The following is a 220,191-nucleotide window of genomic DNA, read 5'->3' as shown; positions in this document are numbered from 1 at the left end:
CTTGAATTGAAAGTGTCCGAGATGTGATTTTAGAAAGTAAATATTGACAAATGTCTAGACAATAGATAAACAGTTTCCATTTTTGAATTAATCATTAGTTGAGATGCCTTAATTGGCACTCTTTGAAGGGGGTGTGTCAAGCGACTTGCTACTTTGCCTCGATCTGAATGAAAACAAGAAAATTGATGTCATAAAAACTGAAAACACTTTTGACATTTACAAAATTGTAGTGAAAAAAATTAAAAACCAAAATAAGTATTGCTATTACATTTAATAGATACTTGTCTAACTAAAACGTCAATTATGAAAGCTACAAAATTCAATCTACTTTTTAATTCGTATCCTAGCAAAATGTTTGATCAACTTGATCATGAATAATAATTTCAGAGATATATATTAATTTGATTAAATTCATCATTTTCATCAATAATATAATATAATCTGAAAAATGCTCAGGTTATAAAATAAATAGTAACTGTAAACACAATACACATTTAAATGAAACAAGTATTTATTGTTACATCTTGCCAAATGTAAAAAAAACCTGTTCAAAATTATCGCTTCTTAACTTCTTAACAATTTTATTACTTTTATATATGGTATTTTTTTCAATCAATCTTGAAGAAATAACTCTTTCCCACCACAAAAGATTTCATCACTCCAATTAGCGATTTTGTCTCACCAGGCACCGGCCAGAAGTAGATGACGGCGGTGGCCGTGGCCGCGACGGCAAAGACTAGGGCCGTCCGCGACACCAAGCGGCCTCTGGAGGCCACCAGCGAGCGCTTTTGCTCCATCGGCAGACTATAGTCTCCTGCTCTGCCCAGCATCGCATGGCTATAAAATTAAAAGTAGATTTTTTCTCTTCGGAGTAAAATTGATATAAGAAAAGAAATCAGGCATAAAGTTTGAGAGAAATAAATAAGCTGACCGCGGCTATTGTGAGGAGAGAAGGGTGCGAGCAGCAGCGGCGGCCGAGAGCCGCGAGATGCGTAAACAATTGTAAATAAAAAATGTAGCAGACACATTTCTGAATGCTGTTGCCAATAGGATTAGAAGCGCAGCCAGTATTTCTAAAGAAAAATGATTATTTTATGCATGAGTGAGCAGTCGAACACGAAAGGTCCCTCTTGAGCCGGACGGCCGGGTGAAATTTAACTTGTTTTCCACCCCCTGCGCGCGCAAAAACACCTGAGAAAGGTGCCCGCGTCCTTTCTCACGGCGCTCACAATTTTCCTGGAAAGGGAACATACCTGAGAGGCGGAGTTGCCAAAATTCTGCGATCACAAACAATTACTCGACTAGTTGGAATTTCTAATTTTTCATTTGTTCGAATGGAAATTGGAAATTTTGCTCAAGAGAATTAAGGCATGTTTAATTTGAATCTTGTAATTAAAGGAGACATTTAATGAATGTGAATAATTTCATGTGAAAATAACTGCTGGCTAATTTAGAGGAAAAAAGGAGAAAATTGGATTTAAAAAAAGGGAAATTTAGCCAGCAGAAAATCGCCGAGCGGGCCTTTGCTCGTGGGCCAGCAAGAACACGGCCGCGACACACATGTATGTGCCGGTGTGTCTCTTTCTCTCGTTTGCTCGGCAGCCTGATAAAATACAGCGGCTGCCGCGCTCACGCTCTTCTTGTAATTATTTAAAAAGGGTGATTGGACTTTTAGAGCTAGAAAAATGGAATGAAGATTGCAATAATAAATCGGCAATTCTCTCACGCAACCAAATGTTTTTTTTTATTCCCAACAAAGTTAAATTTAATTGAATTGTTCATAAGTTGTTAAATTCAAGAGCATTCAAATGGAATTTAAATTTGAAAGGAGAGTACGACGTAAAGTAATAAAATCCAAAAGTGTCATAGGAATTAATTTTGAGAAAATTGAATTTCAATGCACGGCCGATCGTACAAAAGCGCGACCACTTCTCGATTTCTCTTTTGCCGGCGCGCTGCCTATAGAGACTTAAAACAGCCCCTAAACAGCCAACGCATTTCTTGGAAAAGAGCAGAGTGGGGTGCTCGATTTTTGTATAAAAAGGCCCGCTCTTGCCATGAAAACTCACTCAGATCAACACTCTTTGAGTCACCAGACCTGGACTGGTTAAGCGTGTGGGCAAAAGTTAAAGGAGCAGTTCTCGGCCTTCTCGTTCGAAGGCTCAACGAACACTCCTCGGAATTAACTTGAAAATGTTAGGTGAAGCGACTTTCGTCAGTGGCTATTTTGATTACGAGGCGCGGAGAAAGAGTCGGCTGCGGCGGCTCATCCATCTCATAATTTCTCAAAGTAGAATGACTCGTTGCCCTCAAAGTTCAAGCTTGATATTACGATTCGAGCTGTGTGATCTATGCTCGATGAGCCCCGTCAAAAGACAAAATGGGCAAGGTTAGCTGCCAACGACAGGACGCGTATTAGTGCGCGAGGCCATAAATTGCGACTATCAAATAAATTTGTGTAATTTGCAGTAATCAAGAATAAACAAACTGTGTTAAATAAAAAAAATCTGCTACACGAATTGAGTTTCCACGCGCAATTTAATTAAAGGGGAAGTGAAAAGTAAAGGGAAGAGGCGCGTTGGAGGTTTAATCCGTCAATCAAAAATAATTGAAAAGCAACAGACCCGAATTTGAATAAGAAAAATTTTTGCAATGAGACAGTAAATTAATATATTAAATTAAGAGAAAAGTAAGAAAAAGTTAGAAAATGGAAAACTCAAAGTCACGATGACCGAGCGGACGGCGCTCGGTAGAGCTGCGGGCCTAAACCGCTCGCCGCCACGACGACACGAGACTGGCGCGCAGGATGACGTTGACGACGACCTGCAGGTGGCAAGAACCGGGCACCCCTGTGCTGCCCAAACGCTCCCTGTCTCCGTAAACCGCTCGCGGAGATCCCTGTTGGGCCACCTCGAGTCGCAAGGTCGAACGGGAGGACCCTCGGCTCGGCGCACCTGCCCTAGCTGTTAGTTAGGTCGCTTCTTTCCTCCGGACCAGCGAGGAAGGGGGTGATTTAATCGAGCCGCACCAGCGCGCAGACAGTAGGGGGGAAATGAGAGTTGAACCCCAAATTGACATCCGGTCTGACGTCACGTATGGGCATAATGTTATACATGGGCAGGGGTATATGGGCAAGGGTATATGGGCAAAGGTACATGGGCAAAGGTATATGGGCAGCCCGCCAGCCATAGGCGGTATGGTAAATATAATTTATATTTAATTATTAATATAATTATTGTTAATTAAAAGGTAGGCATTGCAGTCATAAGAATGACGCATTTAATTTATTAAATAAGAAACATAATTGAAAAGCCTCCCCTCCCCCAATCCAAGCAATGGTCAGCCCCGCAAGATAATAATTTAATTTAAATTAAAAAAAGGCCCAACCCGGCCCACGGCAGGCCCGCACCAGGCCCACGACAGCCCATCGCAACCAAAAATAATACATAATTTATTAAAATCAATGAAAATAATGAAATTAAAAAGTAGATTTGCGTTATATTTCGTTTTTTATTATGAAAAGTGGCATTACAGAAAATTATTTAAATAAATAATGTCCATATGGGAGAGTGCTAATCCCATCTGCAAGTATGACTCGTTTGTCATCTGCACCATCGAGGGCTAGTTTTTGGTATTTCATGGTAAACAGCTCATGATTACAGGAATTAATGTTATAAAACTCGGTGTATTTACGGATATTTCTGAGAACGCAATCAACATAGTCTTGATGGGTCAATTTGTTCAAAATTGCCGACCTTTTTATTCCCTTTGCCTTTTTTATTTCTTCCTCGTTGCACACGTAGGAGTACATTTTACTTCGGGGACCCGCGAATTGGAGAATTGGCATCCCTTTCGTCTCATCCTTGAACGTTCCATACACATTTGCGTTGGCAGGAGAGTAAAGGGGGTGGGATGGAGGCAATGAACTAAAATCAAAGTATTGACTTATTTCACGCATTTCACCGTAAAAATCAGGGGACTGGGCAGAGAATATAAATGAGTCAGTGTCGCTCATAACCAGGGTCAACCTGGAGCCGAACTGATTTTTCAAAACTTCGTAGAAGAACCAATACATGTAGTGTTTACTCCAAAATAAAATATTCTGACCGACAATGGTGGGTCTACTTAATACAATTTTGCCTTTCTGCATCTCTACAATGGCCATACCGTCAGATAGAATAATCCGGTCTATGAAGGTTGGTTTTTTAACTAGTTTCTCAAGCTGCAACGCATTAGACACTAAGTGAATTGATTTTCTCTTCTTTAAATCTTCAATTAGCTTTCCGTAGACTGAGTTTACTAAAAGTTTCCACAGGTTTTTAGCAGAGGAGCAAGTAGCCTGTGATCTCAATTGTTGCAATATTTCAACATACGGTCTCATATAATTCTTTTGGGAAAATTCAAGGATTCTATGAATTTTGGTGATTGTCACACCAAGAGAATGAGCCTGCTGAAGCATGGCGAGGGAAGTGATGTATTTGAATTTTGGTTCAAAATCTAAAATGAGTTTTTCAAATTTTGAATTAGGTGAACACTTTCTGGCCGGAAAAGGTACCAAGCAACTTAGCCTATCGTGTATGCTGTCGTCATAAATGCAATCAATTTCGAGCACATAGCCCTTGGACCCCTTTGGGTCAACAGTTAACCAATCGAAATTATCGATTGGAATAAATCTATAATCCCCATACGGTAAAGGATATTCTAGCATGATATACGAGTACAAAGCAGTACAATCTGTGTTGTAGATGCGAAGGTCATCTGTGCCAATTACAAATCGCTTATTGACCAATGAAATCCCTCCCATGATGCTTGCGTCAACAAACGCAAAGATTTCACTGTCGCTAACCAATTCAATTGCCATTCCAGTGTGTTTGAGCATCAAATTGATTGCAAGATGTGAGATTGTGAGGTAATGACAAAAATCAACCTTGAATTTATCAAAAATTAGTTTTCTATAGAACAAAAGCACATCTAGTGCGCAAAGGACATCTCGTTTTTGGTATATATCTACATAGTCCCTCATGGTGGTACAATTGAATATATTCCATACATGTTTTGCACGATCAAGAGCCTCCTTTGCAATCGGAGTGTCGGTGAGGTCATTATAGAAAAAGGATTCGTCAGGTAAAAATGCAGCATTCAATTTGTCGGGACCGGTTAGAAACGAGTATGGGAATTCTCCTTTTTTGCAAATATCGTCATGAACGGAGGCATCAAAGTGAGCCTTTGTTTGGTGGAATTCAGATTTGGGAAGGGCCGACGAGAGTGAATCAAGTGATTCAGGGAAAAACCTGTATAGGTCCAAAAATCGAAGCTCAATACCATTCATGCGAATTGAAAAGGAAATGTAACGCTCCCTAGTGCTGGGAATTACATTAATTTTAATGTTTTTTGACAAGAAAGCCAGGGTCAAAAAGTGTCCATCGTAATTTGAAAGGTTCAGTATAAAGATTGGAACGAAATTTACCTTTTTCATATTTAGGTTACATGGACTTGAGCAAGCCGCACCTCTATAATTATTTTTTTCTAAAAGGTGATCATGATCCCGGACTTTTACATTTGTTGCGCAAAATGGTTTACTGCACACATAACAGGAAACGGAACCTTGAAAGTGCGTCTCATTTTGTGCTGACATATTTATTTTGAAATCCCGTCTGAAAATCTGAGCTATTTGGAACGTAATTTTATCTAAATAGGAGATGATCTCATCACCCAAGGTCGGTCCGTCAGTTATTTTTGAATAATAACCCAATTTGACCTCGCTAACCAGACTTTGATCATATATGGAAAAAAGGCTAGCACCAAAGGAAAAGGGTTTGTGGATTTGAACAATTTCTGTGTAACTGACATTTGCATTTCGAGAGCATGAGTCAACGGGTACCAAGAAAGATTCAAGGTCCATGGAAACAATGAAAGGAACTGGGACGCCTGACGAGTGCTTTTCAAATTTGTAATAGGAATTAGGTTTGGGCAGTTCAAGATGGGTAAGTTTTTCATTGGCGCAAAGGGTCTCGTGATCAGTTAACAATTGAAGCGATGAAAAATGTAAGAGGCAACGTGAACATATTTCTTTACGACCGTTGTGTTTGCTCATTGCAGAGCTTACTAACCGTGACAAATCTGTAATTAGACAAAAATGCGCCTTTTCCGCACGGCAAATATACAGCAGATTATAATGCTCATTAGTTTTTTTCTTTGTTATCATCATTGGGAATACATAATTTCTTTCGTCCAGAGAAAATACATTGATTGATATCCTAGGATTTATTTTTACGAATTGCTTAACTTGTGAAATCCCTACTGGAAAGCTGATTTCCCAATTAAAGTATTGCTTGAACCTTTCTTCAACTCTAGGCTGTACGTAACTTTGATACTTACGAGTCTTATTGGCTTTACCGGCAACAATGCAATGTAGAAAACATTTATCGCAATTGGCAATGTCGCATCTAATATTTAAAACAGCTTTCTTTTCGGCGATTACCTTTGGAAGGGGTAAATAGCACGAACCAGGTATAAACCGATATTTGGAAACCCTCACCTCCAAGCATTTTATACCTTGAAAGGAGAAGCCTGATCCCATGAACGCATAATTCTCACTTTCCAACAATAAACTCTCAAATTGTGATTTTATATGATCTTGAATATCAGTTTCGTGAAATAATACAGAATTTCTAGTTTTGAAATTAGTATCTTTTGTCACACCGAGAGGATTGATGTAGACACATACTACATACATGTTAGACTTCAAAGATTTCTTGCTACGCAACTCGGCTTTTAACAAGTTGGCAACCCTGTTGTCCTGAGATTTTAAATATGTATCCAAACTAGGAAATTTCTCAGAATTTGGTATCAGGAAATCAACGTATGAATTGTTGAATAGCGATTTTCCAATGTATATGCCATCAACAAGGTTATAATTAAGATTGCGGCGGCGCAGGTAGATTTCTTGGCTCCTAATGTCGCTCGCCCCTAGTAGGGAGTTTGTCGATGGTGAGGCATTTGAATCCATTTTTTAGTGTGGGTCTTTGGGCTTGTTAAATCTGCAAGTGGGCCGTTCAGATGAAATACTTTTAGCAGTGGGCTTGAGGACTGGTCTGCGCTAAGTTCTAGTCGGCTATAAGGTTCCTATACAGATCATGCGCCTATACTTTCTCGGATGGTCATGCGCATGAGCTTTCGGTATTTTCAATTTAAAATCGGTTTTAATGAATAAAACTGAAAAGAATTTAATTACTCATATTGTGTTAAAAGTAGATAAAAGTGTTAATTTAAACCGGTTAATTTCAAGACATGTTAAAAAACCGGTTTCTGTAAGAAAACCGAATTATACTCCACTTATGTGCAAGATTGTTATAAAATGAATATAAATTTTTTAGAAAAATATAAAAAAAGAAAGAAAACCTTTCAACAAATTATTAAAGTGATCATAAATGTTTCAGAAAAAATAAAAAAGAAAGAAAACCTTTCAACAAATTATTAAAGTGAACATAAATGTTTCAGAAAAAATAAAAAATAAAGAAAACCTTTCAACAAATTATCAAAGTGAATATAAATGTTTCAGCAAAAAATAAAAAAAGAATGAAATGTATTCAACATATTTCATTTTTAGCATCATTGCATAAATATGCATAATATATTTTGTATTTACTGCATTTTTAAAAAAAAAACAATATATTTTGAATGGCACCAAATGTAATTATATAATTCTTACACACATTTTGACACACGTGACGTAATGTGCATCGTGAAAAAGTTTAATGATGTAATCTTCATCAGTCTTCCACCGCCGTGCCGCCGTATTATATAATAATGACGTAATTTGTCGCGTGCCGATTAAAAATAGCGCGTGAGACTCATTGATTTGTAAAATAAAATCTAATTGCGCATTAAAATATAGATAAAATATTAAATAAAATTATGAAATACAAACATGCAAAATAATGGATTAATTGCAGTTGAGATGCAATCGCCTACAATTAAATCACTTTTGCTCGCATCATCCGCGTATAACCACATGTAATCATTATGTATTCTTGAGAGTGACGATCAGACGATGGACCGATCGGATGAATCAAAATTCACGCGCATCTTTTCCCCTCCAGGCGCTTGAGACCCTTGCTACAGCCTAAAAATCCCGGCGCATGCGTGTTAACTACCATTAATCCCCAACCCTCACTCGAAAATCTTAGGGGCAAGCATGAATTCATACCACTTCTTTTCTCAAGTGCGCATAAGTTGACTGCACATGTATCCTCATATTTGATTAACCCGCCACCGCAGGCACCTTTTCATTAGTAAATCTTGACTTGGTAACGCTGGCTAATCTAGATTTTTGTGGTCTGACGAACGATTAAACCGAGAATTTAAATGATATAAATAAATTATGTATTATTTTTGGTTGCGATGGGCTGCCGTGGGCCTGGCGCAGGCCTGCCGTGGGCCGGTTTGGGCCTTTTTTTAATTTAAATTAAATTATTATCTTGCGGGGCTGACCATTGCTTGGATTGGGGGAGGGGAGGCTTTTCAATTATATTTCTTATTTAATAAATTAAATGCGTCATTCTTATGACTGCAATGCCTACCATTTAATTAACAATAATTATATTAATAATTAAATATAAATTATATTTACCATACCGCCTATGGCTGGCGGGCTGCCCATATACCTTTGCCCATGTACCTTTGCCCATATACCCTTGCCCATATACCCCTGCCCATGTATAACATTATGCCCATACGTGACGTCAGACCGGATGTCAATTTGGGGTTCAACTCTCATTTCCCCCCTACTGCAGACCACTCCTATCAAAAGCGGCAAACTCACCCGCGGTACGCGTTGGCATCAAAGAGCTCGCCTCGAATTTTACAATGCGAAATCTGCCGGCTGTAGGTTATTTTAATAACGATAGTTCATAACTGCTTACAATAAGCGTCGAAAAATTAATGTTTCTTTATGTAAATGTGATATGATTTTAACAGTTTCAATCACCTAGCCGATTTTGTTTTTATGAATAAGTAGAAGAAAAAAATTGTTATCAAAACCATGCTTTTGTAGTTGCTGGCTGCTGTCAATTTTTAAGCAACAACCTTAATTAAAAAATTTCCAATATTGGTGCTGCTGGGGAAGAGATAAATCTTCATTTATGGCGTATTAAAAATTTATTTTAAGATGTCACTTAATATAATTTTAAAATAAATTTTTTTTTTAAATGAAGTATATTTATTTGAAAGAAGTTACAAGTCCAGCCAACTCCAAACGGAGTTATGGTCCGGTGCTTATGTGACTAGAAAGCAAGACTTAAAAGCCGAGCAATCCAGTCCTATAAAAATTATTTTACATGCGAATTTTTACAAAGATTAAAATGTCAACTAAATATTATAAAAGTGACTGATATGCTTTACATGTTTTAATTTAACATCCCTAGTGCGTACAAAATAACAAAAAAAAAAAATAATTCACCATCTGTGTGTATTGGGAAAAGCGACAATGAAATTAAAATAATTATAGTTCAATGGCTTCAATAGCGTAATTTTGTAAAAAAAAGGCTTCAGCTTCTACTTCGCGCTAGAATTAAAAATATTCCTCGTCCTCCACCCGCAAAACTATGTTGGTGGTCTTCTCAATTGATCGAGCCATATAATCGTTGGCCGTGGTTGGAGTGACACGCTTGATCTTGATCGTAGTGGCTCCTCCAGGTAAAATGAGCTTCTGGCCGACAGTGGCTATGCCCATTGCTCGGCAAGTTCACCGAGCCTCCAGTAGGAGCCTGTAGTCGGACTCTGGTCCCCTATGAACATTTGTGCAGAGGACCTCCAGCTCGAGAAAGTCAAAACACACGACTCGACAGTCGTTGGTTACAGTCCTAATTGTTTTTTCAAAATTGAGGTCTTACTAGTTTCAATAGCTCTATAGTCGAAGGTTACAGTACTAATTGTTTTTTCAAAATTGAGGTCTTACTAGTTTCAATAGCTCTGTAGTCGTTGGTTACAGTACTAATTGTTTTTTCAAAATTGAGGTCTTACTAGTTTCAATAGCTCTATAGTCGTTGGTTACAGTACTAATTGTTTTTTCAAAATTGAGGTCTTACTAGTTTCAATAGCTCTATAGTCGTTGGTTACAGTACTAATTGTTTTTTCAAAATTGAGGTGTAACTAGTTTCAATAGCTCTATAGTCGTTGGTTACAGTACTAATTATTTTTTCAAAATTGAGGTCTAACTAGTTTCAATAGCTCTATAGTCGTTGGTTACAGTACTAATTATTTTTTCAAAATTGAGGTCTAACTAGTTTCAATAGCTCTATAGTCGTTGGTTACAGTACTAATTGTTTTTTCAAAATTGAGGTCTTACTAGTTTCAATAGCTCTATAGTCGTTGGTTACAGTACTAATTGTTTTTTCAAAATTGAGGTCTAACTAGTTTCAATAGCTCTAAAGTCGTTGGTTACAGTACTAATTATTTTTTCAAAATTGAGGTCTAACTAGTTTCAATAGCTCTATAGTCGTTGGTTACAGTACTAATTGTTTTTTCAAAATTGAGGTCTTACTAGTTTCAATAGCTCTATAGTCGTTGGTTACAGTACTAATTATTTTTTCAAAATTGAGGTCTAACTAGTTTCAATAGCTCTATAGTCGTTGGTTACAGTACTAATTATTTTTTCAAAATTGAGGTCTAACTAGTTTCAATAGCTCTATAGTCGTTGGTTACAGTACTAATTGTTTTTTCAAAATTGAGGTCTTACTAGTTTCAATAGCTCTATAGTCTTTGGTTACAGTACTTATTGTTTTTTCAAAATTGAGGTCTAACTAGTTTCAATAGCTCTATAGTCGTTGGTTACAGTACTAATTGTTTTTTCAAAATTGAGGTCTAACTAGTTTCAATAGCTCTATAGTCGTTGGTTACAGTACTAATTATTTTTTCAAAATTGAGGTCTAACTAGTTTCAATAGCTCTATAGTCGTTGGTTACAGTACTAATTGTTTTTTCAAAATTGAGGTCTTACTAGTTTCAATAGCTCTATAGTCGTTGGTTACAGTACTAATTGTTTTTTCAAAATTGAGGTCTAACTAGTTTCAATAGCTCTATAGTCGTTGGTTACAGTACTAATTGTTTTTTCAAAATTGAGGTCTAACTAGTTTCAATAGCTCTATAGTCGTTGGTTACAGTACTAATTGTTTTTTCAAAATTGAGGTCTAACTAGTTTCAATAGCTCTTTAGTCGTTGGTTACAGTACTAATTGTTTTTTCAAAATTGAGGTCTAACTAGTTTCAATAGCTCTATAGTCGTTGGTTACAGTACTAATTATTTTTTCAAAATTGAGGTCTAACTAGTTTCAATAGCTCTATAGTCGTTGGTTACAGTACTAATTGTTTTTTCAAAATTGAGGTCTAACTAGTTTCAATAGCTCTATAGTCGTTGGTTACAGTACTAATTGTTTTTTCAAAATTGAGGTCTAACTAGTTTCAATAGCTCTATAGTCGTTGGTTACAGTACTAATTGTTTTTTCAAAATTGAGGTCTAACTAGTTTCAATAGCTCTATAGTCGTTGGTTACAGTACTAATTATTTTTTAAAAATTGAGGTCTAACTAGTTTCAATAGCTCTATAGTCGTTGTTTACAGTACTAATTATTTTTTAAAAATTGAGGTCTAACTAGTTTCAATAGCTCTATAGTCGTTGTTTACAGTACTAATTGTTTTTTCAAAATTGAGGTCTTACTAGTTTCAATAGCTCTATAGTCGTCGGTTACAGTACTAATTGTTTTTTCAAAATTGAGGTCTTACTAGTTTCAATAGCTCTATAGTCGTCGGTTACAGTACTAATTGTTTTTTCAAAATTGAGGTCTTACTAGTTTCAATAGCTCTATAGTCGTTGGTTACAGTACTAATTGTTTTTTCAAAATTGAGGTCTTACTAGTTTCAATAGCTCTATAGTCGTTGGTTACAGTACTAATTGTTTTTTCAAAATTGAGGTCTTACTAGTTTCAATAGCTCTATAGTCGTTGGTTACAGTACTAATTGTTTTTTCAAAATTGAGGTCTAACTAGTTTCAATAGCTCTATAGTCGTTGGTTACAGTACTAATTATTTTTTCAAAATTGAGGTCTTACTAGTTTCAATAGCTCTATAGTCGTTGGTTACAGTACTTATTGTTTTTTCAAAATTGAGGTCTAACTAGTTTCAATAGCTCTATAGTCGTTGGTTACAGTACTAATTGTTTTTTCAAAATTGAGGTCTAACTAGTTTCAATAGCTCTATAGTCGTTGGTTACAGTACTAATTGTTTTTTCAAAATTGAGGTCTAACTAGTTTCAATAGCTCTATAGTCGTTGGTTACAGTACTAATTATTTTTTCAAAATTGAGGTCTAACTAGTTTCAATAGCTCTATAGTCGTTGGTTACAGTACTAATTGTTTTTTCAAAATTGAGGTCTTACTAGTTTCAATAGCTCTATAGTCGTTGGTTACAGTACTAATTGTTTTTTCAAAATTGAGGTCTTACTAGTTTCAATAGCTCTATAGTCGTTGGTTACAGTACTAATTGTTTTTTCAAAATTGAGGTCTAACTAGTTTCAATAGCTCTATAGTCGTTGGTTACAGTACTAATTGTTTTTTCAAAATTGAGGTCTAACTAGTTTCAATAGCTCTATAGTCGTTGGTTACAGTACTAATTGTTTTTTCAAAATTGAGGTCTAACTAGTTTCAATAGCTCTATAGTCGTTGGTTACAGTACTAATTGTTTTTTCAAAATTGAGGTCTTACTAGTTTCAATAGCTCTATAGTCGTTGGTTACAGTACTAATTGTTTTTTCAAAATTGAGGTCTTACTAGTTTCAATAGCTCTATAGTCGTTGGTTACAGTACTAATTATTTTTTCAAAATTGAGGTCTAACTAGTTTCAATAGCTCTATAGTCGTTGGTTACAGTACTAATTATTTTTTCAAAATTGAGGTCTAACTAGTTTCAATAGCTCTATAGTCGTTGGTTACAGTACTAATTGTTTTTTCAAAATTGAGGTCTTACTAGTTTCAATAGCTCTATAGTCTTTGGTTACAGTACTTATTGTTTTTTCAAAATTGAGGTCTAACTAGTTTCAATAGCTCTATAGTCGTTGGTTACAGTACTAATTGTTTTTTCAAAATTGAGGTCTAACTAGTTTCAATAGCTCTATAGTCGTTGGTTACAGTACTAATTATTTTTTTTTCAAAATTGAGGTCTAACTAGTTTCAATAGCTCTATAGTCGTTGGTTACAGTACTAATTGTTTTTTCAAAATTGAGGTCTTACTAGTTTCAATAGCTCTATAGTCGTTGGTTACAGTACTAATTGTTTTTTCAAAATTGAGGTCTAACTAGTTTCAATAGCTCTATAGTCGTTGGTTACAGTACTAATTGTTTTTTCAAAATTGAGGTCTTACTAGTTTCAATAGCTCTATAGTCGTTGGTTACAGTACTAATTGTTTTTTCAAAATTGAGGTCTTACTAGTTTCAATAGCTCTATAGTCGAAGGTTACAGTACTAATTGTTTTTTCAAAATTGAGGTCTTACTAGTTTCAATAGCTCTATAGTCGTTGGTTACAGTACTAATTGTTTTTTCAAAATTGAGGTCTAACTAGTTTCAATAGCTCTATAGTCGTTGGTTACAGTACTAATTGTTTTTTCAAAATTGAGGTCTAACTAGTTTCAATAAGCTCTATAGTCGTTGGTTACAGTACTAATTGTTTTTTCGAAATTGAGGTCTAACTAGTTTCAATAGCTCTATAGTCGTTGGTTACAGTACTAATTGTTTTTTCAAAATTGAGGTCTAACTAGTTTCAATAGCTCTATAGTCGTTGGTTACAGTACTAATTATTTTTTCAAAATTGAGGTCTTACTAGTTTCAATAGCTCTATAGTCGTTGGTTACAGTACTAATTGTTTTTTCAAAATTGAGGTCTAACTAGTTTCAATAGCTCTATAGTCGTTGGTTACAGTACTAATTATTTTTTCAAAATTGAGGTCTAACTAGTTTCAATAGCTCTATAGTCGTTGGTTACAGTACTAATTATTTTTTCAAAATTGAGGTCTAACTAGTTTCAATAGCTCTATAGTCGTTGGTTACATTACTAATTGTTTTTTCAAAATTGAGGTCTAACTAGTTTCAATAGCTCTATAGTCGATGGTTACAGTACTAATTATTTTTTCAAAATTGAGGTCTTACTAGTTTCAATAGCTCTATAGTCGTTGGTTACAGTACTAATTGTTTTTTCAAAATTGAGGTGTAACTAGTTTCAATAGCTCTAGAGTCGTTGGTTACAGTACTAATTGTTTTTTCAAAATTGAGGTGTAACTAGTTTCAATAGCTCTATAGTCGTTGGTTACAGTACTAATTATTTTTTCAAAATTGAGGTCTAACTAGTTTCAATAGCTCTATAGTCGTTGGTTACAGTACTAATTATTTTTTCAAAATTGAGGTCTAACTAGTTTCAATAGCTCTATAGTCGTTGGTTACAGTACTAATTGTTTTTTCAAAATTGAGGTCTTACTAGTTTCAATAGCTCTATAGTCGTTGGTTACAGTACTAATTGTTTTTTCAAAATTGAGGTCTTACTAGTTTCAATAGCTCTATAGTCGTTGGTTACAGTACTAATTGTTTTTTCAAAATTGAGGTCTTACTAGTTTCAATAGCTCTATAGTCGTTGGTTACAGTACTAATTGTTTTTTCAAAATTGAGGTCTTACTAGTTTCAATAGCTCTATAGTCGTTGGTTACAGTACTAATTGTTTTTTCAAAATTGAGGTCTTACTAGTTTCAATAGCTCTATAGTCGTTGGTTACAGTACTAATTGTTTTTTCAAAATTGAGGTCTAACTAGTTTCAATAGCTCTATAGTCGTTGGTTACAGTACTAATTGTTTTTTCAAAATTGAGGTCTAACTAGTTTCAATAGCTCTATAGTCGTTGGTTACAGTACTAATTGTTTTTTCAAAATTGAGGTCTAACTAGTTTCAATAGCTCTATAGTCGTTGGTTACAGTACTAATTGTTTTTTCAAAATTGAGGTCTAACTAGTTTCAATAGCTCTATAGTCGTTGGTTACAGTACTAATTGTTTTTTCAAAATTGAGGTCTAACTAGTTTCAATAGCTCTATAGTCGTTGGTTACATTACTAATTATTTTTTCAAAATTGAGGTCTAACTAGTTCAATAGCTCTATAGTCGTTGGTTACAGTACTAATTGTTTTTTCAAAATTGAGGTCTAACTAGTTTCAATAGCTCTATAGTCGTTGGTTACAGTACTAATTGTTTTTTCAAAATTGAGGTCTTACTAGTTTCAATAGCTCTATAGTCGTTGGTTACAGTACTAATTGTTTTTTCAAAATTGAGGTCTAACTAGTTTCAATAGCTCTATAGTCGTTGGTTACAGTACTAATTGTTTTTTCAAAATTGAGGTCTAACTAGTTTCAATAGCTCTATAGTCGTTGGTTACAGTACTAATTATTTTTTCAAAATTGAGGTCTTACTAGTTTCAATAGCTCTATAGTCGTTGGTTACAGTACTAATTGTTTTTTCAAAATTGAGGTCTAACTAGTTTCAATAGCTCTATAGTCGTTGGTTACAGTACTAATTATTTTTTCAAAATTGAGGTCTAACTAGTTTCAATAGCTCTATAGTCGTTGGTTACAGTACTAATTATTTTTTCAAAATTGAGGTCTAACTAGTTTCAATAGCTCCATAGTCGTTGGTTACAGTACTTATTGTTTTTTCAAAATTGAGGTCTAACTAGTTTCAATAGCTCTATAGTCGTTGGTTACAGTACTAATTGTTTTTTCAAAATTGAGGTCTTACTAGTTTCAATAGCTCTATAGTCGTTGGTTACAGTACTAATTATTTTTTCAAAATTGAGGTCTAACTAGTTTCAATAGCTCTATAGTCGTTGGTTACAGTACTAATTGTTTTTTCAAAATTGAGGTCTAACTAGTTTCAATAGCTCTATAGTCGTTGGTTACAGTACTAATTGTTTTTTCAAAATTGAGGTCTAACTAGTTTCAATAGCTCTATAGTCGTTGGTTACAGTACTAATTGTTTTTTCAAAATTGAGGTCTAACTAGTTCAATAGCTCTATAGTCGTTGGTTACAGTACTAATTGTTTTTTCAAAATTGAGGTCTAACTAGTTTCAATAGCTCTATAGTCGTTGGTTACAGTACTAATTATTTTTTCAAAATTGAGGTCTAACTAGTTTCAATAGCTCTATAGTCGTTGGTTACAGTACTAATTATTTTTTCAAAATTGAGGTCTTACTAGTTTCAATAGCTCTATAGTCGTTGGTTACAGTACTAATTGTTTTTTCAAAATTGAGGTCTAACTAGTTTCAATAGCTCTATAGTCGTTGGTTACAGTACTGATTGTTTTTTCAAAATTGAGGTCTAACTAGTTTCAATAGCTCTATAGTCGTTGGTTACAGTACTAATTATTTTTTCAAAATTGAGGTCTTACTAGTTTCAATAGCTCTATAGTCGTTGGTTACAGTACTAATTGTTTTTTCAAAATTGAGGTCTAACTAGTTTCAATAGCTCTATAGTCGTTGGTTACAGTACTAATTGTTTTTTCAAAATTGAGGTCTAACTAGTTTCAATAGCTCTATAGTCGTTGGTTACAGTACTAATTATTTTTTCAAAATTGAGGTCTAACTAGTTTCAATAGCTCTATAGTCGTTGGTTACAGTACTAATTGTTTTTTCAAAATTGAGGTCTAACTAGTTTCAATAGCTCTATAGTCGATGGTTACAGTACTAATTATTTTTTCAAAATTGAGGTCTTACTAGTTTCAATAGCTCTATAGTCGTTGGTTACAGTACTAATTGTTTTTTCAAAATTGAGGTGTAACTAGTTTCAATAGCTCTATAGTCGTTGGTTACAGTACTAATTGTTTTTTCAAAATTGAGGTGTAACTAGTTTCAATAGCTCTATAGTCGTTGGTTACAGTACTAATTATTTTTTCAAAATTGAGGTCTAACTAGTTTCAATAGCTCTATAGTCGTTGGTTACAGTACTAATTATTTTTTCAAAATTGAGGTCTAACTAGTTTCAATAGCTCTATAGTCGTTGGTTACAGTACTAATTATTTTTTCAAAATTGAGGTCTAACTAGTTTCAATAGCTCTATAGTCGTTGGTTACAGTACTAATTGTTTTTTCAAAATTGAGGTCTTACTAGTTTCAATAGCTCTATAGTCGTTGGTTACAGTACTAATTGTTTTTTCAAAATTGAGGTCTTACTAGTTTCAATAGCTCTATAGTCGTTGGTTACAGTACTAATTGTTTTTTCAAAATTGAGGTCTTACTAGTTTCAATAGCTCTATAGTCGTTGGTTACAGTACTAATTGTTTTTTCAAAATTGAGGTCTAACTAGTTTCAATAGCTCTATAGTCGTTGGTTACAGTACTAATTGTTTTTTCAAAATTGAGGTCTAACTAGTTTCAATAGCTCTATAGTCGATGGTTACAGTACTAATTGTTTTTTCAAAATTGAGGTCTAACTAGTTTCAATAGCTCTATAGTCGATGGTTACAGTACTAATTATTTTTTCAAAATTGAGGTCTTACTAGTTTCAATAGCTCTATAGTCGTTGGTTACAGTACTAATTGTTTTTTCAAAATTGAGGTGTAACTAGTTTCAATAGCTCTATAGTCGTTGGTTACAGTACTAATTGGTTTTTCAAAATTGAGGTGTAACTAGTTTCAATAGCTCTATAGTCGTTGGTTACAGTACTAATTATTTTTTCAAAATTGAGGTCTAACTAGTTTCAATAGCTCTATAGTCGTTGGTTACAGTACTAATTATTTTTTCAAAATTGAGGTCTAACTAGTTTCAATAGCTCTATAGTCGTTGGTTACAGTACTAATTGTTTTTTCAAAATTGAGGTCTTACTAGTTTCAATAGCTCTATAGTCGTTGGTTACAGTACTAATTGTTTTTTCAAAATTGAGGTCTTACTAGTTTCAATAGCTCTATAGTCGTTGGTTACAGTACTAATTGTTTTTTCAAAATTGAGGACTTACTAGTTTCAATAGCTCTATAGTCGTTGGTTACAGTACTAATTGTTTTTTCAAAATTGAGGTCTAACTAGTTTCAATAGCTCTATAGTCGTTGGTTACAGTACTAATTGTTTTTTCAAAATTGAGGTCTAACTAGTTTCAATAGCTCTATAGTCGTTGGTTACAGTACTAATTGTTTTTTCAAAATTGAGGTCTAACTAGTTTCAATAGCTTTATAGTCGTTGGTTACAGTACTAATTGTTTTTTCAAAATTGAGGTCTAACTAGTTCAATAGCTCTATAGTCGTTGGTTACAGTACTAATTGTTTTTTCAAAATTGAGGTCTAACTAGTTTCAATAGCTCTATAGTCGTTGGTTACAGTACTAATTGTTTTTTCAAAATTGAGGTCTAACTAGTTTCAATAGCTCTATAGTCGTTGTTTACAGTACTAATTGTTTTTTCAAAATTGAGGTCTAACTAGTTTCAATAGCTCTATAGTCGTTGGTTACAGTACTAATTGTTTTTTCAAAATTGAGGTCTAACTAGTTTCAATAGCTCTATAGTCGTTGGTTACAGTACTAATTATTTTTTCAAAATTGAGGTCTAACTAGTTTCAATAGCTCTATAGTCGTTGGTTACAGTACTAATTGTTTTTTCAAAATTGAGGTCTAACTAGTTTCAATAGCTCTATAGTCGTTGGTTACAGTACTAATTGTTTTTTCAAAATTGAGGTCTTACTAGTTTCAATAGCTCTATAGTCGTTGGTTACAGTACTAATTGTTTTTTCAAAATTGAGGTCTAACTAGTTTCAATAGCTCTATAGTCGTTGGTTACAGTACTAATTGTTTTTTCAAAATTGAGGTCTAACTAGTTTCAATAGCTCTATAGTCGTTGGTTACAGTACTAATTGTTTTTTCAAAATTGAGGTCTAACTAGTTTCAATAGCTCTATAGTCGTTGGTTACAGTACTAATTGTTTTTTCAAAATTGAGGTCTAACTAGTTTCAATAGCTCTATAGTCGTTGGTTACAGTACTAATTGTTTTTTCAAAATTGAGGTCTTACTAGTTTCAATAGCTCTATAGTCGTTGGTTACAGTACTAATTGTTTTTTCAAAATTGAGGTCTAACTAGTTTCAATAGCTCTATAGTCGTTGGTTACAGTACTAATTGTTTTTTCAAAATTGAGGTCTTACTAGTTTCAATAGCTCTATAGTCTTTGGTTACAGTACTAATTGTTTTTTCAAAATTGAGGTCTTACTAGTTTCAATAGCTCTATAGTCTTTGGTTACAGTACTAATTGTTTTTTCAAAATTGAGGTCTAACTTGTTTCAATAGCTCTATAGTCGTTGGTTACAGTACTAATTGTTTTTTTCAAAATTGAGGTCTAACTAGTTTCAATAGCTCTATAGTCGTTGGTTACAGTACTAATTGTTTTTTCAAAATTGAGGTCTAACTAGTTTCAATAGCTCTATAGTCGTTGGTTACAGTACTAATTGTTTTTTCAAAATTGAGGTCTAACTAGTTTCAATAGCTCTAGAGTCGTTGGTTACAGTACTAATTGTTTTTTCAAAATTGAGGTCTTACTAGTTTCAATAGCTCTATAGTCGTTGGTTACAGTACTAATTGTTTTTTCAAAATTGAGGTCTAACTAGTTTCAATAGCTCTATAGTCGTTGGTTACAGTACTAATTGTTTTTTCAAAATTGAGGTCTAACTAGTTTCAATAGCTCTATAGTCGTTGGTTACAGTACTAATTATTTTTTCAAAATTGAGGTCTAACTAGTTTCAATAGCTCTATAGTCGTTGGTTACAGTACTAATTGTTTTTTCAAAATTGAGGTCTAACTAGTTTCAATAGCTCTATAGTCGTTGGTTACAGTACTAATTGTTTTTTCAAAATTGAGGTCTTACTAGTTTCAATAGCTCTATAGTCGTTGGTTACAGTACTAATTATTTTTTCAAAATTGAGGTCTAACTAGTTTCAATAGCTCTATAGTCGTTGGTTACAGTACTAATTATTTTTTCAAAATTGAGGTCTAACTAGTTTCAATAGCTCTATAGTCGTTGGTTACAGTACTAATTGTTTTTTCAAAATTGAGGTCTAACTAGTTTCAATAGCTCTATAGTCGTTGGTTACAGTACTAATTGTTTTTTCAAAATTGAGGTCTAACTAGTTTCAATAGCTCTATAGTCGTTGGTTACAGTACTAATTGTTTTTTCAAAATTGAGGTCTAACTAGTTTCAATAGCTCTATAGTCGTTGGTTACAGTACTAATTGTTTTTTCAAAATTGAGGTCTTACTAGTTTCAATAGCTCTATAGTCGTTGGTTACAGTACTAATTGTTTTTTCAAAATTGAGGTCTTACTAGTTTCAATAGCTCTATAGTCGTTGGTTACAGTACTAATTGTTTTTTCAAAATTGAGGTCTTACTAGTTTCAATAGCTCTATAGTCGTTGGTTACAGTACTAATTGTTTTTTCAAAATTGAGGTCTAACTTGTTTCAATAGCTCTATAGTCGTTGGTTACAGTACTAATTGTTTTTTCAAAATTGAGGTCTAACTTGTTTCAATAGCTCTATAGTCGTTGGTTACAGTACTAATTGTTTTTTCAAAATTGAGGTCTAACTAGTTTCAATAGCTCTATAGTCGTTGGTTACAGTACTAATTGTTTTTTCAAAATTGAGGTCTAACTAGTTTCAATAGCTCTATAGTCGTTGGTTACAGTACTAATTGTTTTTTCAAAATTGAGGTCTAACTAGTTTCAATAGCTCTATAGTCGTTGGTTACAGTACTAATTGTTTTTTCAAAATTGAGGTCTAACTAGTTTCAATAGCTCTATAGTCGTTGGTTACAGTACTAATTGTTTTTTCAAAATTGAGGTCTAACTAGTTTCAATAGCTCTATAGTCGTTGGTTACAGTACTAATTGTTTTTTCAAAATTGAGGTCTTACTAGTTTCAATAGCTCTATAGTCGTTGGTTACAGTACTAATTGTTTTTTCAAAATTGAGGTCTAACTAGTTTCAATAGCTCTATAGTCGTTGGTTACAGTACTAATTGTTTTTTCAAAATTGAGGTCTAACTAGTTTCAATAGCTCTATAGTCGTTGGTTACAGTACTAATTATTTTTTCAAAATTGAGGTCTAACTAGTTTCAATAGCTCTATAGTCGTTGGTTACAGTACTAATTGTTTTTTCAAAATTGAGGTCTTACTAGTTTCAATAGCTCTATAGTCGTTGGTTACAGTACTAATTATTTTTTCAAAATTGAGGTCTAACTAGTTTCAATAGCTCTATAGTCGTTGGTTACAGTACTAATTGTTTTTTCAAAATTGAGGTCTAACTAGTTTCAATAGCTCTATAGTCGTTGGTTACAGTACTAATTGTTTTTTCAAAATTGAGGTCTAACTAGTTTCAATAGCTCTATAGTCGTTGGTTACAGTACTAATTGTTTTTTCAAAATTGAGGTCTAACTAGTTTCAATAGCTCTATAGTCGTTGGTTACAGTACTAATTGTTTTTTCAAAATTGAGGTCTAACTAGTTTCAATAGCTCTATAGTCGTTGGTTACAGTACTAATTGTTTTTTCAAAATTGAGGTCTAACTAGTTTCAATAGCTCTATAGTCGTTGGTTACAGTACTAATTGTTTTTTCAAAATTGAGGTCTAACTAGTTTCAATAGCTCTATAGTCGTTGGTTACAGTACTAATTGTTTTTTCAAAATTGAGGTCTTACTAGTTTCAATAGCTCTATAGTCGTTGGTTACAGTACTAATTATTTTTTCAAAATTGAGGTCTAACTAGTTTCAATAGCTCTATAGTCGTTGGTTACAGTACTAATTGTTTTTTCAAAATTGAGGTCTAACTAGTTTCAATAGCTCTATAGTCGTTGGTTACAGTACTAATTGTTTTTTCAAAATTGAGGTCTAACTAGTTTCAATAGCTCTATAGTCGTTGGTTACAGTACTAATTGTTTTTTCAAAATTGAGGTCTAACTAGTTTCAATAGCTCTATAGTCGTTGGTTACAGTACTAATTGTTTTTTCAAAATTGAGGTCTAACTAGTTTCAATAGCTCTATAGTCGTTGGTTACAGTACTAATTGTTTTTTCAAAATTGAGGTCTAACTAGTTTCAATAGCTCTATAGTCGTTGGTTACAGTACTAATTGTTTTTTCAAAATTGAGGTCTAACTAGTTTCAATAGCTCTATAGTCGTTGGTTACAGTACTAATTATTTTTTCAAAATTGAGGTCTAACTAGTTTCAATAGCTCTATAGTCGTTGGTTACAGTACTAATTGTTTTTTCAAAATTGAGGTCTAACTAGTTTCAATAGCTCTATAGTCGTTGGTTACAGTACTAATTGTTTTTTCAAAATTGAGGTCTTACTAGTTTCAATAGCTCTATAGTCGTTGGTTACAGTACTAATTGTTTTTTCAAAATTGAGGTCTAACTAGTTTCAATAGCTCTATAGTCGTTGGTTACAGTACTAATTGTTTTTTCAAAATTGAGGTCTAACTAGTTTCAATAGCTCTATAGTCGTTGGTTACAGTACTAATTGTTTTTTCAAAATTGAGGTCTAACTAGTTTCAATAGCTCTATAGTCGTTGGTTACAGTACTAATTGTTTTTTCAAAATTGAGGTCTAACTAGTTTCAATAGCTCTATAGTCGTTGGTTACAGTACTAATTGTTTTTTCAAAATTGAGGTCTTACTAGTTTCAATAGCTCTATAGTCGTTGGTTACAGTACTAATTGTTTTTTCAAAATTGAGGTCTAACTAGTTTCAATAGCTCTATAGTCGTTGGTTACAGTACTAATTGTTTTTTCAAAATTGAGGTCTTACTAGTTTCAATAGCTCTATAGTCTTTGGTTACAGTACTAATTGTTTTTTCAAAATTGAGGTCTTACTAGTTTCAATAGCTCTATAGTCTTTGGTTACAGTACTAATTGTTTTTTCAAAATTGAGGTCTAACTTGTTTCAATAGCTCTATAGTCGTTGGTTACAGTACTAATTGTTTTTTTCAAAATTGAGGTCTAACTAGTTTCAATAGCTCTATAGTCGTTGGTTACAGTACTAATTGTTTTTTCAAAATTGAGGTCTAACTAGTTTCAATAGCTCTATAGTCGTTGGTTACAGTACTAATTGTTTTTTCAAAATTGAGGTCTAACTAGTTTCAATAGCTCTAGAGTCGTTGGTTACAGTACTAATTGTTTTTTCAAAATTGAGGTCTTACTAGTTTCAATAGCTCTATAGTCGTTGGTTACAGTACTAATTGTTTTTTCAAAATTGAGGTCTAACTAGTTTCAATAGCTCTATAGTCGTTGGTTACAGTACTAATTGTTTTTTCAAAATTGAGGTCTAACTAGTTTCAATAGCTCTATAGTCGTTGGTTACAGTACTAATTATTTTTTCAAAATTGAGGTCTAACTAGTTTCAATAGCTCTATAGTCGTTGGTTACAGTACTAATTGTTTTTTCAAAATTGAGGTCTAACTAGTTTCAATAGCTCTATAGTCGTTGGTTACAGTACTAATTGTTTTTTCAAAATTGAGGTCTTACTAGTTTCAATAGCTCTATAGTCGTTGGTTACAGTACTAATTATTTTTTCAAAATTGAGGTCTAACTAGTTTCAATAGCTCTATAGTCGTTGGTTACAGTACTAATTATTTTTTCAAAATTGAGGTCTAACTAGTTTCAATAGCTCTATAGTCGTTGGTTACAGTACTAATTGTTTTTTCAAAATTGAGGTCTAACTAGTTTCAATAGCTCTATAGTCGTTGGTTACAGTACTAATTGTTTTTTCAAAATTGAGGTCTAACTAGTTTCAATAGCTCTATAGTCGTTGGTTACAGTACTAATTGTTTTTTCAAAATTGAGGTCTAACTAGTTTCAATAGCTCTATAGTCGTTGGTTACAGTACTAATTGTTTTTTCAAAATTGAGGTCTTACTAGTTTCAATAGCTCTATAGTCGTTGGTTACAGTACTAATTGTTTTTTCAAAATTGAGGTCTTACTAGTTTCAATAGCTCTATAGTCGTTGGTTACAGTACTAATTGTTTTTTCAAAATTGAGGTCTTACTAGTTTCAATAGCTCTATAGTCGTTGGTTACAGTACTAATTGTTTTTTCAAAATTGAGGTCTAACTTGTTTCAATAGCTCTATAGTCGTTGGTTACAGTACTAATTGTTTTTTCAAAATTGAGGTCTAACTTGTTTCAATAGCTCTATAGTCGTTGGTTACAGTACTAATTGTTTTTTCAAAATTGAGGTCTAACTAGTTTCAATAGCTCTATAGTCGTTGGTTACAGTACTAATTGTTTTTTCAAAATTGAGGTCTAACTAGTTTCAATAGCTCTATAGTCGTTGGTTACAGTACTAATTGTTTTTTCAAAATTGAGGTCTAACTAGTTTCAATAGCTCTATAGTCGTTGGTTACAGTACTAATTGTTTTTTCAAAATTGAGGTCTAACTAGTTTCAATAGCTCTATAGTCGTTGGTTACAGTACTAATTGTTTTTTCAAAATTGAGGTCTAACTAGTTTCAATAGCTCTATAGTCGTTGGTTACAGTACTAATTGTTTTTTCAAAATTGAGGTCTTACTAGTTTCAATAGCTCTATAGTCGTTGGTTACAGTACTAATTGTTTTTTCAAAATTGAGGTCTAACTAGTTTCAATAGCTCTATAGTCGTTGGTTACAGTACTAATTGTTTTTTCAAAATTGAGGTCTAACTAGTTTCAATAGCTCTATAGTCGTTGGTTACAGTACTAATTATTTTTTCAAAATTGAGGTCTAACTAGTTTCAATAGCTCTATAGTCGTTGGTTACAGTACTAATTGTTTTTTCAAAATTGAGGTCTTACTAGTTTCAATAGCTCTATAGTCGTTGGTTACAGTACTAATTATTTTTTCAAAATTGAGGTCTAACTAGTTTCAATAGCTCTATAGTCGTTGGTTACAGTACTAATTGTTTTTTCAAAATTGAGGTCTAACTAGTTTCAATAGCTCTATAGTCGTTGGTTACAGTACTAATTGTTTTTTCAAAATTGAGGTCTAACTAGTTTCAATAGCTCTATAGTCGTTGGTTACAGTACTAATTGTTTTTTCAAAATTGAGGTCTAACTAGTTTCAATAGCTCTATAGTCGTTGGTTACAGTACTAATTGTTTTTTCAAAATTGAGGTCTAACTAGTTTCAATAGCTCTATAGTCGTTGGTTACAGTACTAATTGTTTTTTCAAAATTGAGGTCTAACTAGTTTCAATAGCTCTATAGTCGTTGGTTACAGTACTAATTGTTTTTTCAAAATTGAGGTCTAACTAGTTTCAATAGCTCTATAGTCGTTGGTTACAGTACTAATTGTTTTTTCAAAATTGAGGTCTTACTAGTTTCAATAGCTCTATAGTCGTTGGTTACAGTACTAATTATTTTTTCAAAATTGAGGTCTAACTAGTTTCAATAGCTCTATAGTCGTTGGTTACAGTACTAATTGTTTTTTCAAAATTGAGGTCTAACTAGTTTCAATAGCTCTATAGTCGTTGGTTACAGTACTAATTGTTTTTTCAAAATTGAGGTCTAACTAGTTTCAATAGCTCTATAGTCGTTGGTTACAGTACTAATTGTTTTTTCAAAATTGAGGTCTAACTAGTTTCAATAGCTCTATAGTCGTTGGTTACAGTACTAATTGTTTTTTCAAAATTGAGGTCTAACTAGTTTCAATAGCTCTATAGTCGTTGGTTACAGTACTAATTGTTTTTTCAAAATTGAGGTCTAACTAGTTTCAATAGCTCTATAGTCGTTGGTTACAGTACTAATTGTTTTTTCAAAATTGAGGTCTAACTAGTTTCAATAGCGCTATAGTCGTTGGTTACCCATGCTCGACCCTAACGAGAGCGGACACGCTGTCACTTTTAATGAGAAAAAAAACATGTGAATTATCCGATCGTACTAGTTTGTTTTTATCAGAGCCTCGTTTGTTGTTAAAATGCAACCTTCATTGATTTTAAAGTTAGAAATTCTTCAACCATATCTAAATGAATGCTGTTTCTAATTTTTTCTGATTCATCTTTAAAACCCTAAGAGACCATATGACAATTTATATTTCTTTTATATAGACATTGTATCAGTTACTCGGAGGTTGGCAACCCACCAAGAATAATTTTTGCAAAAGCCTCGGGTGAGGGGTGGAAGCGCAGCGAGGTCGATGACAAGCGTACCTCCAGCCGGAAGCTCGTAAACTCACAACGGAGTAAATGTCTTCTCCTAGCTACCCTAACAATATTGAAATTATGTTTCTGCAATAATATATATAATACCACAACTTTATATTTTCTATTATTAAAATTGATTTTTCATTAAATAAATCTTTTCTTATATTTCAAGTGCGTTCTATTAATTTAGATTTTATCCTTCAAGTAAAAATTTAGAATTAATCAAATTTATACGGAGTCTTTGTAAATACAAAGAGAGAAATTAATTTGAACCTGCGAATTTAAGGATTTGATCTATATCCCTGTGAATAGTCACCAGTGGGTTTTTATCGGTATTGCATTTTGGGTAAAAACCGCCTCCACTTTTTTCTCACGTGTAAATAACTTATTGACGAATTTTTTCCACACCGGGTACCAGTGTTTATAACATATTGACGTCATTTTCACACCGGGTCCCGGTGTTTTTAACTCCGTTCAAAATTAAATATATCAGGATAAAAAAAAAATAGTCTCCTAAATTATAAAAATTGAAAAAAAAATCAGTGGTTTCAAACTATTTTTTTGTATTTTTTTTAAGCAATTTAAGAGGCTCAAATTTACCAATATGAGACAAGGTTATCCATAAGTTATATTACTCAGCTATTTATTTTTATGTAAGTTTACGAGTTGTTTCCAGAATCCTTCATTTGGTTTTACACATGGCCTTTTGCTTTTCACAAGTTGCAATGCAGACGCAGGAGTCATGCCCATGCACAATATCAAATAACCTAAAACAATTGTAGGCCCTCTAGACACACCTGCATTGCAATGCACAAGCACCACACTCTTTTCATCTTTTAAAACTGTTTCAATAAATTCACCAGCAATTTCAACTGGGATTCTGATATCCGACTCAGGAAGGTCAAGCAAATCAATGAATTTGTGGCAAATATTCTCAACAGGCACCTTAATGTCGGGAACTCCTACGCTGACCACATGAGTCACCTTCAGGTCGAGTAGCAGGTTGATGTCCGCAACAACGTCCTGAGAACCGACCATCAGACCAGGGAGAACACATCCAACCTTTAATAACAACCAGTTCTTAGGTAAAATTTATTTTCTATAATTTGGAAAAAAACCTGAAGGTCAGGTTTGGTGTCGACAACAAATCCAGAACAAGTTTGACCCTCCTCAGTTAACACCCTATGTCCTTCTGCATCAACCCTCTCCAAAAAGACTCGTCCGTCACTTCGAGTCACTTTTGTCTCCGTCGCTTTCAACTTTTTCCGCCTCTCCTCCAACAACGCCTGATAAAAAAAATATTAATATTATTTATTTCCCAATTCACACAGTTGAAATTTACCTTCATCGTCGTTGAAAATCAGGTCTTCCGGATTGTACTCGACGTTTAGCAAGTAGAGACCGTGAGCAGGAACTAAATTGATACTTGGATTCCAACCGTACTTAGCTGGACAATCAATCATGCGCTGTACATCATCAACTGATAAATTGTTCCGGCCAACTGCGAGAATTACCGTCATAAAGCGTCTCACCTAAGAGAGTACAAATTTAGAAGAAAATTATTTAAAAAATTTGCATAATTTAGAAGCTAGATTTGTTTCATATAATAAATAGATTTTCCAGTTCATTTGATTATTGAAAAGATAAATTAATAGATTATTATCTTGCCTGCTTGTATAGAAATGACTGTCCGTTGCAGTACAATTCCCAAAAGTCCCAATAATCCACCGCTGGGTCAATCTCAGAATTGACCAAAGGCAATCCAGGTCGTAATTCTAGTTTGTTGATTTTCTTGACAGTGTCTTTGTCTATATTGTCTTCGGTTAGACCTCCGTGTCTGAAGGCAGCAAAATCATGGCAGCCCGTCAAGATTTTTGTTACTTGATGCGCCTGCTGCCAATCAATTACTGAATTGCTGAAATTAGAAGAAGTTTTTAGTAACAAGAACATTTTCATCAAATGATTTTCCTACTTAAAAAAGTAGCACCGTTTCCTCTCCAGAATTGGGAACGGTAAATGTTCAATTCCAGAGGTTTTCCTAGATGCTGAGATTTCCGAATTAAATTCAGGTTTCAACACTGCAAATCTGTACAGGTAAGTACGAGCTCGGGCATTGTGTCTGGCATGGAAATCCAGAGAAACTTGGCACAAGTTGCTCACTCTGAAATTAATTTACGTAAAATTATTAAACTTCAGTGAAAAAATAAATTTACCTGATATCACAATCAATCTTGTTGAAAAAGTTATTCAACTTGCTATTGAGTGTCTCAGTAGCACTGAGATGCGAGTGCCGCTTTTCACAGAAGTCGACTAAGAAGTGAGCACTCGATTTTAATGCATGCACTCCAGCATCTGTCCTAAAGGTTACAAATTTTTATTTAAATAAGATATTCTGGTGATGTAAAAATACCTGCTGGAAACGTAAACATCCAGTTTTCGTCCAAATGTCTTCGCCAGTGCCAATTCCAGAAGACCGGCCACTGAGGTTGAGTCAAAATCATAACCAATTTCATGGGCGTGTTTGGAAACTCCTCTGGAAAATTATTATTATTTCTTTTAAATTTCACAGTAAAATGAATACCTCACGCGTCAAAAAAATAGTTACTTAATTTCTTAGTCAATGTAATTTTGGTCATTATTATATAAAATGCGATAACGGCTCTTTTGTGCTTACCTGAAACTTGATCCAATGTAGGATAAATTAAAAAAATACTTTCTCAGCATTACTTCTATAGGTGATCGAAGTATTTCAACTTTTTCATTCAAAATTATTCCAGTTTTGACCAGTTTTCAATATAAATATGTAATCGCATCGCAAGAGTTGTCTTCAATTCGCCTTTCTGTTTTACTGTTTTGTTTGTTGGTTTTGTTTTTCCATTCCATGTGGTACAAGAAGGATTGTTGTGGACTTGACTGCACCCTGGTGGCGATAGTTCGTATTACATCTTTTTGAGGCGCGAAAGCAATGTGTGTGTTTAGAACGCATTAGATTTTTCATACTATTTTACTAATGCCTAATGCTCAATTTAGATCTGTAATTTGACTTTCCGTTCAAAGCGTTGGTGGTTTTCAAATTTAATTTTTAATTAGGAATCTAAAGAAAATCAAATTTATTCAAAATGTGTGGACGCATGGTGTGCAAACAATGGAATGACGCTCAACGCCAAAAATTGCGGACATTACGCTCGAACGAATCTTTCTCGTTGGTGTCCTTCGCATTGATGGATGTGTAAGTTTAATTATTAGAATGGCGGTCTTTTCATAGAAATCATAGATTACATAAAAGTAGGATTATTTAAGTTAAAGTTAGTTTGAAATTTTATTTTGTATAAAGAAAAGGAGCATCAAATACATTGTCTTATTAATTTTTTAGCCTTCTTAAAATAAATTGATAAGAAATTGGTAATTTTTTTTATATAATAATCATTTAATTTTTTTTTCCTTTTTAATATGTACACTTCCGAATTCATTTATTTAAAAAGGCATTATTTATTTTAATTTGACACACTCTTGGCAAGGGTCAACCAAATTGAATGAAATTTGGCCCATCATTTCGTTTCATGGTCCAGACAAATAGTTTAGAAGGATTTTGAAAAATTGTCAAAATTGCCTATTTTACAGGGGCTCAAAGTTGGCGATTTTGAAGAAAGGAGTTTTAAAAAATCGAAAATATCTCAGTGCCTGTTTGAGATAGCGCAAATGTTTCTATTATCAAACTTGTAGGAAATTAGACGTCCTACAACTCTGCCGTGGTAACCAAGGTCACAGGTCAAAGTTCAAGGTCACTTTTTCTGACCTCGGTTTTTAAGTCGATATCAAAGTACGACGGAAGTAAAATATTTTGATTTCAAAATAGCCAAAAGTTGCCTAATTAAGTTACCAACAACATGTTAAAAATGGCGGGACTTATTTTTTTCGTTTTCGAGATATTCAGGGTTAAAGGGTAAAAAACGTGGTTTTCCGAGCCTTTTTAATGCAAAAATAACTTTAAACGGCCATAACTTTTCTCCTGTTAGAGATAAGACAAAATGTGTAACGACAAAAATTGTTCCCCTTGACTTGTACTTTCCGATCATGTATCACACATAATGACCAGGTCAAAAAAGGTCAGATGTCACCGGGGTCATTGACTTTTTTGACCTGGTCACTATGTGTGATACATGATCGGAAAGTACAAGTCAAGGGGAACAATTTTTGTCGTTACACATTTTGTCCTATCTCTAACAGGAGAAAAGTTATGGCCGTTTAAAGTTGTTTTTGCATTAAAAAGGCTCGGAAAACCACGTTTTTTACCCTTTAACCCTGAATATCTCGAAAACGAAAAAAATAAGTCCCGCCATTTTTAACATGTTGTTGGTAACTTAATTAGGCAACTTTTGGCTATTTTGAAATCAAAATATTTTACTTCCGTCGTACTTTGATATCGACTTAAAAACCGAGGTCAGAAAAAGTGACCTTGAACTTTGACCTGTGACCTTGGTTACCACGGCAGAGTTGTAGGACGTCTAATTTCCTACAAGTTTGATAATAGAAACATTTGCGCTATCTCAAACAGGCACTGAGATATTTTCGATTTTTTAAAACTCCTTTCTTCAAAATCGCCAACTTTGAGCCCCTGTAAAATAGGCAATTTTGACAATTTTTCAAAATCCTTCTAAACTGTTTGTCTGGACCATGAAACGAAATGATGGGCCAAATTTCATTCAATTTGGTTGACCCTTGCCAAGAGTGTGTCAAATTAAAATAAATAATGCCAAAAAATATTTTCCTTTTTGATTTCTGAGTCTTGCCAATTTTACATCAGAATTAAAAATAATTTACAAAGCATCACTGTTATCCTCTGGGGCTGGAGCTCTGCCAGTAGGTCTGTTCTTTGGACTCGATCAGACTTCATCATAGTTTTGATGAATGTAAAGGATAACAAATAACAATCATCAAAATTAACAAAATTGAATAGTTATAGTGGTTATACTTAAATTTGGGTCTTCCAAAAGCTCAAAAAAGGCCACAAGATCTGACCCAAGAAAAAAAAATTAATATTTGAATTTTGAACCGCTTTTTGACAGAGGCGAGAAGCTTAAATTTAAATTATTTTTTTAAGACGCGAAAATTCTAGTTTGTTATAGAATATGATTGGAGGATCAATGGGAAATTATGCCAATCCACGAAGAATTTAAATAATAATAACTATAAAAGCGAGTAAATTTGTAAGTAAAAATAAGAAAAAAATATTAGAGCTTGTCACTTTTAATAAAGTACCTAGAAAGTTCTAATTAAATGTAACTCAAGCTGACAAGTTGATTTATTATTATTGTTTCTTTATCGTTTGAGCAGCCAATTAATTTCATGGATTATTTTACCAAAATAATAATAATTTTCAATGTTTTCACATTTCTTTACTGATCTTTTTACAAGCTCAAATCGACGAGATCCGCTTCTAGATGACAGCTTCTTTTTTAGGCACAAAACACAAGTTCCAGTATTTTTTGTTGCACGCGCCGTGTTTTTTGTGTTTTTCCTCGCCATTAATTTTTACATCAGGCAACTCTCCATCGTCATATTATGTACGCGCGACTCGGCGAAAAAGTCTCGCAGATTTAATTACATTAGAGGAGGAAAAAGAAGATTCCAAATGCGGACGCATGCGCGAGTGAGTGTCACAAACTCCGCGAGAGACCGGGCGCAGAAATAAATTTGTTCTCAGCAGCATCATCGCTGCAGCCGCAGTTCAGGTCTGCATCTGCAAGGTGTGTATTCCCCTGAGAAACAACTCGGAGCAGTGACTTCGTAAGATCGAGCAGACGTCGCTGAAGTCTTTGAAATTATTTTCAATGACTCTTTGAGGTTGGACCGTGACCGTCATTCAAGAAAATTCTCCACCCGGGCAATTTGCAATTTGGGTGAGATTTTTAACTTAACTTGAAACTATCCCCAGCTCTTGTAATTGAATCAGACAATTTTTAAAAGAAATTTGAAATTTAATATTTAGTTTTTCAAAAGAGTTTTAACGTGGATTCAGAAACTGAGCGAGAAAACCAATGCTCGGAAAATGAATTAAAATGTCCAAATTTCAACTTTTAATTCCGAGCATTGGTTTTCTCGCTCAGTTTCTGAATCCACGTTAAAACAGAAACTGGAAAACACTTAACAACGCAAACACGACACAACTCTACACTAAAATTTACAAAAAACAAACTCACACTAACAAAGTAGCAACAATATTTTATTATTTATTTCTAAAAATCAAACAATTATCTTTAAAAATACACGCCTTGAAATTTCAAGTTTTTGATTATTTTTTTCTGAAAATTAATTACAATAAAAACTTTTAAGAAGCTCTGCGATTCAACCATTTTTAAAGCTCACGTCAACAGATGGTCAGGTCTAAAATATTTTTCATTTTTGCCCTCGAGCTTTTGAAATGCTTGATCGTATTATTTTGACACAAAAAATCTCCCCATCACTGTATGTCTACCTGCGCCCATGGACGGTTCTTTCTCCTTTATTATATTATCCAAGAATGAGAAGAGAGCTTACATAATGATTCTCTGCAAGTACAGCGCTAAACATAAAAATACATACAGCAAAAAGTTTTACGCACATCTTGAGAAAGAATCTTTCTTATTGACCGCAGGCGTGATTCTCGGGAATTCACAGCTATTGCATGCGAAACGCGCACGACGATGTGTCCGAAACAATCATTTTATAATAAGCAGGTTCGACTGACTGACGAGATTCTCTGCAAGTTCACGTGCACGAAAGCTGTCAGTTTTGGTTAAAATAGAAAACAAACGAGCATCTCAGTAATAAATGATATTTGGTGCGCAGTGGATGAACTAAAAATAAAAATTTTGCAGCAAACATCTTTTTTATTTTTCTTCAAAAATTCTCAAATTAATTAGATTCGTAAAGCAAAAATCTTGTTTTTTTAAAAATTTGGAAAAAAAATTAAATAATTTGTCACATAAAAATCATAAAATTTTTTCGAACTTCCTGCTTGAATTGTTAGTATGTTAGTAGTATAAATAAAGTCTTGCACAAAACGGCTAAGCAACTTGCGACCTCTTTTTATTTGCCATTTTACTAATTATTCGCAACAAAAAAATCATTCTTTCCCTAAGTTATGCTTAGGAATTTGTAGGTACAACGCCCCGATTCTTCCACATAAAAACCGTGTAATCCTCCAGGCATTATACGCACCTAAAGCCAACTCCACCTTTTTCTCTCTTGTCTTATTATACGAGAGTGTGGAGCTCATATAATGCAAGTTATAATCGCAAAGCTATTATGGTGTTTGCACAACGCCTTGCTTGACAATAATTGGAGTGACGCAACCAGCGATGCATTAATTACCTGGCGAGCTTTCGCCGCAAAATTTTATTCGCGCAAAAAGATAAACCGATGTCGTGTGTTCTAAATAATATCACCTTTCGATACATTTTCGAGAATGTGACCTCGTTTATATATTCAAAATGAGATTTTGCACTTTTAGACTGCACGCCGGTTTAATTGCGAACCGATCGACGTCGGCCCGAAACGCGATTTTATTAATATATAAAATTTCTTATGGGCACGGCCGCCGCGATAAGCATCTTTGGCTTGAACTAGGTCATAATATATAGCGACGCGCGCACTAACTAAATTTGTCCTGCGGATATTAATAAACGACGATTTACGGACGGACGCCGTTAGGTTTTTAATTGCGTGCGTAAAATCTAGAGAAGATCCCGGACCTTGAATTTGTCTCCATATACCTTCCAGCGTCTTATATGAGCCAAACTTAAAAAATTTGAATGACGATGTTTAGCATGGGTTAAAATAATAAAGAGTGATAAAATCTTTGTTTTAAAATACGAAAAAAAAACAAACATATTTTTTACATCTCACTAAGCTGTTTAAATTAACCCCTTTATAATTTATTCTGGGGATCTTACTTCAAAAGGCTAAAATAATATGGATTAATTATTGCAAATTCTTAGTCATTATTATGTGCCTATAAAATAAACAGAAATTTGAGTTTTTCTTTTTCGAAGCAATCTTAATAATTACATATTTTATTTTGCATTTTTTTTTATACTATTCAGGACGGGTTTTTGCTTTTGTTGGAGAAAAATTTTCATTGAAAATAAAAAGCACACAGCACACCTACAAAACCCCCGCTATACAATAATTTTATGAATAAACCTAGTTAATTTTTGTGCTAATTTCTTCACTCAAAATAATTTCTCATAATTGAAATTTAAATCATGTTTTTAATTCATCTAACGCTAATTAGTACTTGCTTTATTCACACTTTCTTGATGTTCAAGATTTGAATTCCATCAAAAAAGTAAATTATTTGATCACTTTTTTGTTCTTTATTTGCTGCACTCCAAAATATACTTAATTTTCTTTTAACAAACAAATTTCGCACTCTTATTTTGACACAAAGTAAACATACCATCTGAAATAATTAAAAACAATAACGATTGTTGTATTATATTAAATTATTTTCTGAAATTTAGGCACGTACAACAATTTAGAAAAAATGGGTGCTGAAGTTTGTCAGATTGTTTGCAATTGTGAATAAAATTTAACATTATTATATTATTCACTCCGCCTATTAATAGCACCGTGAATTCGCCGCTAGGCATAATTGTCACCGAGTGTCATAAACAGCAACAAGGCCGACCCACAACACGTCGAGTTTACTCGACTAATCCTGTTAATTTGCAACCTCATCTCTCTCTCACTCATGTATGTTCTCGCCAAAGTGCCGTGGGCCATAATGCATATCGTGCGCCGCCGCCTTGCAGTGATAAAATCAACTCTTGACCGATCTCTCGCGTGTATTCCACTTTCGCTTTTGCAGATTTTGAACTGTCACGACCTCACTTTGCTCCGTGAACGATTCGAATGTGTTGCGAATTCAGACTTTTTTGTTTTTATATTATGGGATCATGTCTCTTTTGGGCTTGATTAGTCGAGATTCCAAGGTTTGTTTTTCTGGTGCATATTAATTTATGTCCGTAAATTTAATACGCAAAGTCAATCCAGACAAACAAAAACAACTGAACCTAACTAAAGCCCTAAATCTGCTTTAAAAAAAACGTCAGCGCAAACAGGAAGGAAAGAAGATTGGCGTTTTCATTTTGGTTGTTATTTTCCTTTCGTGACATTTAAATATAAATTTGACAAGGTTAATTCGTCTTGATTTTCATTTTAATTATTTTTTATTATTTAAATTTGATGTCGGGCGTTTTAGCAGACATCTGCTAGTTGTAAACCCTTTCTTCTCTTTTCTCCAATTTAAAAATTTTTTGTATTGACCGAGAAGAATAAATAATAATAATAATTAAAAACAATTCATTTTCGTTTTTATTTATTGTCATATAAAATATTTTAAATTTAAACTAATCATCATATTTATAATAACGTACTGCAGAAGAGGTGTGCAGGGCTCCCTTTTGTTTTATTTTCTTTGATTCTTTGAAAGAAGTTTTTTGATAAGAGTCGATTGTTTCTCTAGCCTCTGTGCAAACGCAATCAGAGCAGAAAGCCCTACACAAGCAGAAGGCAAAATGTTTGCGTTGGTGCTCGAGTTTAAAACAGCAGAGCGTTTTGTCCGCGTGAGATTTATTGTGGTGTATTATTTACTTATATCATTAGCCGCGCATCTCTCGTATGCATCCAAGTTCAAGTTTGGCAAGGAGCCCGACAAAATGCTGCTCTAATCGGTGCAACACAAGCAGCTCGGTATTCCGGCCAAGGCGCATTGCACAGCATGATGTACTCGTGCACTATTTTCATATTTGTCCCGCCGCGACGGATGCAATATTTGCTTTAGAACAAAAAGGACCGCACGAGCCAAAAAATTCTCAACAAGCAGCGTTAGAAAATTTGGTTGAAAGAAGAAATACCACTAAATTTTTATATATTATGCAAATAATATAGCAACTTAAAATTCGTATAATGGTGCAAAAACCCCTAATTAATTTCAATTATTTGTTGACCAAAAGGTTATTTATTTAACTGAAAAAAGCCCTGTACAAAAAAAACATTGTTGGCCGTGAAGAGACTTATTAAATATCTTTTTCAATTTATTAATTTTATGTAAGTTGCTGATATAATTAAAAAATGAAAATGAATAAACAATTAACAAAGAATATTTTTTAAGAGGTTAGTATTTTTGAGACATTTTTAAAAATTAATTTCTCAATTAAAAGTCAAAATTTTGGTTTGTATATTCCATTCTCTAAAGCAAAGTGTTTCTCGCACAGTTTCAGTAAATCCACGGAAAAAACCTCTTAAAAAATTAACCCCTGAATCTGCTTTACACTTTACAACACAAACAAAACACTACTCTACACTAATTTGAACAGAAAAAACACACGCACACTAACAATTATCTGAGTAACAAAGAATAGTTTATTTCAGTAAAATTGATTGAATACAAACAAATATTTGGCTGAAATTATTATACTAGCTTATAGAAGTTATTATTTTCAATTTGCGGTCTTTTCTCGCTGGACACCCTGTTTCTTTTTTTAATCACAGAAGTTAAGCAACGCTTGAGTGCAGACAGTACTTAGATGGGTGACCACCCAAGGACCACTGAATCGTTGGATGTATAACCTGCTACTTTAATGTTTCTTGTATAAAGGTGATGCATTTCCTGTCATTAATGTTCTTCAAAAAATAATTCACTTACTGGGTCGATTGTGCAAACTAAGGGGTTTACGGACGCCCCTTGATGCGAACTTAAAGATAAAAATTACTTGATTCCTGCCTCTAATATTCCTTTAAGTATAACTTTTGAGTGCAGTCAGTACTTGGATGGATGCGACCACCCGAGGACCACTTGTCTTTATCTCGCTACTTGCATGTTTCCACCTTCCCTGCATGTGTTCGCAGGGCTAAAATGCCTAACATTTCATTAAAAGTCCTCAGTGGGAAGGCTCTTAGAGCTGAGCTTTGATGCGGCGCCCTGGTCACACTCTTATCTGCTAACCAAGGTTACTGGGACATCGTGTTTCAGCAAATCCTCCTATTTTCCCTTCAGATTCAGGATTATTTTTCCGAACCCTGCGAGCAAGGGAGAAATAATTAAATTCAAAATGAAAAGATCCAGAATTTTTATAATATAACGTAATGGTTCTCAAAACGTTCATTTGAAAAGGGTTAAATTAGCAGCCACAAAAATTCAATTTTTTTATAACTATTTCACGTTCGAGGCTTTATTAAATTTGTGGTGTTGGAAATTAAATTCAGCTTTTCCTACGGGGATTTTTTTTTATTTATCGTCGTTTCATTGCAAAAAAATTTACCGCTCAAAAGTTTCGGCTGCGAGATGAACTGTTAATTATGTTGACATAAAATTATAACACAATAAAATTTTTGTTTATTTAATATTGTTTAAGATATTTACCAATTATTAAAGCAGACACACATGTTTAAAACAACGTGATCTGTCATGTCTGCGCGGTTTTTAAAACCAGTTGGCTCAATTCCGAGTATTGACTCACGAAATTAAACAAAAACTTGAAAATCTCGTTTTATTTTTATTACTTTTAATTAAAAACGAAGAGATTTGAAGCGAAATCTTGATGCTTCCTGCTCGATCGGCGCCATCGTCGGAATCTGTGTCCAATTAATGAGATCGACCGCTGTAGAGTGTTTGTTTTAATTAACCCCAGTGTGCGTGTAATTGACCGTGTTGCAGAAGCAGCAGGTTTTAGCGCGACCGAGGGAGCGCCAGAGGGGAAGCGAGCGGCTCCGACGAGAAAGAAAGAAAGGGTTCGAGCGCGGCAGTAGTAGTTGCTCGGCGAGCCAGCAGCAGACTTGAGGCCGCCCACGCAGTGTCCATGCCAGTGGACAGCAGGACGAACAGGGTCGGCCGAGCACCTCGCAAAAAGTAGTCTACCTTCGCAGCCAGGATGAGTGGCCCACCCTCCGCAGACGAGGGGCGCCATCACCGACCCTCGATCGGCAGCAGACGCGCCAGCAAGGTTGGTCCATTTTTCTATAAATAATTTTTGTTATAATTTCCATCTTATAAATTTTTTAATTCTGTTTGAAAATGTCCTCTAAATTTTAAGGGCTGATAATAGTTTCTGATTAATTATTTCTTCTTTATTATCAATTATGATTATTAAATTTTATTTCATATAGTTTTTTATATTATTATTAATTACAATTTAAATAAATAAATTCAAAACAAGAGACACGTGGCTCCTGCGAGACTATTGCTTCTTGCGTGTATCCCACTTTGATCTGCCTCTCTTCTGAGACCGTGCATTTCATTAACACTTAAAATTAGCAGCAAATTCAGTCAAAGCGTCTCGCCGCACTTTCCTCACAACGATGACGCAAGCCTTTGACAAACGCAAGCTTGAATGGATATGAAAGAATTTTAATTACATATCGTCTCCGAGCAATAAATAATAGCTATAATATGAACACACGTGAGCAGCGATTCAATCAAATCGCATTTATCTGGATTCTTTCGATTAGCGACTGCTAATTAACGGAATTACTCAATAAGTTATTTATAATTATTCTTGTAAATCGATTATTTCAATCGAAATTTCTGAAATATTTGCTTATTTTTCTGCTAGAAAATGATCGGAGCTGTAGCGATATATTTTTTGAAGGTTATAAACGTTTTCTTGAAATTTTGTGTAAAACTTTTGCAGAAAAATATAAGGGTTTGCTGAATAAGCAACTGCTTTGGCTTCAAACTCGGCATTCTCAGCAAAAATTCCAATATAAGACGGAAATTTCCTAATGCAATCGCAATTCCACATTTTTAGCTAAAAGTGTAAAAAATATTAACCAATACTTCCGTTGTTAATTGCGTCATTTCCACGCTCTTCACTTCCTAAAACGCATATCTCACCAACATGAAAGTTGACACTCGGGAAACCAACAAACAATAATTTTTCATTTATTTATTTAGAAGACAATTTGACACGAAATTCCGCCGATCGATATTTGCGTCGAGCGACAGCAGGTCTCGCTCGCAAACATTTTGATCAATAAAACAGCCACGTGTTGGCATGTCTTTGTATAAAAAATGCAAAATAACAACGTTTCTTTATTTACTTCTTTTACGATTCGCCTAATTATTTGCGGTAAAAGCTTTCGCAGACTTTTGCCAACGTAGACAATTCATGCATAATATGAGAGCGCTCTTAAATACACAGACCGAGACAATGGGTTCTTTGTTGCTCGTCACGGCCAAAATGTGTGAGGCTGGAAATCAATATCCGCTTGGTTGAGCCTGAGCCTCTTCCGAAATCGATTCTTATATTCATCCACCTGCACATGTCTATTTTCATTCTTATATACTACACGCAAATAAGAAAGTATACTTTTTAAGATTTTCATATTTTTACCCATCAATTACAGACTCTTAATATATTTGTGAACAATTTTAAATGTACTATATTTTCTAAAATTTTTAATTTGTAATCAATGTAATTTATAATATTGAATGTATGGATGATGTATTTGGGCAGAGAATGCCCAGTGGTACATTAATAAACACAATTTGTAACTATATTTTTATCTATAAAACGCAAATGAGTCCAATTCATTTTCAAACGATTCTTGAACAATGGAAAATTGTTGAAGAAATATTTAAAGTCATATAAATATGAGAAAATTCAAATTATTCATGAATGGGCTCAAAAAGTTGAAAAATTATCACAAATTAAAATATTGAAAAAAAAAGTATGTTTTGTATTTTGTGTGAAAATTGTACTTTATTCTTGTATCGGAGAGCGCATGTTTACATTATTCAAAATCTTCAATCAAAATCAAATTTTTCGTGGTTCCTCTTACAGACCGGATTTCTTACGGTATTCGCCAGTGGGGTCGTATTTCTTCTCCAGGTCATTCCAATATGTAGGATTATTTTCGATCAAGTATTTCATGATTTTATCAATGCTTTCACTTTGCTTTTTGCTGCACTTTGAGCAATCACTCTTCAAGGCGTCGGAGAGGTTATCTGGAAAATTATTAACAAAGTTACATTAAATGAGTAAAAAGATTGGACTTTTTTCCTGGTTTTAAAAATTGTTTTTATTAAAAACGGATCTACCAGTTTCGGTCACGGTCTGCAAAATTTAAAAAGAAATTTTACAAACAAAAATCAGAATGCAATGGGCTCATAATTTTTATTAGTTATATTCATGTATATTTTCAATAAGAAAATAAATGAAATATTATTCCAAAAATAGTATCGTGGCAAAAATTAAAAATTTTAACAGAAATTTACTTTCAATCTGATCTCCAAATTGAAAACAATAAACTATAATTATAATGTAAAATGTTATGAACCTTTAAGATCTTTTCCATCAACGGTGCAACGTCCCCTGTCCATAAAGCAGTTGAAGTAGCTTCTGAGGAGTCTGTCGCTTTTCAAAATCTCGTCGATGTAGACGTTGTCGAGTTTGATGGTGTAAGTTTCCCTCTTTTCCTTCTGGGCGACGGCGACGGTCACGAGAGTGGCGAGCAGTACAAGCTGGAGCTTCATGTTGGAAGTTTCTGATGGTTGGGATGAGCGTCCCGGCCGCTTTTATAGTTGTCCGCCGCTGAAGCTTCATTTGCAAAGGTACGACCAATGAACGCTAAGCCTTGAACTTGTTTGTTGTTGATAATGATATGTTACTTGGCTTACGATACATCTGTGCTAAAAATATCTAAATTTTTATCTCATAAATTTTGGAATATTACTTTATATATGGTAAAGGTCAGGCAAAAGCAAGGTACACATAGTTGCTTATTCTGCGAAGAGAGTGATTTTCTGATTTGTTTATTTATTTTTTGCCGCGGTAAACATTGCAGAGTCACCGCAATCTTTGTTCTACTCGCTCGTTTGCTGTCCTTAATTTAGATCACGATTTTTTTTCTCCATCGTTTTCCGGTGCTAACGCAGATTCGGGCAACTTTTATTCTCGTTGTTGCATATTTTATGCGTGCCCGCAGGAAGTCTCATGCAGCTCGTTGGTGCGCAAATCAAACGTTGGTGCTCTTCTCTGTTGCTATGAATTTGGAAGTGAAACAAGGCACTTAAAAAACTGAACAAAACTTTTATTGGTCTCATGAAACAAGACCTGCCTTGGCGGGCTCGCGAGCGAGAGTCCTCGATCGGTGTCGCTGTCGCTTTTCCAATTTTGCTCGATTATTCTAAAAAATTTAAAGCCAATTGCAGCTATTTTAAATGACTGATTATTAGGAAATTTTTCGTAGCTGTCAGTTTGGGGAGAGTTCGCAGGTCTTCAACGAAGGAACTTGTGTCGATTAAAGCCGGGTTTTTATGTGTTAAAAGAGGGAGAAATTGCTGCGAAAGATTATTTAAAAGGTATGGCCGTAATATTACTTATTCCTTCTATTCCAAAACTTGCGATAAGGGCAATAGCGAGGTTAAAACTTTTCAGGGGGCTTTGTATCAAGGCGAGTTTGGAGATGGCAAAGGGAAGACAAATATGAATATAAACAAAAATAAAAAATAAAAAAATAGCCGAAATCTTTGGTTTTATTGGCATGGAAATTTCTACTTTTGCTAAAATAATTCTGATTTTTCTTCTTCTGGAATTTCCATATCTTATTTTCATTTTTGCAATAACACTTTCATTGATCAATTAATTTTATATGATATTTACTTTATGGTTTTTTTAAAGGCTGCCTTTAGGGTTACGTGTCTTGTATTTGTTTATTTTTTTCCATTTTATTTACAAAATTAAGCCTGCTTAAATTTTTTCATTAACCTCAAAATGTTAATTTCAGGAAACTGACTTTAACTATGATGATAATAATTAAGTACTTTATAGTGAACAAAAGAAAATTTTACTTTTTTGTTCCGCTGCGATTACATAAAAGTGCATTCGTGCGAGTTCAAACAACTCTCCAACCTTGACTCGCCGATTGCGCAAATTGGCACGAAAAATTCCACTTTCTGTGCACCTACCTTGGCCAACGATTAACAAGTGGACCGTTACACAGAACGGCTTTCCGTATATAATTGCGCCTTATGCGCAGATTGGCTTCATTTGGACGAGTGATCAAATCAAAATTTGTCGAGACCACATCACCATTGAAGTTCAAGAAATAATATGAAAGAAAAACTATGATACTTGTTGGTGATTTGGTGTTTTTATCGGTTTACATTAATAATCAAAAGCTTTGGCTATGGATTTCCCTATGTACATGAGATTTATTTGTGTAAATAACGTAAAAAAGGCTTGTCCTTCTAGAAAACGCATTTCATACTGTCTCAAAAATAAAAAAGGTCCTAAATCATTTTTCTCCACGGTCGGCGACCTCTTTCCTTAAGCAAGAACATATAAAAAAATTGGGAAATTCAAAATAAAAACCTTCAGATAATGAAGAAATTAAAATTTTGTTAATTTTTCTTATTTTTAAAGATACAGAATTTAAAAAAAAACATTAACGGCAATGATGAATAAAAATTGTGATAATTCACACAAATTTGCTTGAATCCCTTTGCTTTACAATCAATGAAACATTTTTATTTTTAGTTATATTCTCCGAAATCTTCATCATTTCAACAGGTGGATACCAAAGCAAACGTTCGACTCTGCCGCCGAGCTAGACTTACAAAATATATCGTTTGTTTACAAGACGTGAACATGAGATAACCTTTCCTTTCGGGAAAACGTGTATCTCTCTTTTTTATTTCGACTCGCAACCTTGTTAGAGCCGCCGAAACACTAATTCAACATTTTCCTCGCAAATATAAAAAGGGACGCACCTCGTTAGCGCTAATAATCATGTTTCAAATCATGTTTTTTTTTTCTTTTTAATAATCTAAGTAGCTCCCGTTTCTCACATGTTTTATCCGCCGGCAGTTTGTTGGTATCATCTGGCTGAGCTCTAATTGAAATATTTTTTTGTGCACGTGTTTCTGCGTCATAAACGAGATCAATTGCTTATTGACTCTTGTGCGTGGGATTGTTTGGCGTTTGCACTTTGGCCTGAATTGACGATAAATTTGCGAAAAGTAAGAGTTGGTTGTTCGCGCGGCCTACTTTCTCACATCTCATTGTCAGTGTAGGTGAAAAAGTCATGTTTTATTCAAACACGCAAATTTATTTCCCTTTATTTTTCAATCAAAACCACAAAAAGTTTTTGCTTTGCTTATTAATTAATATCATTTGAGATCATTTTGGTTGCTAATACACTTAATTCTTTTATTTTGCATACATTTTTTTTTAATTCCATGTTAAGAAAATGTGAAAGAATTGGACAATTTGAACAGCAGCAATAATTTGTCACAGCAAGGATAATGTAAAAAATTTATTAGAAAAATATTTGAAAAAAAAAAAATATTCATTAATATTATAAATAATTACATTTGATATTGATGCACTACTTATTCTTTACAAATCAAGATATTGAAAAGAGAAAATATGCGGGGAAATTTTACCGCTGGCATGTGTCGCGCGAAGATGGGCCGAAACTAATCGGTTACAAAACATTATCACAATAATTATCTGAAAGTGAAAAAAATTATTTAGCATTAATTAAATCAATAAAATGCCAAATTTTATTGTTATTCTTAATTATCAACTAAACCAGATCATTAAAAAAAATTAAAATGAAAGCTTTTAGCAAGAACTGTTGGCTTTGCTTTTGGCAATGGCACAACAAAGCTGTCCATATCAAAATCCAGGGGCCTACCTAATGAGGACTATGATTGGTTAAATTGTTGCTGATCTTGGTAGCGAGCAATTTTAGCAGTGCTTGTACTCCAGTAAAGAGTAAGAACCTGCACACCATTGAAAACCAGAATAGTTAGCAAATCTGGAGAGAGAGAGAAAAAAAACACATTTTTTGGGCCTTACATTGCAATTAATGCAGCGAATTTCAACAAGTGAAATGTGGAGCTATTTTTTGAAATATTTTGAAAAACGAATTTAATTCAACTAGAAAAATCTTCAGTTTTATTGAAGGTTTTAGTTTTAGCTCTATATGCAAATAAATGCATTTACACTTTAAAATAAGAAAAATGACATTAATAAAAATGAAATAAAAATTAGATTACTTTAAATTTACTATAAAACGGAACGATTTAATCTTATGAGCGTGCACTTAACAAAATTCTTTCAAATAAAAGCAGCAATTCAACGGTGCATCGCACTTTGGGAGTGGGAGAAGCAGAACCTCAGAAAGCTTTGTTTTTATCCCAACACTTACTTCCATGACCTAGAGCAAATAATCGAATTAAGCTCTCGCGAGCAACAAAAGTGTTTTTACAGAGGGTCGTTGCGAAGCGATCGATTTTCAATTTTCCTCTCTCAAAACAAACTCATTATATTATGGACGGACAAATTCTCGGATATATATTTGGAAGACTGCACTGCATTTATTGTATTATTCAAATGGGAAAGTGAGAGATAAGCGCGGGGTGTTTAGTGTAGCGCAGCTTTGCGACTTGTGACACACATATATCATTTCATTGCTATCGACCGGGGGGCGGTGGAGCTTCTCTGCAAATGAGACGCGGATAAATGCAGTGTTCTCGCTGGTAGTCGAGCCGAGGACCTCGAGGTATGCGGGTGGTGGCCGCCGCTCCTTCCGCCGACGTCCAACCTGGCGATGGCACCCGCGCGGCGGACAAGTCGCGAGTCAGGAGGTTCCTCGCGTGGATTTCGCAATCGTTTCGCGCCAACGACCCTTCCAAGGTCTGCCAATTCATCAAAATATTGCAATTTCTGGTTTCAAATTCAAATCATTCTTAATAGTTTTTGGCAATTATCAATTTAAAATTAAATTATATTTAAAAAGTTAGAAGGAGATACTTGATTTTTTCTACTTTTCTTATTCACTGAATTTTATATTCGTCAAAATTAAAAAACAAGAACTTCTGGTCAATCTGTTAGATTTTTTTTTTAAAAATATGCGTATTTTCATGGTGAAAATTTTAATATTTAGAATTATTAACACTTATTTTTAGACAATTTTAATTGCTAAAAACAAAAATTATTTCTGCGATGAATAATATTTTGCACAATCTGACATTCGTAATTTGTTCAAGAACAAGGAAATGCAAATCTTCGTGATAAAAAACACGAGGCGAACGTTTCGCAACAGATAATTGGATTTCAATAACGTGCTGTGACGATTGTACAATTCCGATAATTATTTAACCTGCATTGAAATTAATGCCATGATTTGATGCAAAATAAATAATTCAAAGAGAGTAATCATATTGCATCGAGTACACATATCGATCGAAATCTCAAACAGGCCCGTCTTTTGCAAACAATAAGCGAGCGACCTACTGAGCTCCACGTGCAAGTGAGTGCATTTTTTGCTAAGCACCAAATCGATTAATTTTTACACAAATTTCTGTGTTTCGTAGAGCAGAATTAATTAATTTGGTGCTCATAAAAAGACTGCTTTGATCGTAACCCTGAGGCAATGCACACAAAGAGCGCGTGTATTAATTAAAGCCTCTTTGCCAGACAAAATGCACTTCGAGGACGCGAGCATGCACATCCGCCTAATGATCACATTTCGTAACCGTAGGAGATAATTAAAATCATCATATGAAGCCGCGGATTAAGTTGAATCATCACAGATTTATTGCTCTCTTAATCTGGCTTCTTATCATTTTGCGGAAAAAAAAATTAATGTGTGTTTGTCAAAAAGCTGACGTCGACACTTCTTGGTGGAAACCACCGTTTGAGATAAGACTTTTCTCGATCGTGGCGTGCACTCAAGCACATGGTCTTATTGAGATAGACTCGTTCATTCAAAGCACATGTCTCAAAAGAAGCGCGTCCGATTCGGCAGATCTGTATCTGTATTTTTGCGTAACCATTTCTCGAGAAGGAGAATAATTTTGCGAAAATTTTGCAGGAGAGCCACCATGGAGTGGAAGCAGGTTCTGACCTGGACGAGGAGATGGAGAAGGTGTTTGCCATGGGCAGCAGTGAGATGAAATTCGACGTGTCCCGGTTGTCGACGTCACCGGGCGACAATCCTCAGGACAGGAGGAAATTTGACGAGAGAGATTACAGTCGTAAGTTTATACAAACATTCATTATTGCAGAGATAGCTGCAATGATATTTATTATTTAATCATTTTGACTAACATTGGTGAATTTTTATTTAAATTATTTTTCATTTAAACAATTTAAATAATTCAGCGCCCATTTAATTTTTTTATTAATTTTGTTTAACTGACCGACTTAATTTTTAGAGCACCGGAAAAAGAGCTACCCACACACCCATGCTCCTTTGAAGTCCATACACTCAAGGTCGATGCGGCGTCGCCTCACTTCACCGCGTCTTTCCGAGAGTGAAGCAGCAGACTTGGCCGCATCGGTCCTTGCTGAGGTACACTTACTTAATTAAGAGACTATAGAACAAAATTGAGCAAAAAATTTTAGCATGAAGATGCCGAGACGAGAGGCTCCCAAGAACGCGAGAGTTTCGACTCAACGGAAGATCCAAAAGAGTAAAAATTCCAAATTCATTTCTTGTTTTCTTTACATCGATTTTTAAATCAGGATGGCAGAGGACAGGGGTGGTTCATCAGCCCCCATTCCCGTGCCTTTGTCCGGCCTGTCCGAAGATGAGCCTCAGGTGTCGGAAATGGCCGCCTCGTACAGGAGCAAAGATTTTGACGAGGACAACACCAGGCGAGTGCAGTTCCAAATCGGAGGAGCTGGAGATGGTCGAAAGGGTGACAGCGACCGCGAGGAAGACACACCGCCCAAGGACAGCAAGGAAAGTTCTCCTTTCAAACACGACGGCTCCGAAAAGAGCAAACGAAGGAAATACAGGTAATATTTTTATAAATATTACTACATAAAAATTAAAATTTTAATGAAATAAATTATTAGCAAGTAAATTAATGAAATTTTAATTTTCAGCAAACACAAAATTAGGAAGTACAGTTTGCAAGAAGACCCTCAGTGGAGGGTAAGGGCTGGATCCGAGGCGCCCTCTGATAATTCGGTCAGACCTTCTCTCGATGGGGAAGAGGAATCCACTTTGAAGGAGGTGGACAAGGACGACTTGGCAAGTCAGTGAAACAGAGTTATGCAACCTGCGCGACTCGGTCGCTCCGCTGGTTGCATTTTAAATGTTTACAGGCGCTACATTGTTTCTCTCTTCTTGTGCAGGTCACAGGTTTGATGATGCCAAAGGGATGCGGCGATACAAAACTTCAAAGTCGTCGGCCGGAGGAATGCCTGGCGACACGATGGTCAGCATCAGCCGTAGGGAGGGCAGCGTGGTGCCGCCTGGAGTCGGATGGACTCCGAGTGGGGCCAAGAAGAGTTTTGACCACAGTCCTCATGCCGTGAGTAATTTTATATTAAAATTATATACATTTTTAGCATTTTTACTAATTTTTTATTTTAAACTTCAGGTTTTCGTGCAACTGGATGAGTTGGCGGGCAAAGGAGAGGATCAAGAGTGGAAGGAAACTGCTCGCTGGATCAAGTACGAAGAAGACAGGTTGGAGGGTGCGGATCGGTGGGGCAGACCCCACGTCGCCTCCCTCAGCTTCCACTCTTTGCTGAACTTGCGCCGCTGCTTGGAAACCGGCGTCATCCTGCTCGATTTGGAGGAAAAAGATCTTCCGGGAGTCGCCTTCAGGATTGTGGAACAAATGGCCTTGGAGGAGTTGGTCGAAGTGGACTCCAAGGCTGCTGTGATGAGGGCACTGTTGCTGAGACACAGACCTGTGACCCATCACCACGATCGCTTCCGATTCGGAGTGGTCAAGAGAAATGCGTCGAGCTACACCAGTCTCCAGGTAAAATGGATCAAAGTTTATAAAAAAAAAACTAATTTTAAGGGAAAAATATATTAAACAAGCCACAAATTTTGAGAACTCGTTTCTTGTTCTGTGCATAGAATTATTTCCTTTCGGATGATGCCGATTACGAGGAAAGATTGAAACGAGAGGAATTTCTGAGGAGATACAGCTGTGTAAAATCTACCTTAGTTTCAGTGTGTGTCCCCTTTTATATTAATCCTCTTTTGCTGCCCAACTAGCTGCTTGGATTTGGAGTCCCTTCAAACCTTACCCCATCTAATTTTGTTGATTTGACGTTTTTAGAAATTATACATTGCTAGATCTATAGTTTTGTCAACATTTTTTCGCCAGGTTTTAGCATGCTGTATGCAAAATTTGCTCTTTGGTTTTATTTAAATAATAAAAATCCCACAAAGAAATTAAAGTTTGTGTGAAATTCACAGAATTTGGCTGAAGACAAGACTAAACCACGAATTGTGCCTTCGATGACGAGTGTTGACGGCCTCTCATTGGCCAAACTTATGGGATCGTACACGTCCAGCAAACAGACCAGCCTGGACAAAATGCATGCGAGTGACAGCAACCATACAGTGGTAAGTTTATGAAAAATAAAATTAATCACAATTTTTTAGTAATTTTTTTCAGGTTGACGTCGGCAAAGAGGAAACAACTTACTCCTCTTCGACGGAGGACTTGAAGAGGGCCCACAATGAGAGTATTTTAAAAAGGATTCCTGAAGGAGCCGAAGCCACCACAGTATTAGTCGGTTCCGTGGAATTCCTGGAGCAGCCCACCATTGCGTTTGTGCGCCTTGCCGAAGGTGTTCTGATGCCCTCCATCACTGAAGCGCCCATTCCGGTGCGCTTCATGTTCATTCTTTTGGGTCCGCGCGTCACTGACCTGGACTACCATGAAATCGGTCGATCAATTTCAACCCTCATGTCAAACACAGTAAGAAATATATTATTATTTTTAAATAAATTTTTATTAATTTAACTTCAGCACTTCCACAATATTGCCTACAAAGCTGCAGATAGAAGGGAAATTTTGTCTGCCATCAATGAGTTCTTGGACGACAGTATTGTGCTGCCTCCTGGCAATTACGAACGCCAAGGTCTTCTTCCTTTCAACGATTTGAAAGACAAAAGTGAGGCTATTCGCAGGAGAAAATCAACTCGAGATCCTCCAGACGAAGCGCAAAGAGGTTTGAATTGAACACAATTTAAAAATAAATATTATTCAGCAATTTATTTCAGCACTTCTTTTGGAAGATGCGAAAAGACCACCTGATGACAACCCCCTCGTCAGGACCAGACGACCCTTCGGTGGCCTCATCAAAGACATCAAGAGGCGCTGGCCCAAATACAAATCGGACATCACAGATGGATTGAATTTTCAGTGCTTGGCAGCTTCCATTTTCATCTACTTTGCTTGTCTTTCTGGCGCAATCACTTTTGGAGGTCTTATGGGTATAAAAATTAGTTTTTATATTTAATTTATTTTTGATTAATATGACTTTAAATTTCAGGTGATAAGACCAACAATCAAATTGGCATATCTGAAACTCTGGTATCAACTTGCCTAGCAGGCGTTTTGTTTGCTCTTTTCTCTGGACAGCCTCTAGTGATAGTTGGAACTACCGGCCCACTGCTATTATTTGATGAATCTCTGTTTGCGGTAATTATTTGTTTAATTACTTTTAAATCCAAAATATAAATTATGAGTTTATTTAGTTTTGTGAGGAGTACGGCTACGAATTTCTCTCTATGAGAGTATGGATAGGCGCCTGGCTTGTGATCATCGGGCTAATAGTGGTCTGCGTGGAAGGTTCGGTGCTTGTGAAGAGGTTTACCAGATTCACCGAAGAGATATTTGCATCTTTGATATCTTTGCTCTACATTTATGAGAGTCTGGTGAAACTGTACCAAGTGTTTAAACAGCACCCCTTATCACCCGAATACTGCAACATCCAACCAGCGGCGCTCTCCAACACCCTGTTAAATAGCTCCATCAACACGCTCGACGAATCTTACTCGCTGGTGCTTGAAAACGTGTCCACCGCATTGATGGATGTGTAAGTTAATTTTATACTGACATCTCTTTATTAAAAAAAAAAAAAAAAATTAGAAATGTCTGCACTTAATTTAGATTAAAATTTACATTAAATTAGCCTATTTTTGCCATGGAAATTAAGTTATATTGTTATTGGTTTTGTTTCATAAAATATATATCACTTTAAGTTATTATTATTATTTTTTTTTAATTTAAATCCGTCAGAATTAAAGCATTTCTATTTAGTTTAAGATAAAATTATGATGATAATGATAATAGTGAAAAATGAAAAAATTGCAAGTTTTTTGCTTAAAATTCTCTAATTTCTATCCATAGGATGAACACGACAGTAGGTCCGACCACACTGCCCGAGTCTTCAATCAAGAGAAACCAACCGAACACAGCTCTCCTTTGTGTCATTTTGGCACTTGGGACGTTCTTCATTGCTTATTATCTGAGGCAATTTCGAAACAGCAAATTTTTAGGACGCAGTGTAGGTTTTGCAATTAACTCACAGCCCAATTCTCTTATGCAAACTTAAATTGAACAGGCTCGGCGCGCCTTGGGCGACTTTGGAGTGCCCATAGCAATCATCGTAATGGTCTTGTTAGACTACGTCATTCCGGACACCTACACAGACAAACTCAGGGTGCCCGAGGGTTTGTCTCCCTCCAGCCCGGGCGAGCGAGGCTGGATAATCAACCCCGGAGGAAACAATCAACCGCTTGAGATTTGGCTCGCCGTTGCCTGTGTTGTTCCAGCCATGCTGGTGTACATTCTCCTGTTCATGGAAACACACATTTGCGAGTGAGTAAAGCAAAAATATTAAATTAAAAAAGTTAAAAAAAAAAAAAATATTTAGATTGATCATCGACAAGAAAGAGAGAAAACTGAAGAAAGGCTCTGGCTTCCATTTAGATATAGTTTTGGTTTGCATGCTGAACATGGGTTGTGGCTTGATGGGAGCTCCGTGGGTTTGCGCCGCCACTGTGCGGTCAGTGGCACACGTTTCTGCACTGACAGTGATGTCAAGGGACCACGCTCCTGGTGATAAGCCTCACATTATTGAGGTTAAGGGTATGTCAAATTCACAATATTTTTTTTATTAATTTAAAAAAAATAATAGAAAGTTACAAAAATAATTTGAAATAATATTACCTTCTTTTATTTAATATCATTGATTTTTTTTTTAAATTTAGAACAAAGATTAACTTCCCTGGTTGTGAGCATTCTTGTTGGAATTTCTGTGGCCATGGCACCCTTTTTGCGCCTTGTGCCCATAGCAGTTCTGTTCGGAGTCTTCCTTTACATGGGTATTTCGTCGATGGACGGAATTCAGTTCTTTGAACGAGTTCAACTTTTCCTCATGCCTGTCAAGCACCATCCTCAAGTACCATATGTTAGAAGGGTAAGAAATTCTTCTCAACTTTAAATTTTTTTCAAGCTAATAATAAATTAAAATGTTGCAGGTGAAGACGGTAAAAATGCACCTTTTCACAATCATCCAAGGCGCCTGCCTTGCAATCTTGTGGGTAGTGAAATCGACAGCAGCTTCACTTGCATTTCCCTTCTTCCTGATTTTGATGGTGCCACTGAGGACAAGTTTGCAGCACATTTTCAGCCCCACAGAATTACGCGCAGTAAGGAAAAGAAATAGATTTCTTATTTTCATCTTAATTCCTTTTTTTTTGTGTAGCTTGATGGAGTTGAAATCGAGAAAGAGGATGAGCCTGATTTCTACGCTCAAGCACATTTGCCAGGCTGAAAATTTTTAAGGTTAGGGAGATTTAGTTGCTGAAATCACACCAAGTGCTAATTATAGTTAGTATTCTGTGAAACAATTTTATCAGTTGTTATAATTTTACTTAAAATATTTTAGCGAATTGAATACTCAACAATTTAGAGGCTAAACAGAGCAAAATGTATTTGATAATGTACCTGACACGAATTTGAATAAATGGTGTTTAATTTTGAGATGTGGATTAAATAAAACTTATTCCAAATATAATAGTTGCTTGCTTATTATTCAAAAGAAATTATTAAGCTAGGTTGTGCTAAAGTTAATTTTTGAAAAAGTATTTAATAATCTTTTATGGTAAATAATTGAAAATCAGACTCAAATTAAAATTAGAGCGTTCAGCAAATTTTCAAACAATGTATTGTTTGCTTTTCTCTCTAATCCTGGCGTGGAAAAAAGTAAGGCTGTGTGATATAGAATTGCAAATTCCTTGTGTAGATGTCCTACGCAGGCAGAATTGATTTGAGCACCGGTGCAAAAGCTTGGGTAAATTCTTTGCATGCTTCTTGAGTGTTTACTGTAAGGTTCGTCAAAACGTATGTTGAGTTAAAAGGATGAAAAACAAAATTAGTTACAAAATCGGACTCTGCGGGAGGCCCCCCAAATTCTACATTTTGACCCCTGAAGATGTTCCTCTGGGACTGTGAGTTTTGTTGTTGTTAAAAGAATGTTTTGCTATTCAATCTTGGAATTTCACACAGAAAGTACATGTATGGACCAAACAGAACCTTTCGTACGCGATTCATCGAGGACAACAGTATTAGGCGGCAATTGTTTTTTGAAGAGGTTTAAATTATATTTCTATATTGGGAATATTTATTAAGTAATTTGACACTTAGGATGGGGCTGAGAGTCAAATTTTGGATACTCCACTGCGAACTTCAATAATTGATTTCGACTGCAACAAGTCCGGCAAAGAAATCTCTCTCGGTAAAGGAGGTTTTGGTTCTGTGTTTCTCAGCATTCTGAATGGTAAAGTTTTTTGATTAATTAATATAATTCAGCCTCATGCATCCTTTTATTTTAGATGAATTGGTAGCGTGCAAGAAAATCAAGCTGAACAGCAGATCGAACATCGCTTCTCTTGCAAGAGAGCGAAATGGGTTGGGTCTTTGCCACCCGAACTTGATTCAAGTCTTTGCCACTTACGCCGGTTTAAAAGCCGGCCTGGTGGTCATGGAAAAGGCCAGCAGCACGAATCTGCAGGAAATTCTCACCAAGTCAAAAATCAGATCAGACAGAACCAAAATCAGGTGAGAACAGAAAATTTCCATTTTTTTTTTTTATCAAAATAATTTTCCTCTGCAGATACACAAGACAGATTTGTCTGGGCCTGCAATATTTGCACAGCAATGGTATTTTGCATCTGGACGTGAAGCCCCAAAATGTGTTGGTAAATCTTGGAAGCAACTGCATAAAACTGGCTGATTTCGGAAACTCCGCCCTGATTGATGGCCTCGGATCATTCATTAGCTTGGTTAATTGACGATTGATTATTTTTTACTTATTTAAATTGCAGTAGAGAAATAAATACAGACTCACTTGGATAATTTTTAAGGGCACCATACGTTACTCGCCACCAGAGTTTTTCACCAAGGATCCTGTGACAACCAAATCGGACGTGTTCTCCGTTGGAATCACAATGTGGCAGTTGCTGTTCAACAAAATTCCTTATGATGATGGTGAGACCAACTCAGCTCTACTTTATCAGGTTCATAATTATTTTACCTAAATTCAACAAGTTTATTAGTTTTAATTTTCTTGATTAGATCGTCAAGCGTAATCTTCGTCCAAAGCCGCATGATCACCCCTTTTCACCGCAGTTGAGAGGCATGCGAATTTATCAAGAGACCTACAAGCGCTGTTGGGAAGCTCATCAAGATCGTCGGCCATTCATAAATATCATTCTTCAAAATTTGGACCTTTCTGAGGAAGAAGTGGGACGAAACGGAGAATGGGTTGAAAGGCTTTATGAGCAATAATGAAGAAATGCTTGAAAATTTAAATTCTCAAAGATATATTTTTAAATGATTATTTTGAGCAAATTTTAAAACTGAAATCTGATATTTTGTAAAATTAAATGGTTATAGAAGTCATATTTGATTTAGAATTGAATTCAAAGATTTTTCCTATGGCAGAATTATTTTATTACAACCAAAAGAGAACAGTAGAAAAAAACTTACACAATTAGTTGGAGGAAAGAGTGTTCAAATTCTTCACGAGTCTGGCATTTCTCCTCCGGGAACAAGCTGGAATTAACATATTTAAATTAGACTTGTATGTAAATTTAACACTCAATTGTGATTTTTACCATAGTTATATTATTTCCGTTCAGCAAAATCTGGTCCAGCCGTGTGATTCTGCGTCCCTCAGGTGTTGATTCGTACTCGGTGACATCTTCCAGCATCATGTTCACGAAATCGTCGAATCCTAAGAGGGTGCCGACGATTTCCTTGTCATTCTTCATGATGATGTGTATCCGAGAGCCAATGCATTTGTCCACCAGCTCTGAAATTATGAAAGGAACGAGTTAATCAAAAATTTCAAGGCTGTATCTAAAAATTTAAATTTTATAAAACATCTTTCTGAATGAAATAAATGTACCGACATAATATCACTAAAGATCAGCCGGCATTAATTTTTGCCAAACAAGAATAACATTTCAGAACAAAAATTACGTGTTAATCAGTCAGAAAATTATACAAACAGAACAAGCAAATGTGAGGGCGTACAAAGCACCCTTCTAGGGGTGTCGGACCTACCCAGGGGAAGCAGGGTGGAAGGATTTGTGGTGGTCGAAGGAGCCGCGCTCGCCATTGTTTGCAGTTTTTCTCTGGGAATAAACAAACATGGCCGCCGTGCGAGTCGGGCGCGGAACGACCGTGGTACGCGGAACGGACCAATGGGCGCTCGGAGGTGGCGCGCGGATCGGCACCGCAGCGGCGCCACCTAAGCGGCATCTCGAACGCGAAACGGGGACGGCGAATCAGTTTTGAGGAATATGGACAAGTGAAAGGATGGTGGCAGTGAATTATTAGTGCCGATCGCCCGCTTTTATGACTGCAACTGTGACTTTCGGCAGCGATTTCCCATTTCCCGAGCGCAGCACCGACCCGCGGACGCCGCAGGCACCCCTTCCAGGTGAGAAAAGAGCCGCCGCCGTCCACTCGGGGGTGCCACCCGCCACTGTTTGTTGTGTTTACATCGTAATCTGCACCCCCGACTGCATTAGTCGACTCATGGGTGCGGACCGACGCGGACCGGACGGATTTTTAGTAATTCCAAAAAAAAAGTGATCGAAACTCCAATATTAAAATAAAAAAATTGACGTAAAATTTACATTAAAAGAGACGCCGATCTGCTCGATCTTAATTAAAAGGGGAGGAAGGGGTGGGTGGGTGAACGTATTCAGCTGCAGTGTTTTACGACTCGAGGAGGGTGGTGGGTGGTGATTCATGCCCGATTTATCAAGGGAGTGTAAAATGATTGCGAAAATATAATGCCCAGGGGATTGTTTGCATGGATGAAGTTTTGAATTTTGAATAGGATAATTAACGAAATCAATGTTTGTCTCTAGTTCAAGGCCAAATTAAAATCGATTTGGTCGAGGGTGAGACCATCATCAGAACTCCAATATAAAAAAATTGCGAGGAGGACGAGTGCAAATATTTGAGGCGCTGACTCGCTGGTTTTCCCGTAAGAGCAAAAAAGTTGTATCAACAAAAAAGAGCCGAAGAACAAAATTGCAAATTTTGAAGTGAGATTATTTAGTAAATTTAGGAAGGTTTTAAGAATGAAAGTCAATAACGAGCAATATTAAATTAAAAAAATATTGAAATGTTCGAAAGGACAATTAAAGCCCAATTTTTCTGGTCCTCAGCTATCTTTTATTTACATTTTTTAAATTTTGAAGACGAGAGATTATTAATAAAAAAATTATGGGGGAAACACATGTTTTAATTAAAAAACTTTATGCTCCGTAAAACAAGATTCTGCGGAAGTTAACACTTTGCTCGTCAAAAAGTTTGGTACTCGAGCTTGTCAGATGAGCAAATTTTGGCCAACCCCGTCGGCAACTCCGCATTACAAACTCGCAAGGACTTTCATACATATTTTAATTCGTGTTGCAGGAGTTGTTTTGCAATTTTCTTCTTGCGTCGGCCAATTACAAGCCGCGCTCCAATTTTTTAACCGATTCGCCCACGCGGCTTTTCGAGACGTCGCCTTCTTTGGCCACACGACCTATCTCAACGTGAAAAGTGCTCCGATTGCCTTTTAATCGGAATCGCGCCTCTTCAGATAAGACGCAGATAATTGCGGCTTCCGCCGCTCTTCCTCAAAGAAAGCGTCTAATTTATGATTTTTATGGCTGGTTGAAATTTAAATTGAGTGATGCAATTTTTAATGGATTAAAATTCTTACAGTTCCGTAATAACTGCCGCATTTTTCATTATTTTGCAATTTGCCATTTTTTGCGTTGCAAGGCATTGGAATGAGCAAGTAAATTAAATCTCTGGAATAAAAAGAAGCAAATTTCCAGCCTGAATTTTCTTTGTATTCATAAAAATTTGAAATTTTGACTGTTTATATTCTTCTTTGATGAGGATTTTTATGAAAATTAAATAATTTCATTACAATTTTTATTTTTCAGTGGACTTAAACATAATAATACCCGATAATACCCTAAATTTGCTAAAAATTTTATTAATCTGTTAATTCATTATAGTTATTTTCCAAATTGTTATAGATTTGGTGTTAAATTTAAATGAAAACTTCAAACTTTGTCCCTCTTTTGTAAGACGCGTAGATTTTCTTTTCGAATTGTTTTCCTCGCAGACTCCGAAGCTGCTCTGCAAAGCTCGCGTGCGCCTCTCGCAGATCGTTAATCAGAGGCAGATGTTCTCTGCGGTCCATTCCGCGGCAGCTGCAGCGGCCACCTGACCACGTGCCACCCCCGGCACAGGTCCCTGTCGGTGCCAAATCACGATACGCGGCGGCCTTGCAGCGAAATTTTTTTACACGTTCACATCCGCCGCCGCTTTATTTCCTCTTGTCAAATATTGGTTTTTGCTTCAGAAATTCCGCAAATATCGAAAACCGATTGATGGAAAAAGTCCCCTCTTTTCATAAAGATATATATTTCAGTCGACACGTTGTTATCAATGCATAAATCACACAATCCTCCGCCGGGCCTTTTAAACCTTTCAAGAGCGAAAAGTGCGAAACCTTTTGCGGCGGCGCTCGCATAAATCTGGTCGTAGAGCGACGACGACACCTTTCAGCCGTTCGCAGAGATATTTTTCTTTTCGACTTGGAGAAAAAAATGTCTTGAGAAACAAGAGAAAATCATAAATCACTTTGGCTGCAGGAAATAAAACACGAACTCTGATTAAAATGATGTATAAAATTGAATATAAGAAGAAAAAAATTAAACTCTTATTGCAGTTTATTTGTACATTAAATAAAAATAAAATACTTCTTCCCGTTCGAACTGTACTGAAAAATACACAAAATTAAATTATATTTAATTGAAAAAAATGCAATTTTAATTAAAAAATTATTTTTAAATTAGAACTTTTAGTCCCATAGCAAATTGTTTTGAGCTAATCGTTTTTTATTGGAAATTCTGCCATTTTTTTCATTTTAATAAAACTGGAGATTTATTATTATCTTACTAATTATTTTCCGTAAATATTTAAATTAGATCTAGTTAGTAATTATTATCAATTCAAGAAATTGATTCTAACCGTTAAAATTTTACCCTCACATGAGCACGCTTTTTTCAACAATAATCCATTGGAATTCCGCTGGAAATTATCCGAAGGCAGCACTTACTGTTTTTTGCCTGTGTGAAATTTTCCCTTTACAACGGACATGCTTTGTTATTGAAATCTTATAATTCACACACCGGCATGTACCACAGCACTCTGGAGGCGAAAATAACAGTAATGAGGCGTGACTTTTGAGCGCCTTGGAACAATCATGCTCGCTTATTTGCGAGTGAAAAGAAAAGTGGAAGCGACCGACGGACGCTATTGGCCTAGTTTCGGAAACAATCATTGCCGCCCTTGGTTGTCTGCTCGGAAAAAATAATAGTGGATTTTATTACGCGGCTGACAAGAAAAGTTCCGAGAGCTAATCTGCTCGTTTGCACGGCTTCGGCTCGCCGAAGGAAAGAAATAGCACGTGAAATAAAATGTGACGATGACACGCTCTCCGTGTTTTTCCTTAATTGTATTTTCTTCTGCAGAGACGCACTCGTAAAAGGAGAGGAGCAAATTCCGCCTTTATTAAATATGCGGATCGCGCAGGGATGCTCTGCAAAGACGGAGCCCGCAGGCCCGGCAAAAGCGAATTTTATATTGTCGTGCGTAATATGCTGGCGAAAGTTGGAGAGCTGCTGAAAATTTCATCGGGATTTGCATCTCATGTTTATCCTATTACCGGGAATTACATCAGTCTGTCGTAATTCCACTCACCGTGGAAGTTCAGATTGGATAACATCAGAGTCAATAGAAAAGAAAAAACTATCAACTCTTGATTCCGCAAATAAACTCATAAAAAATCGATCCGAGAGATTTATTTCTGCAGTCTCATAATATGAGGTAATTAATAAAAGGCAATTATTTATCTGGAGTAATCGATAAAAAAATAATAATTATAATTTAATTTACGATGACTAATATATTGTTTCAAATCTTACCAAATAATCTAAATGATAATTAATTAAGAAATATGAAATCATTTGGTTTGAATTTGTTTATAAATTTTAATTGATATTCAAAAGGACATAAAAGAAAATATTAATTTCATAGTTTTAATTCGCAAAATTACTTTTTTTAATAGCCTAAAAATAATATTGAAATCTTAACCCTTTAAAAAGAAATTCCAAATTATATGCAAACAAGTTTGATAGTGAATTATTATTGTTGTTTAGTTTTCCTCTGTTTTTTTATTAAAATTGTTTATATAAAAAAAAACGATTTGAATTAATTATTAATTAAAATAAACGGTAAATTCAGTATCATGTTTTTCAATAAAAATCATTTTTACGGAATTTTTGAAGTCATTCGTTCTTACACAAACTCGTTTTTCTGCCCCGCTTTAGATTATACAAGATTGACTTTGTGGACTTTTGATTGATAGCCCCTCGGCTAGAAAAGTATGTGCATGACCGGCAAACGCAATCTCTCAGTCCCTGAAGACCAGAGTGAATATTGATCGGCGAATTATTAATTAAGCGACGGTTAATTTTCCCGTCGGGTGCCGCGACCAGAATTTCGCCATTCATCACCCGCCCGCCCGCAAAACCAAAAGAAAGATGTGCCGTCGTGAAAATAAATATCTCACCGGAATCTCGGGAGAGAAACAATCTCAAATCGACGCTGACAAAAAGTAATGGCGCATTTTTATTCGTGCAGGCTTGTGACGTCAGGAAAATTGTATACGAGAAGAACGAAAGAAAGGAAAAGAAAGAGTTTGTGTATGTGGCGTGCGGGGAAATGAAAAGAGTTAAAACCGTCGAGAATTCAAGCGCCGCGAGTTTCTAAAGCTGTTTTGATGCGATAATCAAGCTGAAAATCCAACGGTGAGAAGCGCTGATTCATACAAAAGTTTGAGGAAACACTGCTTTTTGAAGTTTATACGGCGTCTTTGAAATGGGATATTTTCCAAAGCAAGATTTTTTTTAGAATTTTAAAATGATTGAATGTCTATTTAAATTTAATTTTGAGGACCTAAAATGTTAATATTTTTGAACTAACCTAAATGTATTTTTTTGTAATAGTGGAAATTTCAGAATGAAAACCAAATAAATTTTTATTAAAGCTAAAAATTTATAAGAAATAATAAATAATTATTAAAATCATTCATTGATCCACTATGACTGATCTTATTGTTAATAAATTCTTTAAATGTTGAATAAATATTTTTTTTTTATTCGGAAATTTTTAAATTTGTGAAAATAAAAAAAGAAAATTTTGTCTTATCATTTTTTCACTTTTCTGTATTAAAGTAACTCTTCATTCAACTGTCTTTTTTTGGAAATTATTTTAAAAAACTCCAGCCCAATTTATATTTTTGTTCTACTCAAGCTTTCCAACACTTAATGTAACGTTTTTGTCACATTCCTCTGCACCTCTTATCGCTTCTCTCTCGTGCAAGTGGCGTCGTGGGCGCCGCCGAGATTTTTCATTGACACTTCTTGTTCCTCTCAGTGGGTCACTCGCGCCTCCGCAACAATAATGTTAATTGTCACATATATACGCCCCTGCTGACCCCGCGCGACCGACGACAGACACAAATCGTTTTTCTCGATGTTTTCGCCGATTGCACGCAGCTGCACTTTGGCCACGAGTCACGTGTTCGTGGCGGCGTTATTAAGTCGTGCAAAAACAGCGAATGCAATTAAGGCCATTTCGCGCGGCAACAAACTTTGCCACCATAATTGTTTTTCATCACAAACGTTCTTTTACCCGTCAGCGATGTTTGGAGAGTCGCGGAATGTGTGTATATTATTGGAAATTTGACAGACCTAAGAAAATTTTTAAGTTTGATGGAAAAAATCAGTTAATATTCGAGCAAATGTGCATTTATTTTTTCAATAAAATAGTAAATAATACTTAAAATGAAAATTAAAAGCGATTATATTAATGATTAAACCTTTAACTTTCAAGATGCATTAGATTTAAATAAATAAATTCAGTGAAATTGAAAAAAAAACACCAGTAGTCTTTTTCTATGTCAGGCGTGTCATCTGCTTATCGTTAGTTGCCATTCACTTTCTTCCCTCTTCATGCAGTTTTCATTATGATATTTTTAATATGAAGATGAATGAATAAGTATTAACAATAAAAAAAAAATTTGATAAATTTTCAGTTTGCTTTGTGGTTTTTTTTCTTGCTGCAAATTGCAAAATATAAATTTACAACACATTTCTTTCTGTGTGTTGTCGTTTCAATAGTTTATAGTATGATTTTTACTGTGATTGACGGCAGGCACGTTGTCAGTTTTTGTGTTTGCGGCGCGTGGAAAAGGGTTGAATGTTGCGCTGCACGGCACTGCACTTCCGCTCGCCGCGCGATACCAGAATGCGATATATATTATTTTTCCGCTGCCGTGGAAGTTTTTAATGGCCTTGTCGTTACACGCGGCCTTTGTTTCGCCAATGAAAATTACGAACAAATACGAAAGAGGACACCTGCCTAAATAACTTCAACTCAACGATCTGAAAATTATACACCGTAGATTATTGGACGCGCTCAATCATGTCGAAATTTACATAATCAAACGAAAAAAAGTCCCGCTTTTTATCTTTTTTATCTGCTCACAACATCGCATAATTCACCGAACGCCCCGTGGCAAAGTTTCGACCTCTCTCGCATTGTCTTTTTTTTTCGTTAATGAAGAGGCCAAAGAGGAATTTGACGACTAATCAACGGAGCAAATTAACGCCCGAGTGCCGCTAGAGAGATCCATTTTATTTCCCACCATTTCGACCATTTATTTTTTTCGCTAGCTCAAGAATATTACGTATGGGAGTTGATTTGGAGAGAGATTAACGGTACAGCTCTCTTCTCGTTCTCGCGACTGTGAGTAAGAGAGATGCTGAGGAAAATAATAATAAAGAGGAGGAGGAGGTGCTCGAGTGCAGAGCCAGTGAGCGAGACCTCGCCCGGAGTGGCCTGGATAGGAAGGAGCGATCGACCTGACACAAACGCCAAAATGTTTGCAACCTCTTTTCGCAAGTTGATGGAATAATTTCAAGTCGTTAACGTGACAAAGAGCATTTCACAGCTATGCGGACGAGAAGTTTAATTGCAGTGGAATTTTCTAGCAAATAATCGCTTTACTTTTGAAAAATAGCCACTGGCAATTTTATTTGCAGCGTTAGAGAGATGGAATTGTTTAAATTGTATTGAAAATTTCTCAAGTTTAATTTAAAGATAAAAAAGACAATTTATCTTGTGCTTGTGTATGGTAGACGATACAAAAATAATCAAGAAAATAGATTAATGGATCTAAAATCAATTAAATCCAAATTGAGAAGGATATATTTTGAATTTTTCTTTTTATGAATTTTATTCTACTGGCATCGATTCTGACTCGTGATTTTTTTTACAAACTTATTTATAGCTGAATTTTAATAAAATCGTTAAATCAAAAATATGAACCATTAATCTAAGGACATAATTTAACAAATGAATGCAAAGAATTAAATTAGTAATTTTTGTTTGTGAAAATTTCAAATAATATTTGTACTTATTGCATAATTGTTCAAATGCTGGTGTAGATTAATTCGCAACGCTTTCATTCTCGTTGCAAAAAATTGTTTTTTATTCAAAAACAAACGGCTCTACCAGTTTCGGTCACGGTCTGCGACCCTATTTCATGAGCAAGAAAAAATACAAAAAATCAGCAAAATTTAAAAAACCACATTTTAACATAAAAATAAAAATCTTAAAACTAACAAATTCAAGTACCAACCTATTTCATGAGCAAACGCGCTGCTCGCTGACTAATACAAGAATGAGCTAGCTAAAGACAGATTGATTGGGGGAGGTGATCTTTATTGGGTGATTAGCGCGCGGCGCGGCCGACCACGGGGGCGCCGAATGACGTCGGGCACATTATGCGTTTTCGAGAAAAAGCTGTTTGCTTCCTCTCTCAAAAAGGGCATCCACCTTTGATCGAATTGGTGGCTCGGTTGGCTTATTACATTATTACCGCATGCCATTGCCATTGCTTCCAGCACTTTTCTTTTTGATTGATTTTGTTCGAATTTAATAACCGTTGCATCTGACCATGCAAAAGAGTGGCCAAATTCAGTCGCGTGTTGAGCTATTTGAAAACCATTGCTGTCCGTCCCAATTGAAGCCGGATCAAAAGTTTTTGAAATTGCCCTTTTATGCTCGTCAAATCGGAAATAAACGTGTCTTTTTGTCTCCCCAATGTAAACTGAAGAGCAATCGGCGCATGGCACGCGGTATACACAATTACGCAGAGCAGGTTCACATTTTGGTTTTACATGCATTAAACATTTTCGCAGATTTGAAGAGTTTGAGAAAGCAACTCGTACTCTGGCAACTTCTTGGCTGATGGCCCTGATTTTCTCTGATTTTCCTTTAAAATAAGGAATGACCATTGTGGTTGAAAATTGTTCGGGGGCTTTGGGTGTTGGAGGATTTTTTGCTTTATTGTGTGCTTTGTTGATAAAATTTACGGGGTAACAATTTTGACGAAGAATTTTGTAAATGTTGGAAATTTCTTCTTTCAAAGAAATTTCCCCTGAGCAATAACTGTATGCTCTTTTAAACATTGAGAGAGCAACAGAGATCTTAGTTGAGAAAGAGTGATTTGATTCAAAGTGGAGGGTTGAGTTGGTGGAGGTGGGCTTGCGGTAAACTGAAATTGCAATTTTTTCACCATCTTTTTTTAAAAGTAGGTCAAGAAATGGAATTTGGTCATCCTTTTCAAACTCACAAGTTAATTGAATTGAGGGGTGGATTGAGTTGCAAGAATCTAAAAATTTTTCGATTGGGAAAACTCTTTTTCTGTAAATTATGAAATAATCATCTACGTATCGGACGAATAGACGGGGGGATTGTTTGAAAATTTCTAGGCATTTTTTATCAAAGTTTTGCATGAAAATTTCAGACAGCACTGGGGACAGTGATGATCCCATAGCTAATCCTGATTTTTGTTTGTAGAATTTATCTTTAAATTGGAAGAAAGTTGAATTGATGCTAAATTCAATTAGTTCCAAAAGTGCGCTAATTGAGAGGGAGGTTCTGTCAATTAAAGTTGGGTCATTTTCAAGCTTTTGTCTTAAAATAATTAAAAGATCATTTGTTGGGATTGAGGTGAAAAGGCTTTTAACATCGAAGCTACAAAATTGATCAAATTTGGAAAGTTTGAAATTTTTAATTGTTGGGAGGATTTGCTCTGCATTCTTAATGCTAATTGTTGACTTATCAGTTAAGGGTTGCAGGACGTTGGCAAGGTAGCGAGCGAGCGGCTGGAAAGCGGACCCCACGGTGCTCACGATGGGCCTCAGCGGTGCACCCTCCTTGTGTACCTTCGGAAGGCCGTAGATGTGAGGTGTCTTGTAGGCGTTCTGCGAGGCGCCGGGATGGCTCGGGTCAGGTGTGATGGCCGCTTTCTCTTTTTGGTGGAGAGAGGTGCCTTGGAGGATGGCCTGCAGCTTCTTTTCGTACTCTCGCGTTGGATCTCCGGCCAGCTCCTCGTACTCGCCACCTGCGAGTAACTGCTCCATCTTCGAGTCGTCCATCTTCAGCAGGACGACGGCGCCGCCCTTGTCGGCCTTGACGACCTTGACCTCTTTGTTGTTCTTGAGGTCACGGAGTCCCTGGGCTTCGGCTTTGGTGATGTTCGGCCGAAATTTGTGTTGCTTTTTGAGCAATAATGTAATAAGCCAACCGAGCCACCAATTCGATCAAAGGTGGATGCCCTTTTTGAGAGAGGAAGCAAACAGCTTTTTCTCGAAAACGCATAATGTGCCCGACGTCATTCGGCGCCCCCGTGGTCGGCCGCGCCGCGCGCTAATCACCCAATAAAGATCACCTCCCCCAATCAATCTGTCTTTAGCTAGCTCATTCTTGTATTAGTCAGCGAGCAGCGCGTTTGCTCATGAAATAGGTTGGTACTTGAATTTGTTAGTTTTAAGATTTTTATTTTTATGTTAAAATGTGGTTTTTTAAATTTTGCTGATTTTTTGTATTTTTTCTTGCTCATGAAATAGGGTCGCAGACCGTGACCGAAACTGGTAGAGCCGTTTGTTTTTGAATAAAAAACAATTTTTTGCAACGAGGAAAAGCCCGAATCTTCATTTCCATGATCATCTCCTCGAGTGTCAACTTCTTCAAACAAAAAAGCTTTCATTCTCAGCGAATTTATTTAATACGCACGAATTTGCATCGAAACGGCTCGTTTTCATAATTCTCGCCGCTCACTTTGTAGTTTACGACCGCCACGGGCGTGCATCGCTCGCTATTCCATGTTATCTGCTGGTGGCGCGAGGCACCGTGTGCATTATTTTCATTTTACGAGCGCGCATGCAACTCTGAATTATTATTGCCGCGCGACTGTTTTGTACTTATTTACGGAGATAATCCCATCTACGGCCGTGGATGAGCGTTGACCTGTGGCTGCCGCACATACATAGAAATAAAGAAGAAAGAACTCCTAACACAAAACGGCCGGAGCAACAAAACAACAACGTTCGACGGAGAGCCAATAAATTTTGCAAGCGCCTGCACCGCGGCGATCATTAAAGGGAGTAGCTCTAGTTTCCGCGTGCAAGGCAAACGGTTCTTGACTGTGAGGTGCATCAATAGTCATGATGGATTCGATCGGAACTCTAGTGCTACATACAAGTAATCTTTTCATTAATAAAAGCTTAATTTATAAAATTAATTGTTTTTTGCTATTGATTTATTTTATGGCATAAAAAATTATTTAATCGCCTCGAAAATATTTGTATTCCTAAGGGATGAGACTGGGATTCATTTTTAAGGCTAAAATTTTCCCGCCAAAAGAATTTGAACTTTGAGAGAAATTTAGATCTCAATGTTTGTTTTCGTTTGGAAGAAGCTTTTTGTATAAGTGGATAAAAATCATTAAGGCTCTTTAAAATTTTATGAATTTTTGTTTTTTAATTAATTGCATTTTTTATCGCTGTTTTTTTTTTTAAACCTAAATTCATAATTTTATTGAATTGTTTGCAATATAAGAATGGATGAATATCTAGGTCTATGAATTTTGCAATGTTCAGCAAACTGCAAATTGAATCGAATCGAGTGATGGAATTTGCGATGCAAGTTGCAAAAGTCCTTGAGGCAAAGTGGTTGCGCCCCCCGCGTGGCTCGGAAATTGCATTATTCGCAAAAAAGATGTGCATTTGCCGGCGGCAGAGTTAATTGAAGAAAATGAAATTCCGCAGCACTCGCCGCCTTCACCGCTCGCAATCAATATCTCGTCCGTCCAGCAGCGCATCCGGATATTGGGCTCGTGTACATTACTCCATTTAATAACCGCGTATGTTTGTGTACATGAATAGGTAGGCACGTCTGCCGTTTTGCTGTTGTATGTATAAAGACTGCTGGTCGATTTTGGCGCTGACGCGGCGAATGTTCTCATTAATTGCGGCCTATGAAAATTTGAGCCCTCGCTGATTATGCGATTGGGAAACGTGCTGGATTGTTATATTCTTGAATTAATACCTAATTTATGGATAAAATTGATTAATTTGACTGCTAAAATTTGTTTACTATATAATGATTTTATTGATATTTTTCTTTTATAATTGAATAACATAATTTTATTTTTAATTTGAACCCGTAATTCAGGCAAGTAGTGAATTAATTTAAAATATCTTTTCACTTTAAATTGAATTTTTTTAACCCACAAGTCTTAAAGTATATTATTCTGAGGAATAAAGTTTCTAATCAAATCATCAACCTCGTCTAAACGCAAGAAAAAAATGGCAAAATCGCAATATTTTAAAAATTTCACCATTGCTTTTTAAATGTTATTATATTTTCTCTATTTCATCTAAAAAATTCTCAAGATATAATTAGTATTCTTAAATAATTTTCATCCCAAAAATGGCTTTTGGATGGATTTAACTAAATTTGTTTAGCTAAAGTATTTTGGCAGCAAAAAAAAATGTATGCCCATATGAAATGCTCGTTAGTTAAATACCTCTTTTTTTTGTGCTCTTGGACACTCAAACTAACGAGCTTTCGGCTCTCCATTGAGCAGATTGAAAGCGAATCCGTCCGAGAGGAAATCCGACTCGCTCTCCAGCACTTTGATTACCATTCGAAATCAATCGGCACGCGGACGGACGCTGCGCCAAACCGACATCTGGATGCTGTCGAATAATTGCAATCAATCGACGAGACACAAAAGTGTGCGGTTTTCGATCGCGGTTTTGATTGGCGTCGTTGATAGATGCAGGAATCGCAAATTGCAGAGCACGTGGGAACCTGCCTTTGTCTCTCTCGCTGAATTTTTATTTCTCGTCTCCCACGACTCGTTTTCTCTCTCCACGTGCTGCGAATTCCGTCGTTTCGCTTTTCCGCTCGAAAAATTCGCTCGACACGCGAGAATTAGCATTTGCAGTCGAGACGAGAGCTGATAGTTTTTTTCTCCGTCTACCGCGTCTAATCCGATTAGATCGGATTTCGAGGGCTTGCCATCTCGCTCCTTGAGGTGGGTAAGTGGATGAAAAGCGAGTTTGTCGCTAATGAAAGAGTCGTCCATAGGGATTTCGACCATAAAAATAGCAGAAGGTATCAAAATGTCGATATTTGCAATGAATTGGGAACAATTGGTAATCTTTTTCATTTATAAAAGTGATTGTTTTTTTATATTAAAATCTGATAAAATTTGTCTTTCATGCTATTTTTATTTTATGTATTTATTTAATTAACATTCTGGTAAATTTATAATAATATTCAAAAATATTAAAGAAACCAAAATTGAATTTTCGTGTCAAGAGTTGCGGTTAAGAAAAGTTTAACGTATAGAAATGGCTTTTACCTTGCTAAAAATTTAGACGAAAATTGTTTTTGAAAATGAGATTATTATTAAAATGCGAAAAATCTCAAAATGGTTTTTCCTGAAGTAGGTTTATTTTAAAAACCTCATTTTTAAATATTAAAAATCTGGGCTTCTTTGGTAAATTTTTGGTTCATCTACTTTCCGTGTCCCTAATTAAATTATCTGAACACAATTAAAAATTAATTCTTCTGATGAAACTCTATTGAAGTTATTTTTTATTCCTCTAAATCTCAAATTTAGAATCCTGCAAGAAACTGATTCTTGAAATTGTGACACTCAATCCAATTCACAAACTCTCTGTGTTTATTTTCATCGACAAATTCGACAATATAATGAGTTCCACACGCCAGGAGTTGAATGAGAGTCGCACTCGTTTCACCCTTTTGTGTTTGGTTGGTCCATTAATATAATTCCGAGGCAAAATGAAAGGCTGCTTTCATTAGAGTAGGTGCTGCATGGATTTCATTAGTCGCGCCACCAATCAATATTTCACTTACTTGGCGCGCAAAAAGCAGAGTCGTCTAGACTCGGTGTAACGCAATAATGTAAATACATGCGCCACTTTTTCTGCCACCGAGAGCACCACAGAGTAGTGCGTTGTATTCCTCGAGCTTGTTTTTTTCCAGTCCTTGCGTCCAGAGAATGAGACTCGAATTTCATCTCTGACCTCTCTCGCGATTTGAGTGCCGCTCTTTGTTTTGAACTCATTTTTCCAACAACAACGATCGGCGAAATCGAGTCTCATAACTCAACCTCGGCCGTAATATTTTCTCCTCATTGTTCTCCGACGCGAAATCATTTTCGACTGTGATGTACGGTGTGTACTTTCTCATGTGTTTTGAGGAATGCATCGGCGCGCCAATAAATTTCACGTAATGGCCGATGTGCAGAACGGAAGAAGGAGGTGTTGCGATGAGGTTTCGCGTGTTTGGTATCTTTTCACGGTTGGTGAAGCGGCGAATATTGCTTGAATTGGCCCCTGTTGAAATTTTAATCAGTTCGTAATTTTTATCTGGCTGATATATTCTGTTTAAATATTTAAACTAATTTTTGTACAGACACAAAGCAAATTAATGACGTTTTTATAAGCTTTATTATCAAACATTGCTATTTAAGTGGATTGAAATGGATTTCATTAAAAAAAAGTTTTATAAAAATTTCAAGTCATTCTAAAATAATATTGGAATATAATCATTTTTTTTTTAAATCACGAAAATAAATTTCTTGGAAATGAAGCGATCGGGCTTTTCCTCGTTGCAGAAAATTTGTTTTTTATTCAAAAACAAATGGCTCTTTTTTTTCTTTTTTTTCCATGATCATCTCCTCGAGTGTCAACTTCTTCAAACAAATAAATTTCTTATTCAAAAGAAGACTGATATATTTATCTATTTATAATTGAAATAAATTCCTTTAAAGTACGTCTATTTAAGCAATGCTGATGCTGATTTTATTCAGATTTTCATTAGATAAACGTACATAATTTAATTTATTTTTCATGCACATTCGAACTTATTCACCTTTGAATACAAATTTTCCCTGGAGGCCGCTGCTGTGTTTGTTTGCCAAACGCAAACCGGATTTTCGCGAATTTCAGCAATTTCCAGCTCGGACAAAACAAACAGAGCCGGATTTCCATTGCTAAATAAGCAGAGGCGAAACACGAGCTGACGAGCAAACCAACTCCCAGCGCGTTTATTTGCATTGAAAAAAAAATTAAACACGACTTCTGCCGCTGGCCTTGCATCTCCCAAGTTTGATTAATTAAAGAGCAAAATGCTGGAGTGTATCGCGATCAAAAGAGCGTCTCGTCGCGTCATTTAGAAGAATCAATGGCGTTCTTTGCTCTCGTCTTGTAACTGTAAACTTCTCTCTCTGGTCGGTTCGGCTGCATGCACACAGCTACTCTCGCTGTGCATATATTATAAATTAAAATGCACCGGCCAAAAGAATCAACCAGAGATCGCAATCTCGCGCCTCTCGAGTACAAACGCACACACAAAAGACCAAATTGGATGCACCTGTCGGCTGTTTAAATTAAGCGCAGCCCGCCCAAGATCATTCGTGAGTTGCGCTTTTTTCAATCGCGGCCAATTTCAAAGTCTATTGACTCGCTTGGTTTGCATATGAAAATTGCGACTGCAGCTGTGATATTATGCCAGTGGCATGTTCAATCAGAACGTGTCTATATTGATTTTTACACTTTTGAAATAAAATATAATTTTAAAAAATTTAAAAATGGCACTCGATGTATTTTTTTATTTTGATTGAGTGAAACAAATTTTTGTGCAAATTAACAATACATGTCAAGAATTAAATAAAAAATTTATTGAACTCTTCACTCTTTGTGAACAAATTATGAATTAATTTATTAAAAAATGTTAATAGTTAGAATTTTTGTTATTAATTAGGAAAACTGTGAAAACTATCTCATTCGTTTATTTTGGAGAAAATTACATTTTCAGACTAAAATTTAAGCGTTTAATAAAAACCAAAAATTTACTCCAATCGACAATTACAAATTTGAAATGTTTTGAAATTAGTTACCATGCGACGCACGTTCTACAAACTGCTTGATCCTTATTTAATTTCGCCTGCCTTTTGCCAACGCCATTCATTTATAAAATTTTGCATGGTCGACGTGATACACGCCATAAAGCATATTGTATAAATTAGCCCGAATCATGAAACCCTGCACTTAATCACGTCCCTGCTAATTCCGGCGCGCACGAAGAAAGCTTCATAGCCGGCCGACTGCCTTAATTACATCAGCGAAATTCGCGTCCAATTCCCATTTATTTCCATGTTTTGTTTCAATTTCGGCTGCTCCGCACCGCTGCCTTTATTGCACAAGCGCCGAATTCCTTTACGTGCCGCTGGCTCCAGAGCGAAAGATGAAAAATAAAAACTCCTGCTTTTGTGCGTCGGCGGCGAATCGATGTCGAACCCTCGCTTTTCTTTTCTGGCCGATTTATGATTTGGCCCGCGGGACGCCTCGAATTTCATCTCTCTCGCATTTCATATCCACGCGCGTGGACGTCACAAGTATAGTGTGTTGTGGTTCCGCCCTGGCTTATTGATTTTCGTCACTGACCCACAAGTTATGCCGAGAGCGCGGTTAAGTCATTAGTCGGGATTCGTCATCAATTTTCCCCGAAAGTGGGAGCTTCCGCGAGTTATGGGTGATCGCGTGCCAAAAATACGCCACCGCAGCTGCGCGAGGGATGGTCTGGTGAAGATCATTTTATTGGTTGAGATTTTACTTTCATTTGGAATGTTCTTTTTTCGATTCCATTATTTTTTTAAAAATTCCATTGAAGTTTAATTTAATCAATTAAGGGGAGAATCGTTTTTACTTGTTAAATATTTGATAGAAATACATTTTACTGGAAAAAGATCCTTTATAGTAAATTTTTAAGACACCGGTCACTGATTTAATTTTATTTTTGAGTGGATTAAAATTGATGCCGTGGAAATTTTAGAACATTTAATTGTGGCAATGTTTTTGGGGAAAAATTATTTCAAAAATCCCCAAATATGCATAATTTTATATTTACTCAAATTCTGAACTCTGAGGCTTGCTTTAATTACAATTATTTAAAAATAATATTGCAAATGTCCTAAATTTAATGCAACTAAATAAATGTTTTATATATCTACTTTATTGCCCATTCAAATGTAACATGCAAACAATTAAATGGAGATCAAATGGAATCAAAATTCACTATTTATTAAGATTTTTTTATTTTATTTTTGGAATTAAAATGAACGTGAGCTCTAGATTTTAATAAATCTGTGAATAATTCATGAAACGGTCTAGCCAAAATATTTGAAATTCTAGGATCGAGGAAAGCCGTGATGTAAAAACCTCGACGAGAGAACTTTTTACTTTGCCCTACTCGTCAGAAATTCATAGTTGGCTCTAAATTAAAAATCGACCAAGCTGCTTCTCTCAGCACTCTCGGCCTCGGAACTTGTTGAGAGTCGGCGATGAAAACCAAGCAGAGGTGTTCAATTTATATTCCATGCAGTTTCCAAACAAAAAACCGGCAAAACTCGGGTCTCTAACTTATCCCAGAGCGCTCGCAGGAGTTATTTTGGCCCCGCTCGAGCTGCTGATGAGCAAAAAACAGAAGTCTCAGTTTCCGCTTCTCGCCCACCGCTGCACCAATTCTATGATCTCTCCCCGTCTGTGCGAAATTAAAGCGAGTCCCGGCGCGCAATTTTTTTACTTCGCCGAAAAGTCGTTTCCTCGGCCATCAAAAGTTTGAATGGCACCATCATTCACCTGACTGGGATATATACCGCGCGGCGGGCTTCTGCTGCAGCTCATCCTGTTTCTCTTGGCACTTTTAATGAGTGCAGAGACCGACGGCAATCTGCACTCCCCGGAGGACGTAAATATGCGCTTAAGCCGCCAGCTTTTAACCGGAAACTCGTCTCTCTCTGTTGTTTCTGCCAAAATCCGCCTCGCCACGAGAGTCTGCTCTGCGTCTGTCTAAAAGTTTGTTGGTTACATTAATTATAAAATTTAAAGCTGGCGAAACGTGGAAGAACATTGCTTGTTTTAAAACTTTTTTGATGAGGTTGCTTGAATTGTTTAGTTTCTGTTGGATCATTTATTCAAAATCTTTATGAAACAATTTTTGCCAACAACTTATCTTCATAGCACTCATTTTGCTCTCCTGAAAACCGGCAGCTCATATTGATTGCGATTCGGATCACGCTGCGATTGACAATATTTGACCACAAGTATAAGGGCCGGCGGGTGCAAATCCTTTATATGCTTCATCAATATCCGCCCTTCTTTGCTCAATCCCCGTTCGGCGGATTATACCCTTGACTGCGGATAAAGTTGTATGGCTTAGCAAACAGCCGTGGATGTGCAGATGCGGTCTGCTCGAAATAAGAGCGAGAAGTAATTGTTGTGCCGTCGAGAATAATGGCGGGCGTCAAAGCGGCTCGACCTCCGCCAGCATTGAATACTTTTCTCGGTACTCTCTTGCGGTGGTACACCCGCGCGAGTGCGTGCTTTACTGCACTAATATAACTCTCCCTCCGTGAAAATGCTGCGGTTGTCCTTGAGAAAGTATGGGCTGTTGTATAATTATTGCCTTTGTTTGCTCATTCAACTCAACTCGGTTAACCATCAGTGCATAGATTTAAACAAAAACAAGTTTTTTCAGTTTGAAATCAGAATTTTTTGAATATCTATTTTTTGTTTAAAGGAAGTAAAACTATTTTTCGCTGGATAACAAATAAAACTTGATTAATTTTATCATCTTTTATCATTTTGTTTTGATAAAAGTATGCAACCCGTTGAACTAATGAAAAAGTTGACTTACAATTAGAAAAATTCTCTCCCTTAAAGAAGGCTAGCAACATAATTTGGGTCATTGATTTATTTTGATAGTCATCAAATAAAAATTAAAATAAATTGTTCCAAATAATAAGAAATTATTAAATATATTTTGTAAATATTTAACATAAATTTTAAAGAATATAGATCAATTTGCAAAAAAGAACAAACAAATTGAGGGTTTCAAAAATTTAATTAAACCTCATAGTGTTGCAAAAAATATTTTTTCAAAAGAAATATCGAAGTAAATTAGCTAAAATTATAATCATATGTTAATTAAAATAAGTAAAAAAAACTCCATTTGGAAATTCATTTTATTTTTTTATTTTTGCAAACGAATGTTGCATGTTGCTGAAATAAATAGCACCTTCTAAAGATAGGTTTTGAATTATTTTCTCCCAATTTGTTTTCGTTCCAAACCAAATCGAAACTGCCTTTGCAAGTCAAATTCGACAAAGAAAGTGAATCCATCTTCTGTTTGATGTTTCGCAAAAGTCTCGTTTGCTGCGGAACTTGCAATTTTTTTCGCGCTCATCTCTCCCTGAAAAATCACTTTCCCGGCGACGCACGTTCCGGATGACAACAGCTTTATCTCTTTTTTGTTCTCGGGCTGCACGCAAAGCAGACACCCGAGCCTCTCTGCGAAACGCTACTAGATTTTCCGTGCATACGTTTTTGTGCTGATCTGCCGCGAATTATTGGCGCCTGGCCGGCGAGCATGAAACGAATTTGGCGAGCCGGCAGCGCAACCGCTCGTTATGCGGCGCCCTCGTTCCTCGTCGATATCGCAATAATTTTTCTGCAGCGCTGCCGAGACAGATCTCGTCAGCAGTACTTGATCTGATCTATATTTTTCTCACAGCTCCCTTCCCACACGAAGAATGGCAAAGAAGAAAAGGAGGATTTAGGTTAAGGAACCATTCATTCGATGCGGCAAATTTTTCAATTATATATTTTGGAACCGAAACCAAAGGAGCTGAATAATGTTTATTTTATTTCTGATTTTTTATAACTGAGTCAATATTTTGTTAATCAACTGTTAAATCTGGCCAAAAATTATAAAATTAGGAACAAAATGAAGGATTTTACTGTAGAAAGTAGTAAAAAAATTATAGTTCAAACCTCAGATGGGGATTCTGGTACAATTTACTGAAAATGATAATTGTTTTAAATAAATTAATGAACTAAACTTGAATTTCTGTGATTGCAATTTTTTTCATGGGAATAATCACCAATAATTGCATTTTTTTTTCGATTCAAATTTCTCCCATTAATTCAGGAGATTTTCTTTTTTGCTCAAGTTTCATAACAATTTCTTTGTATTGAAGAAATAGCTGTTTTCAATATAATGGATTTTACAAAACCAACACAATTTTCGTTGCAAATAATGACAATCTGCACCCTAAGCACCCTCGTGCTTATCGCATTTGTACCGAGGGAGGCGAAACTGCTTCTGTCACTTTCTTGCTGGCAAAAGCCGTAAAATAAATTACGCGCCCCCCAGTATAGCAGCCATAACAGAGGTGCGTAAGTGGCTTTTCTGATAAATATTTAAAGCTAATCGCGACCAACGTAAGTGAAAAGAAGTGGAGCTCTCGACTCACAAGCAAATGGTTTGGGAATAACGACGTTCAAACGGCTCCCTTTGATCGGTTTTACGAGGTGCTGTTCTGCGTTTTCGCGCGGGAGGGTTATTGCTGCAGCGGCAGTTTGGCGCGTTAATTCGCTCTTGGGGTTTCATTTAACAAAACTCATTAGCCTCCAAGCCGCGGCAATGATGTGCATGAACAATATACACGCATAGCCTTGGATTTGTGCAGGGATATCGCTTGGTTAATTAGCACCAATATGGGTTCAAAAATAAACAAAATTTATCAATACATAATGATCATTAATAACCCTAATGAAGTTGTGAAATTGGCTTTAACTGCACTCATCCATGTTTTTGTAATCTTGATATCTAAATGATATCTAAAATCTTACGACTAAAAACTGCTGTCAAAAAAATTTTGCAAATTTTTTCAACTTTTAGCAATTAAAATACTTTTGGCGGGAAAAGTTGATGAACTGCGAATTTTTGAACGCAATTTCGAATAAATCATGAAATGTTGTCTACGTTTGAATTCAAGAATATAAACCATTTCTAGAGGGGCCATTGAAGCATAAATTTTCGTTATGGCTGTTAAAAAACTAATAACAGAAGATGCCAACTGCAGCAGACTTTATCATTGATCCTTTTTTTCTGGCACAGCCGCCTTTTAAAAAGTTGGTCCAGATAAAATTTTATCTGCATGACAAGAAAAAGCACCGGCAGCAGACAGCCCTAACGATTCGTGGACATCAAGAACTTTTTCCTCCTCAGTTTCTGCAGCTCTTTAAGGGGTGACGTCACCTTTTCCGGCCGACGGCGCCCAGGGTGCCAGTCCGACGCCAATCGCGCTCTGCTTGCTGCGTCCATCCATTAATTTGGACCGTGTTGTATAATGGGGTGGTCGGCAGCGCGTGCCAGCAGTCCGGTCGGGAATCGGGCGTATCTTTTTGGAAACACAAACGCATAATATAAATTGGAGCAATGTTACAGAGAGTCACTCCACTTTGATTAAAATCACAAGCCTGCTGGGTTGGAGCAAAAAAGCATTGAATTTCGAGTAAATACTCGAACGTTTGATCTTGTGCATTGATTTTTCTTTCTAACTGGTTAATTTTTAGATATTATAAATACTAATTATTATTTTATAATTTTTTAAACAATAAAGGATTGATGTAAAAAATCTGTCAAAATTTTTTCTGAATTGTGCGGAATCAGCCAAATTTAATATTTGAAATTCAAGCGCTCTGATAATTTCAAAATCTTCGACTGGATTACGGTCAAGTAAGCAACTGAAGAGGAGAGTTGAGTTTTTAAAAATCTAAGTTCTTCCTTAGTTTTGTCAATATTTATATGAACGATTGTAGAAGTGAATTGTGTGCTATTGTGTGATTTTCCAAATCGTCGTTTCACCCTTTTAATTATCTGGAGCAACACTTTTAATATTCTAACAATATTAACCCTTTTAAATTCACGAAGACCTCGCTATTGATTCACTATTTGAACATTAACCTGTTTTTGTCAGAAATTTAGTTTTCTTTATAAAATACGCGTCAGCTGCATTTACTTTTTTTCACTGTTCAAAACACAATATTTGCCACTCTGTAATGCCTAAAACATATGCGAACCAAAATTTCAATTGATATTCTGTTTATATTATTAAAATATTTGGATAGTCGTTCCGATCACTGAATTAGGTTTAAATATTTCAGTGTGATTCAATAATTAAAGTGTAAAATTTAATTTTGGACCGCTTCATTTTTAACGAGGGGTGTTAATTTAACAAAAATTGTACTGGAGCAACCTATTCAATTAATATTCTAACTTTATTTTTTCCCTGCATTCACGTTGAAATCTCAATTGATTTGTTGTTCAATGACTGACCTCTTTTTTAAAAATTTCTCAATTTTTTCCATAATCGCCTCCTGTCGAAATTAAAGATTTTCGTAGATCAAAATACAATGTTCGCAACTGAAAAATGCCAAAAACATGTGTGAATAAAAATTTCCATTGATACTGTTTTTATAAGGGTGAAATAAAAGAATAGTCAAGCAGGTCTCTGAATAGGGTTTAGATATTCAGTCCAGTAAGAAACTTAAAAGCTGAATCTATCGAATAAAATTTTAACAAATTGACGATGCATCTGAAATTTAGTCCAGCGACCTTAAGAGCCAATCGATTTTCAAAAATGTTGTGCCTTCATTTAGCTTGATATCAGTCCATATGAATGATTTTAGAAGTGAATTGATAGCATTTTAACTCAAAATAATTTATATTTTTCACGTTTAACGTTTTACGTTTAATTTAAAAATAGTGGTAAATCATCCAAGATCAGTCTTGCATAATTGTTTTTTTTTAGGCCCTTTAGTTGCCTGAATAAAGTCAAGTTATTCTACATGAATTGAAACTGAACCCTCGACCATCTCAATAGATTGGGGGAGGGAGCTTCAAAGCCTAGGAAACTACTCTTTAGTCTGAAAATAGACACGGAATATTTGCGTTTAGACATTGATTGATTGGTTTGGGGGCGCGAACTCATGCAAGTGTGTGTCTTTCTTTTCGCAGAGTGACCAGGAGGGCTGCTGATGAATTCCCGTGGGCTCATTAGGCCGCTGCCGCCCTTCTTCTCGAGCCAACCCAACTAGCACAACCAGCAGGTAGGTGGATCGATTTGCGAGATTTTCAGGCCGAGATGCCAATTACACATTTGTGCACCCCCGCGGGGTGCGAATCGCGTTAATTTGACTCCACATGTGCGCGTCCGAAACGGAAAATGCATGAACGCACTGCCGCCTTTCATCGGCCAATCACTGTCGGGCTGATTTATTTCTGGCGTCACTCGCCGACCAGATTGAAATGGTCCGGCTATTTCAGCCCCACAGCCATACATTTCTGGCGACGAGTGAAATATGGGGACGACGTTTCCACCGCGATTTCGACGCTAAACATGGTGACGTAAACAGAAAACTAAAGAAAATTTGTAAAATATTACCTTCGATTTTGATTTATTTGAATTTTTCATTTTTAAATCAACCAGTTAAAATTTTATTCTTTTCAGAATCTGTTAAGTAAAACTGAAAAGAAATTTTTGTAAGGGGTTTGGATTATCCAACCAAAACTAAATTTTATCTTCAATATTAATTTGATTTAGTTGATCTTTTAATTCGTATAGTGGCGGTGATGCTTGTAAACCAAACTCTCAGAATGAGAAAACGGGAAAACAAGTTAAACATTTATGGTTCATTTGGGGTTGGTTTTCGACTTTATATTTCTTGGTTTTGACATGGATTTGAAAATTTTTATTTAAAAAAAATCAATAATAATAATAATTATTATTATTATTATTATGATAATTATGAAACGTCAAAGATTTCATTGGTTTAACATTTAGTTACAGTAATTACAGTTCAAAAAAATTGACGGAAATTATTGTTTTTCTGATCCGTTTTAAATTTCCATGATTAATTAAACAAAATTAAAATTCGAACCACAGAAAAAAAGAGTAAAATCTGATCTTTCAAAACGTTAAAACATTACAATTTTCCAGTAAGGAAATAAAATCGAAAAAATTAATATTTTTTGTTTTCTACAATTTGATTTGATTTTGAAACCACGTGATGCTCAAACAATCGCTCATCACTGGAGTTTCACTGTATTGCCAATGTCAAGTGCATCGATCATATTTCCACATCAGTTCACTTGGGTGCTCTCAATTCTGCTCTATGTCGTTCGATCCGCGCGAGACAAAAGCCGTCATCATCGCAGCATTTAGCACGCGGCCAGCGCTCCTCCTAAGGAACACACACACACACACACATTCATTGATCCCCAGCGAGTTGAAAACCAAGCTTGCCAGAACAAAGGCGGCATCAATAATTCTCGTCGCAATTTCGCATCTCTGCGGGGACAGATCTCGTCTCCGCAGCAGCCGCATTTCATTCGGTCATTAAAATTCTGCGGTCGCGTGACGTCAAATCGAACAAGCCAAATATTTCGCATTCCGTAAACTCTCGTGTCCGACGCCACGGAGGAAAAGAAAGGGAAACGCGCCCGGCTTGGTGTGAAGAGCCCTCTCTTTATCCCGGGCTGAAAGTGCATTAACTTTGAGGGCTTAGTCGAGTGTGCCGGCTTTCGCAAAAAAAAATCGTCACGAGAGCAGCTCGGGATTATTCACGATTGAGAACCAGGAAAAAAATTTATTCCACAGGGAAATCATTTCGGGGTGAAGTGTATTTAAATTGTGAATTTGTGTGTTTCGTCTCTGGAGGAAGATAAATAAAAGCTGGAAAATGAAACATTCAGTGTTGTCGGATGTTAAATTTTTGTAATGAATAGAGTAAAAAAATTAAAAAAAAGGTTCATGATTCACATATGAAATTGCAAATTAGTGAATTTTTGTCACATTTACATTTACACATTAAGAAATTTATTAAATTTCCTCTGGTTTGATCAATAAAAAATGAGAGAAATTTAAATATTCAAGCTTGTAAATTATAAAAAAAAATCAAAAACGATTTCAATGACTACATTTTATGATTTTTTCTGTTTAAAGTGTTTAAAATTTTGAATTGACAAATTAATATGGATTGAATAGCAACAATTGAATTATAATTTTGCCAATGAACATGCTTTTGACCAAAATTTATATAAAAAATTGTTTATAAACACTTTTTTCCCACATTTTATCCAACTTAATTTGAAAATCGAAGAATTTTTCTCTTTTTTCTTTTCTTTTGCAATTCATACTTTTTCTACTTTTCCCACGAGTTGGTTGACATTTTGGAGAGCGCAGAACTGATTCACTTCCGACGTGCTTGGAGCAAAGTTTCGCAGACGAGGGTCCGTAATTGGCCCTATTCAAATCAACTCGGCCTGATTGAATAAAGCACCCTCTCCTTGCAGAATGTGTGTGTTATGGGACGGGGTTCACCTTGGAAGTCGAGAGAGAGCAGAGGAGGAAGCTCTTCTCTATAAATTGCGCGAAACGAAATTACACCTTCCTGCGGTTCTTCGCGCAGCCAATAACCTGTTGCGTAAGACGTGACGTTGAGAGCGCGGGTCAAAGGTGACCAAGAGGGAAAAAAACTTTTGCTGCGCCAAATCTTTGACTTTATGGATTTCTTTCCCTTTCCTTGCCATTTTCCGCCGGCTGCATTGTGTCGCTGCTGCTCTTTGTCAAAAGGAGGAAAAATCGATTCCAAGCAGCCACTTCATTCCGCAGAGTGAATGCAAACCGCACTACTCGAGTCGAAAAACGTCGCGTTGTTGCAAAATGGATGTGCCGCTCTTTTCAGCAGCCCCTTTCTTTCTTTGTTTGCTCTCGGCGGGCGTAATCACCGGCGAAGACGCTGCTGTTTATGGGGGACAAGCAGGAGAAGAGGCACGCGTTGCCACCAGCCGTGTTTGCATAATGACGTGGGCAACAAATTATTTTATGATTTTCGGACTATCCCGACAAAATTGAAGAATTATTCAAATTTTCTTATTATTGTTATTTATTTATTCTTCTCGGTCAATACAAACATTTTAAATTGGAGAAAAAAGAAGAGAAGAAAGGGTTTTTCTGCCTTGTTTGTTTTCGAAAGCTGTGCACCCTCTTCTCTAGAAACATTTTCCTTGAATTTTATTATATCTATTTTTTCATAATAGTCGCGTGTTGCGTTTCTAAAAGTTCCTTACTAGTTAGTCAATTTTGCAGTATCCTAAATTGAAAATAATTAAATATTGTTTAATTCATTTGAAGCTGAATAGAACATTTACTTCCTATCTAGTAAAATTTATCAAATAAAATGTATTTGATCAATCTTTGTGAGATAATCAAAATATAATAAAGTGAATTAAAATTTTCTTTCAAAGTTTATTAGAGACATACTAATCAATTCAATACATATTTCTAGATCCATATTTGAAGGTTGCTGCAAAATATGGCAAAAGTTGGTCTTTAATATTTTAATTAAATTATTTTATTTTCCTGTAAATACCAGATAAAATTCTTTAGATTTTTGAGAGAAAAAATTAACAATTTTGAATAATTGTTGTTATTTTTTTAAATAAGCTGTGCTCATTTTTAGGTGCAAAATAAATTTAGGGCAAACATTTATCGCCGCTGTATTGATTTATGCATTCGACCTTCCAGTGCGGGCGAGCACCAAAACATATTTCAATAATTGTAATGGTTCCCAAAATAAATAGCGGCGACCAACACAAACATGCGATTGCATGCAGGGCGAGGACAAAGACGGCGCCCAAGACAATGGCTCAGGATTAAAGCGAGATAGAAACCACGGGCGCAGTACAAGTATCTTGCACACACACACACCCCGTGTGCGGCCGTAATAAATTTCTGTGGCTGCTGCCGCATATCGATTTTCGCACATGCACACGGTGTTGGTATGATAATTCGGTGCGTGCTTGGCGCCACGGCTGCTACACAACACATGCATTAGTTGGCTTGATAAACGATGTGTCGTTAAAAGCGGGCACGCAACACTATTTACCGCTCAAAGTTTTCGTTTCTAGTTTCTGTTTGCTTATCGTTTTAGTCGGAAAACGCTTGATTGGCTACTAATTAGGAGCGAGGATGACGCTTATCGCGGACCAATTAAAATTCCAAAGAAATAAACAAACTTGGATTTTTTATCACGCTTCCTTGGATCTTTTCAAAAATTTATTTCCCTTTGATCGTCAATTTATATTTAGAATGCTGAGACATTCTGATTGGAATTGGGAGAAAATTAAAAGTTTGTTCAGGCGTTTTGTATTCAGAAATTAATATCCAAGTTCTTCTTTAGCCACTGAAGTCTAAAGAAAAAAAAATTAAATAAGATGCAAAAATTTAACTTTTTAATGCAATTATTTTGTAACGGTGCAGAAATTTATATTTTAAATTTAATTAAGAAATTTTAAAAGTTCTAATTTTTCCAGCCTGTGAGTTTAACTTTTGTAATTTTTTGTACAGTTCAAAGAGCCCAATTTGCAAATTAGATTAAAACCACCCCTGTGAGCGCACGGCAGGGTTGAACGCGTGCGTGACGTCAAAGGCTAATGTCATTTCGGTGCCTCTGCTGTCCCAGACCGGTGCTCCTTTTTTACGCGCTTTGGACACCAGGACCAATTTAGCCCTGCGTTTCAACACAATAAATCTGAAGTGATCAATCGACCCTGTCGGCCTCCGGTCGCTCCCAAACTGCGGAACATATTTTTCGTCCGCTCTTTTTATCTCGAGAGATGCCAAGGAAATTTGTTCTTGGCTAAATTAAGTGGAGCTAGATAAAGTTGCGTTTGGATTCGAGTCGGCTGCTCCCTTGAGATGCTGCGGCATCTAATTTGGAGAAGAAGCCTCTCCACTCGAAAAGAAGCGGCGGCGGCGTGTTTGAGGCCAGATTGTCGTCTTGTGCAATATTCGACTCTTAATTAGTCTTGGGCCTGCCTTTTCGGCGCAGGCTTAAATTGACAATAAATTCCACAAAACGCCAATCTTAACACAAATTTGTTAGAAATAAGTAAAAATTGAATGTTTTTTTTTAAAGTTATGTTTGATATAAAAAGCTATAAAACAGTATAAAATTTCTAAAAATCAGTCAAATTGGAAAATTTTCATTTCACCCATAATCAATAATTTTAAATAACCAGTTTTTTTTTACTTCTTTTTAATAATTATCTGTCCACCTAAAAATTCTTTCAATTTCAAAATTTTTGCAGCAAAATTGGATTCCTTGACCAAAAATGACCGTAAAAACTATTTTACACTGTAAACATTTTTGTTTGTAAATAAATTAACGCCAGGAAACGAATTGAAAACCGACGTCATCATCATTATCATACTTGCCAGCCTTTTTTTGTCTCGGTTGGAATGCACTGAATTCAAACGGCCATTAGCAGCGAGAGTGCCAGTGCGACATTCCTTCTCGTGAGAGTCGTGCGTGTGTTTATTGATTATTTTCAAACGCACGGCCATAAACCGACTGAAATGTGCTAACAACGTCGAAATGGTGTCTCTTTCCAAAAGGATTAAAATTAAAAATGTGTGAGAGGTGGAAAAATCATACGAGGGGTTGAAAAAAAAACACACACTCAAGTACATACACGGATAATATGAGCAAAAGGAATCCCATGGCGAAGGCTGTAAATTAAACTTTCGCGTAATGACGAGAGAGAACTCGTGTATTAAAATTTAGAGCTTTCCTGGAATAAAATTAAACCGACGTGGGATTAAACGTTGTCGCGCGGGGTGTCATCAGTCATCGTCGGAAATAAAAATTCTATTCATCTAATCCGGACAATTACGAGCCTCGACGCCTGAATAAAAAAAATAAATAAAAGTGTTGATGTGAATAATATGTGACGATGCATGCGCCGGCGGGATGAAACTCGGCGTCCCTGTCAGGGGAAAAAGCTGTCGAGAGCAGCAGGAAGAAAAGGAATATCAAATGTCGCAGACAAGACGGGGCCATTCATGTGCGTACAAGCGCCGCGTCGTAAATAATTCATGGGTTTCGGTGCTCCATGTAACGATCGCGTGATTGAAATTGGACAGGAATCGAAAGCGGCAGACCAACAGATGCGCCAAAATTGAATTATGTGCGGAGTTGGTCTTGAATTTTGATGGTTTTTAAATTAAAAACGAATGAAATAAAATTAACTATTCACTGATTTCCACTGTAAAAAAAAAAACGTTCGGAGTTCTATTCTTTGTTAATTTAAACATGTCCAGCTTTCATTAAATGTTATTTCTGTTTGATTTATTTATTTGTTTATTCTCCAATGGAGAATCTCCATTCAGAAAATCAAGTCAATATACAAAAATTAAATATAAAACACTGAAAATACATGTAATGAAAGATGGTTAGGGGTGAATGGAGAAATGGCTCTTCGCTAGCAAACAACTTGCTAAAGCATGGCGCACCCTCCTTCAAAGAAGAGCGCACCGGCCGCTTGATTTTGTGAAATTTTCATTACATTTTTCTCCCACATTTCGAGTAAAAATTCGCAACCTTAAAAGTTTAAAAGAATGGAAAATATAAAAAATAATAAATTCACGCAAATCTAATCTATTTATTTAATTTTAAATATAAATCATGTAAAATGACCCCAAATTTTTAATTGTTCATTTCTTAAAATGTTTATTTCAAAAATTAAAATAAATCTTTCAAAATTATCAATAACAATAATCGAATTTAATTAAAAAAAAGTAAAATAATATTTTTTTAAATAAAATAATACATATTGGATGAAATTTGACCTGGGTTCAAAAAGACCTCAATCTGGTCCTTTGGAATCCAGAGTTTCGAATTTCGTTTTTTATTTTAAAATCAAACATTTTTTATTGATTATCTCTGTTTCAAAACAACAATGAAAAAGAAAAGTCGTAAAGTGGATTTGCGAGTTGTGCGAGGAAATCTGTTTTGCAACTTTTTTACCTCTTGTTTGCTGAGGACCGGAGGGCTGCTGCTGGTATCAAAAGACGTGATCAATACCCTGGAGACGACACGAAAATTGCATACATATTTGCAGAAAAAGTGTGTGTGTTGCCGCTGGACATGACGTATAGCAGATATTCCGCCCGCACGAAAAATAAATTGCGTCTGAAGGCTGCGCGTCGATATTTTTAGCAAACGCTCCGCCACACGCAGATTGTGTGCACAACCGACTACATTTGAATTATGAACACACAGGCAAACTTCTGCGTGTGCTTCGGCGAAAAAACAAAATAATAATTTCGGGTATAAATAACTCGTACAATAATACTCGCTTGGAGCTGGGCGCGTACGCGCTCGTGAAATTCATTTTCCATACAAAAATTCAACAAATAAAAACAAAAGCCTTTGAATTTATATTCCCGCTGCGTAGAGTTTTTGTTCCCTCTGGAATATAAAACTGACAAAGGAACCTGAATTTTTTACACAAATTATGTGCAAATTTTTAGGTTATACCTTTCTTGCATGGAGAAGAAAGTTGGGTTTAATTTTTCCTCACATTATCTTTGATTTAAGTTCAAATTATTTGCCTTTCAAATCAGGCGAAACGCCAATTGAGATAATTGAAACAAATTTGAAATTAACTTTCTAATGTATTTTTGTGAAACGAGTATTTAAAATTATACAAATCTATGAAATCCAGAGAATTTTAAGTCAATAATAAATAATAATAAAAAAATTCAATATTTAGAGTTGATTTTAATTATTTTTGTAAAATTTCATGTTAAAGGCCATTTCCAAATCAATCTGACCAGTGTTTGGCATGGGTTGTTGGATTTGGATGAAACTTTGCATGGTGATACCCTTAGGGTAGGTGGTCAACCTAAGGTATATAGTTAGTCCAATATCCCAACATTGCCTATTTTACAGGGGCTCAAAGTGGCGATTTTTGCAAAAATAAAGTTTCCTTTAATCTCAATTATCTCGGGTTCTAGTGAAACAATTTCAAAAAACTTGACACCGTTTGAAAGCCAATTAAATGGACTTGAATTCGGCTATAAGCGTCAAGGTCGCAGGTCAAAGTTCAAGGTCACTAAAATTTTGATGAAATTTTAAAAACGCCGCCAGATATTGAAGGACCAAAAATATTTAAATCTTTTCCACAGGAAAAATGTTCCAAATTTAATTTTACATCGGTGTACAAATTTTGGTGATATGCATTTTCTTTGTTTTTGAGATATCTACAGGGGAAGTTCAAAAAACGTGGTTTTTTGGCCCTTTTTTGAGGTCGTAAAATTTAAAACGCCTCAAATTTTGCTAAATTTGCCATAAAATTAAGCAAATACACTTCAGGAATGAGGAACTATCATATATAATGCAATTCTATGATCAGAGTCGATTTTGAAATCCACCCCTACCCCTGGGGGTGGGTTTTGGGGTTAATTTTAAATATGCCCAATTTTTGTGTTTTTGATGTCGTTTCCTATGTTTTCGACATCCAGGAACACGAATCTGAAGTCAGTTTTTGTTTAAAGTAAATAGCTTTATAAATAATCGCAGTTGAATCAGGCGAGTTTGATCGTCCGACGAATTGCGAGGAGCTGAGAACTCACTGCATTCAAGTGCAATTATTAATAAAGCTATTAACTTTAAACAAAAACTGACTTCAGATTCGTGTTCCTGGATGTCGAAAACATAGGAAACGACATCAAAAACACAAAAATTGGGCATATTTAAAATTAACCCCAAAACCCACCCCCAGGGGTAGGGGTGGATTTCAAAATCGACTCTGATCATAGAATTGCATTATATATGATAGTTCCTCATTCCTGAAGTGTATTTGCTTAATTTTATGGCAAATTTAGCAAAATTTGAGGCGTTTTAAATTTTACGACCTCAAAAAAGGGCCAAAAAACCACGTTTTTTGAACTTCCCCTGTAGATATCTCAAAAACAAAGAAAATACATATCACCAAAATTTGTACACCGATGTAAAATTAAATTTGGAACATTTTTCCTGTGGAAAAGATTTAAATATTTTTGGTCCTTCAATATCTGGCGGCGTTTTTAAAATTTCATCAAAATTTTAGTGACCTTGAACTTTGACCTGCGACCTTGACGCTTATAGCCGAATTCAAGTCCATTTAATTGGCTTTCAAACGGTGTCAAGTTTTTTGAAATTGTTTCACTAGAACCCGAGATAATTGAGATTAAAGGAAACTTTATTTTTGCAAAAATCGCCACTTTGAGCCCCTGTAAAATAGGCAATGTTGGGATATTGGACTAACTATATACCTTAGGTTGACCACCTACCCTAAGGGTATCACCATGCCAAGTTTCATCCAAATCCAACAACCCATGCCAAACACTGGTCAGATTGATTTGGAAATGGCCTAAAGTTTTTGTGAATCTTTTCACTAATTTCTACCTTGGACTGTTTTCAATTTTAAAATTGCAAAAGCATAAGGGAAAATTTCTACTAATTATTTCTTCATGGCGTATTTTGTAACTTAAAAATTGTAGATTAGCGCAAACTTGGTTAAAGCCCATATCAGTCCTTAAGTGTAAATTTGGTTTGAAGTTTTAATATTTTTATGTTTTTGTTTTTATAAATGAATCAGCTTTGAAAAATTAATTAATCCGTCAAACAAAGCTGATGAATTTGCAGTTTTTCGAAACAAAGAGCGGCGATTCGGCATAACTAGGTTAATTAGCAGCTGCATCCAATTTGCTTAATTAATTGCTGCTGATTAACAATAGCGCTCTTCACTCGACCAGAATCAAAAAGACCCTTTCATGTTTGCCTGCCCGACCGGCTTCCCAAACGCAAACTGTACTTTACATACACGAAATTTGTTTACAATGCATTTGTTTGTCTATTCATGACGATCGGCGGAAAGTGTCGGCACGCGGATGCATAATAATCGTGTGTAATATTCGCCTCTGCAAAGGAATGCAAATTGCCCTTCGGCGCTTCCTTTGCAACACACGGCGACGAGTTGAATTGAAATTTGCATCCTGCGAGTCTTGCTCAGAGCATAAATATTCAAGTTCAAAGCGAAAAAGCGCGCTGCTCATTTGACATGCAAATTAAAATTTGAAAATTTCATTCCACGCGTACCTTCAAAGCTATGTGAATTTACAATTGATGGAGCTGGAATTGAGAACAAATGAATTTTTAAAATTTAATATTATTGTATTAGTTTTCCCGGAAAAAATTAAAACAATTTTATCATTACAAGTTTATTTTAAAGATTTTTACTTACAATCTACCGTATTTTGACTTTTTACTGTTAATTTCCATACTCAAAATTTGAATTTCGAGTACGATTAATGTCGCTGTAACATTTTTATTATTTTTATTTTTTCCATTAACATTAAAATATTCTAAAAATAAACTTTGACGTTTAAAAAGTTTAAAAAAAAAAATCCGTGAAAATGATGGCACTTAATTGAATCTTGAAAAGTGGCCTCTTATTCTGAAAAATTTACTCTTCCTCCATTCTTATTATCAATGCTACTTAAAATATATAAGATTTTATTTCAAATCCACTCTCGTAATTCTTCTTCAAATATTTCTGTTGCTTGCACAACCACAATAACCTTTCCTGCTTTGGAGTTTCTTCTTCTTCGTCAGCTGCGTCACAAAAGAAGTTATTATTTATATTTCCGAGAACATTGCTCTTTGCTCGTGAATATTCATGTAATGCATTTTCCCAAAACGCCATTCAACGAAAAGCCAATTATGCTCAGTTAATCTTTTCTCTCTCACATATGCGGTCATTAAATTAATTCACCAAAACATTTCTCAAAAGCTTTCTCGACAGAGTGATATAATCCCCAGTTTTTCACCTCCCATTCAAACGTGCTCAGCGCGCGATTGAAATGTCACCGTGACTTGCATTTGAAACAAAGCTGGATCGAATCCAGCAGCTTGTGAAGCTTCCAGCCGGGGTGGCCTTCAAATCAGAAAATCATAAAACGCGCGCACTGATGTATATTTGATTTTGATTTATCTTCCTTTTTGTAAATATGACATTTGGGCCGTAAGTTTATATATAATATTAATTTGCCTGGTGGCTGTAACTGACGTTTATTGGACGATAAAATAGAGTCTTGTGCGAAATGGACCATCAAGTATATTTTAGCGCGAGAAAGAAATTGCACGAAGAAAGCGGAAACGTTGAACGCAACCGTCCTCCAGACGGACATAAATTTTAATGGCGAAGCTTTAATTGTCTCGCATCTTCTTGTGTTGTATTTTGCTGCCCATAAAAATAAACTAAACAAACTGCGTAATTAAAAAAAGGATGAACATAAACTTAACCAATTGTCCTTTAAAACTGCGTCAAGAATAATTACTCATCTTAAATGATTATTTCTTCCAGTATTTTCCATTTATCTGTTTGAAACTTGCAAATTTGTCCGCAAATATCCGCATTATTTAAAAAAAAAAACAAGCGAAGTTCATGATTATCACACAAGGGCTAACAATAAGAGCGATTGGTATATTCATGCCCAGGCATTGTTAATTTCAAACCAAAACCCTGTGACTTGCATGTCTGCTTTGTATAACAAGTTACCTGTTTCGATTCGTTTGAAGCCGCGGTATAATTGTTGTCGCAATGAGTAATTACATCGTGGCGACGTCTCATAAGTCAATAAAGAATAATAATAATAATTTATTTTAAAGTTCCAAGCAGTGAAACTCGACATATAAAATCGCAATTATTATTTTACCAACCTAATTGGTTAATTATTTATTTTATTTATTTCGTATTTTCTACCGCCGCAGCCAAACAACATCACAAAAACGCAGATGCTTATATTTTTCAAACCTAATAGTAGTTAAACTTCATTTTAATTTTGTAAATATTAAACATATATGCAATTATTGAGTTTAAAAATTACAGACTAATTCAACTATTTCCTATATTATTTACAAGCGTTAGAAAGTAACAGTTTCAAAAGCGAGGGCTTTAATATTTTTTAATTTACAACAAAGCGATTTCGCCGATCTCCTTTTTGCAGGTTCTTAAATGAGCCATTATTGAGATTCAAGAAGGTACAATGCCTCGTTAATGCGGCATTTTAATCTGCCGCTTCCTGGAGTTGCTTTCGCTAGTCATTCTCATTGTCAGCTCCGTAGTAGTCGTTTGTATCATCTCCAGCTCAAGTCGCGATTCAACATTAAAACCCTCTTGATTCCCCCTTGTTTTCCGCCCGAATGGCAACCTTATTTCCACCTGATCTTTTATTCCTTGGAGGGTGACAGAAGACCGGGAAATTGAGCGATACGAAGGGGAGTGGAGATTTTTAAACTGCACGGTCGACACGCGTGTGCATGTTGAGGGTATTTTTAGAAAATGTTGCCACGACATTTTCTGCCTCACGGTCACCGCCCTCGCTCTCCGCCGCATTATTTTGGTGCGCACACCGTCCTCAAAGCGTCCCAAAAAAAAATATATAAAAAAAACGCTTCCTTTCACAAGAGCGGCCGGCAAATTTATCGCTGTTCATACCAGAAAAACGACGCTTTTGTGAAATGCATGAGGAACTTTTGCCGTCAAAGTTTGCAGACTCGCAGCAGACAGGAAAGATAATTTCTTTTCTTTCTTTGTCTCATTTGAAATTCAGCTGTGTTTTGTGTAAGGAGATCTTGCGCAGATTCAATTGCTTGGCACTTTTTGTTCCGTGCGTTGAAAATCACCGACGTCTTTTAAGTGTTTTTGTGAAAGCGACCGCAGAGTGGCAAATTTCAGTCCATTGACTAGGTATTTATGCTGGAAAGCCAATATTAATGTTAATATACAAAAACAGGATGATTTGACCAAAACTATCTATAATAAATTTTTCCAATTTGAAAGAAAACATTTCCTTCAAAATGTTTTGCCATTTGGAGACTTTCTGTGATTTTTAAAAATATTCATTATCTGTGAATTATTTCATGTTTTGAAATTTGTTCACCATATTTAGAATTAATTAATTAATGTTGAAGAAAAAATTACGCATATGCACCATAGCAAAAATGTTTAATCAATGCAAATCAACTGAAAAAAGCAAAATAAACCATAAATGCTAGTTTATTTTGCTGAAATTTACAAATTACTAGATTTTTTTTTTGTTTCAAAATCAAAATTATTGCAATTTTGTCTGGAATTAATGGCTTTATATTTATTTTCAAAGCTAATAAATATCAAGTTTTAAATCAAACTGAAAAAATATAAAATAAAACTTAAAATATTTAAAACCCCTGAAATATCTTGAGTGCCACTGCTGTATTTGCATCAGTTTTGAAATAGTAACTATTTTTGTGAAAATGAAACTGACCCAAATCTCTTATAGATTTTGTTTTTATGTCTGCGTGATTTACGGTTGCGGTTTCGGCCTTTTCGAGCGCCATTAGATTTATCGCCTCTCGAGAGCGTCCGCACTTTTGTTTTCTCGATTTTATTTTGGAGCACTTCCAAAACACGTTTGTATTTATTTTGGCCCGCGGAGCACGTGTTTGTATTTTACGATTTTCACGCCGAAACGTCAAAGTTTGGCGCAAAATTTGAAAGCCCGCGGTGGTGTTGACGCCCTTCGAAAGAGCGCAGCACGTACAGGGCTGCCGTTTCTCACCCCATATGGTCCAGCGCAGCTTCCACCCGCACCCCAAACAGACTAGTCTCGTCGCACCTGTGCTCCGAGCGAGTCCTGTTTTGTGTCTCTTGTGTCCGAGACGAGATGGACCGCCTGAGCAGAATGGCGAGCGAGCACGTATCGCCGACCAGGTTCATGCGGTCCTCGGCGTCCTCCAACTCGAAAAAGCGAAAGCGGCCGCACAGCTGGCACAGTTCCACGCAGACCCTCTGCGTGGCCGGCACCTCCAGTGCCGATGGTACGTACGCCACACTAGACCTTCTCAATTTCGCGCAAAATTCAGGAAAAAAATACTCGATAGACTGCAAAAAAATATTCAAATTTAACGAATAATATAATTTAATTTTTTCCCTAGTAAAATATAAAAAAGTTGATTATAAGTTTGCTTAGTTTTTCTATGTTTCCTTAACAACCAAAGTTTAAATCAATTATTTTTCGGCTGGACACGAAATTTAAAAGAAAATACAAAATCATGAATGAACCAACATTTCTGAAAATAAGGCAGAAAAAAATTAAAAGTGAATCTAAAAACTTATATTCTGGTTTGATTCATTTAATCTGATATTCGTCTTTAAAAGTTTTATACAAAAATTAAATATTCCCAAAAAATTGGTAAAAAAAAATCAATACTCCTTATTGTACATACGACAACAAATTATTCAAATAAAAACACATAAATATCAATTTTGTTTTTAAATACAAAATTAATTAGTTGATTAGTTTGTTTTATCTGAGTTCCTATCTGTCTATATCTCTCAAAGTTTAATCTAATTAGTAGGTGCGGAAAATTAAACCATTTCCGGCTCACTTGCGCCAACTTTTGCCATTACAAAAATCAACGCCGGCTTATCCTATCAGTTTAATAATCGTTGCACCTCTGAAATGGAGACGACCTCCTCTTTGTAATTAAGCCACCCTCCCGCTTGCGTTAATCACCGGCAGACAGGTGCCAGTCTTGCCGATCCGCAGCAGATTGGTGCGTGCCACGCCCACCGTCGTTCACCCCATTGCATACGTACAACCCTCTCGATCAATGCATGCAGCCTCCGAGGGAGCAAAACTACTACTACGTCTCTTGTATTTGTCCTTCTCTCGGTGTGCTACTTGCGCTCAAAACATTCCTCTCGCGGTGACGCCAAAGAATTTCCACTGAGAGGGCAATAAAAATGCTGACTTTGTTGCATAAGGGTCGACCAACCTTTCTTAATTTTCGTGGAACATTTTTATTTTACAAATGCAAATGAAATTTATTCTTAAAAATTTAGTAGATCACACTTTGAAATTAAATTTGGGTTTTTACAAAATCTCAAACAATTTAAGTTTGCGAAAAGCATATTTAATTTTGTACAGTTAATTTAAATTAGTTCCAATTTTACATTCAACGATTTTTAGCGAGTTATTATTGAAAATTCTACAATTTTAGAAAATGAAGGTAATTTATCCTTAATTCTTGTTCTAAAGCTCTTAAAAGCCAGGAACTAAAAATTTACTATTGTTTTTAACATGAAAATTGTCCAACAGTATTAGCTGGTATTAGCATAAAATTATAATTCTGCATTATGTAAATGTGGGTAAAAGTTCATAAAAATGTCTGAAAATAGTACAAATAAATCGTAAAGTAAATTCAAATTAATAAAATTATATAATTTAATGTATTTTCTCTGCTTCAAAACTTTTAAAAAAGTTAAAAAATAATTAGACTATGGGATTTTCAATATTCATTTTTTTTTTAAACTTTGCAATTTTTATTTTTAGTTTGACAATATTTGATCAAATCAAAATAACACACCGGCCACACTGGTTAGACCAAAATAAAAATTGGTTCACTTGAATGCAAACAATAGAAGATCAAATTGTATTGGATTCAAACAGCAACGAGGAAAAAATTTCCGCTAAAAGCAACAGGAATTATCAAATGTAACGTTTTGTCAGTTTGAATCCACTTGAATCATGAATTTCAATTTCTGGCGTGTGCGACAAACTCCGCCGACTGTTCTCTTTTTCCCGTGGCTCACATGCTCGGTTTTGTTATGACTATCGATCAGACGCAAATTAACACGCGGCTGGCTGTCGCGTTATTACTCGCGCAGCAATATAATTCAAAAAGCGCAAACACTCCGCGTTTTATCGCCGTATAAATGTTTTCATTGGAGAGCAGCTTCTCTTTTCCCGCGCTCTCGCTGTTTTTACAACCCGTCTCGAATGTGTATTTAATGACAATAATAATTATTGTCGCAGCCGTGCAGATTCGCGCGCCACCGGCGTTTTGCGAACAATCAAAATTTCGCTGCGCCATTCTGCCGCCGGCGCTTTTCATTCGAATAAGAAATATGCATGAGGCTTTGCAATATACATTTTTTTAATAAAAGGCAGGATTAATCACGCGTCACTGCCGCAAAATTACGCGAATGCTGTCGCTTTGTGAAGGGATTCTCGGAAAGGATTTGCTTTTCGGTTAAAAAAACGCGGCGAGGATGTTGCAAAAGCCGTGTGCTGAAATTTAATATCAGCACAGATACATAGAGGAAGAAGGAGTGTGCTTGAGAAAAATGATTCTCTCTTTGCAAATTTTTTCTCTTTGTAACGTTAGCTATGGTATTAAAATTGAGATGAATATTTTCTTTGACAAAATTGAATGCTTTGACAAATAAAATTGGCTTATGGACATTTGTATATGCTAAATGAATAGATCATTATTGACAAAAGAATCTTATTTCAAAGGTCTTATAACTGTCAGTCTTCTAAAGGGTGAACTATTTAACTGTTGAATGAAATTTGAGGCAAAATGAATATTTTAAGAGACAACAAATATCCATTTTTTATTATTATTATTTTGGAAATAATTATTATTCCTTTTAAATAAAATATACCTGATGGATTGTGTTATTAGGCTGGAATTCAATTCAAAAATTGTTAATTCATAAAAAGGTTAACGAGGGAAAAAAATTCAAAATAAACTTTTTGTGCGTGATAAAAGGCCGTTTTTGCAAGCGGAAGTTTTTAACCGTTTTTCCTTCTTGTTTTGCTCTTTTCCAAATTAACATAAAAATAACCTTGTTAAAATTTAAAGTTTTTAAAATATTTCCCCAAAAAGTTGTTATTTTAATCCAAAAGGTATAATAATTCAAGTTCACTTTCATAACCGATTAAACAACAAATGAAATTTATTTAATTATGTAACTGGTGACAAGTCGTCAATTACTGCACAATTGAGATGTTAAAAACATTACATACGTGTGTGTGTACGCAAAATACACATCAGCCGACGAGCGTAAACACGCAATCATGTGCAATTTGAAGGTCTGGTCTTGAGAGGAAAACGCAACTCACGCACCAGCAAAAAGCCAATTGTATAAATAAACATGGAATTTTCTTGTGAGAAAAGACGCCGACCGCAGAAAAGCGGCTCGTCATCGTCCGCAGCCAGATGAAAAATCGCTTTCTTTGCGCGACTAATGAGCCCCAGAGTCACCAAATCAAATTACACACGCATTGTTTACTTGGTGCCGATGAACTCGGCTGGTCACTCAAGCGTATAAAATTTTTTGAAAAATACAAGTAAAAAAATCGATCGTGGAAAGTTCTTCTGCAGAAAGACAAAAAAAAAGGACTCCTCATCGGCGTCATTCTCTTTTTCATGCAAATTTCTTCCCTCGCTGGTCTCCGAGCAACACTGCGACACTTTCGTTTCTTTGAGTGGAAAACCACGCGTCGATTCCAAAGAAGTCTGAAAGATAAGCCGCCTGTAAAGTATGCTGGTCCGCCGCTCACACACGATCCTACCCTCTCCACGGAGATCATTCTGAGTGACATGTGGGACGAACGAACGCTATCGTTTTCCGAATTCGGAGGCGCCAATTTTACGAGCACATATAAAAGATTGCTTCTGTCGCGCTCTTCTAGATTTTTCCATTTGACCCGGGCTTGCGTTCAAAAGGTCTCCAATAAAGTGTGCGGGAAAGGATTGGTTTAATAAATTGAAAACCAAAAATTACAACCAAAGGTCTTATAAGTAGCACGAACAAAAAAGATTTTTTTTTAGTGTGACAAATTAAATTTAATTTAATAATTCAAATTGATGAAAAGGATAACATGTTTGTCTCAAAAATGTCAAACATTAAATTCAAATAAATCACAATAATTCACGATTGGTTAAATATGTGGTGCAAAAAATTGTTATTCTGAAATTTGTCACAACAAATCTCTAAAGAAATGCTGTATTAATTTAGTTAAAGTTCTTTAAATTTAAAGGGGATTTTTAAATCATTTGAAATTATTTATAAAAAAAACACACACAGTGTCAGGTCTGCGTGGGGTTAATTATAAAAATATAAATATTCCCTTAATTGCATATATACTATAAATAAATGGAAAAAATTTAACTCACTTCCCTAGTTTATTTATTAATACATTGATTTTACTTATTTATATTTGTTCTCCATTTGATACGGTCATGAATGCACAGCAAAAAAACTATACTTAAAAAGTAATAGCCAAGGAATTTTAAATTTTTCATGGAAGAAAGTTTGTAAATTTCTGAGAAAACTTTTTGCTTTTCCTTTTTTAAATGGGTTGCGTTATAAAAGATTCCATAACAAAGCTCCGGCAGTATAATAAAAAAAAAGGAATTTTGACTGTTCAAAAAGCATTTACAGCAAGTTCCATTCACGCTCAAGTGTGCTGCGCAACGAAAAAAACGGCCTTATGACTATTTCATCCACTTTGTTGGCCGATTTATGGTTCAACTTTCCATCCCGAATAAAACGTGCCAAAGTTGCGGAGGCACACAGACCCGTTTCTGCGGCAGCACTTCTCAAAATTACTCTAAAAATGTTAACAAAGCGACGAGAAAATCCATTTCATTTTTCGTGACGAGCCCGATCGAATTACGTCTTTTAATTCGTTAAAAGGTTCCATTAGCCGCCTCGTTCCGCCACTCCGCTGTTCCAGTTTTCGACTTTCATACAGTCATGTAAGATGTTTGTATGTATATTGCCATTATTATTATTATAGTCCGCCAACCGTGCCTTCTGAAAGCATAAATTAGCCGAGATGCATGCATTTTATATTCTTTGCCGCTTCTGTCGACCGCAGACGTCGTGTCATTTTTGTTTCTTCTGCAAAAGTTGGATGTACACAGTGGAAATAATACGAAGCAAAACATGAGTTGGGAGAGATTGGATATAAATTTTGAACTATTTTACATCCAAATTTGTGACTGAAATTGAGATGTAAATTTAAGAAATAGTAAACAAGAAATTCATAATGTTTGCCCATTTTCAATTCAGTTTAGTTGTTGCTTTTTTCAAGTTTTAAACCAACGGATAGTTTTTTTTTTTTTGATATAAAAAAATTTAAAATAAATTTGTATAGGAAATAAATAAATAACTAAATTAGAAAATCAAATTAAAAATTTAATATTTCTCGTGCAGTTTTGTGGCATTTAAATTTTAATTTCCCTGAAAAATATTGTATAGTTTTATACGAGAAATTTTCAGAATCTTTCTCGCAACGAATTTTCTTTTTGCTAAGGAAATTTTAAAGGATTGTATGTCAAAATCAGATACAATTTATTTTTATCCAAAGTAGAGTAGTAAATTGAAATAAATTTTCGAATTTCTGACACTCTTATCTCATCAAAAAGACTTCCTCTGTAAATTAGATTCCTTTCGCCCGTTATTGCACCTTCCCTAAACTCCCTTCATCTTTCTGTCCGAAAATCTAGGTTCGTGCTTTCAACAGACCACAAAGAGAATCAGATATGACCCGAAAAGCCTCTTTCCGCACCCACATCAAAACCGAACTGCTGAAGCCCCCTACAAAGTTTTCAGCTTTTTGTTTTCGGAAAATGACTCTCCCTCTTCTCTTTTCCTGGAGACGCGCGTCGTGTGCCGACGACGCGGACGCGTGCCTGGAAAACCAAACACGCCGCGTGAAAGCTTTTCCATATCTCGCGCACTTCTTCCCTCATATACACTAATATCGATTCATCCCCGCGAGCTTTTTTCACCAGCAGCAGCAGCAGCAGCAGCATCAGGCTCGCGTGTGTTCTAAAAAACCAAAACCGCAGAGATCGTATTGGATTCCTCTTGAGGCCTAATTAAGTGCATGCGCCTTTTACATTTTTACTATCTCAATAGAACTTGCTATTCAATCCTTTCTCGTCTGGTATAATATTAATTATTTAATTTACAAATTTGAGGAGTAATTTTAAACTCCTATTTTCAATTCTGTCAGAATCTAAACATTTTTGTAAAATATATAAAAAAAGCTTGGTATTAAAAATTTAGCGTCAAAATATGACTTCTCAAATATGTTACGGTTTCATGAAACCACAATAGTACTGTATCTTTCACGCTGGAGAGAAACTTTGTTTGTTTTTTTTTTTTTTTTTTTTTTTAAAGTGGTCCTTTAAAAAAAAGAAAAAAAAATTGGTAATGAGGTTATGAGGAAATTTGTTGAGATTGGGTTTTGGGAAATTCGGATCTTTGGTTTATTTTAGATGTTGTCTTACTATAATTTTCATGCATTTTTTATTTCCCCATCCTAAAAGAGGAAATTGCCATTCTCAAGTAAATTAAAAATAAAATAATAATTTTTGTAAAAATATTAAATATTTTTCTTTTTAATCTCTTTATTTTGCATTATTAAATGATTAAAACCCAAGAATGACTTTGAAATTTACTATAAATAATTTGCTTTTTCTGTATTCAATTACCATTGAATACTTTAGAAAGGTGTACAGAAAAAGCCAAAAATACTAAAAACTGTGACTATGTAATATTTTTCTTGTAATACACTTTTTATTATCATTTACAAAAATTTTACTCAAAATGGTATTAAAACAATGGAAGCTCAATTTGAAGCATCCAGCTGAAAAACCGTATCCTTTTCTCACCGAAAACCCAAATATTCATAATCCCGGCTTATGTACTACGCATGTTTTCAGCGGTTTTGTATAAAATTGTCTGGGTGGATTTAAATTTTAGCGACGGGCAGAATTTTGCAACCACCACTTGACTTAATGTTTGCAGTGGCATGACTGTGTTTTTGCAAGCAGGTGTTCATCTTCCCTCTCGTTCCGGCGCCGAAAAAGAGAGGACCCTCGAGGGACATCCCCTTTTTTTTATTCCTCCCAACCAGACTTGTCGCGCGACGAGCGGAAAATCGACTTCTTGATACAGAGAAAAAGGAGATCTCCTTTGTTACTCGAAATCAATATTTCTGCTTCGGGGACATCAAAGGGTGGGTCTGACTGAGCGAGCACACCCACCCGTTATTAGCTTATCCCTGCGTTTAGGGTGTTTAACGAAAACATTTTGCATTCGCCTCACGCACCATGAGATAACATGGTGGGGCAGAATTGTGCTGGGATGAAAAAAATTTATTAAAACGGAAAAGTTAAGCAATTCATGTTAAAGATTTGGTTTATTCTTGTGGGTAGAATGTTTTACGGGACTTATTTTCCTCGACTTTCAACTTGGTTTTCTCCTCTCCTCTGATATATTTGATGAAAACGGAATTTGAAGTTATAGTCAGAAAAGGTTTCCTTATCAAAATTTTAAACATTTTCATTCTTTGAACTGATTTTATCTGCTAGTCTGTATTTTATTTTGAAATAATTGTACATTTTTAAGATTCTATCCATTTTCCACCTTTCTCCTTCAAAATTTGAGCTTCAAGTTGTCAACGTTTTTAAAAATGTGAATTTCGGGGGTGATAAAAATACTCTTCCCTCTCCACGAGTGACAGATTACAAGAGGGATGGATGGTCTCGGGCGCAATCTATCGATCGGGACCAAATTCCTCTCTGGTATAAAATTTCCAACACATCAGGAGAAACGTGACCTGCGATATTATGCTGTGTGATGTGCAGCTCTTCTTACTATGTCTGCTGCAGCCGAACCATTTATCAAAAGAAAAAAAAAACGCGAGAGATAAAATAATTTTGGCGTCTCGTGTTATTATTATTATTATGATTGTGTTTTCCCTGCGGAACGGTTTGGCATTTGCAGAATCGTGCTCTCGTGACCCAGTGCATGAAAAAGCGCTCGCTGTTTGGCACTTATTTATTTACGTGGGAATGCAGCCAACTTGCATGATACACCCGGCCAATCTGATACATATGAACCCCACACAAGTAGGGAAGAAAAGCTTATAAATCTCTTTTCCGTGGAGGAGATAAATAATGGTCCTTGTATTTTTCTTGAGTTTATTTTTCTTCCTCAAAAAGAGGGGTGCTAAATCAATTTCCGGTGAAAAGGTTACTTAAAAAATAGAATAAATTAATTAATGTATAAAAGATTGAATATGGATATGATTTAATTTGTATGAAATAAAAAATTAATTTTTTTTATTAGATTAAATACACATAAAACGGTCAGTAAAATAAAAAAAGGAATAATAAATAATTAAATGAATGAATGAATAATTTATTTTTGTTTATATCAGTCGAAACAACTTCATCCGCTATTAGCCAAGGAAAAATAATTATTGAAAATGCATAAAACATCAATTAAATCAAATATTAAAGTTTGGAATAATATAGAATAAAAAGCAAAAATTTAAAATACAAACAGGTGAAGTGAGTGAATCAGGTAAATATTTAACTTTCCATTAAAAAAAAAATACCTTTTCCTGATCAAATCTGAAAATCTATTAAATTAAAATTTTTCACACACAAAATTGTAAAGAAATGATCATGAAAAAGAAAAAAAAGTGAAATTTAAATAAAATAATTCCGTTTTCCTAAGACAAGATTATATTTAATGCACAAGGCAAAGTCGAGACGGCCGTGTTGCTTCTTTTTGGAGCGAGCGGTGCATGAAATGAAAAGGAGCGTCCGTGCAGAGGGTCGAATATAAAATTCCTGAGGCGCGTCACAAATTTGTTTCACGGGCTGGGCAGCGCACACAAAAAAATTTATCTACGTCGACCGGGAGAGTTTGCGTGGGGTCCAATTATTTATGAATCTCCCCATCCCCTGATAATGATAATAAAACGGCGCGCGGTTGAAAAAATCGTCTCTAGCGCGTGTTGTGTAAAAGTTGTTAAGTCACGTTCGCTTCTCGATTGACTTGTTTTTCATAAGTGTGTTTTTTCTGTGTTCGCAGGCGCAGGCGGCCGAGCCGGACGCATCATGGACAGTCCGCGCGCCCTGGACGTGCTGCCCCTGCTGCAGGAACGGCTGGCGGAGCTGCCGGGGGCGAGGGACCGTCGCGGAGGGCCCGTCCTCTTCTTTCCAGCCACACCTCGCAGGGAGCGCGCCAAACCCGAGGACTACCGACGCCTCCTGCAGTACTTGCTCAGCATACCATGGTAATTAAAAATGTTTAAATGCAGCGAAACACTGACTTAAACAATCGAATTGAAATTTATTTATTTAGGGAGTTAATTTTTTCAAAAATTCCCTTCATTGCAATAAATTTTTATCAAATTGTTTGAAACATGTTAATGTGGAATTATATTACAATTTAATTATTTCACAACACTAAACCATTTTCTTCAAAAATTGTGTACGTGTGTAAACTTTTGCAATTTTTAAGGATTTAAAAGTATTGAGCTTGTTTTAGTGATTAAAAATAATCATATGGAATTGAAATAAATAAGTATAATTAAATGAATTTTAGAATCTGAAAGTTGTCCACAGATTTTGACTGATTTCCTTTAACTGCTTTAACAAAAATAATAATAATTATTATTGATCTTTATTGACGTATGAGGCGTCACCACGATGTAATTACTCATTGCGACGCGCCCCATTTGCAACATAGTACAAAACAAGTAAGAAAAGAGAGTTACCATTTCGCCCCAATCCCTCACTGTCCCTCACCAACAAAAAAACCGGTCATCAATGCAGATTAGATGTGAATTTTTCCCTGAAAATTGCGTTTGGCGTTTCCTTTAACAATGCAAGCTCATTACATCAATTTGAATGAAGCAAAATAAATTATTTAGACATTGAGTCTATTTTCACTACACATTCCTTTGAGACACTTTTGCAAATTCATATACAACAAGTGGGGCCAGGGATTAATGCCCCTTTGTGTTTTATCACGAATTCCTGTGGCCGTGCCTCGGATGGGAATTTTGACACAAAATTGAACCGAAACTCGCTGACGACCGCATACGAACGTGCCGTAATGTTTTTCTCAATTTTTGTTTTCTCACGAAGAGAATTTGCCTGCTTCAATTCATTACCGCATTATTTCACAGACTGCGAATCGCAGACGTACACGCTTTTAGCCGGGGTGGCTGCGGCAATTACGGCGCAGCTCTTTTCACTCTCGGCCATCGGTGTGAAAAGGTTGAGCTGCGCGCGCTTAATTAAGGTTCCGCCGCCGCCGGGGTCTGAAATAATTAAAACTAATGAGCACTACTGCACAGAGAGCGAACAAATTTCAACTTCAGCCAGCGAGCGAGAGAGCGGGTTTATTTATTTGCTGCAAGTGGCCCCACTTTGCGTCATCTGCTCGCAAAGACGTGTGGAGGAGGCTGCTCTTGATTAGCCGGCGGGGCAAAAGGGCAGCCCATTTAAAAGTTTGTAAACAATTAACAGGCATTCATCGGCTCAAACTAGCTCTAATTAATTGAATCGCTTTTTAATTTTCTCAGTGGATTTGCAACTTGAAACTGGAAGATGTTTCGAATTTAATTATTTATAAATTCAATTTTTAATGGTTAATTTTGTTGGTTTTAAATTTTGTTTATCGTTTTTTATTTCTCCAATTTTTGGTGTACGGAGAATTTTTCCATGGAGAGTTGTTCCACGGCCGTTTGTAGAATTGTTCCATGCATCACGTGACATGACATGACATGTGATATGCGGCGACTTGTTAACCGCGTGGACAATTTTTAGTGCAGTTCACATTGCTTTCAAGTTTTATTCGTGATGTTTTTAAATAAAACATATGACTAAAATTTTATTACTAAAATTAATAAATAAATAAATTACTTATTAAGAATCAAAATTTCCAACTGCGCCAAATAAATTTTTAGACTAAAATTCACTAACATTTATTTGGAAGATTCAAAACAATTTCAAATAACAAAATAAAAGAATTATACAGGGCGATATTCTCTTCACTTATTTGTCTCGGAAAAAAGTTATCCCGTCATAAATCCAAGGGGATAAATTTTATCCCGCTGTCCCAGGATGAACATTTTTTTATCATACCTTCAATCAATTAATTAATGCGGCCCATCTTGGCGCGGACCTCTTTTGAGGCTTCCCGTTTTAGCGACTTGTTCGCCAGAGGTGCTGCCGTTTCTTCACATTTTTTTCTTGATTTCATGTATTACTACTTTGTGAAGAATAAACAATGATAATAATATAATCATTTGGTATAAATTTGGTATGCTCCCTTCAACCGGAGAAAATATCTTGGGCCAGAAGAAATACCTCCGATAAGAGCTACTCCCTCAAGCCAAAGCTTTTCTTCCAGGCTGGAGTCGTAGTCTCAAGCCGGAGTTACTCCCTCTTAGCGTAACCAGCAACTCTCTTCATTCATCCAGAGATGCTTCCTCAGCAAGTGTCACTCCCTCTGGCCGGAGTTGCTCTCTCAGCTCCCTCATGCAGGAGTTACTCTCTTTCCAGAGCAGCTCCCAGCAGCATTAGCATTTATGGCCAGAGTTGCTCCCTCATCCCAGAGTCACTCCAACTGGCCGCAGTTCATCTCTCTCCTGCTCCCTAATGCAGGAGTTACTCCCTCTTTCCAGAGTCACTCCCTCTGGCCGGAGTTGCTCTCTCCCGCTCCCTAATGCAGGAGTTACTCCCTCTATCCAGAGCCGCTCCCAGCAGCTGTAGCATTTTTGGCCAGAGTTGCTCCCTCATGCCGGAGTCACTCCCTCTGCCGGAGTTGCTCTCTCCTGCTCCCTAATGCAGGAGTTACTCCCTCTTTCCAGAGCCGCTCCAAGCAGCTGTTGCATTTTTGGCCAGAGTTGCTCCCTCATGCCGGAGTCACTCTCTCTGCTGGAGCTGCTCTCTCCTGCTCCCTAATGCAGGAGTTACTCCCTCTTTCAAGAGCAACTCCCGGCCGCTATAGTATTTTTGGCCAGAGTTGCTCCCTCATACCAGAGTCACTCCCTTTGGTCGGAGTTGCTCTCTCCTGCTCCCTAATGCAGGAGTTACTCCCTCTTTCAAGAGCCGCTCCCAGCCGCTATGGCATTTTTGGCCCGAGTTGCTCCCTCATACCGGAGTCACTCCCTCTGCCGGAGTTGCTCTCTCCTGCTCCCTAATGCAGGAGTTACTCCCTCTTTCCAAAGCCGCTCTCTGCAGCTGTAGCATTTTATGCCAGAAATGCTCCCTCATGCCGGAGTTGCTCTCTCCTTCTCCCTAATGCAGGAGTTACTCCCTCTTACCAGAGCTGCTCCCAGCCGCTATAGCATTTTTGGCCAGAGTTGCTCCCTCATACCAGAGTCACTCTTGCTGGCCGGAGTTGCTCTCTCCTGCTCCCTAATGCAGGAGTTACTCCCTCTTTCAAGAGCCGCTCCCAGCAGCTGTAGCATTTTTGGCCAGAGTTGCTCCCTCATACCGGAGTCACTCCCTTTGGTCGGAGTTGCTCTCTCCTGCTCCCTAATGCAGGAGTTACTCCCTCTTTCCAGAGCAGCTCCCAGCAGATTTTACTCCAGCCGGAGTTGCTCCCTCATGCCAAAAGCAATCCCACTGGCCGGAGTTGCTCTCTCCAGCTTACTCATATAGGAGTTACTCCCTCTTTCCAGAGCCGCTCCCAGCAGCTGTAGCATTTTTTGCCAGAGTTGCTCCCTCATGCCGGAGTCACTCCCTCTGCCGGAGTTGCTCTCTCCTGCTCCCTAATGCAGGAGTTACTCCCTCTTTCCAGAGCCGCTCCCTGCAGCTGTAGCATTTTTGGCCAGAGTTGCTCCCTCATGCCGGAGTCACTCCCTCTGCTGGAGCTGCTCTCTCCTGCTCCCAAATGCAGGAGTTACTCCCTCTTTCCAGAGCCGCTCCCAGCCGCTAAAGCATTTTCGGCCAGAGTTGCTCCCTCATACCAGAGTCACTCCCTCTGGTCGGAGTTGCTCTCTCCTGCTCCCTAATGCAGGAGTTACTCCCACATTCCAGAGCCGCTCCCAGCAGCTGTAGCATTTTTGGCCAGAGTTGCTCCCTCATGCCGGAGTCACTCCCTCTTTCCAGAGCAGCTCCCAGCAGAATTTACTCCAGCCGGAGTTGCTCCCTCATGCCAAAGGCAATCCCACTGGCCGGAGTTGCTCTCTCAGGCTCCCTTATGCAGGAGTTACTCCCTCTTTCCAGAGCCGCTTATTATATTATATAATATATAATGCTTAACAAAATAAATAAATCTTGAATCTAACCCTTCTGTTTATGAAATTTCTTATTTAATATTTAGTAATAAAAAATTAAGAATTTCGAGAAAACAAACAAAGTGACATTACCACTTTACCAAAAGTTTTCCTGCTCACCGAGCAGCAATTCCTGCACCCTTTCCCCCCGAACGTTTAATTGCACTTCTCGGCGCGAAAGTGCCTTGGCGAGAAGTTAATTTCCTGGCGAGACCCTCTCGATTGCGCAAAAACGCTTCGCCGACTAATTTCCAACTTTGAGAGCGCGACGCTTGCTGAAATTCGGTTTGCTCCGAGTGAGCGGAGCCTGTGATTATACACACCCTTACTCATCACTTGTAATTGAATTGTTGCAGCGAGGAGCAGAGGGAGTTGGGCTTTGCGGTGGTGATCGACATGAGGGGCTCCACCTGGAGCACCGTCAAGCCCATCCTGAAAGTGCTGCAGGAACACTGCAACGCGCTCATCCACGTGGCCTACATCATCAAGCCGGACAACTTCTGGCAGAAACAACGCACCTCCCTCGCTAGTCACAAGTACAAGTTCGAGGTGAGTGTCTCTTTTAGCAAACCCTTGCCCATTCTCAAGCACCCCTCTTTGCAGACCTGTTTGATCGGGCTGGACGCGCTTCCCAAGTCGGTAGACACGACGCAGCTGACAGTCGACCTTGACGGCTCTCTTCACTACGATCACGCTCACTGGATCGAAATGAGACTGGTGAGTGCATTATTCAAGAGAGCAACAGTTTTGTACAATATAAAAAAAGACAAGATTGTTCTAATTCAATTATATATAAAACAGAAATTACTTGTTGTATATTTTTGTATTGTCTAATATTTTGAATTGAAAATAGTTTATTTTTATCATTTATAGTTATTCCAATCGAATGTATAAAAAAAATTAAATCAATTTATTAATAAAAAAAAAATCCAAAATTATTTTCTTGAAGGAAGCAAGTAAACTTTTGTTAAAAAGATTTTCCGTCCTTAAATTCTGTATGATTTCATAATTTTATGCATATTTTTATTTCGATTGAATATATAAAAAATATAACACTTTTTACTTTGCAGGCCCTTGAAGATTTCCTCTGGCAGGCAGCCGACCTGCTGGACCGTTTGGACGACCTGCAAGAGGATCTCTCCCGGGGCGACCTGGCCGACGACCTGCCGGGCGCCAAGGCCGCCCTTGAACTGCACAGCGAAATGAAAAAGAAGATTTTAAAAGCACCCGTAGAAGAAGTAGATCTGGTCGGCCAGAGGTTGCTGCAGCGGCTCTCAGGCGAAGGGGGACCAAGTGGTTACGACTCGGGCTACTCGGGGCGGGACTCCGAGGCCAGTTCGGGCACAACCAACCCTGACCTGCAGGCCAGCGTGCCCGAAATCCTGCAGCACCTGGAGGCCGGCAGAACGGCGCAGCAACAACTGCTCTCACTGTGGGCTCACAAAAAGGCTCGTCTAGACCAGTGCTTTCAGCTCCGATTGTTCGAGCAAGACTGCGACAAAGTTAGTTGATATTTTTGCCATGAATATCCATTTTGGAAATAATTTCTTTTGTGAAATTTGATTTATTTTTGATTATACAAATGATACAAATTTACTGTTTCACTCAGATGCTGGACTGGATTTGCCGAAACCGAGAAGTGTTCCTATCAAACTATGTCGAGATTGGTCATTCATACCAGTTGGCTCAGCAACTTCAAGAAGAACACAATCATTTTACTGCCAACTCTATGGTAATTCACGAATTCCCACTTTTTTGCTCTTTATGAATAAATATTTTCACTTATTACAGAACGCCTTTATAAATATAAACCGGGTGCTGGGAGCTGCCAACAGGCTGCTGGAAACAGGCCATTACGCAGCCAACAGGATAAGGCATGTTGCGGCTCGGCTGGAGAGGGCTTGGAAAGAGTTTGCGGCCGGACTGGACGAGCGGAACGCAGTTCTGAGTCTGTCCGTCATGTTCCATCACAAGGCTGAGCAGGTACAAAAGCTGAAATTCAACAGTTGTCAACTTCCTTTGCATTCCCAAGACCAAGTGGCACCTGTTCATAATCACTCTTTGCATTTCGATGAATTGAAATATCAAATTCCGAGTCATTTTTTGACGTCGGTTTTTATACAATTTTTCTCCCCGAAAATGTGACCGTGACTAAATTAACATAATAAAACCCCATTGATTTCTAATTTTGCTTCCAACCTGCAGCTGCACGCTATTGTAAGTGAAAAATCTTCAAAAGGACTATAAGGATTTTGCTGTTTTCTTGCAATGCACACAAAACTGCACTCATGCACTTTTAACTCTTATCAAATGTGTGAATGATTTTCTAGATTGATGAAATTTTGCATTTTTCACAATTATAGATACAAGAAAAGTGGACTTTCCTAATAATAATGGCAGCTTAGGAATACTATTTAGGACATTTTGTACAAAAATAATCACCTTACATCTTTTATACTCGATTTTCCTTTTTGCATTTTTGCATTACATAATTATTCTCGATTGGAGAAGATATTTTTGCATAAAACGCATGGTTTGTCTTTGTTGTCTCTCAAATTGATTTTTACTTCTTCTAAAATACCGGAATAATTTTCATTTCCAGTACGTGGAAAGCACACCAGCTTGGAGCCAAGCTTGTGAAGTAGGCAACGCGCCGAGTGATATTACAGAGTTAGAGGCTGCGATTCACTCTCATCAGAGTCTCTACGAAGCAATGTGCCAAGCTTACACTGAGGTGATGATATTTGACTTATGATTTTGCAATTCCTCCTTCCCGTTAAATCTGAAAATTGTAAAAAAAAAATGGACGATTTGCGCCAAAATTATTTCAGGTTTATGAATCCTACCAGAGATTACTCGATGGTTTGGACAGAATGGTGATTTTGAGGCATTCACAGCAGTCACCACCATTCTGCGCCTGTCATCACAAAGTATGTCCCTCCTGACAATTGGCTATTCATCTGGAGAGGCGCATACAAAAAACTTCTTGCTTTTTCTTTCCCTCTTTGATACATAAATTTATTTTGTCTTTATATTTGGTGGCGTGCTTTAACGGGGCAGGTGGCGGTTTGTTCATTTCAGGTTCATAGCACCAGCAAAAAGCTTCTTTACCAGCTTGACCACCTGGTCCAGGTTTGCAATCAACCGGGGATGGAGTCGGACCGCAAACATGTAATTAATAATTAATACAACATCATACTAGGCTCACATTTTAGTTTAAAATTTCTTGTCAGACTTTCTTTTTTATTATTTTGGGTTTGGTTTTGATTTTATTTTTACATTATAAGTTGATACATTATAAGTTCTAACTCACTGTTAGTCAAAATTGAATCAAAGAATTGGATGTGATCACTTTTTTCCGCCTCCAGGGTGAAGGTTCTTCCTACGAAGGCAGTCGGAATAGCGGCGGTGGCGGAAATCCTGCCGCTGACTATTCGGAGGGTGCCGGCCATGTTCTTGATGTGATACACCAAATATTAAACCACCACCGAGCCCTTGAGAATCGATGGCACTCGAACAAAATCAAATTGCACCAGAGACTGGCCTTGCGGCTGTTCCAAGGAGATGTCAAACAAGTAAGAAATAATTGGCATTAAATTGCTAAACTTTGCATAGAACGTATCGCAAGCCACTCAACACAAAAATTGTACATATATTTTTTTAATACAATAATAGAAACTTTCAAACTAATTGTTATTAATTTTTTACCTGAATGCGATCTGCGAGGTGCAGAAATGGAACTATTAAAAAAGCTTCTTCACAAATTTTTTATTTTTTTTAATCTTCCATAATTATTGCTTTATTTCTGGATTGCAGACTGTTTATGTTTTGTTTCACAGGTTGCATAATTTGCCGTTTTGAGCTCTATTTTTTATTCAGATTGAATTCAGTCTTTTATTTACTCTTTAAAGTAAAGCAATTGTTTGTTTTAATTAATTTGCAGGTCTTGGACTGGCTCGACAACCACGGTGAAGTGTTCCTTTGTAAAAACACCGGCATCGGCCGCTCCCTGCCCAAAGCCCGCGTCTACCAAAAGAGTCACGAGCACTTCGAGCGTGTCGCACAGGTAGGACCACTTCACTTTCTTTCTATTGCTCATTATTTCGCTTAAAAACTGGAGAGCCCTCGTCGAGGCTAATTGAATTCACCGACCGGCGCGCGCGTTGTAGTGAAAACGGGCTGCGATAGAGGGAGATGATGAGTTTTGCGCCGCGGCTCGTCTGGAGCGGGGTCACCGCAAGAGATGGCGTTCGAGCCAAGAATGGTGATCATTGTTGGCGGTGATGTGACCCTAGAAGGAAAAGGCGGGCGTGCGTGCAGACTTATTCCTTTTCGGTGCGCGATCATGTGAAGGTAACGGGGAGTGAGTTGGATTGACACTGTTTGGGTTTAACAACCAGGAGGTGAAAAAGAAAGAAAGAAAGAAACGCAGGACTTTACGAATTTACGTGGCGGACTAAAAAGAGTGAGTCGAATTAATTAATTCTTTAAATTTTAAAATTAGAGTACGTTTTTTTATATTAATTAGTAAAAATACCAAATCATTACAATTTATTTTTAAAGAATTAAAAATACTTAAAAGTTTATGTGAATTTTAGTAACTTAAAGTTAATTCTTGGTAATTTTGAGAACTTGGCGCGTATTAAGAACAACAAAATAATAATAGAGCACCGAAAAGTAGCTCCATTATCTGCGCCAGGCCGCGAGCACGTTCACTTCTCAGGCAGCAACCTCTCTTTCTTTTGTTTGGGGGCAATTATTATTTTTATTATATCACGGCGTCTCTTACGAAATCGCGGAGGAATAAATGCAAATCGCGTGTATGCAGCGCGACGAAAATCTTGGTCATGGGAATCCGCTCGAGTATTAGTCGAGACAATATATAAGCTGTCTCGGTTTCATATTTTTCCTTCTCGCTCGCCATTCTCATTGAAGCCGAGCAGAGAAATTTGACCCAAGGCAGAGGGAAGCTTTAATACAGGCCTCGGTACATGAATACAAATGCTGAGCTCGGTGTTGGATGTCTTGAGAGACTCGTATTCGAATCACATCATGCAAATCGAATTCACTTCTCAATAGAGACGTCTCACTCACTCTTTCAAGAGAGGCGAGTTGTGTAATATAATTATTGCCGGTCCGAGTTGCGTGGGTCGGATCGTGATTATCCATCCAACGTGGTATGTTGATCGCGTCTATTAACACCTATGCATTGATATATTGATTGGAGTTTGCGAGTTTCGAGTTTGCATATATTGTGTTGTGCGGAAAGGCGCTGATTTTATAACACGATCGGGTTTATTTAAATTATACATACACCGTGCAACCTGAGAGATGAGCAAGAAACGAGGAAGTTTGAAAAGTGAAATGGGATTCATTCTTGGCACCTACGCTCAAGAAATCCTACACGTTTTCCTTAAGCTCACAAACAGAATAAAATTTGATCTCGGAATACCATCATATTTGGTAAAATGAAAGTTTTTACTTTCAAAACTAATTCAATTACAGAAAATTTCAAGAAAAAAATCAAATAATAGCTAAAAATTTACATTTGTATATGGATAAAAATTTTAGAATTTCTATTTAATGAAATTTTTGTACCCCAATTGGTACATTTCATTGACTTTTTTCTGAAGATTTCCATAAATTGATTTTTTTTTTATAATTCTGTGAGCGTATGTAATTAATTTTAATCGGCACATAAAATACTAAGAATTAATCCAATAACATTTGCAGAGAGGTGAAATTTTTTTCTCCAAAATGTGGCTGTAAACCTCGCGTGATTGTTAACTCGACCAGATGAGCTCCGTTTCCATCTGACGTTTGTTGACAATAATTAGTCTGAAATCCTTGGGTCTAATAATAATTTCCCGGCTGCTGCAGCCGAAATATTAATATCAGCAGATCTCTTAGCCACATTCCGTGTTACGCGCTGTCGTTTTAATTAAACACGCCAGTCGTAATTAACCTTCCGCCGGCGGCATCAGTTGTACAAGAAAATCCATCAGTGCCCACCGAGATTTACCCAAGTCTTGCGCATAAATTATCATCATTGTCTTAGTTCCGAGGGGCTCTTTTTGTCGCGCACAGAGAAGCTTCGACGCTAAGAGGGTTAATTAATGCTCCAGAATAACTTTGCCCGACGTATATAAATAATTAATAACCCCCGTTGTGAAACCCCTTTGAACGCAAAGTGCAGTAATTTGCGATGGAGCTCTGTTTTTTTTTCGCTGCAGCACCGGAAGCCGCGCTTTATGGATGAGCACCCGTTGGGATTTTTATTCACGCCCTCATTAACTTGTTGTTGCTTTTTGAAATAAATTTCGTTTTCGCGGTGAAATCTGATCGAACCCATTCGCCACCTGGTCATTGTTTGATTTGGCCCAGGTGCGAATTCCTCAGCTCTTTTCATTTCGTAAGCTGGAGCGATATCGATCGAAAGTGGCGGCTAAACGTGCGTTTATTGAATTGTCAATTAAGCGCCCCCCTAGCGCTGTCATCAACGCGATTAGCATATTATTTTACTGGTCGGCGATCATCAAACGCGTGCACGGGGCTGCTGCGTCCACTTAATTCGGCGCGGCTGCATTCCGCGCTTGGCTAGTCTAGGTTCGACGCACGGTCTGCTGAGCAATGGACTGATTGAAGTCTCTCTCTGTTTATTGGGCGCGCAGAAATGAAATCGAAAAATAGAATAGCACCTCAACCGTTCTGCTTATCTGATTTTGTTTTGTCCGCGGTCAGTGCTGTTTCAGCCAAACTGATTTATTGAACTGACAGCGAGTTTTTGTTTCACCATTTCATGGTGGTATGAACAGTTGAAATTTTTTAATTCCTTTTGCAAATATTTGTTAATCGCATTTCACAAAAAAATGGAAGTTTTATTTAACAGGCTAAGTTTTCTGCTGTTTGAAGACTTCGAAAAGCATCACGTGATCAAGTATTATTCAATTTGAAGCAAAAATAAAAACTGATGTTAAAATTGAGTAAATCGGAGACTAAATTGAAAATTTAAGTAATCTAAATTATTCTTAATTTGATGATCCAAAAAAGTTTCAACAGAAGAGAAATTTGATCATTATTTTTTTTTTATGGGCATGATTTTCATTTTTAATTGTATTATTTTTGTGTGTTTTGCTGTTCCTTCATTTACATTCTATTTTTTACTATTTATCTGTATCGTATTTTGGTAATTAAATGGCAACGAACCTGATTTTTAGTATTTCGTTGAATTTGAAATTCGAAAAGCGTTAGAGTCCTGATTATCATACAATTCAATTTTTTTTGCAAAATATATCTGCAATTAAAATGATGCAGTGAATTTATGCAGGGAAATTCCACATTCCCGACGGTTGGAAGTTGGAAGTTCACCGTCAGAAAATCAACACCAACTTTTGAGCTCGATCGTCGAGTCTCTCTTTTTAAAGGGCGTTTCCGCCCTTTTCACGCTCCGGCGGCAGAATCACTCGGCTTGTGCAAATACACGATGGGAAAATGCAAGCGCAGATCAAAAGCAAAACGGTTGTTGCCCTTTTCCTACTCTAATGGGGAAAAGATCGATGCGCCGCTAGAAGAAGAAGAAGTGCATCAACCGGCACGACACATTCCGGGGCGCAGGAGTCAATTTGCGTCTATGTTTGCCCAGATCAAGTAAGGGTTTGTTTGATGATGTTATTTATTCCGTGTCACGAGCTTTACACTGGACGGCCGCAAAGCCTCTCCAAACATTATACCCTCGGCTAAATATCATCTCTGAAACATGTTTTGGATGCAAACGGGCCACCCCCATCAACAGCATCGCGTTCACCATTATTATTATTATTATGCGCACAAAACGAGACTCGCCGCCATCATTTTTCTCTCTCTCCACCGAAATGACTCTCCCTCCAAAAAACACGAATTTCCGTCTCATTCATTTAATTATTTCTGCGTCCCCACAGGCAAAAGTCGGTCCTTTTCATATCTTTTGACAATTTTGAAGTGTATGTTTGCCGCAATGAAAGCTGGCCAAACAAAAATTTGGAAGAGCAAACACTTCTCTGATGGATTCGCCCATTTCCATTAGACCGGCCTAATGAGAGAAAGAACCCTCTCTGGTCTGTCCGTCAACAATCTTCTCCGCGGATGATTTATTTTCCATTTCTTTGATAACGCCCCGCTCTCGTTCGTGTATAATAATGCCCCTTTCGCCACACCCCTTTGTGCAGTCAAACGTCAAGAGAAGATAAGTTTCGCCTGCGCGAAAGTGTTGGAAGGGTAATCAGGGCCGTCTCTGCTTTTTGCAAAGTAATTAAATTGACGATTCGCCTGGGCCCTTTTTGCTTTGAGAGGCGCAAAAAGCTGCCGTAGCCGGGGAAAAAGTGAAGATACGCGATCTTTTGAGACCAACACATACAAAACAACCCTCGCACCCCCGTCTCGTAAATCCAAAAGTCGCTGCCGAGAGAGAAGAGCAGGGTTTGTCGCACGCGCGCCCAGAAAAAAAAACATGTGCCGCGTCATTTGTAAATGGCGCGAGGGAGATGCGGCGCCGTTTGTGTAAAATGAAGATGTGGCCACATTTACATACGAGTGTGCTTATTTGTGGAGAACTTTTTTGTACGGTACCATTTATCAACTTCAGGATGAGTTCCTGAAATTATATGTCATGAATTATTATGAGAAATAAAATCTTGGAATAAATTGGCAAAATAAATTCCAAATTGTCCTTTCCACTAAATGCAAAATTATTCTTAAATAACTTTTAATCAGTTGAGCCTTTCAATATTTTTTAAAGAAAAATCAAATTTGTGTTAGCCTTTTTAAATTTCTTATCAATTTTTTAGATTTTGTTATAATTTTACAGATATTCTCCAACTTTTTTACGATTTCCGTCACAATAGGAACAAAATTTTCGTTATTTTTCCCTCCAGACTCCATCCAATCTCTCTTTTTTTTCTGGCAGTTTTTTCTCTTCTTTTTCTCATTATCACCAGAGAGCTCTTTTCCTTCCTTCTGTTTTTAGCTAAATGGTCCACCGCCAGTATAGAAATGTGAAAAATTCGTGCGTTTTAAAAAAAGAACGCCGCATTCGGTATGAATTTCCGGTGTCTGTCGATCGTTTTTCACGCACATATAGACCTAGGCTAAAGCGAGAATTAAAAATTCCGTCCCCGCGCGCACGCGACGAATCTCACACACCATTGAAGGGCTCGCAGCGGCGGCGCACGTTCTTTTTTTTTTATTAACTTTGTATTCCGGCCGTATGTGCAGCCGAGAGGTGATATATACGCTGCAATGCCAAAGATAGCTGGTATTTTTATCGCGACGCATCCCCCTTTTGTGCGAGAGCGCCGTTTGCATATAACTCTCCATTTTCCCTCATTCATATGCGCCTTCAATTTCCCGGCTGGTGCCCTTTTCCGCCCGAAATCCTCTGTTTTTACCCCGCAACTGACGGAATGCGCGCACCAAAAAAGCTCCCGGCCCAAATGCTAATCCCAGAGCGTGTGGCTTTTCAGAAAATAATTAAATTTTAAATCCGTGCTTTGGTCTTTCTCTCTTTTCTTTCTCTCCGGCCACCGGCGAAAAGCGAAAAAGGCAATGGAACTTTCGACCGGATACTTTACTTCTCGGAACACTTCATGTTCTGAATGTGGAAGCAAAAATAGAAACACACGGCGGTGACCTACAGTTGACACGCCTGATTGGGTTGCGCATTTGGCCGGTTGGTCTCTGCAGTTAGCAGATTATTGTTGTTGTTTTTTTTTTGTACGTAACCTATATTTTTCGCGCGAGTGCCTTTTATTTTCTCTCTCACGTGAGTGTCGGAAACAACGCACAACAATAAAACACACGCGCAATGTGTACTTATGTTGACCGTAAATCAAATTTTTAAGCACGGCAGGGTTTTGCACCGAGCAGCCGATTTCCTTGATATAAAAGGCGTGAATTATGTTTTTAGAGAGATTTTAATTTCGGGCTTGGGCAGAAACTGGTTCTCCGACGCGGGGGAGACGGACATGAATGTATATTTTGGACCTTTTACTTATTTAGAAACAAATTTAAAAATTAATCAAGGTGCAAAATTCCAACGAAAATAAGTTTTTTGAGAAAGGACGAAATGATTATTTTGCGGGGAGTGATGCCAATGTTACATTATCCTAATGAAAAAAACAAACAGAAAATCTTAATTTTATTTTTTTAAATTTGCATATAATATTTATTAACCATTTGATTTCTTCCATGGAGAATAAATTTTTACTAGATTTGGTCGATGAGCAGTTTGTTTTTGGTCAATTTTGATGGAAATTGAGTATTAAACAAAAAAATAAATAAAATGAACCATTAACTCTTCATTGAATTTTGAATAGACATCAATTTTGAGCTCATAATTCATGAGATTAAAAACTTAATGATTTTTTCTTCAATTATTTGTTTTGTGCTAAAAAAAATAACGTTTTGACAAAATTTCGGAAATAATTTTCTGTTATTCAATAAGCAGCTTAAATTTTTTTGCCTTTTTTCCTCAATCCATCTCTCACGCACGAATGGAAATGTTCTTTCAACGAGCGAATTGGTGCATAAATTATTCAGCGGAAAGAAGTCGCCTTGCGGCTTTGCTGTGTCGCCGCCTGCAGAGGATTTTGCCGCTTTTGTGTATAGTGCGTCTCCGTATATATAAAAATATATAAAAAGAGCCGTTGCCACGGGCTTATTATAAATAATGAACACGTTATTACCCGCAAACAGAGGAGAGAGAGAGGACACATGTGCATATCCACTTTATGCGCTCCCGAATCGGGCGAGAAGCACTCCCGTTATGAAATTGCAACGTGCTGAGAAAAAAAGGCGAATAAAATGTGTAACGACGGCGGGCTTTTTTTCCATGTCTCTCGTTTCGGTTTCGCTGGCCGGAGGCGAGTGACCTCACCGATGACCAAAATGGTCAACGCAAACCTGTTTAATGAGTAAACGAGCCGCTTTTGAAGTTGCATTCGCCGAGAGCAAACTTGCACCGGTCCATATCAGGGCAAAATTGAAAAGCCCTGGCATATAATATACAAGTTTTAATTATTTTTGACGGCGGCGTTTGTCGCTCGGGATAATCCGGTATAAGTAGGTCTGAAAATAAGAATGGGATTTTGCAGCGATTTATATTAAAAGCGTGTTAGGCTTTGGCCGCCTGCCATCCTCTTTAGTAGCCCGGCCTGGTTATGAATTCAGAACCAGTTCGCCGGACAGCCGGCTTATGCTAATACCGTGGTGCTGAACATTATGCGTGCCTCGTGCCCCCACGCATCGCCCCCGATGTATAAAAATGCTAACGAGCTAATTGATTTTTTAATGAGCGATTCGATTCGGATTAAACCTGCCTAGTTTCGGAGCCCCACGAGAGCGTAGGTGGAGATTAAATTGAGTGTTTTATGGTGTTCCCACGTAGACCTCTTTAGGTGAATTAACGATTTATTTTCCGGATTACGCCGGGGTCTATTTTTGTTCAACTATGGGCATCAAATCCTTCCACTTTACAGGGAAGGTATAAGACGATTATGTACATCTTTGGTCTTAAGAGGAAAATTCTCTCTTGACCTCCGTTTTCCTGGTGAGAGATCCTCAGCTTAAAGTTCTCTGCACATCAAAATAAGCCACACAAAAAGTTAGAAAGACTGGAAAGAAGTATCAAAATTGCCGGTTGATTTCTTTAGAATTAGATTTTTGCATTAGAAATAAAAATTCTGGAACTGTCTATTTACTGAAAAAGGAATGAAGAAGAAAATAGTAATTTGTTTTTAAATAGATTTTTGAGAATTTAAGACCCAAAGAAACCACTCGAAACGGGAAATAATTAAAATAGTACACAGTCAGTATTTGAATTTACAGCTTAAATAAATCATATTTGGACAACAAAAAAATTAAATAACTCCATTTCCAGGTTGCCAAATGCGAATATTTTTTAATTCACAGCTGAATTGAGACCGTGAAATGTTTATTTCACTATATTTTTCGCACACCGGCAATCCTTTTTTGCGTTGCGTCGCTCCACTTCTTGAATTTTCATCGCCGCAAACCCAATTAAATTATCTCCCATGAGATGTATTTTGCCCAAGAGCTGTGCGAAATTCCTGCCCGTCAAAATTAGCTCTCCGCCGCGTTTTACACAGCGAAGCCCCCACAGAATTAAGTAATTGTTTTATCCCGCGGCGGCTCGCAAACCCTTGATTTCCAACCCTTTATGCCGGAGCGGCCTATTGCGAAATTTCTCTGCATAATTAACTCGGCCATTAAGTCGACGACGAGAAAGGTGCTGCGCTGGATTAGAGAGTCAAATGTGCAGAGAAGTTGGAGCTGGCCGGGCGCACTTGGCGGGATTCACTTGGCGTTTTGGCGGAGAAAAGGGTTTCCGAGCGGCTGCCAGTCTGCATGCGTTTGACATTCATTCAATGCACGCCATTGTGTTGTTTGACGCATTCTCAAGACATTTGCAGCAGTTTTCTGTTTTGTTTGCAAAAAAAAAAAATTAAAAGAGTTGACAGACATTTATGAAATATGATATGAAATATAAGGGGTTTCAAATTCAGATAAGAGAGGGTTGAACCACAATGAATGTATAAAAATGCCATCTGCATTTAACAGTATTATTGTATTGCCAACATTAGCGCATTTGGAATTATCTAATAAATTCTATAATTTTCAAAAAAGTTGGCACCTCAGCAAACTTTGTCGAACCAAGAAATCTTATTTAGTGCACCTGTTTCGAAAAATAATATGAGATATTATTAATAATGTAACAAATTTATATAATTAATAATTCATTCACTCATTCATTCGTCAGTGAAAACATTTACAATAATTATATCTTGTCAAGTAATGGATTGTGTTTATCAGTTTAATTTGTTTCAACATTTCAAGATTGAATTGAAATTTAATGGCAAAATTTTTTAAGATTTCTGTTCCCAGTAGCAGCTTCATAAATTTTACAAAACGTAATTAGTATGGGAGACCGCGCCCATATTTTATTGTCCTCAAGTTAATGTTTCTCTTTATGTATTTTATATCCGGTAGGCAGTTAAATTGTCTCTCTGAAAGCGTCGTTTTTGTCTTTCGTTTACATACAAATATGAAAACCAATGTTTCGGAAGCTGCCGACTCGCCAGCCGCGAGAGAAGATATCGACGCAAACAAACGTAGCCACTTGACGCCGCTTTTGTCATGCAAATTATCAATCTCCCTGAATTAATGTGTGTATGTTTTGATTTATTTAAAATGCGGTGTATGGTAATGCATATCTGGAAGATGGATGAGTCTTTAACAAACACAAATGCAAACGCTGCGCGTCACATCCATAAACGCCGCCGCCGTAATTTCACGCTCGCTGTGATATTCATATATAAGCTCCCCCTGCCTTCGGGAGATAAAATTTCCATCCGCGCGCCAACATTCTGGAAAAACAATACCATCGAAAAGCCATGAATAATTCCCAAATATATTTATACATATAGAGAAAAAAAAGAGAGATGTGGCGTCGTAAAAATAAACTGCTGAATGTATAAAAGGGATGCTGGTTTTAACGCGATCGACATTTGCATCCTTCGTGATAAATAATTTCCACTACTTGTCAACCAGGGTCGAATCATCTCGCACGTCAAGCTGCTTTTTCATCTCTGCGAGTCGCGGCGGCGTGACAGAATAAAAAAAAAAACGAAGAGAGAGAGAAAAGCCTCCAGGCCTTCGATTCTTGTCGAAAGATAAGTTTTTGATGTCGGTGCAGTCCGTGGCGCACCCCTCGTATTTCTCGGGTGACGATTGCCAGAAGAACGTCGTGCACTTTTCCCGTCACCCTCCCTCTCTTATTCGTGTAATTGCCGCTCCGAAAAATAAATAAACACGCGCTCGTATAAAAAGGAATGCATCATTTTCAGTCACAAAAGTGGCGACGTTTTCGCCTCCTCGAACCGACACGGTGTTATTTTATGTAAAAGACGCGGCTTTGTTTCCTCGCATTGTTCTCGCGGAACAATATTAATCCTGTAATTAGGGTGTGAGAGAGCGAAGCGTGGAACGAGTGCCGCCTTTTTTGTATGGCCTACCGCGTCGTGAGTGCGCATTAGGCACTTTTTTACTTTCAATATTTGTTCGTTATTTCAAGTTAATTGCTAAATTACAGAGCAAACAACGTTGAATTAAATTCATTTCGTTTTTGCTTCAAATGTTTATTTATTTATTCTTCGCCCAATTAGTGTTTTAGAGTGCCAAATTTTAATTACATTGATGTTGTTATAGAAAAATAGTAAATAAATATTTATTATATAACAAAAAAATAGTTCATAATTGACAGGCTTGTTTGGCAGAAATTTAAAATTAAAAATTTCACAAAATATTTAAAGTTTGCTGGTTCTCTTTAAAATGGCAATCAATCTATAAAAAATGAATAATGCAGCATAATATAAAATTATAAAGTGCCCAAAAGTTAAAAAGTTATCTAATTAAAAATATAAAAATTATCCTCTGCTTGTTCTCATGTTGGCGGCCGTTTTGGAGCAAATTTTTTTTTACTCTGGCTACTTGTTGGAGGTACAAAGGGTCGATATAAAAAAAAATGTATAACAATTTTACAACCCCTCGTAATTTTTACCCCGGCGCGCACCAGAAGAGCGTTGGTGTGCGATGACACGGACCGTAAATGATATCGACGCGAATTAATTAAATTAGAGCGACTGACTTGGCGGATAACGAGTGGCTTGCAACCCCAGCAGCTCTTTCCATCATCATTAAATCGTGCGCAGGTCCTCGACTTTTTTGCCTCAAGTGACGACGGGGGTTGCATCCCCTCGCCAAACGACATGATGCAGTACAATACACAACTCTGGTGGAAAAATAAGAAGGAGTGCATGGGGAATTTCTTTCCTCTGCAGTAAATAAACAAGTCTGCAGACTGAAAAGCAAAACTAAATACAAACATTCCCTGGGAGCAATTTTGTAAAACGAAATGAGATGCTTGTGAGGACGAGTAATTACCGCAAACGGTTGTACAAATAAGACGCGAACAAAATTCTTCCCTTCTTTATTTATCGATCTCCAGAAAAATGCAGCTTTTCAAAAGTCTGGCTAGAGGGCTAACCAAAGCTGCATCAATAATTCAAACTTTTTCTTCGTTCTTGCATAAAATTGCAAAGCTTCTTTGGAAAAGGGGTCTCGTCTCGTTGCTTTTTCCAATCGATGGCGCTGCTGTTTGTTGTTGTTGAGCGCGTTAGTAAATCTGGAGCCTTTCATTTCACCAGCCACGGCAGTTGTGTTGGTTGATTTACGAGCGCGCCAGTTTCGTACAAATGAAAAACAGAAGCATAATGCTGCGTAATTAGTCAACGTCGATTTTTAACCTGCGCTCTTCGGGGACCCCCGTCGCTGGAAACGCGTTTGTTATTAAAAAAGCATGTAGGGAAAACTCTCCACTCGATTATTGCTTGGCAGAAAATGTTAGGGGATGAAAATTTGGAAAAGTTTTTTCTACACTAAAAAATCTTTAATAAATATGAATTAAAATTTTATTGGCAACGTTAAAATATTCCATGTTTTTTAATCAAAAATAGATATTTCATATTTTCCTTGCGATATGCTTTCCTGAAGAAGCATTTTTAAAATCCGAAAAACTGGAAAAGCAGTTTTTAGTTTGACAAAAGACAACCGTTTTTTAAAAACACATTCCCCATCTTCCGGTATTTATAGATGCAAGTTGAGTAGCTATTTTAAAGAAAATTAGCAAGCTTTTCCACAAAAATTTGAACTCAAATATTTACAAAAATGGTTGATTTTATTAAAAAATTCACATTCTCTTATTATTTGCGTGACTGCTCTCTTGTCAACAGGCTCTTTATTGCAATTCGCTTGATTGTTTCCAGGGGGAGCTACTTAGTTTTTTTTCCCGTACACATTGCACTCCAATAAGTGATCCAATTTGACGCCCCCGCCTGTTGGTTCTGGTCGCGGTCGAGGGGGGGAATACAACAAATATGATTGATTGTGAATCGCGAGTAAATAAATGTGTACGTGAAAATCAAATTGGATGAGAGAAAAAAGTGAGGGTGCGCAGAGGAGGGAGCAAATCCAGCAAAATTAAACAACGTTTGAAAGCTGCTAAATCCCTTCCGGCGCCATATTCGAAAACGGAGGCAAACTTTATTCCTGCCAGGCGCCAAAACAAGTTTTGAAAGTTTGCAAACTGGGCGGGATGACGAATTTCCGCGTCACCGGCGCCGCCAAAATGCAGTCTATTATTCCGAGCAGAGAGTGAAAGAAAGAAAAGCGCGGCTCCCCTGTATATATTCATACCGCACAATCGATAAACTGAGCCAGGGAGAGAGAAAGACGGCGAAAAAGATGACAATTCGTCATCGCGTTGTTGTTATTGTTGTGCTTAACGCAGTGCTGTGCTCCCATTGTTCTCTTTGTTCACCGTCAGGGATAAATCTGCGCGCCTGAATCTGCCGCCGCCGCCGCCACTTATACGCCGCTCGTAATTGATGGCCCTTTTATTGGCAAGTTTTCATGCACTCCGTGTGTCGGTATTGAAAATCTGCTCCACTCTAAATTAGCTATCAGCCTCTCGTTTTTCTCCATTACCGAAAGCAGTTTGCGAAAATAACGTTGCTCTTTTCCTCATCTATAAAAAAAATATTCGATCGGTCCTGCCATTCCGCGGTGACTCACGCATGATTACGTTATAGACAAACTCGCAGCAACCGGTTGACTGATTTAAAAAAAAGCACTTAATAGCATTTGAGAAAGAATCATGCGCCTGTCGAGAGGAGCGGCTTGTCATGCACAGAATTCGACCGTTTTCGATCCAATCTGCAGACGTAAATATCGATCGTCTCTTTAATTGGCCTTAAGCTGCGTCTAATTCATCATTATTTCAGTCGAGAAGTAGCAGTACTTTGAAGCATATGCCTTTCAAACAAGGTTGTAATAAAAATATTGTGCGGCACGATCTTCAAGTGGCTGAAAAATCATGAATTCTGTTTTGTTTCGAAAGTTCTCGTTATAAAGGATTGGCACTTGAGTACCTAACGAACGGTTCCCCTTCAGGTTTATATAATTGTGAATTGAATTTGAAGTTGCTGGATTGTTCTCGATGGGTGTTTTAATAAGTTTTTTCTATGAATATCATCATTGTTTTTTTCAATATCATGTCTGAATTTAAGTTTTTAATTTAAGAAATAAATAATAATATGATGCAAAATAGTTTTAAATTTATTTGAATATTTGATCCAAAAATTTCTGATGATCATCATCTCTGTGAAAAATAAATGCAGACTAATTGAGAGGCGCATAATTAAATCTATCTCATATCGTGAATTTCGCGAGCTGAGAAGAGACAAACAAAAGCTCTCATCTCCGATGCTCAGCATCAAAAATCTATTTCCGGAGGTCATCCTGACGTAATGCAATTTTACACGCACCACAGACTCAATTTGCACGCACATGTGAATTGCATCTTGTTGCCCATCAGTGTCAAGGGCGGCGATGATAAGAAACCGGCTTTCTCATTAATGAATAATTCTCATATACCAATTTAGGAGCGTCGTCAATTGCAGGCTTAATAACCGAGAAGGCCAAATGGAAACTATTCGATATCTAGCTCCGCGCACAAAGAAACGCTCTTGTGTGCTGAAATGGTCGAGTAAAAAACATTTCGGACTGGGCGCTTGCTTAAGTTTAATTCAGGAGAGGAAAATCGGCTTTTAGGGTTTGTGGGAAAAAGAAAATTGCTCATGATATTTTTTCCAGTTCGAGAGCGCTCTCTCATAACTTGTGTGATTTATATATAATACTTTTGCTCTTTCATATATTTTTGTGTGTGATTAACGTCGTGGTCCCCCCTTGTGATTGCAGAACACATACACGAACGCGGAGAAACTGCTGACCGCCGCCGAGGAGCTTGCCCAGACCGGCGAGTGCAAGGCGGACGAAATCTACTCGGTGGCCCGTCAGCTGGAAACGAGGGTGGCGAGTTTCGCGGCCCGAGTCGAGGAGCGACGCCACCGACTCGACTTGGCCGTTGCCTTCTATCAAAAGGACAAGGAGGTGAGATGAAACATTTCTGCTGACAATCGGCAACCGTAGAGTGGATCTATGGTTATATAGACGGCCCTCTTGATTTATCGCGTTTCATCTTCGGCGGCGAAAGAGGCCAGAGCAAAACTTTGGGGCACTGTTTGTTCTCCAAAGCTGTGCTGCTCATTCAATTCAATTGCAAGCCCCGCACTTTCATTAATACGGATTAAAAAAAAAACTTGGGATTTCAATTTTGTATAGGTTTTTTTCAGTTTTTTTTTTATTTTCCATTAAATTTTGCAAAAAAAGTTGAAATTTGCCATTTTTTTATTATTAATTAATTGATTTTTATTTCCTGATGAAATTTTTATGAAATATATTACAAACAAAAAATTACTGATTTGTCCACAATTTTATATTTCATGCCATCATAACGAGATCTCGTTTGAAAATTTCTATAATCTGGCGATTTTTCATCATAATTGGAGAAAGATGTCTTTAATTGTAACTAAAATTTATTTCAAACAAAAAATCACACAATTCTAAGCGTGTCATTCATTTTTTATGAAAATCAGCCAATATCAGCAACATTAAATTCAAATTTTTACTTAAAAAACTAGAAATATTTGAGAAAAACTTAATAGGGTTTGAAAACTACAAATTCAAAGTTTTTTTGAACATCATATTTTGAAAAAAAAAAAATAATATCCAACGTTGCTAATTGCAAAAATTTTCCCAAGCGGAAGTAATTTTTTTTCAGTGGGCAGCCAGCCGCTTTTGAAGCTGTCAGTTTTGTCCGAAAACAATTTTTATAAAAATGATTAAATCATACGCACAGGAATTTTTTAACGTTTGAATTCCAGACCAGATCAGAGAGATTTTGTTGGAAGTATATTTTGATTTCAAATTTGAAACAAGCGTTTTTATAGATTTATTTTTCAAATCAGATCCATTCCTATCGCATTTCTCTTGAAACCTGCTGCGTCCAATTATATGTTGAAAGCGCTAATTAATTTGCATGCTCTCGATTGCAACTCTCTCTCCTTTCCATAACCCACAGCTCTCTTGCTACAGGCCTGAAATTTTACTCCAACATAAATGCTGCCGCGAATTGAATTATTAGTGTAATGAATTCAGATTGTCCACCTCTAAATAAATAACAATTTCGCGCAGACCACCAGCATAATTACAGACGCGCACAATTTTCGGTTAAAATTTCATCACGCGGCAAAATTGGCATGACGGCGGTAATTATAGCGAAAGCAGGCAGCGCAAAAATAATTAAAGGCCTTGGTAATGTGCGCAGGGGTGACGGCGTCCTTCTTTTTTTATTATACACACCCCAACCCCTGTTCTGCACCCCCAACTCGTTTAATTAATCCCTTTTCGTCACCAGCAGCGAGAAACAAAACCCCGATTTCTTTCCTTTTTAATTTCCGCCTCCTCCGAATTAAATTTTAAAACTTTCCGGGAACTTTTGGTGCGCAGATGGAAACATAAATTTTAAGTGCGTAAAAGGCTTGGAGTAATAAAATGGCCAAGCAAAGCGGGCTCGACGGCGCATGTTCGCGCATCTCGCAGCCTCCCGGAGTAGCATTCACTGAATCCGTTTCATGCCGGCAGTTTTGCTCGTGGCTCGACACGTTGCGCCAGGCCGTGGCCGACGGAGAGGAGGAAGTGGCCGCCGAAACGCTGGAAGCCGCCGAACGCCTTTTGCAGCAGGGCGAGCAGCAGCGAGAACAAACCCTGGCAGCCTGCAACAGCACCATCGCCCATGGCGAGTCCCTCGTCCAAGAGCTCAGGTCAGTCTCGCATTTATTCTTCAAATTCAATGCTATAGGCAAAAAATTTGGCAAATTTACTGCAAAAATGATTGATTTCAATGCGAAAAAGGTAAAGAATTTGTTGCAGAAAAAATAGCCTTTCGTCTTTTTCCCATTTAATGATTACAATTGGATTTTATTTAGTTTTTTCTTCAATTAACGAAAAAATAATTGACCTAACCAATCTAATGGATTCATTTCACATTTCGGATTATTTTGACTGAATTTTGTTTGTCGCTTTTAAGTAACTGATTTGTTTTATTTCACAAAAACATTCAATTCTTTAAACCGTCCAGAGTAATTTTGGAGAACATTTATTTGTTGTTTTGCTACGGTAATATCTTTAAATCCCAAGAGCTAAATTTAAATAACTTATAATTGAAATTTTGTAAATATTTCTTTATTCAAATTGGGGAGCATAAAAGTGCTAAAATATCAACTACTTTCACTTTTACATCTTGAAAATTTATCAACATAAAAATAAACCATTTAACAAGTTGATCTTACTGAAATAAAATCCAAATGGAATGGATTTTAAAAATTGGTTCAAAAATTAAAAAAATCAAAATTGAAAGTTAAATTTTTTCATTGTTTTGATCGGTTTTTCAATATGACCTTTAAGTTTTAAAATTGCGAACGAAAATTAATTGACAGATTTAATTAATTATAATTTTAATTACAAAATTAATTAATCAAAGGTCTTAACGATTAATGTTTCAATTTCGCCCTCGTTATTATGTTGATCTCGCAACCCTTCAAATTGAACCGGGCAGAGCGAACAGGTGCCGTCGCTTTTAATTGGACCCGCGCCGAAACTAATTCCCGTCACGGAGAACCGTTTTTCCTGCGCCGAACGAATTTCGCTCGGCTGGACCGCTAGTTTCGAATTTGCTGTCGTTGTAATACGCGCGTGCAGCCGTGTATTGACGGGGCAGGTACGAGAGACCGAATGACGTCACTCGCGTCATCCGACCCCAGCGTAATTGCTCAAGTTGATTGAAATGCGAGCGGATCAATGTTGGCTGATGTCAGGTTCACACCTCACTTGAAAAGTTTGCAACTCGCCGACCTTTGTGTGATGTTCACTCTTATTGTTTCTGATGGCGCGTGTCGCCGGAAAATTGCGATTCGAGAGCACTTCCAAGGTTGTCTGATTGACAGGTTCATGGAAAACATGCGTTTTGATTGCAAGGTTGAGAACAGTAATTTAAATTTTGTATAAAATCCAAGTTCTTTTAAAAGAAAAATATCATAATTCAGTTCAGCCCAAATAATATAAATAATTTTTATTTTAGATGCAATTCAAATGAATGAAAAATTTATGAATTGAAAACAAATTTCGTTAAAAAAAGGGAAGTTTTTCTGATAATTGTTATTGATTTTGTGGGCGTTGAATGCAATGTTTTTTGTTTATTCCAATGAAGGAAAATGTTAACAATGATCCAATTGAAGAAAAACTTCACGAAAAAAAAAATATATAAGTAATTTTGAGGAATTAAAATTTCAACGATTGAAAGTAAACAATGTGATGTAACAATTTTGACAAATAAACAACAATAATAATTTAAATCCTATAATGAATTAAAATAATTAAAAAGAAACACTTCATGAATTCTGAATTCGTTTGAGTTTTGAAAATAGAAATTTATTAAATTTAACAATAAATTTCACCCTTTTTCCATTAAAAACTAAAAACAAAAGGTGAATTATTATAAAGTAATTTAAAAATGTTAAATGTGAACTTTCATATTTGCAATTTTCTCGGAAAAGTAAAAATGAACATCCTGCAAAAGTCCGTACGCTAAAAATTTGTTCAAACATCTCGTCTGTAAAAACGCGACGGTACTTCTATGCGACCCGAATTCAATTAGCTTTTTGTCCGAAACCTCTTTCTCGTCACTTGTGTTACTCGCTCGTGAATTGGAATGACAAAGATTGCGGTGTTGAAACTTGTCAGCGTGCAGTTTGTATATTATTTTCCAACTCGCGACTCGCCGGCCGCAAAGAGCAAGGCTTGCTTATTTCTCTGGGGAGACACCCCGCGCTTTCTTCTTTCATTCCACTCAATGCTTTTTGTTGATACGCCGAGTTTTTTTTTTTTTTAATATTTTTTTCCCATTACAAAAGCAAAAGAGAATAGAACGAAAAGCATTGATTGCGGTATATAAATGAGATGTGATTTTTGCCGACTCGCGTTTTTTCGTTCCATCGAGTGCAAACAATAATGGCCGCGCCGATTGATTGCTGCCTGTGTATTTTTCACTCTTTTCCGTGGGAGGATAATGGGCAGTGGCAGCGGCAGGTGCACGATCAAAAGCGTGCAAAAAACAGGTGGACACATTCGAGAGACTCTCGGCGTTGTTGCGAGTCGCGTTCATTCAACAGGACGTCGAGTGGCGACGGGGATTCACGTAAATAAATAAGTAGTAAAAACGTGGTTGTGCCGGCCAAAAGGTTTGTATCCGTGTTTGACGTGTTTTTGTTTGATAGTTTATACCGTTCGTGCAAAATTGCCAACATTGGCTGAAGTGGCAAAATCACTTGAAAAAAGGAAAAATAATTATATTTGAGCGGGATTTTTGCGTTCGGGAATTCAAAATTATGTTTACTAACATTTTATCAATGTAATGAAGGAAAAAAATTACGCTGTCTTTGTAAATTGAAAATTCTCATACACATTATTGGTTTAAAGTAGCAAAACTTGTTTTGAGCATAGGTTGTGTTGTTTAAATTTGGGAGAAACATAAATTTTATAGAATTTCTTAAGATTAAGGCTCCTGAAACTTTTTTAAAACTAAATGAAGTATTTTTGTAGCTGAAGTTCACGATCGAGGGTTGATTCATGGTGATTTGAATTTCTAATTCAAAACACCATGAATGAGGCATACTTAAAAAAAAGAAACTCATTTAAGAAATAATTTAAATTTGATATGTCTGTACGTTTCATGCCTATGATAGATAAATAAAATCCACCATTTTTAAACAAATTTAATTTGAGAAATTGTTGTGATTCCTTCAATGAATATAAATTGTCAAGATGAATATTGCATTATCGTGATTAAAATAATATTTGGAAATTTTTTTGCAAGCTTTTTCATACGTTTTCCTCGTTTTTATTCTATATCACAAATTTTGAGTGAACCAAGGAGTATTCTCCGTTTTGTCTCGACACAATCAGCACTGCAAGTGCTGTTTTGTTTCCAAATGTGGTGTCAATCGGCTGCGTCGGATCTGCCTCCACCATCAGATAAATTAGTCACGAAGCTGGAAAAGAAACCCGGCCGGCCGGCGTTCAATCAAATAACAATTGGCATTGCTCAACAACAATAATTAAGTGCGCGTGTGACGTCAGCTGCCGTCGTTCTGATTATTTTTTTAAAGGCGTCCGAGCCTTAAATCGCGTCACGCGCACCTCATATTAATAATTCAAAACGGTTCCGCGCTTCCTTCGGTCTTCCAGTCCGCTCGGCGTCGGCGTGCGAAGCGCCTCGGAGCAGAAAAAAATGTGACATAATTCGTCTCTTTCAATTTGCTGGTGATTTTTTTTCTCCAAACATGCCCGACTCGCGGCCTCGGGCCCGCAAACGGCCTCAACACCTCATCTGGCCGCATCGTCGCCGCAGCACGCCCGGCGCCGCCAAACTCTCCCGAAGGAGCAAATCCAAGTCGCTCGGCCTGCTGAACAGGTGTGTCCCTCCGAATGCCGCCGGAATTCGTAATTCGCAATTTATCTTCCATCTGTGCACACTCGCTAGCAAAAAGCTCATTTTCATTCGTCATGCAGTCGTTGAAACGGAATGAATTTTTTATCTAACGCGCGTGGTGATTTTTCTCCAATTTGCAGGGAGAGTCCGTTTGCACGTTCTATTTGCAGGGTAGGGCGATTGATAAGCCATCAAGTCAAATGGTTTATTTATTCTCGGGGCGAGTTAGTTGTGGTAAAAAAATAAATAATATGATTAGGATTTAATTTACAATGCATTTAAAGTGCAAAAGTATTCAATTTTTTTAATCTATAATTATCAGTTTTATGGCAAAATAAAAGTTGTTAGAAATAACTCCTCGTTGCAAATTTTTTTTATTAAATTTGTTTTTGCAGATAATTTGTATTTCTCTTGCTCATGCAATAGGGTTGCAAACCGTGACCAAAGCTGGTAGGGGCCGTTTAGTTTTTGAATAAAAACAATTTTTGCAACAAGGAAAAGCCTGATTCCTTCATTCCAATGACCATCACCATGAGTGTCAATTTCTTCAAACAAATTAAAATTATTGTTCAATGATTTTGTAAAAATTTTCCCGTGCCAAAATTTCCAATTTCATTTTTTATTTAATTCTTGAAAAGCAGCATTTTATTTACATCACAAATTTTTTTTTATTTTCTAAATCCAGTCTGAAAAATAAAATTTTCATCAAATTGCAGTTCTTTTTTTTTTAATTTTCAAAGCTTATCTTTTACCTGAAATTAAAATTCTAAACTTCTTGTAAAAAAAATTTTCAAACACTTACTTTCATCTAAAATCAAGATCTTTTTAAACTTGTATGTTCTTCCTCAAGCGTAGTTTTAAATACTTGTTTCCGCAATGAAAGATAAAAATTATATTTGAAAATATTTACAAAGCTGATTTGGACGATTTAATATGGTTTTTGCGCTTCAAATTTTTCGACAATTATCCTGAAAATTCTAGATTTTATAAAGATAATAAATTTTTAACGTTAATTTGATACTCTAACTAAATTTTATTCAATTCTACAAGAGTTTATTTAATTTAAAGTTGCCATTAATTAATAATCAGTTGAATCCCAAAAATTAAAACACAGAATCATTTTGGACAATGCAAACTTTTATTTAAATTTTTAGCAATACTTTCTTTTCTATCATTAAAAATAATCTTCCCATCTACTGGATGTTATAAAAATAAAACAATGTCATATTCCTCAGAACTCTCCCGAGAGCTGCTTCCCATTCTTTCGCTAAATCACATATTACATCAAAGAGCCCCATTGTTTGTTTTTTTTTCAATCTTTTTTTATGTACAGTGACCTCCTTCAATGAAATTAGTAGTTCGACTAAAATAAAGAACAGTCGGAATTTTTGCATAAACAAGCACAGACAAAAATAGTATCTTTCTATTACAAAAAGGTTCCCAGACCAAATGAATACTTGACTTTCATTTTTTTTTATAAGGAATGCATGGAACAAATAAACCGCGCCTGTCATTAGGTCGTCACTTTTTCTGCGAACTGAAAACAAAAATAAACATACACCTGAGTGATTTTCCCATCCCTGGCGATCGCTGAAACCCAATCCCAGCAGTCCGTGTTGTTTGTAATATTTATATATATTTGTAAACAATTCTTTGCAACACGCAATATTGGGTTACGCTGTTCGCCACCGTGCTGCGGTTCGCCGACGTGCGACTCTTTTGCGACAACAATGCCCGTTTCTCGAGCACGCAGCCGCATCATTATTAATTAATTCTGCCCGGCGCTAATGGCGTCTTAATTGGCACCGTGAAAAGCCGCGCACCAGGTTAAATTGTATTCTCGACTCTTGACATTTGCTAAAAGGGACCGGATTTGAATGCTGGAAAAGGCGAAAATGACACTGCCATTCTCGTTAAAAAGCTCGGATATCCTTGGAAGTGCAATAATTGTCGTTTGACAAGCTTTGTAATTATATTTCCCTTTTATCAAAATTTAAGAAGACTGGAAATCTTTCAATTAACCTTACAGGAAATCTATACATTTTATTAAGCTGAACTTTTTCCTAATTATATTTTATTGAAAACCTTTGGTTTTTTTTTCAAAGAAAAAAAATCAGAAAGAAATACCTTTTTGAACTTGATTGTAAATTTCTGAAAGCATTTAAAAATTAAAAATATTATAAATAAATAATAAAACAAATTGCAAAATTTCATTTTATTTTATCTTGCAATTAAATAAAAACACAATAAAAAATTTTAGTTAATTATAAAATATAATATTTTGCTATTATTCATTTGTATCTTAAAAATACGGCATATTATTTGTTAAAATTATTAAGTACATAAATTTATATCAGTTTTCCCCAATAAATTTTGAATATTTACTTGAATTTATCATGAAGTAAAACTATGAAACCATCAATCTTAATTTACAGAGTTGGCAAAATTAACAAGTAAATATTTTGAAAAAATTTGGATTCTTCACTAAATTAAAAGTCAATGATTACAAAATTTTTTCTAATTTCTTGCGTCAAATTTTTGCAGGGCCGCTGGTGTCACTCCCGAGATGGACGCGACAGGGTCGGTAGCCGCCGTGGAGTCCACCCTGGAGCGACTGGGGCAGCAGCGGGAGGAACTGGAGCAGTTGTGGTCAACGCGGCGGCTGCGCCTCGATTTGTGTCTGCAGCTGCGTTTGTTCGAACGCGATGCCCTTGAGGTAGGAAACCCGATCCATATTTGAGGGGCCGCTAATTACCACATCTCGTTGGTCGGGGGTTGATGTACCATGTGAAAAAAAAAATTATTGTACACATCCAACAATGAGAGAGTATGACGTCGACACGCCTTCAGCCTTGATTAGCCATGAAAGGATTTCCTTGCTCATTAGCACGCCGGGCGAGAATCGTCTGTGCTGCTTTTTTTGGCCACGCACTGTTGACAAACTTTTGTCCTTTATTTTTCACAAAAGTTGAGAATGAAGAAAAGGAATGGTATTAAAAAAAAAAAAAAAAATTAAGAATGAGATTCACATCAGATAAGATGTTTTTGTTAAGTATTAATGAATTAAAAAATTATATTATATTTTCCATAAAAAATTAACAAAATTTGAAATTCTCAAAGTGCAAAATTTTATTGGAGAGATATTTTGAAGGTTATTTAATTCTTTCGAAAACAGTAGGAAAAAAAATCAAATTTTATTTGGCATTTAAACTGATGGAATTTTAATATTCCTGAACTCATAAGACTTAAAATATTCATCTAAATACAATTTTTCTTGTATCGCATAATTATTTTGTTAATACAAATTGTCTGAAGGTGTGAAAATTAATGGTGTTGGAATGCAAATGAGGTAGATGGGCGTCGAGTGACCGTCGCGATTTGGCTTTGTTGCAGGTGTCGTCCCAACTGGAAATGTGGGCGGAGGAGCTTCAGAGGAGCGAGCTGAGCAGAGATGTGCAAAAGGCCGAGCAGTTGCTGCGACTCCACAACGAGAGTGTGCAGCACATGCAGAACACCACCTTCCAGGTGCTCCAGCGCGGCCAGGAACTCGCTCAGGTGGGTGGCTCGGACGGCCTTCTCGCCCCGACCGTGGGCGCCTGATAACAATTTAAAAGCAATACTAATTTATTCGCACACCAATACGTACCAGAACCTTTTTTTCCACCGCCATCAACGCAATTAGTGGTCGTAATATTTTTATATCGTTAGAGAGGAAAATATGCCAAGGTTGCTTCTTGCCCACACAAAAATTATAGCTTGACACTGACATACAAGACCAATTTTAAATTAGGCAGCCCTTAAAATTCAAACAAGTAAATCTGAAATAAATAAAAATTAATTTTTTTTAATTTCAAAATGAAAAACCATATAAAAATAAAATTGGAAAACTGCAATCAATTTGATTCTTTGAATAAATTATATTTCCTAATAAATCAAAATCTATTTCATCCAGAAAATGAATATATGTATGAAAACAATCTAGAACAAAATTAAACAAATCTCTCCATTTTTCCTCATCAGCTAATGGAGTCATCGGGGGTGACGGTGATGGCGGACGCCCAGTTTCCAGCGCAGACTCGCGTCCAGGTGCTCCTCGAGTTTCTGCACGAGAAGGAAATGGATCTGGAGGACCTGGCCGAAATGCGGCGCGTCCGTTTGGAGCAGGCCCTGCAGTTGGGTCAGTTCCAGAGCGACGCCAATCAAGTCATCAGCTGGATTCGGAACGGCGAGGCCATGCTGCAGGCCAGTTTCTCTCTGCCGAGCAATCTGGCCGAAGCGGAACAGCTCAAGAAAGAACACGAACAATTTCAAGTTGCAATTGAGGTGAGCATTTTTATACCTTGATTTATCTTATTTTACCTGGAATTTGGCTTTTTTGATTGACATTAACTTTATTTCATTTGAGAATTTAATTTTCGTGTTGATCGCATTTCAAAATAAAATAATCTAAAAAAAAAAAATTATTTTGTCAACCGCAATTGTAGAAATTCCAGTTTAAAAAATCTTTTCCCAAACTGCACGTGACTAAAATAGGATATGCGTGTGCATCTCTTGGAAACTTCTTGCATCCCACTGCTCTCCGCCTAACCAAATCAAATGTTGTCGGGCTCGTCTTGCGAGTTTCCTTTTGCGATCTCCTTCAGTCTCCTTGGCACATGCTGCTGAAATCAACCTGTACCGATCTTATTGAATTCAATGAATTTATTTTTTGCAATTTTATTTTGCAGAAAACGCACGTCTCGATGGCTCAGATCCGAATGCGAGCCGACGCGCTGATCGGCGCCAACCACTTTGACCCGCAAAGCGTCCGGAACATTTCAGACGAAGTCACCACCAGGTGGCAGAACCTAGTCAGTATTGCCGAAGAACGACACCGGCTCGCGCAGGCTGCAGTTCGCTTCTTCAAAACCGCAGAAAATGTAAGTTCCACTTCCAAGGTGTCTTCGACCTACACCATGTGGGATATTAAACAAAACAACAAGTCCGTTTGACAAAAATCCTTGCGGCTTTTTCCTAACGAGCGTATGATAGTGGTTGCGCTGGATTGTGAGAGAAATCTAAACAGGAAGCCGGCGTTACCATTATATAAACTTATTGTACTTTTCGCTTGCAAACATGAAGCGGAGAAAATCGCTCCCCGTCCTATCAGTATGAAATTAAACACATTTTCCTGATATTAATTGCCAAATTTTTCCCAGGTTTGCTCCGTTCTGGACAGTCTAGAGAGGGAGTACCGTCGAGATGAGGATCTCTGTGCAAGCGCCCCTAACAATGATAAAGTTGCTGGTCTGGCGCAACTGATAGCAAAGCACCAGGAAAAGAAGGAGGCCTTCCTGAAAGGGTGCACCCTGGCCAGGAGGAACGCCGAAACCTTCCTCAAGTGCTCCCTCCGAAGCGAGCAAATCTACAACTCACAGCCTGATGCCAGTTCCAGAAACTCTAAGGCCAAAGTCCAAGGTAAAAATATTTTTTTTAAGGGAACATTGTTGAATTTTTAATTAAAATTCTCTTTTATTTTAAATTTTTTTTTTTAAATGATTAAAATAATCAAATTAATTTTACGAACTTGACCCAATAAGGAAAAAGAATAAGTTGATATATATTTTTTTTAATGCTATAATTTTTATCTTCAGGAAGTTAGTCTAACAGATTGTGATTAACATAACCATGAAGTAAAAATTTTTCATCGATTGATCAATTTGCAGTCACTTTGGAGCGCCTTTTGTCACAAGAGACGAGAGTGCTTGAGCACTGGGCTGACAGAAAGAAACGGCTAGACCAGTGTCAGCAGTATGTCTTGTTAGAGAGGTCTGCTCAGCAAGCGTTGAAATGGATCAGAGAAACTGGAGAACTCTATTTGAGCACTCACACCCATGTGGGAAACAATCGAGCTGAAACCGAACAGTTACTCAAGGAGCACAACGAGTTCAAAGTCACAGCCAAGGTAGAAATCGCTTGTTTACCCAACAACATTCGCATTCTAATGTGCAACTTTGTCACTTGCAGGAAACACGGGAAAAGGTGAAGCTGCTCAAACAACTGGCAGAGAATTTGGTGGAGCAAGGCCATTTCCATGCTGGCTCCATCAAGCAGTGGGTCACGGCTGTGGACAATCGTTACAAGGACTTCAGCACTCGCATGGACAAGTATAGGTAATATATATAAATTTTATTTCCACCTCAATTATTAAAATATATATTTACATTTTAGACTATTTCAACTTAAATTATGCTTCATTTTTGTTTTGCTTAAAATTTAATGGAAATTGTCTCTTTTTTAGACTTCAACTTGAAGGAGCTTTAGGCATTTTGTCAGAGGCAGAAGCTGAAAAAGCAGATCTGTCTCTGGAAAAGAGCTCCGGGGGCTCCGACCCCTCACTCGAATCTCGTGTCAAAGAAATCGCTGCCAAAGAATTGAAAGAGCTGAATGAGGAAAAGAGGAAATCTGCCAGAAGGAAGGAGTAATTTAAAATAAATTTACACCATTTCATGTTATTCTAATCCGTGAATTGTTTAAGATTCATCATGGCCGAATTGCTGCAGACTGAAAGGACTTATGTCAAAGATTTAGAAATTTGTGTCCGATGCTTTTTGGATGAGCTTCGAGAGTGTCCGACAGCGGCGCCTATGGGAATTCAAGCCAAAGAGGACATCCTGTTTGGAAACATGGAGGAAATCCTTGAATTTCACCAAAATATTTTTCTCCGAGAGTTGGAGAAATACGAAACGATGCCCGAGGATGTGGGCCATTGCTTTGTAACTTGGGTAAAATTGGAATAATTTCTTTAAAAAAAAAATTAATTTATAATAAAAATTGATGTTTAGGCTGCCAAATTTGACATGTACGTCCAGTACTGCCGCAACAAACCAGAGTCAAACTCACTTCTAGTCACACACGGCGGTTCATTTTTCGAGGATCTCCAGAAGAAGCACCACATCGAGCATCCCATTGCTGCCTATCTCATTAAACCGGTGCAGCGAATAACAAAGTACCAACTTTTGCTGAAAGATCTCCAGGGGTGCTGTGATGAAGGACAAGGAGAAATCAAGGTTATTATTATTTTTTCCAAATTTAATTAATTTAAAAGCACAAGAAAAATTAATTTATATTAAGCTTATTTATTTTGACAAATATTTGATTGGGTATTTTTATAGGACGGTTTGGAAGTGATGCTTAATGTGCCAAAAAAAGCAAACGACGCCATGCACTTGTCCTTGCTCGAGGGGTGTGACGTTTCCATTGACAAATTGGGCGAAGTCATTTTGCAAGACACCTTCCAGGTATGCAACTCTATATCCTATCAGCAAGTAATAAGCAATCCATCATTTTTGTGGCAGGTGTGGGACCCGAGACAGTTGATTCGCAAAGGAAGAGAGCGCCATCTTTTCCTGTTTGAGTTGTATCTGCTCTTCAGCAAAGAAGTGAAAGACTCTAATGGCAGGGCCAAGTACATTTACAAGCACAAAATCATGGTAATTCCAAAATTCTTTCGAGAGAAATCAATTTCAAGCCATTTCTTTTTAGACGTCAGAAGCAGGAGTTACCGAACACATTGAAGGTGATGAATGCAAATTTGCAGTTTGGACTGGACGAGCTCCAATGATGTCTGATCAGAGAATAGTCCTGAAGGTAATTTTTATAGGAAATTGGAAATTATTTCAAACTGCTTTTTTTTCGAAAGGCTTCTTCACTGGAGGCGAAACAAACTTGGGTGAAGAAGCTACGGGAAGTTATCCAAGAAACGTTCTTTGGATCTGTGATGCCAATCGGTCTTCCACGAAGTCCTGCCAGGACAAAGGGCAACAGTCAGCGCACAAGCAGGTAATGTGAAATTGCAACCAAATTGAATAGTTATTTAAAAATGATAAATTATAGATGAGTTCAAGGCAAAAAAAGTAATTTGAAAATGAAATCTTTGCAATTAAAAATACATTTTTATCACTTATAAGGGAATTTAATAAAACAAAATTAACCAAGATTCTCGATCGTTTTCAGGGATATGGAAGACTCAACGTCATTAGAGGACAACGAGAGTCAGGATAGGGGCTCTTTGACGTCCTTCGGCTCAGGACACACCACCGACTCTGAAAAGGTAGGCAAAGTGATCACTTTCATTTGACTTGGTGTTGATAATGAGGTGTGTGGGCCGCACATTAAAACTTGGAGCGTGGGACCGTTTGCTGATTGCGTAGCGTGGCATTAAATTCGCCGTGTTTACTTTAAAGGCGCGGCTGCGGAATTTACCTCTAACCTTTGCTATTTGATTCGCGCGTGGGATGCGCGCGCGGGCCGCCGCTTTTTGCCGGCACTTCGCCAGTGGGAATCATTAACTTATCTAGTGCGCGCGAGAGGCAAAAACATACGCGCGCGCGGCGCGGCGGTTTTACGAGCAAACAAACACAGGAAGCCGCTTTAAAATATACATCCATAATATTCCGCAGCCGAGAGAGGATCAACCGCCACGACGGAACATACTTTTTTCCAGCTCGGTCCACTTTTAAATGGGCGTTTATACACTACCTGCGAATTTCCTTGATTTCCGGAATAAATTATTTCCGTCTTTCTGTGTGGGAAGTTGAGATGTAACGATTTATTTTTTGCGCCGCTCTCTTTCTCTCTCTCCCGTGCACGCTGCACACACAACAAACTCGAGAGCAAACTTCTCCTTCCGAGAGAATGAGATTAAAGTTGCCTCGGGCGATGATAATTGCCAAATTGATCTTTCGCCGCCCACCATACCGCTCGCGTCAAATACTGGACTCAGATGCTCGCATTTGTTTCCAGCTTTTTTTCCATCAAGAAGTAATTTTTTATATTAATTAAGATTGTAAAAAATACGTTTTTTAAAACAGGTTTCAATTTTTTCATGGAATGAAAATGAAAAAGATTAATAACAGGAATGTATAAAAAAATGAATTGTGAAAATTGAATTTTGCAATGAAATTTAGGTGAATATTTTTCGGAGTTTAATTGCCATAAATTTGTTTGAAAACCCCTTTAATTTTTGCCAAATTAATTTATTTTTAAATACCGAGTTTATTAGGAGAAAAATATTTAAACCGTTTTTCTGTGGGATCTAATTTCTCTAAATATATTCAAAGAATTCAGATGATTCATAAACAAATTTTTTATTATAAATTATAAAATTCCGTTTTTCGGCAATTTTTTATTTTAGGCGATCAAGACTTGAAGACTAGCTCAAATTTAAGACTAAATTAAAACGTCAAATTTTTTGTAATTTTAAATTACAAGTTGATTATTATTCAAATGAAATCTTTACGCGGATTCAGAAACTGATCGAGAAAACCAATGCTTGGAAAACAAATTAAAATGTCAAAATTTCAACTCTTTTAATTTCTTTTCAAAACAGATTTGGATTTCTGTTTCCAAAAAATTAATGTTTTTATTTAAAACTCAAAATTTAAGACAACACATTGAATATGATTATCAAAAAATTTCAAAAGAACACACCCATATTAACAAATTATTAACATGCATGTTTATAAGTTTATTTTTTTGCTACATAATTATCTTTTAAAAAGAGTGGTAACTGAAATTAAAATTAAACCAAGGTTGGAGCAGACCAATCAATTCTATTTTCTGTTTGGAACTCTTCTCACACGGAAAAAAATGACGAAATCTCACAAGAGAAATTAATGTCGGATGTCGCATTAAAATTTCTCACAAAAAATAGCTTGAACCAATTTTTTTGAACTAATTTATCCGGGTGATAAAAAGCTGGAACTGAGCGCGTTACTTTTTGCTCCTACAAAGAACAAAAAGCGTGAACCGTTTTGGACAGCGCCAATTTTTCCTTTTCTCTCTTTCTCTCTCTTGGTAACAATGATAATTCGCACAAAAATTTTTTGTCTGCTGGGGGTGAGCGCAGCGCTGGTATAAAGTGCATTCGCAGGGGGCGATGACGGTGGTGAACAGTAAGTAAGCTCACTATCAGGCAGGGGACGTTGCTCGGCAAGGGCGGTCTGTCGGTCGGTCGGTTGGTTGGTAGCACAGCCAGGCAAATCAATAGTGCGTTTGGCCGGGTCTGGCAGCAGGCATATCTCTGCCACCAGCAGTTACACTCTCTGCCATTGCCGAACCCCGCGGCGGCGGCGGCACCCACGACTAGGCCCACTCGAATCGTGTTGAGCCGCCCCGCCCGCCCCCCTCACGCCGGCCGGGGCCCGATCGGGACCCCCGAGCGAATTTTTCTCAAGCCGCACCCGGCCGCCGGCTCATTACGCCGCACAAGAGGCTCTAAATAAAGGAGCCCTTTCTTTAAGTGCACGCCGTCTTTTTTAATGCAAAACGTTTGTACGCGCGTTTCTTTTTTTTTCTTTTTTATTTACTACTGCGACCTATTTATAACGGCGGGTTTGCGTGCGTGATACGCTATAAACTCTCTGTTGGTGACACCTCACGTGGACATGCACGTTTTTAAAAACAAGAAATTATAATATTAGTGTATCCTGTGAATAACGGGATTAATGCGCAGCTAAATCATTGAATTATCTAATTTTCTTGAGAGTGTCTATTTTCTCGTGCTAGTTTTTAGTTTAGATAATGAAAGTAGCCATTAACCATTCGGAAAACTAAGGTAATGAAATTTTTACAAAATAAGTGAAAAAAAAAACAATCAGTATAAAACATTATTTTCAAATTGGGAGAAATTTCTTTGTTGGACTTTTAAATTCAGATTTAGATTCAGAATAATATTTATTTCATTAAATTATCGACAATTGTAAGTACATAGGTCAATCAGATTCTTATCAGTTAAGTTACATTTAATATTGTTACAGATGAAAAATTCAAATTCATTCATGTCATAAATGATATTTATTCACAATTTCTCTAATTTTACAAATAGACTAGTTTTTATCTTGAATCAATTTAACATCCTCCGGGAAAGAGTTGAATATTCTAGCTATCATAATTACAGAAAATTTCTTGCTAGTATTTTTTTTTTCATTAAAAAAGTTCAAATATTGATTCCATTTAACCTTTGACCTCATCTTTTAATTGCTTATTTCCAAATAATTTTCCATAAAAAATATCGAACTAACCCTTATTTCTTCTTATATTCCAAAAGCTTAGAATTGTCAAATTTACAATCCTTGCGCGTTCATGCAATTAGTATAAAAGTTATAATTTTTAATTTAATCTGAAATTTTCTAATTCCCCCCTCTCAATAATAGATTTTTCAGATTATTTTTAATTATTAAACATTTGGAAAAAAAGAGCAATTTTGAACTCTAAAATTGTATCATAGAGCAATGGAAATTGTTCAAAAAAAAAAAAAAAAAAAAAATTGTTGGTGCCTTTCCCAAGAGGGATAAACAATTAAAAAATAAAAAATAAAAACAAATTCAGTGTAGTGAGGTGGCCAACATTTTGTCGCTTGCATCCCTTTTGCATTTATTATTTACGAGCGGCGTTTTGTGCAGTACATGATGCTGCAGTGTCACATCCACACTATTTAAACCGCCGAGCTGTCGAGCTTGGGGCGCAAGCGTTCGTCGCTGAATGCAAAAACAGGTGCAACGACAATTATGCACGTGTCTGCTCTTGAAAAGAGACGAGTTGTTGCAAAAGGGTAATCGCCTCGAAATGAGCGACACAAAGATGTCAAGAGGACGAGCGAAATAAATATAAGTCTCGAAAACAAGGCCCTCAAAGGTGCAGTTGACACGGTGCCAGTTCAAGAGTTTATTGCACCTGCACATTGAGCAACGGCGCTTTTGCCCACACGGATTTCGTGGGCAGTGTGAATGATTCTCACGAATTGCACGCGTGGCTGAAGAAGTTGACATTCACAATCTGCCCACACGACAGAAACACTTTTCATAAATTGACGTTTACACAGTTTGATAAAAAAAAGGGTTTGAAGGGGGAAAAAACGCTGCGGTAATTGGATAACTGCAACCACACTGATTAGTATTTCCGCTCGGATAAAAAGCGCAGACTGATTGCCTTTTTATCAAAATAAATAACAAACAACTCGGAAGTTCTCTCTTGGATGTTGGCCAAAACCAACCGGCGTCGAAAAGAAAAGGTTGAAACGCTAAATAAACATTTAGTTTGCAACCCGATCCTGATGGGGAAATAAAATAAATTTGGACGGTTACGAAAGGGAAAATGTCATAATCAATATAAAGAAAGAGGAATTTCTGTTACTTCCAACAGATATTAAACGTTGTAAATTTTAAAAGCATAAATATTAGGAATTGTAAGTAATTTGAATTTACACTGATTTCAAGAAGAAATTCAAAATTCCAATTCACGCAATTATCAAACAAGAGATGGGCACTAAAAATACTTTCATCGATTTCTAGTCCTTGTAGAATAATGAATTGCTTTTATTGAGAAACAATTAAACTCTGTCTTGATCGTGTTTTGCAACCCAATTTCATGAACAAAGAGATTAAAAAATGAGTAAAATAGAAAATTTTATATGAAATAAAAAATTTAATTCCGAAGAACAGCAATCTTACAAATGCAAAGTTTTATAGGAATTGAACTTCATCTATATAATAAATAATAAAATAATTATTATTTGTACACAGAAAATTATTCAATTTTAATTTTTGCTTTTGAAAAAATTCAAAATTGATTGTTTTGCTTGCAATTCAGCAATATTTACTTTTGAAATCAATCCTTTTCCTGGCCAAAGATAAAGGATATTGGTTTGAATAAAAAAAAATCAACATGTTAAAGGTTTTTTTAACAATTTTGGACAAGCAATAATACACATTTGTCCGTAAAAAATCTGAATTGACTGAAAATAAAAATTCTCCACTTTATGAATAAATAAATAAATGAAAATAAATTGAGGATTGGGGAATTGCAATATTGAATAGGTGCATGGGCTGACGTGGGTTGCACTGCAGCGAGTGCATTTATTCTGCGGCCCTGGCAAACCCTGGGTGCACCCTTGCATAGTGGGAGTGGAGCGGAGCGCGGCGGCGCGGGAAAGCGTGCGTGTTGGGCGCCGTTGGGTTAGTCTCGGTGGGTCGGGGCAGTGCAAGCAAGGATGGGGACGCGACGGGGCTGCTCGTCGGCATGAAGCGGCCGCCGGACGGATTCTGCTCGTTGAGATGAGTGCAGAGTGCCGCCGCCGGCATGTCCAGTAGTAACAAGGCTTCGGCCGCCGCGGCCGAAACGCCGTCGGCCGCGGCCCAGCAGCAAAAGTCGCGCCGCAAAATCTCGCTGCCTTGGTTCCGGCAGGGCTCGTGCTCCTCGGCGCACCCTTCGCTCTCGCGGCAACACACCATCGACTCGCCGGCCTCCTTCCTGCATTCCAGACTCCTGCGAAGACAGCCCTCCAACCCGCACCAGGTACTCCAAAATAAAATAAAAAAAATTAAACAACTCGAGTCCTTTTGATGTCGCGTTTTCCTCCCTCCGGACACAGAGGTGTCGTAAAGGCTGATAAAAATAATGGAGTCGGTCGCGATAAAAACCGGTTGTTAAACGGTGCAAAGAGGCTGTTACGTTTTGTTTGATGTCGGAAGAGCAAAACTATTCAAGCGTTCAGCTTTCATGTGGGAATAATTGTCCGTTTAAAAACTGCAGTCTTGCAAAAAGGAGCAAGTTTATGAGCGAGTGAAGTTTATTTAAATTTAATTCAAAGAGGATGAAAATACCTACCACTGGGCCGATAAGTATGATTTTCAAAATCATTTGCAAATTGAGATGAAAATTTGTTTCCAACCAAAGGTTCAGAAAAATTTGTTTTAAATACAATGAAAGGTACTAACTGAGCTCTAAGCCCTATTATATCTTACAAAGTTAAAATTTATAGTTAATAATTACCTAAAACCGCCAATTATTTCTACAATTTGAGCAAAAAACGACTTTTTGTCAATTTATATAATTTAAATTAGGATTCTTCAGTAATACACTTAAATCATTTAACGAAAATCACATATTTTCAGAAAAAAATGACCTAATTTCAAACATTTTCACTCACAACACCCTGAAATAATAAATCTTGATTTACAATGCATCAAAGGTTTGGCTCTATTTTGCCTAAAAATATACAACTAATTTCCCCTAAAGACCACCAAATTCAAGGTTTTTTGAAGCATTTAAATGCTTTTTATTGAAAAGAATAAGATAAATAATCAGGACTATATAATTTTTAAGTTAATCTCAATTGTTCTCCTGGGTAATTAGCTAAATATAATTTTAGATAATTCTCAAAAAGTTCACCATGTGATAAAAATTATATTAGATTCAAATCATCAAAATCAAAATAAAATATTGGGGTAGGCCATATTGTAGATTAAACACTGATCTTATGGGTTAAAATCTATAATTCTCTTAATAAATTTACTTTGAGAACTTAGGTTTAAATTTTACTTGATTTTAAAACACATTTCCTGATTGATTAGTCTAAAATTATAGCTTTGAAAGGTGGAGCCTACATTTTTAATTATGCACTATCCTTGGTAATAATCCTGCGCGTCATCTCACTTAATCCTCCCCTCAAGATTTTATTCTCCACGTCCATCTCCTTTAAATTTGCCTCGAATTTTCGGAACTTTCGTGGACCAAATCTTATCAATTAATTTAATGAGGCCTTCGCCACTGACAGCGGAATTAATGCCTCTTGATTCGCCGCGTCGGCCGTGAATGATTAAACAGATCGAGAGTCCCCTCGGCGTGGAAAAGTTGGTTGCCGCCGACAATTAATATTTTATTTCGGTCCCGCGCATGCTGGCGAGCCAAAAAACCGTAGCAACTCCCCGGAGAGAGAGAGAGAGAGAGTTTAGCTTTGAAAATAGCACGCGGCGGCGACGGCAATTGCAAAACTGCGCTGGACTGCTGTTGATTGCACTCGCTATCGGATGGCAAAAAAAAGCAGGGGGGAAAATAGGCGCCAGCCAACAGAGTCATGTGAGACCCTGCGGTCTACCACAATGACCCGTAAATAATTCGCCTCGCTTGCAACCTGCGCCTCTCATTTCAATACGCACAGAGGCGGCGCCAAGGTGTATCAGGCGCTCTATTTTCGGCCACGTGATTTAAAAAAAAAAAAGAACCACCTTTGGGTGAATCATCAGAAAATATTCCAGAGACGTGTTCAAATTTCCAGAGTTTATTTGGTTTTGAGAACGAAAAGATTATGCTTAAAAACTGATATTAAAATTTTAAAAAATTTTTTCTTTCAAAATACATTTAATGGATTTTTATGGCTTGTTTGTATAGCGGAATAATTTTTATCTTATATATAAGTAATTTGCATCTATTTGACTAAAAATTACTGAAATCAACTTATTGCAGGTGAAAACAGAAAATTTTTATTATTTATTTTATTGCTATGTATATTATGTGGTATATAATGCTTAACAAAATAAACAAATCTTGAATTCAGAAATTAATTTTTTTTTTAGAGAAAAATTGCAGCTTGCGAAATTCTTGAAGTAAATTCCTTCAGATCTTTTCCTAATAAAAGTGGGATTTTTTCCTGATCGTTGCTTTTTTACAACGAGGAAGAAGCTCCCGTGTTCATCACTTCCATGATCATCTCCTCGAGTTTCAATTTCTTCAAACAATTTCAAAGAGAATGAATTGAATTAAAATTTTTAAAGCTGTTGGATAAAAATAGCATTTTTTAGTAGAGTTAAGAGGCCAAATTTCACTTGAATTTCTTTCTAATTCTCTTTCTAAATTTAAAAAGAAAATTATCAGAGCAAAGCGGCCCGCGCTTACGTCAACCCGTTCTTGTTAGACTCATTATTTGAGGTAGGCTTCCCGCTTGACCAATTTGCCAAGCCTAGTTTAACTAGTTTAAGGAGTCTCATCAAAGAAGTGTCTACAGTAAAAATATTTTGCTATAAAGAGTTTCGTTTAGTGAAAATGAAGGTCATTCTTAATTTTATAATTCCAACTAAATTTTTTTGGAATCTGTTTGATGATGATTGATATTTTCATTAATTTTAATAAGGCGGATTTTGGGAAAAAAATTTTGGGGAAGTGAATTAAAAATTTTATTTTCAAAGTTATAGCAAAAAAGGTATATCCAAATTAAATCGAAATTACCTCAAGAACGCTTCCCTATCTCAAAAATTGTGTCTCTTTCAACGCAAAATTTTTTAGCAATGGAAAACATAAAAATTAGAAGTAAAAATTTCGCTAAAATCTCTCAGACTGATTTTTAATTTTCAAGCAATTTCAGAACTTGAAAAAAAATTAGGCAGAATTTATATAAGACTTTCCCGATTTTAATATCTTTATTTTGACCGGATCAATTTGCGGTCACTTTCGACCATCGCCTTGTTTGTGAGGTCAACAAACAGAGGAGTGGAAAATTGGGTTGGCGCGTTAGAGGAGCGGGGTGGCGCCGGCGTTTCAAATATTAAAACTTAATCTAAATGAAATGCAAATTAAGCGTGCGACCTCACTGAAATATTCACGAGCGCATAATGGAGCTTGCCAAAATCGATTCGCGCTGGCCCGTACCTTAGCTGGAGAGAAAGAGCGTGTTTGTATCTTGGATTCGGGCCGAAAGAAAGAGACTTTTATTTGCAAACACTGGATGAAGTGTTTGTTTGAAATTTCGCACACTCGCGGGCGCGGTGTCTTAAGATGCGCCCTTGTGTGTGTTTGTTTACGCGTATTTTCAGATCTGGAGAACATTCAGAAACTATTTCGAGAGTAGCCAAGGTGCTTTTTCTTTGACCGGCCCAGATACATACCGGTTAATGATTTAGAAGTAAAAAAAAACTGCTCGCAAAATACACACCGCCCGCCCGGTAACACAGAATATCAATTCGTACACGAAACCGTCCGTCAGGCGTAAACACGGAAAATTTCGCCAGCCGCAAATTCAACTGTGCACTTTCTTTTTGCTCGCGTGCGCCACCCGACTAGCCAATCATCCATTGGAAATCGGATATTTCCCCCCAAAAAACCATTTTGATTCTTTGACAGAGATCGCAGATAAATATCGCGTGCAAGAAACGGACAGACACCGAATTTATATTATTTATTAAATGAAATCTCGTGTGTGTTGTCGTTTGATGTTGGCCAGGGATAATCAAAGTAGTCCATAAATAGACTAGTACGAAAAAATTGATGTGCAGTGACAACAAAAAATGTAGTCAAAGCTCTTTTATGCTTGGTCATTAAATTTACACCCTGATTATCATACCAGGAATATTACTCTAAAAATTCAAATTTTGAATATTATCAATTAAGAATATCTTTTTTGCCAAATCACTTGCATAATTAATTAAGCCAAACGTATTTTTCATGCCAATGTTTATAAAGTCAAATTAGTGTTATTTTTTAAATAATTATATTTCACTTTTGCGCTGTAAAATTGAATATGAGCTGTACAAAAACTCATATTTGCAATAAAGCAAAGATGCAAAATTGAAATTCACAGCAATAAAAAGAAATTCAAATCCATACAAACATTTTATCTGTTTTTGTAATTAAATATCATGAATAATGAATAACTCATGATCTCGTGATCTTTTCCATCCTTGCATAAATTCAAGTAATCACTGCTTTTAATTTTTAGTAAACAGAAGATTCTGTTTTTAAAAATCTGCTTTTTTAATGTTTGATCTTGAAAATGGATTGGTACACTAAAAATTATCCAGTGCAGCTCGCGAGTTATGTTAACCATCGATAAAAACTGTGGTGGTCATTTTATTTTCAAAGGCGTACGGGGATTTTGCAGTTCAAAATCAGCAAATATTTCAACCCTTCAAATTTGTTCAAGCATTGGTTTAATTTTCTTAGAATTTCCTAATAGTTGGGCAATTTTTCATTTGTGGGAAGATCAAAATCGTCAAAATTTCAACACGGTAGATTTTTAATTGAATTCAGAAAATAAATTTAAATTTCAAATTCCAATCGATTGAATTAGACGTTGCAACTTTATGGCTCTTGGGACCGTTTGGAATCGATTTTTGGACGGCCTTAAAGTTGAAACTCACAGTTTGGGTAGTTTTGGGTGGAAATATAAGCAAGCACGGCGGCTGCTATTAGTTGTTGTCTCTATTAGGCTAATTGAATTGCAAATTTAATCACATTTCCGACGTCAATATCAGGCTGCTTAATCAGGAGGGGGGTTATTAGATCACGTTCTGAGCAGCGGCAGCTTATTACCGCGTGTCATCTTAATTATGAGTGTTTTAATGACACACGCGCCTCTCCTCCCCCTCACCCCGTCCGTCCGCCCGCCCTCTCGCCGCGCGTCTGCATTGCACCATTTCACGCCGCCGTTTTTTCCATGCACGGCAAAACTATATATACAACTTTCTTTGTCTCGGTCGGTAGGTCGGTCCTGCTGCTGGTCGTCGGCCGTGATCAAAATTTCCAATGATGCAAAACCGAATTGCAGCCCCGGCGCGCGACGATCGCGCGGGGCCCTCTTTTCTTTTCTTCTTTCGCAAGTCGCATACGCTGCCTGCCTGCGCTGTCAGTGCAAATATCAAGTTTTTCATCATCCATTTCCCGCCGCTGCTCTGGCATGTGCTGGCGGAAAACTTGCCCAACTATTGATCCGCGACGAAAAATAAACAGCACAACATCGTCCGAGCTCACGTGGCTCGAACGAAACGGAAAATTATTCGCCAACCCAATAATAGTGCCAGCGAATAATTCATTTCTATTCAATTGTAAACAAGCGAAAAAAATGCAAAAATGTGAGAGAGTTCAAAATAGACTGAAGGACCTTATAATTTTTATTTTTATTCGCTCCATTTTAATAAAATATAAAATATGTACGATTTTTTCATGGGACTATAATATTTTCCAAGTTTTAATTTATTAATTTCGAGAACAGCAATTTATAAAAAATTTCATGGAAATAATTTTTGGACTTGTCACTGGAATTTTGATTATTACATTTATTTTACTTTGGTAAAGTTCTAGAAAGCAGCTCGCAAAAAATTTCCTCTTCATGAACGTCTCCTTTAATGCCAAATTCTTTACTTTTTCACTTGAAACGACTTTTTGAATAAATATTTGAGCCTAAGAAAAGATTTACTAATCTAAGTCAATAGTTCCGAATTAAAAATGTAATTTTTTCAATCTCCTTTCCCTTCTTTTATTTTTTCAACTGCTCCGTTTCGATTGTTCTGGATGCTCCAATTACTTCTTCTTGTACCTTTCCTGCGTCTGTCTGTGCGTCCCCCTCCTCTGTCATCCGCAGATCTTGTTGAACGCGAGAAAAACGACGAGACACGCACATTTATTTTCCTTTCCATATGATACGGTGTGTTTACTCGAAACTTCATTCGAGGGATATGTTGACACAGAGCGCATTTCAGCCGTGCCGAGATGACAAATTGTCGGCAAATAAAGCGCGCGGCTGCGAGAAACAATGGTTTTAAAGAGATCCATCCCGCTCCCATCCATCCATCCATCCACATCGGCCGACATTCTCTCTCCGAAGCCGCCGCCGCTTCCCGTTCCTTTATCGCGCACCGACGACTTGGCTGTATTGATTAATCCTACAAGTACACTTTTCATGCCCCATTGTGCAATCCATTTTTCCACTCGCGCCTTTCCCATACACGGCAGCGTGCGTCTTTTTCATCAATCAACACAGCGCCGGCTGCACTTTTTGTGCAGTCATCAAGTTTATCTTTTGCGAAAAAAAAGAGAGAAAAATACTTAAGTGCTCGCTTGTTAGCAGCCAGGGTTGAAGAAGAGCTTTAGAAGTTAATTGCGGGTATCAAATTTAGAACTTCAATGTATATGAATTTTTTTAAATATTATTTCAATGCACATTAAATATATTAATATTTTTAGTTTGCAAAAAAGTTTTGATTAAAAGCAAAGAATTGCATAATTTATTTAAAAAAAAAAAATGGAAGTTTTGAAAGAAATGGAAACGTTTGAGGATTTCAGAGAAAAGATTCTTATTGGAAACTGTATTTGGCATTTAAAAAATTTTGGAACTCCAAAATATAGACTAAATTTACTTTAAATACACTGAAAGAATTAATTAACTGTGTGATTTTTTTTTTAATTCTTGAAATTTAAATGTTTAATGATCACAAAACCTTCATAAAATCATAGAAGATTTTTTTCAAGGATACATAAAAATATTTGAGATAAATTTATTTTTTTATTCCAAAATATTCCTTGCGAGATTTGCTACATTTTTCATTTTTGTGAAGATTTCTGGACGTTTCGATTTTTGCTGTATTTCACTTAATTTCTGACTTTTTATAAATAAAGAATTTGTAATTATGGGAAAGAAATATACAAGTCCGATTTAAATATAGAAATTTCTTCATTCGTTCAGTTCATTGAAGTTTTTTTTCATCATGTTGAATTTTTTAGGCCAATTTTTATCCGAGCCAATTTTCAATCGATTTTCTTCCGTCAAACCGCGATGGCCGATTCGCGAATGTCTACGGTGTAACGATCAAGAATTGATGCAGCCCGCGCGTCGGCTTCGTCGTGCGGGTTGCCTGGTGTCTGCAAGCAGGCAGCCATCTCCCGAGGCGGCGGCCAAACTGGGCTCGCGCGCGCGAGTGGCGGAGCGCCCCGGAGACGAGCCCAACTACGCTCGCTCTTTCTCTCTCTCGCGTGTCGTCGCCGTGACCCAAATTCTAATTATTATTTCGCCTCCTCATCCTTTGACCTTGCGGTCACTCTCTCGGTACTTTTGTCGAAAATCGGGCGATGGATGCGTCACCCGCGCAGGCAAATGAGTTATGGCCGCGCTTAATGGTGCGCGCCGAGCAAATGGCCCGTGTGGGTGCGCTTTAAAGGGCGCGCACATTCTCCGACTCTCTGTAATTAAAATGCTGGAGAGCAGCCACCCCTTTCTTCACGGGGGGCGAGTTTATCTCTTCCGCCCTGGAAACACACTCATGTCCCCAGAATGGCCTCTGTTGAATTGGACTAGAAAATTCCAACCTCGATAACACTCCAGACTGACGAATAAAGTCTCTTTTCCTCTATAAAACCCAAAAAGGTTAATTAAGGGGATCAAAATTTTGCAGAAAAATCTTAAAATTATATAAAAAGCAAATCACATAAATTATTTGCAAGACTACGAGATAATTTAGTCCGGAAGCCAATTATTCTTGAAAAAAGTATATAATAACTTAAATTAATATTTTTATTATGAAATGGTTAATCATTATTGTAAAAAAAATTATAATTTTGTATAAAAAATTGTAATGAAGTTGAAAAAGAGGAACTCCTAAGCTACAGATTTAGTAAAAATCCATTTTCAAAATCAATATTTGGCCCGATTAAAAAAAGACCAGTCTATGAATAAATTTCCAATTTTTTCTTGGAAAACTCAAAATATTTCTGCACACTGTGCAATTCAAAGAAAAATTTTTAATAATTTTTTCTCACGTCTTACAAAATAATAAATCAAATTTTCGCCTTGTTTTGATCCCATCAATCAGGTAATGATGATGAAATGTTTTTTAATGATAACAATCAGCGGCGCCGATCGTGACAAATGAAATGCGTTGACCTCGACGAGAAATAACAGTGTTGCACAAAATGCCACCAGCACTTAAATCCTTAAATGGTAAAAATCAAGCGAGTCTTCCGTACCCAAAATTGCTCCGTCACAAAATTTTCCCGAACAAAAATAACAAGGCCGTTCGATATCCCGATGAGAGAGAGAGAAAGATAATTAAAATCCATTCAAGCGGCTGATTGACACTTTCTTCGGCAGCCTTGCCCGAATAAATTATAAAGAAGAAGTGATCTCGGAAGGCGCCACGACCTAGACTAACGCTTAGTTTAATAACAATCCTTGAGCTTCACCTGCCAGTCACATGTTGAGCAGCAAAAAATTAATAATCTTACATATAATTATGATAAAATTTTTCAATGGAAATCGAATTTTAAAAAAATCTTCAACATTTTTATTTCACATATGTCTTAAAATTAGCTAATTCAAATGTAAATAAAGAAAAATACTTGAATTGTGTTTGCAGGGCCAAGAGATGACCTGGGTGGTTGCTGACCACGAAGCACCCACCGGCTCGGCCGAGATCACGGTGCGCAAAGGTCAGCAGGTCGAAGTGCTCGAGGTGCCGGCCGGCCAGGAGCTGTGCCTGGTCCGGCTTCACCCGTCCTCGGCCTCGGAGCACCCTGTCGAGGGAATGGTGCCACTTTCAGTGCTCAAACCACCACCCCAAGGCCTAAGAGGACAAAGAACTCACGAAGGTAAGTCACTTCAATTCTTTCTCCAAACCGGTCCCAACAAGACGAACGCCGAAAATAATTTGCTCAAAATGGATGCGTTTATAAATCTTGATGATAACGTTTTTAAAATTAATCGTTTTATTTTTTGAGAACTTAAATTCAGCCCAGCTTTATGGCTTCAAAATATAAATGTAAAAAGAAATTGATTTATTTTGTTCGAAGGTTGATTTTTATTTTCAGGAATAATAAAATTATTAAAATAAATTGAGCTTTTTTAGCTGGAAATTGGCTTTAAACTAATAGAACGGGATGAAATTCAATTTTAATATGTTATTGGCAGTATTTTTTGTCCTCTTTTATCAAGAATTGAAATTTAAACATCAAATATATCTGAATCAAGCTACCAGCTCTTCGTTTTCCATGATCTATAAAAGAGAGCTCGAAAAACTTCACTCAAACGTCAGAAATTCAATTTTCTTTTGCGCGTCACTTGAAATTTCCATGACTGGCGCAAACGAGTTTTGGCCGGCTGCGTACGTACAAGGAAGCTCTTTCCATCTTCGCATGCAAATTGGCGTCCATCCGTGAAATTTCCCGTTTGCCGAAGAGTGGCAGAATCGCGCCGGTCATATTTTATATCCTTGAGGCGGCGCCAAATTGATTTGCCCGGGATTAAAATTTTCACATGTGCCGAGTGTCCCGTTCAATCATCATTAGTGTCGAGGAAGAATTTGCACCCGCGCAAGAAAGAACACTTTGCGCGCGCGAAAATAAGAAGTTCCATTTGCGGTGACTGCGTGTGTCACCCTGGCGCCTTCTTTTTTTTTTCTTCGTCCGAACACGCGCGCTTTCCGAGAAGCAATACTTCTTCTTCTCCGCCGTCGCCGCCACTTTGAGAAATGAGCGGATTTGCTCTTTTCAAACGGCGACAGCTTTCTGCAATTTGCATCGATTCGCCTGTGCAGCTTCTCGGAAATGTAATTTTCAAATGGCCGAGCGAGGCTAATTTCTTTCCTCCTCCTCGCCGTCTGATTTTCTTCTGACGCTTTTCACTCGAATTCTGTCAATTTGGCCTAAGTGCAGTTCTGAATGACGGCAAACCAAGTTTTGCTTTTTCGGGGAGCGGAGAGAAACCTCTCAAAATTGATCTGTCTTTTGATCAAGTCATTCCGAGATATAATTCCTAATTGATTTTTTGTAGAATTTTCATTTCATAGTGGAAACAAACAAAAAATACAGAAATTTCTCAAGAAATCAGATTTTCTTTACTTTTGGACCTAATTACTTGTCTTCTGAACTTATTCAACTGGAAACATATTAAAAAAATTTTCCTCGTAAAAAATGAAAACAATTTTTTTACAACAAGGACAAAGCCCGAGTTCTTCACTTCCATGATCATCTCCACGAGAGTCGATTTATTCAAACAAACTTAATTAGTTTTTAATACAAATAAATAAATAAATTGCTGGAAATTTAATTTTTAATTTTTTTTGCCTCTTTACCTTCAATTTTATTATGAAATTGTTATTATTATTTTTAATATTGAATTAAAAGATCAAAACTTAAATATTTAAAAAATAAATAAATGAAAAATGTTGCTTAAAAAGCAGCATAAATTAATTATTTAATCATCAAAGAGTATTTTTTTTTAATCTTCCAAATTAGAATTTTCCAAACATGAAAATGAAATTTCTAAAACTTTCAACTCCACATCTCACCACAAAGAAAAAATGAAAAAGTGTTCTTGTCCGAAAATTGAATTTAAAATTAAATTCGGTTAAATACCACCGCTTTTCCTCTGTCTGTGTGGCAATTTATTTTGATGCCAAACAAGCGTCGGTTACTTTTAATACCGCGGGGCCAACGTGCAATTTGCATGAGAGTTTCCGCAAGTGGGCGAAAAGGAAACACGGACGGCGTCCGTCGGCCAGCGCACAAAGGCCGCGCCGGAATTTTCCACTCTCTTTCTGTGTTGCGGCGGCGGCGGCGAGATGCAAATTTTGTTGACGGTATTCGGCGCGCGTAAACAAACCCCTTTTGGACGCTGCCTGCCCGTGCCCCTGCCACAATGGCCGGTGTCGCGAGCGCGCGTTCAGCAAGGCCGCCGCGCTCTTTCTGACTGATGGTCCACGGCGGCGCAAGGCGAGCCGGCCGCCCTTTCATGGAAACTCGGCCTTACTCAAGCAAGTGCATCTCCCGCTCATGTTAAATTTCCTCGAAAAACGACAAATGTCACCGTTTTTTTTTTAAGTATTAAATTTTGGGTAATTTTATTGATAACATTTTCGCATACAGAAGGTCATTTTTTTTTAAGTACTCGCAAGTACATTCACTCGCCCACACACATCGGCATGCTTATTTCTTCATTGTTCTCGTACATGTGGTTTTGCCAGTTGCGATGCTTTATTTGGCGCGGCAATTCTCGCTTTGTTTCTCAAGCGCAGTGTGCAAATCTATTGATAGAGGATTAAGAAATTGTGCACTGCAATATACGAATTCGCACTAGTTAAGAATTATTAATTCATTAGCGCAGAGAAAATTGATCGTTAATATTTTTTTTAATTTACAAAATGTTTTTAAAATTATTTTCTCCTGCTCTTTTCAGACGGTTAATTGAGCACAAATCATATTTATTATAATAATCACAATAATACTACTAAAAAATTATGTTAAAGGCGACTTAAATGGAGTAAACAGAGCAAAAGCCAAAAATTTTCTGTTCAGAATCGACCAAAAAGGAAACTATATTTGACAAAACGTGTGAATTTTAAAGAAAACATTAAAAATTAATATATTTATTAAAAATTTTATTCAAAACTTTTTTTTAGCGATTTTTTCAATTTAAACTCCTTTGCTTATTAGGACCAAAATTAATGGCGACAAAACTAAATTGAAAGCTTCAAAAACCAATTAACGCCAAATATTCTGTAATATTCTGTAATTTTATATTTTTTCGTCTCTGAAACTTAAATTTTACCTTTTTATTAATACGATTTTTTTTTTCATTAAAATGGCCAAAATTTGGAATAATATTATTTTGTAACCAATAATTTTCGAGCCCGTCTGAATTTTAATTTATGCTATAATAATAATAAATTATTATTTATCTATTTGCAAACACTGTTCCTTTATTTGAAGTTATAAATTCATTTTAAATTACCTTAATTGCATGTTTTTAATTATTTATGCATAAATCATGATATTATTAATTTTCTATCCTTTACGAATCGTAAACATTCGCAAAATTTGGCGCCAAAAAAGCGATTTGGCCGACGCCAGTCAGTCGCACTATTACTCTGCGGAAAAGTGCTTGAGATTAATCCGCCATGTGTATCAATTGCAAAGGGGTCGAGTCTGGCCATAAAGCGGCCGGCCGGCGGGCCACTCGCATCTGCCGCCGCGACAAAAGATGCTAATCGCTTTTCAGCTCTCTCGCACGTTGTCGATAAATCACGCACCCAGCAAATAGCAATGTGCGCACTTGGTGCAGTAAAAAGAAAGAAGCGAGCGAGACCTTCGCTGGCGCCGCCGACCCTTTTTGCTTGCGCAATAATCAGCCTGGTGTCATCCACTTGCACATCATCAGCCAAGCTCGAAGGCTCCAATTTCATACTTTTATCAATCGACCTATTTTTTATTCATTTTACTTTATAATTTCCATAAAATTTTCAAATTAAATCCATATAACTAATTTGAAATAAAGTTGTATTTAATTTTTCCTTCATTCATTTTTTCCCCATTCCATCATTAAAAAAAGCTGGAAACCTTCTTTTTTCAAAACTGAATACATCATCTTTTGTTTTTGGCTCTGTCAAATTTTTATTTTTACGTATCCTTTCTAATCTCTCTCATGGGCAACCTGCGCTGGCTTTCGCACGAGGGCTAGTTTTCAGAATAATAAAAAACGAGACTCGACTTGCGGCTTCTTCGCGCACGGAGGATAGAGTTGCGGCCGCGATCGAGTTTCATGCACCTAGAGTTAATCAGATTATCGCACTGTTGCTGCGAAGTACTTTTCTTTCCAGTGACAGCAGACGCGACCATCGCAGGTCCATCACATTTTTCTTTCACACCAAGTACGAATCAACTCGATCATTTTCTTTTGCGTCAAAGAAATGAAATCGTTGCCGTTTCTGATCAGATCTGCGTCTCAACTAAAGTTAACTTTTGGAGAAAACTTAATTAATATATTTATTTTAAAAGTTTCCATTTATATTTGCAGGAATAGTCTTTTAAAAACAATTAAATTTAATCAAGTAACAAAAAAAACACATTTTTAGGTGTCAATAAAGGATTTTGATTTACAAACTTGAATAAGAAAAAAGTCAAAATTATAAATGCTTAAACTTTATTTTTTCATTATTAAATTATTTTCATTGAATTGGAACTGATGATATGAAATTTCGAATGTAATTGACAGCGCTAAAATTTAATAATACTGATTTAATCATCTTTGAATTGCAATAGATTTAGAGTTTTATGTATATTATTATTATTTCAATTCAAATGTAAGGAGCAATTAATTATTATTTCCGATCGATGCCAATTAATCGAAGAGCAATTAAAATCAACTACCACGCATAAACATGATCGAAGTTGACTTTTCTTTTTGCTCAAACTATACTTGTCACCAACACGGGGCGTCATTAGCAATTAATTACAACTCCCAAGGCCTGACTAATTACACGTGTCCGTGTTAATTAAGGCAATACGCACGTGGGAGGAAAGATGAAATAAACGGATCAGTTTCTCACTCGAATGCAAAAAAAAGAAGAGTGATGACAATCGCTGGGGGTGAACGAACGCTGGCCGTCTAAAATCGATTAAGGCATTATTATTTTGCAACACACTGTGCACACTTGTTGCCTCATTAATTTGATTACCATCCTTGGGCGGTGGCGCCGGCACGGAGGAAATTTATTTCCACCGCCGAGCGTCACGTAATGTTTGGGGGTTGGATTTCTCTCGGAAAATTGACATCGGACACCGCGGCGCGCGAGCTTCCTTTAAAGGAAAGCTGCAGGTAATTGCGCGTGTCTTTCGACTGGCATTGTCCAGATTTACATATTGATTGCTCATGAGCTAATCCCGAGCTCATTGTTGAGAGCAGAGCAAGCAAGGTCGCGCTGTAAAATTATAAAACGCACCTGCTTGAAAAATAAAAGGAACGATGAAGTCATCTGTGTATGTCGGTTCGAAAATCAATCGGAGCAGAAGATTATAAGATTAGGTGAAGCGGCAACTATTGAGAAAAAATCTAATTAGTCCTGATTTCAAACGATTAAAGTATCTTTGAGAGAAATTGGCACTCGAGAAGACGATCATGGAATTAAAGAAACCAGGCTTTGTCTTCTTTGAAATATTGTTTTTTTTTTTTTTTTTTTACTAAAGTGCCCATGAAATAGGGTCGCAGACCGTGACAGAAACTGGCATAGCCGTTGATTTTTAATAAAAATTAAACAAATTTTCAATGAGGGCGAAATCCATTTTCTTCAATTCAAATTCTTCACAATGAACTTACATTTAATTGATATACTTAAAGCAAGTGGAAAATTTTGCAATTTTTTACTGTCAAACTGTAATTTTAAATAAATTTAGATGGAAGTACACCTTAAAATTTAATTAACGTGAGGAAAAATTAGGTTATAAAGTTTAACCTTGTTGATTTATTTATATAAAAAAAAACAGCTCATTTTATTTTAAGTTCCTGACTTTGAGGAAAATACAAAGAATAACTTCTGTGCTTTAAATTATCCTTGTGAGTAATTCTCTGTGGTCAATAGAAATTTTGAGTTTAAACGAAATAACTCTCAAATAAATCTTTTGACTTATTTATTTTTACTCAAATGATCTGTAAATGAACTGCTGTGTTATTTGGCTAGATTGTGCTCAAAACCAAATTGCTTTGAAACAACTATTTAAATTATACAATGATCGTTGGCTTCTCCTTAGCCATTATTCAGGAGAGCAAATTAAAAGTTAAAACAATTTCCAAACCTTCAGGTCGGATTCTCTAATATAATCTAATTGTTAGAAGAATCAACAGTTCGTTTCTAACTCTAAAAATGCCAAAAGTGAAAATTAATTATTTATTGAATTTTCCTTTAAAAGTTCAAACCCGGTTCAAACTTTGGCATTAATTTATTTATTCATGCGGTTTGAGAGGCAAATTCAATTAATTTATCCAGAATTTTTTATCATCAATTCATCTAGGAACTGACCTTTCGAAAGGTTGTTACATAACCTGCCTTTTGCATAACATAAAATTACAATTTGCGTCGCGATTTAACTGAAAAGCCTTTTCCCTCCCTGGTCTCTCTCCGCACTTGGTTTAATTCAGCCAAGTGCATTTAATTTAATTGGATTAATTTGACAATTGCTGCTGGTCAGTCATCTGATTAGCATCTTTGCGACGGGGGCAGGGTGGAGGGGGTAGCGCGCGGAGGGCGACGCGCGGCCTTTCAGCCGGAGCGCGCAGCCAGTCTATTTGATACCGCGGCGTGGTCCATTAGTGAGTGTCAGAGTGACGATCGGGGCTGCTGCTTGGGCACCGAGCCCACCTAACTATGGAGTAGTGATTTCGTTCCGAGGTGTCGAATTTGATTCCGCCGTCAGATGGCCAACGCCAGGGGGAAATTGGAAAGATGGAAAAGTTTGGTCGCCGCCTGGGTGCTCGATTCCTTCTCCGAGCAGAAAAACGGTAATTGGATCTATCTTATCTGTATTATATCAACGTAATATAGCGACGGTCCCTTATTCAGCTTTGCTCCGATGTCAGAGAATGATTCTGATATCTCTTTCTTCCGAAATTTTCCCGGGTTTTTTTTTAGGGATTTTGTTTTCAAAACGGGAAATGATATTTTCACATTTTTAAACCACCGTTGCGGAATTTCTCTGACAATTGCAAATTATAACCATCTATGCATTAATTCGGTCTTCAAAATAATTATTTGAAATTTTTGTTTCGTTCTAGATTATTTGGGTTTAAAAAAAACTGTTTATTTTACTGTTATATTCTCTGCCCAAATTACAACATGCATATTTTTTTTTTAAACTTGAGACAGAAAAAACAAAAAAATTCATTTTTTTTTTGTAAATAATTCTTATATAATTTATCAATGTGTGAGCAAATTTAAGTTAATACATTTTAATTGTCAATACTAGAAATTTTCCTCTTTGATGATTCAGAACCGCGATGGATAATCAGTGAATTGATAATAAAAAGTACTAATTAAAAAAAGGCCAAATTTAATCATTTTATGCTTCATTCTATTTCAATTTATTATTTTTTTTTGCTATATTATATAAAATTTAAAATCTCAAATTATTTTAAATATCTTCATTTTGGTGCCTGTTTGTTGCTTTCAGTAGTCTTAAAGTAAAATACAGAAAAAAATTGTTGATCTACTTTTGCAAGTCTAATGATAAGATAAACTCATTTCAGCTTAGAATTAGAATTAAATTTCGAGGTGTGTCCAAAAAATACTTTGTTTTACTCGATTATCAATTTGAAGTGGACCAATTTGAGTGTCAAAAGCAAACAAGAATTGCTTAAAACAAAAATTTTAAATTTAAGAAAGTAGCTTTAGAAATTCCTACTTTTTACTTTGTTATTTGAAAAATACGAAAAATTTTGAATTTAAGACAAATTTAAGCACTGAATTTGCACAATTCTAAATTTCAAAATCAGAATTGGATTTTAATTTTTAATTTAATTTCAATTCGTCTTGGCCTGTTGCTGCCTCATTTCATTTCACATAATCAAATATATCAGCAAAAATAAACAATACATTTTGATTTTGATGTCGTGACTATTCAATTTCGGTTGAGACAACAACAATGCGCTTTTAGCTGGGCAGTTTGATTGATAGGCGACTTCTCACCTGGCATTCAAAAACACAGCTGCGCTGACATTGCTCCTTTGAGTAATGGAGGCTGTTACCTTGGCCACTCTCACCTTGTGCCTTTCGGCTGGCGAGAAGTGCATCCGACTAGGCCGATAAGATAATTTTCGCTTAACAAATTGACTGATATAATTATTTCAGTCTTGCGGTGAATTTCGCTCGGGTCGGTGCTTCCTGCTTTTCTTTCCTCGCTAGATTGTGACACCGTGTGCGACTCTAAAAGTATAACAAGTATTGCGGTTTCTCGCAGATCTTCTGGCGCCGCCACTCAATCCTTGTATTTTCTCAATTGGCAAACCTGTTTGGCGCAAAATTCGCTCTCTTCATATTTAGAATGAGGGATCCGATTTCCTGTTTTTATATTTTTTTCCAAAACTGCAAAGAGTCAAATTCGACCACAGACAGTTGTGAGAGAAAATTAATATTTGATATTATTTTACCGAAGTACAGAAAATATTTTTATTTATTTTAATTTATTTGCCATTTTTGTATTTAAATTTAAATTCCCAAAATACGTGAAAATAGTTTTATTTTCTCTCCATTTAGATTGAAATTAAGTGATTTTAATACCTGTATTTTTGCATGGTAAATAAAATATATACATTTGTGCTTTTTTTTCTAATTTTGGTTAATTTCCAACAAATATTCACATATCCAATCATCCGTGACACAGAAAGTAGTTCTTTTTAATTTGAATATCAATTTTTTTCTTGAAAAATATCTAAATCAGTAAATTTTGGAAACAATTTGCGGATTGTGAAATTTAAATCTGCTCACGCCAAAGAGAGATCGACGTGTTTTCCGAGTTCTAAAAAAAAGCACACACGGTGCGTGCAAGAACGGGAAATGACGCGGCGACCGCGGTTTTCCGCTCGCGCCCGAGTTAATAGTTGAGGCGGCCAGTCGAGATCATGTCCAGGCGCGTGCAGATCGTGCGTCCAGCCTCGGAGGACTGTCCGCCCGCGAACCGGCGCGGCATCGTCGAGGTGTCGCCGCCGCGGATGATGTCGTGCGACGCCACCGTCACCTTCCGCGTCACCCCCGCGTCGCCGCCCTCCTCCTCCTCCCCCAACCGCACCTTCCGCAAATTGTGCCAGAAGAAGGCTCGAAAACTGTCCAAGCAGATGAGCACTTTGTACGACAGGCTGCACGTCCGAAACAGCACCTCGTCCGACGAAGAACGTAAGACAAAAAAAATGCATATTTTTGAAATCAAATCAAGTCGCATTTTTTCCTGTTCGCTTTATCAGCCGCACGGTCTGGCCAAATGCACGATAAAAATTATTCCTGGTGAAACGTTGCTTCTATTGGAACTGAATTTGTGGTTGAAAAAATTATTTCAAATACTATAATTGCTTTATAATTAATAAAAATTTAATTATTATCAGTAATTTTGATAAAAAAAACGAAAAATAATAATTTCAAGCCGTAATAAAATGATAATTCACATAAACTCTTTCAAGATATTATTGAAAAGTAAAAATTAGCATGAGGTCTTCAACATTTTGCGTCATTTATTTTTTACTTTCAATAAATTATGTAAAATCTTTTAAAAGGATTCAAAAAGTTCTTGTTTGTTTTACAGAATTTTAATGTCACTTTTATCTTTCACGCAATGGTTAATTTTAAAAAGGATGTTCTTATCTGGTTCCGTAATTTTCATGCTCAACAACTTTCCTGTAAAATTGTCACTTTTCTTTGACCTCGGATAAGAAAGTTAAATGTGAACATTGGAAATTCTCATGGTTCGGATTCCTAATTCTGACAATTATATATTTTACGTTGCATTTATTATGTTATATGATACTTTTTAGATAATTAAGAATTTTTTTAATAAAATATTTTTTTATGAAGATCATTAAAATTTATTCTCATTGATACAGTTTTAATCACAAAGTGTTACAAATTGAAACAATATATTTAATTTTTCTTTCTTGCAAAAATTTATGCTCACTGTAAAATTTTACTCGTAGAAGAAATTTCAACTAAGGAGACAAATAATAACATTTTGAATTTCGTTTAATTCTGACAATTTCCCCCAGTTTCGCGCAAAAACTCTTCCTCTGAGAAATATTCAATCTTATTAATACAATTGACGACATTTCCAAGCAAGCTCCATATATTATCGCAAGACTCACTCTTGTCTCTATCTTTATCTTGAATTGCTTGCTTGGCGAGTCACGTGCTTTAAATTTACACCGGCCATTAAGCGATCGAGAATAATATGGTCGTCTCCTTAATAGGCAAAAATTATCAAACGAGCTCTGCCTGCTTATCTGTCTCCTTTTTTTACTCGGAAAGATTCGCAAGGACGCAAATAAATATGTAAAAAAAATTCCATGAGTCATCTCGTGAGGTCAGCGCGTTAAAAATAATCAAATTCACAGCACAAAAGTGAAATTCGATTCTTTCCCCACGTGGATCGCCCGCATTTCGTTCCATAGAGTTGAGCGCAATGAGGTCATTCGCGGTCAATTAGCGTGATTTGTTATTCTGTGACTCGGTGCTGCACGCGTATAATTAGGAAATAATCGTCCATTAACCCATTTCATTGGGCGGCCCCTTGCATTTATGTATCGCGTGCGCGATTCTCTCTTTTAAAAATATAATTCTGGACCGCCACGCAAAACGAGCGGAATGACAAATTGGCGTTAATTTCGCCCGCCCCGAAATAGCAGAGGTGTATAATTTTGTTTTGACAAAAGTTCCGGCGCCGCAGTTCTCTCTCTCTTGGGCTTTCTTGTCTCGGGCTCCGCAAATAACCAGCAACTTCCTGCTGTGCGTCTCGAGAAATTCAATTATTGCCCAGCTTCCTCGTCGTTCGTTCCTTCACTTGCGCGAAAAGCTTTTTTCGCTCGCAAAAATGCAGCCGGAAATAGACAGACTGACGCGACTGACAACCATCTCCGCCGATATTCAAATCGCGGTGGTTTGGCCACGCACCGGCTGAACTTCACGTTTGCTGCGCGTAAAGGAAAAGGAGATTAAAAAAAAAACAGGAAAAACATCCTGCTTGTCACCAAAGTTTAAAAATTACGTCAATCTGAAAAAGTAAAATGTTTTTGTAGATCAAATCAAATAATCTCTATTCAGTCAATTTAATTTATTAATTGTAATTGCATTTTATTATTTATTTTTATTTTCGCGAAATGCAATCAGTGAAAATATGTATTAGAAATTGAATTTGTGATTTCCATTAATTTGCAATAATTCAAATTTCATCCACCTGCTATCCACATGGACGTGTGACTCATTTTGGTGACACTGAAGTGTTAATATCCACTTCAAAGATGTCTAGCTGCGTTGCCAATATCAGTGTTGAGTCACAAAGTAAATTGGGCCTCGCAAAAACTTCCTTGAAAAACAATTTAATTAGACTTTTTCGTACGCTTTGGTACTTTTTGCGATGTAATGCATAACGAATAAATAAAACGCTCTTCAAAACAAACAACTCGGATGAAGTACTGTAATAAAGAGCCTATTAATCAATTGTTTATTTGCAAAGTCAGTTAAATGCAAATTGATGCGTTTACAACGTGGTATTACAGTTATAGCCACACTCAATTGCCCTATTGTTAGACTGGTGAGGAGGTTTTTATGATTATTTTGCGCTCCACAACAATGCATTTTGGGCAATTTCTCTTTGCAAATTCGACAACATTTGGCAATATTTTGATTCTAAATTGCTTAAAAAGACCCTTTTATAAAATAAGATTAAATTTCTGGACTTATTTGAGACTTTTTCTACAATTTTTTTTACAGAATTTAATTTTTTCCCAGATAACTGTAATTATTAGTAAACTTTTCATTAGAAAATGGAATTATTTAAAAAAATAAATCATAACTTTGAATAAATAAAGTTTTTTTGATTATCATAATTTATGAAAAACGCATAAAATATTTTTCATTTAATTTACATATATAAAATTTTCAAAACTTCGTCATGCGGCATTCAATAAGTAAAAATGTGGAATATCAACAAGGAGCTTATGACATCTACGCTAAAAAAAAGTTTTTCAATTTTAATACGGCTAATTTTGAAAAAAATTATTGTTTTAGAAAATTCTCATAAAAAAAACAAAGAAAAAAAATCAGCGCTCCCATTAAATTAAATTTCTCTAATTTTCTTACTATGTCTTCTTGGAACTGACATTTAAAACCAAATGCTAATGGATAGAAAAATTACCATTAAAATCAATTTTTACCAAAGCCTCTCTTTAAACAAATAATAAATTACTCTGACCAAATTTTCAACTCCCTTCAATTTGTAATGCAAACTTTCAAGTTTTCTTTCGAGTCTGTCAAATCCGTGTAAGATTTTGATCAAAATTTAAGCATTTAATCAAGTTTTTACTCTCGTTTAGCCGGTCATTTGCGCTCACCCATGCAAGCAGGGCCTCTGCCCTAATCACATGCACGACGCCACAAATATATATGTTTGTCCTCGCACTGAAAATGCACCGAAAATAAACGCGCGCGCGCGGCATAGATCATCTGACCGGGCGGGTGACCTGCATCCGTCGGCGCGCTGCATCTCTCGAGTGGTGTGTCCATTTCGGAGGGGATTGTTTAGTTCAAAGCACCTCAGGGCCTAATGACGATGGATGCCAATCTCCCTTTCTTTCTGCATCGCCAAGGGTCGTGCAAAAGAGCAAAATTCGTCTTATCTCGCGGATGACCCAGATTTCCGTTTTCCTTTCTTCACTCTCGGGGGCTGATGAAAGTGCAAATTCGCACAAAAGCGCCGAATAAATTTTTTTCCCGCTCGCCAAAAGCAGGCCCACTTTAATTTGTCTCCCTCTCGCTCGTCTTTTATAAATTGGCCGTCGCCGTCGTTTCTAATTTTGGCCGCCGCTCTTGGTGCAGGTTTTGTGCTTGTTGCGCCGCGTCCTATGAAAATAAATTCCGTGGCCATTAAACGAAATGCGTGCTGAGAAAATAGGCGCCCATTCGGAATTGTTCTGCGAAATGAAGTGTGTCACGAGGCTGCATGGAATGCCTTTAAATAAGAGCCAGCCAGAATAAAAAATAATATAAAAAGCGGTTTTAATTTAGCTGCGCATTTCGGAGGCTGAACTTGGCCGTGTCTAAAATTGATCTAGAGAAAAAAAGTTCAAGAATCGGCCAAGAGCAAACAACAAAGATGCGCCTTCTTTCCCTTTGATTTACAAGAGAGATAATTGAAAACAAACATGCAGCGCCTTAGTTACTGAGATTGGCCAATGAGCTCTCTCAAGATTTGTTGCTTATTTTAAGTGCAGCTTTAAGTCTCTTGAAAGTAAAAATTTTTGTGAAGTGAGCAAGAAAAATACTAGAAAAATACATACTTTTTAAAGCAATTAAATATTTTCTCGCGGTTTTTTTTCTGAGCTGTACTTATTTTTTACAATAATTTATGTGTTATGAAATGAGGACAAAACTAATCTAAAATCTAACCATTTTTTTAGATAACAAAATTGAATTAAATCAGGGCAAATTTGTTTCCTTTCGATGATTCAAAGAGGCATCGATACAGGAAAACATTAAAAGTAATTCAATTTTAAACTGGGACGTGCTTTAATTTCATTAATTCTCAATAATTGGTCTAAAAAAATGTTAAAACAAAAATGTAAATAATCCTATTCATAAATTAATGGAAAAACGGAATAATTTTTAAAATTTAACTTTACTCATTGTCAATAACTTTTAATGTTTTTCTTTAAATAATATAAAATTTCATCATCTTAAATTTATAACCTTTGTTAATGTAATAATTCAACATATTTTCACGTTTGATTGAAATTGAAATTAAAAATAAACTCTAAAATAATATAATTTTCCACAAATACCAAAATGAAATGATTGACGACTTTTTATTTCTATTTAAAACTTATAAGCTGAAATTTTTATTAAATGGTTCAAAGATCAAATTCTAATATTCGCATATTTTGAATTCAAAATTTGAGTTTATTTGTAAATTTTTCGAACTCCTTGAACTTTTTTTAGTATCTGGAGTCTCGCTGTTGATTTGCGTTTGAAAAATGTCTAGTACTTTTTGAAACTAGGAACGTTGATAGACTTGAAAACGCATTGTTTGACGGCACCGTTTGAACAAAAGCCGACACATTAAAGAGACTTTTGTGCGCACTTTGCTAATTTTAACGGCGTCTCACTCGCGTCGGAGGAGAAAAAATTGGGCAAAATATCCACGCGAGAGATGATCTATTTATAAAGAAGCATAAAGAAAGAAGCCGCGACGCGCCGTTCCCTTTAATTTTATCAGCCTCGGCGCTTCTCAGCCCTTCCCACGATGCACGTTACAATTATTAACGCTGACACCGCCCTCGGAATTAGCCACTTAAATCACCGAGGGGACCGCGCGCAATTAATTAACTCACGTCGACTCACACTTGTTTCAATTTTGTGTTGCAGAGGGTGCGACTGGAAGTGACTCCGCGACCCACCAGGCCACCAACTCGCCGGTCAACAAGAGAAAGGTGTTCGGAGGGTGAGTCAACCATCAACACGCTTATCTTATCTCAAATAATAATATTCGTCCCAGACGTAAAACAATAATGTACTCTACAGCAAAGGCCAAAAGTTGCTCTTTTGCAACGGTTTTTTTTTTTTTACTTCTTAATAATATATAGAAAAAATGGAACATGTCAACTTTTATGAACATTTGAATGGAAATAATATTATTTAGAAGTTGATGAAGTAAATTCAAGCTTATTATTTCAGAAATTTTAGGTTTTAGTGTGAAAAAACTCTATGGAAAATTTAAATACCTTGATTTAAAAAAAAAATCAGAGCTTTTTTCAGTGAAAATAAATTAATATAATTTCAGTTTTTATTAACCATGCTGAAAAAAGTATTGAAAATAATTTATATATTATTATAAAATTACAATCAAATCGTACCCAACTTCAAATTTTTTATAATTTAATAAAAAAAATATGTTTAAAAATCTCCACTAGAACTTTCCAATGGAGCAAAAAAGAAAAAAAAATTTAAAATGCCGATTGATTGAAATACATAATAATCACAAAATATCAGCAGCTTATTTGCTAATTAATAAATTATTTATGAATAAATGATTGCCCATTAATTCTGGGTTATATTCTCTTTTTATTCATTTCTTAAGTTGACAACAATATTTTCCTCTATGCTGAACAAATCAATTTGTACAAGTGCTCTTTTTTTTATCAAAAATTCTAGTTTTACCAGCGGAATTTCCTTCCCATTAAGATAATCAATCGTCACTTGATGGTCCCCTGAGCAATTTAGCGCTGCCACGCCCTGTTGCGCGCTCGCATTCATTTCCGCATAGAACATCCTCTCGCTCGACACACACACCGTCCTTATCTTTAGACCCTCTTCTTGATAAACTGTCATGAAAATGAAAAAATCGTACTTGATTATCTTGGCAGTCTGTACACAAGTAAAAAAACATGGGGTCGGCCGAAGACGATGGCTGGTGTGGCCGAATTTGCTGCTGCAAGTCGGTTTTTTTTTTCATTTCCCTTAGCTCTGATGATAAATTTGGCCTCATCTCAAAAGCGAAAACTCATCGGAAATCGGAATTGTTGTTATTTTCAGACGAAAATGGTTCCCGCATCCTCTCCGGAAACTCAGCAAAGGCAACCTGCAAGACAAGCCACCGGTTTCCAGTCCAGGACCCAACTCCACCATTCCAACACACAACCCTCTCAAGAAGACTTCCTCAGATAACAGAATTAAGGTGAGATTTGCAAGTTCAAAAGATGAAATCTTAAATTTGAATTTTCATTGAAACCACCATTTTCAATTTTAATTTTTATGCATCGGATCAGCAATTTTTAATTGTTGAAAAATTGAAAATCAGAATTCAATCAAACATGTTTAGAATTCTAAAAACATTGGCTTTCAGTTCTTTTCATTTTGTGTTTCACTGTTTCATGAACTAAATTTTGAATTGGAGGAAATATAGAGATGGGTGAAAATAGCAGATCTCTATAATTAAACTTTATTTGTTTATTTTTTTTTTCAATTTTATTTTTAGGGTCAGGCCGAGACAAAGTCTTGTCAGTCTGTGCCCTTTATTGCTGGTACAGAAGGCACCACCCAATTTTTATTTTTATATTTATTTTTTATTTTTGGGTTCAACTTTATTAACAAAATCATCGTTTTTTTTTGCTGGCTTCAGACAAAGGCTTCAACCCGTTTATCCCTTTTTTAATTTGATCTCGTTTTTATTTATTTTTTAACAAAGAGTAATTTAATTCAACACGGAAAACAGTAAAATTAAAAAAAAACAATGAAAATGAGTTTTTTTTCTTCAATAATTATTTATAATTAAAGAATCACAGAAAACTGTTAATTGTAGACCAAGCAGTGAAAAAAAACCAAAATTTATAGAATTGTTTGTCCTTGCGCCTCTTTTTAGAGTTTTAAAATAAAACTATATAATTAAACAATTTTCTTTAAATTATTTATCATTTAATCTTACATCAAAATATCAAAATTCCTCTTTTGCAATGTTTACAGAATAAAAATATTTTTTCTGCAACTTTCAGGTTCCAAGCACAGACAGCGGACGACCGAGCAGTACCCAGTCGGAAGCTGAGAGCGTCTCGTCGGGCCCGTCGTCAGAATTGAACGGCGCCGAGGACGCCGAGGAAGAGACCCTGGAACTGCCGCCGCCGATGAAGCCGATCTCGGACTCGCTGATCGGCGGCGCCACCGCTCTGGGCGGCGCCAACGGCGGCGACGACTCTCAGGCCAAGAGGGTGAGTTTTTTTTTATTAAATTTTATTTTTACGTAATTTCTCCAGGCGGCGAAACACAAAAAATTTATTCGGAGAGGGACGGAGTTGAAAATGTTTACTTGCAGGCGTCCAGTTTGTCTTTGAAGGCGTTGGACGGCGCGTCGGCAGATTTGGCCGAGATCGAGCAGATTGTCAAGGAGCGAATGGTTGGCAGTCCATCATACTCTGCATGAACACAAAATCTGCATGTGATCGAAATTTACAAACGTTTTTTACATTTGATTTGCAGTTTTAGTGGCTCTCGCTGTTGCTCAGTTCTCAAATTGACGCAGCTTCAGACCGTTGCGGCTTGTTGATGACTTTTTATATTTATTATTTTTAGTTTTGCGACTCATTCGTCAATGAATGTGTTTTTAATCGCTATTTTTTGCCTTTTAAAGAGTCATTCTTGGTGATTTTCCTTGTTGATAAAAATGACTTTAATCAATCCAATTAATTCCAAAGTTGGATCAGGGAAAAGTCCAACAGATATTTTGCCTTAATCAACATTGTAAAGTAATTGAAAATGATAAATTTAAAATTGTATCACATATCAAGTTGAAATTTAAAGCTTAATTAAAAAAATTTCTAGCATATTCGTCCCTTTTTTTTATTGAGCACTAAGAATGATTCCTTATAATTATTTTAACTTATTTGCACCGGCTATTGTTATTTTTAAGCAAATTGATCTTGGCTTCTCGTTTTGCTGTTTTATCCACACCACTTCAGTCCACATTAACTGGACTTAAGTTTGCAGGATTTACATGCATTTTTTGTTACTTACGTATATGTTGATTTTATTAAATGTCTAATGCATTGATAATTGATATGCCTCGACTCCAGAGAATTAAAAGCAATTTTTATTTAACAAATTCAAGTTATCAAAATTGGTGTTTTAAATTTCATTGTAAATGTGCTTTTCCAAAATGGTAATTTCTTTTTAAAAATTGTTTCCCTAAATCTTTGTTTTCTTTTAAAATTTATTGAGATTTTTATTAATTCTTCCAAAATTTTAAAACACTTTTAATTTTGCAAAAATCAAAATACCCCCGGAGTTTTTGCTCTCAATTTAACTGTAGATTAATTTTTTTTAACGATATGATATGATTTATTGTCATTATTTGCATTTTATTTGTCTATTTCGTGAGCGTTATTTTTTACAACGAGTTCATTTTTTTACTCAGGAGCAACACACGGAAAACCAGGAGCGGCACAGCCTGCTGTCCAAGGGGTCTAGTCAGTTGGAGGAGGCGGCGGTGGTGCCGACGCCGAGCGAGGAGGAGGCGGACGGCGAGGCGGCCGCCAACGCCATCAAGACTGACCCGCTGCGCAAGAGGCAATTTGTGATCCAGGAAATGCTCGACACCGAGCGCATCTACGTGCGCGACCTGCGCGACGTCGTCGAGGGCTACATCACGTTCATGCGGACGCCGCCCCCGGCCAACCCTGAGGAGGACGACCTGCCCATGCCTGACGACCTCAAGGCCGGCAAGGACAAAATGGTGTTTGGAAATATCGAGGCCATCTACGAGTGGCACAGAGAGTGAGTTTTTCTTACTAAAATAATTATTTAAAAAAAAAATGGTCATAATTTATGTTTGATTTAAAATTTAATAAGAAAAGTTTACTATTCTTTTGTACTTCGAATGGATCCCAATTTTTTGGGAAGAGAATTTGTGAATAATCATTTCAAAACTAAATATTTTTGTGTGTCAACAGCTTCTTCTTGAAAGCTCTTGAGCGCTGTGAGGAAAAGCCCGAGGAGTTGGGCTTGATTTTTAAGAGATACGAAAGGAAACTGCACATGTATGTGGTGTACTGCCAAAACAAACCCGTCTCAGAATTTATAGTGTCAGAAAAAGAAAACTACTTTGAGGTGAGTCCAAGCTAAATTTTAATTTAATTGCTTCTATCAAAGTCCGTAGATTGGCTTAAAATTTTTTGACTAAGTAAAATATTTTGATGGATGTATCTTAAATTTTAAATTAATTTCAACAAAATTTTATATTGAAAGAATATTTTTCAAAAATATTTCAGGAAACTGACAAAATCTTAGAATTTTTTAACAAAAGAGGTTGAATTTATATGATTTGCCATGAAATTAATTTTTTGAAATTTCAGGAGCTACGTCAAAAATTAGGTCATAAGCTACAGTTAGCCGATCTTTTGATCAAACCCGTTCAGAGGATAATGAAGTATCAGTTGATGCTGAAGGACATTCTCAAGTACTCGGAGCGGGCCAACGTGTCCGAAGAGGAGCTGAACGCCTTGAAGTCTGCTTTCCATATCATGCAAATCGTGCCCAAATCTGCAAACGACATGATGGACGTCGGCAGACTGCAAGGATTTGAGGTTGGAAGTGAAACTTTCCGTCCAGTTCCTTAATTGCTAATGTGAAATCATTGCAGGGTAAAATCACAGCGCAAGGCAAACTGATGATGCACGGCCCGTTGACGTGCATGGAAGGAAGTGCCGCCCAAGGATTCCGGGGCAAAGAACTGCAAGTGTTCCTGTTTGAGCAAAGCATGATTTTCAGTGAGGCCGTCGGCCGCAAAACACAATTCACCAACCCCGTCTACATTTACAAAGGACATGTGCAGGTAAATTTCACCATTAAATCAATTTCCGCTAATTTCTTTTTCAAGAATAACACAGAATTATCATTTAGAAAGAATTAAAGTGAATTAAAGCAAATAAAAAAAGATAAGAAATAAATTTGAAAACTTATGAAAATTTTAATATTCATAATTAACATATTTTTGTGTAGATTCCAATTATATATTTGGTTATTTGGCAAGCAAAAACAAACAAACATTCACATTTCTGAGAATTGAAATAATTTAAAAAAATGTTATTTAAATATATATTTCTAAATTTCATTCTCAATTCAATATAAAACTCATGTAATCTGAAAATTAATTATGAATTTTAGGTGAACAAAATGTCTCTGAATGAGCGGAGTGAGGACGGCGATCAGTGCAAATTTTTGATCCAGTCAACAGACCCGCGGAAGCCGAACCTGATTTACACGTGTCAGGGTTCGTCGCCCGCGCTTCGCAACGATTGGGTGGCGACCATCAAGGCCATCCTGCAGACGCAGATGGACTTCCTGAAGGCGATCCAGTCGCCGATCGCGCACCAGAAAGAACTGACAAAGGAGGCGTAAGTGGATCAAAGCGAGGAGTGCGGTGAATGAGCATAACAAAAAGTGGTGATTGGCGTTTGAGTAATAACCAAAAAAAAAAACTACTACAAAGAAAAAGCGAAACCTATAGTTGTACTCGTTATTCAAAAACATATTGCGAGCAAAACCTCACACTATGCAAAACGTTTTAAAAAAGAGTTTAACAATAACGATATGAGAACGCATGCTTTTTCGATTGTTTTGAGCATTTTGGATTTACGGTGATTTTTTGAGGCCAAGAACAATTATATAATACATACGATGGAAGCTTGTAAATAAAATTAATTGTATGTTTGTATATAAAAATTAAAAACAACTATGAGAATACGCGCGCATATTGCAAAAAACAACAAGAGAGCAACAACAAACACTTTGAATAGAATAAAAACGAAAAAAATTGAAAGGTCCAAAAATCATGCCTGTGGTTTTTCTTACTTATTTAGTCTCTTTCCGAGTTCTTTCCTTCTCTGTGGTGAATTGATTGATATTTGGAAAAACGTGGCGTCTTTTGTGTTTCATTTTGTACCTCTGTCACCTCCTTTATTTTTTGTCTGTTGGTTTTTGGTTTGTTTGCAACCCCCTAGGTAGCGGAACTTGAAAGGTTGTGGCTCTAGATTAGATCGCAGCTTCTTATTTTTGATTTGTCCCCGCTTTTTGTTTAGCCTTGCCTTTTCCTTTTCTGCCCTTCCGAGGTCGGCGTCCGAGGACCGACCTTCGCCGGGTCGGCCTCCGGCCATCAGCCGCCTCCCCCGCCTCCAGTCGGTGCCGCAGAAAAACGACAACAAGCAGTCGAGACTGAACGCCATCGTCGGAGGACTGAAAACTCTGACCACCAATTCCAGCGCCCGCAGGTGGAGCGAATCCGCAGGAGCAAATATTGTAATTTTTTTTAAATTAATTTTTTTTTAAATTTTTTGACAAAATTTTCTTCCTTTAGTGTGAAGGTGAGCACCTTGTGATGCCGCAGTCGTCGCTGCCCCCACTCAGTCCTCGACACCCGTCCGTCCCTAGTCCCAACAGCCTATCTCCGGACCACCTCTACAAAAACGGAGCCACCCCGCCCAGCTCGCCGAGCAAAGCATGGGCCTTCAAGTTCAAAAAGCCAAGTTTCAGCAAGACTAGTCGCCAGTCCAGCTGCCCTTCGCCGCCTTCTCCATTGGTATTAAAACAGATTTTAAAATAGAAAAAGATAAAAAAATTTATTTATTAAATTTATATGGACTGTTGAAGTCAATCATATTCTTTTTTAATTTTTAAAAATTTTGGATTTTAAACAAAGACACATGATTTTGCACTGTTTTTTTTTGCTTTGTTAAAACAAAGCAAATTTGCACAGCAAAGAAAATAGTTCAAAAAAGGACAATAATAATAATTTTATGAATTTTATTTAAAGTTATCTTCATAACATCCAAAACTTTGACTAAATTTACTGATTAAGTATATAATAAATAGTTTTCATTCTCTAATTTTTAAATTACTATTGTCCTTCTATTTTAATTTAGAAGTCTTTAATGATACTTATTTTTACAAAATCTTCAACAAAATATATTATAACTTGAATTGACTTTATTCAATTTGCTAAACGATATGAGAAAAACAATTATAATTTAATTCTTTAATTGCAACAGCCTGAGCTTGAGAGTCACTACGAGGTGGTCGAGGAGCTGGAGCGTGGCTCGCGGGCCGTCGTGATGGCGTGCAGAGATCGAAAGACTGGTAGAGAAGCGGCGGCCAAACTAGTGTGGAGAGAAAAACAGTCTGAGGCGGCCACAATCGCCGAGTTCCGAATGCTCACCCGACTCGGCCACCCGAGTTTGCCCAAGGCGTTCGGACTCTACTCTGCCGGTCTCGGACGAGACGCAATCGTCATGGAAAAGTGAGTCGGAAAATAATCTGAATAAATCAGTTTTTTTATTTAAGCAGAGGTGGTTTTAAATTAACATTGGAAATAGATCAAAATCTTCTAGATTGTTAAAATCGCCATATTTTCAATAATTTTGGACAATTTTGGAATTGAAATTCCTGTTTTTTTGCAGAGTCAGAGGTTCGGAGCTGTTCAGCTTTGTTTGCGAAAAGGAAAGTTACTGCGAAGGGTCAGTTCGCCACTACATGCTGCAAACCATGTCTGCCCTTGTCTACCTCCACACGCAACGAGTAGCTCACCTAGACATAAAGGTACATTTACAGATTATGAAAAGACTGAGGATCATGAATTAGAAAATCATCCCAAATTGATTGAAAAAAGCAAAGCAAGTGCAACATCGAAGTTTATCTCGCTCTTTAAATTCTCTTTTTTTTTCTTCTTAGAATTTGTTAAGAAAATTTGAAAAAGTTATAAATTATTAAGATAAAAATGTGTAATTTGAAGATTAAAAATTTTGTAAAAATTGTTAAGGAACTTCTTTTAGTCTTTTTTATTTTAAAAAAAGATCAGAATTTTCTTTAAATATGTTGAACACTTGTAAAAATTCTGAATGCAAAACGTGAAGTTTTTAAATTTTAAAAATTTATTAGATATTATAAATTAATTCTGACCATTTTATTTTCATCCATATTTTTAATGAAGATAATTAATTTTTAGTGCATTAAATAAAAGAGTTTATCTTGAAAAATTGATATTTTAGTAAATTGAAAATAAAAATGAATTTTAATCAAATTTCTATTGCAAATTCCAGCCCGAAAACATATTGGTGGAGCCGAACAACGCCGGCATGGGCCGGCTGCGCATTGTTGACCTGGGAGACGCGCAGTGCGTGGGCGACGAGAGCGAGTTCTTCAGCAACGGACACGCCGGGGCCGAGCTGCAGCCGTCGAGCGTCGAGTTCTGCTCGCCGGAGGTGGTGCAGCGGGGCCGGACGGGGGGCGGCGGGTGCGCGAGCGACATGTGGAGCGTGGGCGCGGTGCTGTACGCCTTCCTGAGCGGCGTGTCGCCCTTCCTGGACGACTCGCCCGAGGAAACGACCGCGCACATCCTCAACGTCGACTTCTGCTACCCGCACGAGTTCTGGGCCGGCGTCTCGGAGCGGGCGCGCGCCCTCATCGGCCGCCTCCTCCAGCTCGACACCACGGCCCGCGCCACCGCCCAGCAGTGCCTCAGCGACCCCTGGCTTTTGCAAGTAGGTCTTTTTTTTTTTAAAAATTTGAAGTTCTTCAATATTAGATTAATTTTTATTTCAAGTTGGTAATTTTCAATTTTAATTAATGAAAACCCACGTTGCAAAATGAATGAGACTGGACTAAATTTATAAGAACTAACAAATTAAAGCTAAAGAAAATATCCAAATGTATGTCCTTTGGATAAAATCTTCAAAAAATTGGTCATATTTTGAAAATTAATAAAATTTAATACCAAAATTGGCTTTACGTTTCCCTTCTCATAATTTCTAAAAATCGCATTTTGATCTCTTGATTATTTATTTCAAATAAGCATTTTTTTTTCATTTTAAAATATGACAATTTTAAAATTTTGTGGTAGAATTTCACGATCGAGGGTTGATTCATAGTGATTTGAATTTAAAAATCGGCTTTTCCTCAATGGATTTTTGTGAGTTGTTTATTGTTTCAGAAAACAATCCTAAAACATATCTTTTACCCAAAAAACCAACCGAAAAATAATTTAGTCTTCTCTCGACCACCGCCGAGAAAGGTACGCTCAAAACACACGTTTAAATATTCTGACCAAAAATACTATAAGAAAATTTGATTTTTAAAAAATATTTAGAATTAAATGTCAAATTTTTTGTTAAAAATTATTTTGTGATAAAATTTCAATTTAAATAATTTTTCACGGAAAATTGTCAATTGGAAAGAAAAATAATTTTTGAAAAATGATTTATTTTTGTACTAATTTTTGACAAAATGTTTTCGCAGCTCATGAATTATGGTAGAGCAGGATATTGTTTTTCTGAAACAATAAAAAACTTACAAAAACCCATCGAGGAAAAGCCGATTTTTAAATTCAAATCACCATGAATTTTAAAATTGTCATGTTCATTTGCATTTTAGTATATTTTACCACTTATTTTTGACAAGACATATTAAAAAAAATTATCATTTTTCCAGAATGGCGAGGGCTGCAGAATCCAAAGTGACAGACTGAGGACTTTGGTCGAGCGCCGCAAGAGATGCAAAATCTTGCTCTCTCCCTCCTGAATAAATTGCGACCGAGTTTTGTAAAAAAAATCTGAATATTCGACAAACTGTAAAACTTTGAAAAAATATAAATATGTGAATTGTGCTATATCTTGTACATTTGTGAATAATAGATGTAATTTATTTAAAATTAATTATAAATTAAATTCACACAAACAAATATTTCCTTCTTTTATTTCAAATCAAAGTCGGTGTCAAGTGTAAAAAAATATTTATTTTCCTTACAAGTTGATTGGTTTATAAGCTCGTTTTATTCACAGCTCGATTATGTTATTTTTTTTAAATAAATACATTATTCATAATCCGAATTCTCTCTGATTGCATTTCTGGGTCAGTGGAAGTGGACGCTTTTTTTGCCGTAGCGCCAGTAAGCGATGAAAGGGAAGCGCGCCGCAATGAACAGGGCCAGTCGGACGAGTCCGTTGAAAAATGGTCGGAACACGGTTGCGAGCCACTGGCGGGCCAGAAGCTGGTAGAAGACGAGGCGCACCTCGAGCACACCGCACTTGGAACGCAGCGACATTTTCTGCTCGTACGTTGAGCCAAGGAAGTCCTCCATGATCACGGCCATCATCATGTGGAAGTCGAGCGAAGGGATCAAGCACTGCATCCCGGTGATCAGGGCCGTGGCCATCGGCTCGAAATGGGACGGAGGGTTTCTCAGTCCGGGGGCGACCACCTTTTCCTCGATGGCCAGACACAGCGATTTTGTTTCTTCGAGGCTGCCCGTGCACAAATTAAATCTGTAATCAAATTAATTACAAAAATCGTATGAGATTTTGTGCTCTGTGCATTTTTATGATTATTTTCTTTAAAATAAAACAAGTTGAAAAATAAGGAACATAATTTTTTTTTAATAAATAATTTTTTTTCCATAGGAAACTTTGCATTTTTTAATAACTTGATTTTCTGCACCTTTCTTTGAATACAAAAGATCAATATTGCTTTTTATTGCTATTTTTGGTTAAGAAATTTGTTTACTCTTATTTTAAAGCTGTAATAGAGTCAAATTGTTTTTAGAAAATAAAGGATCGAAAGCTCGATAAATAAATAAATTTTTTCTTTGGCAAAAATCAAATACAGTTTTTAAGATACCTCAAATATGAAGTTATTATAACAACGAATTTGGACCTAAAAATTAATTTTTAAATACAAAATGTTCCAGTTTTTAATTTGATAATTCCTTATTAAAATTATTCCCATTTCGAAGATAAATCTTTTTAAGTATTTTTATACATACCTGTCTTCGATTCCGAGCAAGTAGCCAACGGTTCTCCAAAAATGTGCGATTCCTTCCCACGCCTCTTGTTTTTCGCGGTGCAGCGCAAAAAATTTGGGATGCAGAATGGCGAAGCCTATAAAACCGAACTGCGTGACGATCATGTCGAATTGCGACATTAGTCCGAGTTTGCGAGACCGTTTGGCCGCCGCCGAGTGTCTGCTCCGAATTAATTTTAACGACTGATACGCCCTGAAAAAAAGAAGAATTTAAGATTAAAAAATAAAAATTAATTAATCAAACAAATATTTAAAGATGAAAACTTAAATAATTGTATTTATTTGGCATAGTCAATAAATTGAAATTAAAATTTGTGTCATTAATTAAAGTTATAAAAATTAATTTATTATTTTTTTTCTGCTTCCAAATAATCTAATAATTTTCAAGACACAATTTATTTTGCTTGTTTTAGTACATAATTGTTTCGTAAAAACACGCCGGTATAGTTAATAAATGAATTAATTACAATAAATTTAAAACAACCCTTACTTTGATCCTGGTTCGAGGAGGTCGCCGTCGTACCACTCCATCATGTGGCTGAGGGTGGAAAAGTACCTGTTGAACGCCGAGCACGGCTCGCTGGACTGGGACGTGCAACTCAACACCCTAAGAATACTTGGCACGGCGAGAAGACACATCAGACCGGACAGTTTCGAGTACAAAAATGTAAAAATGTTGCGCCGCATGAATTCTTGTCCCCTGTAATTTTTTTAAATAAATAATAAAATCCTGTAATGTGCGTCATTGGAATTATCAAAAGTATATGTTTAGAAAATATTAAATTAGAACAAAATTTGGGCAATCTACGTAAAAATTTTCTGCTTCTTATTCATGAAATTGTCTTACAATTAGAGTATCGATAAGCTGGTTTAATTATTTTATATCTTAGTTTCCTTTGCTGCCTAAAAAAATTCATTAAGAAAAATGCGATAACAAAAGAGATTTTCTATTAAATTCTTGATATTAAAAAGAAATCCTTCGCCGCACAGCGAGATTTGATTGACTTTAGCTCATATAAATTTTTTTGCCACACGTGAAACTTGCAGAGAGAAGAAAACTGAATCGTCTCACAATCTTCGATTAAAAAACTTTTCGAATTATGAAATAAAAAATAAAATTGCTTTTGATTAAAAATACGTCAATTTTTTTCTCCTTGCATAAGTTTTAATAATTTTCAAAATTTTCAAATTTTCTCATTTAAAATTTTCAGTGCAGAGTGGATAAATTTTTAATTAATTTCTTTTTATTCGGCAAATTGAAATTATACTAAGAAAATTTCTTTTTAAATTTCACCAATTAACTTAATATATCATGTACCTAATTTAATTCGTTTTTGTGTGTGAAAAAATAGCTATTAATTACAGAGACCTTTTGAATTTTTCCAAATCGAACCAAGGCGGAAGTTCCATGGGCGATCCGCAGTCTGCAGGAGCTTGGGCGGCCTCTTCGAGAAAAGCGTCGACGTCCACAAATTTGGTCGAGCGCTTTTTTTGACTCGCGGAAACGTCATCGTTGTTGTTATTGTTGTTGTTGGTCGCGTCCGACGAATTTCCGTCACCTGAAAACAAAAAATTGATCGAGTGTGAACAATAATTTTTTTTGCATAATATTAGGAAAAAATTAAAAGTAAAATGGTAATGCACGTTCTTGCGTGAACATGATCAAAAGTGTATTTTATTTTTAACAAATTCATCACGACCATTTAAAGTCGTGCGAAAAGGTAAAATGCATTATTCAACGATAACGAGAGGTTATTGAAAATTACATTTGCGCCTCTGGAAGTTACTTTTGTGTTTCTATTTAATGAATTGCACCAGCCTTGGCCAAACGTGAACAAATTAATGAACGTGCGGTCACATAAAATTCTACAATATTAGAAAATAAGCACAATAAAATTCGCACGCCTCGACTCGATTTGATGTTGAAGAAATCAATCCACTTAGATCCAAATGAGTGCCCCGCGAGCGCGAAAAAAATAGTGAACCACATATCGAGAGTTATAGGAATTGCGTCCTCCGAGTCGTAAACTAATAACAATAAAACAAAATTAAAAATACATGAGGAGCTCGTTTTCTACGTTCACGATCCTGACGCGGCACGAGCCGTGATTTTTTGTGTATAAAAAGCCAAAATTTTTGGGGAAGTCCATCAGTCTAGCACCAGCCGGATAATCATCAATACTCAATCATGAACGCTAAGGTAAATTCGAAAAAATTGCAATCTATACATTTTTCTTTTATTTCAGAAAATCATTAAATAATGTGTTTTTATAGTTCAAAAAAACTATACTTTTAGTTATTAAAAATTTTCTACGTTTGGAAGTTTTTTTTCCCATTTTTATTATTTTTTCAAAACATTTTTAATTGGACAAATTTTCAAGTTCCAGACAAGTCTGAAAACTCATTATAACGGTATTAAATTATATTTAATTTTCATCATTAAAAAAAAATAATTAACAAATTTTAGTTGCTTATCAACAATTTTAAAACAAATATTTTATATTATAAATTATTTTAAATAATATTTTGATTTTTTTTACCGATAGATAATCACTTGCCGTTTCCCGTACTTTACAATAATAGAAAATTTAAAAAAAAAGTGGGGTGCAGTTTGGATAAAAAATATAATTTGTATGCTTTACGATCACTTTTGATCCGTTATAATTAGAGAAAACTTGTACTGCTCTTTTGAATCTAAGTATTTTGTTTGTCTTTTTACAATCGATATTTTGCTAATTAATTAATTTGTGTTTTTTCATGTCTATCAATTTTTCTAATTCTTTTTAAATTAGGAACTGACACACAATTCAATACTTTTAAAAGTAATGAGTAATGAGAGCGATCCAAATCTGCCATTCAATTCGATCGAAGGGCTAAATTGTCCTCATTATAGTTCATTATTTCTTAATTACAATTTTTAATTCAATTGTTTTTAATTTTTAATTAATTATTATTTGGCTACGATTTGCCAATTTCTTTAAAAAAATTATTCCATTATATTCAATAATTTTTTTTTTGTCAGGTGATTATTTTTCTGGCCCTCGCCGGCGTCGCTTTTGGCGTGACGACCGAAGACGCGAAGCAGAAGCGCGACCTTTACAACTACGGCTACCACCCTGCCGCCCTCGACCACTACAACGGCTACCCCTACAACACGTACAACACGTACAACCCCTACGCCTCGTACAACCCTTACGGCCTCGCGTACAACCCTTACAACGGCCTGCCCAACAGGTTCGCCAGCCCCTGGAACTCTGGCGCCGTCGCGCCCCTCGGCGCGCCCTGGGGAGCTGCCGCCCTCGCCGCCCCCGCCATCATCCCCTCCACGCGTCCCGCCCTCCTCGGCTGAACACCAAATTCAGCAATGATCGCTGACAAAAGTTTCATCAACCTCATAAATCATTTGAATTTCAAAATGTATAAATTATGATATAAATAAAAATTAAAAAAATGAGCACAGTAATTAATATGGAGCAGTTTCGATTTTGGAAAAAACGACCCCTCTTCTTTTAAAATATAATTTAGATTGTCTGAATATTATTAAGTATGATTAAGTATTATATTGTTAGTTGCAAGGTGTCTTAATTGATTGTTGAAATGTGTTTAATTAGAGAAGAATTGGTGATTTGAATTTAAAATCGCCTTTTCCTCGATGGGTTTTTGTGAGTTGTTTATTGTTTAAGAAAAACAATATCCTGCTCTACATGTTTCGGCTGCGGGCTGCAGCCATAATTCATGAGCTGCGAAAATATTTTGACAAAAATTAGTACAAAAATAAATTTTTTTTCAAAATTTATTTTTCTTTCAAATTGACAATTTTCCGTGAAAAATTATTTAACATTTCTTCACAAAATAATTTTTAACACAAAATTTGACATTCAATTCAAAATATTTTTAAAAACATAAATTTTCTTATAATAATTTCGGTCAGAATATTTATAGAGAAGAATTATTTAGAAAACTCTACTTGAATTTTGTAGAGATATTTACAAAATGTGAGTCAATTAGTGTAATTGGACGTAAATTGAAGATTAAATTATAATTATACGCTCGGATTTAAAATGCTCCAATTACTTGTACTGAAGACTAATTTTATTTTAATGAGTTATTAATTTATTTTTCACAAATCAAAAGAAAATTAAAGATTGAAAAATTCAAAATGTGGAAAAATAGCACCTATGAGTTGCTAAAACGCGCCACGCGGGGGCTTCTAGAAAGGTCCGATTAAAAATAAAAATAAACCCACAAAAATATATTCTTGAAAAAATGTATTTTTGCACGCAGTTTTCTAAAATTTTGCCATGTGTCATTTTATTATAATATTCTTACTTGAAACAAGGTCTAGAATGTTGCTTTTTTGCTCCAAAAAGTACACAAAAACAAATCGCACAATTCTTTCTGATGGCAAACTTATTCAAATAAAAAAATGATAATATGCAACCTATCACGCCTGTCTTCCGGCATAGCGTGTATCTCTTTATTGTCTAATGATTCTTGCTCCCCGATGGAAATCAAAATTCATTTCCAATAAATTTTTATAACTTTTACAGTAAAATAATGTATAATTATTAAAAAAAATCATTTACTTAATTTTTGTTTTGTATTAATTGTTAATTTTTTGTACTTTTTTTTTACTTTAAGAACACATTTAGGGATTTTAATAAATAAATTTTTTGTTTTTTTAGTCAAAAATTTTATTCGTATAGAAGAATAAATAGAAAAGCTTCATCAAATAGATTTTTCTCATATTTAAATAAAAACTCAATTAACTTTTATTGCAGACAAGAGCGCTTTTATTTATAATATTGGATGATTCTTTAACATGATTAAAATGAAATTCAGTATTTTATGAAGAAAATCCTAGCCAAGGTAGGCGGGTGCGGCGAGCCTGTGGAGTCCGAGACCAGCGTAAGGGTAGGCCAGGTTGGCGTAGGGGTAGGCGTTGTAAGCAGGGTAGGCGTTGTAGGGGAGGACGGCAGCTCCGTAGCCTCCGTAGGGGTAGGTGGCGAGGGGTGCAGCAGCGAGGGCAGGGTAGGTCGAGAGGCCGATGAGGTTTCGCTTGTCCTTGGTGGTTTCCTCGGCAGGGGCGCACAAGGCGACGCCGACGACGGCCAGAAAAACGAAAACCTGCAGTTTTTTTTTTGCTCATAAAAATGATAAAACCAAACTTGGAGAATAGGATCTTTTGGGTGGATCAAAAAAACATCTTCTCAAAGGTCTTGACAAAAATATTTAAAAATCCTTATTTAATAATAAAAAAAATAATAATAATAATAAAATTAGGCTTGTTTGTCTCCAGGTTTTGATTTTTTTTTAAATATTTTATATTATTAAAAAAAATTGCTAGGAAATTTGCAACATGCGGGTTGCATTTTCACCAAATCTTTACCCAAAACTGGCACAGATTGTGATAAAAAGACTTAAAAAAAAATTATTTAAAAAGTGAAAAATAAATATATTAAATTAAAAATGTGAAATAAGTTTTTAGCGATCCAAAATATTGTGAGTGCAAAAAATAGCTTTGGTTGCGAACCTTGGCGTTCATGATGATTGTTTGCAGCGGTCGGACTGACTGATGTGCCCTGACCAAGGTTCTCGCGTTTTTATACGTTTCAGGTGCAATAGAGAAGCCGATAGTTTCGAAAGCACAGAGGGCAGTTGTTAATTGTGAAAGAGCTGGTCTAGTGAGGAACTAATTGCTCAAAAGCGAAATTAATTTACAGTGTTCTTTTTACTGTATTAAAAACCGCAAGGCGACGTGTTACATTATTTGTGAATTGCGCATTATTATCAAATCGACTATTAAAGTAATTTTAACAATAATATCATTGTCAGAACAAATCTGATATGATACAACAACGACGACTCATTAAGTTGATAAAGAAAGATTATGAGCCTTAAAGATAAAAAAAGAAAGAAAGTGGCAAATATATTATGTCATTTGAATTATTTTGAATAGATTAAATTTCAAGAAAAAAAAATTAAAATTCAAAAATTTAAATTTTTATTGATAATTTTTTAAAATCAGCTCGTTAAATACTTTTTAGAATTAGACAATCTAAAGTGCAAATTTCTTTTAATTACTCTTACGTTTCCTAAAAATTTTGGGACTTTTCACAATTAATTTAGTGTTCATTTTTTAAACTCACAAAATTTTAAATTACTTCCCCAAAAGCTTAAAAATAAAGTTAGACTTTTCATCTCTAGGAAGTGTACCAAAATGATAGATAAAGTGACTAAAGTGTCTTTTAAGTCTTAGCGATATGCCTTAGACTTTTACATCCCAGGGATTTATATAAATAGTTAGAAAAGTCTTAAAAACTTTCAGTTACGAGACGAACGCACGCGAAATTAGTTACATATTTTTTATTATTTTAATTCTCCACGCAGTCTCTGAAGATGAATCGCTATAACGGACCCAATAACGCTCGCATGTTCGGACAATTTGGGTCCAATTCAAATAATCAAAGATGGAGAGGATCGTTGGACCAGGTCAAGTGGATGTACATGTGTGGCAATAAAGGTACGTGACTATGAAGGAAAACAATTCAACGTTTTAAATAAAAATTTTGCAGATTGGAAAGAGTTCGACCCCGCGTTGCAGGCGCAGCTCGAGGCTTGCTACGCTTCGGGCGGCAACAAATTTTCCTACACTTTGAAGAACGATCAGTACGACGCGGATTTCATGAAGTGGAAACAAGTGAAGAGGAGCGACCCGACCAAAGTGAGGAACATCAAGAGGGAAGTTGTGAAAAAGCAGTCCTATAGTCCACAGGCGACGTCCAACTCGTCGGCGCCAGTGACCTCTTCGACGCGTTCTTCGACTTCCTCGGCGCTCAGCCTCTCCGAAATCCTGAATTGCGAAGTCACTTTGGCCGTTCATCATTTGTTGAAATTATTCGTTCTCTTGATCGCCTTCATTATTTTTCTGGTCCATTACATGAAAAAGTAAAATTTTCCACGAAAGACTTTTTTAAAGTCTAACTTGTTGTTCATCTGGTCTTGAAAAATTATGCGCCGTTGCTCATTTTTCAATTGGAATGTAACAATTAAATACTGAAATTAATTGTGATAATAAAAGTATTTTAAATGCATGGCAAGAAATGTTTTTTTCCTTTTATAAATAAATTGAATTTTTCAGAGAATTTTTTATTCAATTTAATAAGATATAATGTGGACAACTAATAAATAAAGAATTCTTCAAATCCTTCACCATCAATATTGGTAAAGAGGCTGCTAAATAACGCAAATAAAAGCAAATTATAAATTATAAGACAATATTTAGCTTTATAAAATGCAAGTAAAAAAATATTTCGTCTTTCAATTAAATCAGGAAAATCAGTGTGGAGTGTAGAAAATGTAAAAAGTTGAATAAACATAAATAATACTTGCTTGCGACCAAACCAAATTAGAAATTTTCTCAGCTCTTTATAAAAAATAGAATTAAAATGATAAGTTTGCAGCAAATTATTTTCAAGTGTTTAAAAAAAGTAATGTTTCTTATGAAATATAGACTTAAAAGTCTTCTACAATTTGAAAGCTTCTATCTTTAACTGTTGCAATGTTAAAAGCTAAAAGTCTATGACAGATCGACATGTAAGATTTTCCTAACCATGGCCATATTAAAGCGTCGCGCTGAAGAAAATATTTCAGTTGTGATTTATTTTTTAACGCAGGCAGCTTCTCTTGAAAAAAGCTTAAAATTTTTGTCTCAGAATTAAAAAAAAAAAATGTCGACGACAAACCAAAATTTCCATTGTCCACCTTCAGGATCTGCCTCTGCCGTATTGGACCAGGCCAAGTGGATGTACATGTGTGGAAAGAAAGGTAATTGAGAAAAAAATTATTATTATATTTTGTATCTTTTTAATTTACGAAAATTTCAGATTGGAAAGAATTCGACACTGCATTGCAGGCGCAGCTTGAGGCTCGGTACTCATCAGGAGGCAACAAATTTTCGTACACTTTGGGCAATGAACTTTACGACGCGGATTTCATGAAGTGGAAACAAGTGAAGAGGAGCGACCCGACCAAAGTGAGGAACATCAAGAGGGAGATTGTGAGCGGACAAAACAATGCGATCTTTAAGGCTAAAAATTCTCTACGCTGGCTCAACCTGACTGAAATCATGAATTACGAAGTAACTTTTGCTTTCCATCATGTACTGAAATCATTTTTGTGTTTGCTTGTATTTATTATCGTTTGGTCATTTATTTAAAAATAAAGGATTTGGGATTTTTTGTTTAATGTAATGAGTCTAACTTTGCAACAGATGGATGATCAAAACACATGGAGTATTTTTTTATAAAATTTAATTACACATTATTATTTTAGTAGGAAATTAGTTGGAACAGATCTTTATTCTTAAAACTGTAAGATTGCTGAAACCCATTAGACAAAAATATGTTGTACTTCTTCTATTTTTGTAATTTTCCATCTGCAGTTAAGATTTCTGTTTTTTATTTAAAATCATAAAAGATATTTCAGTATAATCAGAGTATAATGATTTTTTTTATAATTTCAGCTAAAAATTTTTGTTTTAATTAAAATTAAATAAAAAAGTTGTAAAATTTTAGACTTATATAAAAAGTCTTACCTTGGACGTGTGCTTTGCAATGTTAAAAACTACAATTACTCCATGCAAGTATCATTTCATCGGAGATATAAGTACAGATTAAATTCCGCACTCGCACAGAAGCAGCTAATTTTCCAATTGCGATATAATAGAATAGTTTTTTTTTTTTTTTTTTTTTTTGAAAACTCTGACAAATAATAAATTATCGCTGTGTACAGCCCGAATTAAGAGTTAAAATATTTTTTAACGGTTTCTCCTTTCATTGCCAATAAAATAAACTTAAACTTTTTTAATTAATTAAAACGATGATCAGCATCATTATATTATGAAACTTATTTAATTTTATTTACAGAACATTGTCAAAATCCATTCCAGCCGACTTTTTTTTATTCTTTGCTTTCTTCGTCGGCGGCAGTTTCAGGGGCAGTTTCGGGGGCGGCGGTGGAGGAGGCAGGGGCGGTTTCGGCGGCGCCAAACCTGACGGCCAAGCCAGTGTAGGGGTTGACGATGGCGTTGCTGTAGTAGTTGGCGTAGGACACGGGGTGCACCACGTGAGGGATGGGCCGATGGACTACGACGGGGTGGTGGGCGAGGGGGTAGGTGTAATGATAGGGGTAGGAAAGCGCGCCTCGCTTCTGCCGGGCTTGCTCATGGTCGGCGGGGGCGCAAATCGCGACGGCCACGACGGCGAGAAGAACGACGACCTTTTGTCGGAATTAAAAAAAAATTGTTATTTTTTTCGGAAACAAAATTATTGCAGATTAATTAATTACCTTGGAGTTCATGTTGCTGTTGGCTTAGTTGGAGAAGACAACTGACTGATGCCTTCTGCCGAATCGCACGCGACTTTATACCGGTTTGAATTGTGGTTTTAGGGAAAATGTTCTCTGTACTTTACAAAGACGAGTCACGCAATTTTTCTGGTATGAACGAAAATAATTGTTTTTTAGGGTCAAATATCATGAAATTACAAATCTGTGGTTTGAAAACATTGATAATTACAAACTACAATGGATAATGATAATGTTTTAAAGCATTATTTTGCATCATTTCCAGACTTTGTTAGTTTTTATAATTAAAGAAACCAATGATTTCAAGAAATTAACTTTTAAAAAATTACAATTTATTTGTTCTCCTCAATAAAGTTCACATTTGACTAACCGTGAAGGTTACAAGTCAATTGCATCGCAATTTATGCTCGTTGATCAGGCACACTTTGTGTTTGTTTTGAAATTTCAAGGCGATATATGAAAATTCAGTAATTAAAGTATTATTATTTATTCTTCTCGGTCAATACAAAAATTTTAAATTGGAAAAAAGAGAAGAATTGTGCAGTCGGAAATGCAAGAATACATAAATTCAGCAATGCTCTGATGAGAACAGACAGTCTTTGATGAGACATGAACAACGCGCCATAAACGCAAATAAGTATTATTAAAAATTAAATTTTACATTTTTTGCTACCTTTTTGCCATAACGGCCGTCGCCCTGTGCGTACCAACTGGGGACGAAAGAAACTAAAGAGAAAAGGACTCCTCTTTGCATTAGGCGCCCTGGCGCCCTGACATGTTCCGAGGTGGAATCGACACACAATAAAGTTTGCAACTCCGATTATTGCTGCTCAGCCTGGATTAATCTTTGCCTATTGAAAGCGAATAAGAACCAAAGATTTTATCAAATTTCATGAAATTTTTCACTCTCGTTTTGTTTTTAATTCAAATCATTGTTTCTATATATTCTCTTATGTACCCAAAAAAATATATGTTTGTTTTTTGCAATGATTTAAAATGTTTCACATAAATGAATAGAAGATTAAAGAAAAAAATGGCAAGCCCTTGGTAATTAAGTGACGTGTGAAAAATGTAAATTGGTATTGCACTTTCACTTGAAACGCTCTTCAGGCACTTTTTGTTTGGTTTTGAGCACGAAAGGGAAAATTTTTAAATTGCACCATGTTTAAACTCTCAAAGGGCACTTTTATTTCGCAAGACGGTTTTCATATCAGACATACAAACCACAGGAAGCACTAAAAGCAATTAGCCCTCAATGAATAAGAAGTAATAAAAATTATAAACTCATCGAAGCAAAGAAAAAGTGGTCAATCAATTGGAAGAAGAGACTTGTTGCGAAAATGAACCATTTAGGTGGGTAGGGACAAATTTTGCTATAAAAGTTTGGCAAAAATAGAAAATTGGATCAGTCTAGCAGACGCACTCACAACATGAACGCCAAGGTTTGTGCAGAATTTTATTCTCAATTAATTTTTTTTATTGTATTTCATATTTCACTCCAAATATTTAGAAAAACTTTAAAAACGCATCTTATAAATAATTCTCGTAATGATTCCAGGCTTCGTCATCCAATAAATTATTTATTTCTCATATTGATTAATTTGCATTAGATCCAGTTGAAAAATTAAATATTTTATCACGCTAAACTAATTTGAAAAACTGGTTAATTTTGATCTTTTTAAATAAATAAAATATTTACAATTGCACGTTTAAACTTTAACATAATTTTTCATGAATTTTATAAATAATTGTTAATCAAATGGAAAAAATTATTTGAAGGTGATCGTGTTTTTGGCCCTCGTCGCCGTGGCCATGTGTTCCCCTGTCGAGGAGCAGGAGGACTCGACCCCGAAGGATAAGAGGGCATTGCTCGGTCTCGGCGCTCTTGGGCTGCACGGCGCCCTGCACGCACCTTACCTCGTCAACCCCTACGCCAGCCCCTATTATCCCTACGGCACTTATCCGTACCACCGAGTCGTGCACCACGTCCCTTCTTTTGTCCGCACTACCTATTATGGTTAGATACTGTGCCGCCAGCTCATCTTTACGACCACGCTCGATTAATTGAAATTTGAAAAATCTTGATTATTCTCATCGTCCAATTTATGCGAATTTTCATCCATTGGCTCCAATTGTATTCACCGATCATCTATTAATTAAAATTCGCCATTGAATGTGATTTTGTAAATGTGTAATTATAATACATGTTGTGACTTTATGACTGACCGACTGATCACCTTAAACTTAATTGCAAAAATTTCTCCAATAAAACCTTCTCATCTTTGTAAGCAAAAAATCGTTTCATTGAAAAAAACAAAAAAAAAACAAGACATTTAATAACCAAAATGAATTTTCAGCGCGATAAAATAAAACGTACGCTTCTGCAACTTTCAACTTATGAAATGTAAATTTTGTTTCAAAATTTAAAAAAAAAAACCTTAACTTGTTTGCAAGCAATAATTTTCATCTGTATTCATGAAGACACAAAATTCGGAGATTATATAAATTAATTGAAAGAAAAGAAAATTATCGGGAATGGATTGTTTAATTTATTAATTCTTTGTAACCATAAAATAGCTCTTTTCAAATTCTCCTTAAAAAGGTTGCCAATATTGAATTAACTATAATTAAGGATTTGTGTGTTCTTAGCCACTAAGTTATCTTAATGAAAAATATATTACTGAGAACATTAAACATTTTTTAAATTATCTTGCTGATTTTACAATGAAAAACAAGAATTTTTTGTAAATTTTCTAAATTTTGTGTGTCAGCTGCGGTTCCTGATAACGAATGAACAAAGACGAGTGCTCAACAAAGGACGCGCGGTCATCAACCTTCAAATTGGGTAATAAATTCCGTGCAAATCAAGAACACGCACATGTTCAGCTGCCCACTCTACTGGGGAAACAAAACCTGTTTTCTCAATGCCAAAATCCGAAGAAAAAATAATCCTACATCTACAATAGATTAGAGTTGAAAATATAGGAAGCTAGATCGAGAAATTTGTTTGAAAAAGCATCATTTAAATTAAATTTAAAAAAGTAAATTCATATAAAAAAAAAAATACTGAAATATTTTCTTTTTTCAAAAGAATTTTAACGTGGATTCAGAAACTGAGCGAGAAAACCAATGCTCGGAAAAACGAATTAAAATGTCCAAATTTCAACTTTTAATTGGAAATTTTAATTATTTTTAAAACAGATTAAAATTTCCAATTAAAAGTTGAAATTTGGACATTTTAATTCGTTTTTCCGAGCATTGGTTTTCTCGCTCAGTTTCTGAATCCACGTTAAAATTCTTTTAAAAATTTAATACAGAAACTGAAATACACTTAACAACGCAAACACGACAAAACTCTACACTAAAATTTACAAAAAACACACACTCACACTAAAACAAATTAGCAACATAAATATTTAATTTACTCTATATAAAAATAATAATTACAGGGTTCTTTATGCACATCTAATTTTTATTTAAAAAATTAATTCGAAGTTTTAAAGTTAATTTATGTGTCTTTCGTTCGCTTGATAATTTAGTATAATTGTCAAATCCAGCCGGAATGAAATTCAAGGCTCGTCCGCGACGCCAATTAGAAAAGCGCTGATAATCGGACAAGCCGGTCTTTAGTAAAAAAGCCGCCTTTTGCTTCCCCATGATATATGTATACGTGTGCTAGTCTAGGTAGGTCTATTGGCCGTTTGTGTGGCGTCTATTTCGGCGAGACGTGGTTCGCCTTGAACAGATGCCAGGGGGTCACTTGACATTCAACACTGCTATTCCTCCGAAAAGCGATAAAAATCTATCTCTCTTGAAATTCCACCTGTGGCCAAAAAGGTGTGCCCTTTTGATTGTACGTGCGACAAAATCGGTGTTTGCCAAACGCGGTGACGAGCATCTTTTCTTGTCAAACATATGCACTTGAAAAAGAGACCTGAAGAGAGAGGAAGTCACACATCAAAGGTTTTTCCTGCTCTTTAGCGTCTGGAGATGGTCCATAAATTTTACAATCGCGCTGCTCCACTCAAGGTTTTTTTCTTGCAGAATAGAATAGTAAAATAAAGGGTGTTTGCCCTTGGACCGCCCGCAGTTAAATTATTTTAAATGAAACGATCAGCGTGAGTACCTTTTTATTCAGGGGGACAAAAGGATTGAGTGAGTGCAGAAATTATGCATTTTTTTGTGGACGTGCTTTGTTGCGCAACAAAGGCAAACCTCGTTCGTCGTTTCAGGTGCTAAACATCAATGACGACGCCTTCAATTAGCACCGCCCGGTGCACAATAACATTGCGCTCTCTTTTATATTGGACACGCACAAATAGCACACATAACAGGTTAAAGAAATTTAATAAAAAAAATTTCATAATTTTTACACACAAATTTGCCAAAATATTATATATTTTTTTGCAAATGATTTTGTCATTTATTCTAACCAAATTTTTTTTTACCTGAAACATTAATTAATTTAAGCTTTTTAATTTTTAAAGGCGATTTAAATTGAGGAATGCTCCAGTCTTAAGTCTGTTTTTATATAGCAAGATGAATTTTAAGTTCTACAAAAGTAAATAGTTCAATTGAGGAATTAATGAAAATGGTAAAAAAAAACATTCATACAACATGTATAAACGTGCATAACAATAATAAAATAGTAAACTTTTAGAAAAATAAAGACTATAAAGAACATGAAGTATTTTATTGTTTATAATTTGCAAAAAAATTCCTTGCCAAAATGAATTTTGAAGACGACGAAAATGATCAAAAGTGACATATTTTTGTTATTTCAAAACTCTAATAATTTTAATGAAACCAGAGTTTTCTAATAAAATCAATATTTATTTTAAATGTAAATTAATTTTCGTGCAAATTTCAGTAACTAATAAAATCAATAACCATCCATACAGAAAAAATGTGCATTTACACAAATCTTAATTTTTTGCATGTTGCAATGTGATAATGAAACAAGTCAGTTGAACGTTTTGTACTAAATGCGCCAATTGGAAATTTAACACGGATTGAACCAGTTATTTCATTTCATCAGCAGTTTTTATGGTTACTGTCTTATACTATTTTATTCTATTTCAGGTCAATTGTATTTTTTTTACTCTCACACTCTACGCAAATCACAATTAATTTTCTTAGCCCACTGGTATAATTATTTTTTTTTGCACGTCCGGGAATTCCCGTGGACGGATTCGAGAAGCAAACTCAATCTTGCTCTCGTCTGATGAAACTGGTTTCTTGACTGATGGTCACGCAAAGAAAATATTTCTCAACAAAAATTGCGCATCTTTTTCTATAGATAAATCTCTTGTTTACAGCAGAAATAGAATGAGATTTATAATAAAAACTAGTATATCTTGTCATAATAATTTAGCACTTTAAACATGTAGCATTTAAAAATATACAATTATTACGCAAACAAACGCATTTTTTCGATTTTTAGTGATACCGATTATTTTTATTTAAAATTTTTGATGAACTCAATATTAATAGTATTCAAAATTTATTCATGCATTAATAGAAAAATATTGCATCATTTAACTGATCTTTAATGACAATTCACATCTTTTGCTTTCTTTAATTCATCGAGTTATCTTTTTAAAATTAAGAGGTTCTCACTTGAGCTTAAACGGAATTTGCTTATAACACAATGTGAATATCCCCAATAGTATTACACAAGTTAAAAAAATCTTTTTTTAATTAAATTATTTTACTTGTTATTTAAATTTCCTGATCAGTTTCAATTACTTTGACAATATGGAAAAATTCACTCACTAATAGAAACAAATAAATCGGATTTTTATTCTGTAAGTCAATGAGCGCCAAATTATCCTGCACGCTTCTGAAAGTAACTGGAGAAAAGAGAGGAACCTCTGCCTATGCAGTTTGCAAAAGCAAAAATTTGAAATAAAGTCAGGATTTTGAAACTTACTTTCATTCCTGTCTATGACGGTGATTTCGGTTTTGGCCATCGTTGAAAGACGTCGTATCCTATTTGCGTTGAATAATTTTTATTGTTGGTCGAAAAAACACACGCGGCAGGTCAACCCACTTCACATGCTTTTGCTCTCCAGCTACAGACTAATCGGCCGCAGTCTCTTTGCACGTTGGCCTGCGAGCGAGGTTCGCAACGCTTTCTATCGCCGCCTCTTGAGCCAATTCTGGTGAAATGCTGCGGATGCACCGGCACTGAACGGATGCCGCGGCCGCCGGTCCATGGCGTTTTAAGAGAAAGAAAAAGAAAGAGGTGATCAAACCACGGAGCGCGCATCGCTCTGTGATGATTCAGCAAATTAATGAGTCAAAAAGAGAAATGGAGCAGAAATCACAAAAATCTTGATTTTAACACAAAAATTTAATTATATTATTAAATGAAAATTGATACCAAATCTCATTAAAATTAATGCAAATTTGAATTTGTTTGAATAAACTGACACTCAAGGAGATGATCATGGATGTGAAGAACTGATCGGGCTTTTTCCTCGTTGATCCTCATGAAATGGGTTTTTCATGAATAAAAATATTTATATTATTATATCGCGAGGAAAAAGCTGCAAATTTTAATTTTTAAAATCAACTAAAAACCTATAAAACAACCCTCGATCGTGAACTTCTACTACATAATAAATTGCGATAAATTGAACAGTAGAAAAGTATAATTATATATTTTACAATATATTAAATATCAAGAGCTTTCAAAATTAAATTGAAATAATTTAATAGAAATTTTACCATTGAAAATAAAAATTGCTGATTTTTTTCTTCAATTTTATCACACACCAAGGAAAGTAATTCAAATTTTCAGAGGAATTAATTTTCAACATGTAAATTTCTAATAAAACAAAATTTGCCTTCCTCAAAAATCTAGCCAGCAGCTTCAAACAAAAAACGATCATTGAACTCTCCAAGACGAAAGACCGCTCCTCCAAGTCTGTGTGGCGACGGACACAATTATGAACGTCACTCCCTCTCCTGAAGAGTCTTCGCTAGAGAGAAAGCATCATGGGTGATACTTCTCCTAGAGAGAAAGTAAAGGTTTCCTTCCTTCTACATCTCTTTGATCCGACGCTTTGCATAACACAATCATAATCGCGTCACCCGAATGCAACTATTAATAAATAATTTGTCCTTGATACGGTAGCAAAATTTTAAGATTTTAATTTAGCAGAGTTCAAATGATATATTTTTTTTTAAATAAAAAAAAAATGCTTGAAAAAATCTCACGCTTTCGCATTGATTAACTGCAGGCAACTTCCTGCGACCCTGAAACACTCGAGTGACCACATTCATCGCTTCGCTCAAATCTCTCTCTCTGCACTTTATTTTTTATACTTTCAAATTTATGAACTGCATTTTTCATATCCCACATGTGCGAAGCGGCGTGCAATTGTGATTGCGCCGTAATCAAACTTAGCACACATTATACGTCGGACAAACTCTATGCGCACGTACGCGCATTTATATAATTCCATTTCCACTTTCTAATTTATTAGATGAGAATTGCGATGGGTAATGTGCATTTTAATTACCGCATTATTACAACTGCAAAAAGTCCATATCTATTGCTTATCTCCGATTAATTAATATGCGCGGCGCAGGATAACATCGGACTTCTCTATCCTGTTTTGTTGGAAACAGTCCAAGCAAGATTTTACATGCGTTGACAACTGACGATTTTATTATTCGGCTGTTTGCTTGCACGTACCATGCAGCCACAGTACCGCAAGTTTAGTGGAAAAAGCTGATTTTTTATTTACATTTAGAAAATTTTATTTTAATTTCATGTTAACATAACAAGATGTTAAATTAATTATTTTGAAATTTAAATCAAGTTACAATCAAAGCCAAAGTTATAAATAATATTTTTGAAATTTGAAATAATGGAAAGAGGCCTTAATGATTGTTGTTGCTCTAATTAAATAAATAAATTTTTGTTAATTTTGAAGTTTGGAAACTCATGAACAGTTTTCCCATTTCAATTCAAAGATAAAATTTATGAAAATAAATTGTATTTATAATTGTATAAATCATAAAAATATTAATATAATTCTATAAAAGGAAGGAGGATTCAGAATGAAATTTAAGTTGAAAATAAAAAGACAATTGCTCAGTTCTTGCTTGGTTCTTATTTAAGATTAGTTATCGACAAATTTAAATAATAAAAGTATGTTCATTTGTATCCAGTTCTCTTTCCTCAAGATTAATTTCACTTCCACGCTTGAAAATCCTGTCAATCTTTAGCCACTCACAATTTTGGTCTCTTCGGCAACGAACCGAACGCTGAAATTACTGTACTCTTCGTACCAGTCACGTTGGCCGTCAAGGCAGCGGTTCCGACCTGGTCCCACTTGGATTTTCTTTTCTCCTCTATGGTGGCTGCGGTGGCGGCTGCTGTTGCCAGGGCTGCCGAGGTCTTCTGGCCGATGGCCCCACCTGACAGCAGAAGAGTGGGCGGTTTCCTTGCTGTCCCCGTCACAATCTCCACCTTGGCCTTTTCCTTCTTCTCCTTTTCTTTCTTGTCCATCTCGACCTTCTGCACTTTGGCCAGTTCTTCGTAGAATGAATCTTTACCCCAGCGCGTGGGGTCGTACATGTGTGGTGGATAGTTGGTGCCTAATTCATTGATGTTGCAGTACAGGATCAACTTTTCGTAAATGCTTGGGTTGCGAAAGTCCTTTCGGCGTTGAATCATCGAGTTCATGTCCAAGCCCTTTTGCACCTGAATAATTTATTACAAATTTGATTGGAACTTTTTTTAATTTAAAGTCTACCTTTTCAAAATGTTTCATGACCCTTTCCTGATGTTCGGCTGAGCATTTTCCTTTCGCCTCCTCAGGAAGTTCAACGTCCGTAGGTATGGGTCTTCGTACCTCCTTTTTAGCTGGCGAACCCATGGCGTTTTCCACCTCAGAGGGCTGTTCAAATCCAACCCCTTCACCATCTTCATCTGTGTATTCGTTTTCAGTGTCTTCCCCTTCGGTCGAAACGTTGTTTTCATCTTGGTAGGACACCAGTCGGTTCAAATGGGCTCGTCTTTTTTTAGGTCGGCCAGTCGGCTGTATGGGCGATGGAGGTTTCGACAGGCTGCTCTCTTCGGTCAGGGTCACCGTCCCTGCCTCAAGATGGCCAGGATCTTCTTCGTCCTCGCCCTCTGAGTCGGTGTAGGTGGCAGTCAGGGATGCCAATGAATGCGACATCTGTAAAAATTTAATTGAAATAAATTGTCTTTACCAGCAAGAAAAAAAAATCAATTGCAACAAAATGCATTTTTTGTGCAATATTTTCGAATCATAAATTGCAGCACGGTCCAAGACGAAATTTCAAATTTAACACAATTTACTCACGATTAATTTTCTTGAGAGGAACGCACAGTTTTCAATTGGCAAATTTGTCTTAATTTGGTTGTCGAAAACTGCAAAATGTGGGCCGACACCGCCATCCAAGACCAGAATCAACCAGAATATCAACAAACAAGACAAGAAAGTTTAAATTGCGGGTTAGGTTTAGCGTTTACTTATGGGCGCCATATTTAGTTACCGCGAATTTCAAATCCACAGCTTTAAACAATGTAAATTATTTGAATTTGGCGGGGTATTTATCGAATTTTGTGCATCCTCCGTACGCGAATAAAAAGCCTCCTGCGCCGACCAGCGCAATCTGCACGCCAGCAGCGCCACCTTGCAGGTGTCAAATTGAAACACTTTTCAAAATAAGAAGTAATGACATTCCTTCGCATTGAGTGATGAAAAATCTGCCCTTCTAGCGCGTCCATGAATTAAGGTGAGTAATTCCTCTAGAACCGCATGCAATAAATGAACTCTGCTAGAATGTTAATATTTTTGGAAATTAGCGGCTCTTCTGTTTTATTCTTTATTCTGGATATTTATGCAGTTGGGCCGAAACTGCTGATGGAAGGAACATCAGTAAAAGCCGTGCAAGCAGTTTCCACTTTCTTGTGTGAAAGCTGAAAGCCATACTTGTTTTAACGGGTACGTGTGAGTTACCTTATCTTTCTAATTTGTCGGACCGTACAGATGTTATGCTTGACTTTGTTCATAGAATTTCTATAGTTTTATTCATTTTATTTTTTCTGATAAAATTTATAAATTTCAGGACCTTTTGAAGATGAGTCGAAATTTGAGAAGTAATGCCAAAAAGAGTGTCGCAGAAATTGAAAGAGCCGATACTCCTGATTCTCCTGAACCTGAAGACAACAAGGAGCAGACAGAGCTTCTCGCATCGAAGCTCAGCTACGACCCAGGATGGTACCATCTGTCCAGAGAAGAAAGGGCAAAGTTGCTGTGCAGAAAAATATTTTGCATTGACTATGGAGAAGCAAATGATTACCAGAAGAAACTCCTCCGAACTGTGGACATTCTCAAAATGGAAAACATTCTCAGCCTGGAAAAAACAGCAATGCCCCTCCACATCATGCTTGGCGTCGGTCGACTCTTTTTCCGGATGGATTTTTGGGAATTGAGTGAAGAACAAAAACATGATTTGGAGGAATGGATGCTGAAGGGTTCCAAAGGAGATCCTGTAAAGCATCTGAACACATTGACGGAGGCCGGAGAAAACTGGCTTGCCTCGGTCGAAGAGGCCAAATTGAAATCTCTACGGAGACAGCCGAATTTGGCTTTGGCCAAGAAATTCTTCTCTGTGAAATACCTGCAGCTGAGTGAATTGGAATGCGATGCCATTAATGATTTCAAGCAAAACATTACAAGGAGACTGGACGAGATCGAGAAAATCAAAGAGGAGAAAGCTGCCGAAGCTGCAAAGGAGGAGGAAGTTGTAATTACGTACTGTCAATTGGAGCCTGTGAAAATCAAACAAGAGAAACCTGACGATTTTGAAATAGCAATCAAACAAGAGCCGGAAGATTCTGATGATGACATAGAGCTACACAGGACTGTTGTATTAAGAGTGGAAGAAGTGACCAAGGAAGTCAAGATGATCCAGTTAGCCGAGGACTTACCTTTGCCACCTGATCAGCAAGAGGACGAACCTGTACCGGAAACTACAAAATCTAAAAATGATCAACCGCCACCTAAAGCTACTGAAGAAAGTCAATATGCACAAAAGAGTGGCAAGAGTGCAGAGGAAAACATGGAAATTACAGAGACTGAAGTTTTCCAAAATGTGGAAAAAGACAATGCATCATCTGAGAAAGCCGCAAATGAATCTCATAAGGAAGACCCCAAGGAGACAAAACCAGTTGATTCCCAGCCTGCTCCAAAGACACCAACAAAAATAGATGACCATAATGATGCTCTATCTGAAAAGAGTTGTGCAAAATCTGTTGATGCTGACAAATTTCCGAAAGGGAGTGAAGCTGGAAAGTCTTCCGAGCAACAAAGTTCATCGTCACATCAAGATAACAATAGCGAAATTAAAAGAACAGCTAAAGTAGCTAAAAAAAGAGTAATGTCTCCAGAAAATATGGAAACCTCTAGCAAGAAAGACAGATTTGATGAAGAAGTACCAGAGAATCCTTCTACAACAAGTGTCAAGTCTTCTCAAATAAAGAAAAATAAAAAACAACTTCGCCAAGACAAATATAGGCAAAGGCACATATCAAAAAATTCTGATGCAAGTAGCAGCAGAAGCGCTGGTGACTTTGAAGAAGAAGCAAACATGAATGAACAGGCAAACATGCAGAATGAACCTATCCATCGAGCCAACTTGTTGTACAAAATGAAGGTTTGGAAAACTTTTGAAGATCTGCTGTGGGTTCAAATGGATATTCTGGTTGACATTTTGCGCATCAAAGCCGAACAAAATCAAGACATGTCGCCAACTTCCATTTCAATGTACAACGCCATCAAAAACAGCCACCAAATTCCTGGCATTGAGTTTGAAATAAACTGGATTGTTGCTGCCAAAAAGCTGAGCGACGACGAAAAAGAAGCCAAGCATATTCTGGACATGATGAGAAAGGTGGCCAAGAAATTCATGGTGGTTCTGGCGCTTTATGAACATGAGCAAGACTTGAAGACAAGACCGAGTTCTTGTGATGTAAGGGCAACGGTACAAGCGGATAAAGTAATATCAGTTGAAAAAATTTTAAAATGTGGAAAATTTAGTCTGGTATGGCAAACTGTCACAGAAGCAGCCATAATTCCTGTTCTGAATAAGGAATCGCGCTTTATTTTTCAAAGAAATTACAAAACGTTGATCAGAACATGCAAGGCAAAAGTACTAGAGCAATTTCTGATGTGTGTGCCTCATGCTCTACACTTGTCTTCTGATGACGTCGCATTCCTGCTGTTCAGAAAACCTGCCAATGCACTGAACGCACATGCAGGTGTCTGTGTTCAAATAATGCACTTGAGCTTTTGTGCTTGTTTCGTTAGGAACAAAAACTGTTCATGGAAACTTCCATCTGTCAAGCTTACTGTTGGTGAAAAATTGAAGTTCTGTTGTATGAATTCAATTACAAATCAACAAGTGTATATTATACTTAGCAAAATTTTGCCTTTCCTCAGTGATGAACAAAGAATGGTTTTTAACACATCAATGACTGCATTGAAAGCACGCCTCATTCATATAACCACGACGAGGAAAATGTACAAGAGCCTCACAGATGATAGGTACTTTCAAAAGTTAGCCCAGTTCAAAGGTGATGCCCATCAGATGAAGAAACTGGAGAAGGAACTTGAAAAGATCAAGAGTGATAAATCGAAGCCAGAAACAGTCGAGAAGGGTTCCCCGAGCAGTGAGAAATCCACTTCGCAGCTGATTGAGCTTGAGATGCTTCGACTGAGAACTTTGATTCTGCAGCAGGAGTTGGACAAACTGAATTGCGAAAAGGAAAAAGAGACTCCGATTGAAGAAAGTGGGTGCGAAGAATTTTCGATACCATCCCAGGGTCAAGAGAAACAAAATGAACAGGAAGTCGAAATGCAAGTGCAAGTTGAAGAAGAAGTAAGCAAATCTGCAGAAACGGCTAAAGACGCAGGCCCTCCGAAGGAAGTAGGCAATGAACAGGGCCAAGATGACAAAATGCAAGTTGAGGAAGAAATAAGCAAATCTGTTGAAACGGCTGAAGACGCAGGCCCTCCAAAGGTAGAAGGCAATGAACAAGGCCAAGATGACCAAATGCAAGTTGAGGAAGAAATAAGCAAATCAACAGACATGTCTGAGGATGTAAGTCTGCCAAAAGAGGCAATTCTTGTTGAAGAAGCTGCCAAAATACCAGAAGTGTCTGCAGAGCCAAGCATTAATTTCCCAGCACATAATGTTTGCACTGCAGAACCTAAAGATCTGTCCGAAGGAGAATGTTCGAGCTCGGATGAAGAGGAGAGTAAGAAGGACGAAGGAGAGGAGTTGGAGGAAGGAGAGCTGAGGGAAAATCAGCGTAAATCTGAAGAGGAACACACTGAACTAAAGAGACTGCAGAAAAAGGTGCACCGAATGAGGAGGCAGGTGGCCATCAACGCTTTGCTGCTGGAGCCACACAAATTGGACGAGGTGGCCGACATTCTGCTGAGCAAAACCTTTGCAGAATTGGCAGGCTCCGAACGCAGGCGGGTCATGAAATTTGCCTTAAAGTTCAACTTTGAAGCTGCCCAGAGAGCAGCACTGGAAAGACTGTCTCCAGAACCATGTGCCTCCCCACCTATTTTCCACACTCCGATCCAACATTCCGAACAAGCTGCAGGCTCAGCAGGAAACGCGGCGCCCCTTCAGTCGCCATCAGTCAGCTCTAATCTGCAGTTGGAAGCTCGGGCTGAAAAAGCGCCTGCGAAAGAAACTCCCATGGACGCAGAACCGACACCACTCATGGATAAACCAACGGCCCTAATTCCTCCCAATCGGAGCAGCGCGTCTGCAGAAGGCCAGTATGAAGGAGGTAAGTCGAGAAAATTTATATTTGCTTGAAGAAATTGACACTCAAAGAGATGATCATGGAAATGAAGATATCGGGCTTTTCCTCGTTGGAAAAATGGTTTTTATCAAGAAACAAATGGCTCAATTTGCTTGTGAATAAAAACAATTTTCCTAACGAGGGAAAGCCTGATTTGAGCTTAGTTTTATTATTGTTATATTAATTTCATTTTATATACTTTTATCTGAAGTAAAAATAATTTTCAGATCTTTTGGAAAAACAAGAAAGTTTGATGCCAAAGATTGTTACGAATATTCGCATCTGCCAACGCTGTCACCTGCAGGGACACACCATCAGCTACTGTCGGTATAGAACTTGTGCCGGCATTCCTAAAAGTGACCTTGTACCATGCAACGCAGACTCGCCTGGTGCCATGGTCTCTCCAAGTGGATTTGTCAGAATGAAAATTTACGAAGAGTTTGAAAACCCAAAGGAAAAGGTCGAGAAAAGCCCTCCGACTTTTGTCAGCTCATTCCAGCCCGTAGCAAACATTTGCGAGTCGGAATCACCTCCTCACAAACCTGAAGAGAAAGACGTTGAAACTAAATCAGAGGTATGCCAGTAATTGTGAATTTTTATCATTCTTCACATTCTCTTCACTTTTAGGATGAAATTGAAACGATCAAAGTCGTAAAAGAACTGGAGAACATAAACGAAGTTCCTTGCACCCTCAAACCAGAGTCAGATGAGCGTGCTCCTCTAGTGAACAAAATCAAAGCAAGCATCTTGTCAGTATTTTTAAAGAAAAAAGGCGCTGACAGACTTTGGTCTAAGTTTACGGTAAAAACTTTTCCGATATGAGTATCCTTTTTTAAATTCTTGAATTTTTAATAGATCAAAAATTGTCGTGATCACTCGGAAGAGTTCCTGCTCAACGCAACACTGAGTGCGCTTTCGCACAAAGTTAATTCATTTGTGCCTGTGTGGGTGAGTAAAATAAAATATGAATATATTAAATTTATATTCAAAATTCTTTAGTTCCACAGAGTGCAGAATGATGCTGCTTTCTTTGTGAAAAATGCATCTGATGCAATTTTACATTTCTTGGACCACAACTTGATAGTTAATGTTCAGGAGAAGTCCTTGCAGGTATAGTTTCATGTTTGTTGTTGATTGCAGTGATTCATCACGTCTTATTTCAATATTTTTACAGTTAAATTTAGAAATTGAAATTGGGACTAAGGATAGCAAGCTGACTCCTTTCCCTGTCAATGATCTCATTTTTGAAGCAATCCGAAGGAGAATCAAGGCTGGCAACGTGGATTTGTCATCATTTCATCAGCATCCAGGCACGATTGGAATTTTCTGTCTAATGAAAATTGTTACTAAGATTTTTATTTTAGATCTGGCTCGATATTGCTTCTTTCCTCTTAATCGTCAAAACAATCTAGTGAAAGTCCTACGACTCATCATGTTCTTCGAGTCGTCCACCCTAACCACTGTCAGTCTTGCCGACAATGACCTTGATGATCTGAACTTGATTTTTTCTATCAAAGAGCCAGTGTTTGCATCAGTTACAAAAGTTGATGCTCGAAACAACAAGGTTAAATAAAGCTGCATGTTTCTAAATTTATGCTAACTAATATCTAATTTGTAGATTACAAAAAGAAGCATGGCAGCAATGTCGAGGATTATGTCGGGCCCTGAAACTTTTAATGTCAAAGAACTGCACCTGGATGGCAATCCTATTTGTAGCGAGTTTAGTTCTCCCAAAGGATATGTTGAGTAAGCATCTAAGTCTTATCTATTTATTTGGAATAAATAGTAACACAAATTGCTATTCTTATAGATTTGTGACTGGAGTATTTCCTTCGTTGGAAGTCTTGGTAAGATACTGCATTAGTATTTTGTTCCAAGCTGACTTAAATATTTTTCAAGGATGGCTGCAAGCTCTCTGAAAAGCTGTTGTATTACTTTTGTGACCCAAATTCAAAAGCGTTTGCCGAGCAGTTCACCAGACAGTACTTCAGCATTTTTGACAGTGATCGCCGTGATCTCCTGAGAGGACTTTACCATGAAGAAGCTCTCTTCTCTCTCACAAGCACAGTTTTGCAAAGTCAATCAACCACCACATCAGCAAAGTATGCATTGAAATTAATTTTGACAACTTTTAACAAGGCCAGATTAGTTTGGACAAGTACTTGGACTGCAGTAGGAACATGAAGAAGTTCAGTGACTTAGAAAAAATCAACAAACTTTTGGTTGTTGGAAATTCAAGAGTCGTCCAGTACATGAAAACCTTCCCAGCAACTGAACATGATGATGCCTCATTCACAGTAGATGTGACATTATTTACAGTAAACAATTAACAGCGAAATGAAAATAACGTTAATAATTTTCATATTATTTTTAGCCTCGGCATGTAAAGTTGGCGGTTTCTGGCTTGTTCAAAGAATCTCAACGAGAAGACACAAGCCCGAGACACTTCTACAGAGTTTTTGTCCTGAAGCAAGTGGGCGATTCATTTGTCATCAGCAATGAAATGCTGTTTGTGACTAACTGCACAACTGAGCAGAATAAGGCGAGTTTTTTTTCAAGTTGTGTTAATAAGCAATAACATTTTAATTGTTTTTAACAGCAGAGAGAGGCAAGTTCAAAGAACAGGCCACCGTCTGATTCAAGTCTAGACCTTTTTATGAACACGAAATCCAAAGAGCGAGATTTGACGGAGGCAGAAAAAGACAGGATGGCAAATAAACTAAGTGAAGTGACTGAAATGAAGAAGGAATGGTCCAAAAAGTAATCCTCAATTAGACTTTGAAAAATAATCTACAAGTTTCTTCATTATGATAAGGTGTCTAGCTGACGTGGACTGGGACTTTAGGAATGCCTTGATTTACTTTCAAAGACTGTACGAAGAACAGCAGGTGCCAGGGGAAGCATTTACAAATATGACCTTGACTGACTCGTCAACTAGCACTGCAGACTAGTGGATGATTGAATGATTGATTATGCTCTCTTGTTTGCTCTTAGCTTTCCTAAGTAACGTCTGGTCAAATTTTTTCTAATAAAAATACATAATAAGTAAAACACAATATAAGAAACTTGATTTATTTTACCAGAAAAAATTAATGTTTCTAATTGCATTGCATCTTTTTATTTACGATCTCCGCCATGCATTTATTTTAGTTATTGTTAATTAATTTGTATATATATTCATTTTACACACTAAAACAAAATAAGGTGAATTATTTATTTCTGGCTTTTTGGTATTATGATATTATTTCTTATATGATATTATTTCTTGTAATCCAGAACGAGTTTTCAGTAGTTCATTTTTTATTTTTAAAGCATGAGGTTATGAACATTTTTGAAATCATTTATAAAGATAAATTTTCATAAAATCTGGCTCTTGTTGAATTTGGCAGTCTCTTTTGCAAAAGAAAAAGTAAAATACCCCTGAGCTTCTTGACCCAGAGTAGCGCCGCCAGCGCCCCTGATGTGTGCCGGTCAGAACTAAATGGGTAAACAAATAAAAAAAAGTCAAAGGTCTTCATCACATCATACTCTTGTCACTCTTGTTGCGTTAATTGCGTTGCTTTTTACCTGAGGCGGAGGTTAAGGAGGATAGCAAGGATTGTAGTTACTTTTATTCACCGATTAAGCATCAATAAGGCCTGATCTCATCAAATTTTTGTAAGTGTAAGGCAAATAACTTATATTTATAACTCGTAAAGAATTAGAAGACATTAAATTATTGGTTATAATAACTTGCAATTCTTTTCTGGGCCCTGCTCATTTATAATTCTGGAACTGCGTGTTTTTCTTTTATGGGAAAAGGGAAGAATTGTAAGTATATTTTAAAGGCCAAAATTGTATGTTACTACTTAATTATGTCTTGTGTCGTTCAATAAATTCGATAAATTCATTCATATATTTTCTTTTTCCAGTCATAAAAAAAGAGGCCAAATTGATGTGAGACGGAGAAACATGGCTAGGAGAAAGAACAAAAACAGAGCTGCAAAAAGCGGAGAACAACAGCCCAGCAACAAGCAGAAAAAGCCCTTCAACCCGTGGCTGCGGGGCCTGGAGGGACCTCCGAAAACATACTCTTTGCCGACCGTGACCAGTGCCTCAGGAGTTGCGCCCTCCACCAGCCGGAGTGCTGAGGCGGCAGAACTGGCAGCCGAAAAACAAAGGTTTCAGCCTGTAAAAAACGCGCTGCCATATCTGAACGAACAGTCTCAAATTTTACACGGCAAGGATTTGCACAACTTGAACGGCAATCAGCGTGCTGATGTGTGGAACGCCATCAAAGACCGAAGAACCTATGGGATGAGATTTTGGAACGAGATGCTCTTGCTGATGGACGGAGAGTTCACCAATGGTGACCCAAACAATCCGGTCACCTTTAAATTCTCACCCTCCAAACTCACTCACTTCACACAAATCATTTTCTCCCAAGAGTACATGTGTTTGACCCTCACAGAACGACAACTGTTACGCTCCTTCCTTGTTGCATGCAAGGGCGAGTACAATTTCAAAAGTGCCAATAACACCATCTTGCAGGAGATTCAGAAAATTTGCTTTGACGTGGCAACAAAATCGGTCCAGTTCAGCCGGTTGGGAGGAAAGAATTCGGAGTTTGACCAAAGATTGAATAAAATCACAGGCGTCGAGGACAAAAGTCGCTACAAACTTCTGCTGGAGCAGCAAGCTCGGAACGACTACGACCTAGGGTTCGAATGTCTGTGCCCAGCTTTGGCCAAACTGGTCAAAGAGAAGGTCAAGATTGAGTACCAAGTGCAGATCTTGCAATCGGAGGGAATAAAGCCCATCACTTTGGACGAGGCAGCCTACTTGCTCTACATCTCACCTTTCAAGAAACTCACGCCCTATGCCCAGTACTGTGCAACAAAGTATGCATTAATTTTTTTTTGATGTCTATTAAATATGTTCATTTGTAAATATATTTACAGATTTCGAGCTCAATTCATCTTGAAAATGTGGCAACATCTCAAAGTTCACCACTATTCAAAGGAGCCTCTTTTTCCATCCGATCCCATCAGCCTGGCGTTCTGCTTCCTCACAGGAGGCAACTTGCACTACCTGTGCAACCCAGGCATGAACTTCTACATGCTTGCAGATCAAGAGAAGCTGACCATCGCAAAGTTTGCCAAAGACTATCCTCGGAGGTACAAAAAACTGACGGATTTGCAAGCGTCTGAGGCTTTGGAAGAAAACAGATTGAATTCTCTGTTGGAAGACGAGGAAGACGTGGTGTCAAAAGATGCCTCGGTGGGCCTCCAAATGCTTCCCTTGCACATCAAACAGGCATTCATGTCAGACACCACAATATTTCAAAACATCAAAGAGAAGAAGGAACCGGCCCCTGAGACAGTAACAATCTCAGAACCGCCACCGTCCACTTCTACTGGTTACGAGAATTATGTCCAGATTTTGGACTTGGAAAATGTGGTGGAAAGTGCACCTGAAGTTTCAGATGAGCCTGTAGTTCCAAATGAAGTGGCCACAGAACCAAAGACCAGACAATCAGTTTGGTTTGCGCCGGACAAATCTTCGAAGAGTGTAATACACATGATTATCTCAAATAGAATCGCTACCCTGAAAGCCATCATGGAAAAAGCAGAATGTCATTTGTGGACCAAATTTGTCGTAAGTTCTTTTTGTGCCGTTGATTAATTTTATTTCAATAAGTTTTGAACTTTCCAGATTCTCAAAACAAGCAAAGTGCTTGGAAAGGAAGAGCTACTTTTCACCCTTGTAGACTCCCTCTCAACAACGTTTTGCAAGTTTCTTATTTACAAGGTAGTAGTTTTTTTTTTTTTATACTTGATATATTATGCATTTTGCTAATATATTTTCAGTTTCACATCGACGAAGATGACTGCGTATTTTACTCTACTGACTGTACACTTGTAATTGAAATTTTCATGAGGAGAAATCTGAAAATAAATACTTCGAAAGGAGTAGTACGAAGTTCTGCATGTACTTTTGAGCAATACTTAACTGCTTTAAAATTTCAGTTTGATATGCATATAGAAGTTGGCTGTGATGAATTTAAATTGGATAAGTTGGATAAGTCATATTTTGTGAGAAGTTTCCTCATGAATGTGCTTGGACAGAGGTTACAAGAAGACGCTACCCACTTGAATTTGTCACAATTTCATAAGACTGAAGGTATGATATCTGCAAAATATTCAGCCTCTATTTATTTATTTATTTTTTTATTATCAGAACTTGAGAAGGAGCTGCTGTTCTTTCCTCTAAGATTGCAATGGAATTTCGAAAAAATTTGCACTTGCCTTTCTTCGTTGGTTTGCAAATCTCTAGTCTCACTCGATTTGTCAAACAACAGAATAGCATCATTTAGTTCCAGCAAAGTCGAAGTTGCTAAGTATGTCGAAGCATTCGGAAAAGTGCACACTCTGGATCTCAGGAACAATCAGGTGCTCCTTTTGACATAAACTTTTCTGCTTTTTTATATTTGCCTTTCTGCGCAGCTCCACATGTCATCTCTCTTCAATTTAGCTTTTATGCCACTGAGGAATGTGTATTTGGATGGAAATCCACTGTGCAGTTTCTACGACAATGAGAAGGAATATATTATGTGAGGAAACACTTTGTTTTTAGGTTCCATATTGATTGAACAATATAATCTCAAATTTCAGGGACATTCTAAAAATTTGGCCAAATTTGGAATTTTTAGTATTTTAGAATTTTTGTGAATAGTGCGTGGATTTAATACTGATTTATAGGATGGACGTCGTATTATTTCTTCCAATGCACCAAGCTCAAAGCCTCACTACTTTCCAATGCCCGAAGCTCAAGACTTTACAAGACAATTCCTAACCCACTTCTTCAGTCTCTTTGACAGTGAGCGAAGAGACCTTTTGCAAGGATTGTACCACTCGAAGGCGCTTCTGTCAATGACGAGCACATTTCTCGACGACCAGACCACCTCTGACAATGCAAAGTTAGTTTATAAATTGAAACATTTGATTTTTACAATGATTGATTTATTATTTTGTCTAGTTTGTCATCCTTTTTGCTACAAAGTCGAAACATTAAACGGATAAGTGACATGAGCAAATCTGAGAAATTGATTCACGAAGGATGCAAACCCATAATTGAGTTTTGTCAGAGCTTGCCAGCAACAGAACATGACTCATCCTCATTCAACGTCGATATCATTAATTACAATGTGATTTTTTGCTAATATATTTTTTATGCTTATTTAATGATTTCTAATATTGAAGGAGCGAAATGTGCATTTCTGTGTTAGTGGAGTTTTCAAAGAGAAAGACAATCCTGAAACATCACCAAGGTTCTTCAGAAGAATCTTCCACCTTGTCAACTTCAGCAGCTTCTTCCTTATAGTCAACGAACTTCTTTACATTTGCAACTGCACAACAGCCCAAGCAAACGTAATGGGCTCTGTTAATAATTATTTAATTGAAAATTTAATCAAATTTTTTGCAGACTCTTTGCAAATCCGTCGAGGAGGCGCCTGTTCTCGATTTATACCTGTCATCCATTCCTAGACTCACTGTATTCACAGATGAGCAGAAACTTGGATTGATGAAAAAACTTTCAGACGTGACGGGAATGAATGTTCGCTGGAGCAAAAAGTAACAATTGCCTTCAAAGACAATTTCATCACTAATTTACTATCTCATTAGGTGCCTTGATGATATGAAATGGGATCTGCGAAACGCACTAATTTACTTCCAGCAGTATTACAACCAAGAGTTAATTCCCAGCGACGCATTTTTGTAAATTTGAAACTCCAAAATAATATAAGAAACAAATTTACATATAAATAGAGAAAATCAATTTTTATTTAACACATCTGAACACATCAAACAGTAAAATGATATTTATCCCTAGCGTAGATATTTAACTAATTGTAATAAAGGAAAGGGACACATTAACAATATAATATTTTTTTTATAATCTCCAAGCTGGGTCATTTAAGAAATGCCTCGCTTGGTATGGATTTTTCCTCGTAGTGCTTTTGGAAATATACAAGGGCGTTCCTAAGGTCGTACTGCACATCCTCCAGACACCTAAAGGTTGCGTTATTTTTTATAATTCTTTAAAAAATTAAATTTCGTTACCTTCGTCCCCATTCTTGATTCATGTTGGTTATGTCAGATATTTTCTCCACCATCTTGACCTTTTGCTCATTTGAGAGAGGAATGTGTGTGGATCTTGTTGTGAGGTGCAAGTCAAGGGGATCAGCAGGTTCGGGGTGTTTGACTCTAAAGGCGCTCTGTTGAGAAAAAATGAATTATTTTTTTAGTCGGGTGCATTGATCATTGGTGATTTACCACAGCTTGTTCCGAAGTGCAGTTGGTTATGAACATCATGTCATTCAAAATCAGATAGACTTTGTTGAAGTACTGCAGGACGAAATTCCTCTTGAAAAACCTGACGGACGCAAAGTTGTTATGCGGCTCGCGGAACAGTCCTGTTACGGAGATCTTAATATGGGTGGGCTGTTTTAAAAATATTTTTATACAAATCCAACATATCAAGAATTATTAAAACCTCAAAAACCAACACGTCAGCAGTAAACGAGGTTGGGTCGTGTTGAGTTTTAGGGAACTTTTTCAAAAACTCTAAGATCTGCTTGTTGCCTTTGTAAAGAAGGTCGTCTGTTTTTGTCAAATCGCAAAGCTTCAATATGTTCCTACTCTCACTTAGATAGTCATTTAAGCTGCAAAGAAAATTCAAATAATTAAATTGGGCTAAAAAAATGCCACATTCTTTACTTTGCATTGGTTGATGTTGATTGTCCTGGCAAGAATGTGCTTGTGAGGGAGAATGTAGAGTCCGACTGATAAAGTCCAAGCAGCAAGTGTCGGTTGTCACTGTCAAAGATGCTGTAATAGTGCGTCAAAAACTGCTCCAGGAACGGCTGCGCCGACGGCTGTTTGCAGAAGAACTGGCGAACTATGAAAATTCCCTGTGATGATAACGGGCAACCATCCTGTTTTAAGACAATAAAAATTAAATGCTATATTTCTCTTTTTTATGACATACTAGAGTTTTGAGTGACGGAAACATGCCCTGAATGTCTCTGAAAATAATCAAACATTAATTACAACTTGATAAAATTGATTAATCAAATTACTTGACATATTCAAGTTCCTTCTCGTAAAGTTCGCACAGTGGATTGCCGTCGAGTTCGAGATCCAACAGAGGTAGATGTGTGATTGCTTGCATGGACGACATTGAGAGCTGAAATTATATATTATGTAAGTTTGACAAAGCTAGGAATTTAAATTTTTTCTCACTTCATTGTCTCTGGCTTTTAGCACTCGCAAGTTCATGAAGTTGGTGAGTTTCTCTTGGAAGCAGCCGTGGATAATCTTTATTTTATTCCTGGACAAGTCGAGACTGGTGAAAGGGGTGACTGCAAAATGGTCAGCGCATTTGATCACTTTCTGCAAATTGTTGAAAATGCTTAAAGGGAAAAAGCAGTAGGCTTCAAGCTCTGAAATAAATCATCATTAGCATCACTCTACCATATTTTAAGCACACAAAAACCTGGATCTGTGTGAAAACTGGACAAGTCGAGAGCTGTAAACGACGATGCAACTCGTCTTTGCACTGCCAGAGCAACTAGATCATTAATATTTAAGTCAGGAACCTCATCTTTTGTGCCAACTTCAATCTCTAATTTCAGCTAGAAAATCACAAATTAATTTTTTTTTCCAAAGTTACGCAATCAAGCATTACTCACCAGTACTTTATTGAGAGGAACACGAACCGTAAGATTCTGTCTAATGTAAGACATAACTGGTTCCAAGCAGAATTTTGCGTAGAAAATGCTATCTCCTTTCTCGGTGAAGAACTATATACAAAGAAAAATGTTTGACATAATATTTTTATTAGAAATTCTTTGTATTTTTACCTTGATAGGAACATATTTAGATGAAACATTATCCAGCAAATTTCTCAAGATAAATTCTTTTGTGTAGTCAGTGGAGTTTCTGACCTAAAGGTACAAAAGCTACTTTTAGTTTTCGGCCTGTAACATTTGAATCAGGATGAATTACAATGAATTTGTACCACAGCGTGTTGCTGTCTGATGCCTGGGTGAATTTTCTGAGCGCATTGATTTTATTGTTTGTGCTGGAAACACTTTGCTGAGGGTCTGCAAACAAGTACAGCGGCATCGTCAAAACCATACTCTCCGGCGTCACAGATACGGGAAGACCAAAATCAGCCATAATTAATTTCTGACTTGCACTTCAGGAGAGCGGCACTGAAATTTCTGAAAACAAAAAAGAGGTTACATATATTTTGTTTACATTTTCACCGGGAGGGCGATAAGGACTACATACATAAACTCACATAAACTCTCGATTTTTTGAAGCTGCAAATGGATTTATAAATAGTAAAAAATCCGCTGAATCCCTTGGTGGTATTTGTTTGAAAATTCGATCGACCGCCGACGCGAGCTAGGCCGAAATCGGTGCCGCTGCTGCCCAGTTTTGAAAATTTTTAATTGGAGCGGCTGGTTGACTCAACAGTGGCGCTTCTGGCGCCGCCTGAACAGATGATTCAGGAGGGGTTGTGGAGAGGAGTCGTTAACAAAGCAAGAAACCTGATTTCAATAGCCAATACAAAGTCCTCTTTCGTGGTATTTTGTAGTTTGTCCGCGACTCTCTCTTCGCTCAATCTTTCATGCACCAATAAAATAGCGAATAGACGTTCATTCCAAGTTCATTCATATGTCTCCTTTCTAAAACATCTCTTCAACAACCTGTGGCCAGCAATAACAAAACAAAACATTGCGTTCAAGTTTTGTTCAGATTCTGATTCATATTAAAACTCATTTTTTGTCAATCCATTCGTTTGTCCGGCATAAATTTTAGTATCTGTACACAATATGATCAGAATTAAAGATAGATAATTGATTTTTGGTGTTCCCAGTCCTTCACACGCGGCTTATTGGTAAGTCTTATTACAGACACCTATAGACTCCTCACCCTTGACAAATTCAATTTACATTACTTAATAGGGGTGCCTCTGTCAATTTGTATATACATAAATCTCGTCTGATTTCAGTTTTCAATTCAATTTATATAATCTTAATTCCAGGCCATTCAGGCAACATAGCAACAGGAAAGAAATTGCGGACAAGCGACAGCAAAACCAAAGCAGGAGGATAGCAGCTTAATTTAAAATGTGAGAATGTCAACTTAATTATATTACATCTCTTAATTTCCTTGGTTTGACTTGAACGCAACACTACGTTTAAGCCTTTATTAAATGTTACAGAAATTGATTATTATTAAAATTAATAAATTGGTGCCACATATATTATATTATCCCTGTGCATAAGAATAATTATTTAATAAATGTTAGTGAAATTATTTTTTTATTATTTTTATTGTTAAAAAATTAGCATTATATTTATTAATATTTGAGCTTTCATTTATTTACTTTTAATATAATTTTCTAGTAAATTGTCGTAAATTCATAACATTTTGTTCCCCTTTCAGGGATGAGATAACTGGCAACTTCATTACCGCCAACCCCACCCAGATTCGTTTCTTCCCTACTCTTGAATCTCTTCTGTGGAACCAACCAACCTCGAACAGGGTCACTTGCATCACCCTGCACGAAGATTCGCCAGAGTACTAAAAGCTGGTTGAGCAAATCACGCATTTTTGTGACCGTGATTGGCTTCTCGCTGCTGCTTCCATGGCACCAACAGTAACAACGCGCCAAACATTGCGGCCAACAACCTGAACTGGCGCTTTTTCGGCAGGGCAGTTGGGAATTTGAACACCACAGTACTACGACAGTCACATGAGATGACATTCTGGTACTAAGACAATTGCTTTAGTTGCAGCGCGAATGATTCCTCGGAAACTTTTCGACTTTGCTTGTGAAGGATGAAATTTATCTGGGTGTAAATGCAGAAGTTGAAGTTTTAAGAGGGAAGACTGTGATTTTCCTGTACTGCGTAATGTAAGTACAAATATTAATAAATATTACGTTATTATAAATAGCAGTATCGGTACACAGATATTGAAACAATTAAAAAAATTGTTCAAAATAATAGGATTCTCATAACAGAGTTCGATTCTTTAAAAAAGACATACAAAATCATCAAATAACCCATGATAATCAACAAAGGAAAATTAGTTGCTGAGGAGAAAAATTTTCCAAATTCGGGTTTAAATGTTTCATTCTTTTTCTGAGGATTCGCCTGTGTAATCAAATCAAAATTTGGGTAAAATGTTCAAATTATCAAAAGGGCAGCAATGATGAAATAAAAAAATTTATTCAGAAGCCAAGGAAGTTTTTCAGTAAATTGAGAAAAGTCTGGATAGCGCATCCGGCGGTGACAACTTTTGTAGCCATCGTGAGATAGCTGAATTCTTCCTGGTGCCCAGCTGGTTAAAAAACAATGAATAACAATTCTTATGTATACAAAGTTACCTGAAAAAATGACGCAACATATGTGTAAAAAAGGGCGGCGAAGATTAAATAAAACATTTTTAATTCAGTACCTTAGATGAGTCTTCAGTAAATTGAGACAAGAGAGGGCTGCAACTATGGCTGTGGTAACCCTGGTGGTGAGGGCCATGTAACTGAATTTTTTATCTGGGGCAGCTGGTTAAAAAGAAATTGATAGGAATTATTTTAATTAAGTTTATATAATATTATATCCAAAACCGAACGCGTAGTACAATGCGCAGAGCGTCAAATCTAGCTGGCAAAGGGTGCCCAGCCACGTCAGTAGCGTGACATCTCCTCTGCCTCAACCTCCTCTGCCACCGATGAGGATGTGGATGTCCGTGATGTTGATCAATCCGACGCACGTGTTGTTCATCTGTGGCGGAGGTTGCATTTGAACTGCAGGCGGGGGCGGAGGCCGCCGTGGTCGTCCGCGTCCTCTGGCTTGTCCTTGAACTTGGGCCATGGGAGCAATTTGAATTCTAGAAATTTTGAACCGATGATAAAAGTGATCAAAAGTAGTAATTTGAGGAATGTAAATATCCACAATTAACTGTGGTAATTCAAATTTTAATTCAATTAAAATCCAATCGTTGCCTGCATAGTAATTTACGTTGATCTTTATTGTGGAAAAGAAACCAATATGTCCACCTTTCTCATATAAGGGAATATTGTAGCGTTTCTTGAGCTCTAGAACTAGAGCCAAAAACAATGCCCCCGGTGAAGCTCCAAATCGACCAAATCTGAAAAGTTTTATTTGCATTCCGCGATGAAAATACATTATCAAAATTGATTTTTATTTCTCTTGCAATACAATTTATAATTATTATGAATTATACTATATCAATGTGATAGCGCAAAATGCAAAACGTCCGACTTGAGACACAAATAAATTACAAGCTCACACTGCCAATCAGCAGAGACCTGAATTTCAGAAACTAAAAAACATTTTTCCCCTGTTGTTTCTCAGAATAATAAAGCGCTGGCAAGATTCTGTTACTTGATTTCCATTGCAAGCGTAAAATTAATTTTACACGTGAATTTCTGCATTTATTTTTATCTCAAAAACGAAGCTTTCATTTATTAAAATTTCCATTCGGCTAAGACCTGATTAGACCTGAATTTCAAAAGCTAGAGTTCTGTTGTTTCTCAGGACTATAAAGCACTGGCCAGATTCTGAAATTCGATATCCAAAGCGAGCGCTAAAATAATTTGACACGTACATTTCTGCTTTATTTCAATCTGAAAAACGAAGCTTTCATTTATAAAATTTCCATTGGGCTTAGACCTCATTAGTCCTGAATTTCAAAAGCTAGAGTTTTGTTCTGTTTCAGGACAAGAAAGCACTTGCAAGATTCTGTCACTTTATATCAAAAGAAAGCGTTAAAATATTGTGACACTGTGATATCGGCTTTGATTTTCATCTGAGAAGGAACTTTCATTTATTAAAATTTCCATTGGGCTTAGACCTCATTAGACCTGAATTTCAAAAGCTAGAGTTTTGTTCTGTCTCAGGATAAGAAAGCACTTGCAAGATTCTGTCGCTTTATATCAAAAGAAAGCGTTAAAATATTGTGACACTGTGATATCGGCTTTGATTTTCATCTGAGAAACATAACTTTCATTTATTAAAATTTCCATTGGGCTTAGACCTCATTAGACCTGAATTTCAAAAGTAGGAGTTTTGTTCTGTCTTAGGATAAGAAAGCACTTGCAACATTCTGTCGCTGTATATCAAAAGAATGCGTTAAAATATTGTGACACTGTGATATCGGCTTTGATTTTCATCTGAGAAACTAAACTTTCATTTATTTAAATTTCCATTGGGCTTAGACCTCATTAGACCTGAATTTCAAAAGTAGGAGTTTTGTTCTGTCTTAGGATAAGAAAGCACTTGCAAGATTCTGTCGCTTTATATCAAAAGAAAGCATTAAAATATTGTGACACTGTGATATCGGCCTCGATTTTCATCTGAGAAACGTAACTTTCATTTATTTAAATTTCCATTGGGCTTAGACCTCATTAGACCTGAATTTCAAAAGTAGGAGTTTTGTTCTGTCTTAGGATAAGAAAGCACTTGCAAGATTCTGTCGTTTTATATCAAAAGAAAGCATTAAAATATTGTGACACTGTGATATCGGCTTCGATTTTCATCTGAGAAACGTAACTTTCATTTATTAAAATTTCCATTGGGCTTAGACCTCATTAGACCTGAATTTCAAAAGTAGGAGTTTTGTTCTGTCTTAGGATAAGAAAGCACTTGCAAGATTCTGTCGCTTTATATCAAAAGAAAGCGTTAAAATATTGTGACACTGTGATATCGGCTTTGATTTTCATCTGAGAAACATAACTTTCATTTATTAAAATTTCCATTGGGCTTAGACCTCATTAGACCTGTATTTCAAAAGTAGGAGTTTTGTTCTGTCTTAGGATAAGAAAACACTTGCAAGATTCTGTCGCTTTATATCAAAAGAAAGCGTTAAAATATTGTGACACTGTGATATCGGCTTTGATTTTCATCTGAGAAACATAACTTTCATTTATTAAAATTTCCATTGGGCTTAGACCTCATTAGACCTGAATTTCAAAAGTAGGAGTTTTGTTCTGTCTTAGGATAAGAAAGCACTTGCAACATTCTGTCGCTGTATATCAAAAGAATGCGTTAAAATATTGTGACACTGTGATATCGGCTTTGATTTTCATCTGAGAAACTAAACTTTCATTTATTTAAATTTCCATTGGGCTTAGACCTCATTAGACCTGATTTTCAAAAGTAGGAGTTTTGTTCTGTCTTAGGATAAGAAAGCACTTGCAAGATTCTGTCGCTTTATATCAAAAGAAAGCATTAAAATATTGTGACACTGTGATATCGGCCTCGATTTTCATCTGAGAAACGTAACTTTCATTTATTTAAATTTCCATTGGGCTTAGACCTCATTAGACCTGAATTTCAAAAGTAGGAGTTTTGTTCTGTCTTACGATAAGAAAGCACTTGCAAGATTCTGTCGCTTTATATCAAAAGAAAGCATTAAAATATTGTGACACTGTGATATCGGCTTCGATTTTCATCTGAGAAACGTAACTTTCATTTATTAAAATTTCCATTGGGCTTAGACCTCATTAGACCTGAATTTCAAAAGTAGGAGTTTTGTTCTGTCTTAGGATAAGAAAGCACTTGCAACATTCTGTCGCTGTATATCAAAAGAATGCGTTAAAATATTGTGACACTGTGATATCGGCTTTGATTTTCATCTGAGAAACTAAACTTTCATTTATTTAAATTTCCATTGGGCTTAGACCTCATTAGACCTGAATTTCAAAAGTAGGAGTTTTGTTCTGTCTCAGTATAAGAAAGCACTTGCAAGATTCTGTCGCTTTATATCAAAAGAAAGCGTTAAAATATTGTGACACTGTGATATCGGCTTTGATTTTCATCTGAGAAACGTAACTTTCATTTATTTAAATTTCCATTGGGCTTAGACCTCAGTAGACCTGAATTTCAAAAGAAGGAGTTTTGTTCTGTCTTAGGATAAGAAAGCACTTGCAAGATTCTGTCGCTTTATATCAAAAGAATGCGTTAAAATATTGTGACACTGTGATATCGGCTTTGATTTTCATCTGAGAAACATACTTTTCATTTATTAAAATTCCCATTGGGCTTAGACCTCATTAGACCTGAATTTCAAAATTAGGAGTTTTGTTCTGTCTTAGGATAAGAAAGCACTTGCAAGATTCTGTCACTTTATATCAAAAGAAAGCATTAAAATATTGTGACACTGTGATATCGGCTTTGATTTTCATCTGAGAAACGTAACTTTCATTTATTAAAATTTCCATTGGGCTTAGACCTCATTAGACCTGAATTTCAAAAGCTAGAGTTTTGTTCTGTCTCAGGATAAGATAGCACTTGCAAGATTCTGTCGCTTTATATCAAAAGAAAGCGTTAAAATATTGTGACACTGTGATATCGGCTTTGATTTTCATCTGAGAAACATACTTTCATTTATTAAAACTTCCATTGGGCTTAGACCTCATTAGACCTGAATTTCAAAAGTAGGAGTTTTGTTCTGTCTTAGGATTAGAAAGCACTTGCAAGATTCTGTCGCTTTATATCAAAAGAAAGCGTTAAAATATTGTGACACTGTGATATCGGCCTTGATTTTCATCTGAGAAACGTAACTTTCATTTATTTAAATTTCCATTGGGCTTAGACCTCATTAGACCTGAATTTCAAAAGTAGGAGTTTTGTTCTGTCTTAGGATAAGAAAGCATTTGCAAGATTCTGTCGCTTTATATCAAAATAAAGCATTAAAATATTGTGACACTGTGATATCGGCTTTGATTTTCATCTGAGAAACGTAACTTTCATTTATTAAAATTTCCATTGGGCTTAGACCTCATTAGACCTGAATTTCAAAAGTAGGAGTTTTGTTCTGTCTTAGGATAAGAAAGCACTTGCAAGATTCTGTCGCTTTATATCAAAAGAAAGCGTTAAAATATTGTGACACTGTGATATCGGCTTTGATTTTCATCTGAGAAACATACTTTCATTTATTAAAACTTCCATTGGGCTTAGACCTCATTAGACCTGAATTTCAAAAGCTAGAGTTTTGTTTTGTCTCAGGATAAGAAAGCATTTGCAAAATTCTGTCGCTTTTTATCAAAAGATAGCATTAAAATATTGTGACACTGTGATATCGGCTTTGATTTTCATCTGAGAAACATACTTTCATTTATTAAAACTTCCATTGGGCTTAGACCTCATTAGACCTGAATTTCAAAAGCTAGAGTTTTGTTCTGTCTCAGGATAAGAAAGCATTTGCAAGATTCTGTCGCTTTTTATCAAAAGATAGCATTAAAATATTGTGACACTGTGATATAGGCTTTGATTTTCATCTGAGAAACATAACTTTCATTTATTAAAATTTCCATTGGGCTTAGACCTCATTAGACCTGAATTTCAAAAGTAGGAGTTTTGTTCTGTCTTAGGATTAGAAAGCACTTGCAAGATTCTGTCGCTTTATATCAAAAGAAAGCGTTAAAATATTGTGACACTGTGATATCGGCCTTGATTTTCATCTGAGAAACGTAACTTTCATTTATTTAAATTTCCATTGGGCTTAGACCTCATTAGACCTGAATTTCAAAAGTAGGAGTTTTGTTCTGTCTTAGGATAAGAAAGCACTTGCAAGATTCTGTCGCTTTATATCAAAAGAAAGCATTAAAATATTGTGACACTGTGATATCGGCTTTGATTTTCATCTGAGAAACATACTTTTCATCTATTAAAATTCCCATTGGGCTTAGACCTCAATAGACCTGAATTTCAAAAGTAGGAGTTTTGTTCTGTCTTAGGATAAGAAAGCATTTGCAAGATTCTGTCGCTTTATACCAAAAGAAAGCATTAAAATATTGTGACACTGTGATATCGGCTTTGATTTTCATCTGAGAAACGTAACTTTCATTAATTTAAATTTCCATTGGGCTTAGACCTCATTAGACCTGAATTTCAAAAGTAGGAGTTTTGTTCTGTCTTAGGATAAGAAAGCACTTGCAAGATTCTGTCGCTTTATATCAAAAGAAAGCATTAAAATATTGTGACACTGTGATATCGGCTTCGATTTTCATCTGAGAAACGTAACTTTCATTTATTTAAATTTCCATTGGGCTTAGACCTCATTAGACCTGAATTTCAAAAGTAGGAGTTTTGTTCTGTCTTAGGATAAGAAAGCACTTGCAAGATTCTGTCGCTTTATATCAAAAGAAAGCATTAAAATATTGTGACACTGTGATATCGGCTTCGATTTTCATCTGAGAAACGTAACTTTCATTTATTTAAATTTCCATTGGGCTTAGACCTCATTAGACCTGATTTTCAAAAGTAGGAGTTTTGTTCTATCTCTGGATAAGAAAGCACTTGCAAGATTCTGTCACTTTATATCAAAAGAAAGCGTTAAAATATTGTGACACTGAAATTCTTGCTTTGATTTTCATATGAGAAACATAACTTTCATTTGTTAAAATTTCCATTCTGCTTAGACCTCATAAGTCCTGAATTTCAAAAGCTTGAGTTTTGTTCTATCTCTGGATAAGAAAGCACTCTCTAGATTCTGTCACTTTATATCAAAAGAAAGCGTTAAAATATTGTGACACTGAAATTCTTGCTTTGATTTTCATCTGAGAAACATAACTTTCATTTGTTAAAATTTCCATTCTGCTTAGACCTCATAAGTCCTGAATTTCAATAGCTAGAGTTTTGTTCTATCTCAGGATAAGAAAGCACTTGCAAGATTCTGTCGCTTTATATCAAAAGAAAGCGTTAAAATATTGTGACACTGTGATATCGGCCTTGATTTTCATCTGAGAAACGTAACTTTCATTTATTTAAATTTCCATTGGGCTTAGACCTCATTAGACCTGAATTTCAAAAGTAGGAGTTTTGTTCTGTCTCAAGATAAGAAAGCATTTGCAAGATTCTGTCGCTTTATATCAAAAGAAAGCATTAAAATATTGTGACACTGTGATATCGGCTTTGATTTTCATCTGAGAAACATACTTTTCATCTATTAAAATTCCCATTGGGCTTAGACCTCAATAGACCTGAATTTCAAAAGTAGGAGTTTTGTTCTGTCTTAGGATAAGAAAGCATTTGCAAGATTCTGTCGCTTTATACCAAAAGAAAGCATTAAAATATTGTGACACTGTGATATCGGCTTTGATTTTCATCTGAGAAACGTAACTTTCATTAATTTAAATTTCCATTGGGCTTAGACCTCATTAGACCTGAATTTCAAAAGTAGGAGTTTTGTTCTGTCTTAGGATAAGAAAGCACTTGCAAGATTCTGTCGCTTTATATCAAAAGAAAGCATTAAAATATTGTGACACTGTGATATCGGCTTCGATTTTCATCTGAGAAACGTAACTTTCATTTATTTAAATTTCCATTAAGCTTAGACCTCATTAGACCTGAATTTCAAAAGTAGGAGTTTTGTTCTGTCTTAGGATAAGAAAGCACTTGCAAGATTCTGTCGCTTTATATCAAAAGAAAGCATTAAAATATTGTGACACTGTGATATCGGCTTCGATTTTCATCTGAGAAACGTAACTTTCATTTATTTAAATTTCCATTGGACTTAGACCTCATTAGACCTGTATTTCAAAAGTAGGAGTTTTGTTCTGTCTTAGGATAAGAAAGCACTTGCAAGATTCTGTCGCTTTATATCAAAAGAAAGCGTTAAAATATTGTGACACTGTGATATCGGCCTTGATTTTCATCTGAGAAACGTAACTTTCATTTATTTAAATTTCCATTGGGCTTAGACCTCATTAGACCTGAATTTCAAAAGTAGGAGTTTTGTTCTGTCTCAAGATAAGAAAGCATTTGCAAGATTCTGTCGCTTTATATCAAAAGAAAGCATTAAAATATTGTGACACTGTGATATCGGCTTTGATTTTCATCTGAGAAACATACTTTTCATCTATTAAAATTCCCATTGGGCTTAGACCTCAATAGACCTGAATTTCAAAAGTAGGAGTTTTGTTCTGTCTTAGGATAAGATAGCATTTGCAAGATTCTGTCGCTTTATACCAAAAGAAAGCATTAAAATATTGTGACACTGTGATATCGGCTTTGATTTTCATCTGAGAAACGTAACTTTCATTAATTTAAATTTCCATTGGGCTTAGACCTCATTAGACCTGAATTTCAAAAGTAGGACTTTTGTTCTGTCTTAGGATAAGAAAGCACTTGCAAGATTCTGTCGCTTTATATCAAAAGAAAGCATTAAAATATTGTGACACTGTGATATCGGCTTCGATTTTCATCTGAGAAACGTAACTTTCATTTATTTAAATTTCCATTGGGCTTAGACCTCATTAGACCTGAATTTCAAAAGTAGGAGTTTTGTTCTGTCTTAGGATAAGAAAGCACTTGCAAGATTCTGTCGCTTTATATCAAAAGAAAGCATTAAAATATTGTGACACTGTGATATCGGCTTCGATTTTCATCTGAGAAACGTAACTTTCATTTATTTAAATTTCCATTGGACTTAGACCTCATTAGACCTGTATTTCAAAAGTAGGAGTTTTGTTCTGTCTTAGGATAAGAAAGCACTTGCAAGATTCTGTCGCTTTATATCAAAAGAAAGCGTTAAAATATTGTGACACTGTGATATCGGCCTTGATTTTCATCTGAGAAACGTAACTTTCATTTATTTAAATTTCCATTGGGCTTAGACCTCATTAGACCTGAATTTCAAAAGTAGGAGTTTTGTTCTGTCTCAAGATAAGAAAGCATTTGCAAGATTCTGTCGCTTTATATCAAAAGAAAGCATTAAAATATTGTGACACTGTGATATCGGCTTCGATTTTCATCTGAGAAACGTAACTTTCATTTATTTAAATTTCCATTAAGCTTAGACCTCATTAGACCTGAATTTCAAAAGTAGGAGTTTTGTTCTGTCTTAGGATAAGAAAGCACTTGCAAGATTCTGTCGCTTTATATCACAAGAAAGCATTAAAATATTGTGACACTGTGATATCGGCTTCGATTTTCATCTGAGAAACGTAACTTTCATTTATTTAAATTTCCATTGGACTTAGACCTCATTAGACCTGTATTTCAAAAGTAGGAGTTTTGTTCTGTCTTAGGATAAGAAAGCACTTGCAAGATTCTGTCGCTTTATATCAAAAGAAAGCGTTAAAATATTGTGACACTGTGATATCGACCTTGATTTTCATCTGAGAAACGTAACTTTCATTTATTTAAATTTCCATTGGGCTTAGACCTCATTAGACCTGAATTTCAAAAGCTAGAGTTTTGTTCTGTCTCAGGATAAGAAAGCACTTGCAAGATTCTGTCGCTTTATATCAAAAGAAAGCGTTAAAATATTGTGACACTGTGATATCGGCTTTGATTTTCATCTGAGAAACATACTTTTCATTTATTTAAATTTCCATTGGGCTTAGACCTCATTAGACCTGAATTTCAAAAGTAGGAGTTTTGTTCTGTCTTAGGATAAGAAAGCACTTGCAAGATTCTGTCGCTTTATATCAAAAGAAAGCATTAAAATATTGTGACACTGTGATATCGGCTTCGATTTTCATCTGAGAAACGTAACTTTCATTTATTTAAATTTCCATTGGGCTTAGACCTCATTAGACCTGAATTTCAAAAGTAGGAGTTTTGTTCTGTCTTAGGATAAGAAAGCATTTGCAAGATTCTGTCGCTTTATATCAAAAGAAAGCATTAAAATATTGTGACACTGTGATATCGGCTTTGATTTTCATCTGAGAAACATAACTTTCATTTATTAAAATTTCCATTCTGCTTAGACCTCATAAGTCCTGAATTTCAAAAGCTTGAGTTTTGTTCTCTCTGGATAAGAAAGCACTTGCAAGATTCTGTCACTTTATATCAAAAGAAAGCATTAAAATATTGTGACACTGTGATATCGGCTTCGATTTTCATCTGAGAAACGTAACTTTCATTTATTTAAATTTCCATTGGGCTTAGACCTCATTAGACCTGAATTTCAAAAGTAGGAGTTTTGTTCTGTCTTAGGATAAGAAAGCACTTGCAAGATTCTGTCGCTTTATATCAAAAGAAAGCGTTAAAATATTGTGACACTGTGATATCGGCCTTGATTTTCATCTGAGAAACGTAACTTTCATTTATTTAAATTTCCATTGGGCTTAGACCTCATTAGACCTGAATTTCAAAAGTAGGAGTTTTGTTCTGTCTCAAGATAAGAAAGCATTTGCAAGATTCTGTC

The 220,191-nt window shown here is 36.3% G+C and overlaps 15 protein-coding genes and 1 long non-coding RNA gene across 24 annotated transcripts; 9 read left to right on the top strand and 7 right to left on the bottom strand.

Moving 5' to 3' along the window:
* Window positions 1-27,112: 27,112 nt before the first annotated feature.
* LOC132194663 (tRNA pseudouridine synthase-like 1) lies at window positions 27,113-29,083 on the bottom strand. The gene is made up of 8 exons (XM_059616088.1): window positions 28,866-29,083; window positions 28,602-28,724; window positions 28,405-28,548; window positions 28,164-28,352; window positions 27,860-28,106; window positions 27,534-27,723; window positions 27,310-27,477; window positions 27,113-27,253 (listed from the first exon to the last, which is right to left on the bottom strand). Exons 1-7 carry the CDS (start codon window positions 28,913-28,915, stop codon window positions 27,416-27,418), a joined length of 1,005 nt encoding a protein of 334 aa, XP_059472071.1. The 5' UTR covers window positions 28,916-29,083; the 3' UTR covers window positions 27,113-27,253; window positions 27,310-27,415.
* Window positions 29,084-39,952: 10,869 nt separating this feature from the next.
* LOC132194810 (ejaculatory bulb-specific protein 3-like) lies at window positions 39,953-40,736 on the bottom strand. The gene is made up of 2 exons (XM_059616322.1): window positions 40,514-40,736; window positions 39,953-40,181 (listed from the first exon to the last, which is right to left on the bottom strand). Exons 1-2 carry the CDS (start codon window positions 40,707-40,709, stop codon window positions 40,012-40,014), a joined length of 366 nt encoding a protein of 121 aa, XP_059472305.1. The 5' UTR covers window positions 40,710-40,736; the 3' UTR covers window positions 39,953-40,011.
* Window positions 40,737-44,742: 4,006 nt separating this feature from the next.
* Window positions 44,743-52,034, top strand: LOC132194844 (anion exchange protein 3). Its single transcript, XM_059616398.1, has 21 exons — window positions 44,743-44,880; window positions 46,061-46,223; window positions 46,404-46,540; window positions 46,594-46,661; window positions 46,714-46,989; window positions 47,080-47,231; window positions 47,332-47,510; window positions 47,580-47,969; window positions 48,071-48,145; window positions 48,416-48,565; window positions 48,618-48,923; window positions 48,975-49,176; window positions 49,229-49,441; window positions 49,501-49,649; window positions 49,706-50,046; window positions 50,361-50,517; window positions 50,575-50,831; window positions 50,887-51,101; window positions 51,224-51,432; window positions 51,494-51,664; window positions 51,721-52,034. The coding sequence occupies exons 1-21, from the start codon at window positions 44,749-44,751 to the stop codon at window positions 51,787-51,789; spliced, it is 4,011 nt and encodes a 1,336-aa protein (XP_059472381.1). The 5' UTR covers window positions 44,743-44,748; the 3' UTR covers window positions 51,790-52,034.
* A 260-nt stretch (window positions 52,035-52,294) lies between these two features.
* Window positions 52,295-54,318, top strand: LOC132194846 (serine/threonine-protein kinase mos). Its single transcript, XM_059616400.1, has 7 exons — window positions 52,295-52,465; window positions 52,524-52,608; window positions 52,662-52,794; window positions 52,850-53,075; window positions 53,131-53,299; window positions 53,381-53,533; window positions 53,592-54,318. Exons 1-7 carry the CDS (start codon window positions 52,377-52,379, stop codon window positions 53,802-53,804), a joined length of 1,068 nt encoding a protein of 355 aa, XP_059472383.1. The 5' UTR covers window positions 52,295-52,376; the 3' UTR covers window positions 53,805-54,318.
* LOC132194847 (U6 snRNA-associated Sm-like protein LSm5) lies at window positions 53,946-54,731 on the bottom strand. The gene is made up of 3 exons (XM_059616401.1): window positions 54,585-54,731; window positions 54,134-54,330; window positions 53,946-54,071 (listed from the first exon to the last, which is right to left on the bottom strand). Exons 1-3 carry the CDS (start codon window positions 54,637-54,639, stop codon window positions 54,039-54,041), a joined length of 285 nt encoding a protein of 94 aa, XP_059472384.1. The 5' UTR covers window positions 54,640-54,731; the 3' UTR covers window positions 53,946-54,038.
* A 72-nt stretch (window positions 54,732-54,803) lies between these two features.
* LOC132194843 (kalirin) lies at window positions 54,804-173,604 on the top strand. Of its 3 annotated transcripts, none has more exons than XM_059616396.1 (45): window positions 54,804-54,963; window positions 76,917-77,008; window positions 99,525-99,729; window positions 104,085-104,277; window positions 104,332-104,445; window positions 104,799-105,230; window positions 105,338-105,460; window positions 105,520-105,711; window positions 106,331-106,462; window positions 106,810-106,899; window positions 107,097-107,303; window positions 107,672-107,794; window positions 121,597-121,788; window positions 123,382-123,560; window positions 129,830-130,001; window positions 130,679-130,840; window positions 131,306-131,608; window positions 132,013-132,204; window positions 132,484-132,742; window positions 132,991-133,229; window positions 133,292-133,437; window positions 133,566-133,745; window positions 133,803-134,049; window positions 134,110-134,334; window positions 134,440-134,565; window positions 134,623-134,757; window positions 134,810-134,914; window positions 134,967-135,106; window positions 135,281-135,377; window positions 149,224-149,455; window positions 163,750-163,825; window positions 164,917-165,058; window positions 165,873-166,085; window positions 166,190-166,270; window positions 167,288-167,646; window positions 167,823-167,979; window positions 168,225-168,455; window positions 168,512-168,703; window positions 169,036-169,265; window positions 169,950-170,166; window positions 170,225-170,446; window positions 170,916-171,163; window positions 171,324-171,462; window positions 171,963-172,403; window positions 173,350-173,604. In XM_059616396.1, exons 3-45 carry the CDS (start codon window positions 99,551-99,553, stop codon window positions 173,437-173,439), a joined length of 8,154 nt encoding a protein of 2,717 aa, XP_059472379.1. In that variant the 5' UTR covers window positions 54,804-54,963; window positions 76,917-77,008; window positions 99,525-99,550; the 3' UTR covers window positions 173,440-173,604. The 3 variants fall into 3 exon arrangements, with proteins under 3 accessions (XP_059472379.1, XP_059472378.1, XP_059472380.1); XM_059616395.1 differs by lacking the exon at window positions 106,810-106,899 and adding an exon at window positions 106,560-106,658; XM_059616397.1 differs by lacking the exons at window positions 106,810-106,899; window positions 166,190-166,270 and adding an exon at window positions 106,560-106,658 and having other exon boundaries at window positions 173,350-173,603.
* Window positions 173,605-173,633: 29 nt separating this feature from the next.
* On the bottom strand, window positions 173,634-190,226 carry LOC132194845 (uncharacterized). The gene is made up of 5 exons (XM_059616399.1): window positions 190,016-190,226; window positions 176,087-176,276; window positions 175,208-175,417; window positions 174,680-174,910; window positions 173,634-174,182 (listed from the first exon to the last, which is right to left on the bottom strand). Exons 1-5 carry the CDS (start codon window positions 190,053-190,055, stop codon window positions 173,771-173,773), a joined length of 1,083 nt encoding a protein of 360 aa, XP_059472382.1. The 5' UTR covers window positions 190,056-190,226; the 3' UTR covers window positions 173,634-173,770.
* Window positions 176,880-178,180, top strand: LOC132194808 (uncharacterized). Its single transcript, XM_059616316.1, has 2 exons — window positions 176,880-176,917; window positions 177,740-178,180. The coding sequence occupies exons 1-2, from the start codon at window positions 176,906-176,908 to the stop codon at window positions 178,064-178,066; spliced, it is 339 nt and encodes a 112-aa protein (XP_059472299.1). The 5' UTR covers window positions 176,880-176,905; the 3' UTR covers window positions 178,067-178,180.
* LOC132194801 (uncharacterized) lies at window positions 181,058-181,800 on the top strand. Its single transcript, XM_059616305.1, has 2 exons — window positions 181,058-181,240; window positions 181,293-181,800. Exons 1-2 carry the CDS (start codon window positions 181,117-181,119, stop codon window positions 181,667-181,669), a joined length of 501 nt encoding a protein of 166 aa, XP_059472288.1. The 5' UTR covers window positions 181,058-181,116; the 3' UTR covers window positions 181,670-181,800.
* On the top strand, window positions 182,322-183,105 carry LOC132194834 (uncharacterized). The gene is made up of 2 exons (XM_059616384.1): window positions 182,322-182,544; window positions 182,604-183,105. Exons 1-2 carry the CDS (start codon window positions 182,448-182,450, stop codon window positions 182,933-182,935), a joined length of 429 nt encoding a protein of 142 aa, XP_059472367.1. The 5' UTR covers window positions 182,322-182,447; the 3' UTR covers window positions 182,936-183,105.
* On the bottom strand, window positions 183,560-184,156 carry LOC132194837 (uncharacterized). The gene is made up of 2 exons (XM_059616388.1): window positions 184,066-184,156; window positions 183,560-183,996 (listed from the first exon to the last, which is right to left on the bottom strand). Exons 1-2 carry the CDS (start codon window positions 184,075-184,077, stop codon window positions 183,679-183,681), a joined length of 330 nt encoding a protein of 109 aa, XP_059472371.1. The 5' UTR covers window positions 184,078-184,156; the 3' UTR covers window positions 183,560-183,678.
* Window positions 190,227-192,190: 1,964 nt separating the features above from the next.
* Window positions 192,191-193,586, bottom strand: LOC132194671 (SAP30-binding protein). Its single transcript, XM_059616106.1, has 3 exons — window positions 193,428-193,586; window positions 192,855-193,280; window positions 192,191-192,802 (listed from the first exon to the last, which is right to left on the bottom strand). Exons 2-3 carry the CDS (start codon window positions 193,278-193,280, stop codon window positions 192,329-192,331), a joined length of 900 nt encoding a protein of 299 aa, XP_059472089.1. The 5' UTR covers window positions 193,428-193,586; the 3' UTR covers window positions 192,191-192,328.
* Window positions 193,587-193,756: 170 nt separating this feature from the next.
* LOC132194670 (uncharacterized) lies at window positions 193,757-201,034 on the top strand. Of its 4 annotated transcripts, XM_059616105.1 has the most exons (17): window positions 193,757-193,863; window positions 193,975-194,072; window positions 194,197-197,938; window positions 198,181-198,276; window positions 198,334-198,527; window positions 198,581-198,754; window positions 198,809-198,901; window positions 198,953-199,063; window positions 199,128-199,263; window positions 199,318-199,517; window positions 199,572-199,699; window positions 199,764-199,800; window positions 199,853-200,055; window positions 200,103-200,271; window positions 200,328-200,495; window positions 200,553-200,713; window positions 200,769-201,034. In XM_059616105.1, the coding sequence occupies exons 3-17, from the start codon at window positions 194,209-194,211 to the stop codon at window positions 200,902-200,904; spliced, it is 5,736 nt and encodes a 1,911-aa protein (XP_059472088.1). In that variant the 5' UTR covers window positions 193,757-193,863; window positions 193,975-194,072; window positions 194,197-194,208; the 3' UTR covers window positions 200,905-201,034. The 4 variants fall into 4 exon arrangements, with proteins under 4 accessions (XP_059472088.1, XP_059472087.1, XP_059472085.1 ...); XM_059616104.1 differs by having other exon boundaries at window positions 198,181-198,527; window positions 200,556-200,713; XM_059616102.1 differs by having other exon boundaries at window positions 198,181-198,527; window positions 200,769-201,033.
* Window positions 201,035-201,449: 415 nt separating this feature from the next.
* LOC132195025 (uncharacterized) lies at window positions 201,450-205,776 on the top strand. Of its 2 annotated transcripts, none has more exons than XM_059616712.1 (14): window positions 201,450-201,610; window positions 201,865-202,833; window positions 202,894-203,590; window positions 203,648-203,743; window positions 203,803-203,907; window positions 203,962-204,115; window positions 204,173-204,384; window positions 204,439-204,545; window positions 204,607-204,643; window positions 204,694-204,911; window positions 204,971-205,139; window positions 205,195-205,362; window positions 205,418-205,566; window positions 205,618-205,776. In XM_059616712.1, the coding sequence occupies exons 2-14, from the start codon at window positions 201,905-201,907 to the stop codon at window positions 205,712-205,714; spliced, it is 3,138 nt and encodes a 1,045-aa protein (XP_059472695.1). In that variant the 5' UTR covers window positions 201,450-201,610; window positions 201,865-201,904; the 3' UTR covers window positions 205,715-205,776. The 2 variants fall into 2 exon arrangements, with proteins under 2 accessions (XP_059472695.1, XP_059472696.1); XM_059616713.1 differs by having other exon boundaries at window positions 201,450-201,616.
* LOC132195026 (nuclear RNA export factor 1-like) lies at window positions 205,747-208,478 on the bottom strand. 2 transcript variants are annotated; one of them, XM_059616714.1, is made up of 13 exons: window positions 208,291-208,478; window positions 208,003-208,220; window positions 207,858-207,941; window positions 207,687-207,797; window positions 207,491-207,629; window positions 207,238-207,437; window positions 207,075-207,181; window positions 206,984-207,020; window positions 206,713-206,930; window positions 206,489-206,657; window positions 206,269-206,436; window positions 206,056-206,210; window positions 205,747-206,004 (listed from the first exon to the last, which is right to left on the bottom strand). In XM_059616714.1, the coding sequence occupies exons 2-13, from the start codon at window positions 208,174-208,176 to the stop codon at window positions 205,905-205,907; spliced, it is 1,662 nt and encodes a 553-aa protein (XP_059472697.1). In that variant the 5' UTR covers window positions 208,177-208,220; window positions 208,291-208,478; the 3' UTR covers window positions 205,747-205,904. The 2 variants fall into 2 exon arrangements, with proteins under 2 accessions (XP_059472697.1, XP_059472698.1); XM_059616715.1 differs by having other exon boundaries at window positions 208,301-208,478.
* Window positions 208,479-208,704: 226 nt separating this feature from the next.
* Window positions 208,705-210,406, top strand: LOC132195028 (uncharacterized). 2 transcript variants are annotated; one of them, XR_009441604.1, is made up of 5 exons: window positions 208,705-208,903; window positions 209,051-209,137; window positions 209,455-209,748; window positions 209,802-210,191; window positions 210,249-210,404. It is a non-coding gene; the product is annotated as an uncharacterized LOC132195028 (long non-coding RNA). The 2 variants fall into 2 exon arrangements; XR_009441603.1 differs by having other exon boundaries at window positions 209,802-210,406.
* The last annotated feature ends 9,785 nt before the right edge of the window (window positions 210,407-220,191 follow it).

The sequence above is a fragment of the Neocloeon triangulifer genome, unplaced genomic scaffold (assembly GCF_031216515.1).
Source record: "Neocloeon triangulifer isolate White Clay Creek 2 clone unplaced genomic scaffold, ASM3121651v1 ptg000008l, whole genome shotgun sequence".
NCBI lineage: Eukaryota > Metazoa > Arthropoda > Insecta > Ephemeroptera > Baetidae > Neocloeon > Neocloeon triangulifer.
The sequence above is the reverse complement of the archived record's forward strand: the minus strand, read 5'-3'. Positions and strand labels throughout refer to the sequence as shown.

Bases quoted from the DNA above. Each gene is read 5' to 3' on its own strand.
- LOC132194834 (XM_059616384.1), top strand. From the start codon at position 182,448: ATGTCGACGACAAACCAAAATTTCCATTGTCCACCTTCAGGATCTGCC. The intron at 182,545-182,603 runs GTAATTGAGAAA...CGAAAATTTCAG, and splicing joins GTACATGTGTGGAAAGAAAG to ATTGGAAAGAATTCGACACT.
- LOC132194801 (XM_059616305.1), top strand. From the start codon at position 181,117: ATGAATCGCTATAACGGACCCAATAACGCTCGCATGTTCGGACAATTT. The intron at 181,241-181,292 runs GTACGTGACTAT...AAAATTTTGCAG, and splicing joins GTACATGTGTGGCAATAAAG to ATTGGAAAGAGTTCGACCCC.
- LOC132194670 (XM_059616102.1), top strand. From the start codon at position 194,209: ATGAGTCGAAATTTGAGAAGTAATGCCAAAAAGAGTGTCGCAGAAATT. The intron at 198,902-198,952 runs GTGAGTAAAATA...AAAATTCTTTAG, and splicing joins ATTCATTTGTGCCTGTGTGG to TTCCACAGAGTGCAGAATGA. The intron at 200,056-200,102 runs GTATGCATTGAA...AGGCCAGATTAG, and splicing joins TCAACCACCACATCAGCAAA to TTTGGACAAGTACTTGGACT.
- LOC132194844 (XM_059616398.1), top strand. From the start codon at position 44,749: ATGCGGGTGGTGGCCGCCGCTCCTTCCGCCGACGTCCAACCTGGCGAT. The intron at 47,232-47,331 runs GTCAGTGAAACA...CTTCTTGTGCAG, and splicing joins GGACAAGGACGACTTGGCAA to GTCACAGGTTTGATGATGCC. The intron at 51,102-51,223 runs GTATGTCAAATT...TTTTAAATTTAG, and splicing joins TCACATTATTGAGGTTAAGG to AACAAAGATTAACTTCCCTG.
- LOC132195025 (XM_059616712.1), top strand. From the start codon at position 201,905: ATGGCTAGGAGAAAGAACAAAAACAGAGCTGCAAAAAGCGGAGAACAA. The intron at 202,834-202,893 runs GTATGCATTAAT...ATATATTTACAG, and splicing joins GCCCAGTACTGTGCAACAAA to ATTTCGAGCTCAATTCATCT. The intron at 204,546-204,606 runs GTGAGGAAACAC...CTCAAATTTCAG, and splicing joins AATGAGAAGGAATATATTAT to GGACATTCTAAAAATTTGGC.
- LOC132194846 (XM_059616400.1), top strand. From the start codon at position 52,377: ATGAAAAACAAAATTAGTTACAAAATCGGACTCTGCGGGAGGCCCCCC. The intron at 52,466-52,523 runs GTGAGTTTTGTT...AATTTCACACAG, and splicing joins GAAGATGTTCCTCTGGGACT to AAAGTACATGTATGGACCAA. The intron at 53,300-53,380 runs GTTAATTGACGA...ATAATTTTTAAG, and splicing joins TCGGATCATTCATTAGCTTG to GGCACCATACGTTACTCGCC.
- LOC132195026 (XM_059616714.1), bottom strand. From the start codon at position 208,176: ATGGCTGATTTTGGTCTTCCCGTATCTGTGACGCCGGAGAGTATGGTT. The intron at 207,798-207,857 runs GTAAAAATACAA...CTTTGTATATAG, and splicing joins CTAAATATGTTCCTATCAAG to TTCTTCACCGAGAAAGGAGA. The intron at 207,182-207,237 runs GTGAGAAAAAAT...ATATAATTTCAG, and splicing joins TAAAAGCCAGAGACAATGAA to CTCTCAATGTCGTCCATGCA.
- LOC132194663 (XM_059616088.1), bottom strand. From the start codon at position 28,915: ATGCTGAGAAAGTATTTTTTTAATTTATCCTACATTGGATCAAGTTTC. The intron at 28,549-28,601 runs GTATTTTTACAT...TGTAACCTTTAG, and splicing joins GATGTTTACGTTTCCAGCAG to GACAGATGCTGGAGTGCATG. The intron at 27,724-27,859 runs GCAAGATAATAA...GTACTCTCTTAG, and splicing joins AGTCATTTCTATACAAGCAG to GTGAGACGCTTTATGACGGT.
- LOC132194843 (XM_059616395.1), top strand. From the start codon at position 99,551: ATGGACAGTCCGCGCGCCCTGGACGTGCTGCCCCTGCTGCAGGAACGG. The intron at 123,561-129,829 runs GTCAGTCTCGCA...AAATTTTTGCAG, and splicing joins TCCCTCGTCCAAGAGCTCAG to GGCCGCTGGTGTCACTCCCG. The intron at 170,447-170,915 runs GTATTAAAACAG...TAATTGCAACAG, and splicing joins CTTCGCCGCCTTCTCCATTG to CCTGAGCTTGAGAGTCACTA.
- LOC132194847 (XM_059616401.1), bottom strand. From the start codon at position 54,639: ATGGCGAGCGCGGCTCCTTCGACCACCACAAATCCTTCCACCCTGCTT. The intron at 54,331-54,584 runs GTAGGTCCGACA...TCATAATTTCAG, and splicing joins TTCCACCCTGCTTCCCCTGG to AGCTGGTGGACAAATGCATT. The intron at 54,072-54,133 runs GTAAAAATCACA...TGTTAATTCCAG, and splicing joins ACGGAAATAATATAACTATG to CTTGTTCCCGGAGGAGAAAT.
- LOC132194671 (XM_059616106.1), bottom strand. From the start codon at position 193,280: ATGTCGCATTCATTGGCATCCCTGACTGCCACCTACACCGACTCAGAG. The intron at 192,803-192,854 runs GTAGACTTTAAA...TAAATTATTCAG, and splicing joins TCATGAAACATTTTGAAAAG to GTGCAAAAGGGCTTGGACAT.
- LOC132194845 (XM_059616399.1), bottom strand. From the start codon at position 190,055: ATGGCCAAAACCGAAATCACCGTCATAGACAGGAATGAAA. The intron at 175,418-176,086 runs GTCTCTGTAATT...AAAAAATTACAG, and splicing joins GATTTGGAAAAATTCAAAAG to GGGACAAGAATTCATGCGGC. The intron at 174,183-174,679 runs GTATGTATAAAA...ATTTGATTACAG, and splicing joins TTGCTCGGAATCGAAGACAG to ATTTAATTTGTGCACGGGCA.
- LOC132194810 (XM_059616322.1), bottom strand. From the start codon at position 40,709: ATGAAGCTCCAGCTTGTACTGCTCGCCACTCTCGTGACCGTCGCCGTC. The intron at 40,182-40,513 runs GTTCATAACATT...ATAATTTTCCAG, and splicing joins TGATGGAAAAGATCTTAAAG to ATAACCTCTCCGACGCCTTG.